This window comes from Rhopalosiphum maidis, chromosome 4 (assembly GCF_003676215.2).
Source record: "Rhopalosiphum maidis isolate BTI-1 chromosome 4, ASM367621v3, whole genome shotgun sequence".
Lineage (NCBI taxonomy): Eukaryota > Metazoa > Arthropoda > Insecta > Hemiptera > Aphididae > Rhopalosiphum > Rhopalosiphum maidis.
The window spans coordinates 51,806,961-52,045,398 of record NC_040880.1 but is presented as its reverse complement, the minus strand read 5'-3'; the positions used below and the strand labels follow the sequence as shown (position 1 = coordinate 52,045,398).

General features: G+C 27.0%; 7 protein-coding genes across 13 annotated transcripts; 4 read left to right on the top strand and 3 right to left on the bottom strand.

Annotated features, from left to right (window-relative positions):
- Positions 1 to 708: 708 nt before the first annotated feature.
- LOC113555704 (thymosin beta) lies at positions 709 to 15,700 on the bottom strand. Of its 2 annotated transcripts, XM_026960216.1 has the most exons (6): positions 15,500 to 15,700; positions 4,763 to 4,894; positions 1,688 to 1,801; positions 1,336 to 1,461; positions 1,112 to 1,225; positions 709 to 971 (listed from the first exon to the last, which is right to left on the bottom strand). In XM_026960216.1, the coding sequence occupies exons 2-6, from the start codon at positions 4,890 to 4,892 to the stop codon at positions 946 to 948; spliced, it is 510 nt and encodes a 169-aa protein (XP_026816017.1). In that variant the 5' UTR covers positions 4,893 to 4,894; positions 15,500 to 15,700; the 3' UTR covers positions 709 to 945. The 2 variants fall into 2 exon arrangements, with proteins under 2 accessions (XP_026816017.1, XP_026816018.1); XM_026960217.1 differs by lacking the exon at positions 1,688 to 1,801 and having other exon boundaries at positions 15,500 to 15,698.
- An 8,881-nt stretch (positions 15,701 to 24,581) lies between these two features.
- LOC113556346 (ATP synthase subunit O, mitochondrial) lies at positions 24,582 to 27,450 on the top strand. The gene is made up of 6 exons (XM_026961221.1): positions 24,582 to 24,714; positions 24,777 to 24,818; positions 24,902 to 25,012; positions 25,084 to 25,216; positions 26,056 to 26,168; positions 27,172 to 27,450. Exons 1-6 carry the CDS (start codon positions 24,688 to 24,690, stop codon positions 27,370 to 27,372), a joined length of 627 nt encoding a protein of 208 aa, XP_026817022.1. The 5' UTR covers positions 24,582 to 24,687; the 3' UTR covers positions 27,373 to 27,450.
- A 2,027-nt stretch (positions 27,451 to 29,477) lies between these two features.
- On the bottom strand, positions 29,478 to 37,342 carry LOC113557531 (histone-lysine N-methyltransferase SUV39H2-like). Of its 2 annotated transcripts, none has more exons than XM_026963102.1 (4): positions 37,093 to 37,342; positions 36,854 to 37,029; positions 36,722 to 36,782; positions 29,478 to 31,505 (listed from the first exon to the last, which is right to left on the bottom strand). In XM_026963102.1, the coding sequence occupies exons 2-4, from the start codon at positions 36,902 to 36,904 to the stop codon at positions 29,569 to 29,571; spliced, it is 2,049 nt and encodes a 682-aa protein (XP_026818903.1). In that variant the 5' UTR covers positions 36,905 to 37,029; positions 37,093 to 37,342; the 3' UTR covers positions 29,478 to 29,568. The 2 variants fall into 2 exon arrangements, with proteins under 2 accessions (XP_026818903.1, XP_026818904.1); XM_026963103.1 differs by having other exon boundaries at positions 37,097 to 37,342.
- Positions 37,343 to 41,198: 3,856 nt separating this feature from the next.
- On the top strand, positions 41,199 to 45,354 carry LOC113557298 (methyl farnesoate epoxidase-like). Its single transcript, XM_026962748.1, has 8 exons — positions 41,199 to 41,361; positions 43,518 to 43,769; positions 43,833 to 43,984; positions 44,053 to 44,313; positions 44,389 to 44,672; positions 44,746 to 44,863; positions 44,933 to 45,074; positions 45,164 to 45,354. The coding sequence occupies exons 1-8, from the start codon at positions 41,280 to 41,282 to the stop codon at positions 45,352 to 45,354; spliced, it is 1,482 nt and encodes a 493-aa protein (XP_026818549.1). The 5' UTR covers positions 41,199 to 41,279.
- Positions 45,355 to 48,106: 2,752 nt separating this feature from the next.
- Positions 48,107 to 51,093, top strand: LOC113557074. Its single transcript, XM_026962369.1, has 7 exons — positions 48,107 to 48,283; positions 48,363 to 48,576; positions 48,659 to 49,413; positions 49,483 to 49,623; positions 49,705 to 50,033; positions 50,091 to 50,284; positions 50,574 to 51,093. Exons 1-7 carry the CDS (start codon positions 48,107 to 48,109, stop codon positions 50,861 to 50,863), a joined length of 2,100 nt encoding a protein of 699 aa, XP_026818170.1. The 3' UTR covers positions 50,864 to 51,093.
- A 962-nt stretch (positions 51,094 to 52,055) lies between these two features.
- On the bottom strand, positions 52,056 to 55,446 carry LOC113556914 (oxygen-dependent coproporphyrinogen-III oxidase). Of its 2 annotated transcripts, none has more exons than XM_026962138.1 (7): positions 55,033 to 55,446; positions 54,687 to 54,861; positions 54,408 to 54,601; positions 53,866 to 54,010; positions 52,992 to 53,265; positions 52,752 to 52,921; positions 52,056 to 52,264 (listed from the first exon to the last, which is right to left on the bottom strand). In XM_026962138.1, exons 1-7 carry the CDS (start codon positions 55,041 to 55,043, stop codon positions 52,169 to 52,171), a joined length of 1,065 nt encoding a protein of 354 aa, XP_026817939.1. In that variant the 5' UTR covers positions 55,044 to 55,446; the 3' UTR covers positions 52,056 to 52,168. The 2 variants fall into 2 exon arrangements, with proteins under 2 accessions (XP_026817939.1, XP_026817938.1); XM_026962137.1 differs by having other exon boundaries at positions 52,057 to 52,264; positions 54,687 to 54,855; positions 55,028 to 55,445.
- A 29,145-nt stretch (positions 55,447 to 84,591) lies between these two features.
- On the top strand, positions 84,592 to 221,889 carry LOC113555917 (syntaxin-binding protein 5). 4 transcript variants are annotated; one of them, XM_026960536.1, is made up of 22 exons: positions 84,592 to 84,711; positions 118,863 to 118,960; positions 146,584 to 146,766; positions 147,376 to 147,510; positions 173,568 to 173,631; positions 175,656 to 175,863; positions 177,141 to 177,204; positions 177,454 to 177,608; positions 179,807 to 180,101; positions 182,015 to 182,261; positions 185,917 to 186,155; positions 188,523 to 188,715; positions 191,676 to 192,489; positions 208,224 to 208,340; positions 208,532 to 208,654; positions 211,266 to 211,379; positions 211,585 to 211,857; positions 212,644 to 212,752; positions 214,097 to 214,180; positions 217,128 to 217,223; positions 217,290 to 217,414; positions 219,172 to 221,889. In XM_026960536.1, exons 1-22 carry the CDS (start codon positions 84,592 to 84,594, stop codon positions 219,435 to 219,437), a joined length of 4,122 nt encoding a protein of 1,373 aa, XP_026816337.1. In that variant the 3' UTR covers positions 219,438 to 221,889. The 4 variants fall into 4 exon arrangements, with proteins under 4 accessions (XP_026816337.1, XP_026816339.1, XP_026816340.1 ...); XM_026960538.1 differs by lacking the exon at positions 191,676 to 192,489 and adding an exon at positions 200,391 to 200,799 and having other exon boundaries at positions 219,172 to 219,437; XM_026960539.1 differs by lacking the exon at positions 191,676 to 192,489 and adding an exon at positions 195,029 to 195,071 and having other exon boundaries at positions 219,172 to 219,437.
- The last annotated feature ends 16,549 nt before the right edge of the window (positions 221,890 to 238,438 follow it).

Sequence of the window (238,438 nt, the reverse complement as noted above, 5' to 3'; positions counted from 1 at the left end):
TTCATTGTAAAACCAATATGCACATTCATTACACTATTTGCACTACTCAGAATCTTAAATTCCCAAAAGGTATGTTGGAATATAATCAGACAAATATGTTATACTTCATGAGGTACTTATACTTATGTTTGTCTTAATTTTATTTAATAAGTATAGGTAGTAGATATATTTATTATGACGAATATTGATATCTCGACTTTTAGTAATACAACATTGATGATTGATGATCTGCATGCAGATGTCATGCAGATAACAATAGTAAAAACTACAACAATTAAAAAAAAATTGTTCTTGCTTCGCACTAAATAATTATTTCCTCTAAGCCCTTATTTTACAAATTACTAATTACAAGAATAACATAATATATTATATACCCATTATACCCTGCTAGTTTGGTCTTTGGTTCTCAAAATGTTGATTATCACCTGATATTAACTTTATTATTATTTTTAAATTAAAAAATATTCATAGTATAAAATTATTTTTTCTTAAATATAATACTGTAATTACTGATTATACCATTTTTCGTTTTTAATTGATAAAAAATACAATAATTTATTAAAAGTCAAAAAACTATATAAAAAAAAAAATACATATATTTTTTAATATTTAAGTACTATATTTTAAAATATTGGTGTTATAAAATATCATAGCTATGTATTGGGTTATATAAAAAAAGGTTTTAAAAGAGTAAAAAATACACATATATTGAATGTTAAAAAATGCATATATATATTATATATTTAACTTAAAAGTTAATACATCAAGACAGAATTGGTTTAGAGATTCTTAATATTAAATGACCATCTATGGCTTATGCATAATATGTAAAATGTTCATATATTCATATAATTTTTTCCAATTCAAAAGGCGATACAAATGTAAAAGTATAATTAATATAATAGTTGATCTGTTCCATTGAGGAAGCATTAGGAATGTTAATGCTTAGGCTTTTTTCTCTTCAGCAATAACTAGAAAATAAAAAGGTTTATAAAATTTAATTGATATTATCTTAGACATTTTTTATTCACTCTTAATTCTTACTACTCATATAGTAAATAATAAACATTATTAATGTAAACCTACTATAAGTGTTATTAAATGTAAGTACCTTCTTTAGTGGGCAATGGGTTTTTTTCTTCAGTTACTGTGGGTTTCAACTTTGCAGGGTCAAAGTTCTCAATACCAGCGATTAATTGTTGTTGTTCCTTTTCGGCTTCAATCACTAAAATAAACAAACAAATACATTTATTTGTAATTGTAATAATTATAAATGCAAAAATAATTTAAATTGTATAAATGGGAAATATGCATATAAAATAATTTAATACTGACCAGCTTTATCAGGGAGTGGATTTTTTTCTTGTGTCTCGGTATGTTTCAATTTGTTAGTGTCAAACCCTCCAACGCCTTCAATAAGTGCTTCAGTGAATGCTTTTTGGCTTTTTTCTGCAGCTACGTCTATAAATAAAAAATAAAATCATATTACATATTTATATAACTATTCAATTTTTTTTTATATTATTTAATATAGACCAAATAAATACATCATATATTTTTTTAATGTTCCATTTTCTAAAACAAAAACATAATTTGTATTTTAAGTGTTGTATATACTTGTATACATGCTTTTTTTCAGGAAAAGTTTGACACGAAAAATAATTTATAGCATGAGCAAACAACTTACCTTGAGCGTTTGGCAAGATTACTTTTTCCAGAGTGTCTGTTCTTTTTAGCTTGTCTGCGCTAAAGTTATTGACGCCATGGATGAGATCATTATGTTGACGTTCTCGTTTTACGTCTTTATTTTAATCCAAGAAAAAAGCAAAAGCAAGCAATTTAACATACCTAATAATTTATAAAAACATAGCATAGGCGTGAAAAATTCACGTAACAATAAGATTTACACACATAAGCAACACATTTATATTAGCAGACTATTTTAAACTTATAAAGCCATTTCGAATAAAAAATACTTAAGCATTGGCATGTGCAAAGAATATGTCAATGTATACTATAAGATTCCAAAAGGTTAAATACAGGCTCCCGCCATTATTCACTTAAGCTTGGAGGTCCTTTTTTCTCATAAAATTCAAAATTACTTGGCTTAAAGATTTCCTCAGAATATTTTTATATTTTATTACTTGATATTAATTTAAAATTTATTATTAGTGTACAGTTATTAATGACTATAGAATTTTATTTTGGTAGTTTTAGATATACATCACTGAAAGGTCTTTTAAAACAAGCAGATATCAAAAATGACCTCAGAAATAAATATTAAAGAAGTTAGACGAGCTCAAAACAAAAATTCTAGTAAAAAAGGTGACTTGAACTTTGTCAATAATATTTTTTCATATAGTTTCCAATAAATAAATACTGTAATTTTTTAACTATCTACACTTTTTGAGGAAGGGTCTAATAATTTTGATGGCTAGATTTTTTGCATTATTTACATAACTTGCCATTCATTTAATGATGTCTGCACACGTCAATGACTTTTTCAATTTAACATATCTACCTATATTTAATATAACATGCTTTGAAAAACATATAGTGAGTTACGTTTAATGTGATCACTGGTTTATAAAATCAACAGTTTATTGGAATAAAAATTGAAAATCCCAAACCAAATCTTATGTTACTAATGTAAAATTAACCTTTTATTAGAATCAACAAGTACTGGATAATTGAATCATTTTTAAGAAAAATCTTATCGTTTTAATAGTATTTCAAACTTTCACTAAAAAAAAAACAAGAATTGTTTTGAAAGTTATTCAAAAATATGGCAAAACTGTTACTTTTCAGTTGCTCCATAAGTTATAGGTACAAATGTGCAATGTACACATTATTATTTATTTATTTAATTTTAAATAATTAAAAATCATGTATATATTATATTAATTGAATATGGATTTTAATTTGAGGCTAATATGAAAATGAAATTAGTAGATTCTCAAATACAATCAAAAATAAATAGTTTCTTTACTTTATTTTAAATGCATTTTATTTTAATTTAATTTTAAACATACATATAAATATAAACTCATAGAAAAAAAGTGGGTATCGCTCTGCTGTATAGTAGAGATGGGGAGTAGGTCACTATAATGGATGTGTTAAATTTGAATGCAATGACGGGTATCATTGTATACGAAAACCGATTCTGAACGGAGATGATTTGTCAGTCAATGATAATTAGTTGGATATATTATATTATTACCTATATTTAAATTGTAATATATCGTTATTTTACGTGATTTCATAAAAAATTAAATTTCATACATTCATAGAATATTTTCTATATTGACGCTAGAATTTTTTTACAGTTATTTGAATAAAAAGTTATGGAGAACCTTGTATTGGGTTTTTTAGCCTTAAGTATTAATCACAAAAATGTTATGAATTTTCAACATCAAAATTACTTGCAAATTTTCGCGATTTTGATACATTTCGTAAATATTTGAACTTTAAATGCTTATAAACAAAAATTGTGACTAACGATTTTTGATTTTTTTTTTACTACGATAAGTACAACTTGTAATAAACCTTGTATTAAATTTTGAAGATTTTTTGGATAACCAAATTTTTTTTTATCTACATTTTAAGAAAAAAATCATAGAAAACTCGAAAATTTCAATTATCTATAAATAGCTTTAAAAAGATCAAAATATTTTGAAAATTTAATCGTAAATAGATAACCATAATATAAAAATTTGGTAAAAATTTCAAGTATTTACAATGATTCGTTTTTGAGTTACAGCAAAATCAAAAAATCGATTTTGTTGAAAAGTGGTTATGCATAAAAATTCCCGTTTTTCCATTATTTAATCAGGGTTTTTCCTGACGCTTTTGAAAACTACTGGACATTTTACTTTTGTCTCCCTAAAGTACCAACTAGATGAAATTTCCTATTCAAAGAGTGGTTGAAGTCAAAAATCGAAGCATTATTACTACTCCAAAACGTGATCACACAAAAAAAAACACATATCATTGTAAAATCAATACATTCATCACTCCGTTCAGAATCTAAAAAATGTCTTATGGAATCTCAACCGATTAATAGAATCAAAATCATCTGAACCAATGTGATCATATTAAGCGGAACTCACTGTATATTGCCGAATTTCAAATGTAAGTTCCTATATTATTTTTTCATACAAAACATGCGCTTCCAAAGCGCTCTTACATACTTTATACTAAGTTTTAAACATTGAAATATTAGTATAGGTATTATGTAAACATATTTTTACTTTTATAATTTATATTTTAGATATATTTTATCCCTTAATTCCTATATAAAAATATTTATAATCCTCGGATTAATTTGCTAAAACTATTGTAAATTGCCTAAATATCCATAGATATAGATAGCCTATGGCTAGGAATATCTTATTTGTATAAAAAAAAATAATAATAATAAATAATAATATTATTTTATAATTACAACTATAAGAAAACAAACTGTGCTGAATAAACTAAAACAAATTAAATTAACTAGAACGACAGAAATGTATAGATTAAAACGTCAGGAAATCTCACACAATACACAAAAATTGTTTAGCAAATAATTTAATAAAGTAAATTAATTTATCAGAAATGTAAAAATAAATAAGCTTTAATATATTAATTATATGTAGTATACCTACAGCTCGGCATTCATATGTGCATACTAAACTGATATAAGCATTTCAAACGATCAGTATAAGAAATAAATAATTATCGAGATATTGCATTAATTTTTGATTATAAAATTAGTATTTACCTTCAGCAGTCGGAAGAATAATTTTTTCATTGGTATCGGCCTTTTTCATATTGTCAGGATTGAACCCCTCAAGTTGATTTTTAAGGTCGAATGCTACCTTTGGCAGATCTTTTAATGACGGAGAACTCATTTCTAAATATATACAAAAAAAAATTAAAGTATTAAATCAATAATAGTATTATATGGTGTTAATAAATCTATCCTGCAATAAGTTAATACTAAAAATAATGTATTCAATTTTTTTTCGAAAGGGGTGATTCATGCAATGACTCATATCCCCTAGGCGTTGAGTATTCATATACCCATTAAATCGAGTACATGTAAAAGTATACAAACTTATTCCAGTTAAATTGTATTTACTTATTCTATAATAATCACATATTATGTAATAAAAATGAAATTATTAATATAGAATTTAAAATGAAAATATTTTTTTTTTTTAGAAAAATTACGTTTTTATAAAGTAACATCATTAATAAAATATCTACAATGAATAATTGTAACAGACTACAGTACAGTTATTATAGTAAAAGTATTAAAATATTATTAAAACGGAAATAGAATCTCCCGACATGTTGGAATTTATTTGTTGTATACACATTTGTCAGAAAATAATGCATTAAACATTTGGGGGGATGCTGAGACATTATTGATCACGCAGGGGGTATCAAACTGGTAGAAACAATGTACCCATAACTTTATACAATGACTACACATTTGAATACTGCATGTAATATATTATTAAAAATAAAATATTATAATGCATTTTCATAAAAAAGTTTTATGCTACAATGATAATATATTTTTATAGTGTATAAACGTATTTTTACTACTTGACATCAATATAAATAATTTTTAATTGTTTTAAGTTAATGTAAAATCGTAAAACTTTTTGGTTTTATGCTACAAATGTTAAATTTTCTATGTAATTTATAATATTTGAAATAAAATAATATATTTACTGATTTTACTTATATTAAATAGCTTTTACAATGAAGTAAAAAAACTAAAGTACATTATAAAATAATACTCTTGTTTCTATTTATATTATACTTATACATTATTGAGATTACATCATATTAACATACGATATAATATCGTTTTTAACATTTTGTTAATGTGAACACAATGATAACTTTTATATATATCTTGCTAGTGTCGAATTATTAAATACAATTATGTTAAAACAGGGTGTGTCAGATAGAGTCGACCGAGACTTGGAAACCACTGGTAATTCGGAGACCCTATAGATTGATTCTATCTGAGAATACGACCATAGAGGGGTAGAACATGATTGCATGCCCTTTAAAATGTTTATTCACGTGGCCATTTGGAAATTTCCCAGAGTTAAAACCTAACAGGGTGAGCTTTACAAATATTTTTATGACACCAGTTTTGATATATTTTTTTAAATATTGTACGCAGGTTGTATTTATTTTTAATTGAAAATATTTTCCGGATGTCATTAAATTTTCATGTTTGATGTTGCATAGTTAGCTGTTTTTAGGTATCATTAAGTTTAAGTATATTAATGATGACTTACATAAAATTATAATTAAACAGTTGTATATAATATAAATATAATTTACAAATTATATTAGTAGGTACCATAAACGTTATATTAAAATATATAATACGTTATAATATTTCACCCTTGTATAAGACATTATAGTCAGTATAAAATAGTGAATTTCCTACACTCGTATCAGTTGTACTGTTGTACATATGAAAATTTGTTATAACTGTTATATAAGGTATATACAATTTTAGATTAAAAATTATGAATACTCAACCATTTAGGTAAAGGAGTAATAGACGATCAGCCATTTAGAACTTCCCAACATAAAATTTTTTAAAATCATTACTAATTAATTGTTGATATGGATCGGTGCATCTGTATTTAAATTGGGTCATTCACCCGAAAACGCGCATATGAGACACGAGTATACTTTGTAGTAATTACTGTTTTTAAAATAATTTTAAAAGTATATATTGTGTAATAAAAAATATGATGTTATTAAATTTTAAGACAATAAATAACACAAAATTAACTAAAATTAGGCTGATTAAAAAACATTAATCTAGGTATATATTTTTTTGATTAGTATGATTTGCAATTAGGTATAATAAATAATTTGATTTAAAATCTCAGGAACATAATTTTACTCGGACAGTCATGCAATTCATTCTTTAACCATTTGAGGTTTTCAATATGTGCAGTTTATATATTAGAAAGATGAAACAGTTCGTCATTGAAGTAATACTGTGTGTATTAAAAATCATTTCCTTGTACGGTAAATAGGTCTTGAAACCAGTATTAGCTCCATGGTCTTTCTTTCTCTGTTAACCGTTTTCGCGACGCTATGTTTTTTTATAATGTATTATTTTTGAAGACAATGATTATGTAGATGAGCCATGTAACCGTACATTTATCCTCATGGCTACCCATCCGTTGGATGGTATATATATGATACATCCGAATACGTACTACATTATACTTTCCTCGAGTCCCAAAACAAATATTAGATATTTATTAAATACGACCAAGATACATTATCGAAAACCAGATGAAAACATAAATGGAAATATACATAGGTTAGGTTACGGCTAGGGCTAATATGATGATCTATGTATTAAAAATAATGTTATACCTACCTCAAAATAAAAAAAAGAAAGGAGAAACATGTAGGACACGACTATTTACTATTGTTTAAAATAGGTATTTGTTAATAAACTATTGTCATGTAAAGCAAAAGAAATATGTATTTTTCAAACAATAAAAATTGTGTAATTATTTCATCCGACATATTCAGTGTATCGAGCATGCAAACAAGAAGAACGTGTTAAATGTTGAAGGTAATAAATTCAAATAATTTTTTTACTTTTAAAAACGTCCATAATATAGAACGTATTAATAAAATGTAATATATCTAGTGAACATTTACATAAACGGTTATGTGTTATCGTTATAGTCTTATAGTATTATAAAATTACGGAAATAACAGAAATAATGAACATCGTAAATATCTACGTGTTTCTATATAGAGGTACCACTGTATAAAATACGAGACCTTAAAAGGTAAAAATCCTTGTTATGCATCAAAACTACTTACTAAACATGTCAGTATTTTATATTATGCGTACCTATTGACGAGTCTTATAAAAATTATCCTCTGCACATTTGTATGATTTAACCATTAAAGAATTAAATGATAAATTTAAAAATATATATGTACAGAAATCTGAAATACACAATTAAGTGTAGAATATTTCTTTAAAACACAAATGTACAGAAAAATAAATACCAAAACATATAATATAATAAGCAGGTAATTAAATTCGTATTAAAAAATAAAAATTACAACTTATTAATTTAAACTTAGAACTTCTAATTTACAAACAAAAATAAGATAATTAAAATGTTATTAAATTTAATATATTACTGAATACTTAGCAGTTAGCATAGTATCATTGCTGAGAATCATTAACTTACGGTTTATCAGAAAAAAAATAGTAAATGTAGATTGATTTTATTATTAAAACTAAATAGCTATATTAAATTTGAAGTATAATCATGGAAATAATAACAATTAAAAATTAACTTAGGACTTCAATAATAATATTGTTACTATTGTTACTCAGTAAAAAATTGTTAGCACATAAAGGAACTTAATAAATTATTCTACAATATGTTTCATACACCAATTCAATAACTCATGATTAATCAGTGATTCATTTTTTTTTTAAATTAGTTCCTTAGTAATATACTGAATCTTGATATGAGTCATATTATATGATTGATATGTCCTGTAGTCTGTTGTCTGTACACATATAGATATAAATAAGTATTTACTATTTAGGTATAAATTTATTATTCATATCTATTTGTGCATATAAACAAGTTTGTTTCAAAAATAAACATTTTGTTAAATGATATCCACAAGACTACAAGGTTATAATACAACCTAAACGAATACCATTTTTATTGAAAACAAATTATTACCTATACAAATAGCGTCCATGTGTCAATATGTGTCAATTAAATTAAATATCAATAATGAAGTTCAAAAACCATGGATGCGAACACTGAATGATTTATACATATAATATATATACATTATACAATATACACTTAAAATTAAATTACTTGTTCAGAAATTAGGTTTAATATATGTCAAAAAGTTTAAGATAAAAATAATATAATAATTATTGGAATTTCTAATAGTATCATAATATAATACATATTTATGTACACAAGTAAAATATCATAAATAATAATACATGTACTAACATAAAAATAGTTGAGGATGTTAATAAAATATAGATTAGCGCATTTTGCATTTATGAAATATTAAATTAAATTCTAGTTGTTTCATTTTTTTCTGGATAATAAAAATATAATCTATATGTATTATAAATCACATAATATTATGTGATATGAAATATTTCAAACAGGGGTTATACTTCCTGGAACATTTAATAATAATGAATATAGAATTTTAATTCCTACAAAAATAATACGATAAAGACCAATCCCCTAACCATTCATGACCTTTATGTATTATTGATAAGCTAAAACATCATAAGTATTTTTGGGTTAGGTTTCCACTTTACAAGTACATAATATTTTAATTTGATTTTGATTCCATTATGTAGATGTTAATCGCACATAAAACAATTTTCAATAAAAACATCATTTTTTAACATAGTAAATAAAGATAAAACGACAGACAAAAATGTAACAACTTTTCAATAGTTTTTCCTTACACTACTAATTTTTAGAAAAATTTCAAAACCTAAAAATAAACTAATCGCCATTTTTAAAATAATCGTTTAATCCTATAAACAGTAATAATAACAAAAACCCCATTGTACAATAAATACACATATTCCACTAAAAATCTAAAGTAGACGTTGATATTATCGATGTGTATTATATTCGTATGCAGAAAAAAGTTTGTATAATATATATATTCTTTTTTAATATTAAGCGGCTTTGATTTACTATGGAAAAAAAAAAGGCTGACTGTGAGTTTAAGTATACACCATATTAAAATCTGAAATTTATACAAAACGCAATAAGTACACACAATATCAATATGTATTTGTAATTAATCATAGTCATGGGTTATAACAAAATAAATGGGAAAAATTTATATATAAAATATATTTTAGTCACTCTGAACACTATAATATTACACCCATACACCTATTTATTATATAATTCATCATATAATAATTAATATTGTAGCTATGACAAAAATATTAGACTGTTTTATTAAATGAAATTAGACAGTTGAAATGTAAGACCCCATAAACTCAAAAAAATAATTAGGAACTTTTTAGGGACTTCTTTTTTGTCTACTACCAATAACCAAGAAATTTGCTGATACATTTTTTTCTAACATTTCAATTCAAAATTCTGATGTTACAATGAAAGCATTTAATTTATTTTAATTTTAAACAGGGCAGTAAATTTTAATATTGTTTGTGTTATAATTATATCACCTACCTAACACCTAAAAAATATAGTAAATATATAGATAATATTGGTAAGATTTATTATTTATAGTTTCTATTAACTATTAAGTATTAACACCGATCATATGAATAATAAAAATTATTATATTATATAATGTAACTAGTCTATATACCTAGCTATATATAAATATATATATATATAAATAATTTATAACGCCGAAAAATGCATATTTTGCTTACTTTGATGTTTAACTATTATCCAATTCAAATATATGAACGTTCAGAATTCAGAAATAAAAAAGTAACAGTAAGTATGCAACACAGAATGCAAAACGCATTTATAGAAGGGGCACGAGCCACAAAAAGGAAAATAATACACTGGTATGTGATGACGTCACGCAGTTGAACTCGCCGGATGATGTCATCGTCTAGCTGATATACAACGGTACGCCCGACCTCGAATTAAACACATATTCCCCCATTTGTGTCATTTAATTCTATGTATCATATAGATATATAAATTGTGTTGACCATATGACTGAATAATACAGGCTATATCAATTTCCTGGACTGTAATATCTATAATAATATACAGCTTAACAATATACATAAAATAAACAAAATCAGAAATAATTACTTTAACAAAAAATTAAATTATAACAGCTGTTGAAGCGTTGATGACGTAAATAGTAAATTGACAATCACAATTTTAATTTTTGTTTCAAATTTATTAAGATCTACTAAGATTTAAATATTTATTTAAACTTTATTAAAACATATTTAGTTGCAATATATTTATAAATACCTATAAATTTTACTAAGAAAATATCCCATATCGATTAACACATTTAAACTTGGCTATTGTATTACCACAATAAAGATGTATATGCGTAATATTGTGTTTACGTTTACAATTTATTACGAAATCAGCACCCTAGTGCGCATTTCATAAACACAAGGTCTATATGCAACCATGAAATTCTAACTTGTAATATATACATATTATAAATACCTAATAATATTGTATAAACATACTAGATATTATGTTGAAATTTGAAAATACCAACAAAAATTCTAAAATGACTAATTTTGAATTCAAAATCATAAAATTAATTGGATAAATTAATTAATAATGCGAGAACATAGAACAATGAAGTATTTACTAATTAGATTAATCACACATTTATATTTAATATTTACGAGCTATTATTCTATTAAACACTTCTTTTTTTTTTTTATTAAATCAAAGTATTTAAAACACTAATATTTAACAAAGTAAACATTAATTATTTAAATGTAAATTTAAGATTACATAATATAAGACTCAATATTAATTTTTTACTATCGTTTATAAATAAAATGAGTACATTTTAACGGAAAATAAAATGTAGCACGAGTCTTACCCATTAATTTTACGTATAGTGATTTTGTTTATTATTAACAGGATATTAAACTATATTATTATCATTTTTATGTATTATGATCTGATTGACATTGTCTGACAGTTATATGTTTAGCATATTAGCAAAAATTTCGGAACATCTCCGAACAACTTATGTAAAGAATCTACTACAATTATGTGTATTATTATTTACCTAGGTACTTCTAATTATAAAATATACTACAAATAATGAACTACTGTAATATTATAATGTGTACTATAAAGGCAAATTAACAATTAACAACTTATATTTAAACATTTAAATTTTATTTTATAAAATTATTGTGATACAATTGATCAGAATATATTATTTGTATTCACTCTTTAAGATCATTTTTAATCACGAATATTCATTTTCAATACATACTTAAAAAAGTACTACTAAAAGTATTATTCTGATGATCATCGAATCATTAAAAAACACCACATCTACATTTTTTTGTGTCAGTCTTACAAGATCGTATCACAGTAAATTTGCGTTCTGTGGTTCACGTGTAGCACTATAGCTTTATTAGTTTTAAGATTAATGTGATTAGTGACTTATTATCAAACTTAAAAGTGACAACGCTTTTTGTATAGGTACATCGGTATTTTGCAATATAAATTTTAATTATTAAGTGTTATTGCAATATTTTACATATACTCATAAGTTATGAGTCATAACTTTCTTAAAATTGAAATATCGTAAAAAAACCACATAAAATAAATGCAAATAAATACGGAAAATTTCATTATCCCCAAATTTACTGAAAAAATTAATTCATTCTTAAATTAAAAATAATGAAGCTAAAAAGTTAATCTTAATAAGCTTCTGTGCGTAGATTTGTTACGCATACGTTATGGTGCGGTAAGGCGTCTTCTTAATAAGTCACAATAGTTTGCATAATATATAGATAAGTTATAAATATCTAACTAGATAGTTAGGTTAGGTGGCTTGGACGACGGGACGATCGCACCCCCTACTAAAATTAATTAAAAAAAGAAAATTAATTTATACTCTTAATTCTATATTCTAAAAAAAAATAATTTTTATTAAAACTGCAATTATTAAATGTCTAGTATATTTTGTCGTATGCGAACATTAATTTGTTTTCCTCAGATACCAGGACTCAGGAGTATATGGGTACGCATGCACACACGAGCAGTGTCTGAACGACCGACAGCGTCGTCCAAAAGTAATTCTGAATACGTACCACAATTAAAGATAATCTTTAATCGTGATACGTAAATTGTAACCGATGGAACTGCAATCGTTTGCGTGCGGGTACGTTTAAGCTGCGATCTTATTGCGGGGTCTGGACTCTGGATGACTGGCAGCGTCATTCATACAGCAAAATATTAATATATTATTATAATGGGTAATCTATTTTTAAAATAACTGTATGTATGCTCGTCGTTGTCGGTTGCTAATCGCTATTGTTATTGTCGATTATTATTTTTAAACATTTTTATTATTTAAAAAATATTGATAATATAATGATATTATATTATTATCTATATTATAAAAAACAATAGACGAAGATTTATAAATAATAATCCTGTCATTGTTACGCATTTTTGACGACTGGTATAATGACATAATATATATTATTTCATTTTATTGTTTTCATTATAATTAATTTGACAATAAATAATATTAAAATATTAGCAACCACGATATTACCACCATATTTTTTAAACACAGACAGTTCAAACACTTTAGGAATGTCAGAAGATAATGTGGGTACATTAAATATTAATATAATATTGTTTTTGTTTAACATTTGGCTGTAATGTAGAAATACTAGAAATACTAAAAATCAAAGGTTAATTAATTTGAAGTTTGATACGTTTTTATCGTTGTTTAATGACAATGAGTTGTGAACTTTCTCAGTAATAATCCGTAACATAACGTCACGCGATGATTCAGATATTAATAATTCATTTTAAGGCGGTACTAATTGATTTTTTGTAAATTGTTTCAATAATCACGAATTAGAAATGTTTGCCAAACACAAATTTCTCCAAAGATGACAAACAATAATATTCACAAAAAAATGCGAATGTTTAAAAAACAATAATTCGATGATTTCATCAATATTTTCATACAATAATAAATAATAATTGATATTGATACATTATGCGTTATAGTTATAACTTATTAATATTTTCAAAACGTCTTATCAAGTGTACGCACGTAATATATAAATACATATATATTCACGGTGCTTGTACGTGCTGCATTTACGTATATCTTATAAATTATAAGAATAAATTCAGGTGTTATCGACCCAAAAGACGTCCAAGGACATGAGTAATATGTAGTCTAAATTGTAGGTGTACTGGCATATTATGTAGGAAGTTGACCGTTACATCGTATTCTACACTATAGTCTATAATATAATATAAATACAATAAAAATATTCAGTTTGCATGCTGTTTATAATAATAACCTTATAGACAAAAAATTAATTGAACTAATAATTTTTTTTGTAAATAAAAAAAAACCAAATCTTAAAACTTATAAAGCTTTTATAGATTTATAATTACTACTAATCACAAAATCGAACAATTTCGAGATATGTTATATTCACCTAATATAATTTATAGTCAATGGTTAATTGCCGGTTCCATCGTTCCGCGTAAAACTAATTCAGAGCTTAAATTAACGTCACAATATAATAAATGAGTACGATTTTAAGTACATGTTGTGCCGTGCCCTGAATACTGAATAATGAATACGGATTTTAAATACGCCCGTTGTCCAGTCGTCTTACAAATGTTTATAGTTTATACAATATATTGTTGTGCACGAAGTACTCGTCATGATAGAAACAACACCTCTTTCACCATATGGTCAGAAAAGTAGAGAACTAAAAACAAAGACATATAATGCGAACGCTCCGTATCGTGTAAACAACTTTACAAGGAAGTCGAAAACGAGATGTTTATTTTAAGTTAAAAACGTACTGTGATTGATCAGTGGACATAAAATGACACAAATAAGAAACAACAATCTCTAAAAAGACTTAAACGTCAGTACTGCAGTGTTGCAATATACTAATATAAATTAATTAATAGTAAAAAAGTGTGAGCAACAATTTTCCTGTAAAATGTATATTTTAATGTTACCTAACAATATTTTATATCTTTAAATATCTATAGTCATCTATATGTTAATATAATATATAGGTGCCAGGTGGATTACCTACTAAAAAGTTAAAACATTTACCTTATGACATTATATAGGTACTTCATTAGTAACTTTTATAAAAAAATTATTTTTAGTAAATCAGCATAAAACTAAAATATAATGTGAAGCTATGTAGACATTTTAAATATAATATTAAGTGGCCAATTAGTGTCACGAAAGTAAATTTTTTTAATCAGTTAAAAATTATATAATATAACTACGGGTCGATACACAATAATAAATTGTACAAGAATAAATAATAATAGGTACTTCCAATTCCAACATTATAAAATTTAAATAGTTTGATTGAAACCATAGATGAACTCATTAAGATACCTATTGTATTGTAGATATGCGTAAGATACCTTCTATTAATTATATATTATTATAATAGATTAAAATTTGGAAAAAGCGTTTTTTTATATAAATACATTTATTTTAATTGAAATCGAGCTGGTAAAAGGAGCATCGACGTGTGAAAGCTTAAAGTTTTGACAATAAGCAATTCGGAAAACAATAGATAAATAGATTCGGGGGTTATAATGGTATAAATAATATGTACCACGCTCGTACACCGAATGTTTGGATAAATTAAATCTATAATAAATGCACGAATGTGACGCTAATACAAAATCGATTTTACCTGTTTGATAATTCCAACGACGGACGTACTATGACGGTGGAGGTGTGTCTTCTCGGACGGAAACAGGACAATTGTGACCTGTGTGACTGTGTGAACACAACTGTTTACTGTTTAGTGACTACCAAGTACGAGCGCCGAGTACTTTCCTGTACAATTTCGCGTCTGGGCGGGATCAGTGTCTGGGCGGGTGTGCACCGTCACCGGTCGTGACGCCACGGGACTGGGGGAGATAAAAAAAAAATTGCGATCGTCGGTCAGTGTGAACATTCACGGTAACGTGAAATATCCCGGGGGATGTCATCCAGATTATCGTACAAGTCGTTATTCACAGACTCACAGTTATTTATTAATTTTATTACATTTTAAGATTATAATACCTAATAAGTAATTTAAAAAATATAATGTTCATACTACTATACTAGTTAGTAAATACTGAAACACAATAATGATATATGATCTATTATGAACATAATATGTATAATTTAACAAAAAACAAATATAAATATAATATATCATACAATGTCTCAAATAATAAAATACTAATACATATTATCATACTTGGACAGGGCCGTCGGAAGGCTTGCGTGGGCGGCAATATGACCATCACGAAAGATTATCAGTTCTTTGTAGGGTATTTTATTGAACATGCTTACAACTTAAAATTATTTAGGAACAGAATAATTAACTCCAAAAAATATGAAATAGTTCAAGATAATTTCCTAAAATACTTATATCCCATAATTTTTTATTTATCAGTATTATTGTTTATTTTATATGAATTCATAACATATGCGTTATGGTATTTATAAGCATTAACTATAAATTATAAATAATCATGGATACAAATAACTGCGTCGTTGTTCCACTGCGTGATTTGTATTAATTGTATTTTTTAGATTATACACACTTCATAATATGCGACAAGATTACTTTTTCGTTCGACGTCATCAAGTAAATAACAAGATAATTGTACTTTGTATAGGAGCTCCGTGGTAGACAACGAGTCAACGAATAAATAATTATTAAATTGTGGGGTGTTAGATTTTTTATTCGACGATTACGACTTTACAAATATATAAATAACTAATAGATATGGAATGACTGCAGGATACAACATAAGTTTTTAACAACAGTTATAAGTTTATAACTTATAAGTTAAAAAGTATTTAAACATTATTTATAATTAAGACTAAGGACTTCATACCCTAAAAAACCTTGAAATATGCACCCAATTATGCACTAAAAAACTAAAAGAACCATTAAGTATGCTATTTAAAAATGCATTAAAAAAAAATAAAAATCTTTTTATTTTAATATCTAGATAATATTTGCAAAATTGCTAAAATTATAAATTTTTTATTATTATTTTTCTTTTCCGGTTTCTTTTTTTTAAAATCACACTTGCAGTGTACCGATAAGTATAACAATGCTGCAAGTGATCGGCGAGAAAAACGCAAACACTAATTTTATAATATTTATTTTATATGAATAAAAGAATAAAATCAATATCTCAGGTCCAGAAAATCTATTTCAAATTTTTCTTTATAAAATTATAAAACTTGCACCTTTTTATAAATAAATGTCAAATATTAATTTATTTAATTATCACATAGTAATGGAAATTGTCAAATATGTAAAATATGCACCTATTTAGTCTATACATTCTAAACATTACACACCAGTATTGTTATGAAACAAATTTATATTTTACTCGGCCATGTTTTTAAAGATTATTGAAAAACATGCAAACTCCTAGAAGTCTCTAGCTATATGGCCTATTTATAATTAAGGCAGAAGACTACTAATACTACTATTATTTTATTATTTTTTATTCTTGTCCAGAAAATAGAAATAGGTTTTATAACAATGCGAGTGATATACCTAATACAAATTACAAATATATTTTATAATCCTAGGAAACTATTTTTAAATTTTACATAGTTTTGCAAATACATATGTTTGAGTAAATTTAATAATTATTAAGAACATATTTTATATAGTTATAAGAGCATATTAATATATCCAAGGATAAAATTAACTTTTAAGTTCTTATAGAAACAATTTATAAAATATTATGTATTTATTTTTTTTTTTTAATTTTTATTAAACTCTTTAAGTTTTTCTAGGATTTAAATATTGATTTAACTGATGTGAAGTAGTTTTTTTTTGGTTGAAAGGGCGGCAGTTTTGTGAAGTGGCACAGGGCGGCCAAATGACTATCGCCGGCCCTTGTTGGATATTAGTTATATTCATGTACATAGTTTAACTCCAGTCCCTATATCTATTCAAATACCTTATACTCTACAGTTTACAGTATAAATGTAGGTACCTACAATAATAAATATTAGGTAGGTGTAAGTAGTAGGTAAACTAAACACTAGTCAAATATCTTAATAATTGATTTTATAATTTACGAGTATTCGAGTATACGTCTTGTATATTGTCTATAGTTTACACTACTAGCATATCGTGTTTGGTATATAGGACCACTTTACAAAATGTGACTCTTTTCCATTCCTATATCTACTTAACTCTTTATTATCACGCTGTATTTTTCAAGTGCACTATGTGGCTTGTCAGTTGTCAGGATGTCGAGATGAACTATCCACTATCTTATGCAACTTGTATATTACAAGTAATTAAGTAAGTGTTCCTCAAGGAAACATTCTCGCCCTATTGCAATCCATACAATGTTTATTGATACTGCAGCTGACAACCCTATTCCCACTTCACCAATATAACCACTTTTGCAGATGATAAGTACTTATGTAAGTTTTGACCCAATCATCCAGACATCAACATCACTATTAATATAACCTTCAATTTCATTTAGATTAATAAATTGTATTAACTAATGGTGAATGAAAATAAATCGTCACACATCACCTTCACTTAATGCCATAAAGACGGTAATCTGTCCACCAATAACATTCAATAATAAAATAATCCAAAATTATTTATAAAATAAACTCAGATAAATATTTATAGGAATTCATCTTAATAAACTATCTTGGAATATCTATACTTCTAATTTATACTTAAACTAAAAAAATGTTTCTTAAATTAAAACTTTATAAAATCATCAATCATAACTTAACACGTTCATTCCGTTAAAACTTTTCTCTTAACAATACAATTTTTATCTATCAATAACTGATTCGTCCTGTAATTACTTATGACATTCAAATTTAAGGATCGACTAAAATTTCAAACTCAAATTTGTTTTAATTATTCCAATCAAATAATTTACGTTCTTATAAGTGGACGCCACACTCACATGTATTCCGTATGAGTTTATATATGAGTATATAAAATATTACAATTTAAAAAATGTTATAACCCATTTAAATATAAAAATATTGTACAAAAGAAAACAATAATAATATTCTTACCTTTAAGTTTGATAATTATATCATTCAAACAAACTCCAGATAATCCACTCAGGTGCCTAAAAAGGAACTTGTGTAGGGTGACCTACTCTCTTCTTAAAATCGCTTTCCACAGAGTGCCGCCATTGGGTGACTTCCCCTCTCGTTAATCAAATCTCATCAAATTTACTTATTGTATAGCATATAAATGCATATTGTAAATATATTAAATTTTGTTTCAATAAAAAAAAAAAGTTTTATAATTGATCAATTTAACTTAATCTAATATTGAGGTCATTACGATTACACGAAATTGAAACTAGGTAAGCGACCTCTTGACTAAAATTCCTTGATATACGACAGCAACTATAAGTTTTCCACTTCATGACCCTTAATTTCTTCTCTCTCTACTTACTTCTATTCTCTAAATCATTAATATATAATATTTGTTATATTACTGTGAGTATATTTACTATATTTATTATATTATATAGTACCTAAGTACAAACAAATAACAATGATATTTTACAATGTAGAGTATTCGGCCACGAAAATTAATTTAATCTACCATATTACTAAAAAATAAAAAATAAATTATTTTAATTTGCATTATAAATATATCATAAAATATAGTAATAATAGGCTAATAGGTCGTCTTTGCTCAGAATCATTTTTGTATATAATAATTATTTATAATTTAATTTAATAAAACATATATTACAGACTACAGTGATGACTTCCTTCTTTTATATAGCCTTTAATGATGAGGTACCCTCGACAGGCTCGACACCTACTGTTCGTCAGAATAGTTCTAATACTTTATTACTTTCCGCACCTAACCTAGCCTTACCTTTAGCTAGATAAATCTATATAAATTAAGTTCTCATATCAATTTCATATTTTAACCATAATTCATAAACGAAAAAAAGGTCCATGTTTTAAAATAGTTATACAATTAATAGACTTGAAACTTAAACATAATATCTATAGTAATGAAATTGTTTTACTATTTTGTTATAATTGATGTTTTGTTTAGAATTATATAATATTATATGTGTGTAAAATGACTTATATTAGTTATATTATTATATGTGACATAAAGCGGTTAATTACACAGCCTTGTAAAGTATTCATTTGTCAGTAAATACTACTCGTAACTATGATATATTATATATTACATTATTATTGAATTATAGGTAGTAAAAAAAGTACAATGCGTATTTGTTCGTTGCAGCAGATTCTAAAAAATATATATACTCGTACAAATACAGATAGGTAGGTATACCTAAAATCTACATAATTTACTATACTACAATAGGTATACTCATTTTTATATATTTTTTTAAATGGCCATAGAGTAACTAAAGTCAGGGTAGACTGTTGAATGTTAACTTTGTACTAGGTGAATTTTTTTTTTTTAGGTGTAGCAGACACTAATTATTATACTATTTTAAATTTAAGTTACATCATGTTTTAAATTTAAAAATAATATCAGTATGTATTATTATTACAATATATATTAATATGTGTTGAAGATTATATTTGTATTTATTATATTACAGTGATTATTTTATTTGATTAATATATTTAAATAAGAGGACGTGATTTCCGTATATCTTATGCTTCCGTTTTAAAAACGTAAAATAAAGCGATTTATACTGTTATATTATGTGGTGCATACTACGTATAGTGTCGTAGAATTTATTTAATATGTTCATTCGGTCCAGAAAATTGATACAAAAATATTTAAATATCGATTATTTTAAATTGAAAGCATTTTGTAAATATGTGAATATCCGATATAACTATCTTCTTATAAAGTGCGAACTACTAATACCTGTAAACTATATTCTACAGTTATATAAAGAAATATAGAAAACTATTTATCATTAATAATTTATTATACTTCAACTAAATATTATGGACTATTTAGCAATGACATACTATTCAATTTTGACTCCCATTAAAATAGGTAGATACCTAGTTATCTAGGTATATTTATTTCACTATAATAATAAATAATATTTAAATGCATCATAATATAATGATTACGACTACTGAGTAGGACGAGCGATTACGATATATCAATCTTAATTTTATTTAATGTGTATATATTATAATGACTATGAACGTTCCTATTATATATTTTACACTTTACCTACACCTTCTCCTATTATTATTTATTAATTAACATGTTATTTCATAGGATATCACTATATAGTGGCGTCTCAAGACCCTTTTAAACATGCGGACCAACTTCATACATTAAGTATATTTTTATTATAGTAATAGTAATATATTAAATACCCTATAGCCTATAATACGAGTATAGTAGGTACTATATATTTCAATCAACACCTCTTCAATCATCAGACTGAAGTATTTGAAATAGTCTTTTTACCAACATTTTTTTTAAAAGTTCATTTGCAACTTCGGCGGCTCGTTTTGAAATAAATGGTTGAAGATATACAAATAGTTGGTTGCATGATCCTGATAGTTCATGATCCATTTAAAATTTCCATCGGTTATTGATTGGTTTTTCATTTAATAAGAATATATAATACTCACTAGACTCGTACTATAGACGAGGATAGTACTATAGGGGCGGATTTAGGTATGTGGTGGCCCCTGGGCGGAATGCATTATGATTTATGGGAGCACCTTATACATAAACAAGGAAATATATTTTTTCACTTATTAAATAACATTTATTATCATATTAAATAGTAGTAATAATTAAATACTTATTTGATAATAAATAAAAACAATCAAATCGAGTATAACTAGTATAACAGTATAAGTAATATCATCATAATATTTTTCCTGTATCCTAATCTAAATATCATAAAATTGTGGGGGCCCTGAATTTTGGGGGGGATATTTGCCTATGATATATATATATATATATATATTTATTTATATAAGCATACAAATTATTGTTGGCGCATTTTACTTCCAACCCCTTATTAGGCCTCAAGTACCCCAATAAGATTACATTTTCTATCAGAAACCAATTTCAAAATTGAATACCTAATGATTTTTACTGTTTTAAAGGATTATGTTGATAAATTACGGAAACAACAAATGAAAAATACACATCATTACGAAAACAATATATTTATCACTCCGCTAAGAATTTAAAGGTACTTATGATTTGTATAAGAAGGTTCCAGCCTAGAAAAATGAAGCTATTAATTTAAAAAATTAACCGATAAATTATAAGCTATTAAATAAAAATACCCATCAAACATGTAGTTTGTGCAGGCTTGTAATTTTTTGAGGTTTACGCCCACTCTATACATTCATGGGTATAAAGTGTATTGGTGTATATTTACTAAAATTAAGTAGAAGTTGAATACACATCAACTAACATAATTTAATTAAAGTTAAATTTATGTTAACTTGACAACAATATTTTTTTAAATTTTAAATGGACTGAAGTTGACATAGTATTTGTATGTACTATATGATTTTAAGTACCTATAGGTATACACGATAAGGTAATAAAATTAAACCTGACTAATGTTAAATTTACTAGGAATACTCAGCGCCGGATTAAGAATTAAAGACGCCGGGGGCAAAATACATTTTTCAAATAATAGGTTATTGGTACTAAAAATAGTTGACCTTCTAAACGTATGGAAAATATGACACCGGGTTAATTGCTCCTTTACCCACCGTTAGACACGGCACTGGGTATACTAAGTACTAACCTTATCTCAAAAAGGACGTTTAAATTCAAATATGAATAACTATTAGATACTTTTAGCAACATAAGTAGGACGTAGGAAGTTAATTAGATTTCATTGCAGATTTTTAGATTTCTATGAGCTAGTATACCTATATAAAATTGATATTAATGGTATTATATAGGGTGATTGTAAACTTTTCCGATGGTATAAATTGTCCCGATCTTAATTCAGTACTATACGTAGGAAAGCAAAGTATACAGCGTTTCGTGCATGCATGCGTAAATGCGTAAAAACGTAAACTTTGGAAAGATATAACTTCCAAAATAATGATTTGCGAGAATTTTTGAATAAAACTTTTGTATTCAGTGCTTTAAAACATACATTTTGGGAAGAAAAAAATCGAAACAATCGTGTAGGAACTTTTTTTTTTTTATATTTTTTAAAGAAATTTACAATCTGTACTCAATGGCACGCACAATGAGTAAATGTGAATTTAGATAACGTACAGTTATTAAGACATATTAGTCACAAGGAGAAACAATTATAATAAATTATACATATTTTGATACATTTGGAGAAGAAGGTTAGGTTAGGTGTGGGAACTAAACTGCATTTATACCACAAATTTTAACTATAAGAATTATAACAGATTAACTTATTTGAAAAATTAAATGAGAAAATAAATTTACTAAAATAAAGTATTAATATAATTTTTATACATTGAACATTTTTTGAAATTATTTAATTATGTACATTTAAATAATAATCACGACAAGTCGACAACATTATATACATTTGTATTGAGGGCATCGTTGCCCAAAGACTGTTCTAATTTTTGGAACAATGACATTTGACTTAGATTTAAGTCTGGTAGAATAATTATGACTAGGTACAGCAATATCATCTTTAAAATTATACATTAATAAACAAATATTTTTAAGGTACGATGATTTTAAACTTAATATATTTAATTCTCTATAAAATGTAGAGGTTTGAAATAAGTGATGCATATTAAAAATGAATTTGACCAATGAATTCAGTGTTACTCCAAGGTTGTAGAGATGTAGTATACTAGTGTTATGTATGTACTACCCCAAAAAGAAATACCATAAGAAATTGAAAAATGATAGATTGCACAAGTGCACACTATGTTAATTTTTTTAGGTTATAATTTAAAATATGTTTGAGCGATTTGAAAATGTAAAAAACAATTTTAATTGTGTTATTAATATAATTAAAATGAATATTCCATTTAAAATTTTTGTCAATATAAATACCTAGATATTTAATTGAATTTACCCGATTTAGTGAAACACAATTACAAATAATTGTTCAGAGTTACTTATTATATATTACGTACTACAGTTACATTTTAAATATTATTAACATATATTATACAACGTATCTATCTCAGTTATTGAGTTATGGGTACAGTGATTTAATTCTGGCGTAAATTAATTTTGCTCTGAGAATCTATAAAGTATAAGCAATGAATATTTTGGTAGTCTGCAGATATAATAGCTAATAGCTTCTCCTATGTCATATTTTAGTTGAGCAATTTCCTCTAATTGCTTTTTTATTCCAATTATTAGACAGATAAATGAGTTAAAATATACATACCACAAATCATATGAGAAATACCTATATGTCAAAAACTCTAAAATACTATTAGTGTTTTATTTATTGTTTCTAAATGCAAATTGAACCGGCTTTCCCGCTTTTAATTCCCAAAAAATGTTTATGGATTACCTACAACTTAAAAGTTAAAACTCATAGGTAACTAGATTATATTGATTGGCTTAAAATGTATTTATATATTCATGTAATCATGTATACTTATAATTTATAAAGAATTTAAAATACCAATTTTTTATTTGATTATTTCATATTTTGGTAACAGTCTGTCCCAACCACCAAACACTAAACTGTGGGTTTTATACAATAATTTTCTATGACTAGAAAGTTTGCACTGAAATAATATAAATACATATGTTTCTTGAAATAGTGATAACGAAAATTAATATGAGTTTACCTTTACTTTAGGTAGTTTGACCTTTCTTTAAAATCTTAACTTGTGCACTTGTATAAGTTATACTTTGAGTAAAACATTTAAAGTATAAATTACAAAATGGCATCCACGAAATTCACAACAGTCGTAAGTATATGTTAATTATTAATGTTTTTATCGATTCATATTTATTTCTTTTGATGTTTCAGGTGAGGTCGTTAAGCTCAACCTCATCCCAAGGAATGGTCAAAGTGAGTTATTTCTTAAACTATTTTAATACAAAAGTAATATAGATAATTTGTATATTGAATATTTTATTTTTTATTAAAAACAGCCCCCAATCAAAGTATTTGGTATTGAAGGGCGTTATGCCACTGCTTTGTTTTCTGCCGGTACCAAACAGAATCAATTGGAATCGATTGAAAAGGATTTAATCAAATTTCAGGTATTGATTAATTTTAATCTGTATTAATTCAATTTTGTATTCTACAAAATGTGAAAACGTTTATTTTACAGACTGCATTGAAATCAGATAAAGTCCTTAAGGAATTTGTTGATAACCCAATTAACAAAAGGTCATTAAAGGCTAGCACTTTACAATTGGCTGCAAAGAAACTTGCTCTTTCACCTCCGTCATCCAATTTTTTGAGTATGTTTAAATTATATGTTAAAAGGACGCAGTACCCATATGTGTTAATCCGTTTTACATGTATGTAACATAGCATATTTATGCCCAGCAGATCATGTTTAACTCCGTTAATTTAAAAATTAGGGTTAATCAACCTAATATCAAACTTGATGGTTAGAACATTATCTATGTTCATTTGTTGGTTTTTATGATTTTTCAATTTTTTAGCAAGTTATGCATATATAATATAGTTAAATTAAAAATGCTCATTACTCAAAAACTGAATAATCGTAAAAAATCAATATACTAACCCAGATAATATTCTTACCATCAAGTTTTATATTAGGTTGATTCACTATAATTTTTAAACTAATAGAGCTTAACGTGATCTGCTGAGCATAAATTTGGTGTGTTATATACTTGTAAGATAGAGACAACACATACGGGTATGACGTCCTCTTAAAGTAAATCCATTTTGTAGTTAATAAAGATTAAACGATTTGTTCAAATCTACTATAACAAAAACTAATTATATCTATTAGACCTTCACCCTTATTTAATTAATTCTGAATTTAATATTACTTATAATAAATTTGTGTGCTGCATTTTTATTTAGTCTTAATCAATTGAGTTTTTTTTTCTATGTCTATTAAGTTTAGTTGGTGGTAATATTCATTAAAAAATGTTTATTTTATTATATAATTGATCAAATAAAAAATAGCAGTATCAAAATTAATTACTGTAATAAATTCATTATAAGTTACTTAATATAATTTAGAGTTAAAACATTCCACATTTTAAGTATATTATACAAAATGTTTAAATTGCATATTTAAAAATACAAAATATTTCATTGATAGGTATGTTGGCTGAAAATGGAAGATTACAAAAATTAAATTCAATCATTAACAGTTTCAAAATTATCATGGCTGCACACCGAGGAGACCTGCCATGTGTTGTAACAACTGCTAAGGTACATACCAAATATTTTTTTGGTTTATATATACATAATACATTCTTCAATTAGTATAAAATATGCCTAAGCTTAATTGGCAAAATATAAATCTTCTATTACTAGAAATAAAATAGGAAAGAAATAAGTTTATCATATATATATAGCATGTCAAGAAGAACCTCAAGTTTATGTCAGTAATGAAATTCTGAATGGATTTTTTTCTCTCAAAGTTAATACATTTATGCAAATATAAATTCATTATTTAAATTGTTATTAATTGATCACACATATTTTTTTTGTAATTTAATTTTAATTAACTGTCATTGATTCAACAATGTGAAAATTAAATACTTTCTAGTTTAAAATAAACTGTTCTAATGTTCTAGGCTCTAATAATTATATTTAATCGCTCAAAAGACAGTGACCGATGCTCATGTTGTCTTCTCAACGTGTTGCACTATTTTTGTAGTTTTTAAATTTGTGCATTTTTTGACATGTAGCAGATGTCATTATGGCTTAATATCATACATATTTTATTATGTGGTATTCTCATGACATTTATTTACAAATGTAATTATATTTTACTGTAGTAGCTACTTTCTGAAATTAATTTTTTTATGAAAAGTTGTCCATTTTAATGAAACATACCTAACATTAAACTTCAAAAATGAAACTTCTTTTTCATATTCTGTGAAATACAAAAATATTTCATGATCTGGTCATGAAACTTCCATATTTCACAATGTGATTAACCGCTTGATGTACTGAAATTAAACATTAATCAAATACAAATTTGTATTCAATACCATACATAGAATTTATATATTAGTTAATTTAAGTCATTTTAATTCCACATATGAAAACAAAATCATGTAAGAACATGAAAAAAAATAAGTATTTGCACTTTTACTTTATTTTAATATGAAAAATTAAAATATTTGATTATAAGATTTATTACATCATAGTGCATTAATTTAATACAATAAGTTACGTAATATAATAAATGTATTTACTTTTTTAGCCTTTGGATTCAGCTGAACAACAAGAACTTAAAAAGACATTGCAAGCATTTTCGAAAAAAGGAGAGACAATTAAGTTAGAATTAAAAGTTGATCCTTCACTTATTGGTGGAATGATAGTCAGCATTGGTGACAAATATGTCGATATGAGTGTTGCTACAAAAATTAAGAAATATACCGAAATCATCCAGAATGCTGTTTAAGTTTAAATACAATATTTAGTCAGATTAAAAAATGGAATATTTTAGTGTGTAATAATTATTATAAAACAACTATGTAAATGTATAATGTTTTTTTTAAATTCTGCCATTAAAAATTCTTTAGTATTTACAAATAATCACATTGTATTTTTACCATTTTTATTTATTGGAGTAAAACTTAAAGAAGTAATCATACACAGTTGTAATATGCAATAAAACTTTTCTTGGAAATTTTTTATTACTTTCTGTAATTTGCATGTTACAAATTTATTTGGAAATTCTTGGATGTTATTCGTTAAACAATGAGTACCTAAAGATAAAATTAAGTAGAAGTCTATCAATTTTTGATATTTTAAACTGATGTATTCTTTGTTATCAATTTCTTCTGGATCGATTTAGTTAACAGATTCAAATTATACATAGAAATCGATTAATTTTTTCCCCCCAAAAATGGTTAATTCAACTCATGAAATTCTAATTATTTTAAAAAATTACTCCTTTATTATTGTTATTTTTTTTGTCAATTATTGGGGTTAAATTAATTTTTTTTCTCTGACAGATTATTAATTTAAATTTTGTAAGGCTTTTAGCATTGCCATCACAGTTAATATGAAGTAATATTTTTTGAGAAGTCTTCTGAAAGGAGTATTAACTTGCTAATGCAATATTGTTTTACCAAGATTATTTTTCATGTTTTGGTATTAGAATCAAACTTATTAGTTTACTAGTCTAAATATTTTCTGTTACGGAGTTGTATACTCTACTAAGAAATTGCAAAAAGAAATCAAATCCGCATGTGTTTGATACCAATTCTTTGTATGCAAACAGCATAAACCAAGTTGATGACTTTCTAATTTGCCAACAGTTGGTATTCACCTAATTTTATTTAAATTACAACTAATATATATATATATATATATATATACACACAGTTATTTATTTATGTTAGTATAAAGTGTACAAGAATTATAATAAAAATAAAATTGAAAAATACCTGAGGCAAACTACCATTTTACTATCCATGTACCCACAGCGTGGAAGAAACATTTTTTTTTTTTACTTTATTATATAAATATTATTATATTGCACTAAATATGTTGCTCAAAACCCACTTATTTTAATCTTGAGTTGCCTTTAAAAAGTTTTCTTTGGAATGCCACTGATTATAAATGCACCGAATTTGGAAACTATAATATTGTTGTTATTAAATTTAGTCAATATCAACTTATCATCAAAATGTATTAATATTGGTTCATGATGTAAGCAACTTAGAATTAAAATAAATATTTAGAAAGTCATTGGCCATTGTAAATAGACAATGATATTTAAAGCTACAGTAGAATGTTTTAAATTCTTATAAGTATTTTTTGAATAACAAAAAATTGGCTAAGGATAAATAATTGTTATTACCGTTTTAGATAAAAAACCGTGATCATAATTAAACATTTGAATACTTAATGTGTCTTGAAACTTTGAACTCGAATCATTAATGATAAATATTATAGGGAATCATGCATTAATTTTACCTTTAAACCTTAATTGATGAAAATGATAAAATAAAACATGAAAATTAATTTTTAATTACAAAATGATCTGCACATTTTTTTGATTTTAATTTATTTCATAATAAATTTGAAATTTAAATACTTATAAATAAGAATTATGACCAATATTTTTTTGTTATTCCTAATAACATGTTTTTAAAAGTACTGGGGTGAAAACTTTAGTAATTTTAGTTTCCCACCCTCTAAGTCGAGGATCAAAGCTTTTAATTTATTATAAAAAATGTGTATACATAAAAAAAAACATTTTGTAACTGTTTAAAACTAAAAATGTATATTTTTTTATACAATAAATAAAAAAATTGTACAAATTCTTTATACTAGTAAAAATAATAATTTAAAACCTCTACTTTGAACAAATTAAAAATAATATAATAAATGTTACATTTTTTTGAGTTCTCTTAATTAACTAATATTAATATAGCACAGAATTATGAATTTATTGTGCAAAATAGTTATCAATTACATTAAGTAATATACTTATACAAATAATATTTATTTGTAAAATATAACTAATATGAAAAATACAATTCAATTCAGTCTATATCTTAACTTAAATAATAAAATACATCAAATAGTATTTAACTTATAAATATAAAGGATGAGTTAAATAAAAAAAATGTCAATTTTTTTATTCTTAAAAATAATAACCTTGGCAGTTTTTCATATCACATTGACATCTAGTACCACTTTTTTTCAAAGAATTTTTATTACTTCTAAAAAAATAATTAGTGGTGAGTTGTTCACCAGCTGAAATGTCTCTACTAGCAAATAACGCTAATTGTGGAAGATTTCTATCAAGGCAATTAATCCATACAGCATAAACGTTTAGGTTTGCATTACATGAGTGATTTATAAAATAAGTAAAGTTGGCATAATGTGTACCGTCAATGGTATATTTATAATTTTGTGAATCATCAAAGTCCAAACTCCACATATATTCCGACAAAGACGAACCATTTCTTAAGCGTTGTTCAGATTCTTCAACTGTGATAATTTCACCAATATATTTACCTACAAATTGACCTTTCTGAATATTTTGGGTAGATTTAACGCCCCAGCCATATTTTCTAGTCTTATAAATACAAACATTTACTTTGCTACCAAGTTGAACAACCCTATTGGAGCAAGAAGACGAGCATTTACATTTTTTATTACACTCAAATACTGGATTACCCGGAGTTACTATAATATTCTTATGTTTATCGTAAGCTTTTAAACAACCCGACATTTCATAACAGCATTCTTCAGGATATTGACAATTTTTTTTGCAAATACAACCAATAGGAGGATCATCTGGTATAGTAATGGTGGCTTGAGGAACATACTGATTAATATATACAAATGAATCTGGGGGTCCTTCAAGATCCATGTTATTTTCTACTTTGATTTTATACCCTTGAGTTACTACATTAATGTCGATTTCCCACTGTTTAAGTTTGACTAACTGTTGTTGTCTTAAATAACCGACAGTAATAACAGACAAGAACCATTGAAAGCATACATTTTTATATTTTTGAGCGTTTATAGAACCAACATCGAGACAATTAAATAAACCACTCATATCTTCAGGTAAATACGATGGTAGAGATAAACCAGACTCAGTTCTGAATGTTTCAAATAAATGGGAGATAATTTTTCTAGACATCATAAGTAGCGTTCCATCAATGGAATGTTGAAAACTATTTACACGTTTATAATTTTTTTTACTTTGAATATATTTAAGTAAGAGTTTTTGTGACTTATATAAAGCACCATAACGTTCCCATGTATTAAATCCTCTAGACCATTTTTTCCACTTCACTAAATAGTAGCGTGTACCTAAAATAATTTCATCTTTGATAATTTCATCTATTTCTGTCGGGTCATAGGCATCTAAAATATTATCATCTAGCATCATTTTTCCTTCTTTTATAAAATTTTGTATTCTACTATCAGAAACTATGTAACTATATGTTTGATCAACTTTTTCTATTATAGATGGAACTATTATAAATGCAGTATTTTGAAATACTGGTTCAGATGTTCGAAGAGATTTACGATCACGGTGAGAATTAGAAGATAGTAAACTTTTCATTTTTCTCTTGCCAGTTGTGGGAGTTGATGTTATCACATTAGTTTTTGAAGTAACATTCAAACTAACATCAGATTCATTGTTACTGTTAACGGTAGAGACTATATTTATATCATCATCAATTTCCATTCTACTACTTGAATCATTATTATTTATTAAATGACTTGATACTGTTTCAGTTTCATTTTGAATTGAATTCTTTTCAGCTCTTGATTTTTCATCCTCATTACTATCACCATTACCAACAACTTTAGACATGGGTTTAGCATTATTTAATAAATAATCATTTTGAAGCAATGGCGATTTTAGATTATCAGGATACTCATCAACAGTTTTTAAAGATTTTTCAGCACTCGATATAGTAGCATCGATATTATCAAGATTTTCTTCTGTACAATTGATGACTGTAACACCGGATAAATGGGAATCATTGGAATCAGATTCTAAATTGTTTTGCTGATTTGAACTTGTAGTTTCTAGGATTTTGACATTTTTGGAGTCTATAACACATTTAATATAAAAATAATTATCATATTGTATAAAATATCAATAATTACAATAATCAATTTTTTTTATTAACTCATAATTATGTGATTACACAGCAAAAAAGATCTTAAAATTATGTAAAAATCAGATATTCAGATCCCAATATTAAAATATTACCAAAATAAATATCTGATATATTTTAAGCCAATTTTTTCCTCAAAACATAGCAGCTATAAACTATAATTTTATTATGATTAATACTATCTTTACTATAACTATTATTTTTTATTACTATATTTAGCATCTTGATTGTATTTTTATTCTTACTGAAACAGGGCCTTACCTGTTTTATACTAAATAAATAAATATGATGAAGTTTATAACACCATTTATGAATAATTCTAAAATATTAATTTTAAGAAAAAGATTTTCATGAATTATCATTAAAAGAAATAACAATTTTTATTTTTATTAATATAATATTTTTAGTTTGCTTGAAACTTTAGAGTTACTTAAATATTTGGAATAAAGTAAATGTATGATAAGTTAGTTTTGAATAAGGTAAAAAAAAGGTTAAAGGTTTTGAAAAAAAAAAATAACACCGACTAAATTATATATATTAAACAATTATGGCTTATAGTATCTATTAATTGAGCAATTATCTTTCTTCTTTGTTGATCTAGAACACGAATTAAATAATAACGATATATTCAAGATAAACTTAATTTTCCACTCTGTAGTTAAATTCAAAGAACCTTGCCCAAAAAAACAATTAACCCAATGCCATAGGTGTCAAAACTTTGGACACACAAAATACTAATGCAACTAACAGACCCGCTGCATAAAATGTGACGGTTCTCACTCAACAAAAGAATGTTCCAAACCCAAAGATGAGCCACCTAAATGTACATTATGCGGAGGACCCCATCTAGCCAACTATCATGGATGCCCAGCCTACAAAATCTACCAACAGCAAAAAAATATCAACTCAAAACTAATTAATAAACCAATCCATAAACAAAAACCAAATGTTACACCTTATAAAGAAAATAATGTTCAAGTCTCTCTACTGGTAACAATCCTCCCCCAAATTGTTCTAATAAGACCGATCTTAATGTAAACTATGCAGATGTTTTAAAAAATACGAACCCAACTGACACCCCCAAATATAATAATGATACCACCACTAACATCAACGATTTAACAAAACATTTTTCACTCTTCATATCAGATCTTAAATCAGTTATCAATCCCCTAATATCTCTACTGACTAAAGTTATTAACAAAATCATCCTAAAAAATGACTAACAACCAACCAAATTTATTTTCCCCACTAAAATCTTACTATGGAATGCAAATGGTCTTCCAAAACACAAAAATGAACTTTAAACCATATTAAATGATTTAAAAATAGATATTGCACTGATAACTGAAACCCACTTCACCGAATTCAGTATCTTCAATTACACTCTTCATAAAACAAATCATCCCGATGGCACAACACATGCCGGTTCCTATATTTTAGTATCAAACTCCATCTAACATAATATATTAACCTCATTCCAAGAGCCCTTTATTCAAGCAACTAGTATTTCAATAAAAATAAATAGTATTCCAATCACCGTATTTTCTATATTTTGCCCACCTCGTCATGTCATCCAACGCGACTCTTTTCTCCATCTCTTCAATACTCTAGGGCTCTAGGCCATCATTTCATAGCAGGGGGTGACTTCAATTCTAAATCCTCCCAATGAGGCTGTATCTTCAATAACCAAAGAGGAAAAACACTTCACTCTATCCAAAATAATTCTTAACTATCGTTAGTGTCTTCACCTGGACCCACCTACTGGCCTTCACATTTAAATCGTAACCCAGCAAACTCGACCACTTCATAAACAAATATCCCAAACCATCTTAATACAGATGTCAGTAATATCTGTTATATCTCCAGCGACCACACCCCCGTAATCCTCTCAATTGGTGGATCTCCTAAACTAAATGATCGGCCATCAGTGACTAAAGGTCCCATCGCCTGGGATTTATTCAAAACAAATCTTGACAATTTAATAGATCTTAGAGTCTCACTTAAAACATAAGACAAAGTCGAAAATACAGCACAAAACTTGGTCGATATTATAAAAAAAAACAGCTATTTCCTCAACTAAAACTACTCCCGTTAATTCGCCAACCAATATCACTTTCCCATTCAACTTACAACTCCTTTAAACAAAAAAAAAAATGCGAGATCTACATGGCAAAATTCTCGCCTCCTCAGCGACAAAAAAAATATTCAACTCCCTATCAAATCTTCTAAAAAAAGAACTTATGAAGTACAAAGTCGAACGATACGAGAACTATATCAATTCTTTAGAACCCACCCCCAATTCTTTATGGAGAACCACAAAAAAATTAACTAAAATCCGAGAAATCATCCCACCTCTCCTCACAAGTAACAATCTGCTAGCGTCAACAGACGAAGAAAAATCCCTTATTTTTGCCGAACATCTATCTAATACAAGCCTCACCAAGACATTTTTCCAAATCCTAAACACTTGAGCCAAGTTAATGAGTTTATCCCTTCCCCAATCAATGTCTCTTCCTACAAAAGCAAATTCACCTAATGAAATCGTCTGTCTTATCAAGAAATTACTTGCACGTAAAGCACCTGGACACGACTTAATCACAAATAAAGTTTTAAAAAATCAGTCAAAAAAATGTATTCTCTCATTAACACATATTTTCAACTCAATGCTGCGGCTATCCTTCTTTCCCACCATCTGGAAATATGCGGTCTTAATCGTTATACCAAAAGTAGGTAAACCAAAAAACTTAGCCTCATCATATAGACCCATCAGTCTCTTACCAACGCTTGGCAAATTGCACGAGCACCAAATTATACCTACCACTCAGTTTGGTTTTCGACCAGGACATTCTACCATACACTAAGTCCACCGACTCACTGACACTATTGCCTCTGCCTTAGAAAGAAGGCAATTTTGTGCTGGGCTCTTCCTGGATGTTTCCCAGGCTTTTGATAAAGTCTGGCACGACGGGCTACTATTTAAATTAAAAAAAAATTATGCCAGTCCAATTCTTCTTAATTATTAAATCTTTTTTAGAAAATCGAAGTTTTACTGTTAGACAAGGAAACTTTTTCTCGCCAAAATTCAACATCACTGCAGGAGTGCTCCAAGGTAGCGATCTAGCACCTGATCTCTATAATATTTGCCGATATCCCACGAACTCGTAACACATTATTAGCTACCTTTGCTGATGACACAGCCTTATTGTCCACAAGCGATTATATTTCTCTAGCTGCACACAATCTGCAACATCACACTAGCCTAATCGAAACCTGGTGTATAAACTGGCTGATTAAAATAAACGATAGCAAGTCAACAAGTTACTTTTACCCTCCACCACGGCAATTGTCCCTTAATCAAATTAAACAACGTAAACATTCCTGTAAGCAACGAAACTAAATATCTCGGTATTATACTCGACAAACGATTAATTTGGGGCCCTCACCTCAAAAACAAAAGGAAAATGGCAAATAGCAGACTTCATCTTTTTCGACCTCTCCTTAAGTCCAAACTCAAACTCAAGTTAAAAATACTATTATACAAAATCGTCATTAGACCACTATGGTCCTATGGTATTCAAATCTGGGGGCCAGCCAAAACTTCAAACATCCGCCCCATTCAGTCATTTCAAAACATAACCCTTCGTATGATCACTAGTGCTCCCTAGTATGTAACAAATCAATCTTTACATAACGATTTACAAATTGAAATAGTAAATATACTCTTAAAATGACATTATAAGTTATACTACATAAAACTACCATCGAATATTAACCCCTTAATTAAAAAAATGTCCTCAAATCTTATCCCTGACCAGCCTCCACGCACACTGAAAAGAAACTGGAATCGCAACCTACTACTCTGAAAAAAGAAAAAAAAGAAACATACAACTATAAAATCATCCCTACTAAACCCAGATAATTAATAAAATTTAAGAAATTGTATAAGGGATATACCAGTGAGTGACTTCCCCTATCATGTGACTCATGTTATGATCAAATTTATAATTGTTATCGTAATGACTTATTGTACAAATTATGTGTATTGTTTTTTTCTTAATAAAAAAAAAAGAGCAATTCATTAAAAATAAAACACACCAAAAATTCCAATTTTTATTATGATTATCAAGATCTTAACAATTAAGTATTGATAATCTATACCAAAATAAAAAAAAAACTATAAATTAAAGCTTATGCTCTTCATTAGTACCTACGTCATACACGTTATCCAATAGATTTAGCTGTTTTAAAAGACTATAACTTACAAACTTATTTTATTTCATATACATTTCAAATGTGTATTTTATTTTGTTTGGCACCAAAATGAAATGTTGATAAGGATTAATAACGTACGCAATGTCACACTAATTGTTCATATTAGTAAAGCGAGTATTTATACACATTTACATATTTTTTCTGTTTAATCCTATAGCACAAATAATAAGTACAAAATACAATTCACAAACTTTATGATAAAATACTCATAATTGTTAATCCATATTTCAATATTGTAAGGTTTAAAGATTTAAAACTTTTAAGGGTATATTTTGAAAGTTATTGAAAATTGCTAAATATAGGTACATAATTTAAATACCTATATTTATGGATTTAACTAATTTAGAAGATAATTATTAACTACCATCAGCTTGGGTGGAAAGACATAATCTGATTTTATATTAGTTAAATCAATATCGAATATATATTTCTGATATTTAGGAATAAGTAAACCATTTAAGGATCAAAAATTCTTTTAAGTATTTATAATACTAAATATTCTCATCAATAAGGTGATTTTTATTACAAAATCGAAAAAAAAAATGTTAAATTTAATTGTAGACTAAATTAAACAAGAAATTCAATGCAATATTTATTTATTTTCTAATAGATTCAGAGTAAATTTTTTTAAGACATGCTCTAAAACATGTCTAAAATTATGTTAGAGTATTGAAAAAAATTGTTTTGTATGCTCCATTAATATAAAAAATAAATACTTTTTTGTTACTAGTTTTATATTATGAAATATGTTTTAATATTTATTGAGTTATAATATAATATTATAGTTTTATTCTTAATGCTGTATACTTCAAGCCCTGTACATTACATTATTAAATATAACATATCTAACATAAAATCATGTTAGTTATTTACCTAGATCTTTGATTGAACAACTGATTATTTCAGGCGAGCTGCTATTACGTGTGGTGATGCTCTATAACAAAACAATGAATACCTAATAAAATTTCCATTCAATAATTGCTATGGTAAACGGTAATAATTTACCCAAATACTTGGATCATTGTCATCTGAGTTTCTGGACAGATTATCGGACATGATAGTCAATGGTAGATAGATATATTAGTGAACTTAAACAGTGAAATGAACGATCCTTGACAGACCGTTTGCCGTGTGACGACGACTTAATCACTTAACAGCTATGCAGCTATTTCAGAGCCTTTCTGTAATGAAAATTGAATTAATGAAAAACAATAGAACCGATAGACAGAAAAAACTCTACTAACCTACTCTGGACTCTGGAGTCTGGGTAGCAGGTGGTCGACTGAAATCTTATTGTTTGAACAACGAACGAATTCTGTGTAGTGAGATTGAGATTTAGTACTTTATGTTAAGCGTTAGGCGATACTACGATAAAGTAATTATTTGATCATGAAAAACGAGCAATACGTATTACAATTCTAGTAAAATCACTAACAAAAAATTAAAAACTTAGTACTCAGTACTCACTAATCATTGTAGTCGGCGTCGCGTCTCAGCAGGTATATCATACTATTCATGCACGCTGTTGCATGCGGTGTTTATGTTGCCATGGCGGTCATGGAGGTAGTACCATTTTTTGTATTATGTATCTGTGGTACACACTGTTTACTGAGGTTAGGTTATCTATGGCGGATGGCGGTCGCCAAACAATGAAACAACGGTCATTATCTACATAAAATATAGATTGTGTTGTAAAGTAGGTTAGGTTAGGTTAGGTAAGTATTTAAGTACTTTTTTCTTATTGAATACTATTACTAGTATTGCTGTTTTAAATACTTTTTATTTTGAAGTATTTGAATGGTATTTAAAATATTTTTTTTTATTCTTAATTTATTTCCATTTATAATCCTCGTTAAATTAAAATACCGTGCCCCGTCGTCGTCATGCTTCAACGTTATAACATAATTACATTATAGTATAATATATTATACTAATCATTTTCTTATTTATGGACAATTCTATATAGGTTCTAGTTTTCGTCTATTAAAAAATAACGAACAATCGGCATTTTGAAAAAATAATGCTTTCTAAAATACAACACTCAAATTTTTGATTAATATACCTAAATACCTAGAATTAAATTGAATGTTTTTTTTATATATATATTTGGAGATAATTTCAAATACTTTACTATTAATAGTAAGTGGTATTTTAAATACTTTAATTTTTAAGTATTTTAGTAATTACCTACTCAAATACATTTTACAACTATTTTTCACAACACTGTCTAGATTCTAGATAATGATAAAACGCTTGCATAGTAGTGTTATTCTGCGATATAGTAGCCAACAGTGGTTTCTCGTTCAGTTCTTCATTTTAGTTGTCAAGCCATACGATCTTTTATAGAAGATTGTCTTATTCGTGATAAAATAGATCTATTTTATCATGGTCGTATAGGTCTGTGGGCTAAACCGTTAAGCTATCACGTACAGACTTAATATTTATTATTGACATCATATTTAGGTATTTTTTAATACTTTGTATAGATACATCAATACTTGTACTTCTGTTAAAGTAATAAGAATAACTTTAAAAAAAATGTTATTAATTATTTACGACTATTGGTTTTTAAATAACAAAAAAATAAGGAAATAGTTTTTATAAAAATTGATTTTGTTTAAAAACTTCCGTTTTTCCAATTATTAAGAACAGTATCTAAGCTGTCTACTGAGAATTTTTTACTTTCAACTTATATAATCTATCAACTAGATCTTTTTTACTACTAGAAAAGATGTAAAAGCAAAAATCTCAGCATATTATTATTTATTTTTTTAGCTGATCCAGAAGGCATTTTTAATATTTTTATGTATAGATAAAAAAAAAATTATAAATAATTTCCAAGTTTTTTTTATTAAAAATTAAATATTTTAGCATATACCAATAAATCAAGGTATTTAGTAAAAAAAACTAAGGAAGTACAGAACAATTTATAAAAAATTTAAATATAATAAGTTGATTATGAATTAAAAAAATGATTACTTATACACATGTAAATATATAGAAATTGTTTAAAAATAATTATTCCCTCAAAATAATATTATACTATACATATAAAGGCATAACGTTATAAACTATTGAATATTTATCTAACTCATGACCTATCTACTTATTTCTATTATTATATTAAAAGTTTTTTTTCCTGTAATTTATAAAAAATATATCATAATAATTATAACACATAAATATATTTGTATTTATTTAATTACCTATAAATTGTTAATATTATACTACTCTTATATATTCGTTAATAAATTGCATAGTATTCAACATTCAAATATTTTATTTATTCAGCTTACCTATTCTGGGTTAAACAAGTATCGTTAGTTTAGATAGGTTTAGGTATTATACATTCATACCTATACAATATTCATACTCATATAGTAATATGTAATACCTTTACCTATTGATATCTTAGTGTAAAACGTAAATAAAATGTTTAATATCAATATTTATTATTTATTAGGTAAAACTATTGATTATTAATATAGGTTATATATTTATAATCAATGGTAAAACATAGCTCCTTATAAGATACCTACCTACCTAATTATTTACTTTTTATTATTTTATTTATTAAAAACATTATTCAATTATATTGATGACAATTGACATTCAGCTTAATACATATTTTAGTGAACTATTTATAAAATGTTTAAATCACAATTTTCTCAAAATTAAATAAGTATAACATTTAAAAAAAAGTTAATTTACTGTCATTTTAAATATAATATTTTAAACATATGTTATTCATAACATTCGCAAAACTTAAAAAAGCCAACTATTAATGAAGTGAGAACATTTTAACAACGTTCGAATAATATTGTTGAACTCAAGTTAAAATTTTGATGTAAATTTAATATTGCTATCAACATTTTGAATAAAATTTTTTTCAAAATATATTTAGCGTAATTTTAAACTTTTAAATTTTTGAACTGTTTTGTTTTTTTAGTTTTTTTTTTGCTCATTCAAAAAGATTGTAATTGAAATACAACATTCCACATCAATTCTACAAATTATTAGGTACTCAATTTATACCATAAATCTAATAAATCTACTTTTCACATAATTTTATAGATGCAATTTTTTCGACAATTTTAATTTAACTTACAACCGTCTTTGATTTAGAATTGCTTTTCATATGTAAATGTGTAATGAAATATGAATTATAATTATAATTGACTTCAAATTAAATACATTCATTACTGTGTATACTGAATATTATATACAGTATACTGTATACTCAATGACGAAGTAAACTCGATGCCATATAGACGTAGTTGTATACTCCCTAAACTAATATATAATATGGTCTATGTTCCATACTGTATCGAACATACATAATGTATACTCTATATACTGTACCTAACAGAGCGGTTACTTAGTAGTTATACTAATTATATGACCGTAATTTTTTTTTTTGTTAATTTTATATTACGAAACAATATTTTTAATATAGAATTTTCGTACATCAAAATCATTTTTAAGAAGTAGTACATTTTTGCTGAAATTTGACTAGTTATGAACTAGTTATAATTTATATAAGTAATTTAAGTTTGTATGAGTATATACTATATAGATATAGTGTTGCCTCTCACTTTCAGGTTACTCCTATATATATATAGTCCACATTTCACTAAACTAAATTGTAAATAACTATAAAATATATAATTTATATACCTAACTATTTTGTAGACATTATAAATGTAAATAACTAATAAAATAGTGATAATTATAGATCAAAGAAAAATTGTCTTTTTTTTAGCAGCTGGGAGTGCTAAAATTGAAATAGGTCTAGTGGTGTTTAGTATAATTCCTAAATATTTCCTTAGTTGCCCAATATAAAAATAAATATAAATATACAATTGTTCAGTTAAAAATAAAAAATAATGAATAGTAAATTGTAAGTAGGTATTATAACACGTATATAATAAATTGTATAAATCTGAAATAGATGACTGTAAATAGTATATATATATATATACATCATATAGCTGGTACTATTGTTCAATAATATATTTTATTCACTTAGTATGATAATTTATGTTTTCAGATGAATCAATGTTTTTGGTTAAAAATCAAAATAGTTTCATTTTTAAAATTATTCATATAATACCTATATATATACATACATATATATAAATATAATTTGTTATGTTATGTAAATATGTCTTCAGTGTCCAACAAAAAGTATTTCTATTTATTTGTGAATGGTTTTGGATAAGATCGCCAAAATACAGAGAGAATCGTAGATAAAGGAACAAATAAAAGGAAATAAACGGAAGACCCCTTCCAAGTAATATGGTTTTTTTAAAAAATAAACTGGATGCCAGTCAACATCTCTCCCTCAATCCGTTCTTTCAGTGTATAGACATCACGCTGCAGAAAACACTACCTACCTACGTCTTATAATAATTTTAATCGTCAGTGTAAAATGTTTTTCATAATCGCAGTTTTTTCTGTTTTTATTATTATTTGTATCTTAGATATTATTACACCACATAAATATCCAATTGGTAAGATATTTCAATTATTAATAGATTTAATATTATACATAGTACATTCATGTGTAGGTAAGTATATTATTATTTTATTTTTATTATTTATGTAATATTCATATTATATATTTTTTTTTGATTTTATACATTCAAATAACCTACTCATATACAATATATTTATTGTTGGATATTTTAAATTAATCAATAGATATTTAAAATTATATATTTTGTCAAATTTTGAGACTATAATTACAAAGTGTATTAGTGTATTTACAGATTCTACTGAATTCATTATAATAAATTAAACTATAATAGCTTTCAGCAAAAGTACCTAACACATACTTGTTATTCAAATTGTATAAAGCAACAATATTTTTATTTAAATTTATCATAATATTAAGTGTTAAAAGTAATAACGCTAGTAGCAATACATTAATAATTTTTAATTACAAATAATATTAAATTCTTTAAAATGTAACTAAAATTGTATTTCATTAAATTTTAATCATTTTTAGGTGTGCTTACTTAATAATAAAATAAAAAAAAATTTTCTATAATTACTTAGTATTTTTTTTGTTGAAAATACTTATTAGTTTTAATTGACATATCATCAAAACTTTATTTAATTTAAGGTATTAAATAAAATTATTGTTTTTAATCTTACTCAAACATTTTTTCGTGAAATCTTGTAGGTAAACAAATTATGATTGAAAATATTCTTTGCGAGAAGCGTATACACATTGCGTGTCATATTTCTTGGTTTCAATAAATATTTTATACTCATATATGCGGTATTAAAGATATAAATTAGGTTCAAATTAATTCGATAAAAGTAATTTTGAAGATGTTGAACTGTTGATACGTAAAAAATCATATTCAAGGTCAATAGTTTTAGAAGAGGCCTAACTTTCTTATGGTAATGTTTTTTTTATTGATCCGTTTCATATTACATCATAACAAAATATTTTCATATAGGTACCAAAGAATACCGTAATCGTGTGGGTGCTACTCTTTTAAAATAAAATGAATTAACTTTAATATTATGCATACCAACAGGCAACAATGCACCTGGTGGCTGGCATCTAAAGGGGTGTAGCATTGTTTGAGAATCATTAATTTAGGGAAGACAAAAAAGGAAAAAAACCGTTGACCTAGAAACAAGTTTAGATCTTGAGATAGGTCAGGTGTAAAGAGGATGTTTAACCCTACCTCGTTTATTTTCTAAAAGAAACAATATGTATAAATTATGTTGGGTGATCGCAGGTAATCGATAACAAATAATGGGTTTGTTATTTTCTTTCGTCTAACGGTGGTCGTACCTAAAGATAACGTGTATTATGTTGGAGGCCTACAAGTTTTCATTGCCTACAATAGTCATTGACGCCGTTATAGATTCCACTTTGTAATAATTTATTTTTATTAAATGTAAATAGTAAGTTTAAATTTAAACGTTATTTAATGTTCTTTACTAAATGGTATGGTTAAAAGTGTTAGAACAAATATAATGCTTTCAATAGGAAGTGTATTTTTAAACCTATATACATAACTCAACAAATCTAAACCAAGAACTAAGAAGTAAATTTAATTTTTTCCATTTAAAAGGTTCATTGTCAATTTTGAATAAATATGGATATTTTATGTATGACTATATCATAGTAATAATATTATAATCAAATCCAGAGAAGTGCACACAACTTTTCCGAAATCGCAGTTTTTTGTACTTACTATAAAAAATATAATACATGTATTTAGACGATTTTTATTTACCTATACCAAATATCGATGTAAATATAGCATGTTAATGTATATTACATTATTACCTATTTAATATAATAATAATATATAATTTATTTTAATATATCTCATTTTGGCTTTCATCTCTATTCATAATATTAAAACTATGGAATACCGAATAGATATATTAGTGATTTACCTGAATAGATAATATAATACTAAATAATAAATATTTTATTTAATGTATACCTATAATATACATAAATACATTTGCAAAATTTCTATTAGCACTTATACAATTATATACTGAAAATGCAGAATGATAGAATGTAGTATCTAATTGATATTTGATACAGGTATATTGAGGAATAAATACAAAACATTAAAACAAAAAAATATAATAAAGAACATTATTTAATGAATGAACAAAATGTTTATAGGACCTACAAGAGTTCCTTTGCTTGGTAATTATCTAGAAATACGAAAACTAAGAGATAAATTAGGATTCTATCACTTAGTTTGGGATCATTTGGCAAAATGTTACGGTCAAGTGTTTTCTGTTAAACTTGGTCGAATAGAAGCAGTTGTTGTTTCTGGGTATGATGCAGTACGGCAAGTATTGTGTAAAGACGACTTTGATGGCCGACCAGATGGATTTTTTTTCAGATTCCGAGCTTTTAATAAGAGATTAGGTGAGTTTGTTAAAACAACATATTTAAACATTTCACATTAATTCAAGAATTTAAAAAAATAAGGTATAGTATTTGTGGATGGACCAACGTGGACTGAACAGAGAAAATTTTGCATGCAACATTTACGAAAAATGGGATTTGGTGGTGATTTAATGGAAAGAATTATAATCGAAGAAGTTAACGATCTCATGTTAGATATATCGAAAAAATGTGAGGTATGTGTATAAATACATTTTTACAAATAAAATAAATAAAATAATCACTCTAATGGATTTTATTTTAGAATGGTAAACCAATTGAAGTTTATGGTTTATTCGACGTATCAGTTTTAAACGGTTTTTGGGCGATGTTAGCTGGCCATAGATTTGCATTGAATGACTCTAGACTTGCAAGACTTATGGAATTAGTACATGTTAGTTTCAGAATGTTGGATATGTCAGGAGGAATATTAAACCAGATGCCATTCATTCGGTTTTTAGCTCCCAAATGTTCTGGATACAAATACCTCAAACAAATAATAAACGAGTTCTATACATTCTTAAAAGTAATTTCAAATTAAAGTTGGTCTATAATCAACTAATTTTAGTATATTTATTATTTTATATAAAATGTCTTGTAGGAATCAGTAGAAGAACACAAATACATGATAAATGATCAGGAAGATTTTATAAGTGCATTTTTAAAAGAAATTGAGAAAAACAAAGAATCACCTGGGTCATTTTCAGAAGAACAGCTTCTTGTTATTTTATTGGATTTATTTTTAGCTGGCTCGGAAACCACAAGCAGTATGTTATCATTCGTTATTTTACTTTTACTTAAACATCAAGATATACAAGCCAAAGTACACGCAGAGTTAGATGCGGTAATTGGAGATCGAGAAATTCATCTTGCAGATAAAAACAAGTACAAAGATTAAGATTTAACTATACATCATTATTCTAATACCATTTTTAACATAATTGGTAATTATGCACAGATTGAATTATCTTGAAGCCGTATTAATGGAAGTTCAGAGACATAGTAACGTGGCGCCGTTAGCAATCGCTCATAGAACCATTCGAAAAACCAGCCTACAAGAATACATAATACCAAAAGTATGATAGTACTTGTATTAATTATACCTACATGTAAGTATTAGAAATAATTATTAAAAAAATGTTTAGGATACATTAGTATTGGCGAGTATTTGGAGTGTTCATATGGATGAACAGCATTGGGGTGATCCTAAGGTATTTCGACCTGAAAGATTTTTGGACAATACTGGAAAAATTATAAATGACAGTTGGTTTATGCCATTCGGCGTAGGTGAGTATTGAGTATGCCTTTATTATACATTGTTACATAACATAAAACAACGACATATTAATGGTTGGTTTTCAATTTTTAAACTAAAGGTAGACGAAGATGTTTAGGCGAGATATTGGCTAAGACCAATATGTTTATGTTCATTGCCAAATTAGTTCAAAATTTTGAGATACGAATTCCACACGGAGTCCAATTGCCAGATAAGCATCAAGAGGGTGTCACTATTTCTCCATCTCCATTTTCTGCTATTTTTATACCTAGACGTTGTTTAAGTCAATAAAATAAAATTTGATAAAAACTTAAATATGTATTATGTATGAATAATAATCGTAGAAAAAAATCAATAATACTTACTATGTATTTATTAGTCCTATAATATATAGTACATATTATATACTATCTATTATTTTACAAGTCTTAACATATTACAATACCTACTGATACATTAAAATTATCATAACTTTTAAAATATTTTATCGGTTTATATCATATGGGTTTTTTTCAAATTAATTATTTCGTGAATACTCAAATTTAATTACCAATTTAGGTACTTAATCTTTTTTATTTTAATGAAATGTTAGCATTTATAGGTATACTTATTTATTTTAACAATAAAATTTATATTAGGAAGTATGATGAAGGATAATTATATGAAACCATGTAAGAATGACTAAATGAGGAAACCGGATGAATTAAGTTATATAAAACTGATTTAATAACGGAGACTGAAGAGCTGTTATGTACAACGGTGATATCGAGGGGTTGACATGTTATAATTAAGTATTTATGGATGCGTACATGACGGTGTTTTCAATTTGAAAACAGAACGCCCTCACGCTACTTGAGGTATAAAATAATAATTTAATTAATAATTCAATTGTATATATATATATATATATTATTGATGATATTTAATTTAATGGTAACAACTAACAAAGATACATAAAAAACAAATAATAGGTAATGCGAATAATGCCTTTGAGCGAATTATAAAAATACAATAATAAATGGTAGCCTGATTGTCATAATATAAAAAAATAAATATAATAGTAATGAAGTGATTGTTCGGCATATGAAAATAAATATTATAATGAATTGAAAATTTGAAACCATATGGTTGGACAGCCGTTTACTTGCAGAACTGGTGTCCGTTAGCGGCTTTGAACCAATGATTTAGGCCCAATTCGCCGTCTACTCGTTTCGCAGACGCGAAAACCAGTCTCCGGTAGAAATGGAAAAAGCTCCAATTCTTCGAAAAATCATAGTTTCACAAAATACAAAATTAATTTTGTTTAACAAACAAACTTCGAGTTTGACCTTTTAGTACAAAAAAACTGCAATTGGCCACAAAATAAGATGAAAATTAAATATAGAAAATCAGAAGAAATATTATCATTTGCAAATGAAAGGTTTAGCATTCATAATATATAAAGTTGAATGCCATGTAATATAATATACTTTTTTTAATAACGTTTCAAATAATAATTTTCGGCACGATTTTTATTTTGGAATACTTATGGACACGCCAATAATGTTCCATTTTCCTTTAGAAAACAGATGTTCGTAAGGTTAGGTATTTTTTTATATGTATTTGATAGTTAACTTGAACAATGTTCATGATTTATACAAATAATTTAAATCAATAAAAAATATATTTTTTAAGTATAATTAATTTTGAACTAAATGATTTAATGTGTGTGTGTGTCGGCGAATTGACTTGTCGGCCAATCGGTACGTCACAGAATCAAACGTTACCGTTTCGGGATGCTCACATTATTAGCACTATAAAAAAGATACAATATTGCAATAATAAAATACGAAACAGTCCCGCGAACGCGTACGACTAATGAGCCATCGGCACCAGCTCAAGATGAATAACTCAATGAACTAAATGAACACAAACTATTATTCACGATGACATAAAATTTACGCGATTCTATAGTCTGTAAGTATATGTATACATCGATGTCAGTAGCGAAACTACCCTTGTAAGCGCTCCGAGGCAAAATATATTTTTCACCTTACTCTAATATATAAATTCGATTCTTTGATCTTTGTCATTAAAATTAAGCCGTGGCCAAATTTATGTTTTTTTTTATAAGATTAACCGAATCACACTTATGTCACATTAAATATTTTGTTTTAAATTAAATAAAAATAAATTTACAATTACACAAAACCAATATAATTTTATTTGTTATTTTGCGCTCCGAGGCAACTGCCTCTGTTGCCCTTGCAGCGGTAACTACGCCACTGATCGGTCTGATCGATGTGCACTCTGAAGTGGGAAAAATATATACGTGTAGGTGTAATAATAAATGACTGATATTTTCAGAAGCTAATTCACAGAAACACGGGAACAAACAAATGAAAAAATAACAGATAATGAATTAAATGCAAAATTAATGCTTGAATTTATGGGTGGCTTAATAACCAAACACATGAAAGCCTGTAAGATGGCAAAATTAAAATACTAATTTATCACAAAAATCAAAAAAAATACGACCAAATATCCAAAACTGGTCCATATTTTGTATCAAAAATAATTTCCTCATGGAGGCCGGTCGGTCAAATCTTTTTGTGCGCTCCGTCAAAGCACAGCAGATAACCATGGTGGTAATCATGATTTATACTTTATAGATAATCTATAGGATTGATAATAGTTAATTATTTTTACCGCCAATTTTTATACTTGATACAGTACATGAAAAAATATATATTGTCATGATACAGTAGATATTTAATATTTATTAAATTTTACCATTGTCCATTCCACATTACTACCATTCACCACAATAATAATTATAAATAATAATAAATACATTAATTTTCAAGTTTTAAATAGTTTTAATGTATCTATTCTCTTGTTATGATTTTTTTTTTAGCTTATACATTATTATTATACTATGTCATTGGTTTAAAATATTTAACACTTATCAGTTATTTATGACTAATATTTTATGTATCTTTGTATGCAGATCTGGTGTATTTAAAATAATGTTTTGTTAATTGAATTGAATAGATTTAAAAAAATGAATATTAACAATATTATGTCATCGTCGTGCGATTTATTCAGAAAAGGAAAGTTTACAGATTGCTGCAACCTTATTCAACATACAGTTGATAATTATAATTTACAAAAAATTACTGCAGTTGACGAAGTTGAGTTTATCATACTTAGAAATAATTTACTTGTTTGCAATTCTCTGGTATGTATCTATCTATTATGCATATTGAAATTTGAATCCAATATTGGTATATTTTAAATTTATTTAATTGTTTTGTTAGAGGATTTTACCAGAAATTAGTACAGAGTATGTTAGCAAGATGACTGAATTTATAAATATTTCTCAATTATATTTATATGAGAAACATATTCCATTAGAGCTGCGGATTAATTTTGTTTATAATGCTTTGCATTGGTATTGGTTGAAACCAGCTGACATTCCTGATTATTGTTATAATAAAATATTAACATTAGTCAGTGAATCATTGCACGAAGGTTGGTATTTTATAATTAATATCTATTATTCAATATTCATAAATATTATGATAAAACTTAATTAAATTCTGACTATTTTTAGTATTATATGAAAACGGAAAAAGTACTGTGAATTTTGGATTACATGTTGGCAACGAACAAGATATACTTAATAGCCTAGAATGCTTGGCTAATAGGTTCCTTAGTTTAGAGCCAATATTGGTTGTTCAATGTTTGGAAATTTCACAGATATTATTATTAATTTTTTTGTCTCGACGCAGTTTTACTTCACTCTTAGTACATTTTACAATGGAGTTGATAGATAAAATCAAAACTATTACATGTGCTTTTAAACTTAAAAAATCAAGTCATGTTGCTGATTGTTTTAAATTAGGACTATCAAAAATAAATGTTTTTCTTAACACAGAGCACATTAAAACAACAATTATTATTGGGCATGTATCCTTGTGTATAGGACACATTTTAGAAAATCAACATCAACAAGCCTTGTGCACACTGAACAAAATGGACCAATACTTGAATCAAAATGATGAATATTTTTGTTTGATATGTTATTTAAAAGCTCTTGCAAATTTCAATTTAGATGAGCTTGAAATGGCATTGTGTTATTTATCTCAAATGGTTGAATGTCCAATGGAATTTTTTATTAAGTCAAGGTGTTATTTATTGCTAGGAAGAACTCATTCAAAAATAGGCAATAGTGAATTGGCAATACAGTCATTTGAGAAATTAAAAGGATCAGAGTTTAATAATATAGCAGCTTATTACATGTCACAGCATTATGAAATGAACAACATGCAGTTTATGCAAATGGTGGTGTTGGAACAGGCAATTAAGGTAATGTTAATCACAATGCTTAAAAAGTTAAAATATATGTATATGATAGTATTTAAAATGATTGTTTAGGGAGATTTTGATGGACATAATAGACAGGAAGAATTATCCAACAGTTTCATTACAAAAGTACTTATTATTTTACATCCACAACCGGATTTGACTGAAAGGCAATTACTTTATTTGGCGGCAAAAAAAAAATATGAGCAGACTGTATGTATTTTTTTTGATTGATATCTTTATTTTATCCACAGATAAATTATATCTACTGATGATTTTAAATGATTTTATTAGAACTATAAACTAGCAGCTTCTACTTATTTAAATCTTTTGGAATTGAATGAGGTTGATCAATATATTTCTGACTTAGTAACAATTCCACCAATGTTTATGCTTAAACATGAAGCGGCTGTTGCTCTTTTAAAAGCTCATAAACTAGAAGAATCTTTTAAACTGTGCCAATTATTAGTTGAAGAATATGAACCAGGATACGGTATGTGGAAGAGTGATTCATTTTGGGCTGATGAACTGAATGATTACAATTTTAATGTGATTGGAACTATGTTATTGGCTGAAACAGGTTTCAATAAAAATACTGATGTAGTTTTGGAAGCACTAAACAAGTAGATTCCTATTTCTTAATTGTATAGATCTTTTTTTTATAACATATTTGATTCAAGGTCTTTCAATTGTCTGTATGCAAAAATCAGTTTTGATTTTGTGACTGAACGTAGTAACCACAATGAAAATATTACTACTTTACGACGAATCCTCATTGGTAAAATATTATTACTTAAAGCTACAGTTTTGAGTAAGTTAAATAAAGAAAAGGACTGTGAAGCTGCATTTAAAAAGGCACTTTCATATAATGCGGGTAAATTATAAAATAAAACTAAGATTAAATTGTGAAAATAATTACAATAGATAAAATGTTAATGTTTTTCATCTATTTATATTTGCATTTCAAATTAATAGGATGAATGTAATTACTAATTTGTATAATGGGTTCTAAATTTACATGTCTGGTAGTATACAAGAAGCATTTGTTATAGTAAATATAACAGAAAATGTACATATCGTTTGACAAAGATAACAAACTCTGTTGTTATAATGTTATATCATTTATATCATTCAAGAATTTCTATAATAAACATTTTTTTTAGGAGATGAAGATATTGTGTATTTATATTCAAAATGGTTGGAACATAAAGGGAAGTTATCAGAATCAATGAAGGTTCGTGATCAATTCGATCGAAACAAAGTTAATACAATTATGTGTGATAATATTGTTATGACTTTTGTATTGGAAAATAAGCATGGCCTCGAAGACACAATAATTGGTGAAGATGTGATGGATGACTTGTTTGCTAGCACTGATGATAAACCAATGGATCTAGACAATGAAATGGATCCAGCTGATGATGATATTTTTAATAACTTGTTTTTGGATTAAAATAAATAAAAAAAAAGATACTTGTTGTAATTTGTATATTTGTTATTTGTTTGAGTATTGTAACTGAAAATTACATGTTTTTGGGTAGTACTAGGACGATCATATTAATGTATACAAATAAAAGAAAAGCTATTTTAGGAATTTTGGCTTAATTCTAAAAAAAATTTATAATTTTATAGTGATTTTTATTTTTTTTTAGAAGATGGTCTGTTTTGTGAGGTCATCTCTATTGTAGGGGTCTTATAAATTGTATTGAATTATACCAATATAGAGCATGTTTCATGTTTATCCCTGATAACAATTGACTATTAGTCGTCACTCAGTGCTCGTTATATAGAAATTGCTAACTAACTTTATTTTTAATATTACAATAAAAATTAGTAAAAATTAAAAATATATGTTTATATGTTATTTGGGTACAAGATTTTTTTTTTTTATACGCATATCTAAGTGTAATAATATGGAAAACGAGATAGAATACGGGACAATCTACTAAAAATCAGACAAAGTGTCCCATTTAAAATTTGTTAGGACAAGGAAACATAATGCTCAAAAAAGAGACAAACCCTTTTTATACAAAACATAATATAGTTAAATATATATAGTTATACCTTAATGTAAATTGATGTTATTGAAATTTTAGTTGTCTATGTACTTATAAAGTAATATATCAAACAAAATATACAAAAGTTTTAATGCATTTAATTGGTTTCACATATAAATATGAGTTTTCAATGCATAAATTAATTTGTGTTTAAACATAACAATTAAACCTGAATCAACTTTTTCATACAAAGCTTCAATTTAAACTAATAACAATAGCTTAACAGATGTTGACAATTTAAAATATAAATTAATTCCGTAGTAAAACTGAATGAAGGTCTATTATTTTGGTTTAAATACCAATTTTAAATCCTTAAAAAATACAGGGTTGTAGATTTATACTTAAAAAAATAATTTTAATAAAATTTCCATACACCAATTTTACAAATGTAATTAGTAATAAGTAATAACTGATAATAATTTAAGAAAATATTCTAATATTTAATTTTAAATATCAACATTATTAACAATAATATATATTTAATATTATACATGACTTAACTAAAATAACAATATAAAAATACAATCATGAAATAATAATACAGAAAAACAAATTTATCAATACTTTTCTGTCTGTTAATAATTATTAACAGATAGAACACTTACTCTGAATTGATTATATTTGCTATAAAATTAAATCTAAAACAATATTTTTTAGAATATTAACTAATTGAAATTAAGTTTTCTAACTTGCTAAGTTTTTTATTCTATTTTAATCCAATCTTTTGGATTTTTTAGAACCTCTGTTAATTTTCCTTCTCTACTTTTAGGATCTGGATTGTGCATATACTTCCAGTTCTATAATAAAATAAATCAAATTATAAATGTTAATACAATAATTGTGTATAAATATGTTACACATTTAAATATACACCTATGTTTAAAGTATTAATAATATCACAATTTATGAATTTACTTAGAAAATATATTTAGCCTAATTTTATATTAATTAAAATAAAGTTAAGAAATTTGTAATTTGTATTATGCAAGAGGGCGTCACACCCGCATGAGTAGTCTCCGTCTTATAAGTACATAACATAGCAAATTTATGTTCAGCAGATCACTTTTAAACTAACAGAGATAAACGTGATCTGCTGAGCATATATTTGCTATGTTATGTACTCTTAATACATAATTATTTAAATGCATTACAATTATTATATGTATTATATAGAAGATATTAAACAAAAAAATATTGAAATTTTAATTTTACTATTAAAGATAAACCTATGTCTAATTAATTAAAAAACAGGAAATTATACACAATATAATTTTAACAACTTACTGCAGTCAAGGGAAGTGACATAAGTATACTTTCATATCTAGCTCCAGGCGTGTAGAGACCGAATTTTGTACCTCTGTCATATATCAAATTAAATTCAACATACCGTCCTCGTCTTAGTAATTGCCATTCTCTTTCTTTTTCATTATATAAATCGTTTTTATGTTTTTGTACTATAAAAATAAATGTATATTAATATTGTATAATATATTGTATACAACTTCATTATTAATTATTATATACCTAATGGTATATATGAAGGGATAACTGCTTGTGCACAACTCTTTACAAAACTGAATGTAGATGGAGTATCTAAGTCGTCAAAAAATATACCACCTACTCCTCTTCGTTCTCCTCTATGTGGTATATTAAAATAGTCATCACACCAACGTTTAAATTTAGGATAATATGCTTTGTCATGTTGATCACAAGCATTTTTTAATGAACGATGAAAATGGATTGCATCTTCTTCATTTAGATAATAAGGAGTTAAATCAGTACCTCCACCAAACCACCACTAGAATAATAAACACAATTATAAAATCATTATACTTATGATATTTCTAAAATTATGATGACTAATAAGATGATAATAACATTTAAAGAATAGATAATAATAAGCTGGTCTGTGAATTTAATGCATTAAAAAACTATGAAGTATACATAGAAAGTTAAAAAATTTGAGAAATTATGCAATATAAATGTAATACAATTTACAATTATGTTTATGGTTTGAAAGGTATACCAATCAATAATAATATGTGTGAAATATTAAAACAAATGCATACTATAAAAGAATATTAACAATATTTATTTAAAGAATCTGAACGATGTTTTTAAAATATTTAAAATTAAACTTTTTATAGTAAAATAACAAGAGAAATAATAATTTCCTCAAATAAGTAATTTAAACCTTTAAAAAACAGATAGTTGTAAACGTATACACAATTATATTGTCTAAAATATCAATAGATTAAAAATACAATTTTTGATTAAAATAGTAATGTTTTAAATCAAATTCATATTTCATTTATTTTGAATTTAGAATAAAATTTATTGATATGGAAAAATTAATAAATATAGCCCTAATAAGTAATAATGTTTATTGCAAGTATACCTCTATTGTATTATCAGGTAAAGTGACTTCAAAGTATCTGTAATTAAAATGTATAGTAGGCACATAGGGATTGCACGGATGTATCACTGCACTGACACCTGCAGCAAAGAATGGAAGTACTTGACCGCCTTTAAAATTTTTACCTCTGAAATAAAATAAATTATTAGTTGAAAAAATAGGTTTATAAATACAGCTTGTTCAAAAAATGAATTGAATGAAAGGGAATATATTAATTATTGGGGATGGATGAAACATAAGTTTTCATGATTGCAAACTTAATTTTTTTCTGAACTAATCTTTTTAAAACTTGAATTTTAATAAATTTAAATGTAACAAATTTTAAAATAAAATTGTTGTAACAGTGTTAATACTTTAAACAAAATTAAATAAATTTATATTACCAACTTGTTGTTTATGCATGAATATTATTTAAGATATTCAAATTTAAACTTAAAATTTTCTGTAATCAAATTTCTTTAAATTTGAGGTGTTTGAGGGTCCATATTATACATCATATTTTAATACATATTATTTATATTTACCTAGCTCTCATTTGATCGATTGCTCTGGGAGGTAAATTACCATGAACTACAGAAACATTAACGCCAGCTTTTTCAAAAACTTCTCCTTCCTGCATTACACATGTAACTCCACCACCCCCCTCAGGTCTTAACCATCGATCTACTTTAAATTTTTCTCTCGGTTCTTCTTTTTCAAGTGCTCGACAAAATTCGGCCTAAAAAACAAACATTTAATAAAAGAAGTATATTAATAATATTTGTATAATAACTTATAATATAGGTACATTTGTAATTATTTACTTGTATATTCATAATCATAAGTTCCATCATTGTTTTCATATCTTCAGGTCTACTGTTTAAAATTTGTAAATCTGTAACAGTGTCTGCCATGAATTTGTCAATAGTCAACGATTTTGCTGCTACAGTACTATATGATACGCCTAATGCAATAAGTGTTCCAGGGATTAATCTATATAATTGATGATTTTAAACAATTAAAATAAAGCAACATACAGGATTATTTTTCTAAATCTTTCTAGTATAACAGATTTAAAATTAAAAGTTTAACAACACAGTTTTGATCTGAGTTTCAAAAGCTATGCAACATCATCTTTTTAGACAGATTAAAAACAAGCACTTGCCTAAATTTTTTGTCATCCTTCATCTTTAAGCATGTCACCGTGTAAACCGTCTTAATGGTGGAAGATATGACTTTCAATATCATCGTGTCGACGACGTAGGTCACGTATGTATACCTATTATACAATTATTAAAACAAAGATTGAAACGTAACCACTGTTCCACAGCACAAAAACTGTAAAAAATAATTAAAAAAATATTCTCGTTTCTACGGTTGTGATAAAGTTAAGTAGTTGGTGCTCATTGGTCTGTCACTCGTAACAGGATAGACATTCTATAATCTATAATGTTATTATATTATGTCACTATTGTCACAGTCAGGTTTCACGCGTTAGTATGTAATAAATAATTCAAATGTATAAATGCATCGAGTCCTGAGGTGACGAGGTTCAAGACGTGCACGTTAGCGTACGACAATATTTATTTAATCATGTTATCCCCGTGGTAATATGATAAGGAATGTTGATAATGCCGCGGGCTTGTTTCGAAAATGTCTATTATTTTTTAGTGATACTATTATTATAGTATTATACATATAGCTATTGGCCCACGACTGTGGACTACGTGATTTAAACCACGTTATTATATTGTTGCTATTTATACTGTTATACTTTATACTTTTATAGTTATTAGTTTAATACTAAGTATGTATGTAATAATAAACTAACTTATAGCTATAACCAATGAATATACATTAGTTCATGAATCATTTAAGTACACGGTATCTACACTATAACTCTAGTTGCTTAAAATTTAGATCACATAGAACATATACACGTAAAACATCTCTATACAACTGTCCGTTATAAACTATAAAGAGTTTTACGCTATATAAATGTAGAAAAAATGAAATTTCAAAAATGTATCTATTTATTTAAAAAGTTACATTTTAGGTAAATATTTTGTACAACGTAAAATTATACTTGAAGATTATAATACATGAATAAACATTTAAATGTATTTAATGTATAATAGGTACATATGTTTTAATAGATTTGAATTAGAAATTGTGGCTGAAACATTTATAATTTTTCTAAACATGAGATTGCAGTTTTAAAATTTTTTATTTTTGACTCATCGCTGGTCTCGCTGCCATCATAATGATTACCGTTTTCTATGATTTGTCTGTCTTACAGAGAGTATTTTTACTAACTGGGTCACGAAAATTGTCCGTTTCTATTTTGTAGAAGTTCCGTCTTAGAGAAATTTCGTATATTATTTGAATTGGGACTATTGACATTTTCAATTATAAAGAGAATTATGTCTAATAGAGGGTCCGTTAAAGAGAGGTATTACAAATCTCTGTTTGGCAAAGGGTGTATTCTAAACCCAAAATTATTGACAAAGTTAGAGCTAGGTATAATTTTTTAAAAAATGTATTAAATTACATTTATTATTAGTAATAAATTATTTATTATCTATGAATTATTATTTTATTTTATTATTACACACTATTATGAAATTATAGAAATTATATAATTTATTTAAAAAAAATATCTATTTTCCTAGATTTAGCTTTGTCAATTTTGTGTTTAAAATACATGTTGTTAGATCAAATTGTTTGAAAACAATTGATTAATTCGAAAATGATATTAAAAATAGGGGTTGTCACTTAAAAAAAAGGAAATTGTGTTGCGCAAGCGCAAAATACATGAGTTAAAAAAATTGTAAGTCATAGGAATTCATGATCCATTAGTCTAGTTTAACGTCCCGCAAACAAAACTGAAAAATATTTAAAGGGTAATGAGTGATAAAGTGTACCCTGTTTTATGGGACACACGGCCGGTATATATTATAATTGTGTATATGATCTAAACTGTTATAGTTATGACTAGGGTTCGGGACTTCTTGCATTTAAATGTTTTTAATGGAGTGGTCGTAGATTATTCTAGATGAGTTATAAATTTATTTTATGAAATGGCGAAACTAAATATAATATTTTTGCATATTTGGTCATATTTTTGAAAAAGTGCGTATTTAAACAATTTTTAGCATATTTTATATTTTATAAATTAATATGTAGGTACGTAAAATTGTCGGGAAAAATCATAATTTGAAAACATTCAAAAATATTTTTTTAAATAAATTAAGGTCGTAGTCTGTCGTATCTGACTTGTACTTCTGTTTATGATAGTTTTTTTGTCATTTAAGAATCAACCTTTTTATCGACAATTGTATAGTTATGGTAAAACCTAATGATATCTAGATTCTAAATTGTACGACGAAATGAAAAGTAGTACGTGTTTGTTTGTTAATCATGGTTATGTAGCTACCTAATTTTTAAATTTTTATTTTTATAATTATAATATGCTTTATGCGTTTTTAAAAACAAAATAAAAATTAGCTGCATATTTTGATAATTATAAGTGCAACAAGTCTTGAACTCTAGTCATGACTTATGAAGTCATAAACATTAGTCATCAGTCATCATTCGATACTCATAAACATTTTATTATTCATGTTCATCTTTATAGGAAGTATACAAGTGTATAATTTATTTGTAAATATTTTTATAATAATAGAGATAATATTATACTATATAGTATATTTTATAGATATACAGGCAGTCACGAATTCGTATTTTATTTATGCGTGATTATACTATAAACAATCATGTCAATATTAACTGACCGCCCCCCCTCTGATTCCACGACAGTTTGGGACCTCAACTTAAAGTAATATTGTTATAACCAATAGCTACTAGGTACTAGGTTACAGGTATTTTCGATTCCGTATATTATCTGTTTGGTGGTTTGGTCTGTGTTTAAAAAGCTCTTATAATCTCATTATTCACCAAATTGAATAATATTGATTAGGTAAAACAATAATGAAACATGTAATCGAATTGAGTGACAATAAAATCAAGTCTAAGACATGGTGATTCCATGTCACCACGGTAGAACAAGTTCAATTTTATTATGGAAAAGGTAATAAGAGAGATAATAATTAAGTCTCAAGAAGGAATATAACTTAGGAGTTAAGAAGGATGTGGTGAATTAAACTGGATAACTGGCTTTGAATAGAGATCACTGGAAAATTGTATCTGAGACGGGATGAAATAACCACATATAACCACCTAATCCATGGAGAAGTAAGTACTTTAGGACTTAGTTGAATATTTGAAACTATTTGGTATATTATTATGGTAACGGGTTAATTATAAGGTTTACACAAAATACAGTGACTGCGGTGAAATAATACCTCAATATTTTCTTTATAGATTGATGACTTAATGTTAAGCATTTACAATTTTAGTACATATATTACTAACTGTTTTCGTGGGAGCGAATGGTGAAGGAGAGTCTTGTTACTACAGAACAGTTGAAAGGTATAATAGCATATATAAATTCATAAATACATAGGTCATACTCGTTTTAGATACTCATAGGTAGAAGTTTAAACTTTAAGCACAACAGCTATTAAGATTTAATTTTACAACAGTAGGTACCAATATGGCCACATGTTTTTAGCGTACTTACCAAATTAATAATAAATAAATTATAAAAATATACATTGGTATGTATAAAGCTATCTGTAGTGTCTATGTGTGTATAAATTGTCTAATGTAATATAATAATTATAAGTACCTATGTTCTGAAGCCTACACAATTTAAAATTCATGAGATAGGTATATTAAGGGTTAATTAGGGTTTTCGTGAAAGTAATAATTTAGTCTAGTCTTAGGTATCTATATTTACTCTATACCCTATTAAATTTGGATCACTTTATTTTTGCCATTATTATATGGTTATTTAATTTAACACATTTAATATGCATTAGCATTTTATAATGATTATGATGGTTACGCTGGTATGGTAGGTTAGTATAACTTAAGTACATATTGTAGTTTACAGATAGGAATATTATGCCGTGAAAGAATTAATGCAAATATGAGTTGAATGACTTTAAATTATATCTTTGAGGACTAGGTGGAAAAAAAATAGATTTTTTTAGATTTATCATATCTACATACTATAGAAGGTATTCTACTTACTTTATAATTTAAATACTTATAATAATTAACCAGGAATAGGGTTTGAAAAATATTTCAAAAACATTTTAATCCTTATACGATTCTCAAGTATTATAAAAGTGGATAATATTATTTTTATTTCAAACATGATTATAATTCGTGTACACTTGTTTTTAAAATAGTCAAATTACCGTTTCTGTAACTAATAGGTTAATTCTGCGATTTAAATGGGTAGTTCTTAGTAAATACCAATGTCCAAGTCCAATTACTCCAATTGATTAACATTTTTACCCCTTCACTATATTATAAGTATATTAATAATTAATATATCGCATTAAGTAAATATATTTAAAAATAAATTTAAGATATTAAATACATTAAAGGAAATACTATAGGTACAGTATAGACAGTATACAGTATTAATTTCTTTAAAAGTTACTTACTATAACGTTTTAAGCTGGTAACTCTATGTTAATATTTTATTAAAGGTTAATAAATAATAGAAAATTCAAAATAGCTACTGAGGTCGGAATTGAAGCTTTTTGTTGTAACATTTATTATTATTTGCTATGTACAAAGACATTTTAATATTATTTAGATTAATTGAAAGTTATTTATTCCACGAACCTATTTACATCGTTTTACGGTAAGTTAGTTTTCACTTATTAAGTTATAATTTAATAACAGTTACCTAGTAATAATATTATATAAAATAATATTATAATAACCATAACTCATTACTCTATGATACATGCGATTTTTTTCAATTTTTTTATTATTATTAAAAGAACATATTACAATTTGTGTATACATAATATAAGTAAAACGTAAAATACCTACATTTAAAAGAAATGTTGTATTGTATGTTGTAGGATTTTTTTTTTATTATTTAATTTACAACCTACTAATTTAATAGGTTTCTTACCTAGTTTTAAATAACGTAACGGGCTGATTGGGTTAGTTCAACCACTTCAACTTACCATATTATTAGTTAAAAAATAAATTACTCATAGAAATATACGTAAAAATAACTATGAAAATAAAAATTTAATAATTTACCTGTTATAAAATTTAAATTTAACACATTCGTTATAGTCGTTATACAATATAACTTACACAAAGACATAGTATTCATCAAAGGTACTATACAGCGGAGTGATTTCCCTAGTTTTTATATAGTACTAAATTACCTAATAAGAGTCTTGAAACAGTATTTTTAAGTTCTTAAACTTTTTTATACTATCTACTGAAGAAATATGTGGTTGTGATATCCTTCATTCAAATTCCGAAAGGAGCGATGAATATATTAGTATATAATGATGTGTTTTTTTTAATGTCTAACACTTTTTATAGTATAAAAGTCTTCAATATGAGAATGTTTATTTTGGCAGAAAATTATATCTAGTTTGTAACTAGTTTGAGGGGTCATAGTAAAAGTTCCCAGTACTTTTTAGAATAATTGCTAAAAATTAAAATTAAAATTAGAAAAACTAAGATTATTACGAAATACCAGGCTGATTAAATAATTATTTATAAATTAATTTTATAGACACTAAATATTTTTATCTAATATTTATTTCAGCATTTCTTAAACATGATATAATTTAAGAAATATTTTGGCTTTCTTTGAGCTATTATTATTTATTATAGATATTTGAAATTTTAAGTTTATCTTTCTATAAAATATATTTATACAATTTTGTTTTAAAACGTTTGAAGATTTTATATAAGTTATTCTTACACTAATTAAAAAATACCAAATATATATAAACACGATTATTTGTTTTTTAAACATTTGATAATTATTGAAGTTTAACAAAATATGATATTTTAACGAAAAATAACGAGGAAAAACTAGAAGAAATACTTTAACGATTATATTTATTTCAATGTAATTGAAATTTATTATTGTATTTTATTATTTTCTAGATACAGCGGAATTATTTAGACTAATTTTAAGCTATTTTTACCTCGATCCTCGATGCAGCTCTAACTACCATTGGCGCCCTTGGGAAATCATATTTGTTGCCCTTAATCAACATACAATTTTATATCATTTCTATAGAGAAGCTAAGATTTTCACATACATTTAAATCTCATTAATATTATGCTCACTAATAACTTATTTTATCATGATTATAACCCATGTATAATTATAATCGAACAGCACTTATTAATGCCAACTTTCCTATAAATCATTACAACTTATAAAAGTAATAATCTTAAAAGAAATCAGTCTTTTTAAACTTTAAACTGTTCTATAACTATAATATTTAATTATATTATGCATACATGTTAAAATTTGCATATTTAAAAATCAAATCAACATTCATGTACAAAATAAACAATAGTGGAAGAATTCAGAAATATGAACTTCCTGAGGTATACCTAATGGAATTGAAATAATTTTCGAAACATATTTGTTTAAAATCTTATTTTTTAACTCCTAAATAATAATTGAATAATTGAACCTAACCTGAATAATTAATAAATGTTTGTATATAATATTTATGTATATATTATATAAACCTAATTCATTGTAAATGTGATCATTAACACCTATCAACTCAAACTTACGAATAAATACCACGTAGTTGATTGTATCGAATATTTTAATGGTATCTGTATAGACCACGTCCACCTGATTATTCATCTCAACAGCACCCATTAATTAGTTACAACGAGAAATTAATTTTAAATTGTAGACATTTGTTGGTGAAATCTAAATTGTTAAGATATTGTTTAGTTTAAAAATAAGTTTAGTTTTGTTAGTAAAATGAACTCAAATACTTTTGAAATAGCTGATGGTTCGATAATACTTAAAAATTGACTGGATGAAAGAGGATTTCCATGATTTGTAAAATGTAGCAGAAGATAGTGTTAATGAAAAATGAAAATGTAACAATGGTGTATAACTGTAAAACTGTTAAAGCATTTATATAATTATTTAAAACAATTTCTGGACAGTGAGTGATTATATTTTAATTTTTAAAATGTAAGAAAAACCCTGTGCATATTAAAATATGTTTTATTTTATTTTATGTAATATACTAATATACTTATATACATAATACAAGTATAATCGGAATCATAGATATTATTATTTATGAAAATTTTTAGACTCATTCAAAACCTATTTCAAATTTGTCATCAAAATATTATAATAAAAGGGAGCTTTTCAAAATATAATAAAATATTTAAAAATTATTGATTTGAATTAATTATTTAATTATGTGTACTATTCTGTTTTAATACATTTTTTATGCTTTTATAACAACATTTTATTTTGACGACTTAATGCATTTAAAAATCGGGTAGTGTATATAAACTTTAATGGATTTATGTTGTCATAATTTAAATTCAAAGTTATAACTTATAGGTACTGCATGGTATACTATATAGGTATCTATGAATATTAAATTTAACATATTAATTTTCATTAAACTTTACGAAGAAGAACTTTTGTGTATACGGATTATACACTTAACACTAATGAACTTTTTACGTCTTAAGAAACACAATATAGGTAGGTACCTAAGTTAGACAAAATACTTATTATAAATTAAAATAAAATAATTCATTACATTAAGCCAACATATATGTATCTGTATCTGTTTATTAGAAAATATTTTTTCTGAGATATGTAAAGTATATACAATATATATGATTTATTATTTATATATTTTAAAATATTAAAAAAAAATTGGCCTAAATATATGTATTTTAGGAAAAAAATATCATTGAAAAGATTAAAAATTAATTTTAACATAATAATTAATAAAAATTTGTTTTTTAACTATGAAATTATGAAACGATGAAGTTATTAAATATTTATAGTATTTAATATGTATATAATATATATTATAAGTAACTACTTTGTGTTTGAAATACAGATCGTAAGCTTTCATAATATAAAAAAAGGTTCATATTACATATATTGTTAATTATTTATTACAGACTCTTCACAAATACAGATATTAATTTAAAATGTCAAAGTAAAATTAAATAAATATTATCTGGTATTATTTTTTTTGGTATTTAATGAAAATAGTCAAAATGCTACATTATTTTTAGTTATTGTATAGACTTATTTATTTCAATATAGATTCAACTAGTTAGTACCTTGTAGTAATTTTATAAAATACAAGTTTTCAAATAAAAACGGTTGTGAGGAAATTCTAAGTTTTAACCTCTCTTTATTGCTTATTTGTTTCCAATTATTTAGTTCTAAACTAATCTAAAAATAACTTCTTTGAGGAAATTACATCCATTTACCAAACTCAAAATCATTGCATCATTGCAGCATGTTCGTTATCATCTCCTTGTCTAACTATCTTATTTAGCAATCTTTGCATGGCAACCTTAAAGAATATAATATTATTCATACATTTTAGAATACTTTTACGTAGTCCCTAAAATATGTAAAATCTTTTGAAATGAACAAAATGGCAATTGTTATTCACATAAAATTTTTTTTTTTTAAATACAAATCTGAAGTTTCATCTCATCATATGAATACAATCTAAAAACGAATACATCTATCTTCGTTAAATAATAAGGCATTATTTGTAAATATATGTTTCACATTTGTATATTCGTATGTATGTAAAATATGTTACTAAAATAACTAAGTACCTATTATATTTTCTGTCCTTTTCAGGATTAAAAAAAATATATGTATTATTCGATTCTATATTCATTACAGTGAGTTTAAGTATAAATCACCGGTTAGATGAAAAACAATATTATTGTTCCATAAGTTATATTGATATTTTTTTTTATTAGAATACATTTTTAAATTCTGATCGGAGCGATTAATGTATTGGTAAGAATAATGTGTTTTTTAAATTTATTGTTTATCATAATCTTAAACTCTAAGGACTTAGAATGTAAAAATACATCAATTTCGAGGGTAGTTTTTGGTAAAATGTTAATATTTTGTTAAAATAAAAAAATAAATAATTATAGAACATTTAAATTTTCACCAAACATTATACTCGTATATAGTATAATCTGCAAAATATTTAGAATCTTTATTAGTGTTAATCATGATACTTGGAATTTTTGATTTATGTATGATATATATATATAATATTTGTTTTTGAGAAAAAAAGCTTGAATATGTCGATGTAATTGTAAGGTTTTTAATAAATTGTTTATACCCCAAATAAAAAATACCTATATTGTCATAATTTTTTTTATAAACGAAAAAAGTAGAAAAATTCAAATACTTATTAATACAAGCACCTAATATAGACAGAGTCAAAGCCGAAAATGGTTTGAAAATTTTATCATGTAAATTGAATTGTTTTATAAATATTTGGTAAGAATTGTATGTCTCTATAATTATTCACTTTTGAATTACACCAAAAATAGGAAATCAATTTGGTAGAAAACTGGCTTTGCATAAAAATTTCGTTTTCCAGATATTTTTGAGAACTTCTTGAATTTTTAATTTTTATTTTCTAGAATACTAAAATTATTTGTAATTCGTTAAAAGACTATCATGGCAAAAATACACGCATTATAAAACTAAAATATTCATTGATCTGTTCAGAATCTAAATTAAAGTAAAAATTATTATATTTTTAGTAAAAATTAAAACTAGTTGTTATTAATTAATATCAATGTTTAAAAAACATACAAAAGCATTTACATAATACCACTTACAAATTTTATAATACAAAATTATATTAACAAACTTTTGAATAATTACTGAGAAACTGTAGTGTATATACTTACCATTAAAATATTATATGTTACTTACTCAGTCGTCAGTTCTTCATCCAACAAAAACAAAAAAATTACTTAACTTCTAAAAAAATACTTTTCTTATTTTACAAATTATTTTATAATTAAATGTGTAATACAATACATTTTTTAATTAATAGGTCCTTATAAAATTTACAATATACATGTATACTGTATATACTATATGTACATTGATGATGTTAAACTTAATTTTGTTTAATATTACATGTTTAAAATAATATATTAATTTCCTTCTAACATACTCAATAGTCTATTTAGGACTTTCATTTGAATATGTATTAGAATATTTATTACAATTTTTACTTGAATTAAATCGTAAATGTATTTAACAACTATTTTGCTGAACAGGCTATAAAAACTGTTTAAAAATTTTCAGAATTATTGCAACATATTAACATGTTTTTTTTTAAATATGTATCTGAAGGTAATTCTTACGAAATTATAGAATATGTCATAATTGTGAGATATTTAGATCTGGTTTTTAGTGTTTCAATAGGTATTAAGCAATTTACCTTATTTTTCAATAAGGAAAATTTCATGTTTTAATACACATTCAATTATGGCTAAATAATTATTTAATCACGGACATACGCAACTACGCAAGTAAAATCTCAAGTATCCATAATAACTTAAATAAATCCGAAGTTAAAAGAATATTTTTTATTTAATGTGTGATATTTGTTTTATTATTATTATTATTATTAAAAATACTAATTTGTTGTCTTTATTTTCATTTAATCAATTTAATAAAATTGATCTTCTCAGTTTAAATGTCAAAATACTGTTTTAAGATTAAAATTTAGGCCATTTAGGGTATACATACGACATACTTAGATTTTAATACTATGAGGCTAACCTAATCTAACTAGCTTTGTACTATTTGTCTATTTCAATTTTACATATTACAATAAATTAGTTCAATAGTTCTAAGAAATTAAAATTAATTTTCAAGAAAATTTACTAGAGACATTGGCTATATATTTTACTATAAAAATGTAAACAATTATGAGTATTATGAGTTATGACTATATATAATCTTATAATTAATTAAAATTAGTTTTATGATTATTGCCCTTTTAAAAGTACAATCATTGTTTGAGATTTTTACTCCCCCAGAAATAAAAAAGAAAAATTTTTAGTAAAACTCTCTCCTTCACTTTTCCTCTTAATATAAAAATATAATTAAATACTTTATAAAAATTGTATTATCTATAGTTAATTAATAAATTTTTTTAACCGGTGTACCTAACTAATTATGCAGTATTTTACTATTACAAAATTAATTTTTTAAAAGTCATTAAAATTTTACTGGTATTAGTATTCAGCATAAAGTATAATATATGGTAATATTATGTTCATTAAGAGAATATTAGGTACACATGAACATACTATTACACTGCAATTGTAATAAACAACAGTGGTATAATCACCACAAACTATTAGAATTATTTAAAAATAATTTTAAATTTTAAAACAATACATTTTTTCCATTATGTGTATAATTTTCATATTTTTTACATTTATTCACATGTACCTATGTATAAGATATATTTAAATTATAAATTATGAAGTAAGTAAAAACCATATTTAAAAACCATATTACAGGTTTTTCGTTGTGTGTAGATAATTTAATATTATATATATTTTATTTTTGCTGTATAGGCTAGTGCAATGATTATCAATATTTTTCATATTGGTACGTAGTATATTATGTAGATAGTTAGTATGTATAAAAATGTATTTAGTTTATATAATATAAATATTAGTAGAAAATAATAAGATGTGATCCTCATAATTTTCAAAATTAAATATAAGTTACATAATAAATTAAGCTAATGTCGATATTAGTTTAATTTCATGTCAGATAAGTTATAAAGATAGAATTAAGGGTATTTTTTTAGCTCTGTGGATAAATTATTTAGTAGTTAGACACTACAAATTAGTAACTAGTAACTATGTATATTTTTAAAGAATAAGTGATTCCATATTTAAAATTTTTTAAAGCCACTAACGCAATGTGATTTTAATTTAATAACATTTAATGCGTGTAGTATATTATTATGTAATTTATTGTAATGGCATATAAATTTGGTTTGAATGGTGGATTAAACAAATTCCACGGTTCTTGGCTTATAAATACGTTGTCAATGTTTCAGTGTTTTTAATTGTGTAAATAGGGTTGTATCTCGTTTCGCCGCCGTATTATTTTGCCACCAATTTATTCTTATTTATCACCTGGTGTTTGTTTGCCAATAAATAACTTGCTAATAATTTTTATATTATTTTATATGATTATTTTTACTATAAATATTCAGTTATCCAATATTGACACGTGTTCAACATAAATACTAAATATTTTATAATATCACGATGTACATAACTACTTATAAATTACCTACATTTTATAATAAATGTAACTATTTATAATGGTAATAATAGTTATTATTATTTTCTAGTTACAAACTCGATACCTATATTTTGACATTAGTTTAAGTAATAGGTACCTAATATAACTAAATATTTAATTTTTTAGTTAACAAAAAATTCGGTGAAATAAAATGGCGGAAAAATGATAACTGATTGAAAATAAAAATTGTATACAGTCCGTGTATATCTACCAGTTTTCTGTTATTATTGAATAATGCAGACGATTTCAGTTACATTTAAATTAATACATATTAAAATTCAAAACCAAGCGCATGAAAAATTGTCAATTGAAAAATACATAATACATCTAGTAAGTATTGTTTATTGTTATAATATAGAGGAATCTATATGTAATTTGGCCGCATTATTTGAAAACTTTATTTTTTTTTAGGTTGCATAAAATGTTTAAATTTTCCAACACATAATAAATATAATTATGTATCTTTATAAAATATATTAGTTTTTAATAATATATAATATACCTATATGAACATTGATAAAAGACATTCATTATAAACGTCTTTTGTTAAATGGTTTAGGGTGATATATATCTTATTAGGTTGTTTCAGGTTGTATATACATTATACAAAGTACCTATATGTTAATTAGTTGTAAAGTCAGTAGCCCTAATTCAAAATGTGTTATGGGATAAGTATTGTGCAAATAATCTATTTTCATGCGGCACGGCGGCGATACCATCGGGGTTTGATCAAACCGTTTTGTGTATCCTAGGTTTTACCAACAGCAGTCGGTAAAATCTAGAATTTACTGGTACATCGTAGGTTTTACTAATATTTGTACCATTACTGTAACATATACGCATATATATATTTTGTTATATTCATAGTGTTAAAACTAATTTATTTTTTGAGATTGAAAATTACAATTATAATAAAATTAAACAATACGTGTGAATAATATTCTATTTATTTAATTAATTGTGTATTAATGCTACACATATTGAATTACGTAATATATAATACTATATTTTTTAATATATATTACAATTATTTATAGTATAAATACTATATTAAATAAATTATTTCATGTCTTGGATACAAATTAAATTATTTTAATCTAACTACTAGCATGTGTATTAATATATAATTTTTTAATTTACAGATTCTTATGATATACGTAGCTGGTGTACTCAGTACCTACAAAAAAACAAAATCTAAATATGGAATTTTTTACAATTAAAACAGTGATTATGGGACTATGTATACCCAGAAATAGATTTACACAATTTCCGCACGTCGTAACTTTTTTTTTGTCATCCTAAACCAATTTTTTTCCATCTACGAGTACTTAACTTTTTTCAGCGTTATTTTTTGAGTAAAATTAATATTTTTAGCATACATATAATATTTGATAGTTATATGACATTTGGTAATTTATAAAATGAAGGAAAATAGTATTACGTAATTATGATTAATGAATTTATTGGCGTGGATTTTAGTCCTTAAGATAGTAATTTTTACTTCTTTGGTAATACATATACTGCCAATAGTTGAAGAAACCTGCTAACTGCTTGTAGTATTGCATATTTTTTATAATAGTTATCCAGTATTGTTTGAGTTTTTAAAAAAAAGAAGATCTACTTGAATAATAGCGCCGTTGATGGTATACTATACAATATACATACAAAAACATTATTTTCCTTACTAATAGTAGTAGTCCTTACAATTTTATAATACGTATTGTAATAAAATAGTTACTAAATTCTTGATATAAGTGATTATTTGTAATTGGTAATATTTTATTATTAAATTTATAAAAGTTCAAGTATTTAAGATTTTTTCAGGGTATTTTATTTAATATAACTACAATAAAAACGAAAAATTGTATTTCATATTAATTTAATTCAATCCATAGTGAGCAAAATAATAATTTATTAAAAAAACAATAATTCATCAAAATTATGTTTGCTATTAATGTTAATATAATAATACTATCAGTAAAGTATGTTAAGTATGTCCACCCTCCAACCTTACAAAAAGGAGCGGATTTAAAATTCAATATCATATAATATACAACAATAAGCCTCACTGCACGTTTATTTTCAAAATGAATTGTATTTAAACAAGATTAAATCCTTTTTAAAACAAAATTAAATCGTATGACTAAAAGTCCACATAATATGGTCACGTGTCCGGAGGAATGGTCAAACGTGATGTAATACAATATTATTGTACTTACTATGATGCACTAGTTTTATGTATACCTACCCGTTTTTTTTTTTTTACAAATAATTTATACTTCAAACGTAATATACGAATACAGGTTCGTGTACCAAGTTTTGTCGCTTAAATAATCCTATTTTGTGATACTGTGTTAAAAGTGTATTAAATGACGCGCGGTGTCGGGATTCGCCGAGTGATGTGTTCGCATTCCACCGTCGTATACGACGACGATAATATTATAACGACGTCGTCGTGTCGCGTGCACATATTATTATAATAATATCGGGAACAACCGTATTAATATTATTTCGCATCGTCGCTTGTTCGCAGCGGTGACGGCTGGTGATGGTTCGGACGATTGAACGGTGGCGCGATGCGTTTCCAATCGAACGGTTGCGCCGCGTCCGTCTCATCGCTTCGCTGCGTGTGTGCACCGTGGCGCGTGCGATGGGCCGCCGCGGGTCGAACGTAACGTCTGGGTGACGGTTGACGGGTAGGTGAGACGGTTGTGCGGGACACTCACCCGTATTACGCGCCGGCGATGTGCGCATACCGCTTGTCGCGGCACGGATACGGACGGGAGACGCGCGTAAGTAGACGATGCTGTCTGTAGCGAGACACCATCATATTATAATATCCCGTTGTCTCTGGCCGACGCATCAAAAAACAAGAGAGTCTCATTATAATGCGATGTCAAGGGAATTCGTGTGTTTGCGCTTGTGACTTCGCACAGACAAATCATTGAAATTGGGTGACCGCAATTATTACTTATTATGAGTTATAGTTACGAGCTGCGAAGAACTGTTCTGTATATTTTAGTAAAACCGATAGCACACGCATTTAGACCAATTAATATATTATATACTTAATCCGATCAAATAATATTACGTGATATTTCTCTCTTTTCACAATCCGATTTGCGAGTGTTACGATTTAAATAATACATAAAGTACCATCAGTGGATTACATTTTATTGCCACGCAGTTGGGGATATTTTATGTTTACATCATTTTGGAGATTATAAATCATGAACCTAAAATAATATACATTTCATGTTTTGTAATTAGCTTATACCACAGATATATAAAATACTTTATATATATATATGTACTAAATATATTTTATATATCTGTGGCTTTTACGTAATAAATAATAATAATTAATAATATATAATGTGATACGTATATAATATTATATTATTGTATATAACCATCACCAGTTAGTATTTTTTTTTCCATGAACTATTGATAAATCATTTTTTTGCGCAATGCGTTGTGCGGGGTTATTCAGGCGCGTACCTGTGTGATGTGTCGTCTGGCGCAACAATCATTTAACCAAACATGCTTTGATCTTGTTGTCAGTCAGAATACCGTCAACGTACGGTCAAATTCCCTTCGCAAACGGGTATGGGTGAATCGCACTAGTATTTTTCAAATTTCCTTCGGCCCGGTTTATTTCAAACATCTTGGTTTAGGCGTAGATGAAATAGCACAATAATTTAGACTATGGTTTAGTTAAGGATTCTAGTACTACAATCTAAAATAAAATAAAACAGATTACAGCAGTTACTTGCGTATTTTAATTACATTAAAAACGGGCATTACTCTAAAAATGGACTTATATGCTCATTGCCAGTAGGTATCTACACAAATTGACTATAATACACGATAATATTTATATAAAAATTGTAAATTATAGAATTATTACTATACATCGCTAAACATAAATTATTTACCCTTTACCAAGGTATTATTTAGATTTTCGACCTGTACCTGTACCTAACCTGTACCTACGCATATTTATAATATTATGTAGACAAAATGCAAATATAATAAATTCTAGTCTATAAATAATAGTAGTCCAGGGCTATAGTACATATTAAAATATTTAACTGTATTGTAATTCTTACTAGTAATCTGTGAATAATAAAGGTGACTTAGTGCATGATACTTTTACGAACAATACGAAACGCGTAAATCTTAGGGAACTAAGTGAGACACGTGGTCTTGGTGATCAAGGCACGTTTTGCCACTTCACAAGACACTTACACGCGTACGTGCCTGCCGTCAATGATATTATTGAAATAATAATATTGAGAATTTGTATCCAAATATTTTGTATGTATGTACGTTCTTAAAATCACAACATTATATTATATAGCCAATAGCCATATAGACATGCACACGTACGGCTATTCATGAAACAATTGAAATTCGTAGGCGGAAATTAATCGTATTGCACGAACGTATACCGGGCTTTATCATACTACAAAATACAGATTCATAGGTTCAGAAATGGTGTGTTCAAAAATTGGACAGTGGAAAAAAACAACTACAATGACTTTTTTATAAGATTGATTGTCCGAAAATATCACTATTCGTAAACAATATGGTCATCGGACGTCTAATCCGCAATGCTCACCGTAGTCTCCCACTGGGCCACGTGGATTTAGAACCTCACCGGATTACACAAAAAATGTGTCTGTTCGTAAATTCCGTAGCGCCATTTTAAAAATGCATGGTTCACCATGTGTTCGTTTACTAATTGCGGCAGTAGCTAGGGCGAAGTGAACGCCATCCATGCAATTTTAAATCTCTACTAGTGTTACTAATTGTGTATGTATAAATATAATCAATTCATTCAAATTTTAATCTTTAGGTAACGTTTTACCAACCTTTTTTATTAACGTATTAAATAAACAGAATACGACACAGAAAAGTTTACCACACTGCGAACGAACATTGTGAACCTGACATGTTTTTACCATTTTAAATTTATATATAAATATCATATGTATCATCATGACATGTGTGGTTATATGAATTATATGTATATTTATATCATCATAATATTATCAAACATTTACTTACCATCTGGATTTTTTAAAGGGAGGTGCTTTAATTTAACATTTAAATACAACTTGGAGAGAGGGGACTGTTTGCATATCCACTATCCAGCATGAAGTTATACGGTCACGTTAATACATTTTAAAATATGTTTAACCATTCAACTTTTGAATATTTCTTTAAACAAAATATATTAGTCTAATAGTCTACTCTATTTTGCCAAATCTTTAGAAAATATGATTACAACGTCGTTTATCAATAACATTTCTAATAGCAGCTGTTAATTAGATATTTTGTAAAAACTAGAACCATTTTTAGCAAAGAATATATTTATATCGTCGAAGAGAGTGTATTATAACACTCAAGACACTGCTCTAGTTACGTGCCTGACTCGTGACGAAACACTTGAAATATTTCAATTTCCCAGTTACATTTAGTTAGGTAAATTACACTTACTAACAATATTGTTGGATGTCGGGTTTCGGCAAATGGTGTGTCGGCGAATCGGTACGTCACGGAATCAAACGTTACCGTTTCGGGATGCTCACATTATTAGCACTATAAAAATATATAATATTGTATAGATGTTAAGGCTGATTTCCACTACACATACTCGTACGTACAATACGTACAATATATCGTATAATATATAATATTTATATACACATATATATATATGTGCAGTGATGTAATCGTAAATATTTTTTTGGGTATACACCTAAATTGAGAAATATGAATACGCGGGGGGCCCTGCTCCCTACACTTTCTGTATACTAATTAACTTAAATTTATCTATTATTATAAATATATTTAAATACATAATAATATATAATTTCATTATAGCAAATGTATTTATTTATTATTTATAAAATTTTCCACGTTGTTTTTCTAATGGCTCCACTTTTTTTGAACGGTTATCACCGGCCGATCTGAGCTGCAACAGCCAGCTTCCAACACATTTGGTTGGGTTTCCTATACTAAGAGGTGGCCCATTTATATTGATAAACATAAGATTTGTTATATTTTTTATTGTCAATTTAGATCTCAAATCTGAACATATTATGTTCATTAAACATTAAATTAAAACCCTGTTCTCATTAGTATAATTTAATTCCTGTATTTCTTCATTATTTGTACTAGTACAGATGTTTTTAAAAAAATCTACTGTCCTGCAATTGTTGTATTTTAATTTCCCCATGTCTTATATATACCATATTACCATTGTCATAACTCATAATATTAATTTAATTTTAAATATTAATTTTATTAAATTAAATGTAATAAATGACAAACATATTGTAATATCACTTATAAGTATCTATTACCTAGTATCTACTACCTGCCTAATTTATTATGTTTACATAGTATTCAATGTTAATAGTTTATTAATGACTTCTGATGATAAATAAACAAATCAGGAGTAATTTGAGAAGTTGTGACGTTTGGACAATTTTAAATTTTCCTATTTCTTATAATTTTATAATTAATCATAATTAATTATTCTGATACACCAATTCTCTTGAATTATCAGGATAAAAAAAAAAATCGGAAATGTTCAAATTATATGTATATTATTAATAAATTGTGGTAATATGGTTATCATCCAAAAGGCTACGACCGTATTTGTTTTATTTTCTTTCCTATACGAATTTAAGAATTTTAGCGTTTTGCGTATACGCCGTATACCCACGTATACCCTCCACTACACCACTGTATATATGTATATATTATATTATTTATGTAGTGTATACGTGAAAAATGTTGAGCAGCTACGTCGTCCGCAGTGTCGTGTACTCGTGTTCCTTGTATCGTATTCTGATTGGCTGTTGTAATCATAGTATCATTCATTAAACCATGATCTATCGTGAGTTGGGCCGACCACAAATTTTAAGGCGGGTTTCCATTACATACATGTATGTGCATAAAAATACTTTTCTGTGATCGGTTAGTATACATGGTAAGTTTTTGGTATACCGGAGAGTTTATGCGTTCTTACCACACGTATAACCACAATATACCACGAATTTGGATCTAGTTAAACTATTTCCGTCCGTACGGTTTAATTTGGGCGATCGCAGCAATCATAAATTTAAAATTTTTTAATCATTAACCGTGTTTATCGGAGTATTTTTTAAGAAAAACGCGTGTGTACAACCGTGCGGTACGTGCGTGTACAGTAAACGTGCACGTACACGTGAACGGTCCAGTGGAAACCCACCTATAGACACGACATAACATACAACATATCTGTGAACTCAGCTTGAGTTCAACATCAACAATACGGTAAGACGTGTGGTAAAATTGTAAAATCACTCTGGTATACCAAGAGGTATACCATAGATACCAACTAATCATATTGCAGGTACTGATTTCTATGGACGTACCTGAACGTGTTGTATAACGAAAATCCGTTAAAACTTTTGGTATAAAAAGTATGGTTCGACGAATCAAAACTGGTTTATAAAAACGCGACATGAAACACAATAAAGGAGATGTGCAGTTTACTTTAACCACAACATTTACGTTTGTCAGTGATTATCGGTCTTATACGAGAATTTTCGATGTTCGTTTTCTCCTCGCTCATCTAGTCGTTACGTCGTCAACCATTACCATATTTGGTCAAACCATTTTTACGTCACCTCCCTTGAGTGTGTAAATTATAATACAGTATTTTATGGTGAAATTAAATTCTGGAAAATAAGTCTTGAACGAGTATTTTGTTGAGTGATGACTGTGCATTGGGCGGCTTTTAAAGGTAAGGTTCTCATAAGTCACCTATATTATTCAGTTTTCTTGTAGAAATAGCATTAATTTCATATGCCTTTACAAAGTGTTAATTTTATCTATGTTTAAAATTTAAATATGTAATATGTTTAGAAATATAGTATATGTTTGGAATATTTAAATAAAATCTTAGTAAAATAGTCATGTGACAGCGATGTAATGCATATAAAGTATTATTATATTGGCATTATTCAGATTATTGTGAATTAGGTATCGTAATATCGCCATTTTGTGTTATACGTAAATAAACTGCAGACTATACTCGCTTTAGTAACTGCTTACAACTGAGTTTCTGAGAAGCAAAACTATTTAAATACCATAATATTTAATTTGTTGATTGTTAGGAAAAAAATAATTATCGGGAATAACATTAAGTTGATAATTGGGCAAATGGGTACAGCTCCGCTTTACAGTAGGTGTTGAATGGATAAAATTTTGATTTATTCCAATAAATTAAAACAGTTTGGTGTGGGAGAGTATAGAAATAAAACCATCGTATACTGGAATAATATTGTAGTTTAGCTACCATGCAATTTTTTTTTTTGAAACATGTATTTCAACCAGTTAAGAACGATGGAGTAAAAACGAATTCGCGCAAATCATTATTTTGGAAGTTATATTCTTCCGAAGTTTACGATATTACGTTTTTATGCATGCACACAACGCTGTACGTACACTACCGTGCGTCGCATCTTTGACGAATTTTTTAATTTATTTTTGTAGACTAGGTAAATCAACGTTTTAAAACTTATTTTGACAATATAAATTTAAATAAACCATTAGTTTTGAAATCATGACATTAAAATATATATCATTTTTATCGTCTTTATCAATTTAATAAATTTATTACATAATACATAATACAACTTAATAATTAAAATATTATTATTTATAAACGTTCACAAATATTCGTAATATTTACTAATTGCACTAGTATCAACTAATACTGATTTCGTCGTCGTTTTTTAATAAATTATTTATTACAAATGAATCATTAACTTCTTTGGCGTATTTACAAAAATCCATCAACATATCTCATTGTTGGGATAAATAAGCTCAAAGAATAATAATTATATTAAACGAGATAAATAGTTTATTATCTAACTGAAAATATCGAGTAGACATGCAAGTATAAATTAAATCATATTTATTGTAATTTTCAATATTCTGTGATTATGTATACCTCATCCAGTACTCTCTCATTCAAATGACTTTACTTAGGTTTTAAAGTAAAAAAAAACTAACAGTTAAATACCAGGGGCTTTTATCGTCTACTGGTTTCGGTCACTAGACTCGGTCCTCTGGACCTTGAGTCGGAGGCTACATGTTACTTGCGCCCCCAAAAAAAGTATATTTTTTAGTTAGTAAATTTTACCGGTAACTTGCGTCCCGTTTTGGGGACGTAAGTTGTTTGTATTATTATTATCGATATTATCATACAAGAATATTGTATAATCAATGATATTATCTACTAAAATCGATAGTTCATAAACTATACTGTATAATAAAACTCATTATTTATGGGATGGGGATAGTTCAGTTTATAGATACAATTTATCTATACCAATCGTGGTATATTATAATTATTAGATACATATATTGAATTAATAACCATTAAAGTATTAGTACTACAAAAAAAGATAACAAAAAAAAATATTTAAAATTAAATTACTTAAAAAAAAAATCGAAAGTTAAATAAAAACGAAATTTCACCATTACATTTTATAATTAAGTTTTATTTATACTATATTTTAAACAAACTATAATTATTATTACCATGAAAAAAAACGTAAAATATATGAATTGAATTTTGCATATTGATTTAAATGATATCATATCATTGATATGATGTTATGAAACTTTTATATGAATATTATAAATTAAAATAGATATCAATGTGTTTTTTTATTAAAATATTAATTGATATCGATTAAATCGATATTTTTGAGACGCAATTAGGTTATAAAAAGGGGTATACTGAAACGCAAATAATAGAATCTTTTTTTGCGATACGCAAGTCACTGATAATAATTTCGGACGCAAGTAGTTTGCAGTCCAGAATAGGATGTAGGCTCGGCTCCCAACCCACCGGTGTTAAAATAGCCAAACTGATGGGAAAGAGAGAGGGGATCGGTGATCCCTTCAAGGTCTTAAGGAAGGGAGCATACCTGCGCTTCGGGCAGCCAGTAACCTGACAGGTAATTCTAACCTACTAGTAAAATAAGAAAAATAGTTACCCTCTACGACTACTAGCTTCGGTTATAGCTGTTGTAAATTTAGGCAGACGATCGTGTTATGATTTCACCATCATTCATAATTCATTAAAATGTGTAAAAATAATTGAAAAGTTCGTTATAGACAAGGCGCGTGGCAGTAAAGTACAGTGTTGTGTGCATGTGTAAAAATATAAAATCGCAAACTTTGGATAGATATAACTTCCAAAATAATGATTTTCACAAGTTCGCTTTCGTTCTTAACTCATTGAAATACATGTTTGAAAAAAAAATTGGAAAATTTGGGTGGGAGCTAAATTGTAATTATGCTAATAAAAAAAAATAAGTATAAGTAAGTTATAGTTGTCAAGAAAAAATTAAAAATTTTATAAAAAATCCGTTATTTAGATACTTTTAGGTATCCATTAATGAAATTATTTCTTATTGTTCATAAAATTATAATACATAAAAAGTTATTTTTCACTATGTTTCATACCTAAATTTTTTCTAAATACCTATTTTTTCAAATAAGATTTGATTTCTATATTTTGTATATTTTTAATATTTTTAATATTTTATTTAAATATATAATTTATTGACCCTTAATTTTTCTTGTTGAAATACAAATTTATATGGTAATTTTTTATTAAACGAAGTATGAGTGCTAATATAATAATAAAAACACATGTTAATTTGTTGAAGAAAACCATTCGGTGACAGCACTGTTGTTAATGTTGTTAATGTTTTTTTTATAGTTTTAAATAGTAAAAGTATGAAGGCATTAGTTTTGGACGTTTTGGTTATACGTTATTATTTATTGTCATAGAATCTGTAACCAAATTGATTAGATACATTCATGCTTTAATAAAGTGAATGGTTAATGTTTTTACTTATCTTTTCTAGATACTTGTACAAATAATATGTAAAAAAAAGTAATAGATACTACATTGGCTATTAAAAATTAAATTTTAGACTTAAGTTAATACACGTATGGGTAAGCATGTGTTAGAATCGAAAAGAATATACAGGTCTATTTTCCTTAGTCAGTTATGAATAAAATAAGACAATCATCGGGTTTTCTAAAGGAACTCTAAATAGACAAAATTCTAGAGGATATACATCAGGGGTGGTAAACTTGCGGTTCGCGAACCACATGTGACTCTTGTAATTGTCAGATGCGGCTTCCAACTTATTTATAAAATTAAAATTAACTTATTATATTATTATTATGAATTTTATTTTTTATAGATATCATTTAAAAAAAATTAATCAAATTATAAAAAAATGTATCTGTAAACATTTTGGATCTTAAGAGGACGCTATACCCGTATGTGTAGTCTCTGAGTTATAATTATGTAAAATATTAATTTAAAAAAATTCATAACTCACTTTAAAATTATTATATTAATAAAAGTATATGAAATTTTCTAGATAATATTTTTACCTTTGAATTTGATAATAGGTAAATTCACTCTAATATTAAAGCTAACATCACAAAATGTGTTTTGCTGAACGAAAATTTGCTATGATCTACATTAGTAAGACAGAGACAACATATGCGGGTATAACGTCATCTTAATATCATTGTATTTCATATTTAGCACCCCTTGTATGTATACTACATAGGTACAATTTAGAATTATTTTAAATAGTATAATAATAATATATTGTACATGGTACAATGTACATATTATGTTATAAAACGAATTTATAAGAAAAAGGAAGACGATTTGCTATTTAATATTCAAATACCACATGTTGATGAACAGGTAGTATGAACGATTTTAAAGCTTATCTGTTATCAGTATTATAGATTATTGTTCGTTGCTTACCAAAATAACCAATACAATATAATAAAAAATAACGCAGATTTATTTATTTTTTATGTAACTATATGGTAATGATTAGTTTAGTTTAATTCGCTGGGTTCTGGCCATCTGCGTCGATCAATAAACAGCAGCTCTAACCAGTAACCGACCTGTAGGCAACAAGCAAAGTAGTAAATACCGACATGGACAATCGACCGACCGGGAAATCTATATTTTTCAGCTCTAATCCCTTTTTAAATAAAAAGAATATGGTACATTTCCCCCCGAGTTTTTTCCCTAAATATTTGGCCTGTAATTATTGTGAGTTGGTGTAACTTAATTTGTATTTTTTAGTATCTTATCAATTTATTATCATGTTTAAATTTAAAAGTAACGTAGGAGGTTATTATTAGGAGTATTATAATTAGCATGGAATTATTATGAATGTTCTATTGATCGAACGAAAATGACATAAGTAGATACACAGTACTTAGGTAGATATAATGAAAGATGTTATTATACTCAATTTCATAGTTGACATAGTAACTTATGAATTTGAATGAGCAGAAAGAACACTTGACAATTGAAAAGTATATTTACACGAGTCCTAATGATACTAGGGAAAATGAAGAGATACTCTTCGATAACTCGCACAATTCATCAAAATGTAGAGTAAGATAAACGAAAAAAATTTTTTCTTATTTTGCTTTGAACCAATATCTATCTACATGAAAGTGCATTGGTATTACCACAATACAAAATAAAACAATAACCTACTATACTATAAAAAATATAATTGTTCTATCTAAGAGCCTATTATGACATCAATATTTTTATGTCAATTCATGTTATAAATATATAAAACATTAAAAACTTTGAAAATTTGTAGTGTTGGTAGATTTTTGCTGCTAGCCAGTTAATAATAAGTTAGATGATGACATAATGTATCATATGGCATTACTTCATAATGAAATATCATTAATAATTTTCCAGTTTATAAAAACTTTTATTCTTTAAATATACTGTACATGTCTATGGTCTACGTATAAATGGATCCTGCTAGTAAAATTAATAAAATAAAATAAATATAAATATATTGCAATCATAAAAGTATGTTATATAATATAATATATCTATATAAATATAATTCGGGTTTGTATTATTATTTGGTGTTAAAATATATTTTGAAAAAATTAATGTTATAACAATTTTATGTCTGTAAATAAAAAATAAATACTCTTTTTATCTTTCCACTGAAAAAGTGAACCAAAGTTCTACCACTGAATGATAAGTGTAAAATATAATAATGTGATGTATGTGATTATGAAGTAGATTTTTCATAAGTATTTAAAAATATTTAAAATTTTCAATTATCCATGTAATACAATATAAATGAAAATAAATATAATTCTAATAAATTCGTTGATTTCTTTTCTTTCTTTTAATATTTTTAAAATATAAAATTAAGGGTGGTACATAGGCACTTAGAATTTTGGTGGATTTTAATTGAGTTTTAATAATATATTATTATATAATATATAGGTATATTTGTTTAATAAACGAACAAAACGTTGATAATTTGATATATTAAATTTTTTAACGATTAATTAATATAAATAATAACTTTTATATAAAGAAAAGAAGGTTTGAATCATAAAGTTGTTTATTAAAATTTAAGGTAATAAAAATAAGATTTCAACAAGTGAGAAAACACATTTTTTTCCATTACACAAAAATCCAGTATGTTGTATATAGTATATATAAATATGTTATGAATAATATTGATGAAATTGTTTATATTTTGTTTTAAGATGATTTTATATAATACATTAGTACGACACTATGAGTTTACAAAAAACAACTGTCCATTTTTGCTTTTTTGCCCATGAATTTATAGGTAATAAAGTTGTTTTCGTTAAAACGCAAGTATTATACGCATATTATAATAATATGATAAAAGGTAAAATAAATAATTTATTTATATTCAAATATAATGAATGATATTTTTATGTAGATAATGTAAATTGTAATAAAAAGTCTGAAAATAACTTTTATTCTTAACCTTGAAAATGTGATATTTAGTTTCTCTATTTTATCTTTCATTAAATTGTTATTTATTGTATTATTGAATATTACAAAATAACAAATTAGCTACTAATAAAAATAATAAGTAGTTGTATGTAAGGATTGTAATATTTCATTGAACATTGAATATTAGAGTATTCGCTACTTGTTATCATTTATTAAGTAACCAATATGTATTTAGAGTGATTTTTTCATCATCGAACACTCATTCTTTCAAAATCTATTAATGTTTTTGAAAATATTTTTCTTACGTAATTTCCAGCCGAAAAAATTATATTTTTATCGTTATCATTTTTTAAGTTTTTACTTTTTTGTTTGTCAATTAACATTTTTAATTTTATTTTCCGATGTAAAATATTTTTTTGAGTATTTCGATACATATAAAAATTGAAATTTGAATGGGTAGTTTTTGAGTTATAAGTATTCAAAGTTTTGGTGAGCGTAGTAGTAGACCAACATTTTGAGGGGTATTCCCGTACCATTCCATTACACTAATTCTAAACTTTAAATACTTATTATTTATATACTACTAGTCTACATTTCGCTTTTTATTTATCGAAATACCTTGAAAAATATTCTGCTTTATAATGTGAATTAAAAATTTGATTTCATGAATAATGTTATTTTATTTCGACTGTAAATTATTAATTAAAAATATTAATAGATTTTTAAATAACGAGCGTTGTAAAATTAAAAAAGTACTGTATTATATTTAGTAATTCGAGTTGATACCTAAGTTCAGTGAAATATTATTATAGTCACCTTAACTATTTCATTTTGATTCAAAATTGGTAATTTTTAGGTAGGTACTAGGGTACTCCTAATTAAGTAGCCTTATTAGTCTTTCGTAATAGTATATAACTAATGTGAAACCATCCAATTTTATAAAATGTAACGTAATTTTATCTTAACAATCTCGCATGGTTATTTCGTAAACAAATGTCGATAAATTATATGATCAAATATTCAAATTATACGATGCTAGTAACTATATAAATAATTATTACTTATATATTATTATTAGTTTTCCGAGTTCAGGTATTTTCTGGTCACTAATTTCTATTAAATTAAAATTTTTTATTGTTAATATGTATACAATTACAATAAATATGGCTAAATTACACAGTAATTTTATCAACAGGCATTATTATATTAAAATTAACATCTATATAATACAGTATTAATACTTATAACTATGATATATTATCATAGTTCAAATAAAATATGGTATTATAATCACTTCTGGTGTATATAATTTTAATATATTTGAAATGGCCGAATAGATTATGCGTTAAAATCTTCAAGTATACAGTATATACTGTATCGACTGTGAACTGCAGTACAGACATGAGCGTAAATAGATTTGAAGTTACAGTAGCTAGACTGCTAGAGCCCTAAATAAATTTAAACAAAATTTAAATAAATCCCATGGAGTGTTTCGTCTCTTCTCCCCTATTCCTTCATAATTTTTATTCAAATTAAATGTTTATCAAAATTAACTAAATAAAAATAAAATTTTATTAATATCAATAAGTACATCTCAGGTTGATTAAAAATGCATCTACAAATACCAAGAAATGCATTTACAGTGATCATAGACCCTACTCTTTTCTCTAGCATCTACCTAAGTTAGGCTATAGTAACGTTCAGGGTCGGATTTATCACAAGTACTGTCCTCAACCTTCATTAATATAAGTAATTTCTTCTTCCCAAAGACCCAAACCAAAAATAAATATGTATAATTAGGTTTGGTTTAAGATTTACCAGCCTTTAAATTTTGGTGTTAACTAGGTCGTAACTTACGTAGGTATGGTTAGGTTAGGTAGTACATAATAATTACGTATATGAAAATACAATTCATTACAAAAATACGAAACGGTTATGGGGACGGAAAACCAATGGTGTCTGGTTATCAGGATTTTATAATATTTTGATTTTTTTTCGGACTCGTTCATACGGACGGTGTAAAAAAGAAAAATCGATTTGCGTACGTATTGATGTTGTATATAACATGACATTACACACGCAGATGACAACCCAGAGATCACTGATGCTGGGTATACTTTATGATAATATTACAATATATTATTATTATGAGGGTAGCCCGGGCGCGCGTCACACAGACACATGCGAAAAAGAGGCGCCGCCAGTCACTCGCCGGCCGAAGCGTCCGCGTCAGAGTAGACTTGTCGGTGTCCCTTCACGCGCGCGCGCGCGCCCACGTGTGTGTGTGTGTGTGTATGTATGTATGTCGATGCGCGGAGAGGGCGCACACACGTAAAATGCCCGAGTTACTTTGAGGGGCTCCGGTGGCGTCGTCGTCGTCGTTGCCGTTGCTGCCGCCGCCGTTTAACGATTGGCGACAGCCCGGGATCGGCAGCAGCAAGCTTCCCCCGTCGCCGCGCGCACCACCACCAACACCGAACACCTTTACGCGCGTACAAATCCCCTCCCACTACCCTCCGCCGGCGACCCGCCGACAACGCCGCCACCGCCGTAACCTCGCGCGAACACCGCTCGTGGATCGGCGGCGGGAGGTACGCGCCCGTAGCGTATATTATAGTAAACTTTTATCAGCCACCACCGGCAGGGCGCCCCCATCGGCGGTCGGCGTCGCGGCGGCGTCACGCACCCGCACAAAGCGGTGTATCGGGCAGACGGGGGAGCGCACGCGCGTCCACAGTACCGAGTGGAACGCGGTCGACGCTGAGCCGCGTCTGCCCGTGGCCCGTGCGTCGTCGTCGTCGTCGTACTCCGTCACCGTACGCGCGCGACACGTTACATTTGTCGGCAGCGAGATAACGAGATAATACTGCACGCGCACACATATTATATCGGCGAGATAACTGCCGTTGGTGGTGGTGCTGCTGGCGGTGGCCGCGGTGGTGGTGCAGTATACGCGGAAACGGCACAGTCGTTGCCGTCGCGGTGCTCTACGTAGCGCCGCGCGAAGGTACACGCATACTGTATAATATACATCACGCACACACGCGCCCGCGCGCGCTCGCACGGCTACGCGGTACACACATTTCGTGCGTCGCGTTTCTCGGTGTACACAGTACGATCGTTGCAGTCAGTCGTCGTTCGACGTGTGTGCGGCGCGTTTCGTCCGAAATAATATTTAATGCCTGTATATTATTATTTCATATTTTTTTTAAGAATTTAATTGATGAGATATAATATATATATATATATAATATAACATCATATAACTATATTATCGTACATTTTTTTTCGTCGTAGAACGCGTGTGACGAACCTATGGCGAACTGAACTCGCCGGTGGTTTTTTCCCCCGTGTCGTGTACCGGTCGGTCCGGTTAACCGCTGTCCCGGCGCCAGGAAATTTAGATAAAATAATATTATTATGATCGTGTGGTAAACGGCGGCGCGCGTGTGTTGCTGTTACCGTTGTTGTTGCCTGTTGTTATTGTTGGTGTCGTCAAACAACGTGCGACGGATACGCGACTGACGACATGAAGAAGTTCACGTTCAAAGGTGTTTTGGACGGTATACGGTCCTCGGTGGCGCCGCAGATCAAACCCGACCAGGATATTGTCGAGACGCTCCGGCCCGACTACTTCCAAGTGGCCAAGGTGAGATTGATCTATGGCAGTAGCCACCGATCTATAAATATCACATATATTTGTAATATTGGTAATATTATATTAATAATTAATGTGATGGTATCAATAACAATTACGTACCTACCGCGTAATATTGCACTGACTGATGCAGTACGACCGTATACTGTATAGTGATGCCGTTCAAACAGTGGCGGGGTAACGTATAGCGATTCCCGCGCGGCTTGGCATCGTAGGCGCTCGCTCGTTTTTAAAGGTGGGGGGAAACGCGAGGTTATCGCGTGGCCACAATCGCATATATTCGTGTATTGTGTATACTATATAATAATAATAATAATATTGTTATTATGTAATGGCCTACTCTATTCGGTGTGTTCCACTCACCGGCGATGATGTTGGTCGCGCGCGCCCGCTTATCGGACCGCGTTCAAAGCGGCGACGGTGGCCTACCTATACAATAACAATACGGCAGCGGCGGCGGCGGCGGCGGCGGCATTCGTCGGCCGCGGCAGCGGTTCAACATGTGCGACCATATGGATGTCAGTCAAACAGACCTTCGCCGCCGCCGCCGCCGCCGCCGCCCGCCGACTGCAGCTTGTCACACGAACCTGCAATAATGTGTTGCTGTAGACGCGGCGCGTGTTGAAATTACGCGTCTTTTTACGATAAAATATGGACAAACGTGCTGTAGTGTGTAAACACGGTAAACAGTACCTGCCGGTGTACGCTCGTCGTCGTCATTATAAATTGGTTTATAATAAATGGTTTTTTTTTCACGTATTCAATAACGGCATACTGCTTACAGCGATCGCTATACAAAACATGCGTGTGCGTATACGTAGTCTGCTACGTATAGATATTTTTTAACGCGTTTTCGTTGTTTTATTATAACCCCGTACGTAGGTAGGTACTTACAATGATTTTGGGACAAGGGCTGATTCATATTTCTACAATGGTATACATTGGTTTGGGATCTAAGATCTAATTTTTTTTAAAACTAAACACAGCCTTTCTCGTTTTCCGTAAATCAATCAATTGTTCATTTGACATTTTGTATGACATATGTATTGCTTTGTTCGAATCGATAATCGTTTTAATTTCACATAATAAAACATGTATTATTAGCCAACTTGTATCATTATCATTCCGTTTCGTGGATGCCGGATGGTAAATTTCATACATAAAATATGTTAATTTATAGGTGTGTTATATGGTTGTCCGCGCCGCGCAGTTAGTCGCACATGGCACTGTTTCAAAGAACGGGTTACATTAAATTAAATAGTTGTTTTTCTCCTAACATAATATTGATAATCAACAACGTAGGCTAATTTAATAGGCAATAGCTCATATATATGTATATACTATATAGTATATATACATTGTTAAGGTTCCTTACGCGAACTTACGACAATATGACTTGGCAGGTATGCATTGATTTTTAAATCCTAATGTTCTTATAATTAAAAACTCATTAGTAGACGATTGATTTTTTTGGGTTTTATAAAATGTCCAGTTCAGATTCAGAAAAGATCTATCTTGAAATTATTAACATTCTGATAAAGTCAGTACATAGACTTGAATAAAATATACATGGTTGCTTGAGAATAGAAATAAAATAATATTTAGTAAAAAATTATGAAAAATTATCACTTGTTACAAATCGTTTTGTTAAAAAACCGTAAGTGTAACCTATTGGTCATACTGTAAATTGTGTAGATGTACGTGTACTTTACGCATACGTTGGTTTTATTCATTGGTGTTTACTTTACACATAGCTCTAATGGTTCTTTGATATAATTTTAATGTATTAGCAAAATAATATGAAAGTAAACTGTAAATTCAACGTAATGGAAAATCGATTAAATTCTGTTACATATAAGAATTTGATATATATTAAAAAAGATTTTCATTTTAACTAAATATTGGCAAAACATAGAACAGTTAAGCTAGTAATAAAAACGATTTTGATTTATGGAAAAACATGAATGTAGCTTGTTGTGGGTATGCCACAGTGATATATCGGTACAATATTAAAATGTATTAATTGTATTTTATAAATAAATAATACTTAGACACGTAATGGCTGATAACCAACACGCTTGTAATTATCGAGTATAATAATAATATTTTAAATAGATAATGTAGGTACTAGGTACTGAGTAGGCAGTAAGAATATAAGAACTATAGGTTTATTAAATTTAAATTTAAATATAAATAAGGACCCAAGATTTAACTTGTAATATTTAATATCCATTGGATATATTAGTTGTAGATGCATTATGATTTAATATATCAGTTGTGTGTTATTGTAGGCGAGTCGCACGATGCAATGTATACTATATATTTATATTCATTATTTCAGAAATGACTTTCACTTATAGAATGCTGATTATTTTATTTTGTTCATTTGAATTTCTTTGATAGGATATTTTGTGATATTTAAAATAAAATTTTTTTGTTTTCAAATATCTTAGTATTTTTATATTTTGAAGATCTTGGTTGATTCTGGTTAAGTTTATGTATTTGAAAAGCATAGGACTATGGGCTAAGATCAATATTATTTTCTGAGTGACAGAAATTTATTATTTTTAACTATTTAATATTAATCATTATACTGAGAAATGTAAAAAGTATTTTAAACCTATAGATGTTCTTGATTGTCTTAAAGGAAAATTAGTTTATAGTCAGAATCTGTCAGTGATTCACGTGAAAATTAAATACCATTTTGAAGGTTAAAATAAACAACATTATAGTAATAATAACGTTGTATAATAATTTAAACTACGATTGTTATCCATTGCCAACGTAATTGTCGCAGATATACGCACAGACTTTCGGAAACAACTATCGTTGTTGCTAAATCTACTTGGTACTTACATAAATTTAACGTGTGTTGTTTTCAGTTAGCCAAATCCTAAATAAATGCCTATTTTAATTTGCTTGTTTCTATAATTGCATTTTTCATAAACATATTTTAAGTTGTTAGTTTGAAAACGTCTGTTAGCCTATGCAAAAACACCATTGAAGTCTGTTGGGACTTTGATATATTGTTCGTTTTTGCATTCCCCGGAGGTAAACTGGAGAGGGTTTCCTCCTTTCCTGCGGGCATTTTACAGTCTAGAAAGCATCGCCTTGGAATGTCGATTTTATGTTAAACAAAAAATTGCACACATATTATACATAATGAAAAATACGCCCTAAAGAACTTAGCATAATGATATAAAAACAACATTATTTCTAACCATTTCTTTTTTGTATTTATATAGTTATACAAATATATAATTATTCAAATGCCAGTTTTATACTGCGTATCTCATTTTAAAAAATTATAATTAATTAGTATTATTTTTTTGGAAAGTATAATTATTCATAACTGTTTAACTGTTTTAGGATATATTATTATTTCTTGAGTTTTATATCCTGGGTGAATGCTACCATTTGTTTTGCCAGTTTCTTAGAGGATTAACTCCCTTTAGTTGTGTTCTTAACGTTTCTGACCTAACTCTTCTTTAGTGTAAGACTATTAATTTATACATTTCACGTTTAAATATATGACGAGTTTTAAAAAAATATAATTTTAATATAATAATTAAATTGTATAGTTAAGAAATGCAGTAATACATTATTAAAGATTTTCATTTATATCACTTATAAATCTAAAGTACTTTATTTACGGTTATTATGAAATTTTCAACTAAAGTGAAAAGCTACAGAGAATTTCTGGATTGTTCTTTTGTATTCAATATATTTTTTATTGAAGGAAATTTTCTGTTTGGAATACAGTATTTCTATTTCTATTGATTCCATTTTTAATTATTAAATTGATTATTATTATTATATTAAATTATTATTGAGAGTTTAATTAAACATATTTTGAATAGTAAAATACATTTTAAATTAAGTACCAACAATGAACAATGATTATTATAGATATTTAACAATTTGAGGCAAAATATAAAAGAGACCTTGGTATTTTTTAAGTTATGAAAATTCAATGTATTTTATTTTAATTAAAAACAAACGGATTATTATAATATGTTATAACTAATTTACAAGTTTAATTATAAAAATAGTACCAATCGGGGAAAATATTTTTTGATGTGTATTATGTGTACCTATGCTGTGCTGTACTACCATTTACATTATTTTTAGATGAAACTTGTCGAATCTGAAATTGCCAAGTTTTAATAGCAAGAGCATATTTAATTTAATTTTTCAAACTAAATATTTTTTTAAAATTTTATAGTAATAAAAACTAAAATCATTAAATTGTTACAATATAATAGTTGAACTATTCAAACATTCGCTTCGTCATTATAGATGATTAATGAATTTATGAACAGTACCTGGAGAGAGGAACTAGAGTTTAGCATTCATTTTAATTTTTACAGGAATTATTTATAGTGCACTAGTGTAGAAGTGTTTGTCACAATTAATAATATAGCGTAGGTAGTTATTGTACGTGATTGAGGGATAATTTATTAATTGCTATATTTTTATAATACGATGTTGTTTTTAATTTTTATAATTTGTTAAATTTATGATTAAAGCTGTGACTTTTATGTTATTTTTTATTATTTTATTATAATATTAATTGATTGTGAACGATAAATGTAGTAATATTTATGTTACTATTTATACAGTAATAACAATGTGAGTACAAGATTTAAATGAAATCTACCAATGTAATGATTAGTACCTAGGTAATTTAAAAAGAAGGTGAAAAGTATATTATCTCCATGTGTGTTTAGTTTCCTCTATTACACATTTGTAAAAATATGACGTGCATGTTTAAGAGCAATTAGTATTCACTGCGTATAAAAACAGAGTGAAATAACATCCCACATAAACCTTTCCACCCCTCAAAATGGTGAAAAAACGAGAGGGAATTCCAGTACCGCTCGATTGACCTCTTTAATATTACTGTTGTTTTTCCACAAAAACACATATGCATACACACACATATGTATATTGTATATATATAATATATATTATACAAATATCTATGTACATAATATAATAAATAACGTGTTTATATATTATATATGTTTTTAGTTTGAGTTATATAACTGTTGTGCAATAAAATACGAGAGAATTTTGTATGTATGTTACTATCTGTTTTTTGTACCTATATATTGGCTGTATCAATAAATTCAATAGTTGTTGGATTTGGATAGTTTTATTTTTTTTAATAACTTTATTCTGAACAGCACACGTTTGTTAGTTTTGATTTAATAATCTATAATATGTTTTTTAAACGTGTAAGCTGCATTATAAGCTTGCGTGCTGGAAAAATGAATGATGTATTGATGCATTTTCATATTTGTTTAAAATCGTGCATAATCAATATCGAATATAATATTATAATATATATATATTTCACAAAGTTTCTGGTTGTTTGTAATCTGTGGTAATTTTCTACTGTGCATACCAAACAAAAATAAGGGTTATTCCTATTGTAGGCATGTAAAGGTAAATTAATATGGTTTGTTTTTCTCGATGATTCTTATTTCAATAATTATTTATTTAAATAATTAAGTTTAGTTAGCTATTCGATGTGATAAAATAGAATTTAGATAGCGATTAAATATTGTATTATAATTTTTATACAAACAATTTTTTTTATTGTTATTAAAGAATAATATTGGTAGGTGCCTAAATACGTGTACTTATTAACAAATATTAAAAATACAAAATATAATATTAATAATATTAATATTTTTCATTATTTAGTTATTTAATTCGGTTATTTACTTCAGAATCGTAGTAAGTATCTGTAACTATGTGATAAGTCATAATTCTTATAAGTGAAACTAGAATTGAGTATCAGCGTAAACGTCTTAACTTCAACACCTATTCATCAAATAGATGTTTAAAAATACAGAAATGTTATGATATTATGATGTAGATAAAGTCTAATATGTTATTCTTATTTAAGGTTTGAACTGTTTGAAGTTTATCTTAAATTATATAGAATTAAAATTCTAGATGAAAACAATATATAACATTTTTTGAAAGCAGCATAGTACATACCCATAAATACCTATTGAAAGTAGGTGTTAGCATTTTCAGAATTATGTTACAGGTCACAGTAGTAAATGGTCGTACATTAACTTAAGAGGAAGTTACACCCGCATGTGTTGTCTCTGTCTTACTAATGTAGATCATAGCAAATTTTCGTTCAGTAGAACACATTTTGTGATGTTAGCTTTAATATTAGAGTGAATTTACCTATTATCAAATTCAAAGGTAAAAATATTATCTAGAAAATGTCATGTACTTTTATTAATATAATAATTTTAAAGTGAGTTATGAATTTTTTTAAATTGTAATATTTTACATAACTATAACTCAGAGACTACACATACGGGTATAACGTCCTCTTAAGATCTAAAATGTTTACAGATACATTTATTTATAATTTGATTAATTTTTTTTAAATGATATCTATAAAAAATAAAATTCATAATAATAATATAATAAGTTAATTTTAATTTTATAAATAAGTTGGGAGCCGCATCTGACGATTACAAGAGTCACATGTGGTTCGCGAACCGCAAGTTTACCACCCCTGATGTATATCCTCTAGAATTTTGTCTATATAGAGTTCCTTTAGAAAACTCGATGATTGTCTTATTGTATTCATAACTGACTAAGGAAAATAGACCTGTATATTTCTTTTCGATTTTAACACAAGCTTGCCCATACTTGTATTAACTTAAGTCTAAAATTTAATTTTTAATAGCCAATGTAGTATCTATTACTATTTTTTACATATTATTTGTACAAGTATCTAGAAAAGATAAGTAAAAACATTAACCATTCACTTTATTAAAGCATGAATGTATCTAATCAATTTGGTTACAGATTCTATGACAATAAATTATAACGTATAACCACATGTGACTCTTGTAATCGTCAGATGCGGCTTCCAACTTATTTATAAAATTAAAATTAACTTATTATATTATTATTATAAATTTTATTTTTTATAGATATCATTTGAAAAAAATTAATCAAATTATATAAAAATGTATCTGTAAACATTTTGGCTCTTAAGAGGACGTTATACCCGTATGTGTAGTCTCTGAGTTATAGTTATGTAAAATATTACAATTTAAAAAAATTCATAACTCAGTTTAAAATTATTATATTAATAAAAGTATATGATGTTTTCTTGATAATATTCTTACATTTAAATTTGATAATATGTAAATTTACTCTAATATTAAAGCTAACATCACAAAATTTGTTCTGCTGAACGAAAATTTGGTATGATCTACATTAGTAAGACAGACAACACAATTTTTTTCATAAAGATTTTGTAATTATTTTCTTTTAAATTACAGACAATAGACCGTTTGTTTATTAAACATTTATACACTAAAAACTTACAGACTTATCTAAAAAAATAAAAATACCAACTGTTTAATAAATTTTACTCATTTATAAAATATAAATTTTATAAATTGTTATTATCATTATTATTTATTACTAAAACTGTAAATTTCAGTCGTTGAAAATTTTCAATGTTGCTGAATAGTTTTAGAAAATTTAAATGAAAAAAAAAAATTGAAATTGAAATTTTTCAAGCTTATATCCTACGTTTATGCAATTAGCATAACATTAGCTTTAGATTGTACTCTTAAGTTTAAAGGAAACCTGTAGTTGCATATGTTATTTTAAGTAACTTTGCAGTTAAATTAATATTTTCCATACAAAATCTTATTTTTATTTTTAAATATTAAATCTAACATTTCTATCGTGTCATCAAAAATAATAAATAGATATTATTTAAGATACTTTCTTGATATTCACTATTTTTATTGATATATTTTACTAATAATTAGTTATATTAAATAAAACAATTTTTTATTTAATTTCATAGATTTTTATTATTTTTCATATTTATAAAGTGTCTTGATAAGATCATCTAACTTATTGATAATATTAATTAATATTTTTAACAGTTTAACAAATGATAATACATAATTATTACAATTATTTACAAAAAATTACAAGGATTTACATCAGTTAATAAATAATGGTACAATAGAATAGTATACATTTAAAAATTAAATTTGTGTATAATAAAATATTTAATAATTGTGAAAACGTATTGTACATTCAAAGAATAAAATTTAAAAGTATAAAATAAACATTAAGTACTTATCTGTGTCTATTGCTCATGATTATAGCCAGATGACTTATTTTTATTTTTTATTAGAGATAGTTCCGTAATATATTAGAAAAATGTATATGTAAATTACAAATTTTATTAATTTAATATTTAACAATCTTAACTATTTTTAAAAGTCAATTTATTATATCTAATAATTATGATCATTTTTTCTTAAATGTATTAAATATAACTAATTTGTTGTAGGCATAAACAAATAATGGCAGTTTTATACAATTATTTAAAATATGTTATGACAGTAAAATATTTTGAAAAGTTTTTGAACTTGAAAATTATTTTTTTTTTGGAGCCAAAAATAATAGCGGGTAATAGTGGGTAAGTGGGTATCGCTCTGCTGTATAGTAGAGATGGAGAATAGGTCATTATAATGGATGTGTTGAATTCATTGACAGGTATTATTGTGTATGAAAAACGGTTTTGAATAGAGATGATTTGTCAGTTTAGAATAATTAGTAGGATATATTATATTATTACTTATATTTAAATTGTAATATATCCTTATATTTTAATCGATTTCGTAAAAAAATAAATTTCACACGCTTATTGAATTTTTTCTATTTTGACGCTAGAACTTTTTTTTACATTTACTTGAAGGAAAACTCATGGATAATCTTATATTGGGGTTCTTAACTTTAGATATAAATAACAAAAATTTAATGAATTTTCAACTTCAAAATTTCTTGCAAATTTTCGCGATTTTGACATATTTCGTAAATATTTAAACTTTAAATGCTTATAAACAGAGATTGTGACTAAACATTTTTGATTTTTTTTTTACTAAGATAAGTATAACTTATAACAAACCTTGTATTAAATTTTAAAGATTTTTTGATAGCCAATTTTTTTTGTAGTCATTTAAAAAAAAACTTAGAAAATTCGAAATTTCAATTGTCTATTAATAGCTTGAAAAAGGTCAAAATATTTTGAAAACTTAATAGTAAAAAGATAATGCTAATATACACATTTGATGAAAATTTCAAGTATTTATAATGATTTGTTTTGGAGTTACAGTAAAATAGAAAAATCGATTTTGTCAAGAAACTGAATATGCGTAGAAATTCCTATTTTTTCGTCACTTTTTTAGGGTTTTTCCTAACGCTTTTGAAAACAACTGAACATTTTTTACTTTTGACCTCTTTAAAGTATAAAGTAGATGAATTTTCCTTTTCAAAGAAGGGCTGAAGTCAAAAATCAAAGCATTATTTCTACTCCAAATCGTGATGACAGACACAGTAATAATAATAATAATAATAATAATAATAATAATAATAATAATAATAGTAATAATAATAATAATAAAAAAAAAATATACATCAATGTAAAATTAATACATTTCTCACTTAGTTAAGAATCTTAAAGTATTTACCATTAATAATGCATACCAAAAATAATTATTCACTTCGATAATTGTCTTCTCAAGAATGAAGTACCTATACCTACATTTAAAATAAAATAAATATAAGATATTTTTATAAATAATGTTTGATTTTTTTTTTAAATTATTAGTTATTAATTTGGCGATTTAAGATAAATCTTATAAATATGTCTATCCACGAGGGATAATAAATGAAAAATGTATACATTATATTCGTTTTATTTTGATTATATTTAGTATACATATTTGAAACCTCTTATTATGCTTAAAACAAAAAATATTGTGCTAAATTGCATATTTACATGATAGTTAATTTATAGTTATTTTTTAAAAATTGTATTCATTAATTAGACATGTTAGTATTGTTATGTCTTATTTCTTTGAATTATTTAAATATTATTGTGCTTAAAAGTCCAACATTATCTTAACTTTTATAGATATAACAATAAATTTGACTTAGCATATTTATAGACATTTAAAAATAATTTTAGTTATTTGAAAATAGTAAATACACCAATCATATTAAATATATGTTAATATGTTACATTTTTACAATCGATTTAACCTTTAAACAAATAATTGTAATAAAAATTATATTTTAAAGATTAATGTATCAAATTAATATATTTAATTACCTACAAATTAAAAATGTATATTGTATTATATTTTAGATTCTGAGTGTAACAAAAAAAGTATTGATTTTACATGTGTGTTTGTTTTTTATTTTTTTGATAGCACATTTTGAATCAGAATATTTTATCGTGCTGTTATACTTTAAGGGAGTTGTAGTAATTTAGTAATAAAGTAGGAAATTATCTGTATTTTTCTAAATAATTATTTTTATTCATTCGATTATATTGTTGATTAAATATAATGTAGTATTAATGCAAGTGATAACTATGGATATACAAGTTTAATAATAAAGATAGGCACACATTTTTTTTTTACTGATTTTTAATATTATACAATACTAGTAAAAAGTAAATTTTGAAAAAATTTGTTTTAACAATGTACCACTTTTAAGTCATTTAATATCATATAATAATTTGGTTATTTGCATTACTGTTGGGATTAAAAATAGGAAATTACATTCAAAACCACAAAATTATGATGTATTGCCTTAGTTGATATATTTGCATACGGTAATAGGTATTATTCCGAAGGGTACGTTTATTCTGAAAAAAATATATATAAAATAATATTTAGGTAATTGAATTTTTATGAAAAATAAAATTTCATCGTAACTACGCTGCTTTACGCATCAATAATAATAATAATATATGATATAAATAATTTATTACAAACTACAAATAGTGATGATGGTGACAATAATAGTGATATTAATATATTAGGTACCTATACATATTATAGTCAGTCTTTATCAGCAAGTAAAAGAGATTATGTTTTTTCGTTGTAAAACGGGTCTCGTTTACATGTATGTGAATATATATATATATATATATATATTATAATATACTTTAGATGTATAGTGCTGCGATAGTTTGACGGGGTCGAGGTCGAGATCGGACATCAATTGGCGCGCGCGTCGGTAGCCGAAAGGTTAATTCGTATCGGTTAATTGCACCGCGACATACGTCGCCAATGCGCTCGTGACGTAATTGCTGTTATAGTGTAATATACAGTACAAAAACATAATATTAATATTATAAATTATGGGTTACTTCGAGTAATATATACTATTATGTCATTTTACACGTGTCCCTCGTGTATCTTATATTGTATTATGGACCCGAGTTTATTATATTGTACAATAACACCGAATGTGCTCTATGTGATCTACACAGAGCTGTCTCGATGATTTGCGGGGCTCGGTGCAGAGTAAAATTGTGGCGTCTAAAATGTCACTATCGCGCGTCAATTGCATATATATAGCTCCCCAAATTTAAAACTCAAATGTACACAAATAGTCTTAACAAATATAGTATCCAGCACCTACAACAATATGAATAAGTAAATAATATAAAATATAGTAATAGGTACAATACAAAAATGTATTAAAAATTAACTTTTCTACTTTTTGAATCCGCAAATTAATCAATATTATCATCATATTTTAGTTGGTCTAATTGCCCAATTTGGACTTAATTTTTCTATAGAAATTATTGCTAAGTTGATGACCCTTTTCTTTTGAAATTTTACATGAAAAAAATATACATGTTTTTTATCAACTTGACTTTTTTTTATTGTATCTATGAAAGCGAGGCCGGTTAAACTGTGACAACAGCGCTATCAGTAGCCTTATTTTTATTCTATGTCATATTATATAGGCTGTATGTGACTTGCATGTCCCATATGATTTTTGTTAAGAATCTGCAATATTACAACAGGCAAGTTGCGTCCTAAATGCTCAGATGCGACTTAGCTATCATATTTATTGATGGGTTATTTGTGTCCCAAATGATAATTTCGATTACAATATGATTGAGGACGTTAGGCACAACGTACCAACGTACGTATTTAATTAAATATGGAAACTCATATGTGTAGTTTAAAATTGAATAAGAATTTCGAGGATGTGAATGGACATAGATCTATTGACAATTAGTTCTGCTAACAAAAGGTATCAACAATTTTGTGACTATATTCTAAATAATTATATCTCTGAAGATTCGCGTTTCCCACCTCAAGTATGGACTGGGTGTTCCACTAGTCTTCGGTGAACCACTAACTCGTGTGAATTATTTCATTCGAAATTTAATTCTTCATTTTATCACTCACATCATAATATTTTCGTGTTCATCGAAGTACCTACTAAAATAATACACATATATTATATTCTTACAAATAGTCCGTTCGTTAAATCAAAAAAAATTATAGGAGTAACCAAAAAAATAAAATAAAATTTTTCGAAAATCAAATTCCCTAACTCGACAACAAAGAAATTAACAGTATGTCATTTATATAACTAATGCATGTCATATATTTTTACCTAATATTGATTTATAACAACATTTATAGATTTTTGTAGTTCAAAAGTTTTTAAATTATATGACAATATATAGGTATCTATGTTTTATTTTCGTATTATTTACTTATAGTTCTGAAATTAGCGATTTTGTGAAATATTTTTAAATTTCTTAATAATTGTTAAATATAACAATTTACGTTGTTACTATTTTTTTTCCTTTTATAGGTATGCCTAATTGTAAAATTATATTGTTACGAAATTATTGTTTGGGACGCAAATATGCCGTCAATAAATATGACAGGTAACTGTAATATATAATATAACAAATAACTTGCATCTAAACTGTCCGGATGCAAGTTACTTGCTGTTATAAATTTGGGACGCAAGTAGTATGCACCCATTATATAATGCCAATATTACTTTTAAAAATAAAAACTAAATTTTTGTTACTTTAGACATTATCTATTTTATGAATATATATACTTTGATCATAGGTTATGGAAAATCATGAATCATTTATGTAATATGTGTTAGTTTTAAACCCATTTACTAATAATGTATATTATTGATTTGCTTGTGGATGTGTAACAATATAATTATATTATATACTTGTACTTAATGGTTGTCGGTGAGATGTAGAGATACAAGAAAGTTGACACCTATACTTTCCTTTTTTATTCAAACTTGTTTAATTTTCTTTAGCGTATTCAAACACCACATCATATACTTAAATTTGGCATATACGATTATAACATAGTTTTCAAAGAAAATGAATTATTTTTCTCAGCATCACTACTAGTAATATTACTTTCTACTACTACTATTATTATTAGTAATAATAATCATTATATTCATGACGTCGAAGCGATGTGCGCGCGGGTCCGGTCAAGTATGCGTGTGCGCCGACCGAAGCAACAAACGTGTGTAGTTCATTACGTTGTCACCGCTGCTGCCTGTTCCGGTCAACAACGAATTTTTCTCGTATTTTTCTCGCTCTCTTTACCACCCTACAACCCGCTACACTAAACCTTCCTCCCCTGCATCAGATATTTCGTCCCCTGTCATCGTCCTTTCGTTGTATTTCATCCTTCTCCATTGGTTCCCGCTTCTATCACCGTACTTCAGGAAAATACCGCTAGCGGTTAGCTGCTGCCGACGGGCGATTAAAGATAACTGCAACATTTCTGTTTTTCTATTTTCCGTATGGTCATGAGACGTTTTTGAGTGGGCGCAACCCAACCGTGTGTCTCAGGCGACAACATAACTCAATTCCGTTATACGTGCGGCGAGACGATTGCACAATGCGTATATGCCCCAATGAATAACATATTGTACTCATATTATTTTATTTTATACTTGCTGTAATGTATATAATATATATTATATATATACATTATACATATAAGATAAATTTTTACTTACCAAGTTATTTATTGAACAGTATACTACAATTATTAATTTAAAAAATATAAAATTAGATACACAGTATTAGTATATTAACATATTATTATATATCGTAAAATTTAATATATGTATTGAATATAGGTATACAGTACTAAATTTCATAGTTATTGATTTTATTATTATACTAATTTTTCATAAACACAAATGTAGGCTGACGATATAAAACTATATTAGAATGGCTTGTAGAATTTGCACGAGTAATAGGTACCACTTCTACTTCTTAAATTACGTAGGTACCGAATATTTAATTATTATTATACTAATTTGTTCGAAATGTATATATGACTATCGTGTTTTCGCACTAGCTAGGTTGTTTTTAATAAAATACGTAACAACATTTTAAATTAAAAGTGTGTGTATTTTTGTAACTATTATAATTTTTTGTTAAATCATTGTTAAAGTAAAGATTAATTTATATTTTTAAATAAATACATGCTTTTAAAAGTTAAATAAGTGTCATATCATTGTTATTTATGAACTATGACAAATCATGCTATAAACTAATAATTAATTGTTATTATTAATATTTCGTATACGTAATATATAGAATATATATAGAATCAAGTGTAAAAATTATTCTGTATATAAAATTGTAATTTATTTTAAAGAATTGCCAAATTAAAAAAATAAATGTAATTAAGTACTCATAAAAAATAATTGAATTACAATTAATAAAACTGTAATTAACTATATTATGAACTAACTTGATTAGTATAAAAATATTTAATATAATAAATTAAGAAAAAAATACATTACTAAAAAACAAAACAAAAATTGAGTCCAGGGTTATATTTAATTTATGCAAATCAAAATGGAGTTTTTAATTGTAACTTATTGTTAATTCATTATACCTACTTGTTACATATAATGATTTACTATTTCATTAAGTATTGAACATTTGTTTATAACATTGCTGTTCTACTACATTTATTTCAATGTTTATTTTGTTTATTGGAAGTCGGTTACTTACATTTATTTAATACAAATTAATATTATGATTTTGAACTCCTATGGAATTACTAACTTATGTATAAAATAATATATTTATAAACATAAGAATATACATTTATTAACATTCGAATTTAAATTTGTAATTAGAGTATAATAAGTTATTTTTTATTCATCTTATTAATTTTAGTATACCTAATATAATAGAATAAAAAAATACAGCATCCTATTGACCCGTTTAGTTTAGAGGTCAAGTGGTAACTTAAATTGAATATTATATAAAATATGTACAAGCATTCTTTTTACAATATTTTGTGTTAATTCTCATCATCATGTATCAAGTAAAAATCGAAGTTAGTAAAATAGTGCCTATAATAAAATAACATTTTGAGTAAATTTAATAAGTAGGTAATATTAAATTGAACGCAATCAACTATTAAGTATTACAATTTTTTAGTATTAGTTTTCTTAAATATATATCGAAATGTTTTACGTCACTTAAAATTTAAATATTTAAATATTATACATATCTTCTATTTAAAATGTATTTATATAAATTTAAAAGCTTTTTTTAATTCAAAATTAAGTAAAAATAATTGTATAATTTACATCAACAATTTAAAAAAAAAATGAATAATTATTAATTTGTACAATACAAATTATTATTATCTACTCTGTTAAAACATTTCATATTGTTTACGATGCTGTTAACGTACTGATTTGCTGAAACTAGGTTATTTATTTGTGATATCAACTTTTATCAGCTTATAAAACAATGTAACTAGTTCAACTGGTAAAACAACAGTTGAATACTTATTTTTTTTTATTATCAATTTTACGCGTCGAATATATTTAATAATTTTATTTTGCTTCAGAACCTAGTGTTATCTATGGTTGTTTAAAAATGTATACTATTAACTGTTGAATAATTTATTTATGGTTTTATAAGAAGTTATGTATAAGGTTGATATATTCTATACATATAGCTACTACTTATTTTACTTCAGAATAAATATTTCTTGTTTAAGTTTTAGAATATATTATTATATATTTAATAAAACAAAATGCATTTTGGTGAAAAAAACACAACATAATAATAAACTGTCTAACACAATATTTAAAAAGTTACAACTAATTGGGATCCATAATATAGTTACTTCAACACATCACAGTGTTATTAATATGATTTTTCAAAAAATATTATAAATTATTGACTATACTTAAATTCTAATGTGTTCATGATTTTAAAATCGATTTTATTAAATAATTCACTAATATTCATAATCAAAGTAATAAAAAATTGAGCAAGATACAATGTCCAAATTTAGCAGATTATAGAAATACATAGATTTATTTCATTGTTTAACTCTTTTTAGTATGATTTAAATGGCTCTTTAAATCATTACCTACTAGCATACTAGTATATATAATACTATAATACTATATATAATCAATGCTACTAATATGAAATTTGCATTGATTTGTTCTATTATTGTGGCAACTAATACTTTTATGTTTTAAGTTTATTAAAGTTTTCTATTAGAAGCATCATATAGGTACACATTAATTTACATTTACGAAAGGGAATGCGACAGTTTTTTAAAATTTATTTTTTGTTAATATTTGATTTTTATACTTAAGAAATTAGAATATGTATGTACTTAATATGTTATTGAGTTATTTATTGGCATGCATAATTCTGTTAATAATAGTTTAGCTAGTTGAGCTTATCATATTTATAAAGTTTAGTGTTGACTATAATATTTTTCTATTATTTTGAATGACAATAATAATTTAGTAAGTACGACTAATAATTTATACTACAATTGTTTTTATATGCTTAAAAAATCGTATTAATTGTATTATACTATTATATAATCAATATAAATTATAAAAATATAATTTTATATAGTATTTGTGATGTATAATATATTTTAAGATTTAAATTATACAATATTACTAGAAGATTCTAGTAAAGGCTATAAAACTGTAGTGGGGAAAAAAAATAAAATAAAAATATTGTTATTAAAAACGTATTTAAAAACTACTGCAATATTATAATTTGTAACTAAATAGTTTAATGTTATCAATCATTCTATCGTGTTATTTCCACTTAAATATATAGGTACATCTATTTCATTAATTTGACACATTTGTACATTAAAACCAATCAATCATCTTACCAATGTTCAGATGTTTAGCAAACCACGGGATTTCAGATTCTTACTGTAAGGATGTTACGGTAACAAAAATATAATAAGTTATTGTATTAAAAATGTTTAAAAATTATAAATGTAGGTCAACAGTAAAAAAAAAAAAACATGTAAAGAATTGATCAACATTAATAATTTCTATGTAAAATACAAAATTTGATTTTTAATTTTAAATTATTGTTATCAGTTTAATACTATTTTGTATTTTAATAATTCAATGTAAATTAATAATATTAGTTTTTATTCCAAAATTATGTAAACAATGTAATAATACAGAATAATATAATGGAATCTACGGATTATTACATTTATCTAAAATAACCTCTATTAAAAATCGAACATTTCTACAAGGCTACACATTTACTACACTCATCTGTTCAATTCATGATATTCTCTCACTAGGTTCCCATCGTGTTACTGTACATTTTCACTATATTAATGGTACCCTTAATGTCCAGATTTAATATCCTCTATCTCTTTCTGTGTTCCTTTTCACTACATAAGAAACGATTCTTTATTTTCCATCCTCGCCCGTTTAACGGGTACAATCAATCATTCCACAGAATTTTACATTGCCTTAACCCAACTTAGTCTCGAATATCAGTTATATGTATTGAATAAATTCCTGATAAGGAATTTAATTATTGAATAAATAAATAACTTAACGATTTTTATAATTATTATAAACCTAATAAAGCATATTATGAAAATGTTTGTAAATTATTAAGTATCTATTAATTCATTAAAACCATAATTTACATTGTACTTAACAAGATACAATATCAATTATTTTAATTTAACATGGCTATGATCTTTCATATTAATAGAATACTTAGCACTGGAAGTTGAAATTTATGATTCTAACAATTTATTATTTAATGATAACACAAATAATTAAAAAGAACACATTACACTATCATTTTTTGAAATATAAATTCATAGTTAGTTTTAATTCTTCGTATCTTATTGTGTTAATTAAACGTGAAAATATCCTTAAGTTTGTTAATTGTTATTAATTTTAGGATAACATTATAATTTATTATAACTTAAATTGTATTGAATTATTTAAAAAACATTTTTTATTTAAGGTTCAATTTATAATTGGGAAAAAAATAAAATCAATTAAATATAGTACACATTTTATCTAGGAGTAAGATTCAGTTTAAGAAATCAAGTAGCGAGTAGTAAAATAATATTATAAATAGGGTGTGAATTAAAATACAATTTTTTTATTCAAAAAAGTAAATTATTTTATTTTTCTATTAGTTCAACCTGTTAAATCGTCTTGTACTTAGTGACGTAAGTAATAAACTTCTTTGGATCATATCCAGATGTCCATTCATTCGTGTTTCTTTCATCTCAACGTAAAAGCTATTGGATAAAACCCAAACAACTTTATATAGATTTTTATCCCGAATTCTAATCAAGCGATAGTCACGTGTGTTAATTTTTTTTCTTTTAGTATTTTTCTTATACAAGAAGGGAAAAAGATTTCTTACACGTTTTATTTTTAAATTATAACTTAAATTAAACCATATTGCATTTAAAACTTAAAAAAATATATATATTGTTAAAGTGTGTTTTTTATTATTTATTTTTATCTAGATATATTTAGTTTTGAAAAAGTAAATTCTTTTAATGTTTTAACTATGAACCAAATAAAGTAAAAACCATTCATTTATATATGTGTGTATGTTGAGTGATGTATATTGCACATATGTAAATAAGAATAGACCATTGGTCTGTAAACGGAAAGCATGATTATTTTATGTATTCTTTTCATATGCTATGCCACAAACATAATCCTTTTCATATTTTTAAAGCGCGTAATCTTTATAAAAGTTCTCTTTTATTGAGTGAATATATTCATCTGTGTGTGCATACTGTATAAGGACAATAGTAAATATCAAACAAAAGATTTGTTGATACACACACAAAAAAAGTATAATGATGAAGTACAAAAAAAAAAAAAAAAATTATAAAACAACATACCATAGGAAGTTATTATTATTTACACTAATATTTTACCTTGATGGGTTTTATATTAAATTATAAAACCATTTTAATCTATACGAATTAATTTTTAATATATTAAGTATAGGTATATTAAACAATTCCAGAGTGTGATTTAGAACAACTAGTTGGTAACTGACATATTTTTAGAAATTGAATACTTTAGAAATGTAAATTATAGAATATAGAGCATAATATAATATATTACAATGTATTATTTTATAAAGATGGTTCAAGTTTTCTATTTCCCAATATTTATGTAAATAATAATAATAATGGGATGTTTATTCTGACGAAATGTTATAGACAAAAGTTATTAAAAATAGATTTTGCACTCGTAGCATAGCAAGTTAATTTTTTCCATTTTATTGTTTGTTATATTTATAATTTATATAGTTATGTGAGTACATAGAATTATATTTTACTTTATTAGTTAATTGTCCTATGTAAGTTATAAGTATATTCATTCAATTTATAGAAAAATAAAAAACGTACAACTTTTATAAAAATAAAAATTTAATTTTTAAAATGTTATTTTATTGTCGTCATATATGCCAATATTCTATATCGTTTTCCTTTTATGATTTTATAATTATTTTTGAAACATTGGCTAAATGATGAATTTATTGATCAAGAACTGTGATTTATTCAATATAATATATTCAGACGTGATAGAAATAAAAAAACTAATATTTTAAGTCGTGGTGGTAGTGTGTTTAGTACTCGTAACTCTTATTTATAAATTAATAAACGGTCATATTTGTGCTTCTTTTTTAAGCTCTATCTCTTTTAATGTTCTTTCTTATAATAGTAACCGTTCGGTTAAACTTTTTATACTTCATCTTACAGCATAAATTATTTTATCAGCTTCCTCTTACCAAGAGCATTGATATTTTGCAACAAGTGCCCCAACATATTTTTTCTCATCTTATTTAAGATTTCAAATTCTTGTTTTACTTTTAACTAAAATATTTAATTAGTCGTTCACTATCGATGAATTGTACGATATATTCATTTGACCGTTGTTTTATTTTTAGTCTTAATTATATAATATTATGTGTACTGTATATTAGTCATAATGTAATTCATAATAACTTTATAGAATTGGGCCTTGTCACGTTTTATTCACTAATTTATTTAGTAGTTGTAACTACTAAATCATATAATATAAACCTTCCTCATCATATTCTACAATTTTCCTCTAAAAAATGATAAGCTCAAAATTATTGGAAAAATACATAAATGGCAAGTGACTAAAAAAATATTCAACAAATTATATCGCACTATTTACTATTTTGATGATGATACTGTTATAATTGGTATAATTGCCTCTAACCCAAATTTTTAAATAGCATCTTTTAAACACCAAAGTTATTTTAACCAACTACAAATTTGGCTCTCAAAATTGAGAATAAGAATTAATGAGTTAAAATTGTTCCACATAACCTTTACATTATGGCCTTGTAGGTAATCTCCGATCTATATCAACAACAGATAAATACCAACTGAACAGTCAGTATAATATTTTAGAACGCATCTAGATAGACGTCTCACCAAACTAAAAGAAAATATTCATTACAAAATATTTCATCAATTGTGCTTCCCCATTAAAATCCAAACTATCACTGCAAAAAAAAAATATATAATATATTAATATAAAAACTACTCATCCTATCTTTGATTAATTATAGCATCCAATTTTGGGTAGCATCCAAAAACTCAAGTATAAAAATTATACAATCTTTTCAGTCAATATTTTTCAGAAAAATAACCAATGCTTCGTTTGTAATCGAACCCTCCATAATGACAATTCCCGATCAAGTATTTAAATTCTACAAACGATTCCATAGTAAACTACATAACCATTCAAATCCTCTCATATCAAATTGATCTTCTCTAGACCTCCCCGATAAAACCCACCGACTAAAAAGAAAATGATCCAGAAACCTTTTAACTTAATTATTATAATTCATACTCAAATTTATAAAAAAAATCAATTTTCGAATTCAGATTTTAGATAATTGATTATAATGTTAATATGACTTATGTACATATATATATTTGTAGAGTAAGGTCAATGGATATTTATTTTTCTCTTTTCATGTCTTCCCCATATCATTTTTTTTCTTTCGACCAAATTTTTTTATTGTATTAATTAATATGGATTGTAAATAAAACAAAATATAATTAAAAATTAAAAATATATATATGTATTTACTATATTGACCATTATAATGTTTTAAAATCTTGTTGTGTTTTTAATGTTTAATATTTTTTTTTACACAGGTAGTATTATTTCATATAATTCTTTAGATAGTTAATAATATACATAAATATATAAATATATTTTAATAATTGTTCCAATGTTCTAAGTATAAAACATTTAGTATTTTACATACTATTTCTATTTAGTTAATAGTACCAATAAATTCAGTACAGATACTGCATTTATATTGAGGTCATAAGAGTTATAGCGAAACCCCCACCCGAAATCCATAATATACACATTATTTTTACACTACGTTTTGAATTCTGTTCGGTATGAGGGAGCTATCGGGTTTATTATGATGTGTGCTTTTAAATTCTGCAGAGCGGATCAACGAGTGAGATAATGGTGTTACCATGATATGTATATTTTTTACAATGTATTTTTAGAAAACTTTTTATTTTGGATTTGTTTAACAGTTGATAAATTGTTAAAAATGTTTTATACAGTCTTATCAATTAATTGCAAATTGAACCAGATTGATCTCAAAAGAATTTATTTTCCCAGTAGTTTTGAAAATTAATTTGAAACAAATAATGATACTTTAAGATATATTTTTCTATTATATATTTTTTTAAATTAACAATAATATTGGTAATCATGGAAGTCCCGATGGACAGACTCACACACGGCGGGAATATAAGATATTTTATCAATACGCAGCGGTCTTATAGAAACTTTATTTCTACTAAAAAATAAAAGGTTTCCTTTACTTTATATGACTATGCACTAAAATTTAGATAACATATTAAAAGCTATCTAATAAAAATCCTTTATATTATCAGTATCTACATGAAAACTATTGAAATTTAATGAAATATATTATAAATGCACGCAGTTTATAGTGGTAGTATAGTATTACCGATTGGAACGTACCGTAAACTGGTACATATTAAAGTTTCTTGTGCATAAAAACACTAATTTAAAAATGTCAAACTATAAATAAAAATTGTTTATTTTTCAAAGATACGTTTATGAAAATGTAGTTTATTGTTTTAGTTTTTTATATTCTACTTTTCAATTTTTATGTAAGTACGTCTATAGATATTTTAACTTTAACTATTTTAAACTGTATTAATCTAAACTATAATAATCTATACTCAATGGTATTATTCTAAGTTAACTGACCATAGTTGTAAAGGTAATATGATAATGAAACAAATTTGAATTATAATAAAGTAGGTAATAAAGTTTTACTGCGGGTGGCCAGGCAGGCACAGTAGGATACCTTAAAACTTTTTTTAACATTTAATATCTTCAAACCCGTTCAATAACCGTTGTTATGCCAACGAAATTTAAGGGAAATATATGTATATATATATATTATACAATTCTCAATATATTATACTAAAACTCTGTCTTTTTTTATGATGAACAATTTAGTTTTTTATTCAAAAGTTAAAAATGTTCATATTATGGTTTTATATAAATGCTACTTATATGATATTTCTTTCTTTTTAGTATACTTATGATATTATATTTATAAATATTTTGTAGTTTGTCTTATACAAATGTGTATTTTTAAAAATTAAACATTTTTAGAACATATACGCATTCATAATCATGATACTGATGTATTTTTGTGTAGCTGCTCATAATATGTTTATTAAAAAAAAATATTTACAGATTGTGTATTTTTAATTAAAAAAAAAAAAGTGCTTTAATAAAAAACAAAATATTTACATTAATATATTAGAAAGTTGTTTTCCTTTGAGAAATCTAATTGTTTTGTTATTGTAGTTACATCTGTACAATATTTTAATATTTGCTTAATATATTTATATGTTTATATTTTACCAAATAGATTAATCGTATCATTAAAAATTTACAAAAATTCAATATATGTTTAAGTTTAAATACATTTTTAATTTTTAAATATATGATCAAACTAGATCTAGAATACTATATATATTCCATTAACGTTCTCAAAGTCAGGGGTAGATTCAGACCAAGATAACAGGGGGGGGGCGATTTTTAAAGGGCACACATTAATTTTGATAAAGTATTTATTTAGGTACATACATATGTTATTTTCCACTGTCTCGTACAGAACAAAAAAAATATTTTTTATAGTAGATAATAGTAATAAAAAAATATATCATTATAATTTTGTTACCCTTGAAGTATTATAATTACGTCAAAAACTAAAATCAGGGACTTAAACTATTTTTTTTGAGAGAGAACGAGGGGGGACGATCGTCCCCTCTGTATCCGGCACTGCTCAAAGTGTACCCATATTCTTTACGTGTATTATACTTACATTGTTTTAGTATCCATAAATTGGATGAGCTTTGTAAAATTTATTGGGATGAAGGTTCCTAAGGTGAATCTTTAAATTACTCTACAAACGATTTAAATGTGTAAAATAGTCTTAAAATAATATTATCTATATTTAAACTAAACATTTTATTCATATTTAATTTGGTTATAATTTATATTGTATAAAGTATATTATTTAATTATGATATACCATGATATACCAACTATTGTAAGTAATGTTTTAAAATTATAGAATGGTATGATTGAAAATATTTAATTAAAACTAGATATTTTTACGTTCATATAATACAAAATTACAAATAATTAAAATCTTTATATTCATTATATTTCTGATAGTAATACTGCCAATATTAGGAATTTAAAAATATGACTTAATCTGAGAGGATGTAAGGGCGAACTTCCAGTCACTGTATCTGGCTCACTATCTTATATTTTTTCATCTTAATAAACTTTTTTGAGTGAAAAGATGTATAATATATACAAACATTATACGTTTCATTTAAATTATTCATACTTTAGCCCAGTGGAACCCATTTCATATTTACTTAAAACATTTAAGGGATATTTTTCTAAAAACAAAATACGTTTATGTCCTCTCGCTTTTCAAAACAATTTTGCATATACATAATATATTGTCTTGTTTTTTTTTTACATGATCCAACTTTTAGGACTTAATTTGTATATATAACGTGCACAAAATAGACGTTTGGCTTATCCATCAATTTTACTATCTTCTCAACTGAGTGAAGGGAGTAGAATAAGGGAAAGTATAGTGACTGAATTTATAGACTAAGCGAAGAGTGACAAAGTTTATACGTTTATTATAATCAGTAAGTGTTATGCATAACGTAATGGTAATAGAGAACAAAGTGCACAAAGGCAAGAATAATAAATCAAAAAGAAAGCTTGGCTTTGAAAACGGCTTTTATAAATTAAATCAAAGAGTGGCGCTGTGGTAGTGTTTCTATGAAAATTAATTTTGGTAAACAATCGGTGATCTCGAGTCTTTGGGTTGATTGAGTAGTATGAAACTATATCATAAATCAAAAGATTGAATGGGCTTAGTTGTATGTATATTATATATTTTATATGTTAATTTACAATAATACATTTATATTTTATACTATATATCTATGTCATATAAATTAGTCAAAAAATATGTTATTTATATGCGAGAAAATAAATTATAATTTATAATACATAAACAGAAATTTGTTATTAATTTATTTAGTAAATACAATACATTTTTCATCATACATCATACACATTAAACTGTTAAATTTGAAACAATCGTATTTATTTTGATACTTCTTAGAATTGGATATAATTTATTATTCATTATTTCGAATTTTTCGACCTTTGAGATATTAATATTTTTATTTTTAAATCTGTATATTTTGTTTTGCAGTATTAATGAGAAAATGGCTGTAGTGCACAATATTATACAATATTAAACAATAATATGATATACGTTACATTATATTTTGGGTTCGTAAGTCTTATGCCCTCTATCGTCTCCATCCAATGCCGCGATTGTTTAATATAAATTACGTTTTTATAAAATTGGAGGTTAACGTTTCCATAGGGAAATAGATGTTCTATACCAGCTTTACCAACGGTGTTTGGGATTACACGATGTCGTTTACCTTACTGCTCCCGAGTGGTGTATGTTGCTCTGTGTATATATCAAATAGATATAACATTTCACACCAAATAAACGGTTAGTTATTGTTGTCCGGTGGTACCGATGCCACTCGGTTGGCATAGTATACCTACAGCATCGCCAACATAAATAGCCAATAGGTGTACATGTGTGCATATACAGGGTGAACCCGTTAAGTTTTATCAAGTTGGAAGTACACGTGGGGGAAAACTTGTAAGATCAACCGTACTGTTTATTAAACAATAGTTTTGGTCCGACTATCATAGAGGGCAATACTGTCATGACTGTCCGCGTATTTCGCCCGTTTGTAGATGAACCCTTCTCCATCCACACTCGGAAGCTTATGACGATGACGCCACAGCTGCTCCCGACGACTACGGTAAACTTCCGCGACACGTGGATGCGACGTTGTGGTGCAACCGTTCATTTCTTATGTCTCTGTGTATTTGTATATATAATATATATTTATCACGGTAGATTATATTATATTATATTGATATTTATATAAACAAAACACGTTCTCCTCAATTTTTCCTTTAATAATGAACTTATTAATATACCGATTCTTGGAATTAGTATATAGAACTATTTTTTTTTAAATACTAAGATTTTTATACCAATTAAAGAGTATCCGTGGTATCTAATACAAATTTTTTTTTCAAATGATCACTGTAACTACTGAAATTTAGGTCTATGTATGCAAGATATGGGTCTATGATGATTTGAAGTCTTAAGTAATTATTATTATATCAACATTTATAACTTCAATTATTAAATCTATGTACTTAATTTATATTTTTGTAAAAACTAAAATTAAAAATATTATTATTTTACCCTCAATGTACAAATGGTAATAATTCAGAAACTTCTTGTTCAAATTTTGATTTAAATATATCTACATTTAAAAAAAATTATTTGCTTATTTTATAATAAAAAAAAAAGTTGCTAAATATTGGTATGGGATAAAAATCGAAATAATTTAGAATTCAATTCTTAAATATAATTAAAAATTCCATAAATTTCAACTTAAATAAATTCATTAGTTGGAAAAAATGAGGAGGAGGGGAGTGAGCATGATTCCTGAATCACCTCGTATTACACATATTGTAACGTGTAATTATACATTATACATTATACATTATAAGTAAGGCTAGGATTTGTATACAATAAAAAAATATGCAAAAATATACTTTTAAATTTTTATAAGATTAACACAAGTGATACATCAGTGATTGGCCGTTTGTCTTAATATAATGTAATTGAGAAATAAAATTTATAATTCACCATTCAATAGTGGAAATACGTGTGTTAAATGCTACGACCACATATTTTTTTAAGTTTTCGAATATAAATGATTAACGATTAGATCGTAGCATTGATTTATATTGACAAAAGTTTTTATCGCACATCTATTGTACCATAGAATTGTATTAATAAAAATAAAATCGATGTTTAAAAAAAAAAAAAAAAAAACCATAATAATGCATAATATGCATTTTATCCAAAATATGCAAAACCATGCAAAATAAAAACACCATCATTTATCTCATCATGAGGTAATTTGTGGACATTACTGATAAAATCAATAATCAGAAGTCACAAAAAAAAAATATAAGATATAAATCCTAGTCTTGATCATTAGTAATAAGTATAGTTACATTTATCCTCGTTCTATCATTGTCACGTACAAGTTCCTTTTTTTTTTTATCTTTGTCTAGGGGGTATAACCGTCTATTTCCATATCTCATCGGTCTTATTTTGGGTTTCGAGTCTCAACCATTCACTCGGACAGTCGTTGGTATGAAATAATATTATATGCTCATTAAAAAAAGGGTTATTCGTGAATGCTTTAATACAGTGCCTCGGGCATCTTTCTTCATCCAGTGCGATCCTCCTAATCAAACATAAAATACTAGGGTGTTTTCAATGGATGAAAAGCAAACGTGATTTATGAGTTTTCATAAAATATCCAACACCTCATTAATTATGTTTCTGTGAAGTATAATTATAAACCAGTTTTTAAAATGATTCATAATAGTTGTATTATGTATACAATTTGCCATTTGGTAATTAACGTAATAGTTAAATTAATAACGTTAGAATAATGTTGATTTAGATTTCAGATTCATAAAATATTATTTTTTGACAATTTTTTTTAATGTAAGGTTAGTATAAATGTTTGCATCTTTTGTGTATTAGGAGGTAATATTGCTTTTTTTATAACTACTTATTATAATTGGGCATATAAAAAAAATAATTCAGATCAGAGATATTTTTGATTTACTATGTGGTGTTTGTTATTGGATTATTTAAATAAACCATAAATATCGAATTGGATTTTAGACTACTGAAGTTGTAGATCCAGAAACCATTACCTAATTAATTACTAAGTAATTATTCGTAGCACAAAATTCGAACTTTGTTATTCAAATCTACGAATTTAATAATAATAATCGGCTTTTTGCTAATATATTCTATTATCTGTTATAACTTGTAATATGGTAATATTGAATATTCATATTTGTATTGAATGAACACAATTTTTCCGCAATTTGTTCTGGCAATATATTATATGTTGTTATATAAAGTGATAGATAGATGAAATTTTTTTTTTGTATTTTGCAACATGTGACAGCATTTTTCACTTCTGACTATATTATATATATATATTGTTGTTTTATTCATGTTGAATATTATTTCATAAATTAAATCTAGTGTATACAATATAAAAACCTTGAACGAATTTTTATTAAAAATATGCGCTGTGCGAGGCGATAATTCTCTGAACGGTTGCACGTGTCATAAAAATGAATGCTATCGTTCACTCTAGAAAATGATATCGCTGTTAGAAGAAAAAAAAGTAAATAAATAAACAATAGTAAAAACAATGATGAAAATGAAAGTGAAAATAGATACGAGTGAAAATTCATTTTGAAATGAAACCCGACTGACCTATAATTTCTGACAAACATTTTCTACTTTCAATTGGAATTGGATCTGAAACCAATATATCTAAATGTTAACGAGTATTGAGAAATATACGATCGTAGATTTTTAATGTTGTACCATATAGTATATTATGTAACTTCTACCTACGATCTACCGACTATTAAATGTTTTTTAGAATCTTGTATTACAGAATTTGAATGTAATTACATTATTTAGTTCGTTTATATACACATGAGGTATCAATAATTAATATATATATATAACATTATTAATAATAATAACATAAACTATATTATATATTTTGTATAAAACTATAATAATAATAATATTAATAATGCTATTTTTTTTTAAACTTTAAATTTGTATTTTTATATCTACCGAAAAACCATTAAAATATTTAAAATGAGTTAAACATTTTATTTTTACAAAATTATACATTATAGTATTATACAATATACATAGTATGTTCCTTGATTATAAAAAGTTTTCATAATCAATAGAATCAATTTTAATGTACATGGTGAAACAGTTAAAAATGCACTTAAATTTAATAATTTTTCATGATAATGGTGGTCAAATAATATTATTCAACATAAACAATCGCAAACTTTTACAAACTTTTGTTTTTGATGGTTAATTATTTATGACACACATGTATTAATGTTTCAAGTATAATTAATGATATCATTAATTATTGTAATTAATACTTAAAATCTATACAAATTGCAAAAGTTTATATTTTTATTTTATCAACGTACAATTAATTTAAAATAGATTGTTGATTTCTTTTATGAAAAATTGTGCAATTAATTTTTGGGAAATGTTTTATTATTTATTTATCAATTTTTAGTGGCATACAATAATTAGGTAACTTTTAAAAAGTGCATGTCATGATTTTGTATTCATTTTAATTGTGAAATTTAAGTTTTTTTTTTTTTGTAAAATTTATTACAAAAACTCAAAAGCCTAAAATTAAAGTCGAGTAAATTTGTCTCCAAATGTTATTTATATTACCCGGATCTTTACCCATCTAAATAATTACACGCAAAATATAGACGATACTAAATTTACATAATAAGTAATATATAGCTATATCATGTATATATTATTATTTATTATACAGCTATTAATTATACCTACCTATAGTTATAGTAATATGAATAGAATAATAATTAATGACCCATAGTTAAATACAAATGTAGAACAAAATGTTCCAAGGTTTCCGGTCTCAGAAATTCTCAGCAGGCTGTAATCATCCTCCTTTTTTTTTTATATTGTATTGCGAAATTTTTACCGTACCTAAAAGGGTAATCGGCGTCCATGGTCTCACAATTACAAATTTATGATAATTTATAACAATTGAAAAGGAGCTTTCGATTAACCGGGGTTACATTACCTTAGTATAATATGTCAAATATTTGATAAAATAGCCTTTGTATCTTAAAAATGTGATTTTAGTTATTTGTTTTTAGTGTTTTTACACATAATTTATGTTTCCTTAAATAATGATTGGTGGACAAATCAATGTAATTTTATTGATATAGATGCATATATTATTAGCGTCTAGAGTTTTAAGTTATATGTATAATGTGTAGAAGGTTTATTTACAAGCCCTTTTCGTTTTGACTGTTTACAAATAATAGTAAACATACCCGTATGATGTTAAATTTTTTTTAAGGCTATCTTTATATTCCTCAGAAAAAATATAGTTCAATTGATGGTTAATCGATGTACGTGGTTTCTAAAAAACATCGACACGTCAAGAGTAAAAAATAATAGCCAAAGGAACTTTTTAGTTTTTATTTATTTTAGAAGGGCGTTTTACAGTATTCTACTAAGATTGATAGCAAAGGACGTGGAATTGGAATAACATCACATCACATAATGTCACTTTTATCAGTAAAGTATTTACAGTCTGTGATAAATGTATTGGACAACTTTAGAAATAAAGAGAAAAATTCTTTAAATGTCGTTAATGCGACTGATCGTTGAACTTATTATAATGATTGTGTACGTTTGTAAAAGTAAAATGGGACGAAAGGTGTTGGAGGGTTTATAATATACATTTTTTTTTCGGTAGACTTTCTAAGCTTTATTTCAAAGTATCGTTAAATTATCTAGCTGACATACTTTATGAGTGTTCAGTACATTTTTTACAACTTTTGTCCATATATATATAATATATATATAAGTACTACATGTTTACCATTCTATGTATATAATACAATTCAATTTTAATATTAAGTGGTATTTAACCGTGTGATTCTAAAAATGAGTATCAATCAACTATATCAGTTCATAATATTTTAAATTGTGGCAATAAAAATTTTATGTAGGTATATAACTATTAAATACGGAAGTATTATGCAAAAAAGTATTTTATAAGTTCTAATTCAAAACGTGTAGTATATAGTATATACTACCTCACAAAATCTTATTAATATATAAATTAACCACAAAGGGAACTTTTCTTGAAGTATATTTTATTACCATTTACCACACATTATGTTATATAAATTGTATTTCAGCTGATTTTAATCTATAAATTACATATATTTCATTAATACAAAATTAGAAGAGTGATATTATTACAAAAATACAAACTTTATGATTTTCGTTATTGATACTTTTTTTCACATCTATATTTAATCAAGTACTCAGTTCTATGGCTGACTAGGATTTCAAATTGAAATTGTATAATATAACAGTATGTGTATAATATATTTTTTCATTACTAGATTTTAAGATAATAATATTTCCCTTTTGCTGAAGTAGTAATTTTGTGGTATCATTAACCTATTCGGCCGTGTGTTTTTCGATTTATTTTTGTATGTTTGAGTTCTGGCCACGAGACCGTTAAAGTGTGATCATATTTTTCATTTCATCTTTTTACCGTTTTGAACATTGGGTCAAAACAGTCATCGATCATACCATAGATATAAATGTTGCATATATAACGTGTATACATGAATAAAAGAAACCGTTTTGTCATTTTCAGCGTACACTCTAAAGTAAAAACATTAAACGTTTATGCAAACTAATTTTTTAGGATGATATCTCATTTTTATATTCGTCATTTGTTTAATAAATTGTATAATATTTAAGATTTTGCATACTCCTTTGAAAATTGTAAATTATTTACATCAGTTTAAAGTTTGCATAATTGATATGGTTTTGAGATGTACGTAAAAGGTGTCATCATGCGTATCGAGTGTCGATATTCACACGGTTTTATAATTTTTTTTACGTCTGATGTTGTATTCATAATATTTAATATTGTATATCATTCATTAATCAAAAAAAAAAAAAAAATAAAAAAAAATTATATTTAGATTTTTTAATACTCTCCTGCAGTTAGAAATTTGAAGTTACATGAGCTCGATGCGTAATAATAATATGTATGTATACTGTGTATATTGTATAACTATAGATAATATATAATAACCTGCGCAAGCAATATATATATATATTGCACTGTGTGCACTTTTCATGTCAATTCCTCGTAAACGCTGATAAAGCGACCGAATCACTTTTCCGAATACGGTTCCCGCATAGCAGTGGCGTTCTCGCCGCACTCTTACTATCGCGGTATCGGCGTTTTTCCAGAAAAGTTATTAATGGGTCGTAAAAACTGCGTCCATGGGATTATATTATCTTGTCGTCTTGATGAAGGGTGGTATATTAGCGATTTGAAAAATGGCAATAATACTTAAGATGACGCCACACTCGCATATGTTGTCTCTGTCTTACTAACGTACATCATAACACATTTTCGTTCTGCAGAACACATTTTGTGATGTTAGCTTTAATATTAAAGCACAGATATAGATAATAAACTTTTTTTATTATCTTTATCTGTGTATTAGAGTAAATTTACCTATTATCAAATTTAAAGGTAAGAAAATGACATATGATTTTATTGATATTACAGTGGGTATGTAACACATAACAGCTTTAAAATGTTCATAACTCACTTTAAAATGATAATATCAATAAAAGCATTGTAATTTGCTAGATAATAGGTATACGGCGTCTTCTTAATGTGAGTGTAATATGTACGTATACTTCGTATAATATATTTATATACATAGATAGGTACACGTATATGATGTTAATTTAATGAGAGAAAATGGACTTGATTTTTAATTGCTTCACGGTGTATATTTTTTCTTACACCTTCCAATCTTGTTAAAATTACAAAGAACGACTCGCATATGTATAATAAATATATCGCTGTCGATAAGGTATTATATGGCAAGTGCCAAAGAATTTTTCGTACGGGTGCAGCGTCTATGTAGGAAAGTGTAAGTGTTTGAATTGTTTTTATTTTCCGTAAATATAGGGCTTTTAAATTGATTTTGTAACTATAGTGTCGTTTATTATATCTTCTACACGTATACACTCAAACCGGTCAGTCGCTATATGTATAATATAGTAATAAAATGTATTTTTTTTTAATGTTTGATCTATGTATACATGTTATGACAGATACTGTTTACTGTAACAATATATAATTAAACATAGACATTTTTAATGTATTTGATGTACAATAATACGAATGATGAGTTGTAATACGCGTTTCATTGTAGCCTGTTGGTGGTCGGACACAACACACAAATAAACAATATTTTATAGACATTGGATGGATTTTGGTATAATCAATTTATAAATGTTCACATAGGTACAGCCTTCAAGTTAAGTCTAATTTTAATTTTAAGTCATTTTTATTCTGTCAAAAATAAAATTTTTCGTAATCATAGTATTATGATTGTGAAAACTACAGTGACATCATAATATCTACGCAATAAGTTAATTTTAAAAATTTTTTAGTTGGTAGTATTAAGTCTTTTCTACAAATATTAATTAGTCATGTTTTAATCATACATTTATATACTAACTACTGTCTACTCACTTATGTTTAACAATGACTCGTTAAAAAGTGATATTTGTTATGTATTGTATATTTTATTTTTAATCAAGTATGTGATTCATTTATTTGATATTTTACTATAGTAATATAGTTACATTTACATGTTACATTATATGTTATATTTATATAATTATATAAATATACCATAATGAAAAATATAAGAACTTTTTATATACATACTTCTTACATAATAATACACCAGTAAATAGAAAAATCTTCTAATATTCTATTTTTTTGAATAAAAATAATGTATAGTCTATTTAAATTTAATGATAACGTTATAGTTTTTAATTGATTTTAGTTAATTATAAATTCGCGCTGACTATTGTTTGTATATCGTATATTATATACATATATATATATATTCACACACACATATAATAGTTTTTAATAGTTAATAAAAACTTAATTATGTCTTTATTAATTTTTTGTTATAATGTAAGAAGAATTATAGGGACTCTTGATCTAGAAGAGATATTTGCTTTTAAAATTTAAGTTATTCGTATAATTTATAATTTAAAAATAAAACAACAGAAAAAAATCAAATTAAAACTAACCATCTACCTAATTCTATTTTTCATTTACTAAAAAAAAAAATACAAATTGGGTACTTCAAGAAATATATCAAAATATTATAATTTGTAAAACAAATAATATTATAATTTGATCCATGGTCTTGAACAATAAAATAAAATATCCGATACTCTATTATAAAATTTTTCAGACAAATAGAACAATAAACTAATTCCCAAGCGTTAGGTTAACTTAGTGCTTTATTATAGTTTATTTTCAGTAAATGAAGTTGATTCGTTAATTTTACGTCGCATGCTCATGCATTTAAAAAATATTATATTTTGTACAATAATAATAATAATAATAATAAACAAAAAAACAACATTAATTAGAATATTTTTTTGTTTTGTATTCTTTCAGACGTTTCGTCATGGTTTTCCGTACCAGCCGACTGCTCTTGCATTTGACCCCATACAACGATTGTTGGCCATTGGTACTAAAAATGGATCTTTACGAATGTATCCTTTACACAAACAATTTGATAGATATTTATAATATATAACATACATTTTGATATTCGTGGTATATTGTAGGGCAATATCAAACTAATAAGGTAAGTTCAACTAATACCTATGAGTTCCTATGTGTATTTATTTATTTACACGTTTAATATAAACGTCATTTTTGGTGAAACACAAATTTAATACCAATGAAAAATGAATGCCGTTGGTTGTTTTAATATGTTAAAGATAGGCCTACTTTTATGTTTCTGAGGCCATTAATCATTGAATCTTTTTAGGGTGGCCGCATTAGGAAAATAATTTATAACTGTGTATCCCTTCCTTTTCTCTCCATTAGATCCTGTTTATGGGTACCATACAGTAAAATGACTGGGTCATGGTTTACTGCAATAATAATTACAGACTTCGGGTAGATGATAAATATTTAATAGGGAAGAAATCGTCAGTCTTAACAAAACAGCTATATATTTATTATGTACAAGAGATGAGTAGTAACCAGAGTAAAAATAATGTGCGCGTTTCCATAAAATATGAAAGCAATATTCGGTCAAAAGTTTAGGTCATGTATTAAAAGTTATTTCATCGGTTCGAGGTTTAAGTTAGTTTAGAAAAACAAGTTGTGTTCAATTATTCGTTTGCATAAACTTAATGCGATTTCTCATCTAAAAACGTTTTTTTCTCCAGCTTGGTTACGACGAATTTTTAAATTTCGTATAGCAACGAAGTATTACTTTATGTGGAACCATACTGTTTTGCAGTTATATTCTCATTAGTGTTTAGTTTTTGGATTAGCTGCTAATAATTAGCATATTATTTAGGCTGATATTATTTTATGAAAATATATGTTGTCTATACCATAATCATCGACGCTGATGGAAATAGGGAAACTTAAAAATAGAATCACAATAATTTATTTATTATATTTATATTATATATAATTCAGTATAAAATAATTATTTATAATATTATACTCAATTAATTTAAATGGTAATAAATATACATTTAAAAATTAAGAATATTATATAAAATATGTATGAATAGGTAAAATTGTTATAGTAGATATATTAAAAAAAATATATGATGATAAAAATGTATAATGTATTATTATAATACGTTTACAAATGTTTTGTATATTCAGCTGGATTAATTTATTGAATAGTTTTTAAAATTTGATTCAATTATATTTTAGCCAATCATGCTCAAGAGTATATGTTTTAAAATATGATAAATTATTTTATTTACGCATAGAGGTATGTAATTTCAATGTATAAAATCTAAAAGCCTGAACATATTCTGAACTTAGACCTTAACACTAGCTTTAAAATTACCTTCATTCTGTTTTTTTTTAAAACTATATATATTTTTATGTATATATTTTATATAGTTAATATAGGTTACATCACATATGCATGCTGTGTACGGGATTCAGAGATTTATGAACAAAGGTTTTTTCAATCTCTCAATTCAAATAACCATAGCACACCACTCTTTAGAACCGATCGACCGGGTTCTTTATCATGGGTTGTACAACGTAAAAAGTAACAACCAACTGCTATTAATCTAAGTTACTTTACATACCCATCTTTCACATTTCAGAGAGAATTATATATACTACGAGGAAAAAACTTTGTATTTGGCAATTTGTTTCGTAAAAAAATCCTATCTGACTAGACGGCGCCGATTTTGCACAATACGTATACGTTACTTCTGTTTTTCTATGTCGCTTTAATTTTCAACAAAAAAGATTATAAGTTTTTCTTTGTTTAATAGATGTTATGTATTTTTCTTGAAAGGAATTTTGTTCACATTAAAGATTTCAAGTAGGATAACCGGTATAAAATGATTACGTTTACAATCCGTTCAAAATATTATAAATTAAACTAAATATTTTGATTAAAATGGAATAACATTTTAGACATTATTATACCAAATATAATGTGTATTAATGTATGTTCGTATATTTAAATAAATTATATATTTGAAAACTATAAAATCCTCTACGTCATATTACTTATTGTATATATTTATGTATGGAATCCTAAAGAATTTGTTTATTATCAAACAAAAATAAATTGTTTTATTCGAAATTATACAGAAAGTTTAATCTTAAGACTAAAGTTGTTTTTATGCAGTTTGTTCTAGAAGAACAAAACTTACCTGTTTGCAGTTAGTAAACATCTTAAAGTTATTAAATTAAATCGTCTTGTGTGATGTTGAACTTATATGTTATAGAAATATAGAAGTTAAATATAGTTAAAAATATATATTGAATATGTTGCAAAAAACAGTATAGAATCGTATTTTTTTGTTTAGTTATGGTCTCTATGGTACAATATTGTTATCAAGTTTGATTAAAATATTTATTTTTGATGAACACGTTATGATCTTTTATAACTTATAAGCTATATAATATTATTGTTTATCGATAAAAACAAAAATAATTTGGTTTTTAAAATAATAAGTCATATTTGATTATTTATCCATTAATATTGGTTACGACTTGTTACAAACTTTACAATATTTTATTACCCGATTAGGTATATACATACGAGGACTCTGGACATCATAATTGTGACATCTCATATGTATAGTATAGTGTTACTGTTTAACGGCTGTTAATTGTGCCGTCTATTTTGTTTAGCGTTAGACTCAGTCGCATTTTCGGCTTGATTATAAAGTTAATGACTTAAATATTATATTTAATACTAAATGTTTTTTATTTAAAAACAAAATTAGTATAGAGAATATTTTTAATATTTTGATAGTATATTATGATAAATAATTTTAATTTTTTAAACGTTTTGGATTTTCTGATCGGTAATGTTTATTAAAATACGTTGTATGCAGAAAATATCGTACAGAAATTATATTTACTTTAATTTGCTAATAATGTTTTGTCTACAACTATATTGGAGAAATTACAAATAAAATATCCTATTTGAAATCATTATTTTGTGCTAACACGACGCTTTTCGTTAAAATTTAATCAAATGTTCATCCATCGGTTGAACACTTTGTCATTTGACTCTTGACAAGTTCTATTTGATTTTAGGTTTAATGGTTAGTTTTTAGTTCAAGAAAAATAATTGAATGATTGAATAAATGAACGGAATTGGTTTGTTGTCAAATCGACAGTTAAATTCATTAATAATATTCATCTATTGTTTGGATGAAATATATTAATTTTTTTTATAACTTAACAAAGATCAATTTTAAATATTCGCATACATTTTATAAATGGAAATAGACTATTGATTTCAGTTTGACAATCATTTTACCCTTACCACGATGGCACGATATCCCTTTATCCATATCAAATTGAACATTTCTATAGTACTTGGAAAGCTATTCAACTAAAGTATTAGTTGCATATTGGATCTATTACGATAAAAAATAATAATAAGAAGAAGAAAAAATATTAATAAAATCTTTTATAGATACAACATAAATTATTCGAAAAAATTTAAATGTTTTTTTTTAATCATCTTAATACATATTGCGAAATAATTATTTATAAAATTTCAGTTTTTTAATAACTATAGTAAGACATCTATGAGATACTATGCACTTCTTAACGATTGTTTTGAAATTTTTTGAAATATAGATTTTGATAATAAAAACTTACAAAAGCTTGTTTTAATCAAGTTTTTTTCAGCATATTGATTTTTGATATAAATAAATTCATAAAAGCATTTATTAAAAAAAAAAAAAACATTTAATTTTTTTGGTAAAAAATTATTGTAAGATGAATTGTAATAGCCATTTATTCATTTGTATACAAAATATGCTAAGCTGACATTAAAGTTGTTTTTATCGTGTGAAATAAGAATGAATGTATTATGTTAGAATATTTTTCTCTTAACTCTTGGATAGCTCGTAGTTATCTGAATTTTGAATCGAATATAAATGTGCTTTTCTGCGTAGATTACATCCTAAAACCTGTGTCACGTGAAATTTCGACAAATTCTCTACATTTAATACAAGATAAATGTATTTGGATATTATTGTATAGCACTATCTTTATACGTATAATTTATATCCTCAACTTAAACTTATCCTCATTTTAAAATATTTGAAAACAAAATTATTTGACTATTTTATTAATTTTATGTCATATGTAATATGTATATACACCAACAATATATTCTTGAATTCATTTCATATAGTAAAACGATTATACATTAAGATTTTTATTTTTTAAATTATTTTATTAAAATTGGATTCCAGTAAAAGATATGATAATAATTATAAGCCAAATTTTTGTTATATAGATATACGTACTTATAAGTAGATTAATTGTTTTAATATATTTTATATTTGAGACTTTAATAATTATTTTTTAAAGTTGATTTTGCGATGGATGATCGATCGTTGATATAACTCTACATTATACATTTATGTATATGCTTAAATTTATATTTATTAAAATTTTTATATTTCTGGAAATCATAACATAATTTTTCAAACATATTGTATGATTTATACTCATTTTTCTATAACAATGATTATTATTTTAAATCGATGTATTGTATAGATATTAATATTAATCCATGAATGAGTATTTTTAGTTAATTCTTGGTAATCATACTGATTGTGTTATGATAAGATTTTTGGGTTTTTTAAAGTGAATAGTCCCTTGGAATATATTGAGTATTAAGCCAATATTTTTGTGGAATTAAAACAATGACTAAAGTGAATACTATAAACAACTTTTGTTTGGTGTGCATTGTAGGAATAACAGTGATAAATAGGGTATAATAACTGCATAGTTTGATGTAAAACTAACGAAACATAAAAGTTTTTTAAAAATATGAAGCAAAGACTTTCGAGAGTTATTCATGACTAAATTAAATTATATTTTAAAGTCAATGTATTTTTGAGTTACAAACGCATTTCAGTGAACTTACAAACTAATTAAAATGTGTTGTAACTAGTAAAAAGCAAATGTTTTTTTTTATTAAGTTGTTTATTAATTTATCAGTTTTACTTTTTCATTATTTGATATTTTTTTATTTTATATGCATCATATATAAATACATAATATTTTTGGGGATTTTATTATTATTGTACTATGGTTAATGGTTATGTATCATGAATATTCGAACATATCGGGGTTGTCCGAGAATTCAAATATTCTTATTTATACGATTCTTATGTGATCGAGATGTCTATATACGTGTGTAAAATGTTTCTTTCGATCTGAGAGCTTACTTTGGAATATTTTACGATCAAAAATAATAAATATTCTCATGTAGATTGTAGGTCGTCGACGAGAGACTGGTATTTTATTATTTTTTTTTCATACTAAAAATGGATCAAAAAATCTCTACTGTAGGATTATTTTACCTTGTATATTTTCACATTTATATCATGAATTCTATTCACCTTTTACAATTTAATTTTCATGCAAAGGAATGTTCAATTTTATATTATGTAATAATACGTTACGTTTGTAACACATAAACATATTAAGAATGAAGTCTTGGGAGAGAGGTGTCTTTGAATTCGAAATAAATTAATTGTATTCGTGAAATGTTATTCAGTAGACCGGGTTTACACATAGTTTTGTTAAAATAAATCAATGTTTACGTTTAATGACAATTTGTTTTATGTCATGTTTTTCAAGACTACCTATTAAAATAATATTTTAATGGACAATTTAAGTGATTTTTCAATAAATTCTATTTAATGAAAATCTGCAGCAATCAGAAATTTTAATTTCTGTGTTAATATGTTATTTGAATTCATATTTAGGTTTGTATACATTTTCTAACTTATAGTGAAACATTATTAAAAAACTTTAGGACACACGAAACCAAATAAGGATTTTACAATGTTTTAATTATCAGAGAGATGTATTAACATTATATTGTTATTATCTACATAATATATATATATATATACTATTATGCCTTATATAATAAAAAAAAATATTAGTGGACATAGTTATTGAATTATTAAAGCAAAAAATAATTAATATGCTTACATAAATTGATAAAATTAATTAGAAACTGCAGTTATTAAATATAATTAAATAATATGTTGTTGATATAATATATTATGTGATATTTTAAGTTTATATTTCTTTGTTTTTGGGCCATATTTGTTTACCTACATTTATTAATATACGATGAGTACTTTATTAATTATTAATGGCTAACTTTTTGAGATTTATGATGACAATTGCGGTTTTATAAATTATATATTATTTAAAATTTTTTGATTTATAATATGGAATGAATATTTTCAATATAGTTTAAACGTAGAAAACAGAAATTCAGACCGAATCCACTAATTTTCACGTTAATTTTTGCATTAAAGTCTCTGTATGTATAAATAACGTATTTATTTTGATAACAATGAGATGACTAGGTTCCTAAATTTTTTTCAGCCATGAAGCCTTTTTTTAAGCAATAGTTTCTCATGAAGCCCCAAGAAATATTTGACGTTTAGTTTTATTTACCTATTTACGAAATGTTCATGAGATAACGAGTAATAAGATATTTAATAAACATATTAAAAAAATTGAAGAAAATATTATTTATAATTATTAATATCATTACAATAATTGTTACATGTATATGTCTATTATGTGCAATGTGCATGATTTTCACGACTAAGTTTGTCAATGTCTGGTGTCATAGAAGCCAATTGAAGATGCACATCTTCTGTGTTTATAAACGTGCTCAGTATTTGGTTTTTATAATTTTGTATATCGAAACTGACATTTTACAAAGATACGTAGTACTAAAAAGCATTAAAAATTTAGCTTTTGAACTTAATATTGAAAGATTTTACCCTAACTGAGCCTAAGACCCAGAAATTAGTTTGTTTTTAAATTTTTATCATTAGATAAGAAATGTTATATTTTCTTATCGGAATTTAAGTATCGTTTGTACACGTATATCGGTGAATTATCACATTTGAATTGACAGCGTCTTACTAATTTATATATATTGATGCTATATCTATATATCAGAATATAGTTTTATAATGATACTTCAATGACAATAACATAAGTTGGCAGGTACGCGAACCACTATGTTATTATTAAATTTTATGAATTTTAAGGTCTTGATATTTACCTTATGAAATAAATAATAATAAACATATATAATATGTGATTACTAAATTTAAAATGGTAGATTATTAAATTAAACATAAAAGTTAAGATATTAATAATAATTAATTATTAAATTAAGTAATGATTAAAAAATAAATTGTTTATTTTTAAAGTAAATATGTTTGTTAATCATCATAATTCATACTTAATATATTACTATCTAGCCCAGAATCTAGCCTTTAAGCAAATATAAAAATAAGATACTTTAAAATATAAAACATAAATAGTATATATGTCTATGTCAATTTTCAAACTAATAGTTTGTTATATATGTGTAAGATGTTTATTGCGTAATCAATCATGTTTTATGAAATTCAATGTTATAATAATAAATTATAAATTATAAATTTTTACAAGAATACGGTAATAATATGAATATTCATTAGGTAGTTGAATACGTTTATAAATTTAATTTGATTAGTATTTATAACACCATTTTTTACTTAAATTTTCTACCATACTATGTATTTTAATTATGGTTTATTATTATATTTTTTAGAATTAAATTATGCGTATACAGCAATTTACTTGCTCATTTTAACTATCACAAAAGTATTCTGCTCTTAGGTAAACGACATTTGCATAATATTCCTGTTACGATATTGTGCTCTTACTGTGTATATTGAAATGACTGAAGCTCACATGTGTATTTTAATGTAAATATGAGTGGTTTAAAGCGTGTGTGAGGTAGTGTTTGAATACCATTATCACGTAACTTAAAACCAACAAATTATCTTAAAAAATTGTAAAAATTAAAAATATAATGAAATCATATTTGTATTAAATATACAAAAAAAAAAAAAAAAAAAATACAAAAAACAAAATATACCTACATATAAATATTAACATATACAAATATCTGAAATAAATGAATAAATTAAACATCGAGTGGTATTTTGCTAATATAAAGCTATTTTAATTTGTGGAATCTAATAATTCAACAAATTGTATCAAGTATTTGGATAATTCAATTATGTGCTCTCATTTTGATTGTTGATTGCAAATTTTTTGAAAATATTTTGGATTCTGAGTTGAGTGATGAATGTATTGAATTTATAATGTGTTATTTTTTTTTGTATACACGTTAAGTTATCAATAAAATGCTTCGATTTTCAAAAATGGAGATAATTTTGGACATAAAATTGGATTTAGTTTTTTACTATAGAGAAGTCAAATTTAAAAATTCTCAGAATTTATTTTTATAATTGGGACAATCAAACAAAAAACGAAGGCAAAACAAGGCATTTCATGCAAATTTAATTTTCGACAACATTTTTTTTTTTTTTTACGTAACTTGTTTAGCGAATAACCATATACTATATATACTTTAAATTTTTACCAAAAATTTATATTATTGTTTTCTATTTACATGAATAATAAATATTTCGAATATTTTTATTGTTTTTTAGATTTTATTTTAGTTAAAAATTATTTTCTTATTGTATATAACTTTTGAAAATGTAATACAAGATTCCTTATAAGTAGTTCATATTGGAAACATAAAAATCTAAAAAATATATAGTAGGACAATTATTTTTTACTGACATTTTAAGTTCTGATTTGGAAGAAATTACTTATTTAAACGATAAATATATACTCATAATTATACCCATAGTACTATCGCTTCAATATTTTTTATTTATTTTAAAATAATACCTATTAATAGGATTATTTTTACTGTTTTTCAGAAGGTTATTATTATATTTTGAGTTATATAAGTTGATATAATAAGGTATAAATATATATTATTATAATAATTAAATACCAATAATATAATTAATATAATAGTTTTAGAAAACAATTATATCAATCATATTTTGTATAGGTAATATTGTTAATTTCGTTTCATGAAAATCGTATGATCGATACAATAAGAACTTATTTTTGCGTATAAACGAAAATAAATCTAAACGAATTGAATATAATGTGGTATAAATGTGCAATAAAAACATTAAAAACTACTAAGGGGAGGGTTTTTTCCGATAAAACTCATGCTAGATGTTACGTGGAAATAAGATCGTGATTTATTAAACTGATCACTTATGTCTAAAACAGTATTAAGAATAAGTTGAGTAGTATATGCGTTACATTCAAGTTGCGAGTGATGATAGGCTATATTCTGAGGTAGAGAGTGAGAAAGAGCTTATATTTACGGGATTATTATACTTGGGCAAGGCACCCGGAGGGTTATGAGATAAATTTCAAGACTGAGAGAATCAGTATAGTAGTAGTAGTAGTTGAAGTTGTTATTGTTGTTGTTTCGCTTGCTGTTGAGTTTAATTATTATGATTTACCCAAAACTTTTCAAATACTACCGGTCAGGGGTTATAAGATCATTAAAGGTCACGCATTACCGACAAAATCAATTATTTTGTGTCAAGATTTAATTAAAATTCCTTATTAGATTTTATAATATGCTAAGCAAATAGAAAAAAACTGTTTGAACTATTTGCATCTTACAAACTATAGCTAGATGTAGCTATTGAAAAATAAATAATTATTTTAAAATTTTAGTTTTGCACAACGTTTTTTAATTATTATATATACCTATTATGAATTTTATAATAATGTAGTTTTTCACATTTTTAAAATATTTTTTATTTATTTTAATGATAATTTTTTGATATACATTTTAATATTTATAAGATAATGAAAATTTAAATGAATATAATGTATATACAAATGAAAACAATTTTTTTGTTCTAATGATTATTTAACGACTACTCTTTAAAGCTACATTTCTCGAGACATGTCTATTATCGAAATCTCAATCCCGAAAAAAAAATGTATTCCATGAAGTTATTAGATGAAGGAAAGGCGTAAGACAAAAATTAAAAGATAAAGGTACATTCATCAGTGTCAGTATGTGGGAAATGTGCAAAAAACCACCATACTCACAAAACCTATTACAAGTGATACGCCAACACGCGATAGGGACCTTGCGACAGAAAGAAAAAACGTAGGAGAAAAAGAAAGGATAACATCGCCTCCGGAGTGTTGTACAAGGAATTTTTTTACGGCCCTTTTGTTCTGTTAAGCCTTAATAGTAAACAATAGACGGAATGCAGGTCACAGATTTGATCCAGCGTTCATAACTTCATGGTAGCGACTTTTTATGATGTACCTATATATTTTAGTGTCGGCATTGTAACACGATCGAGCATTAGAGGATTCTTCTAAAATTAATCTTTACATCGTGTATTGTATATGATTTTTGGTATACATATTACATACATATTTTAGCTGAATCTTAAAACCAAACAGTTTTTATATTTTTTCAGTGAACTTAAGTTTAAATATTATATATTTACTGTTTTCTTTATAAAAATAAAGAAACGAAAATACATAAACAGTTTTAAAATTATTATAATATTCTATATTACTGGTCAGACGACAGATTTGCATTAGGTAGATAATTATTGTACGTTTTCATAGTGGGCGCGGAGAAACCGCACAAAACGAATAATTTAACGGATCTATTGAATTATCCTTTCTTGGAAAAACAATCATCTTTCCAGGTCCATAATAGTTTATAGTATCGTTTATCTGACACAAAATATACATAATACCTTCTATTTAGTTTTCACATTTATTATTTTTGAGTTAAAATAACAAAAGATTATTTAATAGCTACTGCTAACTAGATAAAAAAATAAAATCGAAATTAATATATTTATAGTATATGTATACTCTTTTACTTGTCTTTATTATTAGTTATTACATGTTGTTTATTATTGTTATTATTATTATTAAAAGAAATACTACTCGACTACTGGTTAATTCGTGTCTACATAATTTATATTAAATATTTCAATATTTGTATTATTAAAAATTTAGTTTTGATGTTAAGATTAATATTTTAGGTTCTTAAATAAGTTTTCATGAATTGGCTTTCACGAAGAATAATTACTCATATTGTATATAACCTGTATAACATAAATAATTGATATTTTAGTTGTTTAAATTAAGATGACTATATTTTTATTAAAATATAAATTTCAATACGATCATTCAAACCTAATCCTTCCGCTTTACCTATGAAGGAAATATGGATTGCTATGCCTTTTCTATGTTGCGTGTTCTATAAAAGACAGAAGGTAACTTTTATAATAGCGTAAAACCGCCGACATATATAGTATTAAATTATTTTGTTTATCCATTAGTATATTTTCTTTTTCTTTGTATTCGTAAATTATATACAACGCAGTAAAGTTAGTAATAGATATTTATCTTGTATTTTACGTACAAGTAAAATAATATTTTAAAATTAAATAAATTGAAAAAAGTTTTAAAAAAATAAAAATAAATAAAGCATTCATAATTTGTCATGGAGAGGCCACAATATACACACAAATTCTGACAATATTTTCACAATGATTTATCACGCACTATTATTCATCTAGTTAATGGTAGCATTTTAACAGTCAAAAACATTCAATACAACTTTATAGTATTTCATATATATAATATAACACTTCAAACTATTATCAGTGGTAATTTTTTCATCGTTTCGGTATATTTTTTCATTTTTGAACGTACTGTATCCGTATTATTGTTTGGTAACGCCATAATGTGCTTTAACATAAATTACGTCATACATAAAAAATACTAAAGGAAATTGAAGCGGTCGCAAAATGTTAATCTTAATGTCGGAAACGGACTAAAATAAAATTGCATTAGTTTTGACCGTGATCCGATAGTTTCTTAGGGAGAGTCCATATTGTATGCATAAAAGTCACGGATAACGTAAACACCCAAGTCATTAGTGTATATTGTTTCACGAGAATAATAATAAAAGCCGAGTTTCTGTACAGAACTTCAGCAAATTCGATTTAGTCACAAAATCCTGCTGTCCTGCGTGTTTTTTCGGAAACAAAGTGACACGTTGGAATGATACTCCAGATATATAAAGAAGTGTCAAAAGCGGGGATAGCGGGGATAGAGATAATGTTAAACATTTCCGGTAAAATATTATTTTCTTTGACGTGCGTCCGGAAAATCCGACAATCACGTGTCGGCGCCGCAATATATCGTCTCTCGCCGCGACGATGTTAATATATATCTATTATACCTCTGTTTTTCTTTCAACACAATATAAGTTATATACCGCTCTCTTCGCCGAATATTATGTCAGAAATAATGATAACATTATTATATTTACCGTTTTTGAGCGTATGTTTCTAGTATTAATACCATGCATGTAAATACTTATTGTACCTACAATAAGTTGGTGCCATGTCGGAACGTTTCCGAAACATACCTATGACTGTACATTTCAGTGCATTCAATTTCAGGAAATAGGCTTAGGGTGGGACACATGGGACACCTGTCACTCTGCCAGTATGTGTGTGCGTGTGTGCGCGCGCTGATAGTCGGTTGGACTGTCACTCAACCACTGCCAGCTAATAGTTATATCTCCTATACCCCTGTTGTCGTCTAATATATTTCACTGAATATTGTACGTGTGTTGGTGATTTATGTTACTATTATTGCGGTCTGTAGATATTTAATCGGTTGTTGGCCTAAATTATTGAATCATCTGTATGATATACGACTCAGTAATAAGAATAAATGCGTGTTAAAACGTAATATATTTTTTTTATAAATTTAAAAAAAATGTATATAGCCATATTACTATATAGGCACGTTACACGTATAGACACATACACCCACACCCATATACTTGCGATTCTCCGTCATTGTCTTCGGCCGCCGAAAAATCTACTCGCCCCGCCCGGCTTGTGACCTAAAACATGGAAACTAGAGAAATCAATACTCGCGGGGAAAACAGAAAAATGTGTAATGTAGTCCCTCTACTAAATGAACGGCTCGCGGCGAATTCGTTGAAGTGTAAGTCCATGTATCAGATATAACACATGTGGTAGCCAGCTGTGCCATGTGGTTATAATCGCTATTATGATTACTATCGTTATTATCATGTCATTGGTAATATGTATAAACATTAGTTTATGTGAATAAGTATAGATGTTTTCAATAGAAAACTGGACTCAAAACGTATTCGATAGGATTCCTGTTTGATTATCAGTCGTAGATATTTGTGATTTTATGATTTTATTATAGTTTTTTTTTCGCTAGAAAATTATTTGAAATTGGCTTTTATCTTAGCAACACATTTGTCATTTCTCATATAGCATCAAAAAATCATTTTACTTGTCACTTACTTCTCAACCAAGTACTCTTAATACTTGTCTTGAAAGTTGAAATACGTATTACTTTCCTAATAATATTTTCAGAATAAAATGAGTTTCATAATGTATTGCATTTTTGTTTGAAAATATCGAAGTAATTTTCAAATAAATTATAGCTGCTAACAACAGTTAATAACTAGAATTTGTATACTCGTAAATATTATCAGTTGTTTTATAAATTCTAAATTTTTCTAAGCTTTTTATAAATCATTTTAATTTACTATTCGAGTTAAAAGTACCTCTATATGAAAATTGTTATTTTAAAATCAATTAAATAATTAAAATATTTTTTTTACCTATTAACGCATATAATATGACTATTTAATAAGTTTTTAAAAACAATATTTATAACGTTTATTAAATTTAAAAAAAAATGTCTCATAAAACATTTTAACTATAGAAATTCAAAGTAGAACCCATTAGACACTTCAACTTGAAATGATTAATTGTAGATTACTCTTTCAGTTTGACTACTATATTAATCAACTAAACCACATTAACAGTAAATAGTTAAACAGTATCAGAGTTATTACTATCACCTCTTTGCGCCAGCGCGGTGAAAAACCATTTCTCAAAAACGTCGGTTTCTGGAAGTTCATTGTGTTGCTCGTGACAGAAGTTTCCCGCACTCATTAATGGATAACATTATTTCATATTATTTATTATATACTGTCGTAAGTTCCTGAATAGTGTTGGTGGTCCCCCAAAACTGTCAGTTGAATAAATTTCTGCATTTCCTTCGTATTTTCGGACATTCCTATCATATACGGTTGAGAGAACGGTGTAGCGAAGGGGTTGATCACGTTGACAGCTCGAATTGGTTGAACGTGATGAAGATAAATTCTAAGAGATTGTCATCAGCGTTTCCTTATATTATAGTGTGTGGGTGGTATATTGGTATTCGCAATGGGATTTAAGTAATTTTTTCTTTTATACAATTTTTCAGACAAAATTTGTTCTTATATTAAATGAGCTAGCAACTTTAATGTGTTATATCATCAGACAAATGTATAATTTTAATGAAATATAACTTGTCGTTTACGTTTCATGGTAAACATATAATAATTCTATTTTTATATCATAATAAATTAGTTTGGTTCACTAACGTGAAAATAATAATAAAAAAAACGTTTGTCAAATCAGGGATCGACATGTAAACTTTCTTGTTTTTTAATTTTTGGAAATTTATTAATTGTATGCATTATTTATGTAGGTATTTTATTTTCATTTTTATTTAGTAAGATAGACCTCCGAAACCGGAGAGCGGATTTTGTTGTTTGGGGTCTTTTTAGATTCACATTGGGTAGGAGAAGTGGAGTGAAGATTTTCAAAACTTTATCTTTTATAGTTAATTCTATTACAGATCTTCAAAAAAAAAATTGAACACATTTTATAGGGCGTTTTTTTATGTTTTTCAGCTTTATAGCTTTGTAGTGAGTTAACAATTGAAGATAAAGTTCTGAAAATCTTCACAGCACTTTTCCTAGTCAATGTGAACCTGACAAGACTTCAAATAAAAAAATCCGTTCTCTAGTTTCGGTAATCTACCACGCTAAATGAACACTTAGAAAAATAACTATTTTTTTAACAGTAAAAAATTAAATATTTTTTTAACAGTAAAAAATTAAATATTTTTTTTTAAATACATTTTTAATCTCAAATTTTGTATTTACTTGATATTTCTTTTTTAATGAGCTATCAACCAACTTTTTAGCTTTAATAGTTTAGGAGAAAAGTTAAAAAATAGACATTTTAGTACTGTTCTCGCCGACGTTTTTGTGGATTCAAATAGTTATACCGTTTGAGGGTGATATCGGATCTTTCTCATTAATGTTTTATCTTAAAGCTAGCTTAATTATCCACCTACTCATTATAACTGAGTTACATTTTTATTATTTTTCTATTTAACAAAAATTCTTGAATTTTTAAAAATTCAAACTTTTTCGTTTCAATTACTATATTTTCTTGATTAAAAATCAAGAAATTAAAATATCGTGTATGTTAGTAAATAACTAAAAATATATATTTAATATAACTTATACAATTGATTATAATTTAACTGTAAAAAAATATACATGAGAAAATTTAAAATGGATTATAATAGTCTATATTTGAAGCACGTATTGTTTTTTTCCTATTTAATGATAACAGTTAATGTTGCATTTTCAAAGTGAAAAAATTTCCTGTGAATTTGATATAATATTTTTAACGATGTGATTTTTATTATATTTTTACTTATTGTTAAGTACACGTATAAGTTATTAGACTGTAAAATTTATTTCAAAGTTTGGATAATTTATCACCTTATTGAGAATGACAACAATTAACACTATGTAGAGATAATTTTCGAAAATGCTAATTTAATTTTAACAAAATGTAGTCATTAAAAATGTATAGAAAATGTTTTTAAGACTATCTGGCCAATTTGATTTTTTTACTGATATTGCCTCGTAGGTAATTGTTATTGTTGTCCCTGGTGTCACATTTATAGGGTCATTTTTTGACCCTACACTCAAATTATTTCTACATTTTTAAAAATCGTTTTTATTTAGTATTAACAGAACTATGGTATTATTATTTTCTAAATTTATAAATCATTTTTAAGAAAAAAACGGATAGAAATCTTCAAGTTTTAATCGAATTTTGTTAATATTTTTTTTCTGCGAGTAATCTATAAAATATCAAACTTCTAAATAAATAATTACTACATATTATGATTTATATTCGAAATAAAGGTAAAAATCACAGCCCCTCTATCGACGGTGGCGTTAATATTTACGAATTTTAAAACAATTATATTCATAATTAGGTTTAAGTCCATATTGCTGTCCGTTAATTTCAGTTGCGACTTAGCACAACCATGTGCATTGTGCATATAAATTGAATAAGTCGTTGTTAGTCGTAGTTTGGTGACATTCCACAGTGTTTCTATTCTATATAGAGAAGCTTTGGTCCCCTAGAATTCCACGGTGTTCTTCGTATTCTGACAAGAGCAACAGCAGCATATTATATATTTATAATAGAAACATAATAAATATGTTCACGCTTTAATAGTGAATACTTGATGTTGAAGATTCCACTTTAAAGGCATATTTCGAAAAACCATTGAAAGTTCTACAAGTTATATATATAAATTATACAATAGGTACTATTTAATATGTTTATGAACAATATAATATATTCTATAGAACAGAGTTACCCAGAATATAGCGTTTGCGTGGATATTTATAAATGCTTATGATTATAGTGTGTAGACACATTTGATATTATATGGGTTTTAGACTTCCATCATGTATGGCCAACATTCGGTATATTTAGCTCCCCTTATTATGCCTCACATGATGTATTTGTGTGTTAATTGAGTCCTATTAATTGGGGGGGATAAACTATACACCTATCCACTCTTCCATCACATACAAACATAGGTTAAATCTAATAATAATGATTGAACATTTAGAGGAATATGCCCACATCGTGTAAGCCTCTGCAAATTTGTCGGCTGGGCATCATTAAATTAAGCTTAATTCAACACATGAATTTATGTCAGTATGCGTACCCGCTATAGTTATCCGATGATGTACGAATATTTCAATAGATATACGATAATACTGTTATATGGCGAATATATTATAGGTACATATTATGATGGTCATGGTGCAAATAAATATGATTGGCTCTAATTTACAATGATATATGTATATTCATAAATAAGGATGTATATATTTATATATATATATATATATGTATTTGTTTAGATGTGTGTTATTGTATGAACGTATACGCTTATTGTATTTTTTTATTTCAGATAGAGAATTTGAATCACGTTTTTAAAAATTAATCTATTATAATTAAAATATTGTAGTTAATTTTATATGAGAAAAATATTAATATTGGTTTGGATTCAATTTTATTGGTTTTAATATATTTTCGGATAGATATAACACAATATTTAAATGAGTATTTATAGTCAGTGTATAATAAGTTAGGTGTCAAGAACGGTTTTATTGGTGAAGTAGATAGTAAATTATATTTTAAAAGATATCTTTATTTTGTAGATCTTATCTTAAAACATAAAAGTTTGCATTAAAATGTATAATATATGCATATTCATGTTTGTTTTATTGTTTTAATCTTCGTATCGAATATTATTTATAATTATCTAAATACAAATTAAAGTAAAAAGTATGTATGTATCATTTTTAAAATTTAAATTGGATTGTGTTGGTATCACAACACTGCCATTAGTGTATTATAATAAAAGTAAATTATAATTTTCGACCCATGTATAAAATTTCATATTATAGTCTATAAGTGTTTAAAAAATGTTTTATAAATTTAAATTTTTTTTATGATTAAAATGTTATAAAGTCTCGTAATTTGTAAAAATAAATTTACATGACATGATTTACCAAATATAAAATAATTTTTGATATTAGACGGCGCATAGTATAGGCAATCTCGGTGTTCCTATGTATTGGTACATACTACATCACTAACTTGGAGTTTGTAGGTCTACATTTTTGATTATTATCAAATGAAACTTTTATTATTATTTTTTTTCTATGAGCCAATATTTAAAATATGGAAATGCATTTATAATATAATGTTATTATTTAATAAAGTATTTTATAATTTATTGTTTTAAATATCACATATTATTTTATTCCCATGTATATTTGTATTTAACATATATATATATATAATACACTATAGACAAATTTGGGTCAAACTGATTGATAATGAAAATTTAAACAATTTTTTTTTAGTTATATTGACGACCTAATATATATTTATACATTTTATAAATTAATAATTATTGTTTGATTTTTTATTTAATATAATTTAATTTATAATAAGCTTAATCAAGTAGATATAAATAGTAAAATACTACTAAACTTAGTACATATTAATAAAAATAATATACGTTTTATAAATTGTATTAAATATAGTATATTACATTGAAATAGTTACAAACATGTATTCTTAATTTTAATAACTGTAAAGTTCGCCTTGCATAATAAAAATTATAGACTTTGTAAAGGTTTATTTGATTTTATGTAGAGGTATTCGCAAATTATTTTTTATTAAATTATAAAAATAGTAATTCTTATTCACATCATTTAAACGTATTTTCATATCCTTTCAATAATAATATTATAAAAATTAAAGTTTTCGTGCATAAAGGTATCATAAAGGTAATATATTATAATTTTTCAAAAATAATACATTACGTTTAAAGTTTTTCTCAAGAATTTGAATATTAGCAATAATTGTCAAAACTTATAATATTGTGTAGCTTATACCTAGGTATTTAATAAATCTTTAAATATTACAACTTCGTTGATTTCATGTTTATTTTATCTTCTTCTAATAAACTGTAATGAATTATTTAAGTAATAAAGTTATGTGTAATATTGATATTTCTATTTTTGGTAAATTACGCCAGGGTATTTTAAGTAATAATACTTTTATAAAGAATTATAAGTTTTTTAAAACAGTTTTTTGCAAATCTATTTATTTTTATTTTTATCTATTGTAATACGTATAATATCTAATTTTTACCTCCAAGCTAAGTTTTATTACTGAGTGAATTTTAAACAAGTAATCTCAGGTTATTTATTTTCCTACTATCTTCATCGATGCTTATTGCACCATTTTGTGTCAATTTTATATTATCTCTTAAAAATAAATATTTTGTGATATATTTTACCTTATAATAATAAATTAATATACATAGCTATGATAATGAATCGTTTATTCATGTTTCTTTTGATATTTCAATAAATAATTACCAAAATGTAGTAGTATATTTATATATATATTTATACCTTTTATTTGTATTAATATATATCATTTAAATAATTTTTATGCAAAGTGATTCGCCGATAATATTTAAAGTATATTTTTTTTCTGTATAATAAAATCATATTTAGAAATGTTAAAGTTCATCGTATAGTCTTAAATTTAATTAATTATAATTCATTTATATTAATTTAAATATTTAATGATGATATAACTATAAAAATAATATTGAAATATAATTCGATATTTTAATAATAATATATTTAATAAATTATATTTTAAGTATGATTATAAGTTTGACAAACCATTAAGTAATAAAAACGTATAAAATAAATGTATAGATTAAGTTATTGTTATTTTTATTTCCCTATATCGTAAATAAATGAATATATTTTACTTTTAACCAAGTATATTTGATTCTCATAAACTATTGATCTACTTTAGTAAATAATTGAGTTATTAACTAAATTCCATTTGGGTTTTTAACGGTATCTTAGAAATTTAGCTTAGTTATATTCTTTTAGATTGTGGAAGTTAACATAAAGATTGTATACATCATTTATAATTTAATATTGAATTATTTTTTAATATATCTTGTGTGTTTGTATTTTTTTAGTAAATATTTATTAAAGGTTCTAATAAAGTTTTTATTACTTAGTTTAGGTTAGGTTAGGGTAGGTATATTTGATAGGCAAAAATAATGTACTACAAAGGAGTAAAATAATTCTGCTCGTTGTGTATGCCAAGTAATTTATGTTTATCGACAACATTTTTTTTTTTATATAGACAACCACAATTATATAATAAATATATATTTACATATATTTAACGAATGTTGTAATGGCCAGAAACAACCTACATGCGTCGTCATCATCATTATGAAAAGTATTTTCTTTTATCTTATCAAAAGGATATTTAGTCAAAGGGATTCAAGTTTCATTCTCTATAATTAGACCAAAGTACCAAAACTTGGTTTACCTTTAGTTTAGTTTCAAAGATGTAATACACTAGTCAAATGTTGTTGCTTTAAAATGAGTTCAGATAGTAATCATGGCGTTGACGTTAAAAATATTTCATATGATACCTACATATTACAATTATTTATTTGAATATTTTTAATTAATATACAAATACGATATAATTTTATGTTTTGATCCACTGAATTAGTGGTGCTATTATGATTAAGCTGTTGGATTGACGATTATTATCAAACTTAATTTTTATCAAATTGAATATAGTTTATATTTTATAAGTTAATGTTTAAATTATTGAGACTGAAAAACTTTGAATATACCGATTATATAATTATGTATTTAAAAAGAGCGAGTCTTAAAACTAAATTTAAATGATAACATTTCAAGTATTATTTATTTAAATGTAATATCTATCTTTATGGAAATCTTTAACTGAAAACCAAACGAATTGAATTTAAAATATTACATTTTAGATTCTAAACAAAGCTATTGCATTCATTATGGCATGTTATTTCTTACTTGGAATATAATGTATCTGTAATATTTTTATTCCATTATATCAAATATTATTGAATGTTTGCGTGGGTACATCTCATATATTGAAACCTATGGATATTTAATTTTTTTCGAAAGCATTTTATAGTGTGTTTTTATTTAAGTAATGTAAGAGTTATAAGCGTTGTATCCTTTTTTCAAGTATAATAATATTATATCCATCGCAAAATTGATTTATGTATTTAAAATGTATGTAAGTTGATTATATAAATCAATTTTGCATAATAATAAACGACTACTGGTCTGAACGTTATTTTTTCGGGTACTTGTTTTATGAAATCCTTACATAGTACCTATCAATATAGTTAAAATTTAACATATTTTAGTGTTCATGATACTAATATATTAAAGTTTTATTTTAAAATTCCAATACTCTTGTAATTATATTTGAGGTCAAACTATTTATTAAAATCAATAATTCTTGCGGGCAAGGTGTTTATATAACCTGTAGAGTTAATTTCCTCAAAACAGTAGTCAAGTATAAAAATTTATGTATTTTTAAAAAAAATATTTTTTTTCTCATTTATTTTGGAACATTCCTTTTATAGACTACAACACTTCTATTTATTTCAGTACTAAAGTTTTATTTCAAAATATTCAGACTATTCATGTTTTCAAGTTTATTTTTTCCGTGCTTTTACCAAAAAAAAAAAATAATTATAATAAAGAAAAAAGAATGAGCTATTTCCGAGTTTTTGCATAAGTCATAAAATGAGTGTTAAAAGTATATATTCTAAAAACAAAAATAGTAAGCTACAATTTAAATATTACAACAATTTAAATGATATATTTATAACTTTTCTTTTTTATGATAAAAAATTGCTTTTTCTTTCAAAATATCCTCATATTTAGAAATATGAAACTATTTTATACGTATTTTAAATATTATTATAAATGTAGTATATTTTAATCAGTTTATATACACATAAAGCATGCTAAAATAGTTTTAAAAGTTATATGGCCCAACAAAAGTGTTGAAATGTGAAAATTCGTGTATTCCTAAGCTTTAGTTAACATCGAACAAAAAGTTAATTTATTTTATGAAGGTTTTTTATTTTTGGTACATTTGTGTAGTATTAATTATTTTAGTATTAGTTCGGATATATTTTATCCTAAAATAAAAGTATGTAGTTGAACTTAGCACAGTTAATTTACTATTTGTAATACTGTTTCAGAACATTTCAATTTGTTATTTGTATTGACTTTGTTAAGAGATAAATAAATTAGTATTCACTAAATATATTGATCAATTCTTATTTTTTATACCCAACCACGTATGATGCTAATATTTTACAGATATTTGTTTTTTATTTTACTTTGGTTATTTAAAATATACATATATATATATGTATTTAACGGTTCCTTTTTTCAATAAATCTTACATTTGTTTTAGATTTCTATTCGCCATGTATGCATACAATCTACAATGTAAGCCCGTTATGCCATCCAGGATTTTGTTGGCCATAGTTACTTATACCATTGTTGGTTTTATGAAATGTATTATTTAACAATATCGTACTACTGTTGGTTTCGTTGTCTTTGAAAAATACGTCATTTTATTTGCTATTGACATAAATTAAATAAATCGCATATAAGTACTATCGTATATTGCTCCTATCTACATAATATTATATTATTATATTTATTTGTGTATATGTTTATCGTCACATGATATTATCACGTTTTATAATGATGTACGTAGTCCATTTTAATAAATTGCTATTTTTAACATATTGAATGTAAATAATATGCTACAAGATATTAATTATTGGTTACACTTCATTGTATTTTCATAAATAATATCCAGGAACTATAAAATAGAAACCAAGAAGTTGTCAGGCTTGTGTGGTTCATATATTTCTCGTATTTTCATTTATTTTTAATAATAAAGAAAATCAATATTATATCTTATTTATATTTAGGAATTTAATGTATAATCAATTTAATTAAAAAATGTTATTTCTAAAATATAAAAATAGGAAAAGGCGTACCTAATTAAATTATTAATATACAGATGTTCCAAAATCCAATTTAAATTATCATAGTTATTGAAAAATTTGAATAATCAAAAGCTAGGAAGAGTTTTATAGGTTATTAGTAGCATTAAGTTGTTACAATTTCTAAAAATATTTAATGTAACCCTCATTATTGCACGTCACACATCTAATCAATAATAAAATTCCATATAAAGCTATTGAAGCTTGTCGGCTATAATCAAGTTGATGAATTTTGTAAAGTGAATTTTCAGTTTATCAATAGCTCACAGAGGGGGGAGGTCTATATTATAGATATGTCTAACTGTGCAAAATCTTTTATATAGGTACACCAGAAGAAACAAATCATGGACTAAAGTTATGAGAATAGGGTGGCTTCTGGCCCAAGACAGAATTCTTAGATAAATATATATATATATATATATATATTTATATATGTAGGTATGAATATTAGAATTTATATCACTTAGATATTTCCCGTGTAAGTAATGAAGGTCACATTAAACATTTGTTAACATTGTAATAAAAACATAATGTGACTTCTAAATTTATCATAATTTGTAATTACTCCAATCTTACAATAAATATATTTTTTTTTTAATAAGATAAATTATTTTTAATATTCTATAGCATTAATTGATTAGAAATTGATATTTGCTTTAGAATATTTTTTCATTGTGTTCATATTTAAAATTGTATTTGGAATATTATTTCAAATTTTTAAATTTATTTAAATAATAATTTGAACATCACCAAACATACAACCCTATAATATTTATAATACTTACTAACACGTTTCTTTTGTTAATATTATTATTTATACTACAATTTTAGGGTATTTAATCTGATATGATAGTAATTTTGAAGGGTTTAATCATAAATAAAATATTTCTTCTTTGTTTTTATTTACTATACAGTATTAATTTATTATTAGCTATTAGTACAACAACCAAAGCAAATATGAATAAAAATAAATAGTTTTTTTTTGAGATATAATATCGAAATGATTTTGACATTGACCCATTTCTTTTTGTTATACCCTAGTTATTAATATTGCCTTACGCAATTGTTGTATATCGGTAAATATTAAAACGGCTTGTGTCAACATTTCAGAACTTCATATTAGCACATTTCCAAATATATTTAAACTAGATATTTAATTGCATATTATTATTATTATCATTACAGACTTATTTATTTATTTATAATTTTGAATAAAACAAAATATGCAAATTTATATTTTTTAGTTGAAACCTTTTTTATTATCATATATTCACAAAACTTTTACATGAATTTAAGTTTTAATTGAATCTTTAAAATTATTTATTCAAAAAGTTTATTAAAAATAAAATAATATGCATAATTTTTTTTTTTAATTTATAAATTTATAATTAACTATCGTTATTCAAGTTTTTAGTAATTGTTGCTCATTTGAGTATATTAATAACTTAATGTAAATTAAAAACATGCCTTTTAAATATGTAAATATGTATTCTATAATGTAGTTCTTGCGTCTACTATAAGCAGAATAAAAGTAAATTACATTTGCCTCATATACGTATGGTTATACTCAGTATCAAATTTATAATAAAACTGTGTTTTTTATTAAAAAAAAAAAGTTTTATTATCTTGATAATAATTTTAAATTACTGATTGTTAAAAATAAAATTGTTGTTTGTAGGCAAAAATCATGCAAAAGCTTTTTTTTTACTATTGTTGATTTTACGCTTCGACGTTGTTTTTATGTCTTTTAGAGTAATAAATAATAATTGATTAATATAAATTAATAAAATAAATATATCATAATAATAACTGTTTCAGTGATAATAATTGTAACAATAATATTAATTTATTATGTTGTTCGGTTTGTAAATGTTACCAATAGGTATATATACATTATTGTACGGTTATCAGTGGTTCTAAGTTTTAAATTCATAATTAACATGAAAAAATCAATTGCCCATTTTCATCTTACGTGGGTTTTGTTGTTATAAATTAGCTATAGTTTTAATATAGTATCGTAATTCGTGGAGTGTTTCTCTATGTATGTTATATATTATACAAAGCATTGAAAATATAACAGCATTGCACTTAATAGACTGATTGTTTTTTTATATTTATAATTACGAAAGCTATTATAATAATAACACCATTAGTAGACATTTATGATGTTATTTCATTCGCCATGAATCCTACTCTTCGGCCTTTATTGGTCAACAGTAGAGTATTCCATAATAATAATATGCAGTACCTATATATATTTATATATATATATGCATAATATTAAAAATATGAAATTGTTGGTTTGGTATGTACAGATCTATTGAACTCGTATTTCCAAATCATCTCTAAATAATAGCTAGACGCGATCAATTCAACCAAATTCTAATGTAGACACGTAACATATTGCCTATATATGTTAAATAACAAAACGTCAAGTACGGTGAATAGATCGATGCTTGTATGTAATATAATATTCAACCATGATTCTCCGAAGATGTGACATATATTATCACGGTACCATGGTATAAAATAATATGGTATTATTATAACTTTTTATTATTTATGGTGATAACTATATGGACTATTATCGGTCGCGAATAATTCGCCAAACGATTACACTTATTATACAGGAGAGACTAGGCAGGTGGGTCGATGGTGATGGAAAAACATCTGAACTTGACTATTACTGAACCGATGGTGCACAGTGGATCGCGCTGGATCGGTGTCAGGCGGCGAGTAGCTTGCTAATATTTACTGTACGTTAAATAAATAATCGACTATAATCCAAAATAAAAAATAAAAATACACATCGTCACGATGTAACTATAAGCCCATGTAAATTCCTTGGCTGTGTGCAGCAGCAGCAGCGTAGTTCAGTCTACATATTATGTACTCTACACGTGTAATTTGTTCTAACGGCGTTATTATAGTGTTGTATTAACTGTTGTAGTGTTGTAGGTAGGTACTCAATGTAAAACGAAATGGTGAAATGAAACTGATTGTGTGTGTATATATATATATAGCCTAGTAGGTACTGAACAAATAAATAACACATAAATAAAAAACACATCTGTATCTGATATCGTTCAATCGTTTTGTTGCTCTGCGCACATTTCTCATTATATTATATTATATCATACCATACTACACGCAATATCGATTCGTTTACGCTCGCAATGACCTGGGGGTTAATTTCTATTTGAATCTGAAAGTCCACCGCGCACGCGAATCAAATCATGTATTATATTAAGCGCTGTAATTATAGAAGTCAAAACGAAGTTTTCATCTTAAAATACAGTTCAAATCCCAGAATAGTCACAATACATATTATTTATCAATTACGCGTGGTTAAAAAATTTATATCACTCAACTGTGGTTAGCTGGTCATCCAGTATAACAACCACGTCGATTTTAGATTTTTACGTCACTGGTTTAATTTTCAACGTGCCCAGGTGCCATCGAATTTCGTGATTAAATAACGTGTTTGGGCTGGTTATATTTCACTTGTCACCGCACCCGGTACGCCGTCGACTGCGCAACGATTTGTGATAGAATTAGTTATTTATAGGTGTGGTTCGGACACCTATGTCATAATAAATATGAAAAATCCACGAGGAAATCCGACATGGATACAATTACACATAATGTATCTAGTGCAAAGTAAACGTGTAGCGACAATATAACATATGACTGGTACATTATATATATATTTATATAGTGTATACGCCACTATAAATATTTATGTATTATAAGGATATTTATATTATTATATTAGTTCAGCAGCTGGATGATCCTTTGACCGCGTATACGATATTGTGATACGTTGCGTATTATACATTATTATGTACAATAATATCATCATCGGTATAATGATCTGCGCGTTGGCTACTATAATATACAGCACGCGGGATGAGCCGCGTTTCGAACCGAATCCATTAGAGGAGACGCTCACTGAGAAGTTTTTATATAATATTATACTCAGCCTCGCCCTCACCACCCCCACACGCAGACACACACTTATCGCCAATACTTTTTTCTTCCTCGAACACCACTCTCATGTGGTCCATATATTATACTTAACCGTATACTTATATATATATATATATATATATATACATGTTATATAGTGTGTGTGGCATTCAAACGAAAAAAATGAGCGTTTTGAATTTAAACGTTTCCGACACTAGAAGCTCACTATTTCAATAGAAAAATACCGGAAGAATTTACAATACTATAAGTGCATTGTGCATGTAAGTTCTTTTATTGTAGTGCTAGAACAAAACAAAAATATACGTATAATATTTTGAATAATTGCGTAAACCGATAATGTTATAATGTATATTTTGAGTGCTTGAATTCATTATATACCTACTCAACACTCGCTGTGTTTAATATACATAATAATAGTTATTTATTTTTAGTGATAGTCGTACGGATTTATGTGTTATATTATTTGTGAGAAATATTTATGACAATTGTCGTACGATACAAATTGATTTAAAATGTTTGTAAAACTATCAGTATACTTGACGTGATCATTATAATATTCTACTCTAATCAACTATTGTATGCGTCTAACGGGGAATTTAAAAAACACCGTGGTGATGTGTATGAATTAATCAGATAGATGTTTCGTCCTAATGTCGTTCGACATCCGAAGTTTAATATTCAAATTATATGTTCGTTGCAGTATTATAAAATTATGTCGATTTGGTTTTTTCATAACATTTAATAATGTAATGAGATTCACGAAGACGGAACAATTCGTTTGTAAAATATTTAATTAATATAATATTATGTTGTGTTCGGTGTTTAAAATTAATTTTCAGCATATTTTCTGGAAATTCACCGTGAATTATGTTGCGTTGATTCATTTAAATATAATCATCATGTTTTTGTTGTACTGCTATTGTTCTTGTTATATTCACCTACGATTTTCCTTAATGAGAATATAATACAGAATTGGAAGACCTGGAGTAGATGCACAGGTTAGACACGAATTAGAGGCGGCCGTTGTTCAGGTGGAGTTTCTGATGAACGAAGGAGCATTGATCACGGTAACCGCTGACGATAGTTTACACCTATGGAATTTCAGACAAAAAAGAGCTGACGTTGTTCACAGTTTAAAATTTCAACGAGAAAGGTAAGGAATACTGCAAGATCTTAAAAAATAATTTTAGTACACTATTTGTTTGTCTATGAATCAATAAGTACATAATGTTTATTTAGCTTAAGATATCTATTATACTACTTAAATTTTTTCAACTAATCGTCAACTATATAAATGTTGAAATTAATTACATTATTGAGTCTATGTTTAAATTAAATGATATTGTTTATTTAAAAAAAATAATTTAATAAAAAGTCATTATATATAAATTTAATTTATTAAGATCTAATTTTAGAAACCTAAATAATATTCACCGATTAGATATATACCTAGTTTTTCATTGCTAAATACTATGTTTTAAATTATAAAACTAAACTTTATTATGTAAATATTAATAAAGTATATCGTTCTTATTACCTACTATTTCCATTTCTAAGTAGGTCACAGTAGCAATTACTGCAATATATCAAATCATAAACTAAGTTCGCTCCAAGAAGTTATACTATATCCACATATATAAAGCATACAACACTATATTATATACAGAATTGTGATTTTATTTACTTACAGTCAAAATCAATTCCAATTGTATTATTTTATGTAAATACTATGTACATAGTGTAAATCTTATTTTTTTTTTAGAATTACAGTTATACACCTTCCACTCCGTAGCAAGTGGCTGTACGTGGGTTCGGAAAGGGGAAATGTACATTTCGTCAACGTTGAGACGTTTACCCTTTCTGGCTACATAATAAATTGGAATAAAGCCATTGAAGTGTAAGTATAACAATATTTATATGAAAAATTATTCCAAAATACCATTGCCGTAGTTAGCCTCGAACCTTGTTGGCGGTACGTACATTTTTATTTATAACGGCGCCCTGATCGCTGCTGGATACCTAGTGGTGGTGGTTCCATTACTACAATCCATTACTATATCACTCGGTAAATAATCATAAATAATAATAAAAATATCGTCTGTGAAATATATACGTATATTATGTTCTACTACTACTACTTTTAATAAATACCCTAGAAATAAACCAGTGATACAATAAATTGTGCTTAGCACTGAATTTCTGTACAACACTTAAATGTCCATTAGAGCTTTTCTTCTGTTACTGGTACTGCTATACACACGACATGCTAGTTAAGAGAATATGCATTTACTTGTCTAAGACGTGTCATGTAGACTCGCAAAGGACGTATTATTGTATACGGTATAAGCTCAAACTTTGTCTACATACATATTTATATATAAATGTGAAGGTGCATCTGGATAATAAAGTTTTTTATGTTCTTCTTACAAGTATAACGTTAGGTTAGGTTTGTTTTAATGATATACGTATAGCAAGTTACCTATGGTATGTACGGAATTGGCAGTTGTTTCTAGTTAGCGCTCTAGTGAACCGTAATAAGTATATTTTTACGAACAGTTATTCAAGAATTTCCCCCTTTGTTCGCATCTTTTGTGCAGAGCAAGATCAACTTTAAAGTTTTTTATGTCAACGAGGAGAACGCGTATTTCATTTTTTTACGTTAACATTACGTAGTATAGGTATGTGTTTAAGTATTAATAACAATTTTATAGCAAAGATAATAGTGTAGCTGTTTTTTCTCTATTTTTATTTTTTTGGTTAACACTATAAAATGTTGACAACTTATGAAATATATTGTCATAACGCATACCTTAAGCACACAACTTATTCAATGTACCGCGGAATGTACAATAGTTGCTATATATTCCGTATGTATGTATGTATGTATGTATGTATGTATGTATGTATGTATGTATGTATGTATGTATATATGTATGCATGTATATGTGTATGTATATGTGTATGTGTATGTGTGTGCATGTGCGTGTAGCGTGTCTATGTATATTTGTACATATGATAAAATATATTATATCAAAGTAATATCGACAGCGATGATTACAATAACACAAAACGTACAATTTAATACGACTATACATTTTTCAATATATATACCACGGTTTAGAAGATTTAACGAGCCCAGTGGTATTTGACGAGACTAAGAATAAAAACAGCCGAGTTATTGACTAGAAAAATACACGTCATAATAGCCATTTTTCTGAATGGTAAGTTATTTTTTTAAAAATAGGTTTCTTTATAATTTCACTATTGAGTCGTAAACCCGTTTAGGGGTTCTTTTTTGTACAGCCTGATCGTAAAAGTTAATACTTCATTCTCATTCCCCAGTGAAATAGTCGACAGTTTATGTTACATACGACATAATATAACGATAATACTGTGACTTGAGCCGTTTTTATTGTTGAATTTATAAATAAATTATGAGTACAAAATAATAAATAAGACCAGTGAGACACGGTGCCATATTTGCAAAACTATTTTGATCATTGTGTATTGAAATTGGTAGTCATTAATCAGTAAAAATTATAGAAACTCTTTTTTTTCACCATAGGATTGTTAAATGTTTTTTGTATACTGCTTGGACATATTATTTAAGATACGTTATCCCTTAGTAAATATATAAGTCAAACAATATCATATAAATTGTTATTTTATTTGTTATAATTTTTTATCCTAATTTCAATATTTGTGCACCTTGCTGCTAAATACTTTTAGTTATATCAGTACCACTATGCGGAAATTGAATTTCTTAGGTGTGTAAATGTTGAAATTTTAAAATAAATGTTTTACAATGAAAAACAAAACATTTTCTTCAATTTTTAGTATTCATAATATAATATGTATTAAATATAATATTATAATAAAAGTTAATCAAAATATGTAAGAAAATACATTTCATAACTTAAGATTTGAAATTAATCTGATTTACTATTAATATGGTTTTTCTCGTAAGGTTTACACGGTGGTAAAATATAATTTTGAACATTTTAAAAATTTAATTTAAATCACTAATTTACGTATTATTATTGATCTGATTTCAGTATTACTCAATCCGCCCTACAAAAAAAAAAAAAAAATAATCAAAATAGGTATTTAAATTGTTTTAAAAAAGCTTTTACAAATATGTTCCCGTATATAGTATATAGTTATTATATTTATGGTATAATTAACAAAATACAAATGGTTATTTTTTTTATAGTTTATTGTTTTGTGGATGAAGTATAGAAGAACATTAACCCTTTTATATTAATTTTGCTTCTTATGTACTATTATTATTATCATTCCATAGTCAAGTCATAAGCATTAAGAGGCTTATCAAGAAAATCTGCTATCTGGGTTATTTATCATCATATTGTAATATATATATATTACGTGAAATCAAGTTATTTCAAAACTATTCAAGTCTCTGACTCTGAGGGTGGTAGCAATATAGTTTGGGCAATATTGTTCGTGTAATTAAAGTCGTAATTCATTAAACCTATTTCCCGCACATTGCCGCGTCCTCACCCTCCTGCACACGTTTCACTATACAACACGCGTCCATCAGTTACCACCTTAAAAATCTCTGGTCGACTGGACCAGTTATATTATTGTTTCATCGTGTAACGTCACTCCCACATCAATCTTCATTATTGTTCGTACCACGTTGGCCAATTAATAATTTTCCTATTGGATCATAATTTTATATATATATATATATATATAATATTACCCTTCTCTTCAATTTATCTCTCGTTAAGCCCATTCTATGACATACAACACTATATAATATACTTTAGGCATATAGTGTTTGTAAGTTTAACCTTAATATTTTGATGATACTCTTATCAACAGCTATGTATATATTTATATGTCTGTATTTAATTTATATAGAGAAGATATCCACAAATCATACGCTTATATGTAAAATTAAATTTCTATAATTCATAGATCTTTCATCGAGCTTGTTTTATATCGTGTTGGTGGTTGTATAGGTGGTGTAGTTGGAAGGAATAATGAAAAAGTAAAAGTATGGAATATTATATAGGTATACGCATAGTTATTAGATATTTTTATCCAATGATTAAATTTTACTAAAAAGTTCATAACGTAAACTCAAATAATTATACATGAAGTTATTTTATTGAGAGCAATGATAAAAGTCGAACGACTAATAATTTTTTTTTAATGTCATTCAATAATTATTAATTATGTTGTCTATTGTCGAAAATACATTATAAATTAATCCTTTATTTATACAGATCATTTGGAGAAAATTTGCTCTAGGCTACGAATTCTAAGAATATGTTTCTATGTGTTTTATATTTGTAACTTATCTTATGTGTAACGTGGATAAAAGCTAAATAATTTGACCGAATATAATATATTACATCTTGTAAGAATTTCATATTTTAATTTTTGTCTTTTAAATTCTGACATTGTGATAATAACGAGGATTTTACGGAGTTTTCAAAGATAATATTTTTAAACAATAGTGTTAAATATGTGTAGTAGGATTATAAACAAAAAAGTTGAATTAAAAATCATTAACGAGCCAAGGAAAGTAAACAAAGTCAATTAAAAAATGTTAACTTCATTTTTAATAATTTCAGTCGAAACTACGTTTTTATCTTTATTTTTTCACATCAAATTGCACAATACACATAGCCTAGCACATTACTGACACAAAAACCTTATTACCTACAGTAGGGTACAAACATGCCAGATTTAAATAATGAACATTATTACTTAAAGTACTCGTCTTTTTAAAATCTCCCGCGATCGCGATACAGAAGTTATTCTCCATGAGAATACGGACGTACGTAGGTATCATCTTAAAGATAACCAGCACCGCCGGAAAAGTGTTATTGTGAAGCTGCTGTTATGTGCATTATTGTCCCCAGCAAGATGACTTTTGTAACCTAATTTTGTCCAGAGTCATCCCGCGGGACAGGATTGCCTGTTGTTTTTTATCTCTTACGTAGAGGACCGTATATATATATATATATATATATATATATATATGGCCGAAACTACCGTCTGCCGCGAAAAGGCCAATCAAAATACGGCCGATAGAAATGTCCTTCACTCGTATTTTTTTTTCAATTTCTTTGATTATGTAGTCAGTCGCAATAAGTCTTATACCAAATAAATTGAAATGAATACGTTAACAAACAGAAATAATAATAATAATTCAAATATATAATAGCTGTATACACATTCAATAAGTCATTATTATCTGTTTATTTATTTATTCTATGTCTATTATGTATCGAATTTCATATTTTTTGAAAGTATATATTTAGATAGAATTCTATATCGTATATACTTTACACGTATATATTTTGATAAAAGGTCACGGCTAAAACTTACATTTCTGTAACAACGAATGTGTAAATATCGATTATTTTCTTATCAACTCATATGATTATCATAATTGATAAAATATAGTGTAGGTGTATGACTGCCATAGAATTTATACTAATCGAATTTATACGGGACATCTGTGCGGATGCGGGTGGATGGTACGGTCTTTCCTAACTGTGATAGTACCACAGATATATATATACTTAACTAGATAGCCAACAATGTACTTGGCTATGCAACCAAATTTGAATCCTGCCGCCATATGCAGTTTGGGCAATGTTTACAAATTTATGTTATCAATTCTCATGATAACACTAATAAATAAAATAAACCAAATGCCGCCAAACTTAAAATTTTAATCTTTAACGTTTAGTTTATCCATTCAGCCGTCGTGTCGTGTTTTTTTTATTTAGAGAACTTGAGTTTTGTATTATATTATATATTAGAATATTTTTATACTTATATACTTTTTTGATTCATTCACATTATGGTGTTCCACATTTCACAAATTTACGTTACTGAATAATAGTACTTGAGTATTATGAAATATTAGTATTAGAAAAATAAGCGCCTATTGCCCTTTTATCATTACGCATTTTACGTTATTTATTTATTTATTTTATTGCATTAAAATAGCTAAATTTTTAATTATTAACGATTGTAGATCAATTCTATGTTAGCACTCATTTCGTTTCAGTTACTATCACTTTATCACATATCATTATATTGATAGCAGATTGTAAACATTGCCCAACCTATATATGGTGGATGACTTCATTTATTAAAAGTAGTCTGCTATCTAGCTTAGTATATATATATCTGTGAATAGTACGCGGTGTGAGTATTGATAAGACGCACCGTTACAATGATTGTACAATCCCATGGTTCTTGTGCGCATGTGCAGTGTACATGTACTACCTTGATCAACGCCCTCACGTGTGGACGTCGGAACTACTACCATGTACCGTCTATTAGTATAAGGTCTTTGATGACTGCACTATTCAAAGTAGATGGATGATATGACTGGTAATATTTTTTATATATAATAATATTTCACATTTATTAAAAATAAAAAGCAAAATTTTTGACATTTTATATCTTTGCTTTGGCACATTAAAATAAAAAACCGTCACGAAAAAATGTCCACGAAAAGCGTTACGTAATTGCCATGGATACTACGGTTGCTATGGATACCACGGTTATCATGGAGACCCTGGGTTAGGTGTATATATATATCAGCGTCAACACATGTTGTGGATATGGATTCGGAAGAGTTTCGTAAGTTTGTTTTCGATACTCCTTTCTCGTCGCACACAACTGTCGAGGAAAAGTATGAAAAATTCATACGTACCAATGGGTCGAACGACGAGATGAATGTCGAACCAATTATCAAAGGGAAACCAACGCATATGTCGTATAGGTAGGAAAATAAAGACATAAAATGTCTCCCTTAACATGGATTCGTATGCGTTATGATTGTTCATTAGATTTCATCCCGGCCACTCGGTTGCAGTATAATAATACGTTATGTCAAATGTTTGATGAAAAAAAAGCGATGACCAATTGATTCGACAATATCGATTCCAGAAGTCCTGTAGGTAGAATTTTAAAATAACTTTTTATAAAATATTTATGGTTAATATTTCCATTTTCTTTTTCACGGTTTGCCAATTGCCAACCACTGATATTTCCTATGAGTTATGACCTAATGATAAAATTATAATTAATTTTTTTTTATCTTTACGCATTTTAAAATCTGAATTATTTGCCACTAAGTTAGCAGTCTTATCAAGTATAATTAAAAAAAATTTTGACTTATTAAGTATACATACACACACTCACAAATATACAAATGTATATATTACGGGCAAAGAAAACTTTCGGGCAATGCTGACATTACCGGTTATTATGGTATTGTCAATTATAATGGGCAATGTAGGTAAAACTATACATTGCCCGGGCTATATAGAATTATTAAATTTCCCAATCTAGGTGGAGCAATTTAAACCAAAAGTTTTTTTTATATACTTAATTATAAACGTTACTTATCGTATTAATTAATTTATTACTTGAATATGATTACCTAAACTTACTATTTATTTCTATAATTAGTATTGGAATGAGACTTTGAGTTTCATTTTTTCCCTGCTGCCTTACATTTACATTTTTTATTTAAATATTTTCGAGTACAAATTACTTACGTCTATCATAACTCTTTCCTTCTAAATTTGAATATTTCCTTAAAGTTTACATTGGCCGATAGTCTACTTAGCCAGTATATATTTATATGTATTGTTGATTTCAATTATGGTTTTAGTGCCACCAGTATTAGGGTATAGCGATAATTTCATACCGCCACATCATGCAGTGAGTAAGTATAAAAAAAAAATTAAAATTAAAATATTTTTAAAATGATCCGGTTTTTTTTATTATTATTTAAATACACAGAAAAAAATTTTGCTCGCATTTTCTAATAATACCATATACAATTTATAATATTATTATTATAATAAAAGAAATATTTAATAAACGAGTATTCTGATTCAATCAGTTCCTGGGGACAATAATATTTATTGAGAGATAACTACATCTACCAATTTTATTTTAAATTTGGTCCATTTTGTTACAAATGTATTTTAGGTTGTTATTTAATTTTTGAGAGAAAATAATTTGAAAATTATCAAAATTAGGAATGTTTTTCAAAATAAATTGTTGCAGTTTGCTCTCCGTGTATATTATTATAGATATTACTTAAATTAGGTAGGTACCTATAACATGGACACATTTTAAACTACAGTTGTAGTTCAAAAGCCATATTATCTGTATTTAGTATTTACTGTAAATGTTTGTTGTACCTACACATATTTATATATTCATATGTAGTACTTATTAAATTATTTAATATTGATAATACGTGTAATACCGTTATCTTGTTTCTAAACTTTTTAGACGCCCGGTATAATATTATAATGTTGCTTATAAAGTTATGTGTAACTCTCAAAATTGAATTGATTAAACAATAGCATCGACAGTCAATACGCATATTTATAGAAATTCAATATATCTAGATAGGTACTGATTCGTAACATTTATATATTCAAAAAATCAAAACCAATTCAAAAGTTTTAATATCTCGCCGTTAGTTTTAATAGTATAACCTACTTATAAGTACTTATTATACATAGCAAAAATAATTAATAAATAAAATTTGAAGTTTATAATTTTTATCTCAAAAATGCTTTATATAATATGCGCAATATGCCTAACTGTTGACAGTCTGTGTATCTTTCGTAACATATTATTTATAAATACTTAGGAGAAAGGAGGGATGTTGATCGCACTACATACAGGGCACAACGTTTCTGTGTCGTTCGCCAGTGCGAAATTGTTCACGATGCCATTTGTCTTTCACCCAATTACTCATTCCCATCCACAATGATCACTCGTGTCTCGTACTCCGCAGGCCGCATTCCTCCGGAACTGCGTTACTTGTTTTTTTTTCTTTCCAGACTTGTGTGAGAAATGATGGTTTGATAACACAGCGGGACGGATGGATTTCATTATTTATTCTGTCATGTATGAGAACAAAAAAAAAGAAAAAAATATATAAAAGAAAAAAGAAACCATACGGTCGTTTTGTGCTTGGGGATGGACTTCCATTTATTTTTTTTTACCCCTCAGTAGTGTTTTTTTTCCGGCAAAAGAGGTTTTCTTTATGGACGTATAGTTTTTGTGTTTGTCTCTTTCTCACTGCCTACTTTCTCTTTTTTACACACTCTTCAACACTGCTCACCGTCTCTATTTTAGTTGAGAAAAAACCCTATTTATTTTTTATTATTATTATTATTATTATTATTGTGCCGAGGTTTCGTCATTTCGATTTATGTTCTTTGTTTGTTTGTCATAACGATTGCCGACAAAACATTGTGAGAAATGACTATTTCATGTAATATGTGAGTGGATTTAATAGATTTCGATTTTTGTCTCACATAAAATGACCAATATAGATTGCGTCAAACAGTTTTCGTCCAAACAAACAACAACGATGAGTTTAAAACCCTAACTGCTTTTGATAATAGTGACGACAGTGTTATTATTATTAAACTCATTACTTTAATGTACAAGTGTTGAACGGAATAGGTAGCAGTGGCGGCTCGTGTGTATGTGCACAAGTGCACGTGCACTACCTACCTAAACTCAAGAAAAATTGAAAACAAATCATAATAATACAACTAAGTACCTGTAATGTAATAAGAATTATTTTCAAAATATAAAAATATAAATTCAGAGTATTATGAAAATAATAATATTATAATATTATGTATTTATGTTTAATATTTGGATTGGGTTATTTCGACTGCTAAATGGCTGTCCGCGACGGAACGGTATCGGCGTGTATTATTATAGTAGTGCAGTTGTGCACACAATCATTGTGCACATTTGTACAGTGTAAAAATTGAAGCAAGTCGATACACGCAGCCCGCGTTGTAATGGAGTTGGTGTGCACATTTGTTTGTGTGCACATAACCAATTAAATTATTTTCAGCGAATTATTTTCGACGTCGCCGCGTCGCTGAGCGTCGGCATCGGCATTATTATGTTATTATAGTTTATTTTTACTCTCATTAATTTATTATATTATTTCGATTATCAGCTGATAATATTAGCTAGTCGATCATTATCGGAAATTCAAAACATTATTAATCGTGACCATCGTGTTTCTGTTTATTATCGACGACCGACATTAACGTATATTAATATATTATTACTCGTGTATTTGTTTTCAATTTTTAAAATGAACTCAGTACAGCAATTAATACTGCAATGTAATTTTTCATCAATCTCGTTGGAGAAAAAGATGGAAATAAAAAATAAAGGTAGGCCTACTCCAGATTTAAATATTAAACAAATTACTAAATGTAAAACGAGAGATTATGTAAGATAATTTAAAAATGATATATATAAAACTAATGACTGGATTTGTGGTTGTTCAGAAACAAATCGTTTGTATTGTTTTCCCTGTCTACTTTTTGGTCAAAAATCTAATGATGCCGCTTGGGTAAAGAATGGAATAAACGATTTAATTCATTTAACTTCTAAAATCAAAACACACGAAAAATCAATGACACACATAAATTCTCAATTAAATTTAAAACTATTAGGGAAACAAGACATAAGACAACAACTTTCTAGTGCATATCGGTTGAATATCAAACAATACAATGAAAAAATAAGTCATAATCGTTATATATTGAATAAAATCATAAATTGTATTAAATTTTGTGGAGCATTTGAGCTTGCACTCCGAGGTCACGATGAAAAATCAAATTCAGAGAATCCCGGCGTATTTCGAGGTCTTATAAACTTTAGTTCAGAGTTAGATTCGGTACTAAAATGTCATATTGAGAACTCTTCGGTATTTAAAGGTTTATCCAAATCAATCCAAAATGATTTACTAGAATGTTGTTTAGCTGTATGTCAACAAAGAATTAAAAATGAAATAAAACAAGCAGAATATATTTCTGTAATGGCTGACGAAACAACTGACGTATCTGCTCAGTTTCAATTGTCAATAATATTTAGATATTTACTATCGGATGGAACACCAGTAGAAAGATTTTGGGGATTTTTCAATCCTACTGGACACGATGCGAAATCGTTGTCTGAATGTATAATATTTAATTTGGAAAAAGTCCTAGAGTCACCAGATATGTTGATTTGTCAGAGTTACGACGGCGCAAACGTGATGAGTGGACGTCTCAATGGTGTACAAAAAATAATAAACAATAGCTATAAAAATGCACATTTCATACATTGTTATGCTCATCAGCTTAATTTAATTTTAATTCAAGCAACTTCACAAAATCGTGAGATAAGAATTTTTTTTTCAAACCTAACTGATATAACCAATTTTTTTTCCAACAGTCCGCAGCGGGTTACGGTTTGAGATAAAATTGTTAAACACAGAGTTCCTCGATCATCTAATACTAGATGGAATTTTAAAAGTCGAATAGTAAATACTGTGTATGAGAATCTTGAGTCGTTAATTGAATGTATGAAAGAAATTGAATCAACATTCAATCAAACCATAGCAATTAATCAAGCTGGAGCTTTGCATCGGATGTTAATTGACGATAGATTTATATTTTGGTTAAGAGTGTTTCATTCTTTAATGCCTCATGTTGATATTTTATATAATCAACTACAAAAACCAACTATGGATCCTGTAGAACTTTCAAAGGCAATTTTTCGGTTCGAAGAAAATATATTAAAAGAAAGACAGAATATTGATAACATCTTTGAAACTTCTCAAAATCATCCAACGAAAAAACGAAAACATGATGATACTATTGAAACAAGAAAAATCGCTGCAAAAGAAGTATGTGACATTTTTATTGTCAACGTTAAAGAACGGTTTGATTATAAAAACCACTTAAATGCTTCGCACCTATTTTTATCTACCAAATTTCTTATGTACGAAAATAACTTCCCAGGTGACCATTTTAATAAAACAATTGAAGCATATCCTTTTTTGGATGTTACTAAACTTAAAACTGAACTACAACTGTTCTACAAAAGAACCGATTTCCGTGATATCAATTCATCAGTTCATTTATTGAAATTTATAATTGAAAATAATTTAATACATATATTTTCTGAAAGCTACAAACTTTTAAAAATAATTTCAACTATTCCAATGACTACAGCTGAAGCCGAAAGGTCGTTTTCTACATTGAAACGTATTAAAACATTTTTGAGAAATTCAATGACAGAAGATCGACTTACAGCACTAGCTATGTTATCGATCGAAAAACGGATGATCAACAACATTCCAAACTTCAACGAAGAAGTAATAAACAGATTTGCAGAAAAAAAAGAGAGGAGAATCGATTTAACATATAAATATGTACCTGAAATATAATAATTTGTATCTACTTTGTCATAGTTTTTTACTTGAAAATGTATTATTACTATTATTATTATTATGTATTTACTATTATTATAGGTACTTGACACTTGTAAAAATAGGTATAAGCAAAAGAAAAAGTAATTTGTAAATAACTAAAATTTGTAAACAATATTATTTAATACAATTTATAATATATTATATTGGTTATATTTTTTTTGGATGTGCACTACTTCATTAAAAACCCACGAGCCGCCACTGATAGGTAGGTATATATATATATTTATGAAAAGATATTTTATGATATTTTCTGGTGCATAGTTACTCATTCTATAAAACTTTTTTTTCTGTATATACTATGAAATCATCCCTACATCATACTTTGAATTATTAATTTAAACATAAAAAATATATTATATTTTTAGTTCCTAAAACAATTCACAAATTTAACAAATTATAATAAAACTACAAAAGATTAAGACTTTAAAATTTTCATTGTTCCTTGATTTCATCATAGTGATTTTAAAAATTGTTTAATTTTTAAAGATTTTAATATAATATATAATTTAATAACTACTACTTATTTTCAAAAGTACTCTTCAGCTAAGTCTAACATAAAAATAAAACTAGATGTTAAACTCAAGTCATTTGAAAACATTGATGGAGCTATCAAAGTACTTAACGCATCAATATAATAAACTGTTTGGAACTCTTCACTTTTAAAATTCCCTAATAACCATTTTAACTAGTTCTTAATTTCCATATTTTTACTTTAACCATCTGATCAATGACCATCTAATTCAAATCCTCAATCCTAGTGTTTATAATGGTCCAGAAACAAATTTAATAATAGAACACTACCACTAAATTCCTAGCAGAATTCACTAACGTAAATAAAAGTTTCTACTAAACAAAAAACCGTTAATAACCATATATTATCACTCTTATAAAATTATCAAAAATTGTCCTTAAAAAATGTTTATACTACACATATTTTCAATGCCTCTCTCTTTGAATTATTTCCAAACCCAATGGAAACATACTTATAAATAAATAAAAAAAGCAATATGAACTCTCACCATTATACAAATCAACAAGTTTCTCGCTTATCTATTCTCAAAAATCTCTAAAAACTACCGAAAACTCCAAGCTTTTGACTGTGTTTGGTACCAAGATAACTTTTTAAAATAAAATTCCGCCTATTTTGTTTAATTAAACTTTATCTAACAAAAATCGTTATTATAGTTCGTATTAAATCAAATATTTACCACGTAGATATTCAATACAAGCTTATATTTTTCAAGTAGCAACGATGGCTTCTTGTATCTATGTTATATTAAACTGCTCTGATCAACCAATTAACAAGACCCTCTTCTCCGTCTAAGTTGACGATAAAGCAATTTTATCCTCCAATAATAGTAAATTTTAACTTGCAGACTACCGTCACATAGAAAACTTAACCAATAATTGGTATGCGAAATGGTGTTTCATAGTTAATGAGGTCCAATTTATGTACCTACGTTAACTTTTCATTAAAAATAATAAAAACGGTCCAAATGCAATAAATAAACAAATATTCATCAAATTTCCAAAAATTTAATGAATAACATTCTACATATAGAAAGTCTCACATACATACAAAAAGAATCACACTAAACAATAAAAAAACAGTTACTCCTTAACATTAAATATTATTAAAACCGTTCTAAGTCCAGTGGTTCTCCTCATTCGTTTATGGTTTACGGCACACTATTATACATCTCAAATTTTCGCGGCACACTCACTCACTTGTCAACAACAACAAGAAAATGCTGGTGTGCTTGTCTTCAATTCGACCATCACGTATCAAACTTTTGTATACGAAATGACAAGCCAAGTTTCTCATTAATAATTTAAAATATTTTCTCTGTATGATATAATATTCTTTTGCTTAAATAAATTAGTTCTCAAAATATTATATTGTTGCTGTGTTTAAAAAAAATACATTTAATGAAATAAAATACTGTTTTCAATATTTTTTTACCAGTATAGTCACAAATATCAGACATTTTTCGCGGTACACCTAGTTGATCTCGTGACACAGTAGTGTACCGTGGCACACCGGTTGACAACCACTAGTCTAAACTCACCATGCGCACTAAAATAAAATATATTTACAATACGTATAAATATATTTATAGGATCCAAATATACCTATAAGGTTCTATCAATAAGTGCTTTGGAATTTTGAAGCAAATACTTTTAAACTTATCCATTTTATAATATTTTTACGCTTTTGATATAAAAATCACAAATGAGAACGTCAATCATCATAACTGTCATATTAGTATTATTTAACATAAAAAAGTCATAATTTTGTTAGAACAAACTTTAGATTTCTTTTTAGGTCATAGTGTCGGTAGAGTATGAGGAGGATGTCCTTGTATATATTAACGTACAATATACACATTATAAAGACTATTAGGATTTAGGATGATTGATTGGTTCATTATGTAATATTATATAATATACGATTCTGCCTTATCATTTTTACCTTTTATATCCGTCAGATTAATTGTCTCGAACTCCCACATATGTTGTAAATTCAGAAAAAAAAAAATCTGCAGTTATCTTGCTCAAGTATAAAATTACTGTTTATGCGGTACACATTTGAACATATCACTCAAAAACATAATACGATATGCCATGTTAAAAAAAGAAGGAAGTAAAATTATCGAGGCGACCATTATTTGCAATCCAATTAAATATAGATCCATAAAAACTAATTATACGCATCATATAGTTTTATATTTAACCTAACATTGACGATTGTATATTATTTCTACTCGATCAAAGGTACTAAGATTTTCTGAATTTCTGTCAAGAAAAAAAAATTATAAATTATTCTCTACCCCTAGCATAATAATTATAATAGGTAATATTTATTTTTATAGATATAGTTTTATATTGGCAAATGAGCAAAGGTAAAATTCTGTCTTATTATTGTCTGTTTCATTATTTGTTTTGCGGTTTGTAAATAACGTATATGATCCAAAGTGTTACGTGATATTTACAAGTCTGCTTTTGATGTCGCACTCGTATTACATCAGTATTTGTGTTTTGTATTCAGTTTTGTGTCAGTTTATTGTTCATACTACAATTTAAAACCTTGAAAATAATTTTAGACCACCGTTGGCTCTTGTTCCCCGATGTAGTATGAAAAAGTCATATACTATGTAAAAATGACAAGTCTTGAGCGATAAAGTCTAAATTCTAAATTGAAACAAAACTAGAAGCGTCAGTACATTTACAAACCGGAGTTACGTTTGAGTAGTGTCAAAACGTCATGTACCTATCTTGAAAATGGTCAATGTATTTCCATTAGTCAATATATTGATTTGTGAAAATAACTTTTTCCGCATATTTTTTGCTTTTTTGTGTTTATCTTGAGATCGGTGTTCAAATAATAAATGTAGTTAAACTTCTTCCACCTTCGCGACTGATCAAGTTTTTTTTCTTAACACAAAATCATAAAAATATTAGAAGCTATTCATGTTTCACTCTCAACAAATTACATTTTAGATTCTGAGTGGCAGCGGGAAAGCTATTAGGTTTTACAACGATGCTTTCTCTTATTTTGTATTTTTGTTTCAAAAAACACTTTCAGAGTAAGTGCTTTAAAAGTTTCATATTATAGTCCTATATTGATTGAAAATTGGTCACATATAACGAATACTCGTAGAATTGTCATGGTCAATTTTGCAATGCTCAGTTTAGATTATAAACAAATTTCGAAATTCTTGGTAAATCGCCAAAACGTTGTTGAATTTGTTGGTATTCTATTGTTAAAGTACAATATATTTTAGAAGAAGAGAATAAAAACCAATGTTAAGAAATGTATAAACCAATTTAATATTATATATTAGTACCTATTTCACTATTAAAAAAAAAAAAAACCAATATAATTACATAGGCATAACCCATTTTATGATAATATTATTATTGTATGCTTTTTTTTTAAACTAAAATTAAAATGTTAACCATGAATAATTAATCAATTACATTTAGGCTTTAGACATAAATGTAATATTAAATTACCTATTAAAAATGATTTGATTTCTAAAACCACTATTATATTATAATTTGTAGGTATATTATTACAGTAATATAGATTTAATTAAATTTAAGTTCCAAAAATATTTAATATGATCTATAACGACTCTATGTGCATAAATAAAATAAACACTGTTATGAAATTTTAATTTTTTATTTCTATATGAAATTAAAAAAAATATATATAATTGAATATTTTTTATTTTATTTATTTATTGCAACTTGAAATATATTATATAGTTTAAATAGAAAAAACTTTAATGATTCTCAACTAAAATATTGAAAACAGTTATTATTTTATTGATTTAACATGTAAAATTAATTAATAAATATACAGGTTTCTGTTCTTCTATATTTGTTCTTAAACAAAATTCTAAGGGGAATGTTTATTTTATAAATTTTTTGAATTGATTGTTGATTTATAATAATAGATTATTACACTGTAATAGGTATTTAATATACTTAATTTATATTTTTGTTTTAACCTTAAATCAGTAATATATACCATAATATATTATGTCAATATAAGATACATACATTTTTCTAACAAAGTTAATAAATAAATAAAATAAAATAGTATTTTCGGTTATTAATTATGTAAACAAGTTCTTTTTTTATATATGCATCCATGAATTTAAAACTTTGTTTTTAGTAAACAAAATTTTTAACACTTAATGTATTAGATAAGTTTTGTATATTTAATATTCTTTCACATATAAACTATTTCAACATTTCTTGTTATTCTTTCAACGAATAGATGCAGAAATTTTAAAAGTTTTCCTATATATATCTTAATTTTTATTTTCATACCCCATATTTCTATCAAACCTTTTTACTTGGTACTAAAAATTGTTATTGCTTTGTACGTAACTGAAAGCTTTGTATTCTCGTTACCGAAAGCTTTATATTCTTTAGGCACTCCGTTATATTTCAACTACTTTGATAAACAAATTACATAGGTCGGTAAAATACGTTTTACATACCGTATTTACTGTTCAAGCTTTTGGAGTAGCACAGAAATAAGACTCGGTGTTGTAATTATGCTATACAAAACATGTTTAACATATTTAGTGTTTAATAATTCAGGAATAGAGTAGTATGAGTAGCAACATTCTACATATATTATATTCTATAACAGAATTATCGGATATAATTTTATTAAAAACTAACATCACTATAGACCACTACACCATAAAACAACCATCGCCTTCCTCCAACCAACCAACTATACTTATAAACTGATATGTTAACTTTATTTTATTCCACTCGATATATTCTATGTATGTGTAATACGCATAATATACAGTTTATAAGATAGTGATATTCTCGAGTTGGTATCTTAAGCCTGGGCAAAATGAAGTTTTTCGGTAGACAATTAAAACGTATAAAAAGTAATATAATTAACCTAACCGCGTGAAAAATCCAATTTTTTCGCATGCTTTTTGGCTTTTTATTATCTTTACTTACGTGTATATATATCACGGCAGATAAGATGTATAAAATAAAAACAAAAATAATTATAAAATAAACAACTTAAGATTTGACAAATACATTATTATTTTTTTCGTTCTCGTTAACTATGAAGCTATGTTTTAAATTAATTAAAAAATCAATTAAATCTTTAGTTTGTATTTGTTTTCTAATGACCTAATGAAATAAAATAAGATATTCATCAAAAATTAATTAAGACAATTTTCATACAAAGTGATTATAGTCCGTAATAAATATTTATTTTACTTTGTTGATTTCTATAAATAAACAATAATTATTATGTCGATTATTTAGTTAACATTATGAAAACAATTACGTTACGTTAGGTTAGGATAAAATTCTATAAAAAAAATTATTTTTAAATGAAGTAACTATATTAGTTTTTAGATATTTGGTTAAGTTAAAAGCTTATAAAATATTTGTATGCACCTATACAGGGTGATTATTTTATCATTAAACACACATTATTTAAAAAATTATTGACTTTTTTTCATTTTTTTTTCAAAATTATTAGTTTCACGATTTTTTAAAACTATATACAATTTTAATTTTTTTCACCCTTATATTTAATAGTGAAATCACTATAAATTATTTTCTAATGCAACCTATATTTAAAATGTCATAAGATAGTAAGGCTATTTTTTTTATATATATTTAAACATAAAAACTATTATTTTTTATTTAACCGTTAGTGAGTTAAAGCTGCTCAAAGTTGGGTAGTTTGAGGTTTTTAGGTGTTTGTCCTACAGATCATTACGGCTGTGAGGCGTCAGCGATTACAGTTACAAAGTTCATCAGTGCGTCGGTAGTCGATAACGAGTTTATTACATTTGAGGTATGAAAATATGAAAAAAGAAATATTATAAAAACCGCGTAACGTTGGAAAGTTATATCTCACTAAAAAAATTAACGAAAAATAATTATAAAAAAATAATCCTATTAATTTATTATATTTTAAATATAGGTTGCATTTGAAAATAGCTGATAGTGATTTCACTATTAAATATAAGGGTAAAAAAAATAAAAAAGTCAATACTTGACGAAATAATGAGTGTTTAATGATAATGAAAAAATAAAGAATCACGCTTGTATATTTTTAGTTTTATTTTATAAATATATATATAAAAAAAAAATAAGAATTTCAAAATTGCAAAAAAAAAAATTAATACGCTAAATTTTTTTAAACCTATGTCTTATAATTGAATTGTCCATGAATGAATTAAAACTAAATTTCATTACTCTAACTATACAAATTTCTGGTTGATACAACTTATAAATAATTAAATGTACAATTTGTTTTTTAATATATTAACATAATCAGAATAGCTATACTGATAGTACTAGTAATATTAATACTAAAGACTATAGTATTGTATTATTATATATAGTTGTATTTTTTATTTGTCGTTGACACTCATATTATATTTATTTCTTGCAATGCGGTATATTCTGAAAATAAACCAGTAAGGGTATAATGATCTGATGTTATGTACCTACATATTATAATTGTATACAGGTGGACATGATAATAATATAACCATAAATACGGTGTAAAATTTAATTAACACGTCGTTCAAATATAATATTATTATAATAATTGAGTGAATGTGTAAACTTACATGTACATTGTATATACTTTTCAACTAATTTAACGTGTGCAACATTATTTCGACTAATAGTTATTAATTAATGACTATAGAAAATCGGTTAACATTCTCTAAGGAACACCATGTGATATCACCATCTTTCAAAAATCTGTTATTCTTTTTTTTCATTTTTGTTTTATTAAATAGTTCTAATGAAAATTCGAATTAGGCATAAGTGTATGTATAAACTCTGTTTTTATTTTTCTAATAATGGATAAGCCGTATATGAAAATTAATAGAAGTAAAACTAAGAACCAATTTGACAGAAACAACTGATAACAGGGAGGAAGGGAAGGAAAAAAATGTATTTTACGGGACATTCTTAATGATCAAAAACTAACAATAAAATAATAATTATATAAGGTAGACAAAAATTATATTAAATTTAGTAGTTGATACGAAAAAATCTCCCATGTTCTAAAATTCAATATTTTAAGACACATAAAAAAGTGTAAAAGTTGTTAATGATCTACAGAAACAAAATTTTAAATTTTAAAGTTATAATAACTCATTTAAAAAAAAAATGAGTCGAAAGTCAATATTTATTTTGTAGAAATATCGTATAAATTGTTAATTATTTAATTTAACCTTACATTAGAAGTTTGTTAAATTTGGTGCTATGCTACTTCTATTCAACATTTTTATCGCATGAAAGGTATTTCATAAACAATGTATATGTATAGTAGGTGTAAGGTGGTACCTATAGGAAATTGTATTTATTATTTTTTATTAATTCTACGATGGAGATATGTGATAGCACAGAAAATATACAATTATAGCTTAATTTTTTTTTTAGGAACACCAAAACCTCAACATTGTGAATTTGGTATACTTAATGTTTAATTACGATGATTTATTAATTTATCATAATCTATATTTGTAAATTTAATTTAATTTTGTATATTTGATGGCCTAGCTTATATTTTTCCATGATAATATTATATAAGTATTTGGTTGTTCTGTAATTGTAATCAATCACTGAAAATAAGTAATTTAATTAATATTATTCTAAATTGTCCATATTATTTAACATTTTTTGTAAGTAACACAAAAATACAATTTTCTTTGGACTATAGATAAAAATACTTATTGTGCCAAATTTGATATAGTATTAATAATTTTAATAAAGTTGATGACAGGTACGAATAACCTTGCAAATATTTAATACGAATTTGGATGTATCACATTATATTATAAATCCTGCATCATATAATTTAATATATACTTACCTCATGAACGCCGCGTTCTAATTATTGATGATTAAGGTGTCTCAGCCGAGTTACGTATCATTATAATATATAACAATATATGGGTGTAATACTAATATTATTATAATAATTATTGTTCCCACAATCTGCAGTGTAACTGCAACATGTTAACTTGGTAAAAGTTTACGCTCATAGATTTCGTATATCACGTCATGTCTATCGTCGTGTATGTAGTTTATTGCAATATGGTTTTTGAAAGCACTTAAAATTTCACTGAAACGTCAACCTGAAAACCGTTTATTTTTACTCTGTTTCGTACTTCGTATCATTATAATATTATATTATATTATCGTTATTAGTATATTATTATTATTATGTTTTATTTTTTTCTCTTTGATATTGTTATATATTGTAGAAGCTATTATTCAGGCTTCATGTCAAACTCGTTAAATTTGTACGCTGAATGATTACCGTTTTTATGACACCACCACTAGAATCGTAAACACTAAATTGCCATAAAAGGTAATTTTATAATTTCAATGACAGAAATCTATAATAAGATTCGATATCGTCTTTATAATCTTAAAATATCTACACATTATGTGTAATAAAAGAAATGGACTCGATAAAAATATAACCGTATAGAAAAATCTTGTATGACAATTTAGTATAAACTTTTTTCCTATTAATATTAACAATAATGTTTATTTTATTATATGATGGACTATATTTTTTCATTTATTATATTCATGGTTTGAAATTGGAATATTTTGATATTGTATTATTACAGACTATAGACTTTATAGTATAGAGTATTCTTAGATGTATTATAAATATTATAAAACGATATTAATTGATATTGTGTAGTTAAGTTTTAAATTAATTCTTACACTTGATACATCTACTGGAACTATCAAAATTCTCGCACTCAAAGTATAAATTTTAATTCTTCTAAAATATTTATGGTAGATACATATTCATATTCATATTTCACATACATATTGATAGATTTAAACATTTTATTTTTATCTAGATGACTGACTGCATTCTATGTTGTGGTTAAAAAAAGCCAGTTAAATTATTTTTTTTTTTATAGATTTAGCATTTAAAATTAAAAATATCAGAACTGTCTATACTTTTTCACTTAAAACAATAACAATAAAATATAGATTTAAAATTGATATTCTATTCATACTTTTAATATAAAACAAAGTATAAAAAAAATTGTAAAATAAATCTAAGCATTTTCAGTGAAGACCTCATAAAAAAAATGTGCGTTTTAGTGTTTTATTTATACCTATACATATTGAATGTTGCCGTTTTCCGTTAAATAATTCATAGATAGTAAATAATATTATTAATAATAAATGTATAAAGTATCAAATGGTGTTTAGAACGAAAAAATAGGTTAACTTAAATTTTAATTTAATACATTTTTTTAAAAGTTATACCTAGCTCTAACTGCCAATTTTGGGTTTAGAATACATTTTGATAGATAAAAGTTTCTTAAAAAAAATTAATTAATTCGAAAATGATAATAAAAATAGGGGTTACAGTTTAAAAAAACGAAGTTGTGTTGCGCATGCACAAAATACATGAGTTAAAAAATTGTAAGTCATAGGAATTTATGAATAATTTGTCTAGTTAAATGTCCCGCAAACAGAATTGAAAATTATTTAAAGGATAATGAGTGATAAAGTGTACTCTGTTTTCTGGGACACGCGGTATAGTATATCGTTTATCGGAAAGAAAATATACCTACATCAAATTGAAATTAATAAATTTAATAAATTTAAAGGAATTTAAAATGCAGGCTTTAAATAGCAATTTGAAAAATCTCACCCTCTCCCCAAAATACTGTTCAATTTTAAACTGTAGTATGTAAGTTATTAACTACTAAATATTAATAAAAATCAATACATTAATAAAATAATAAGTAACGGAGAACAGGATCGTATTACATAATATTATTAGATATATATCGTCATAGGGACAACATGGTGTGCGTTTGAAAAGGAAAACTGATAATAATAAAAGTTGGTGTTGTTTGATCTTATTTTTATTTATAACCGATGTAAAAAAAACGGCAAATGGGCAATCATATTTTTACTCTTCCCGAAAATCTGTCATAATGGTTTATGGTCAACCATGTACAGTACAAACATAACACTAAATCGTTTTTTATGAAACTCATGATCAGAATTATACTGCAATATTGTTTGTTTTGTATTATTATCTATGTGTTATTATAAAATGTATCCGATGTGCATATATCGTCGTTTGTTTTTTTTCGTTTCATCTTTGTCAAAATCTATCTAAATACATTATTAACGTGACGTATATGTAATAATAATTATATGCAGTCTCGCGACATTATAACGCCATAAATATTCATCGAGTAAAACCGTAAACAAATGATAGATAATACTATTATTATAATACATGTATGTTGTATATGATATGTAAATATTTAATAATATTTATATAAATTATATAAGCAAACAAATTCGCGGTGACTCATTAGCTCATCATTAAACGCGTAGTTTTGCGAACTTAGAAGTGTCTGTGCACGTGTGGTGCATTGGTACATTTTTGCCATAATTCGCACTTTCTAATGACCAAATAGCGACTATATAGCGAATGATTCATTTAATGTGAGATAAACATTATTTCTAAAACTATTAATGTTTTTGAAAATAGTTCTTTATTTCAAAGCATAATATTACTTTGGAATATGAAATTAAAAATGTATATAGCCATCCAAAAAAGTGAAAAACTTAAAAATATATTATATTAAAAAATAGTTAAAAAAATTTCCTAAAACGTTAGCATTTGCCGTTTTCTAAAAATACGAGTGTTTTACATTTAATTTTAATAGATCGTCATGTACTACATATAGCTACTGTATCAATTGCATTAATTACGGTTCACCGTCAGTTTAACGTTAGGTATGTATTTTAGATGGTATTTCGTATGTACAATGTACATAATATATAGTTTAATAATTGTGGGGCGACCCGTATGTGTTTGCCTCGAGACAACAACTTACAAAATAGCGCCTGGTCCGCCACCCGCAATACATGTGAAAAGTAATTTTAGATTTCACTATAAATGGTCGAATAGTTACCATTACAGTTTAATTGCAAATTGCAATGCATAAACACTTCAATTAGGGTAATAAGATTTAGATTGAAAATTGTATGCGTTAAAAACGTACTTAATTGGACTTATGCCTTACGTTTCGTAGGTATTCCTAATGATTTTTAGACGCAGTAACAGTCGACAATATTTTAGATTCGCGTAATACTACCGTTTTGACGGACACGCTCAAGTCTAGACGGTAAATAGTCGCATTAATTTCGCGTTCTGGCCTGTTTCGTGAAATGGGTAAGGTAAAATGATAAATGGTAATAAAAATTATATTTTTTTTATTCGTTTCATCATGTGTAAGTTCGGCATTACTAAATATGCGCCTTCGTTTTGTGAAAAGTTGTCCACATTGTGCAATTACGTGATGTGTAAAAAATGAAGTACCGTTTCGTGAACTGGATGAAATTTCTATCCATTTCACAAAACGGATCAGAAGGCGAAATAGATACAACATACATATATACATTATAGGTGTATTTTAGAGTACAGCATGTTTCCCGATTTCTATCCCTCAATTCTCCATGGATGATATTCAAACGATAATTTATATCAATATATTATATTTTATTATTATTGTAGGTAGGTACGCCGGCCTAAGTTTTTTTTTAGCAAATGGTTCTTTTTTTTTTTACAAATATAGCTACATTTTTGTTTTATTTAATTACTACGTGATACTCTAGAATTAATCCGAGACGAAATATCTCTCACGCTCGTTTAAAATGCATAATACCTGTATAATATTAATTTTATTAAAATTTTTTTTTGATGTGTTTACAAATCATCTTTTGATTTGACATTTATAAATATTCTAATCACATTTACTGTAGACTTGTACTTTATAATAGATGATATTCATTCAATAGGGGTTTGTCAATTTTTTCTATTTCCTACGTATTAGGATTTTTTTTCAATAACGATACGATTAAGAATAAAATTTAAAAAATAACAACGATTCCGTGAAAAAAATACCACAGTTTTCTAAAATATATATTCGTTGCGGACATATATCATGTCATTTACCATATTATTATCTAATCTTATAAATAATGTTTTGTATTCTGCATGCATATGTGTTACTTTAGTAGGTTTATTTCTCACACATGTAATTGTAGTAGTTTATTTACAACTCTGAATTGTGACGTGCGTAGGTACTTACATCAAAACGAATTACAGCAATTTGACGACGGACTAAATCTAATATATTATTGTAAGGCCCATATATTATTATGATCTTACACGTCGAGCCACAAATACCCTGCTACATGCAACCGTTTCCAATGCTGTGTAATTGAACGGTCTGCTCTATCAAGTATCAGCTCTAAATATTGCGTCCCGTAGTATATCATTTATTTGGATCACGTGTATAACGTATATATATATTACTGTTCGTCGTATCAGTTTGCTTTGATACGGTGACGTGGATATGTATACCTAACAAGTAATGATGTGTGACAAAGTTCGAATTAACGTGTATTGTACGTACGTGATATATTATAGTCCGTTGCATTGTTCTCTGCGAGTGGATTCTGCGTATAGACCGTTTATAAACGTCTGCGCAAAAGCATCTATAAGTTTATTTGTTTTTTTCACATTGCCGGTTTTAAATAATCACTGACGGTATATGACCTTCTTAAGCACACCCTTTTACGAAGCTGTCAGAATAGGGTTTGCACTTCGACCGCGTCCCCGGTAGTCCCATCACTATTAATGTGAGTCCTTGCCGCAAAAACCGACGATAGATTTACTAACCATACACATAAATAAAAAAAAGATTTATGAACTACAAAATGGCCTGTTGTTTTTGTTACTCGTAAACTTTTCAAACATTTAAGTATATATATACATAGCTTTAAAGGAATTCTTAATGTTCGCGTACAACAATTGTAAGCTGAGTAGTATATAGTAATACCTGTATAGTAGTTTGGGTAGTAATGGTGTAGACAATAACAGTGGTAGTTACATAATCTTACTCTTCTTTGACGAAAGTTTATGCGTGCAACAAAGTTATTATAAATACCGTACAAAAGCAGCAAGATGATGTGATGTGGTAAAAAAAAAAACTGTGCAGAGCGTATAAAATGTGTCAGTTAATTTACTGCACAGTGAAACTACGAAGTGTAATAATATTAACATATGCTTTATTCAGGTGTATGGAAAAAGAAATTGATGATCGTATCAGGCTATTATAAACATGTAAATATTACAAATTTCGAGTACCCATATTACATATAATTCTTATAACATCATCAGAAAGTGAAAATATTTACATTATAATCATAATACCTAATTATTAGGTCCTAATATGTTTTATTATATACTTATATGATGATTGTAATCGCCCGGTGATATTATTTTACAAATTGATTTAACGTTAGAATCATGCTATAGTTCATATGATGGGAGTAATGGGCGTCACAGTTGGGTTATAAATTATTATCTAAACAATAATACGTTTAGAAGTATATATTACATAAGGTTTATCTCAAAACAGCCGTAACGTTCGAGGTTGCCGGTAGCGGGGATGGTAAATATATATATAACAGGCAGGGTGTGGTAGAAATAACGCCGTTTTTCCATCCCCAAGCGCCCGCAGCTACTGATATAGAATATTATAATATAAGTCATGTATGATATATATATGAACAGTGCCTATATGTACAAGACCCCACATGAATTTCTCCTCATTAACGGTGACGCGGGAAGGTATATATATATATATATATTGTTTTTATTTTTTTTATTTACTTTCCGTCGTTAATAACGCGTCGCTCATTCATATATTACGGTATTAGACCCTCTCCCGAACCGTAGGTATTTGCAGACTGGAAAATGAGCGTCAGAGTACGTATATAATCCCATTATACGTCCCGGATTTAAGTGTAGTGGCAATAAATTTTGGTGTACAACATCGAGCCTAGAGTCCGAATGTTCGAAATTAATTTCGGTCCCGCCCTCGGTGACTATACCTTACCCGCCGCCACTTCTTCCTACTTCTTTTTCTCCTCCATCCCTTACTCTTTTTGCTACCCTTTATCTCGCTCACAATTACCGGTTCAAGGTTATTTTAATCTAAATCGAATTTATTTTGTTGTTGTTTTAGGACCAGACCTACCCATCCAGGACCCATCGTGCACCTGAGCGATAATCCTGCAGATTCCAGCAAGGTAAATCTACGAACACGTTTATTATGTACAAAAACTTATCTTCTATTCGTACATAATATATACTATAAAGATCAATGTATACAAAATATAGTGAGAATATAGTGTATATTTTTTTTTTTAATTGTTGACACATGTCCGATTATTGACCACTTATATAATATTATGTAGTTGATTTAGTTATTTGATTTAAAACAACAATATTGGTATATACATGATAATATCAATCAATAGTATAATCTAAATAGTAACAATTCTAACAATTCTATCAAGCGCGAGGTAAGACATAAATATACCGGGTAATTCATTTAACGCGAGACACTCATTATTTCATAAAACTATTAACTCTTTTGAATATATTTTATTCTTACATAATTTGAAATCGTTATTTAGACAACATTTTTCTCTAAAAATCATATTTTTACTCTTTTGAATGACATAATACATTTTTAATTTTTAAATCTTAAGAATATTATTCGGAATATTTCGATTTATCAAAATTATATTGCATGTTAATAGTTTATTAGTTATAACTTTATAAGTATTTAAAGTTTAAATGAGCGCTATGGACCAACATTTCGCCAAGAATATCTTGCACTCCACTTGAAATGTAATAATTCGTAAACTTTTCGTCAAAAATTCAATATTTATGAATTTAAATAGTCCAAAAAATATTTTACTTTGTTAAAAGGAATTAAAAAAGATAAAAATAATTAAAAATAGAAATAAAATATTTTTAGAAATATGTTTTTTTTAACGATTTAAAATTATGAAGATTGAAATATATTCAAAAAACTATTTGGTTTTTTGAAATAATAAGTGTCTCGCGTTAAATAGAACACTCGATATAGATAACATTAACTTCAAATTTGTAAGACGTAATAATAATATGCATAGATGCATTCAATAAATTGGTACTTCGTGGTTTTTTTGGTTCTGATTCTCAGTTATTTTTTAATAGGCTCTTGATTCTGATTTCGGTTTTTTTTAAGTACCTAACTCCTAATAATTAGGAGTTGTAGCTTTTATGACTAGAATTAATCCCTAATTAAAAATATATACCTATTATATTAAAAATAAAATAATTAATTTAAAATAAATTAAATTAAAGAATATAAAAATATTTTGATTTCAAAATTAGAAAACCCTGAATTTAAATCTATTTTTTTCGGTTTGGTTTGATCTTTGTAACTTTAATAGATATACGGTGAAAAAAATAATTAATATTTGTAGTTTTAATATATTATTATTATAATTACATTACTGTCAAGAAGTCAGTGTTAAAAAAAAAAACACGAGCCCTTAACTTTAAGTCTGTGTTTATATCGATTTCATATTGAAAACCGTATACAATATCTTTTGTGTATCATAAGGCCTTTGTAAATATTTTAAATTGTATATATATATTTAAGTATAAGCGTATGTGTTTTTGCTTATATGAATGGGAATTTCATGGATAGTTTTCGAGTGGGTTTTTCTTTCTTTAATTTTACGTCATTTCTACTTCAGCTACGGTAATTAATTCAATTCAACCAAAGTTCACTGAGTTTACCACTTTAACGTGTACAGTAAAGAACTCATTATTTAACATATTCGCTTTTCATTTTGAACGAAAAATAAGTCTCGTGTATTAAATCACAATGATTTCATTCGTACATGATGGTATAATGGTATAGGTAATGTATATATAGTATATAATATGAATGTGACCTACGCATTCATACTAACGATCGACGATTTTGACTATGAGGAATTTAATTGTATGTAATCTGGAGCCGTTTCCAAAACTATAGTTATCGTAGTACAAATACAAGTTATTATTTTATCAATTACATTCCATATAATATACTTTATATCTACGAGTATCTATATCTTAATAAGCAAATGAATTAAGACAAACACACATACTTGTAGTGAACTATTAGTTTTATAATAGGTTTGTAGTCCTGCAATGATATTGAATCACTTGAATATAATATTTATCTAATATAATAATATAATTTAATAAATTTGTTAAAAACTATCAGTTACTCATTGGCTTCGAGACTGGTCTAATGGTGTTGTGGGACCTGAAGACAAAGAAACCCGAATGCCGCTGGCAATGGGGTGACTCGCTCAAGTCAATAGATTGGCATTTTGAAGGGAAACAGTTTACGTGCAGTCACAATGATGGCAGTCTAACCACGTGGAATGTCAAGCCGTCTTCAAAACCAGCAAATATAATTTATCCTCACGGTGAATATTTATTATGCTATAACAATTAAGTTAATACTTAATTGATATTGCTCAATTGATTTCGTGTGGTATCAATAATACTATTTGTCATCCGGTCAATTAGTTTACAGAATATTCACATTATAAAAATTACTATTTACTTAAATGATATCTTTAAATTTTTAATTAAAAACCTAATGCAGAAAATGTAGTTAGAATGCGTGTGTTAATTATATATTTTCATAGACAAAAATATATAAATGTATATTTGAGTTTTTATAACCTACGGACTATAAAACATAAAATTTTAAATTATTTTTTTTACCATATTTCCAAAATCGTGATAACATTTTCATAATTTATGCAAACATATATCTATAAAATAGTGTTATTATATGTAGGTACCAAGTAAAAATGTCCATAATATAATTAATGCCAAATAATAGTAGATATGATTAAGATTTAAATGCTAATATATTATTTAAATATGTATTTTATTTAAAATAAAAAAACTGTGATTTATTCTTTTGCAGTTCAAAAATATTTTGTTCATTTGTACGTTATTTGTGCTGTGAAATAATACGAAAATAAAACATGAACGATCTAATAAAAATTATATTTCATTTTTAAATAATGCACATGCATACTTATTAATATTAATTTTGATGAGTTTCATTTATATTTATCATTATTTATTACTAGCGTCATAATTAATATTAATGTATTATTTTTTTTTATAATTAGATACTAGATAAAAAATATTGAATAATGTTTCTTTTAGAAATAACTTGTAAGATCAGGAATCATTAACTATGCAACATTTTCTTACATTTTAATTTTAATTTTAATATTATTTTCTATTTGCAAAATACTTAAGCAAAATGATTTTATGAATATTCAATTTTTTTTAAAGTTTATTCGTTATAATTCTATTTATAATAAACTTTTTTTGTAACCATTGGATTCTTTTTTTATTTTTTACGGTCAGCAAACATTTGACAATGATAATTATAATTATTTTTATTTACTTACCATTTAAAAATAAAGTTAATGGCCGTTTTAACCTGTATAATTGTTAAGAACTTGAAATGGACCTTAAACTTAAGCCATCAACCTAAATTACTAATTATTTTTCCCTCAGATTAAATGAAATTATTTTTAACTGCCCTTCTCCTCCTCCGAAAAAAAAAACTAATATTAAATAAATAAATAAATATTTTAATATTTTAAACCAAGTAAACATCTATAATCTTCTTGTTTAATTTATGTATCTAAATATTTATTTAAAATTTGTTTAGCAAAAAATAAAACAGAATCATGCAAGCCAATTCAAAAAGTTGAATGGAAATCATCAAAATCTGGGTAAGTTTACGAAAATTAAAAATATTTCATAAACAATAAAATAATTCTTCTTTCATAATCTGCCGTAATTAAATTTTTCGCTGATATGCATATAAAAATATAAAATATGTACAAAATGTTTACTTCTCTAATGCTACTTTATATATGTATATATACTATACAGTATACATACATAAAAAATTTTTAATGCTACCCTTATGCTTTTAAATCATACTATTCTCACGATTTTCCGTTATGTGTCATTGCCAGCGAATCGTATTTGATATTTTCCGGAGGGTTGACCGCCGATACTGCTGGCCGCGTGCCCAGTATAACGATCATGCACGGGAAAACGACTACCGTTCTCGAAATGGACCACAACATCGTCGACTTCGTTACGCTGTGCGAAAGTCCTTACAACAGCGGTTAGTACCTATATTTATGTAATAAATGTAATAAAATTAGACGTTTCTTTGGCTGACGTGTGCTTGTCAGTGGCATATTATTTACGGGTCAGCGGAGATAAGTAGTGGTATTCGATTGGGCCCTTGAAGTGAGTGATATACTGCATTATTATTATTATTCGTAATTAACGATAATATAATCATCATAATTAAATACGAATTTATATTTTTATTAATTTTAATTCGTCTACCTCCCTTATGATGTAACAAGTAAATATACAGATTCGCAACTTACCACTGCAACGATTATCAATTATGTAACTTATATGAGACTGTTTAATAAATTGGTAAAAAAAAAATCGGTTGGATTAATTTTGAAAACTGAAATAGCATTATACATATCATACCTATCTTCATTTGATCGTCTCTCTATATAGTCTATGGTGACGTTAATATAATATGTTTAGAGGTGTTCGAGATAAGATGTGTAGAACGTGTAACGTCACACATGTTTGCTCTCATCACAATTATAACTAATTTTGAGACTGAAAGCGTATATTTAAATCCACACACAATTCCCTAATTTTGAGTTATCATCATAGCAGTGGTTGGGACGATATTATTTTTGTTGTTTTATTTCGCTAAAGCTACTTCTATAAGAAAAAATGTATTTCTCTATCGCTGTACACCACTTTACTTTGTTATTAATAAAGAGATTTCTAACATAAATCTTTAAATAATTCAATGCATATATAGCACTATATTTATTTGTTCGCTACAATTTTCACCATGAAAAAATATTGCAAGCTTAGAAGTTATACAATTTTTAAGGAATTAATTAAAATGATCTGTAACAAAAAAATTATGATTTATTTAAGTTACTTCATTTAACTTTAAAATCACAAACAATGCATTGGGAAACTTCTCAATCTCTTACTTATTTAGATAAATACTGTATAATATAATGTATTAAATATATCTATTTAATTTAGAACTAAATATAATAAATAAATTATTAACTAATAACGATTTTATAATAATTTTGTATTATTATAACAACCATTATTATACAACTATAATTACTATACAGCCAAGGGTTAAAACCTTGTATAATTTGTTCATAGTGTATAGGTAGTGTGTATACGCCCAGAGGAAAATGTATTATAACACGAAGGTTAACTCACTCAGCCTATGACAATAGACAACTGGCAAAATCCCTGATATTGTCGTGAATAGTCAGAGGATTTAAATTTTAAATACTGTTCAATTTCTATGAAAAAAGATCGTAAACATTAGTACTTGCTATTAAATTATTAAAATACAACGTGTATAGTATATATTATTTATTAAAGAAATATTTAAAATATCAATGAAATATAATTTGAACAGAAAAATAACATTTAAAATCACCTAGAGATTGTTATACCGAATGAACTCTGTTTTTGTACTACTCTTAGTTGTATACACGCTAATATTGCTATGTTCAATACGTACCTCATCAGTTTTTAACAAAAATATATCGTATACTAATATAGGTATCATATTATACAACTTGAGGAATCCATTTTGTTTAATATTTATTATGAAACAAGAGAATATTTAACCATCGAAAATATGTATACACCTATTACAATGTACACAATAAAAATTTAAAAATAATAAATTATTACTTACAACAATAGCTTAATTAAATTATTGACTGAGATTAAAATTAGTTATAGGTATAATCTGGTACACAAAGTTTTTATTGTTTATATAATTAGAAATTAATTATTTATATTTTACTATAATATAATTTTATTTGTTATGTGTAATAATCAAAAACTATAATGAACAATTTAAATAAATAGATAACAAGTACCTAAATGAATTACAAATTAGTAAATTGCATTAATGAAAAAACTTTTATCTGAGAAATTCCTAGAGGGAGATTAAGTTTGACTCCGTTCTGATAAATAACCATTTATAAATTAGAGCATTGTGTATATCCTAACACCTATCGATCGTGCCTACTGTACGCGCTGCTGACGGAAATCCATCTCAATTATTATAAATATCCTTGTATATGAAGGATGGCCATCCCTACGCACGATTACCGCGTCTACGTCACCATATTTGCCTTCAAACTTATTACCATAGTACCACCATTGTGTACTTACCTCATTGCCTTGGCTTTATCTATTATTAATCATTAATCGTTTCGGTTTCCGTCACGTTAGACGTCCAAGAACCGTATGCCGTAGCAGTACTCATGCAAAACGATCTTGTGTTGATCGACCTCCTCAGTTCGGGATACCCGTGTTTTGAGAACCCACATCCGATGGACATTCACGAGTCACCCGTTTCGTGTGTCCATTACATCGCCGATTGTCCGTCGGACCTGATACCAGCGTTCTATTCGGTCGGCTCGAGATCTGCATCTAAACGGACCGGCTACAGCGAGAATAAGTGGCCCATTGCTGGCGGTGAGTGGAGCCCGACATCCTGCAGCTACAACGAGATCATTCTCACTGGGTGAGTAGACCAGGAATAAGAATATTATTACATTGGATAGATGCTTATGCTGTTTGTATTGGTGATTACGGGAATTACCTACATTCATGTAATTTGCTCAACGATAGTGTTCTAATTTTGTTGTAGTGTACGTACCATTAGTCTTTATTTAATAACATTTTGTACTTTTTTGTACGTATTAAATGTATATTGTGATCGTACTTAAATAACATTGGACAAAAAAGAAATTTAATTAATTTTATTGATTTCATATAAGTACATAAAAAACAATAGAACAAATCCTAACCTATTGTTATCTTTTTAAACTCTAAAGAAATTAAAAGAGCTCCGAAAAATCATTTGTATTTTAAAGGAACTAAATAAAAATCAAAAAAATCGAAAGAGCAAATATTATAGCGATTGACGTTATCATAAACATGTAGGTACATATAATATTATACAATTTAAAAATTGTTGTTTTTACATTGTTTCATCATAATATTAGGTATATGTTTCATTATTGTGTCGGAGTGTAATACTTACGTAAAAATAACTCTTATTATCGATGTTAAGATTTCACGCCAATGATATTATTAGGTACATATATAATATTCAACAATCGAGACTCTAAGTTTAAGAGTTATAAATTTGAATTTCCCAAAGATACGATTTAAATATTAATTATTTCCTAAAAATCATCATAATATATTAATTATTTATTTATTGAACATATTGTTATTTATCTTTCAGTATTATAAAGTAATACAATTATTGTGACCGTTGATATCTCGATTTTCTTCCACTAAAAATAAACGACCAAGTAATCCGATTATACATGGTTATTTCAGCTACTGTTGTGATTATTTTAGAGCGATTGAATAACAAAATGAGCTTATCGGATTACTCAAAACTTAAAGAATATCTAATAAAAAGGTTTGTTCAGTACCGTGAAAAAAAAATGTTGCAGTAAGTGGACCGTATTTAAAGAAAAGAGTAGAATTCACGATATTTTTAAATTACTTTATAGAACTTCATAATAAAAATAATAACGTGTTTAGAAGTTTGTATAGAAAGTCCAACAGTTCGTGACGATATTCGTGAAAGGAATAGAATAGATTGACAAATCAAAATACATTTTAATTTATGATTCTGCTGAGTGGTTGATGAACGCGGATAAAATAACACTTTTTTAATGGCTTTCAAACCGTTTGCTTATTGAATTTAAAAATGATACCTATTAATAAATGTTCAATTTTTATGGAACTGAAATAATTTTACACGTAGTGTATACGTTATTTTTACGTAGGTTTATCGTCAACTAGAATTTATAAAATCATAATTTACCGATCATAATACATAGATGTCAATAATAATGCACATAAATTGAGTTATTAGGACATACCTAATAGGTATTGTGGCTGTAGTCAACTTTTTTTAAATGTGTTTGTAATTTTCACCAAAACAAAGATATGTAATATGCACCATCCTCAGGTAGTAAGAAATAAGAATTGTAATTTGCACCAAAATTAAAATCGATTATTTGTTCGATAGTATCTTGATAGTACCACCTTACAAGCTTCTATTTCCTAATATAACTTTAGCTTAGTTTTTAAAAATAAAATAGCTTTGCTTATACTACGTGTATATGTAACATTACATATGTTGTAAGTTTATACTAAATCATATAATAATTATGAATATAAAAAAAAATCATTCGTGTCCATCTAGTCTTGACGTCAACGAGGATATCAAGAAATAATCGAATATTTCAAAATTGAATATTCAATAATCGAACAAATAAATAATCATTTTAGTGTAAATTACAAATTCTATTTTCGACTACCTGCAGTAATGCATATTACATATCATTAATTTGGTGCAAATTACAAACTCCCGGTACTGTAGCTAATGTGTTTACGATCGAACTATTACAGGCACACGGATGGTAGCGTTCGGTTTTGGGACGCAAGTGCCGGCAGTCTACAAGTACTGTACAAACTGAAAACTGCCAAGGTATTCGAAAAGGCCAGGTCAAAATCACCAGAAGGCGGTGACGAAGATCAATTTTCCGTGCAACTGTTGTCGTTCTGTCCGGAGAGCAGAAAATTAGCAGTTGCCGGCATCTCGTCATACGTCGTGCTATTCAAATTCCGCAAACTTGAATCCACGTTCGAAACCACGGTAATATAATATAATAACATAAATATCCTATACAAGTTGAATATATTCAATACTATACGACACGGTACAGTAGTGACTCTACTTTATAATACGTACGCTATACCTACTTGTATTAAGTGTATACATAATATACTTAGGTATATACCACGTTACGCCTAGGTGGCTGGCCTACTATATAATGTTATACAGGTATCGAAAATGTTTTTAAAAATAAATCGCGCTTAAAGCAATTGCTTTTCTATACCTATACAAAGACTTTAAGTCTTTTTTAATCACATATTTACTATCTAAATGTACAAGCCATAAATATTGTACGGCATTGCGGATCATCAGCTAAACACGGTAGTACTAAACATAGACCGTAGTCAAGTGTACATTATATATTATGTTTGCTTGAAGAATATATGCAGTGTATACAGAGCTAATAGGGTAGAGAATATATACTATATGCAAATAAGGAAAGACCTGAACCGGATATTTGTATAAAGCTATATATCAGATTTAAGTGCAATAATTCTGTTATATAGTGTATTGTTTATATACGCGTTGTTATGTATGGTAGATATATCGTTTAGTATAACCTCAAAAAACGTCGAGAATAATAATTTATATATATATATATATATATATATATGTATATATTCACAATTCAGTATCAACCCATTACTAAAACACATTTTATTCTTTGACTCTTAATAGTTCATATTGATCCTTTCTGTATGAGTTGAACATGTCAAGTGATTTCTGATGTATTACATATATAATTACAACCGTACATACACAAAATTACATTTCAAGATTTCTTGGTAAACATTCTTGATTAAAATACTAGGTATATTGATCTTAATATTAGAAAATAATCCACCGAAAAAATATACTGTGTTACATCAGAATACTATTTACACTTCTTTATTTGTTTAAAGAAACTATTTAAAATTGAATATTGTAATAACATGAACAGTAACCAGACGAATAAAAAATATTTAAATACTACACATATTTTATTTAAATATTATTTAATAATTATTCAGCCTTAAGTATTCTTAATTGAAATTGAAATTAATTTATTTTAACAATATCTTTACATAATTTAATGATACATTATATTTGTTTTATACCTAGGTAAATAATTACACATGCGTGTTGTTTCAGATGACTCTAGTTTAAATAAATTTAAAAAAAAATACTTGCATTGTAATAATAATAAAATTTATATTTTTAATAAACATAAAATAATACATTTAAATAAACCCTAGTTGGACTAGCTTAAATAATATTAAAACTAAATTATTTTGTAAGCAATACTATTTATTTTAATTACCTTACACGTTTAAATATCAGTTACAAAACAATTACAGACTAACAAATAAGTTTAAGAATATAAGTAAAAAATTATTACTAAAAGTAAATTTTATTTTAAAAATTTAAATTCTGACATAATTTTTAGATATTTATATATTATGGGTCTTACTAGAGCGTTTGGCTGAGTTACGTAATTATAAAATATCAATTCACTTTATAAGTATAATCAAACATTATTTATTTATTTATTGTTTATATACTCATTTATCGTTAATCATAATTGCATAAAATAATAAAAAACTTTGAAGTAGATAGGTACGACCACGTTTTTAATATTCTATAAATTATTTTATTAAATACTTGACATATCGTTTAAAGTTTATATATAATATATTATTTATAGATCATATTTTCACATTGTTGAGGTGTTTGGATTTTTAACTAGAACCCCCTTTTTTCTGTAAATTATTTTAAAAATGTTTCCATACTCAATTAAAAATTTAAATAGGTACTTTCTTTATTTCTAAAATGTTTATTCTAAGAATAATAGTCCTTAAATTATTTTTTTCAAAAATATAAAATAGATATTATATTATCTAGTATTTATTTAAACATACGTAATTTTTACGAATAAAAATGTTGAAAAATCAACCAAATTATTATAGATTTATTATCCTATAAATTATACAAAATTGAATTATTCAAAAACTACTACGTTCAATTTTGATTTTGATGTATCAAATTTGTATCTCCTAAATAATTAATATTTTACTTATATTTTGAAAATTATAAAAATAAGGTTTTGAGTAACTACATTATTACAGAAGGAATGAGGTATGAGCATACTTGTTAAATCACCATGTATATAGTAATTTTGTATAATGTTATTTCCTGTTTAATGATGATAAATTAAAAATACATATTTTCATACATATGTGTTTTTATCAAATGTAACATGTTACAATATATTACTCATCGTCATTCAATATAAGTTCATTGTTCGCACAACTTTATAAAATATAAACGTTTTCTTAACATTTTCTTGCCATTTAAGTTAATTTGATATGTTACTAATGTAATTTAAAATAGCTTATAAATTTGGATGTAATAATTGGTATAATTCGACTATAATTTATTTACTTATGGATTTAAATGTTTAACAATTGCCATATAAATTTTTAACACCAAATTTACATACTTTTAATGACACATATTTAAGATTTAAATAATAAAATAATGATGATCAAGAACTACGAAATAATACCTAATATATTTTTATTTTTAACAAATTTAATTGGATTTTAACGTAAACATTTTTATCTCAAATCCGCGAGAGATAAATAAAATATTAATATAGCCCAAACAAACGTTGACTTTTTCCCTCGACTATTATAATAATATGTGTAGGCAATAAATAATCACGTACAACCCGGACACAGTTCGTCAGTCGACTATAGAATGCCGATTTCATCAAGTATTATATTGATCCCTGTAATATCATGATCCGCGATGTGAATAATAATCATAATAACATGTAAAACCGTGACATTTCCGTACGCTAACAGAATATGAACTGTAATAATTAGGGCCTGTATTTGTAGAATGCTCTAAAAAAAAAACTAACAAATAATCATGAAACGATGAATGCATTTGTAACCATTATTTTCCTATATATGTAATTAAAATATTGACAAATAACGCGGAGACTCAATGATTAAGACAATGTCAAGACTGAATTTACTCTTATTGTTGATTGTGTATTGTGTCAGACTCAAGTGAATAAAATATAGTGCAATTACGTGATGTAATAATACAAAAAATATTTATTTTTATTTTTAAAACTGGATCACGTTTCAATTTTTTATATTTTTTAATCACCCGAGAAATGAAAAAAATGTTTAAAAACAAAATCAATAACTCCAAAAATGCCATAAAAAGTTCCAACATTAAAATCGTGTGTGCTCGAAACACGTCAAGTCTGTTCTATTAAAATATAAAATATATATGTAAATTTGGGTCTGATGATGATAATTTTATGTATTAAGAGCTACGATACACCAACATTAACAGTCATGATTTGTGTTGTGCATAACAAATTATTACAAAACTCATGTTCATTATCCGTCTACAGATTTAATATTTTAGACAAAAATACTATGTAGTACAACCAAAAGCGATATTATTGAACGAGCACAACGGATTATACCAATCTCATATTACCGTTTGGACGATTTTTTTATATTATCACAGTATTATTTATACGTCGTCGGAAAAGATTATTAGACCTCCCCTGTTGATAATACTATTAATCACAATCGTATAATATCTTCATCGTTGTGGTTGTGTTTTTCAGATGCTTGAAATACCGATATACTCGGAGAGTCTGGACGAGGCTGCCGAGAGCTCACCGGAAGAAGCGCCATCGAAACCGCCGGGCGCGTCCGATGATAGTTCCGCGCTGGTCAAGGTCCGAACCGGGCCTCAGAAGAAACCACCCGGCTTCCAAGCATGTCTGGCGTGCGTGACGCCTTCCACCAATGGCGAACCACCCGGTCAGATTACCGCCCTCACGATTAATTCATCGTACGGACTGTGAGTACCTATACTATATAGTATAATATAAAATAATGATTTTTAATAATATAAATAATCCAAATATAATATAAAATAATTTCCTAAATAATTACATACATCTGACGGAACCCTAAGGTCCCGCGGAGCACACTTTGGGAAACGCTGCTATATACTGTTCCGTTCATAATATAACAATAGTGTTACCATGCAGACTAAAATTTAGATTTAAAATGGTACGTGGTCTTTATTAAGCGATGGTAAGAAACCATCGATAAATTATTCATATTTTTCCATAGTTGTGGTAAAATACTATGGAAGAAATCTCCGCGATTACAATACCTATTTTTAATAAATTAAATTGTTCTTATGAATATTCGACTTTAATATAGTATATTATGTTTTGACAGTCATTATTATATAACAATTTAAATCGCAATAAATTATATATTGTTAATTTCAAAAAATGTATGATTTATTTATTTTTAATTATTATTACATTAAAAAATAAAAATAAACACAAATTATGATTATTTTATAGACATGCTTAGCGTTAAGAACTTCATAAAAAACATTTGATATAAATTTCTATAGACATTTTTCTGGCCTAGAAGGGATTATCTTTTTCAGCCAAAAAGGGTGATGCCCAATTAACCAGTGGTACGCCACCACGTGAAAAATAATACAATCATGTCGTTTGACTGATACCACTTAAAATGATAGGTTGGGCGTTTTGACATCTAGGTCATATAAATATAATACGTATATTATTTTATAATGGTCACAATAATGTAATTATAAATATGCCATATGTCGGTGGTTAATATTCACTGCAGATACGATAAATCGCATCGGATTTGTATTGTTGGGTGGGATAGGGTCGTCGAGTGAATAATCTAGAGAGCTTTATACGCCCTATATCCATACAGTGAACATTTTGTGTTTACCACTGTAACTGCAGACGTAATGTACAGGGTGATTTACCAAACATATACCACCCCCATTTTTCCTTTAATAATGGATTAATTCAAATTCTGATTTTTAGAACAGTTAAATATACTTAAGATCCATACTTTCAAATATTTAGATTTTTATACTGTAAAATAAGAAACAGATAGTTTTTGTTTTGAATTTTGATGTACGAATTTGAAAGGAAAGTTTTTGAGTTATTTAATATTAGGTACACCAACAGTAATCTAGGTTTATGAAAAAGTATGGAGTAAATGGCGGAATGATAACAATGGCAATTATTATTTTTATTTTTATTATTAAAATTAGGTATTTTTAATCAATGTTCAAAGGTGTTATCAATGCTAATACATAATATTATCAAATTAAAAATATTATAAGTATTATTTTTTCTTATTTTCTCATTGCAACATTTTTGCAGATTTTTTCATGCTTTAAGAATATTTAATTTTCGTAGATCAATTAAAAAAATATATTATGTATAGTTAATTTCAACTAATAAACCGTTACATTGTTTTTTATAGTTAGTACACGCCACTCGATTGATTTTCTTCAGCTTTTTCGTTTTTTATTTTTTTATTGATATTTTCCACAAAATTTAAGGTCAATTTTATCATTAGTAAGTCATATCAAAAACCAGGTATACAGATAATAATGATTGCATATTAAGTCTTATACACTAGTATAATTAATATATAGTGTAAACTATACACAAACACAGTCGATAGATAAATTTACAAAACGCTTGAGTCTAGGCGTGATCACAAAATCACCACTTAGGTACACATAGGAATAATAACATTAGCTACTAAACTACTGCGAAAATGTTCTCAAAAATCAAATAAACATTTATTTTCTAAATATATACATATTACATATTATAGTAATACAGAAACTACTTGTTTGAATTTTGTTTCACTCAACATTTTCAAAAATCATCTGCTTAATAATTTATACAAAAAAAAGATGTTTTTATTTGAAAAATAAGTTTGTTTTGCTATAAGACATTCCTTAAGTGATATAAATTATTTAAATAATTAAAAATATAGTCTTTTTATACATTTATTGTTATAAAAAAAAAAAAAATGGAGAGTAAGCAATCTTGGTTAATTGCTCTGTACAATATCGAAGTAAAATATAATATATAATATACTTACACCAATATTTTATAATTACCTGTTGTCGGCATATCAGATTTTTCTATCTTGCAGAACCAGGCATTATTTTACGAAATACAAGGAATTTTTAAATTGCAAGAACAAATACTACTAATCTCGGAAGGATGTAAAATATTATGTTCTTTAACGTTTGAAAAAATAATAATTGAAAAATTCTTTGAATATTCTTTGATATCGCCTGGTTTATGATATAAGTACCATTCTATGTACCTGTATAATATTATATCATCGCTTTTTGCAGGCTCGCCTACGGTCTGGATAATGGTATTGTGATAGTAGACTTTATACAAAAATGTGTTCTCCTAAACATCAGCACTGCCGACATGTACGGCAGTGCGGACCCATACCAAAGAGCTCCCAGGTCGCCAAAACGAACAACCGCTTTGAGCGAGACCAGCGACGGCGAACGATGTCGGTCCCCCAGTATCGATCAGGTAATATATTTTTGCTTCGATTCAATTTTTCCATCGTGCACAAACAATAAAAAATAAAATAAAGCGCACTGTATTGAAAAAAATGAATTATAGATAATATTTACCCAGGACATTCGATTCGAACGCAATTCTGTCTAAACGATAACACAAGACATCTTCCTAATGCTGTACCTATATTATATCAATTTATGTGCAATACACTTTGCCGACTAGGTTTCATGTCCGCCGGCTTTGACGTAATTTTTCAATAGACGATCATATACCTGCGTGATGTCGCATTATATTTATACACCTATACAGTATACATATTAATACATAGATTATAATATATTATTACCATATGAAGTTTTCAAGATATCGTTTCGAGCGTTCAAGGTTTTCTATATAGGTGTATACAGGGTGAACCTGAGGCGCACCTACATGCGTATCGGCAGATATTCAACATTAACATATGTAATTATGATAATGACAGTAATACTATTACGTAAAGGTACCAGACGCGTGCTCAATAGTCGTCGACATACGTAAACTAATCGTGAAGAACTGATATAATATTATATTTCAAAAAATATCTTGTCGTTTATAAACATTAAACATTTTTACCTTTATGAAGTACGCGGTTTTTATATAATATATACAATTTGTGTATGGTGACCCCTGCGCCCTGTATACTGACAGGTAGGACATTATCGTAGATTTATAATAATAATAATAATAATAATAATAATGATGAACACAACACACAGTCTTTTTTTTAATTTTTTTTTTTTTATTATTATTATTTTGTTTTTGCTTAATCCATCATCATTAACGTCAAAACTGTCAATCATGATTGAACATTTTCGATTATCCGCATAGAACTATTTATTTTTACATAAAATTAATTTTGCATAAGGGCGGTTACAGTGTAATGCAAGACGAGTTAAGAATATCGATAAGAACATTATAGTCTAACAAGTTGTGATTAATTCGATTTTGTTTTAATACAAAGTCACCGCTTCTGGAAAACAAGTAGGGAGTTTTCTTCTCGTGGATTCGGTATAATCTGCTTGAGAAGTGACAGCCGCACAATAAAGATTACTGCAAAAAAAACATTCTAAATATACTGCATAGAAATTACAGTGAAATCTAAAATACGTGAAGCTCTTAGCTCATACCATATTTATAAATAATATAATTTATATAAATAGTGAATTATTCCGTCTATACTAATATTTCGTCAATTTTTTACACTATAGTATATTAAATGACTCATCATGTAACCCAATATGCACAAAAAAATCAAATATTTATATCAATGCATTTTCCATTTATGTTCCATTTACCATGATAAAAATTACTTTAACATTTCAAAACTACTCACGTGTAATGTAAACTGTTCTATCCAAGTTTTAATCTCTGCGATTATAAAAAAATGTATTTATAATATATATTCTATGAAAAAAACTTCTTTATCCTACGTGAATCCTTAAACGTAATGTTTTCCAGAGTTTCATGTCGGAAATAATTTTTTGCACGAGTCTGTTGGCTTGAATTAATATTAAAAGTTTTGTAACCACCAATATTTTTTCATCTGTCTTTCTATGTAAAATATACATTAATTATTCAAACTTTTTAACTAAATTTTATGTGACATATTTTCTCAAAATTATGCTCATTTAGTATCCACTTTTATTTGTCAGATTCTACAAATTAAAAAAATTAAAATGATACAAATAAAGTTTATTTTACTCATTTCCTTAGTCTTACGCTTGAACAGCTTTAAGACATTAATTTTTTTTTATGTATTACATATACATTTATTGAATGGTTTTTATACAATGTAAAACGCATCGTACTGATTGACAATATTCAGATAAAAAGTTTTGCATTGTGTTATTTATAATACCTAATCCTTTATCATATAAAAATATCACTTTATTAAATTAATAGGTAGGATTATAATTACAGTTACTACATATGATTTAACAAATTTACAATAACTGAACTTAATGGTATTATAACAATTAAAGTATATGCATAAAAATAGTTAAGTGCTATTTAGAAAAAAACCTCAAACTTGAGAATAATTATTTTACAAATGCCATTGATATCTGCCTAATTTTTGTAGCCTTTACGGATTAACAAAATGAAAAATATTTCACTGTAATATTTTGTGATAAGTTGGTTTAAATATTTACTATGTATAATAAGGACAGCTTTACTATATTAAATTTAAATTATACACATCACTATCCACTAAAATCAACTATAAAAACTTGAATTAAAATTAGTAAGAATTTAATTGACCAGTAATTAAATCATGTAGTTATTCCGGGTCATGTGTGTTAGAATGAAGTATTTAAACTGATAATCATAAAAACGCCCTTTAAAGTCGTTAACTACCAACACAAAATATTAAATAACGGCGTAAAATAGGTAATAAATGTTTACGATATATTATTCATTGACTCGTTGTATACTTAATGTATTCATGACTAGTTCCAATAACAAATTAAATTTTGACTTATATACACTGAATTCATTTTTCTTAACATTTCGAACCATTACGGCTACCAATATTCCGTTGTATTTATGAATCGTATGTACAGGTGGACATTATAATACTCATATATGACATTAATAATACTGTATAATACGATTTGCGATTGCGAAACACTAAATTTTTTCGACCGACAAATCCAAGTGCTCGCGAAAACGAAATGAGGAATGTTTGGACGGGCGTCGCGAGTGTGTGTGTGGGGCGGGTGATCGGGCGGCTAGTGTACGTGGGCGGACGGGAGAGGGTTATGTGGTTTAATCGATCGACCTCCACCCGTCCGGCCACCAACCCGCCCGATCCGCTTAAACTACACGAAACACGGTGGGATAAAATATAATGTACACGCGACGTCGTTTTTCATCATTCGCGTATATAACGCGATCGGTTGGACGCAGTTGAAAACTTTCCACATTTGAAGGGCCTCGAAGACGAAGCCGAGGAACTGGAAGAACTCAGCAAACTGGCCCTGAGCCCGGTGGGCGTGTACTCAACCCAGGTATCACCGAATCCTGCCGATTGGCTGGACGACACGACCGAGCGGGCGGAAGAGGCGCTCGTCCTAATACCGGCCACTGCGCCGGAACCCGAGGAACTGGCGGAACCCGGAGAACCACCCCCGCAGCCGACGCCACCGACGGTTACTGCGTCTTCGGAACCGGCCACCCCAGCGCCGGTCAAAGGAAACGGCCGTCGGACCAGTCACTCATGGCGGGGCCTGAAGAAACAGCTGAGTCGCGTAGATTTGAGACTGAAGAACACGTTCAACGCGACGCCAGCCAAAAACAAGGCGTCCACCTTCTACGGCAGCGGTAGTGGTGAACAACCGGAAACTGATGAAGTCGGAAACATCGGCACGGTTTCCACGACCGCCACGACCACGACCACCACTACCACCGGTCTACCTCAAATCATAACCGAAACCGATGGTCAAGAACATCGGCCGGACGGTGGTAGCACGCAGTCGCAGGCTGTTGACCAATCATCTGCTTCGGCCGCGGCCACCAGGCCTACGGAGCTTAAACTGTTCGACCGCGATGGCAAGCCCATTAAACCCCCACGGTCTACCAAAGAGCACCGGAAACGAACGTCACTGGACAAGCAAGGCAACCTATCAGCGGGGTCTTCGCGGGACGCCCGACTCTTGTCAGTGCCCAACATCAAATACAGCCAAAGGGACCCGAGACATAACCGATCGAACAACCAAGCGTTCATCAACCTCATTAAACGACTAAGTAAGTGTTGATATACGAAATCGACAACAGCCCAATAATAATAACAATAATAATTGTATGATGGTATGGTGTCGTTGTTGTTGTTGTTGTTGTTGTTGTTATTTTTGTCGTTGAAGTTGATTTTGATGTTGTCGTTGTCGTTGGTGTTGTCGTCTAAACGCTGGTTCTAGCGCATCTGCATTATGATCGACGCGACGTGAATATCAATGATTTTTAACCAAAACTGAGTGATTTATAAACTTTTTCATATAGGTACACACAAAAAGCCAAAAACATAATTTAATTTTTATTTCTCTACCTTTTCACTCCAGTTAATTTGAACTTTTAAATCTCAATAAACTTATTTTCTAAGCGTACACATTTACAGATGTGTCTGCCTACATTAAAACGAAATAAGTAATAATTATCGTAATCGACTTGAAAACAAGCTCAGTTGCGGTAAAAACATTAACCACTGAGTAGTGAGTTTCGTAGATTCATAATTCAGATGACCTATTATCCGGCGTGCTATACGCAACTGTAACCACACGCACCATACACTATCATCTCTCAAACGAAATAAAAACACGCAATTCGCTTTTATGTATACAAATATAGTCATCTACATATTTAATATTATATTATAATTTTAACATGATAAATAATATCGAGTTAATGTACACATATTATCATCCATGTTTCATTGTATTGATGTGTATACATCACAGACCCTCAGGTGGATTTCTTCAGGGTGCTGCATGTTTTTTTTTTTATATTTTATAATCTTAAGTATATATAAACCATCACCATAAATTGGAATCATCTTTATAATATAAGTAACAATCATCTTTATATTTTAATCGTACAGTAATTATTATTTAACAAACACAATTTAATATAATATTATTATAAAGCTATGCACACTAATGAACGAAATGACAAAAGTATTATACCTAAAGCCATATAAAATAAATACTACAATACCTTGTGTTGAGTTGAGTTATCGTGAAGAAGTGGGGTACAAGAAGATAATGATTTAAAGTGAACATTGTAATCAGTTTCAATATATTTCGATACATATTTTGTCGGTAAATTTTGTTTTAATCTTATTACGGCGTTCAACGTATAACGTGTCAATTCAAGTCTTGTTTTATACGGTTTATATACCTATATATTCAATTTTCGAATTATATCTGAATAATGAGTTTTCTTTGTCATCAAAGGATGGTGCCAATTTGTCACAAGTGGAAACCACCAACTTGGTGTAATTTATGAGTAAAGGTACTTAGCATACCACATAACCATATTATATTTAATATTTCACGATATTAAATCAATTACGATGATGTTATGCTCCACATTCGGATAGCAATTATTAAAATATAATAAACTTCAATATTACTACATTGTACCTAATTATATGGAATCTTTATGGTAGACGATAGCATCAAAATTTGATTCAGTTAGAAAACCAGTAGTACCGAATTTTTATTTTGCATAATTTATATAAGGTATATGTTTTCTAAAAAATTGTGTGTTTTTTTTTACAAATACATATGATGCATTATTACAATTTAATTGAAATTAATGGCCTGCAGTATATACATAATATAATATATCAATTATAGAATATTTTATATAATAAATTAGCGTTATCAGATGGCTTGCAATGTAATTTTCAGTAACATAATATTATTGTTTCCTTCCTTATTTTGTTTATTTTAATAAAGTTAATTAAAGTGTAAGTAGAAGTCGTTAGTAAACATTTTTTTCCTGTACTATAGTTTAATTTAAAACGTTGTGCTTATTTATTAGTAAAATGAGATAAATATTTTTACTATATTATCATTATTATTATTTCGTATTTTTCACTTTTGTTTACATGTTGTTATTATTATTGTTGTTTTTGTTTTTTTTTTGTTTTTTTTTTTTTAATTTCCTTTATAAATGTCAAACCTAAATTTAACAGACAACATGCCATCCAGCTTCCAAAGCAGACATTGACGTATCTATATTTGATAAACAAAACGTTATTATATAATATATAACGTTAATGTGTTTTATATCGTGTAAAGTGATAAGTTTCATATTTATCCAATCTAGTAAAACAGAAAGATTCACAATATGTACATGAATGTGTGTATATATTATATAATGTGTTTGTTTTATTTTCTCGGATATGTGGGTGTTTTTTTCTTTTTAGTACAGGTATTGCTATGAAGTATAATATACATGTTTGATATAAATATATACATATTTTTTTTGTTATATTTTTTTTAGAAAAAAAACTATATATTGGTAACAGTTTGCTTTTCTTTTAAATTTAAAATGTTACTGTGTGATGTGTTCAAAATTAGTTAGATAGTAAAATAAATATATTTACTTATCTAAAACAAATCATGTTTGTTTTAAAAAATTCGTTTTGATATTTATATATAATATTTATATATATTCTATATGTATATATATTATATGTAAATATATAAATAAGAAAATACATTAATTTATATAAGTAGTTTTCATTGTAAATAACATTATTGTGCTCTGTAAATGTTTCAAGGAATTTAATGAGACGCGAGAGAGCTGCCCCGACCATAGACTTGGTATATATACCTTTAAAATCTCATGTCGTTTTATTATTTTTCATTTATTTATATTTTTTTCTGTTGTGTTTGGTTCACTAAAAAAAAATTTCCTTAAATTTTAACCACTAACAACAATTTATTGTAAAAAAATGATTGTCGTTGATGCGTACCTACGAATAATGGCAATTTTTTTTTATCAATCGCATGGGTTATGGAAAGTTTTTTTTTTTATTTAAAGTATATTAAATATTTTGTTGGTTTGGCCAACGGTGTAAATATATATTTATTTATATATGTATACAATAATAGTGTACGTACATGAATTTCTGAATGTCACTTCAAACCCGTCGTGTAAACGTATTACGTAAAAAGCCATGAACACAATTTGGCACGTCATAACAATATAATACACGACTACACGAGCCCATGCTGTAATATTATTCGCTTGAGTTCAGAAATTCTGTATCGACGTGCTATACTTTATTATATAATCGTTGTTATTACTTTATCTAAGCTAGTTTTCAAATTTGCCTAAGCTCAACGTAACGATTATTATAAGTTGGCCTAAACTTTCCGAAATGTACAAAACGTAATACAATAGTATTATACATAATAATATTAGCTTGGTTATACATACATAGTATATACGTAAATATATTATATATATTTTAGTTCGGTATGACAGTATAAGTTTTTTTTTATTACGTACGCACACACTTACATTATATGGCAGGTACATTTAAATATTATATTCGTTTGGGTCATCTGATTAAAAAAAAAAAAGTGGCACAAACTAATGATTTTAAATTATCTACGCATATAAGTATAAACACATGTATATAACGCGTGTATATATACAACTATAATTTTACAGCTATACTATACTTTAATAATTCACTTTCTTAGAACTGTATTGTACATTCGTTTTTCTTCTACGGGCAAACGTATATTAAACTTTTATTTTATATTTACGATTTGAACGGCCGTGTTGTTGCATATTATTTTTATAAGCTTTGTCAAATAACATGATTCTAACTTCTACAACACACGTGGAACATGCCAAACCAAACGTAGACAAATATTTACATTTTTCTTTACTCAGCGCCAAACGCACGAATTCTATATACTTACGCCCATACGTATTGACCACACGCTTTTCAACTTGGTCCGTCTTTGTATATGTATTATATTATACATGAAACATTTATAGTATTATCTATATTATTTGTATTGCCGGAACACGGAAAAAAACTCTAGCGGGTATTTGTATTCTCTCGCTAGTCACGTCTATAATGTATTATTATATACAAAATGATTAAAAAGTCTTCATCAAATTTAAAAGTTTCATATTTACTAAAATAAAAGAGGAAGATTATAACAGTGGAGTTAAGTAAAAAATAATATCTAATGCGGGGATTAGGTACCCTCTACAAGTCCTCCGACACGTTATATTTTTATCCGTCTGTCTCGACAGTATTTATGCACTCAAAAAATTTGTTTATCAGTAACGAAAATAAACTTGACCATCTTATATTTACACTGTTTACAATATTTACCTATATGTTATATAGATTGTTTACCTGTAATCAATCCAACCATTAAGTTACTGAGCTATGTTATATTCATATTCGAATGAAGAATTTTGAATCACAGTGTATTATACAGCACGAATATACATGCGTGGAAACAAACAATAGAATCGCACGGGAGGCCATAATTATACAACTGCGTATAATGCGTATAATATGTACACGGCAATAATACGTTATACGGCGTTGTCGAGTCCCGCTTACGATGTCCATAACTTGTTAGGTCAAATGCATTCTTCGGGGAGGAACAAACTAATTAAAAAACAGAAACAAAAATGTAAAATTTATATTTTTTGATGGCCCATAAATCAAATTACATACCGCGCACTACACGACCGCCATATAAATATTCATCAGCGTTGTAGGCGATAACGACCCCGGACGCGCAAGAGCTTTCAGTGTATATATATATCATAATAAGACGTCAGTCCAACACAGGTTATTGTGGGATTTTTAATGTACTTTTGAAAACATCCTCTCGGTACGTGGTAAATATGATATAATATTATGTTATAATGCCTCATACTATACTGACCACTGCCAGTGAGCACATCGAATTATGTATATATACAATGTAAAAATCAATGAAAGATTTTAAAAAACCGTGGTTATTTGAACAAAAACATGTTTTTGAACTTTAGGGGCTGGGGGGCACGGGTTAATCTTAACCGATCGACTTGAAATTTTGTATACTTAATTTGTACATATATTGGAACTAACTTAGAGGGTAAGACTGAAAAATCACCAATATGATGTAGGGCCACCCTAATATATATATTGTATTATTGCTGTGTCATTGTTTTCCAAACTTGTTATAAAAGCTGAAAAATTTTAACAAAGCTCTAAACGTACGTGTAACGTATATTTTAATAAGGACTAAAATAATTTACAAAATGACAAATAAAATACATTCATTTATAATTTTTCAAAGGAATTTTCATTTTGATAGCTTAACCTATTTTTAGTTATAGTTTGATCATATTTTAAATTTCATTTCTCGTTTTTAAATTATCATCATAGTCTATGCTATGTGATGTCATTTTTCAGTGATACTATACATTTTTTATTATCTTTTTAACACGATCATTTAATTTGTTAAAAATTGTGTTTCCTTTAAAAATATTCGCGTAAATAGAAAAACTATCTGAAGACTGAAGACATACCGTATTTATTACTAGAGTATAAATCTGTGCCGTACCTACATATGTGTGCAAGATCATTCTTTTCATTTAGAAATCCCTCCCCCCCTACTACTCACTGTATAATATTGTATATATGGTACATACAATATACAGCCAGCATACGCAATCTCGTTCAACAATTCAAAAATGAGAACAGACGTATAAGTAAATATTATAATGAATAAATTATCAAGGGAATAACAGTTTTTGTGAATTTCGTAAGCACGCAATACCGTCTTGAAAAGATCAATAAAAATAAAATTATAAAATACCACGTGTGCAACCGTTCATTTTTCATTTTTACCGTAACTAAGCGTATACTAATTTATTGTTTATATTCATTGTGATGGTAAATGTAAGCAATCTGTAATATTTACAAATTTGTACATTGTACACGGCCATGGCAATGCGCTTGTTTTTTGATCGATTTTTGAAAAAACAAAAAAAATGACGTAATATTTTGGATTTTAGAAAGCAATGTTTTTGATTTCACATATCCAACTATACTTGTTTCGCAAAAATGTTACACATTTTAAACCCAAGCTTTCAGAAAAATATTTCTCTTAGAAACAATGGTTGTGCGAGTACTATACATAAATAAACGAAATCCTTGAAAATATTAGTAAGCGATTTAATTTCGTTTTTTATTTACAATGATTTTTTAACGTTTCGCAAAATATAGAAGTAATTTCGAGGTTAGGCTATTGAGTAAAAAAATTTACCAAAAAAACCATCGGCAAAAAAAACTCTTCGCACGAAATAAATCGTATAATATTATATCTTAGGAATACATATAGTCCTATATATGCCCTTTTTCTATAATATACTTGTATGTAGTTCTGTATAATATTATAATAAACGTTTTAAATTCGAAACGTTTCGGTGGGCGTCATCAATCGAAGGCGCGCATCTATACCCGATAATAGACTTAAAAGACATCATCACGGAGTAAATTCAATACTTTGAAAATGTTATGCTGGTCGCGTTTTTTTTTTATTATTACGACAATGATCGTTTAAGCTTATGGTCGTCTCGCTGTGGTAGTGAGGAATTGACATTGTTTATATTAAATTTTTTCCACCAAGCTGTCTTGCGGATTGTGTTTTCTATTCTGCGAAAAAGTCAAAGTCAAGGCCGCAGTAACGCTGTGTGCCTTTTTATCGTATTCTGATTATCCTGTGCAATAATGGTATTAAACCTTACCTAACCAATAACCATGATATACCAGGAGATTTCTAAAGTTGGAAAGATCTCAACTATTGAACATGACACGACGGACGACTATGTAGCTGGGACGGCTTAAGATTATAACTATAATACGGTAGCTCACATATACGTATATACGACTACAAATCATTTATTTCGAGGTATAGGCATGCACACATCGTGGAATATAGTGCGTAGACCGTTCTCCAAAACCGTTTTCCTCAGTAATCATAAACATTATATTATACGCCGTGACGCGCGAACCGGGTGGATTCCTCGGGCTATTACGAAACATAAAAAATCGTCGTTTTTCGAAACTGTCATCACCGTATTAAAAGCGTACATAAATCTGACATTTTTACGCTACAGCAAGTGAGAAAAACTTGAAAAAAAAATACATTTCAGCGGCTGTCCTATCCGCCGGAACGCATTAGGACGAAAGATAAAAAACTCGTTGCCTTAATCCTTGTGTATGTATATATATTATTTTACTATAGTTGTGTATATATCGCTCCCAAAACACTTCGAAAAAAAAATTTAAGTGATTTTAGCGTAACTAGAATGTACATTTTTTTTGTTTTGAGAATTACTTTATCCTACGATAACAAAATGTTTTGCATTGTCTATTAGGCTTAAACCAACCAATAACTTAGTATATATTTAAGGTTTCGACGGTTTCGTTTTACTATTGGTATATTTGATACAGTCACTACCAATAAATTAAATTTAATAACATCATTAATAAACATAACGACATTACGATTACTCGCGAATCACCAATATTCATACTATATATATAAAAAAAAACATTCTTACGAGAGTTATAATTTTATCCCGATTTACTTGTATGTATATTTTAAAACCTAAAAAATTCTGTTACGATTTTATTATTTTTTAACGGCCTAGTATTTATTTCTCGCGACCATACTTAAATGGTGGTAGGCAAGGGTCCATCAGTAGTGAAATTATCTTCCACGACCCTTGCAAATGTATGTAAATATATAAAAGATGAATATTGTATTATTAACGTGGACATTTGGTTTCTCTGTCAACTTTGATGTTTTTTGAAAATATATTTTTGCGTGATCTTGGTCTTGCGAAAGCTGTAATGAAATGACTCAATTGAGGAAGTGCGACAGTTAAAAATTTAGTTTCATTTTTCGCTATATAATACCTACGTAGGTAAGTAGGTGTTATATTATGTTCTCGAAATTACAAAAAATAATTAAAAAAAAACGGACCGAGAAATCACTTTGTCCGTTGTTAGTAGGATGTGTGCGTGTGCGTGTACGTGACATCCTATGCGCAGTGTATTTATTGTGGGGTGCGCGTGCGAACGAATAAATACGTCGTTGGTTCAGATAAACGGCATGTGCCTGTCGCCGACTCTGGTCGCCAAAGCGTCGTCGTCATCGAGCCATTTCTCGTTCGGACCGGCGGCGCACGGCGGAAGCGGCGGGCTAGTCGGCAGCGGAGGAGGAATCGGCAGCGGCAGCGGAGGAATCGGCGGCGGCGTCGGAACAGGAGGAGTCGTAGGCGTCGGTGGCGGCGGAGGCTTTTACGGCGGCGGTGTTAGATGCGGCGGAGGCCGGACCACGGAGCCGGTCAGGCGGTCCCGGTCGCAAGGCGGCCAACGCAACAAACTCCAGAAGTGCCTGAGCACGGTGTCCTACTCGGACGACGGTCTGGCCGTGGCCAACACCCGGACCACTCTGTACACTGCTGTCGACCGCCACAACCTACTCGCCACCAGACAGTATTGCAGTTTTGGTAGTACAAATCGCCTCTAATAATAATAATAATAATAATAATAATAATAATAATTGGTAATGATATAGACAGCATCGGTAATCTAACAATATTATTAAAATCTTTAAAGAAGATATAATATTGTAGTTATATGAGTCGTACGCGATACTATCACTACCTCTCTCCCTCTCTCTCTCTCTTTCTCTCTCTCTCTCTCACACACACACACACACATTGTCCCCTCGTTCTGTCTATTTATGTACATACTTATATGACTATTTGCGTGTGTTTTTACTACCATAGTATATATAAAATAGGACACATCTAGGTTGCGTTTGTCTGTCCATCCGTTTGTCCGTCTGTAAAACAGTAGACATTTTACATAATATTATTTATTTATTGCCTCTGCTATGAATATAACGCACAAAAAAAATGTTGAATATTCGTATCTAATGTGATACATTTACATTTATGAAATATGTCCTAAACCCTCGAAATGTGCAAAAACTTATATTGCTAAATAAAAATAAATATCTATTACAAATAATCTTTGTCAACTTTATACTCGGATAACTATATATTCGAAAAAAATATTCAATAATATGAAGAAAAAAACTTGAACGAAACCTAATCAGCCAGACCTGTAGCCAAATCATCAGGTGAAGCAAACCAAATTCTATGTTTCGTTGATAACCTCTGAGGATTTGAAAGTTGGATTAAGCAGGAACATGTCGATTTAAAAAACTGTTGCTATCATTTCAAACGTAGCTCTGAATTATTTACGTTATTTAGATACAGTTCTAAAAAATATCTAATACACTTCTACTGCCAATGGAATTATCTAGTGATAAAATGCATACTTTATACCAACTTAATCATAACATATCACTGTACATACACATTTAATACTTGTTAAGAGCTTTGCCTCCCCCTCCTAGAACCCTGTGGCTACGAATCTGTAACCAGTAGAGTCACCTATTATCAATTCCTAGAAAATCTAATTTCTTCTATGAATAAAAAAAAAATTATGAAAAGCAAATTTAATTCATAGATCTTAATTTTAACGTTTAACTTTAGTTTTATCTAATATTTATTATTACTTTTCTTTTACCTTGCTGAACCTCTTATACATTATTTCGACTTATCTCTATAAATAATTATATTAATTGTTATTTTCCCATTCGATATCATCCTTAAGACATATTTTGTTTCTTTTTTTAACCACTTTTATTTTCTTGTCGTTTATCTATACCATTAATATTATAATAATCATGACAAATAATAAATATCACAACTATATATATCTCTTAATTCATGATATTATTAAGTTAAGTAAATCTCCATATATCATTAGGTATTAATATTAATAACGTCACTGTGCTTCGTTTGCCCGTCTGTCCGTCCGTCTCTATAAATTACACAATCCAATATTCATTACTAATATAGCTTATCATACATTAGGTTCAGGTATACCGTATACAATATGCATAATATATATGTATATATATATTATATTATACATATCAAATATGTAATATACATTACATATGATGTCATTGTAGTATGTATGTAACTGTGACACTATTCAGTCTTCTGGAGACCGCTGATTTGTGTAGTACATTTTTTCCACTATACATATTGCGTATTGCATTTTATATATTATTAAATATTTATATCTTTATTATTACATTTTTCTTACCCCGCTGTGTATTTTTCGAATTATTATATTATTAATTATATACTTTTCTATTATAATTATTGTTTTTCCCTTCGATATCATAACCTATACACGTTGTTTGACTCTTGTGTTTTGTTGTGTTTTTTCGTTTTTTTTCTACCCACCTTTTCTATATATTAGTCGTTATATTACCTATTTATTTATACATGTCATTATTTTTTTATCTTAGACGTTTATTACATCCAAATTCACACCATAAAATCATCAGCATAAACATTATTATATACTATCTTTTGGTTCATAATATATAATAATAATATATATAATATTATTACTATACACAATAATACACCAAACCCATCCTCCCATCTCACCACTGTATGTCATTCAATATACATGTTCGTATTTAAGTACCCCATATTATAAATATATATATTATACATACCTGTATAATCCATGCCCAGGCAGTCGTTTTTCACTCTCATTCGCTCGCAAATTATTACGCCCATCCATTATTACAATTTAAAACGATGACGTCGAAACGATATCATCAGATATATATTATATTATACACACAACGCGCGCCAAGTACAGTCTCGGTTCAAATGCTATACCTATAAAATAAAAATTATACGCATATAAGGCATATTATTATAATATACTTTCGAATGCCATCCACGCGTATTTCACGCGATAACGACTATTATATAACGTTATTACCGTTGTATCATAGATATATCGGTGTTTGAGTGTTTCACATGATTTCGTTTATTTTATACGGCCGCCACGAGTATGGCATTTTCACCCGAGTTGTTATTGTTAAATTTTAAGAGTCGACCGACAACAATACCTACAAAAATTAAAAAAAATATACGAAAATCTTATTCGATTGTTATTATTAAGACGCAGCTATACTTCAACGTGGTGCAGCATTTATCGTCGGCAATCCACCGAAATTTATTTTAAACTATTAATTCGCCAATCTTTAGTGAATGATAATTCAAATAAACTTAACTTATTATAATTATAATTATATATGTATGTATAATATATAAATATATTTTTTTCTATCCCAAACTATAAGCTTCTTAGGACTAAGCCTTGATATGATGCAGATCGTTTGTAATAATAATCGCGTTAAAATTAACTTAATGGCCGAATATAATACCGATAATATTTTCTTTGATTATAATAATATGTATTTTCGTCAAATTTCATAAAATCTAGTTAGGTTAGGTCTACAAAATTCGTTTGAGTCATATGGTAGTAAATTAACCTTACCACTATATTGACTCGACTAATGATCAGTCAGATTTCTATTGCACGATGGGTCATTAATAATTACAGTTGATTTTGACATTTTCTAGTATTCTTATATTGCCCATATGTTTAAACTGTACATTTACATAACAATAATATTGCGATCTTAAAATTACTATATGTATACAGTATAGATCATTTATTTTCTTAATACCGATTAATTATTTCCTGATGATTTTTAAGAACAGATAAAATTTCCATCGATTGGTAGTTCATCAATATAACAGGCAAGCACTTGAAACTTCCAGAAGTGAAACACCTACGTACAATCCTTACATTGTAAATTCTTACACGTATATCGATATCGCAGATATTTTATGCCGTTACACAGAGTTTCGCGTAGATATCCGTTTTTCATTACGAATATTGTCGTTATTATTTTACTATTATTTACGATATTAATTAACGAACATTTTAAAAAAGAAAAAAGTGATGAACCATAAAAATCGTGACAGTAATACACTCCATATTATACTCGTTGCAGAGTGTATTACGACTTTACATTATTATATACCTATTTAATATCGTTATAACATGGATATGGTGTATGTGCGTAATTCGAATCCTATTGATTTTTTTCTTCCACATACGATATGATTCGGATACGGTTATTGCGTTGGATACGCCATATTACAACACCCTTCGGGATAACGATTAAGTACAAATATACACTATACGGTCTCCGATTATATAATAATAATATATTTTATACCCGTGACAATGACAATAATAATACGCAAATTTGCGCGCTCCAACATGTACACGCAGATACGTTTTTTTATCGCCTGAATGGACCAAATGAATAATTTTTCATGTACAGTAATATTTTAATAGCCACCGTCGCATACAAAATATGACAAACAAACGGATTGTTTCATAATATTCATTATTCATATTATTATCATTAATATATTATTTTGTACTATGGTGCGATGGTGGCCATTATACAGAGAGATTCACTGAACTTACCGTCATCATTTTTTTCTTTTAACTAATTTATTAAAATTCTGATCTTTAGAATAATTAAATATACGTAAAGATCATATTTTAAAATTCTTGAGGTTTTTTGTGCTACTTAAAAAACGTACTTAGTATTACCAACTTTTTTTTTTTATAAGAACCTCGTTTTTACTTTAAATTATTTAGCATATAATAGTTTTAATAATTTTAATATACGTAATTCAAAATTCTAACAAGTAGTTTCTTAGCTGTCAAAATTCTCATGTTAAGGTTAATAGTCCTTATAAATTGTTTTTTTGATGATAAAAATAGATTTAATATTTGATCTTTTATTTATTTATACTTGGATCATTTTTACAAATATTGATAGATTAATATTAGTTACTAACAATTTCAAATTACCATTATCCAGCCCGCTATCATAGACTTATTATCTTAAGTACACAAAGTTACACGAACTCTAAAAGTACTTGTTTGAATTTTTATTTTTATACATCAAAATGTTCAATGATTTGCTAAATAAAAATAGAGGAGGGTTCTCATTTGAAATATTGTAGTCTGTATCTCAAAAGGACACCTTTTTAGTTGAACAAGAAATATTTTTGATTTAAAATATGGTATACTTAAATTATGAAAATAACAAAAATAAAATGTTAAATAACTACATTATTAAAGAAGAAAATAGGGGTGAGCATGCTTGGTAAATCATTCTATACGAGAATATTATTATATCGAGTATCTACTAACGATGGCTGTTCGAAATCACTAGATTTAATGACCCATTTGTGTGTGCACAGGCGTCCAACAACTGTTGTCCCATTTAAATGACAATATACTATATTATATATAACGGTGTATGTGTTTAATGTGTTGGTATTATGGTAATATCTTTGGGGCTCGGGACAATTTTGCGGTGGCAAATGCATATCGTTGCACACTTGCACATTATGCGTAATATTTTTCTATATAATAATTGCCCTGAGTAACTAAATTTCAATTTATATCAGGAAAAAAAATATCTTTATATGATTGCTCGATAAAATTTATTTTTATCTTACAAAACATAGTTTTTTAATTTAAACATTAAGTCATGGTTACGATTATTATTTATACATAATTACTTACTTTTTAACATTCGTATATAATTATTTAGACGGCATACTGCAAACAATGTATATATTATACCACCTTTTATTATAACTCACCTACGCATTTTAACACATCAACAATTATTATAATAAACCAAATCGATAATACCTAATTTCATTTTAAGAATAAACAAATACATATACATTTTTCGCATCAAAAGTCGGTGACGTGTCTTTTGACACTTTTAAACATAAAAGTCTTGCACATTTAATTAAGGTTATTTGATTAGCTTTTTTCCCGAGCGCCACATAAATTGGTATCATTAACCCGACGGCATACAACTCTCGTCAGCGGGTATATTAAATATATTATATATTACATACCTATACCTACAGAATTAGTGGGTGTATTATTATTAATTTATAGCATGATTTTATCGATACCATATAAAGTTGTATAGTTTATATAGAAGTCATGAAACGCGACCGTCATAATAATTGTAACGACCGTTTTTATTTTTGTTTTTTTTTTTTCATTATTTTTATAAATCAATCACTTTTTAAAACATGATAACATACCGCGCCATGTCTATCTAATATCATTATTTTCTATAAAAGTCGTCTATATTATTTTTATTATACATTGTATTGTAGTGTCGTTTGACTCATGCCTATAACATATTATATACATATAATATAACATTATACTTGACGTAGTTTTATTTTACCCCTATTCGCATGGCCAAATAAAATATGTGATTATAATACTTTATAGACCCCCTCCTTACTTCACTCCAACACGTGTAATTCGACTAAAAGTGAATAATTTCAAGCACACGCGACGTAGGCTTATTTCATCCGTTTTAAACAGACTACACTTTCTGTTATGATATAATGTTGATGATAATAATAATAATATATTATAATATAATAAACGGCAAACGTGTGTCGTACCGTCATCGTATTTAAAAGAAATAAGAAATTAAAAATTCATCATCATATACAAGCGGCGATGTGTGACTACCAAAACTAGTGTGTGATGTATATTCTTTGTTATGTGAATATTTGTACATGTTATATATATTACATATGTATTTACATATATATATATATGTAAATATATATTAAACTTCTCTCTATCGCCTCTTCAACATTGTGTTATATTATTATATTACAACTGTCTGCTTTAACTTGTGTCTGGCCACACCCGTGTGACCCACCGCTCTCTATCACTATATTATACTATTATACGTGTACGTAATATACAATCTTTTCTCTATCCCCTTTGATCTTTTACCCACTCTATCCTTCTCTATAAATTATGTGTCTAATTGTCTCTCTCTCTCTCTTAATATTAGATTATGTGTTTTTGTCTTGTTGTTTTTTTTTTTTTTAATCGTATTTCTTATATCTATTCTTCTTGGTTTTTTTAGCCTTAAAACACAAATTTGTTGTGTCTCTATTATGTGTGACTCTTAACAACGCTCTTCGAATCAGCCCCGACGACGCGCGCGTTGTTTATTTACCAATATTATGCACATTCTGCATATACATACCCTGACCTAACTTTACCTAATTACGAGAAATTGTTACATTACTGTTATTATATTATTATCATAACGCTGCTGCCCGCGCGTGTGCTGCGTTACACGTTTTTTTCATAACACACATATTTACTATATTACCATACATATATTTATATATATGCGCATTGCATATAATAATGAATATTAAACTTAACGATTACTACCTATATATTATCATTATTATCAAATTGTTATTTTTCACACAACTCGCGTGTAATCAATATTATAAATTTATAATATAATATACATGCTAATAATATACTCAACTGCGTAAAAAAATTGTAAATACATACTTAAAAACCGTCGCAAACGCTGTAAATAAAAATGTAAAACATTCGTTAACGGAAAGTTGTAAATACCACATATCGCTTGGCATGCGCACTTTTGCACGTTTTTTACCTATTGCTTTACCTTATTAATGTACATATATTATATCAATTGTATATCGTAATAACAACCTGTATAATATTATATACAGTATACTGTATACATATATAACATATATATATTACGTTTAATACGTAGTTATACTATTATGCATGAGTAAATACGCTTTTTGTGGTGCACGTATAAAATTTAATGTAATAATTCTTATATTGTTCTAAATTTACTAAAAATAGTCAAAATTTCTTCTAATTGACATTATTATAATATATTATTATCTATTATAATTATGGTTAACACATATAAAAAACAAAATACATATAATGATAATAATACAAACTGCTTTTATAATTTAACCACTTAATATTATATATTAGTGCACACGTCTATTATTCGAGTGACTTACGTATGTTGTTTTTTCCGGTCTAGACAAGTTGGACAGCTCGTTCTCCAGATCACGGAGTTCTAGTATGTCGAGCTTAGATAACATCACCACGGAGTCGATACAGTGTTTGACGTTCGGCGATTCGTACACGAAGAAATCCGGTACCTACCTAATGAGTTTTTCGAGTACCTTCTCATAATATCCTTCACCACACCACGTGCGCAACTGCGCGGAGTCCATATTACTCTTCCTGTCGTTCCTGTTCAAAGTGTTCCTCAATTAATTTATGTTTATATTATATATGTTAAATCTATGTATAATTTTCGTATTTTTCTTTACGCTTTCGTTTCAGATCCGTCTAACTTCCCGACCCTCTGGATAGGCACCAGCGTGGGGTCGGTGCTCACAATAATGATCAATCTACCACCTCCCGGAGAACCCAGGACCACGCAACCCGTAACCGTCGCCCCTTGTGGTGAGTTTTTTTTTTTTGCTTTCACTCCCCAACCAATGAGAACGAATTCACTTTAAAAATATCAATGGTCTTCGTCTGTTAACAAAATCGTATTTTCCTATCTCTTTTTTTTATTTTTGGTCTATATATATATATATTCATTTCCGGCAAACGTCACCCGTATGTAGGTCATTAGATTCGTCCCAGATAATTTTCAGATTAAATTAAAACAGAAAAAACAGTAAATATATGCGTGCCGTAATCTGATTACAGCGTCGTATACATATAATTGTCGAGCGACTTTTAATGCTCCAAATGATGCGAATAATGTTCTAGTGTTTTTTTTTTTTTTTTTGCACTTTTTTTGTGATCGTATTTACAAGCAGCACTCGAGACTTTAAATACCATTTATTGTATATATCCAAGTAGGACGTACTGTTGGAAAATATAAATGTATACATAATACATACTAAACATATACTAGTGTATTAAATTTAGGTATATATTATGTTAATCCGTTCAGACAGACGCACAATTTAAATATCGATTTTTATTTCACTTGTTTTAAATGTACGTAGTGTATTTTTCAATCTGTTTCAAAAGGTTTCGCATATTTAAAAATGTTTAATTGGTAACTTCAACTGACTGTTTTTATATTCACAGATAACTGAAATGTATCGTATACAACTCATGAAAGATTATAATTTATCATGTTTAACAACCCATTTCTTTACATCTTACTTCATTTTTTAGTAAAAAAACCTAAGACTTGTTTCAAATACCTAAAACGTTATTACGAAATTAATTACTCTAAAACCTTTTTTTTTTTAAATTATTTGAGGTTCACTGAACTATAAGAATACTTGCATAGAATTTAAAATTCTTTGAACTTTTTAAAAATAAAAACTAACGTTTCACCAATTTATTCAAAAAAACTATAGTAAGGTCTCTGATTCTACAATAATGTAGGTATTTTATTAATTATGATACTGCATATTGCTTTAATTTTTACATATAAACAATATAAATCGTATTTTTATAGGACTTTTTTTTTTTTCTTAATGCATACTTAATTACAAATCGTTAATTTAGAATATAAAATGAAAACAATTATTGAGTACATTTGTTATACTCTCACGACGCGCGATATTTAATTAAACAATAAACTCTAAACTTGCAGATTTTATTGAACAATATGAATATAAAACACATAACGCAAAAGTGTTATAACATAAAATGGCGTACGAATTTAAAACGGCGTAAATAAAAATAACAACACAATTTAAAAATAAAAACGGCGTGGTGCGATAATTTTTCATTTAGACCGTTGAAATGTTTAATAGTTTTTGACGCTAAAGCTCGATTTCTGAGACACATTACATTGCAGCAGCGACGATTGAAATAATCAGAATAAAAATTATTCTCGGCGGATACAATTCTAAAAATGTTAATATAACATGTTTTAAATAATACATAGAAATGAGTATGATAAGTGTACAATTAGAGTAACTATTTTTGTAAATGTTTTAACATGATTTGATGCTTAAGTTATAACATTAATTGTATTGATATAAAACCGATAAAACTTATATCGTCTTTAATCTCTTAATCGAGTGCCCAAACTATTTTACATCGAAGCACATTAGAATTAGTTATTACAAGTCGCGCAAACTTTAAATAAACATTATTTCTTTTCCAATAATAAGTAATTTAGATCCAAAATTCAAGATAGTACTATCTTTAATTGTGCTCAGGACATCTTAAAAAAAAATACATTATCAAGTTTTCATGACACATCCTTTGAAAACCCCTATATTTTAAAGTATCATAAAGTCTTCTGCAGACGCACATTCTACGCCGGAAAAGCTCATACTGTGGGCGCATATATACTTATAAAACCTTTACAGACAACTGCATTGTAATATACTCGTACATTAATTATATAAGTAAAATAACACCTGGCAAAGTCTTTTATTGTCAAAAATGTAACAAAAAAAATTATTTACTAATATTATTTTACAGTGTAATAATACTATTTCAATTTCTGTATAAAATCTTTCATTTGGCCCGTATTCCCATATTAACGCTTTATACACTAATTTTCTTGGTCTATTAAATATAATGTATACAATGTTAATTGTAGTGAAATGTTTAGGCTTTTTCGTAATTTTGTAGTATGTTTCGCAAAACGATACAACGAATTTAAAAAAACAACACTACCATGTAATTAATGTTTCTATAATAAAAAAATCACTACATTTACACATTTTGACCGTTTACATGAATTTATACGGTGTGTATACATTTTGCGCAATTTGAATACCAAAACTGTTATACAAATTTACGACAGATATTTTGTTTTACGTCCTGATTTACATGAACCTGTATCAAAACCGAAGTTGTTATAATATACGTATATGCTTTGGTTCGGTTAGATTTTTACTCATAGTCATCCGTGTAACCCTGCAGGTATTACCACATTTCAAGTTATTACCACGTCAAACCACATTTAACAGTACGTTTTTGAACAGATGTGTAAATTGTTTTGGAAAAAAAACCCGTTGCCAAAGAATATTGATTATTTTTTTTCTGTTTTTATTTATTTATTTATTTATTACTGGTTTTTACATAGGTACGATATTCAGACTGAAGGGCGGAGTGCTTACCATGTCGTTTCTGGACTGCAACGGTGCATTAATACCCTACGCGTACGAAGCGTGGAGAGACGAGGGCCGAGACAAACAAAGTAAACTTCATTTATTATATTAATATTATACCAAATAGTCTTCGTCGCCCAATACCGCGGTCCGTGGTTTTATTAACATTAAATCATCGCCCAACCAGACCAACATACTCGTTCGTACCTATAAACGATAAATTTCGGGTTATTTTGTCGCAATTTGACATAGCAATGGCGATATAATTATAATAATAATCCGATCGTGTTGCAGAAACGCCAACCAAAAACTCGAGCGGACTGAACCGTATGTCACCAGCGCTAACGGGTAGCTCGGAGAGTGTGTCCAGCAATCCCGGGGGCGTCAGCGGTTCGAGTGTCGCACAGCTCCAGCAACAGTCGCAGGTATCGTGCGACCGACAGTTCGTGACCATCGTCAGTGAGAAACAGGTCAGGGTAGTGGCCCTGCCGTCGCAGAACTGCGTCTCCAAACATGTGATACCCGACGCCGACTTCATGGTCAAATCTGAAGTCATATCCATGAAAGGTAATCTCGCCCCAGTTCTATTTATTTGAAGCAGATTTATGTGGTTGTAAGAAAAAAATAGAAAAAGAGAGAGAGACGAACAGCGTTATGATCGATGTCGATTTGAAACATTTATGGGTAACGTTATGAATTTATCATCGGTTCTGGGATGAATATGCATTTTTTTAGTTCAGTAATATTTCTATGTAAGTACGTGATTTCGCGTACGTCTGAATCATATCAATCTCATGGATACATATACACATTTCTGGTGATACGATTGAACAATTCTTTTTTTTTGTTTTCACATATCAAACTGTATAATGTAAAATATGGGTTGGGTGCCTATATATTATATTGATAATATATTATTATTGCAATACCGTATATCTGATGGGAGGTTTAACTCTCCGAAAACATGGAATTCAATTTCAAGTTTTCAATATTAAAGTTTACGCAAGTTTACGTAATATCATGATTTTTACTTTACAAATCCTCCTCAAAAGTATTTTTTTTCTTTTTTAAACTCGCGGTTTTGTATTGCTAATATCTACAAATATCTAACAGTTATAATATATTTGAAAAAAATACCAAAATACATATACGTATTAAATATACTTATATGATAGCAATAAATTGATCTTTTGGCAGAAAATTCTTATACGACGTACAGTCACATACGTCTATCGTAGATTGTCAATTTCAACTCTCTTATCACGTCTAACTATAAAAATAACTAAATCTCAATTTAATCTAATATATATGCTTTCACACTACCTGACTGGATAAATATATTTTCGTTTGCAGATAGCGTATGCCTGGCATGTTACATATCCAACGGCCATATAAACATCTATAGTCTGCCGAGTCTCAAGGTGCTGGTGGATGTCGACTTCCTGGCGCTGTCCGACCTAAGGTAGGTACCTACAAACAGCAACGGCGTTATCGTTACGCGCTGATTTTTTTTCTTTCCCCTTCTATTTCTATTTTCGTATTTGAAATATATTTCCTAAAGAGAGGCATGTCTCTCTAATATATACCTATATAAATCGTATATTAAAAAATGCGCACATATATAATATAATATATCGTCGTCGGGCCTGGCTTAAAGGTTGTACGTGGCACGATAGTGAAATTTTTTGTTGGGATTTATAAATGTATTTTATCATGAACGTGTTGGTGTTTGTTAAGGTGGGGTAAAATCGAATAGTGTTTTATATTTGCAAAGCCAAGCCAATTGTGGTGTACGATATATGATATTATAAATATTTCGCAGTATATCTATGTGTGTCGCTTTATAAGACAAATTTTTTTCACAACACAACGAATTTTTTATGTTTGTTGTACATTTTTAATCGCGATAATGTTATTATACATGTACAAATGATCGTATATCATTTTTCCGAAATTAATAAAATTCTATCTCGTTAAAAAATTGGTTTCGGAAACAGATTAAGCGTAGTTTCAATTTCCTGCTTTTTACCCGACCAAGGAGAAAAAATCGATGCTTAAGAAATTACTACAACCCGGGTAGTATTTATTTATTTTTTCGTTTGGCGTTGAAATGGCATTACGCCAAGTCAACCACGTTGAAATAACCTTATTCGTTTTACTCTCTGCAAATATCATAATTATTAATATTTAAGGTAAATATAGAGCATATATAGATAAGCATATTATCATGTGTAATATTATATAATACTACGCGTAGCTATAAAACGCGAATTGTTTCTATTATCTTTCAATTTTCTTAACCCCTTACCATTAGTTTTATATTTTCTACCATATTATTTACTATATTTCAAAACTATTTAATTGTTATATCTTCCAAGTTTACTAATATATATAATGATTAATGACAAACTGTGTCAATATAATATTGTATGTTAGGTGGCATATTAACGTGTAAAATCATATACATATCAAAAAGAGTTGCGGAGTACCTATTAATATTTATTATTTTTTATAAACCTATTGGACTTTTATTACGTATAGAAATATCATATAATAATAATTATAATATTATATGCCATCGCATATAGTATTTTTATGATATTATAACAACTATCACAACGCATCAAACATAATAACTGTGAGTGTGATGGTTATTATGTGATCATTATTGTGTGCAATTCACCATGACCGTCTGTGAACTGTAGAATTATTTTTTTTTTTTTAATACTTAACCGTTCGGTTATTTGTCGCCTCGGACTATGTGTTTATTAGTGTTTATTATCTCTATGGTTTGTATTGTGGCCAGTTTTCAGACCCAGAAACAGGGCATAGTTGACCCAATGTTATCCATATGGGGCCAACAGATGTTTGTCAATGAAGACACTGACCAGTAAGTCGTGAACACTAGGAACGCCATACAACATGACAGATACACACACACACACACACACACACACACACACACACACACACACACACACACACACACATGCATACAAACAAAAACACATTACACATATCAGTGTATATATTGTAGATACGAGCTGTTAGACGTTAATACTCATAAAAAAAATTTAAATTAAATTAAATAAATAATAATAAATCGAATTCTAATGCCACAAAAATGGCTATATAATTATATTTGTATTTATCTATAATACATAAAATATATAACCATGCAGCGTATACATTCATAAATATTGTTAGCACCCTCTTCAACACCTCTTTTATTGTACTTTACACAACTTTAATATTTCAATTGTTTTATCCCAGTGATCCGATGGTTTTGATTTTATCAATAGTGTTATTGCATTCTCAGTGACAAGTACCTATACATGTGTATATATATTTGTATAAAACACTTTTAAAATAAAATTTATTATTTTCACTGATTCGATTTTGAAACAGAATATTGTTAAAAGCGTTTCAAGTTTATAATATCCTCTGGAATTTGTAGCCCGTAAATTCTATGTCAGTGTTAAATTGATTTTTATTTTTTATCAAACTATATGCAATGTTTTTATTTCTTAATACAGTTGCTACAACTTCTAGATTATTCATACGTCAATAGGTATTATATTTACAATACATACCCATGAATTTCGTTTGTCTTGCGAGTTTAATTCGAACTTTGAACCTAAATATGTATTTTGTTGTATAGAAACCTTATTCGGTGAATAAAGTTACGATGCTTATCATTTAATGACAACTTGTGTATATATAGGTTTATATTATCCAAAAAGTTTTCATACCACGCGTAATATACCTATACCTCGAACCGTATTATTACAAACATCAAAGTTTTGAAATAATATTAAAATGTTCACAGTTCACTGTAATAAATGTATGAAAATGATTCCATGTCCGTGTCATTAATGTAATAAACCACTGCAATCTAATATAATTTAAGGGAGGTATTTTCTTGACAGCACATATTTACGAGATATATAAATTACATAAAAATGAACCGATATATATATATTTAGTATAATCTTTGAAAACATCTTGGTATTGCAACCTTTTTGTTGACCAAGCCATCACAGACACTCATACCCTGTGATACATTACTACAATTGCGTACAAACATTATATATATATAAGACATATACAGTAACAATATACACTAAGTACGTCTAACGGCTCGGACCTGACACAAATGTACAGTAACACACTTGCACTTAGATCTTTTCTGGTTTTAATTTACCTTCAGATTTAACCTTGACCTATTTAGCTATACCATCTCCTTTAGCATGGATACCTAACCCAATACCTAACTCCATTCCATCCAACAGCTCGTTAACAAGTGAACGTATATATGTATATAAAATGCAGCTGCATTATGTGACGCTCGGCTTTTTGACGACCCTTCACCCCCACCCGTGTACGGCTTTTCCCATCATTTTTGTACATTTGTTCTCGTGTTTTTGATTGAATCTCAGTCCATTTGTATTATACATACACGCTATTTTTGTTTTTATATTTTTGAACTGTAATCAAATTATCGTCAGAAGCTTTATAATGCTTCCAGTGCGTTTCAAAAGTCCGAGCGACAACCTTGGACTATGGATTTTCCGAAATATTCGAAAATCCTGGAAGTTTACTCTATTGAAAAACGCTGGTTCCAGAATTTTCTCTTACATACATTAAATATTTGACAATGTCCGTTACGGGTTATCGTCGGACTGCTGGAACGTACGAATAAATTACAAAAACAATTTTAAAAGAACCATTGGTTAATATTATTATTCTGATCGTGCAGCACGTTAACCCAATGCTTTGATATAAGATTAATTTTTTATTTAATTTTTTTTTTGTTTTGCATGTACTTCTCTAACATGTTAATCTATTATAACATTATATATTATGTATAACTCCCTAGCACTCGACTGTAAATATTGCAACAAGCTGTCCGATTTTGTTTTTACTAGGAAACTATCGCGACCAAAGTCTAAATGAAACTAGGCTATCATATATACACCAATCACTCACCTTAACATAAGTCTATAATTGTCTTAGCTATATCTAATATCCTGTGTTATATACTATCAATTCCCGTTAATTTTCAAACTATTATCGTGCACGTCTTCGAAATTCAAAAACTCGTACAGATCAATATACAAGTCGTCCAACGCAGCAACATTAAAAATAGTTAACGTGACTGACCTCGCGACAATAATAATAATTTTAAATTTCTTACGAGTTTTTGGATACATTGCGAAGACCCTCTATCATTTGCACACCAAACCTATGTTTTAGAAAAGCACAATATATCTATGTACAAAAACAACGGAACAGGATAAAGGCGCTCCTATTAGTTCTCGCCAAATTGTAAAAAGACTTAACACATATAATTGTATATACTACATTATATTTGACAAGCTAAACGCATATAAATATCAATTTGTGTACAGTTAAACAAATCAATTGTGTGTGTATTACAACACAGTATTAGTCATTGTATCGAGTGTAATTTTGTACAAAGGCCACAACGAAAAATTAGGGTTTTCGTTATTTTTCACAACATATATTATTATAGTCTATAGCGTCTGTAGAGTTTTTTTCAATATTTATTATTTATTATTATTCTGATATTAATATTATTATTTTTATTTTTATTATTATTATTATTATTATTATTGTTGTTGTTGTTATTGGACACTGGCAAATGTATAGAGTGTGAATATGTCCCAAATTATTTTATTTATTTAATCATTTTATTTCGTTATTATTATTATTGTTATTTTTTATTATTATTTAATCCTCTTTTATTTTTTTTAACTACATCTTTAAATCATACATAGTCATTAACGTTTATGTTTGTGTGTATATTTCTATAGAATTGCCAAGACGTTTTGCTTCAGTAATCGAGGACATGGATTGTTTTTGAACACGCCGTCTGAGGTGCAGAGATTTTCTGTTTCCACTGAATTCTGGTGAGTTGTATTTATTATGATGATATTTTCCCCTTAAAATCACACAATATTTAACGGATGTTTTAGCCAAAGTCTACCAGAAATGATGGGTGAGCTGTTTCAACCTCACGAGATGCCTGAACCGCCTAAGCAAAGTTTCTTTATAGGACTCTTTGGAGGTGGCTCTAGATCCATCGACCGTGAAGAACTGTGTATGTAACATTTCCATTAATTAAATGTATTAGAATAATGACACCCACCCCCTAATCTTTTACGTTTTGATCCCATGCTGGCTAACTACCAAAAGTCAAATGTTAACGATATAAATATATTCTATACTCGTATTACTTAATATTATTTCCTCACGCCTCGTAAAAATTTTAAAATTGATTAAATTAATTTTATTACTCTAACTTATAATATTGAACATAATCAATAATTTAATAATAATAATATGGTATTTACTGTTAATAAACTTTGATATTTTATTTCAATTTCCATAAATTATTTTTACTTAACATACTTATTACTGTGAATAATTATTTTCCGATGCATAATGATATATACTTTATATAGGTATAATAATCGTTCTTAATTTAATGGCATTATTCCATGGATCTCTTAACGTCTACATATTTTATACTTACCTTAAAACTAACCTGTTTTAGCGCTGTTTTTAAATTTAATCTCGGCCAAAAGCATGGATAATACATTTCCATCCAATATTGTGATAATAACTTAGCGATTTATAGAATTATTCCAAGTATGTAGGTCCTGCAGCTGTTCTAGAATCAGTGGATTATTCATCACAACAATTTAAACGTTATTTTTTACAATTCGATTCATACGTTTTTAAATACATTTTATTTTTAAATCGTATAATTATTATAAGATATCAATACATAGTTTGTTACGAAAGATTATTGTTATAACATTTACTAAAGGATCTGAGCATTGTAAACCGTGTGTTTTAAAAACATTGCCTGCAGCAATACCGATGGTTAAATAATTACACGAATCTGTAAGTTGCAATAATATAAGTGAAATGATACGAATTTGTATCAAGTGTGCATGTCGCTAGTAAAATCTCGTACTCTTTGTCTTCGATCCATTTATTCTTTCGAGCAATTACTTTTAGAAATTTATCCGCAGCAGTGGTTTTATTTCCTATTTGCTCTCTTGTCTTCATCAATCACTGTTATACCGTCAGTAACATCATGCACTGTGGTTTCTTTATTTCAGTTTTCTGGGTTAAAACGTAAGGTTCGAATTTATGGACTAAACAATATCGATCAACGTGTTTTTTTTTTTGCTTCTCGTCACGATTTTGCAATGAAGAAACGAACTCTCCCTTTGCACTGTGTATTATATATAATACATACGCCTGTAGATAGACGTCCGGTCCCTCTGAGAAATTTTCCGATGGTCGGTGATTTGACATTTTCGTTGATACTCCAATACACAATCGACCTAGACACCTATAGTAAACGTTCAAAGTAATTGAACCGAATCGATCGGAAAATAAATTACATTGATGAAATATATTTTAACAAAAAAAAAAACATGATATTTTATGGTTAGGTATACATTTATCAGATATAATCGTAAATTAAAACTCTTAAATCATTTTAAAAAACTTTACTTTTTTCATTATCATTACTGTATCTAATAATTAAATAGTTATAATGTATAATAATACTTATCTATAGAATATATATTTTATAACGTAACAATTACGTAAATATCTAATTGTATCAAAACATACAAAACATACTTTCGTTGGGTGGAAGGCAAAATATGACTATCAAACGTTTGATACTTTAAAGATGGTTTCACTTATACCAATAAATAGGTAATAAAGTTTATCGTTTAAAAACTATTATCGTTTTAAACAAAATTTCCCCCATCATATAGGTTATTATTTATTATTATTATTTATTGGGGTTTTTTTATATGTGTTTTCAAACAGTTGGTGAGTCTACCAGCGGTAAGGCACCGAAACTTGTGGCCAAACTTGTGCCCGGTCCGTCAGCCCAATTAGACGCTCTTGGCAATCGAGCGAGCACGGCGGCCAGCGAAATATCGAGAGCCCATCTATTGGCTGTGGAACGTGGTGAGAAGCTCAGTAACCTAGAAGATCGCACCGCTAGGATGATGAACGAAGCCGAACAGTTTTCCTCCAATGCCCGAGAATTGATGATGAAGAATAAGGACAAACGATGGTACCAATTGTAAACCCATCGCTTTAATTTTGTTTTTCTCTTCCTCGGTATATATACTATCTCCCCACTCTTTCTTTTTCTCTCTTTCTCTCTCTATATATAACTATCTTACACATAATATATACACAAACGTATTAAAATGTCACCCACACACCGAAAAATTGTATTTAAAAAAAAAAATTTCCTTGTTAACAAATTTCGCTTTAAAGATATAAAAAAAACTATTTCGCTAAATATACTCTCGTGCCATCTAATTAAATAAAATATTAGACGTTAATTAACGTGGTTAAACATAGTCTAACCTATTACCTATTTATAGGTATGTACATATGTGCATATATTTTACTATTCATCGATTAAATTATTTGCGATTTTAGTCGACCGCAAGAACATAATATTATTATATCGACACGCAGACATACCATCCCATTACTATAATAGTATTACGTCGAGGAACACAACAATTTATCGTCGTTCATAACCAATTTATTCTTTTAATTTCAACCGAAAAATGATACCACTCGTTGATAATATGTGTATATGTATATATAAATGTGAGTACATATACATTATATATATATATAGTGTAATTATTATTTTAAGGATAATAATATAAACTCATTAGTCATTTGATTGCATATTTATATTGTATTACTCTTAAAATATGATTAAATCAACATAAAAAACGGGCTGTGGTTGTAGTAATATAAGTAAGGTGTATTTAAGTCATAAATATATTAAATTGATAGTTTCTTTATATATTATATAATATATATATATAGAAATAATAATTCGCGGTTCTTACCATATGTGCTAAATTAATAGCGATCGAGTAAGGAAAATCAAAACTAAACAAGATATATCTCAATAGGTACCTAGATTTTAATGCCCGCCGGATGTATTTTTATAAGAGTATATTGTATACCTCTGCTAAAAGTTAAGTATACCAAAATTGTACAATTACCATCCTGTGTGTGTGTGTGAATGTGGCAGGCTGTTGTGATTATTATGAAGCGATTTGTGCCTTAAAAGTAAGATACTATATATTATAATATATAGTCTACGGTGAAATAAACTGTTTCTAGGGGCTATTAATATTATATTGTAGTGTAAATTGTTATATTATTAATATTTTCTTTGATATATTTATAATCGAACGGGATTTATATAGATACGTTGTAGGTAAATGTAATAATAATAATAATAAGAGAATCATGATGTGTTTTCTGTTTCACGATATTTGGCCTTCCGAAATACGAACACGATATTATAGTATAAATTTTATTACTTATTAAAATCGTATAGAGCGTGAGGGAAAAAATAAAAATCTCTCCTAGCCTGAATAAATGCTGCTTTACCTCAACAAAAATCTTTACCCTAATAATGGTTTTCCCATTTTTTAAAGTCTAGTCAAATGATATAAAAGCCGCGTAACTGTATCAAGAATGAGTGAATATAATATTATATACGACCAAGTCATACAGAATTCGTTTGGGGATCAATACGTTTTAGCTTATATATATACATATTATATATTTATATCTATTTATTATAATAATATAAAATTATTATTATTATTATTATTACACTAATTGTAGCTGTTATATTTTTTTCCAAAATATTTTCTCATTTCGTACTTGTTTTTCTATAGATTAAAAAATAATATTATACTATAATGTAAGCAAAATAACATTAGTTTTAATTTAAGAATATTTATTTATAACTACACTACAATTATGTGAAGATAATTTTACGTTTCCCTGTACATATATATTATACTATATTATATTATAGTGATAATTATATTTATGTGTACGGTATGTGCGTCAAATATGGCTCTCGAGGGATCTCGTCTCGGGTCTATCGTGATTTTCATGTAGCTTTTTCGTTATCTCAACAAGAACACAAAAATATTTACGGACGTCTATTTTGTTTTCGTAAAATACAATATTATTGTATGTATCATACAAATTCTAAATGAACCAGTCTTAATCGTTACGTATAATACCTATCGTATTATTATATTTACTCCCATACGGCACATTATACACGATTAAAAAAACATTATTTTTTCCCCAACATAATGCTATTTCCATGCCCATGCACAATAAAACATACGCGCACATTACCTCGAACAATTTTCCACCATAATAGAACCGCCTGTCAATGTTTTAATTTCTTGTGCGTAAGTAATTTTTCCGACGAGTAATTTTTCACGATTCGCTCGCGCGACTCTTTCCTTCTCTCCGGCTCAACGACGCTACCACTGGGATAGGAAAATCGTTATTGATGGAAATTTGGCCCCGCAGGACCCGAGCGAGATGCAACAGACAAGCCATAAATTACCGGAAAAAAAGAATAATAATAAGAATGTGATATAAAAAAATAATATATATATACAAAATCCACTGGTTAAAAATTGTTCTGTTGACACTTATTGTTTTTTTATCATTTTAAAATATATATTATATCATATGTTTGTACATGCATACAATATATATACATAAATATATATATTTATTTACTAAAGATCGGTTATTAAACATTTTATATGTATTTACACAATATATATATATGTATATATTTCATATATATACGTGTGTGTGTGTGTGTATAAATAACATTGAGATATTAACCAGATTTTTTTCTTAATTTACATAGATTTTAACATACGCGAAAAAGCAGATGCGTTCATTTCTATCATATTGCACCCCACGCCTGGAAAAAAAAATATATACCGTTGTCTTATATTTACGTAACTTATTAAAAATTCGAGTAATATTTCACTCGGAAAGCTCTCATATACATATGTGTGTGTGTATCACAAGTGTACTTTGAATCAGAAATCCCGTGTATCGGATAAAATAATATATTTTGATTTTTCGAATAGTATAATAAATTCAACTGTAGCAATTTCTTGATTGAATACATAAATTAAAAAGACAATAAAAAAAGCTAGGGGGAAACGTACATGTATAAAAACATAACTTTTAGAATTTTTAAAATATAAGAAAATAATGATTTAACTATTAATATTATAATTCTCTATAATCCAGTCTTCCTAAAACTAGACATATTATTGTAGGCTAATAATTTGGGCAATATTTCTATCCCCTCCATCCTTTCCTTCCCCCAATTACATTGCTAACACCATCACTCAAAGCAACCGTAACCACATAATAATATGTTAAATTATACAACGTACGTTGTACATGTATGCGTTTGTTTTGTATTACCTATATATATATAATATATACATTATTATTATTATTATTATTATTATTATTATTACTATTATTATATGTTTATCTGTGAAACAATATAAAACATTTAGGCACGTTATTGATCTGATCTTTGAGTATTCGTATTGATATTATTATATATAGATAAAAATTAAATATTAACAATTACTCTCGTACTTCAAAACACTTAAATAACGACGAAGTACGTAAACAATACCTATATATATATATTATATATATAATTATATTGTATAAGGTATGTTAAATGTTTAATATTATTACAACTTTATGTAGTCTATTGCGCGAAATTAAAATAATGAATATAGCTACGCGTTATTTATTTTCAACAAAAATAATAATATACCAAATAATATTACAGTGATATATATTATATAAATACATGTTATACATTAAGGATAATCGTCAGACGGTCCCAATAATAGTCGTAGAGATGTGGCGTCTGTGTAGGATTTATATTTTAAATAAATGTAAAAACAAAAAAAAAAATAAATATATATATAATAATAAATTACTATACAAACGTTGGACTTTATAACAATTTATTACGATATGATAGATAATATGAAAACTCAAAAGAAAATATGGCATTTGTGTTATGTATAAAAATCCGTAAAGCGAGTTATAGTTGATGATAACCGTCATAATATAAAAAATTAAAAATACTTGTATTTGATTAGTATATATGTATAATAATAATTATTAAAATGTTATAGCTTCTAAATGTTTATGTTTTTTTTTTTTTTTTTTAAAGAAGGAAAAGAATGTAATTGAATTTTTTAAATATAAATATCAATTTTATTTGCTAAAAATATTATACTATTGTAATGTTAGTATTAGGTATAAACCTAATATAATTTTATCGACTACCGTTAAAACATTCTATTGTTTGTATAATAAAAATGCAAAACTATTATTTTAAACTTTGCATTTTTTTTTTTTTACGTTTTTAATTCATCTCTCTGGTTTACGGCTATTTAGTCGGTTTACCTATTTTTTTATGCATATTTTAAACTAGGTACTTGTTGATTTTTGAGTGTTCATAATTTTAATTCATAACTTACGCTTAAAATGTTTTATTTCAACGGCGCAGTAAAGGTGCCTCCTACTACAAGTACTTACATAAATATTATTTAATATTAAAGCACTCGACAAAACATCATCAATTCTTTCCGATCATGCAAATCGAATTTATTTCGAATCCATTCAAAATATAAAAAAGTTGTAAATTATAAATGATCATTTTATTAGATTTATCTCTGAAAACCGTTGTGATACGGATATTATTGATTGATATTCCATAAGACCTGAGCTCATTCTTAAACGTCTCAATGAATCATCAACTTTAAAATAACTAGTGGAAAAACCCGTTGAGTTTAAGCATGACATTAATATTATACGCTATATTAAAATATATGACCAATAGAACACTGTGCCACCCATCAAACCGCAAATTATGACTAAAATACGACAGGGTTGATATATTGATAATCTAACACCGTTCGGTACAGTCAGAACCAGTCTTCTAGTGCGAATATAGCAATACTTGATAATGCCCCATGACCAGAGGTTCAACCCCCCTCCCCAAAATGAATGGATAATTAATTTCAAATAATTAATAATTATTTCAAAATAACGATTCAGCATGTAAACTAAAAATTTCTGAGCCAATCACCGTTTTGTCTTCATCTTCGCGCAGAAGTGTCAACGCTAATAGCAATGATTGGGTAAGTACTCGTCATGTCATTAATAATAATTAAGTGTTTAAGTTTTTCATCGACTTTCCCAATAGCACAACGAAGAAGGTCGTAACTCCATTTGTATAATTTTTCTGTTTTTCAGATAACTGAAAATTACGTTTTTTTAAATAAAAAATTTACGACGAAAACGGCAACAATAAATAATATTAAACCCAATTACCAATAAACAAATACTTAAAATGTATGCCATAAATATTTAAAAAATAGTGTTATCGATTTCTTCGTTGGGGACTTATAATAATTATGTTAATATATACCTAAACAATATATAATATAATTTATGTTTCGAGACTATTTAAATGTTATTATTCGATCTGTCAATTTTTACTATTCGTTTATCTTATATTACAGTAATATTTTTTAAATAGTTGATACGATACAATCGTGTATGGTCTATTGGCCCGCGAAATTTTACGTGAAAATTCACTTCAGAAAGAAAAGTTTCAGTAAAATTTCAATCGAGCGCATATTGTTTCGTAGCCGTTGCACAGTAATACCAATACACCGGGGACAAATTATGGTTTGGGGAATACCTATATAGTATCTATATATGATACACCAATATCGGGATGGACAAATATAATACGAATATTTGACGCCAAAAACCGACCACCTTAGTCATTTTATATCAAATGATGTTTGGTCGTGAGAGAACTGCTCACTGGTCCACTGGGGATTTACAAAACACCACTGAGCCAAGTAATCAAAAATGTACAAAACTCCACCTGTATAGCATTAATATATAATATACGAGTAATACGATATAGAATATAATTATAAGGAAAGCATGTATTACATTATATTTTGTTGCGAGATCCTATTTCCGTAATCTATGACAACCTAACGCATCCGAATCGCCGCGGTTAACTACTTATTAATAAAAATTATAAGCTCACGAATGAAACGCACTGATTTTTTTTTTTGTCATCTTATATTGTCGTCGGGTTGGTATGACAATCGTAGTTACTAAATTATATTTTGTGCAGATATTGAAATGCATAGAACAACGTTTACTATCTTCTTGGAAATAAAACAGAAACAACAACAATGAACATATCGGGTTACGAGTTGACCATAACATAATATAATATGATACTATACCAAATCATAAGATTGTGAACTTTGTTTTTTTACTTGCAAGCTAAAATTTCATAAGGTATTACTCAATAAATGGCTCGTTAGAGTGATGTGTGGTATAGTCATAATCACCTATAATTGTCGGGTCAGTCCGTCACGAGAATCAGACAAGGTCATTGCTGCACAATTTACAAAATAACACTTAGAGCAAGTATATTTTATAATTTTACTTTACAAGAACGAACAATAATTTTAAGAATCACATTTTCATTAATATATTTACTATTAATATGTACATGAGATAATTCTAAAAATTAAAAAAATCTGTAATTGATTGTGTTATAGTCTATAGACACATATATAATATCAACTATATAAAAACACTACCTATTGGCTATTGCTACATATATATGTATACTCGAATAATTGAACTTTTATGTTACTGTACGTATCCTATAGTACAAACAATTTTTATTTTTTTAATATTTGCTACAAAATAATCTTATCTATCACTAATTTTTTTTTACTACTTAGTCGAACCATTATCTTAATAATAATATTATTATCCTAGAAAATGTTTACCCTACCCTTTTTTCCATGGTATCATATATTCCTGTATGATGATTACACAAGTACATCACGTTTAAGTTGTGCATCCTACAATAAATTTGCATTGATTACAGTATTATACATAAAATACGGCACGAAAATATTAAATCACTTCAAAAATCAATGGTGAATTTGTCATAACAACAAACGTTTTACCCATTTCATTAAATGAAGTTAAACCGCAATACTCTGGCCTTCTTTCGAGGTTAAGTTACGAACAAGTTCTTTGTCGATTTAGTAAATTATTAGAAAAATAAACGTTTATTTTTGTAAAAACCTCAAAATTACCCAAAATAAATGTATAAATAGTTGATTTAATTATTTGAAATCGATTTAACAAATTTTATATTTTGATTGTGTATGACCATGTACATAATAATGTATAATATAATATTGCAATATCCGCTACCCTGCAGTCATTATTTCATCAAATTAAAATAACATTTATATAAAATACTTTAATTTTAAATTTATAAATATAACTATATAATAGTTACTTTAAAATTTCTAATGTGAACCAATTTCATCTATACTAGAATAAATTCAGTAAATATATTATATTAATTTAATAATAATTTGCGCCCTATTTCAAATGGTTAGATAACACTACTGACAGAGCTGTCGAATAATGTTATTCACTAGTAAAAATCTGATTATATTTTGCATAATTCCATAGTTATTATATTTTATGTTATCTTGAGAATTGGATATTTGTTATACCATAGGCGCTTATATATATATTAACTTAGATACTTCTAGTTTCTATCTAGACACATTTCTTTAAAAAAATCACCATCATATAAACGTAAAAAATTATTTTACTTAATACGATCAAGTTTATTAAAATTGACAATCTATTTTAATGGTTATTCATTGGATTAAAAATCGGTAATGGTGTATATTTAAGGAATTTAGTATAGGCAATATATAAAGTGTTCGCGTGCGTGACTTATGACTACGTGTGTAGTAAATGATAATTAGTGTACAATGTACATATCCCCCACAAGTTACCACCACGGCGTTGCTGGCGTGAAGCCGTGAACGATCCAGAATGCGTTTTTTATTTGATTAAAATTATTTACCTTCTATCCATCCTACAAGTCGATCTAAAAATGCGATAATGTTTCAGAAAACTAATCCAAATTCGTTATAATGTCTACTAAAAATTGGTCAGTCCACATTTTAAGATTTCTGATTTTAATTACGAATAATTAGCGTTTGAAAATTCCTAAATTTTAAAATATTCAAACCAAATTTATATGAATTGGGGGACTAAAATTGGGAAAAGTAGACTGACCGATCTCAAGTAGGCATAATTATAAATTTAAATCAATTTTCAAAAGTATTATCACATTACTATAATAGGTCGATCAATATGATGAATAAAAAACTGACATATTTTGGCTAAAATAACTGATCGTGCCACCAATCCCCTTAATACGATAGATATTTTCAGATGTTATCGGAAATACCTTTAGAATTCATAAGCAATAACAAATAATATGTATCTCCTTTTTATGTGTGTTGTGTATGTACAGTCATAGAATACTAAAGTAATAAAAGTTATTATTGAATATTTCATTACATATTAATGATGCCTAAAAAACTATTTAATTATAATTTTTTGATACCAAAAATAGATAGATAATTAAAGTTTAAAAATATATTAATTCCCCATAAAAACAAATGTTGTTACAAAATACAATTACACTTAGATATATACATATTATTCAACCATCATCAAAATACGATACTTTTATATGCAACAGATAAACCGAATAGTTATTTAAAGCTACTTACATTACTACGCATATAATAAAAATGATGAATATGATCGTTACAAATATTTTATAATGTACGATCTCAAAATAATTTATAATACATTTCGTTTGTACAATACATGTAATTATAGTTCACCTACTCTTCGATTATAATACGATGGTATAAATGTTGCGTTATTACAAATATACAATATATATGCATAACCATTATATTTAAGCCTGGTTTTTGAGAATTTAATATATATTATGATATTATCATCATGATTTATTAATTTTGTTATATATAGGTACCGTGAATATTTATAACGTATGAGTACTGAAACATGCGTATAATGATTAATTACTAGTTATATTTATTATAACCATTTAAAAATAAAATATATTTAAATATTATAAAATGATAATGATTATACTTTATTAAATGCAAAACTTATTATATTTTACAATTTCATACCCAATTTAAATATAAATGTATATATATATAATATATTATGAGTAGCTAAGTACAATATTTTTCTGAAAATGTTTGCACGGAGCTACCCAAACGAGTTACGCATTATTTATCGGCGCCTTTTCATTGCATTGTTTTCAATATTTTATTATTTATAAACATTTAAAGTTAAGATAAGAACAAGAATAGTGATTTGTGAGGCACAGAATTAATTATATACCCAACAAATTTTCAGTGTACCAATCCACAACCCTTAACGCTAAATGCTCATAAATAATAAACTATTGAAATAACGCAATGAAAAGGCACTGATGAACAATGAATAACGTGAGCATTCAGACGTAACTAGGTCTCCATTCTTTAAAAGATGTGGAAATGTTTAAATAAACATATGGCTCTTTAGCCATTCTGATTTTATGTACAACGATTGCTGATTCATTGATAAATCTATTATATATTTAATATTTTACTTTGTGTTTTGGTTCTTAAACAATGTAATCTTATTGGCCTGGTCTGGTTAGTGGTTAAATTAAATTTAACAAATTAAATCAAAACGTTTTATATTACAATGACTAGTATGTTAAATTGTTAACACTATATTTATAAATACATATTATAATAATATAATTCACAATGTTCACATAATTGCAACACCAACTCAAATTTAACGAAATTTTATCTTGTGCGCCAGACACTGTCAAGTACCTATAACGTTATTTTTTAGACTATAACCTATTGCATCTAATAAATCATAATGATAATTTATGATATACCTAACTATTTTGTCTAACCGGGACTCTTTTCATTGAGTGTTGTCACTATATCACTTATCGAGCGATAAATTCAACATTCGTATGATATTTTATGCACTTATACGACATATAGAAACGTATATTATTACATTCAATATTGTATTAAAACAAAAATCGTATAATATACAAAGAGGCGTGATACACGAAGCGAGTGATGACAACAAATGTACTTATTTGAAATTTTAAAAATCCTGTCAATACTCTCTACATATATATAACAATAATATTATACAAGATCATACCCCCCACCCCATCGAATTAACACGTAAATGTCACGCCACCGTTTTTATATGCATCACCGAGTTATTTCTTAACAAATTTCTTTTTAGTGGCGATATTATAGGTATACAATATTAATATAGGGGTTCACGTGTGCATTCGTCTGATGTGTGTGTGTATGTGTGTGAATTTGTTACCAACGCGCGCGTTCGCTTGGAATTGAAATCTCCAGGTGGGGTGCGGAATGCGAATACGGCGAACGCGTCGAAATTTTATTTTTTTATTTAGTGGAAAAAAATAGATGACACGACACGGTGCAGCGTGGTATTCTTTTGTTGTTGTCGGGACGTGCAATTTATTTTATTGTTACCTCGCACACTATCTAGCTTTGGAGTCACTTGTGTATACTTTTTTCCACGTAAACGCGTAGAATTATACTTAACACGCAAGTATTCGCTATCGCGGGCGTCTGCGCCAACAGACTGTACTAAAGACGCGCGTGTTTTGTGATAAAGGCAATGGTTGCATGTGGTATTATAGTAATCCCTGATCACATACATACATTCATATATATTAATATATTATACATAATATTACAACACACTACACAGTAATATTGGTATGTATATGTGGTACGATCAATGACACCCGCGTTCCATAATTAATATAGTTTTGTATTATGTATTATTTTATTATCCCTACAAACCGCATCACCTATATCCGGTATTATTCAAAAATATTATATCCACATTATACATTATATTTTTATAAAATTAACCATTTTAATATTTACAATACTTGTATTACATTTAGGTTATTCTCTATTTGACACTAAAAATATTGTCGTCGCCGATGAGACATCAAACTTTCGTGGAAAATAAACGTTATCTTTTGGCTATGATTTTTGCATTTGTATAGTTAATTATTAGTTTTACTATACTATTTTAGAAGTTTTTTTATATTATATTCACGCGATAATCAAAATTCGAAATAGCTGAAATTAAGTAGAAGGAGCAAGCGTAATGGATAAGCTTAATATTTAAATATTATTAGAAATTTAATGTGTATAAAATACATTTATTTATTATTTATTTTATTTATTTAGGAGTTAAAACACATAGGGTTTTATGAAATCGTCAACTGTGTACATAGAAAATATGAAAATAAAACAATTTATACATTTTATATACTTAACTAGATATAATAGTAATAAATATCAATAATAAATTAAATAAAGACTATTTAAAAAATTGTCTTTACATAAATACTGAAAGATTAAATAAATCTGAACTAAATTAAAAATAATAAAATAAATATTAAACATAATATAATGAATATAATCCACATGCCATGCAAATTTGTACTGAGATGACTTAAAAAATACAATGTGAAAAAATTAAATACTTTTTTTGTACTATGAATATTGATTTAATTTAAAAAATTAAGCAGTGGCATGAATTCGTGATTTAATTTAAGTTTCTAGAGTTTGATATGAAATGAAACGACCAAGTGGTTCTTATAGGCACACTTTTAATTAACGGTCAAATAAAATCTATATCAACTATATAGTATTTGAAAATTTCATTAAATACCTATAACTTATATTATAAATATATGCTTGTATTTAGTCACTATGATAGTATAATCATGATATTATTGTCATTATTGTGACTTTAGCGACGATAAGCCTGAGAAATAAAAAATTCTCAATAAATAAACGAAAACAAGATCCTAATATAAAAATTGTTCGAGTATTGTAGGCCACGGTACTCATTGCATTAAGTATTAATATAAATTATTTAAGTTACAATTTATGTATTTTACTATTATTAATTAATAAATAATTATCATTCATTATCGATATTTATATAAAAAAAAATTCATTGTCTTACGTTTTATGAAATATTTCAGACTTCAAACACTAGGTATTTTCATCATCATTTTATCATTTTATCAATTTACCGCAATAAAATTCTAAATATGTAGTTATTTTTTATGGAATTTTTTTAAAACCTTTATTAATTAAAACTTTAAACGTGCATTTTACCAGTATAATAGCCAAATCATGTTTGTAAAAATAATATGCCTCTTACATAAAATAATAAGGTGTTTAGGCGTTTAAAAGAATTCATATTTTACATTATTAGCACAGACTACAAAATAATCAATCATAATATTATATTGTTAGAGGTTATTGTTATTCATCGCCGTTATCTCCGTGTAATATAACATTATAATACGGACGTTTCAGTGTTTGATTTAAGCAAAACATCTTAGATTCTAAAAAAGCACGCAATAAGTTCTCAAAGTTTTAACGCACATCATATTCTGGCATTACTCTTCCGCACAACTAATTTTATTCATAATACTTAATCATAAAATGCTACGTAAATTTTCAATTCAATTTTAGTACAATATTAATGATAATTCAGCATTTCTTTTTTTTTATACACATCATCGTTTTTTACAATTTATCGAAATAATATTATAGATAGCATAAAATAACAATTGTGTTAACTATTTTTAAGTTTCACATTTTGTTCTGTTGGGCGACCAAATTTCATATACCTTATTATAACAATACACATATCATTTTTGATAAAACAATTTTTTTCAAATTTTTTTTTTATCTATTCTCGGCATTGATGTATTAGCTTTTTAATTAAAAATACTATTACATTGGCTTACAATTTGTTTTATATATATATATGCACAAGTAAATACATAGTTTATAATAATTGATCTAATTTTAAAATATTGAAGATGACAATCAGATGTTGTGAGTTTTCCTGGTTGAATTTTTTTTTAAATTATTATTATTATTACACTCAAGCGTTATTATGAAAACAAACATTTTTGGTCTGAGGAATCATCGCGGAACTCAAACCAACGATATTTAGCTATGCGGCCAACTTAATTAATTGTACCTATTCACTTTCCCCGGCTAACGCCGTATAAAACTATTAACTACAAACAAGTCACAAGGATTAATGTATTACCAGTGTAATATTATGTATAAAATTATATTTTTTCCATCATCCACAGTGACTTTCAAACGAAACCGACAATAACATTGTTATAGATTTATTGTCACAATAATGCGCATATATACCTATTTAATATAATACATAATAATACACAATGCGTATTATAACAGTCGTATGTAGGTAGTCTTATGTTATGTAAACCGTCTCGCGTGGTTCAATCGTTTATTATATATACAAAAATCGAATTGCGAAAACCTGCAGCACAGAGTCATCCCCTCTGTCGGTATGAGCGTCGGCTTTGATATGACATTATTATTATTATTATTATTATTATTATTACTATTATACCGGATCGTTTGGTGAGCACGTCTTTTTTGCGGAAATTGTTTATCGAATAAAATTGATCGGAGACCAAAAAAACACCGCCCCCCCAAAAATTCATTGGAAAAAAGAATCGTATATTTTCATTATTATTATTATTGCGCATATTCTGCAGTCATGTCGTTCTCTTCTTTCTAATAATATAATAACGCAAAAGTCATCTACGTGACGTGGGTGGTATTTTGTTACGACAACAATAAACGGCGGCTGTTGTATACAAAAGACTGCGGAAAAGGGAAGAGTGTCACCGTCGTCGGAGGGCGATGTTTAACAACATTTGAGCAAATATTTGCGCTAAATTTCACATCAAAGGGACAAAATCCTGTACCGGCAATACAACTCCTCGGCCCTCGCGCGCACTTATACTGCAGCTCCTCCTCATCGATCGTCCTGTACGTAGACAATCGTACATAAAACGTTATATGTTCCTATACGCTACGTCACAGACGGACAGAATGTTTCGTTTGGAATAGTTACCTATATAATACACACACACACACACACACACACACACATATACATACGCACAAGGCACATGATATTATTGTTGCGGGTATATAGGCACACAGTTGTAGGTAATGCGATATATGTGGACGATAATATAATATAACGCACGTCAAAGGACGCGACAATAATATATAGGACGTTATTTTATTATACCATATATGTATACACACATTATATTATATACGCGTCGGAGCAGTGACGCTACGATGATATACATATTATACATGCAATGCCATCAATAACGCCGACACGTCCTTTTGTCGAGCCGGAAAACGTTTTATCGATATAATATATAGATACCGCATGTCGTGCATTACCTATCATGGTGTGTGTGTGTGTGTGTGTGTGTGTGTGTGTGTGTGTGTACTCGTACGTGTATAATATTATTATGCTTGGGCGATTTTTTCGATATATTAGATTCTATGAATATTTTGTATGTGTATATATGTATATATAATATATATTATTATGTTACACGCTCGCACGTCGGACGCTGCGCCGGAACGACTACGAAAAACACGCGTCTCTCACACGTGGGATTTTCTCTCCTTTTTATCTCTCACTCTCTCTCTCTCTGTCTCACTATTTCGTCTTGTCGGAATCGAGAACCGATTACTCTCGTCCAACTATACTCGACGGCCCAGTCCTTTGAACCAGCGACGTGCGCTCGCTCGAGTTATGACTATATAATAGTAACGTTTTCACATTTTTCTAAGGAAAAAAAATACCGTCGGCGTCGTCGGCGACTACCTCCCGCTAGACGGAACGATCGTATCTTGATGTATTTATTTTATTTTATATTTATTTATTTTTATTCTTCCCTTTCGGGAAAATATCCTTGTAGAGGCTCGTCATCTCTCAGACCACCCAGCGGCCCTCGGTGACGTGCGGTGCAATGCGACGAATCCCAACGTTTATTTAGACGGTCGGATAAAGCGAATAGCTGTAGGAAGAGACGAAAAATTCAAAAGACCTAAATCCCTCCGCCGTTGCCGCCACCGCCACACACTTGTACGTGTAAAGGGCTCCGCCTTTATCTCTGCGTGGCTCTTTCGAACAATATTAACGACTGCTGCAGCCTGCAGAAGAGAGTGCGATGACAACCGAATAATAATATATAGTACATAATATTATAATATGGTAATGTATACGCCACAAGTCGGCTATAGAATATTATTTTTATTTTTTGTCAAATTTTAGCGGTTGTGTAAAAAAAAGGGTTTTATACTTTTATATATATTGTACTTAGACATTTTAGTTATTTATTTTAAACCGCACTTTATATATTCGTATTATATTATAAATCTTAATTCTGTGTTATTAGATTAGGTTAGATTTTATCATTTAATTTTAAAAATTTAATTGTGTAGGAATTTCTAGGATGAAAATTTGTTCAACATTTAATAAACTTAAAATTATATACTTTATGCGTGTCATATGGTCTCTTTGACTAATAACTAATAGGTATATTAAAATATATATGACTATTTTTTTAAAAAGTACAAAAGTCCGAAATTTCCTATATACTATAATATTATATCACTTGGATGAAAACATTGTTGTAACAACCAACAATGTAGCTGTACGATATACGTCGTTGCACTACAAAACGGTTTTCGGTATTTGTTTATGTACATTGTACATATTATATCGTAAATATATATATATATATATATTAAGTATATATATTTCTATTTTGAGAGAAATCAATACAATGTAATACCTACCGCACTTCTCAATTCGACACGATTGGCGATTATTTCGAGTTTCTATAACAGAATATTCGACTGTCGGTAAATGCGAAGCTCATTCATCATATCTGAATCGGACCTTTTATTATAGCCAAAGATTTTTTTCTTGGCACTTTTAACAGACAGATAGTATTACGAGGGTTATTTACTATTTTTCAAAAACATTTATATTTTGCTTTGAGGTATTGGATGGATTCCAAGGCTTAGCACCCATACATTTGGATTTTGGGGTTTGAATAGAATAGTAAAATCGAGCAGTTGTAAATACTATGGTTATAATAAATAAATCTGGACAAGATACTAAGGCCTAGTGTTACATGCAGTACATAATACATAATATATATGTATATAATGGTGTATTGTGATGATAAATTATCGTACTAGAAAAACGATTTGAAACGGGACTCGGTAAGACCACAACTACTGACATTTCATCGGTTACGATAATTATACCTTCAATGTTCAGTTTCAAAATAGATTAACCGGATGTTAGGGTGTAAATGCTGACATCCAATATATTTTATTTATTATTGATTCGGATGTCAGATCAACCCGAGATCAAAATTCTAAGTATATGGATGGTTTTAATTTATATGGTTGTTAATAGTATTAAGTTCTTAGTTGCGATTAATGCGAAGCGGAAAGAGTTACTAAACATTTTAATGTACTTTTTGTTTTAAATTTTCAATATTCACTTTTCATTCATTAAACTACCGATCCCGACAAACCACCTAACAACGAAGTAGAATATTTATATAAAAACAAAACTTCTCATTTTTGTATAATAATTATGTCGTTATTTTTCTACAAAACGTTTGAAATTATACTTGACTTTTAGAAAGGCTCACGATTTATTTGAGTTACACGGCTATACAACTTTAAAGGATATAAAAGAAAAGGGATAAAATAGGATTCACTGATATAAAAAAAAACTCATTACGACAGCACGTGCTTTTGGATCTCATTTCATGTCAAGTATACCGTTATCATCTCTATCGTAAAATGTGTTTTAATATTTTAATATGTATAAGGTATTACATATATATTCTTTATCCAAAATTTAATTTATAAACTAACGTAAATCTATTTTTCATGATTTTAGTATAAAAATGAATAAAACATAAATAATAAATATATTAATAGATATATATAACAAAACCATTTATTCGTCGTAGATGGAAAAATTATAAATATTGAATTCATTCAAGTAAAACAATGGTAATAAAAACAAAAAAAATCTAAATTTGTTTTAAGATGTTGACTTTCAACTAGAAAACGTTTTACCATTTTTTAAGAAATTCAAACTATAATGGAATATATTGAATACAAATAGTACTTAATGTTTTTTTTCCTGATGTAACTTATAACAACAGTTTATTCAAACCTATTTATTATTTATTTCTCTTTACAAAATCATATAAAAAAAGCACAAAAACAGTCAACAAATAATGACCATACGACCACTGCTGTCAACATTTAAGTTTAATAAAAAGAAACCTAGTATTTTATAACTTCAATAACAGTTTTTTATTGTTTATTTTATCAGTTTTTTTTCAATTACTGTCTAATCATACTTTAAAATTTAAATTAAATATTAACTAAATAATATTATAAATATGTTTGTATACTTTGGAATTATCTTTAGGCTCTTATAGCCATGCCTGTGCTTTAAATGGTAAATGGACGCATAATCGTATTATTACATTTCATTTCGTAATTTAAGACGTCTCGTTTGTCGGTTGCATATTAAAATTAATTTCGATCGTTGCACCCGCGCGTTGATCATTATCACAGAAGTAAGTATATATAGATGTCTAAATGTATTGTTGGGTATAGATCACTATAATAAAACAACTATATAACGTGAGTCGATTAATGGTTATGCGCTCGATATTTATGTACATAATAAGATACCGACAAAAAATATAAACCTCGTAATAAATTCACTGTCACCAGAGTAGTCGTTCTTCAAGATAGAAGCGAAGCTATCTTACGGAACATTAGCGTGTCCATTATCGGAAAGTAACATCAGAATTATTCGTATGTTTATCCTTCAACTTTCAAGTTATTATAAGCCCGATAATAATTCGAAGAAAAGATAGAACAAAAATAAGTATCGAAACATAAAAACAGAAATTAAATATTATTATCAAAATATCAATACGTAGTCCAAGATGTCGTATCTGTATGTGTTGTTCAGTCTTACAAATAATACGGCAAACTTTATGTTCAAATAATCTGTTTCATGCCGTAACACTAATAGTATTAAAGTAAATTGAGGTCAGAGGTATTATCAAATTTAAAGGTAAAAACATTATCTGTATTCTCCCATTGGTGTTTTACGACATTATACTACACCCCATAGAGCTGAGGTTCCCAAACTGTGGGTCGCGATTATATTTTTAAATAATACATTTCTTATTCACCTATTAAATAAAAAAATTATAAAAATTTATAAAAAAAAAAGGTCATTCATTAATGCTGTGGGTCGCTAAATTTTAGCAAATTTATTTTTAATGGGTCGTACAATAAAAAGTTTGGGAACCTCTGTTGTAGACGGTTTTTTTTTGTAGAGCAGAAACTTTGTGTCTCTGCGTAATAGCCTACGCGTATCTAAAAATAGTTATAATAATTGTCATCTATTTATTGATCTTTAATTATCGAATTATTCAAATAATATTTTATTGTTTAAAAATATATCCCGAATTGTTTTTTATTTTTATAATTGACTGCATTTTGATATATTTTTAAATATCATATTTTCAGTATTTGTATACCTAAAGAAAGTCTTCAGTTAAGTTACTCTTCAGTCTTCAGTCTATTACTTTTCATAAATATTGTTTTCATTTTTATTGCTTATAAAGTAATAATTTATAAAGCCAATACCTACTTATCGGCTATTTAAAATATTATAATGCATACTTATACGTTTCTAAGTGCTATAAAAATCTCTATACCCTCATTTTCATTAATGTCTCTTAAATTGTACAGCGATCCTTTTAATAATTGGCTACCGAAGTTATAAAGAACCTCGATTCTTGAAAATACCCAGTTGTAGTATTTGTTATATCTACATGCCGCCCCATACATTTATGGTATGGTTCATTTTATAGCGTTTTTGTAGATATTTGTTCACCAAAGCCTTAAAAAATATACAATAAAAATTAATTGCATACCATTTTTCCAACTAAATAATTTTAAATGTCTTAAGAAATCATTTGGTTTTATTCTTTGAACTGTATATATGTATTTTAAGTATTATAATGAATCTAGTAAATAGAAAAAAATATGATAATGTTTATTTTATAACGGGTAAATACTTACTACCTATAGCACGTAATTTCGTTTGGTGATAAGAAATTACAATTAATTTTTGTTATACCGTCATAAATATAAGATTTACATTCTGAAGGTGTACA

What these genes read in the sequence shown, in the direction of transcription:
- LOC113557531 (XM_026963102.1), bottom strand. Translation starts at nt 36,904, where the DNA reads ATGTCCGATAATCTGTCCAGAAACTCAGATGACAATGATCCAAGTATT. An exon ending in ACAATGATCCAAGTATTTGG is followed by an intron (nt 36,783 to 36,853) that starts GTAAATTATTAC and finishes GTTTTGTTATAG; the next exon opens with AGCATCACCACACGTAATAG. An exon ending in TTGTTCAATCAAAGATCTAG is followed by an intron (nt 31,506 to 36,721) that starts GTAAATAACTAA and finishes AATGTGTTATAG; the next exon opens with ACTCCAAAAATGTCAAAATC.
- LOC113555917 (XM_026960536.1), top strand. Translation starts at nt 84,592, where the DNA reads ATGAAGAAGTTCACGTTCAAAGGTGTTTTGGACGGTATACGGTCCTCG. An exon ending in GGTCCCCCAGTATCGATCAG is followed by an intron (nt 188,716 to 191,675) that starts GTAATATATTTT and finishes CCACATTTGAAG; the next exon opens with GGCCTCGAAGACGAAGCCGA. An exon ending in TCTGTTTCCACTGAATTCTG is followed by an intron (nt 217,224 to 217,289) that starts GTGAGTTGTATT and finishes CGGATGTTTTAG; the next exon opens with CCAAAGTCTACCAGAAATGA.
- LOC113555704 (XM_026960216.1), bottom strand. Translation starts at nt 4,892, where the DNA reads ATGAGTTCTCCGTCATTAAAAGATCTGCCAAAGGTAGCATTCGACCTT. An exon ending in AATCTTGCCAAACGCTCAAG is followed by an intron (nt 1,462 to 1,687) that starts GTAAGTTGTTTG and finishes TTTTATTTATAG; the next exon opens with ACGTAGCTGCAGAAAAAAGC. An exon ending in TCCACTCCCTGATAAAGCTG is followed by an intron (nt 1,226 to 1,335) that starts GTCAGTATTAAA and finishes TGTTTATTTTAG; the next exon opens with TGATTGAAGCCGAAAAGGAA.
- LOC113557074 (XM_026962369.1), top strand. Translation starts at nt 48,107, where the DNA reads ATGAATATTAACAATATTATGTCATCGTCGTGCGATTTATTCAGAAAA. An exon ending in CAGTGAATCATTGCACGAAG is followed by an intron (nt 48,577 to 48,658) that starts GTTGGTATTTTA and finishes GACTATTTTTAG; the next exon opens with TATTATATGAAAACGGAAAA. An exon ending in GGCACTTTCATATAATGCGG is followed by an intron (nt 50,285 to 50,573) that starts GTAAATTATAAA and finishes CATTTTTTTTAG; the next exon opens with GAGATGAAGATATTGTGTAT.
- LOC113556914 (XM_026962137.1), bottom strand. Translation starts at nt 55,110, where the DNA reads ATGATATTGAAAGTCATATCTTCCACCATTAAGACGGTTTACACGGTG. An exon ending in ATCGATCAAATGAGAGCTAG is followed by an intron (nt 54,011 to 54,407) that starts GTAAATATAAAT and finishes ATTTTATTTCAG; the next exon opens with AGGTAAAAATTTTAAAGGCG. An exon ending in TACCTGATAATACAATAGAG is followed by an intron (nt 53,266 to 53,865) that starts GTATACTTGCAA and finishes TTATTATTCTAG; the next exon opens with TGGTGGTTTGGTGGAGGTAC.
- LOC113556346 (XM_026961221.1), top strand. Translation starts at nt 24,688, where the DNA reads ATGGCATCCACGAAATTCACAACAGTC. An exon ending in CATCCCAAGGAATGGTCAAA is followed by an intron (nt 24,819 to 24,901) that starts GTGAGTTATTTC and finishes TATTAAAAACAG; the next exon opens with CCCCCAATCAAAGTATTTGG. An exon ending in TCCGTCATCCAATTTTTTGA is followed by an intron (nt 25,217 to 26,055) that starts GTATGTTTAAAT and finishes TTTCATTGATAG; the next exon opens with GTATGTTGGCTGAAAATGGA.
- LOC113557298 (XM_026962748.1), top strand. Translation starts at nt 41,280, where the DNA reads ATGTTTTTCATAATCGCAGTTTTTTCTGTTTTTATTATTATTTGTATC. An exon ending in ATATATCGAAAAAATGTGAG is followed by an intron (nt 43,985 to 44,052) that starts GTATGTGTATAA and finishes ATTTTATTTTAG; the next exon opens with AATGGTAAACCAATTGAAGT. An exon ending in CATCTTGCAGATAAAAACAA is followed by an intron (nt 44,673 to 44,745) that starts GTACAAAGATTA and finishes AATTATGCACAG; the next exon opens with ATTGAATTATCTTGAAGCCG.